Here is a 288,358-nt window from a genome sequence, read left to right as displayed (position 1 = left end):
ATGTGGAAATTGATATAAACATATATATATATATATAGAACAGCTGATGGTAATGGTTAGAACTACTGCCTTTGGATCCTAAGATTGCCGGTTTGATCCCTGCTTCCACCTGTAATACCCTTGAGCAAGGTACTTACCCTAAATTGTTCTAAAATTACCTGTCTGTATAAATGGGTAAATAATTGTCACTTGAACACTGTAAGTTGCTTTGGAGAAAAGCATCAGCTCAATGAATAGATGCAAGTATAGATACACATTTATGCTGCTTTTGGAGATGTACATTGCTTTGCAGAAATGTGTCTGCTAAATGAATAAATCTAACTTTAAACACACAGTTTACTCTGTGTGTGTACACTGTACAGTCTTGGTACATCATTATTTAAAAGTGTTTTTTTTTCTGTATTTATTCAGCAAGTTCTAGATACCAAACCTAGATTTGATTAATTCACTGAATTTAAAACTAAATATAGGATCGTGAAAAACTGTACAGTGTGATCAATGCTTCTGTCAAGTTAGTGATCCAAAAACACTCTTGAGATATTAAAATCTCATTTAAATGTGGCTTTCTTGAAACGGCTGTTTCAGAGTGAATTTTGAACGATAAACAGCACCTAGAACAATATCTCTGAACTGTTTGTGATGTACAGAAATACATATACGTGTCTAACGGATGTCTGTCATGCAATCTTTTTGACACTTTTTTAACCATTATCCCTGCAGGTAAATTAGTGTTACAGCCTTGTGCTGGAAGTGCACAGGTTTGACTCCCAGCTCCAGCTGTAGTATCCTTGAAAAAAGAATTTGCCCTCAAAAGAATTTGCTCCACTGAAACGCACCCAGCTGTACAAATGGATAAGCCACTGTAAGATTCTTTGGAGGAAAGAGTCAGCTAGATAAATTTTTTTCAAGTCTCTTCCACTAACCTCTGTTCCCCAATTGTTTTCACCTTGTGTTCTCCCAGCTACAAACAAATATTTTTGCACATTATGAACCACGTTTCTTAACAATAAGCACAATGGAGTTCTTTTGTTGACAGTAAGCAAAAACATCAAAATTCCTGATGTTACAATAATTATATAAAACATTATATTATGAAAAAAATTCTGTCAACTTTAACAGAAATAGTATTTTGAAAACTAAACAAAATAAAGAAAAGCAGTTCTTTACAGTCTTGTGTTCCAAGTATGGGTTCCAGGACCCTGTGAAGTGTAAAAACTTTTACTATGTATAGACACTGTTTCTCCCACCAGATCTTTGATTTGATATTATTTTCAGTACTGCCCGCACTCACAACTTATTCATGTCACTCTTTAAAAACTGTGTGTGTGTGTGTGTGTGTGCGCGTGTGCGCTGTATACATACATACAAACATATATATGTATGTGTATATAACTTGTATATATACATATTATATAACTTGTTATTCTGTAATCTTTTTGTTTGCTTTAGATTATTTAGGAATTTGCTTTTACATTTACATTTTTTTTTTACATTTTTCCTAAATTCAATTTGATTTGCAAATATTTTGCTTCTACGTAGTGCAACAAAGACCTGTGACAATTCCATTATAGATTCTTTTCAAACAGTTTTGAGCCAAATGATAGCAACAGATATGAAACTTGATAAGATAGCTTTAATGTAGAACTATGACAAGAACATAAAACGTAGCAATTTCAAGCCTTTTGTCTTCTCAACAGAAAGGGTGGTAGCATTAAATTGTATGATGATGTCCCACACCCTTAATATAGCACCCCTAAAAAGAAATTTTCACTTTAATATTTTTTATACTCTACTCGTTGGCTGGAGGATGAACAAGATGACAAAACAAAAATCAAAGGATTACGTATGCTATTATTACATAGTTTCATCACTTTAATTTCTCTTTTCAATTCTCATGATAAAGAAGTGTTGGATTAGGCAAACTGCTTAATGATTTTATTATGACCATAGAGCAAAGATAAGTGTGTCTATTATGAACTTTAACTTCTTCGTTATGACCAGTTTCTAATGAGTTTGAAATGTATCCACCAATGTGGAACTTTGGAAACAGGAGACATGAAAATCATTTGCTGAAAAGTAGTAAAAGCCAAATTTATATTTTCTTTGTAATTTAAATTTTATCATTTGGTGGCTACTTTCCTACATCAATAAATAAATACATTTTATTTGCAGAGTACTTGTGCAATGAAAATGCCTGCTTTATTTAAGTAATATATAAGCATACATATAAGTATAAATAAAATTCATTAGTGTGACATGTAGGATATTTATGCTAATAGTCAAGCAAAATCTTATGTATTGGAAAATAGGTCACGATTCACAAATAAGGGACATATAAATGTACTCTATGGATGTGATGTTTATGGGAACACTAAACTTCATATTACAGTATGTAACACACACAAATATGAGTGACATCCCAATTTGCATATAGCTGAAAATTTTCAAGCTTTGAGTGGAATGTCAAGTTGTATGACAGCAAAATTAGACCACTTTTTCAAATGCACTTCTTTGATTGTAAGACATCCCATGTTTTCTTACTCTGGGATTTAAAAAAGAAAGTTTCATAAAATTCCAAATCTTCATAAACAAATCTAGGTTTCCCAAGTACTATCTAGGAATTAAACAGAGACATCATTCAGTACTTACTAGGTGTATAATATAAAGTTAATAAAATTAATCTATAAAGTGATCAAATCTTTGTGGAGAGAATATTTTCTTTTTTTTTGAGGGATACCCATCCATGAGTCTTACTTCCCAAAAGAAAAAAAAAAGAAAAAACTTCCGGATGACTCAAATGGATCCTATGGGACTGCAATAAAATTACCATGCGTTGTGGAACTGTGCAGATGGCAGCACATGAATATTTACATTATATCTTATTTACTAACTTTTACCTCTAATGTACTGGGATTGCCTTAGAGATCTTGTCAGGATACAGAGACAATAAACTAGATGGTCTGCAGGAGCCAAGGAAGTATGAAGCAAATATTGAATTTGGTCTATGATTAGAAAATAAATTTAAATTATATTCGTTGAAACAGCAGATGGCACTCATTAAATCAAACACTGCAATTTTTAATTGCTTGGCAGACACCCTTATCCAGGGTAAATTACACAGCTTAAACATTTCTTATTTATTAATAAAAAAAGGGTAATGTCAGTGTCTCACACTGCTTGGACTCCATGGCTGGACATAAATTCAATCCCTGTTCAGTCTTTCTGGCATCTGCATGTTCTCCCCATGTTTGTGTTGGTTTCCTTCACATGCTCTACTTTCCTCTTACAGTCCAAATACATTTTTCACGTGAACTGGATGTTATTAATTGCCCCTAGTGTGTCTGTGCAGCATTTGTAACTTTTTCTATGTCTCTGGTACATAGATGGGTGAGTGATTGTAGGGAGTTTAGTACTGAGGATCTACCACTTCAAACATTGTAAGTCACATGGAAAAAGATGTCAGCAAAATACTACATAGTAAAAATTGTATGCTGCTTTGGAGAAAAAATGTCTGCTAAATGAATAAATGTATTGTCCTGTTTTCACCCCCACTTCAGATGTCTTATATACTCCACTGTTCAACTTCTTGTATGGGGCAGGAAGCACTAGGGAACAATAAGCATACTCTTCTTTGACACACACCCTCCAGCTCAGGACTGTTTCCCAACCTCTCCTCACAGGATTTTATATCTGTACTGGGATGAAACAAGGGTTTTACTCCTGAGTAATTTTCTCTTCCCATACTCATTTTCTTTGCTTGTAAAGGTCAAGCCACTGGCAGCTATACAAGATTTAAAGAACTGATAAAAAAAAGCCATGGTTGGTGTACATCTTCTCATGCTCTTCCTGCACCCTTGATAAATTAGAAGTCACCACCGATGGTGTAGCAGTGCTACTGTCAGTATGAGTATATGACAGGCAAGTGTTTTCTTAGCTGACAGACTTTGGAGAGAATATGACAAAGAGTGAAATGCTTCCTTTGACTTGGTTGATATAACCAAATGAAAAATACATCTGCAGACTCATGGCACAGAAGTGCAGTTTTTTTTAGCCGCTTTGTTTTTTTTCAATAATTAATCACCACAGTTCACTGTAATTAACTTTGCATTGAGGGCATTTGGAAATCGTGTAATTGTATCGAGTGCCTTCAAGATGATGGAGTCATTTAAGCTCACTTCCTACATTTCATTCTCCCAGACCTATGGAGAAACATGAATAATTGCTGCATATTTTGTGGCATCAGTTACTGTGTTTTCATGACAAGGAGATTACAGTGGATTAAAAAAATAAATAAATAAAATCACATTATGTAAATATTTTTGTTGGCTCATATGAAATCAAAGATTTTTGTACACAGTAAATTTCTTTTATCTGACATTTTGTCTGGGACATCTGTTTGTTTTCATGGTGGGCTAAAAGCATTTTTTTTTCTGTTCATCTCTGCCTGAACCACCTACTCAACCAGCTGCTCACCCTCCAGGTAGAGAGCAATCAAGCAAGAAAGTGTTCATTATCGGATTGAAAATGATTGTGCCTGTAATACAATGATTATGCAGGGATCTAGAAGTCAGCTAGGATGCATTTAAACTCTCTAGTGATGCATTAATGGAGACATAATGAAATACAAAATTGCTTTTGTCAGAGTAAAACTTAGGTGGGCAACTTCAGTCCTCCAAGGCCAGAGGTTATCTGTAGGTTTTATGGTTTTCAATTACAAACTGATTAAGAGCAAATGAAAAAGCAGGAGATGTGATTTGTCATCCAAATAATAACCTTTAGAATAATCATAACCTGGGGTAGAAAGTAAACACAAGCATGTAATAGCAAACCATGCTGAATATTGTCCAAATGAAAAGTGAGATTACATGTACAAAGGGGAATATTCCCATAAGCTAAAGGAACTGTTCCCATGGGACCAGGTTATTGTAATGAGTTATATTCAGCTTCCGCTGATGATTTCTTTCAGCCCCTTGTTTATATGCTTGTCTTTCAGAGACAAAAGGATTAAAAAAACTATTTTTTTCCAGTTAAAAAAAATGTTCATAGGAAGTTTTTGTGCTGTACATACTGTATATAGAGTGCCTTGCAAAAGTATTCAAACCCTTTGAAAGTTAACACAATTTTCTGGATTTCAAAACATAGATACACATATTCTTCCAATAAATATTTTTATTGTACTGTAAGTGTTCTAATGGTTCATTTTCAAAGCCAAAGTAAGTAATTTGTCAAAAAATTTCTAAAAAGAAAAAATAAAAAACTGGAAAAGTACTGCTTGCATAAGTATTCCAACCCTCAGACATTAATATTTAGTAGAGCTTCCTTTGACGAAATAAAAGCCTTCAGTCTTTTGGGATAAGTCTGAACCAGATTTGTACACTTCTTAGGAGTGATTTTGTCCCATTCTTCCTGGAAGATTTCTTGCAGATCATTCAGGTTGGTTGGGTAGCATTTGTGGACAGTGATTTTCAAGAATTGTCACAGATTCTCAGTGGGGCGGAGATCAAGACTTTGACTAGGCCATTGTAGGGCATTCATTTATTTGTTTTTTAGCCATTCAAGTGTTGGCTCGGCCATGTGCTTGGCTCATTTTTTTGATGTAAGGTGACCTTCCTCCCAAACCTCAGTTTCCGAGGCAAATGGAAGAGGTTCTCTTATAATATTTCCCTGGATATAGTTCCATCCATTCTTCCATCAGTCTTAAGAAGATTCCCAGTCTCTGCAGATGAAAAGCTTCTCCACAGCATTATGCTGCCACCACCATACTTCTCTATAGGAATGGTGTTTTCTGAGACATGGGCAGTGTCAGGATTGCATGTACATATCATTTAGAATTTTGGCTGAACAGCTCTATCTTGGATTCATCTAACCACAACACCTTTCCCCACATCCTAGCTGGGTCCTTGTCATGCATTGTAATAAACTCCAGACATACCTTTTCTTGAGTAATGACTTTTTTCTTGCCACCTTCCCAAATAGTGCAGTGTTACGGAGAACTCTTGAACATGTACCTCTGCTTCAGTAACTAGTTTCTATAGTTCCTTTAAAGTGATGCTGGCATCTTTGTCACCTCCCTTAACAGTTTACATCTTGCTTGGCTGCTAAGTTTTGCTGAACAACTTTCTTTACACTGCAATAAGGTAGTATTATACACCTTTCACTTCCCAATAATGGATCCAGTAATGTTCACTGGGGTATCCAAGCACTACTGATATCTTGTTGTACCCTTTTCATGACATATACGTTTGGAACACTTTATTGCTCACATCTATGGCATGCTCTTTTGTCTCCATTTTAGCTTTAGTTAACAGCCCAGCAAATGACCCCTACACAGAGTGATTTTCATATCCAGAAAATGCAACCTTTTTTTTAATTGCTAATGTGTAGAAACTAATTATTAAATTCTGTCCAAATAAGGGATAAATGTGTCGTGTTTGGGAACAATTAACCACTTTTAAGCATTGGAGCACAGGGTTTTGAGTACTTATGCAAGAAGAAATGTCTCCAGTTTTGAATTTTTCAGAATAAATATCATAACTATTTGCTTTTGAAGCACACTTTTAGTAGTAGATCTCAGTAAAAATGATGACTGGGAGAACATTTGTAACATCTTTTGAAACCCAGAAAATTCTGCTAACTTTCAAGGGGCTTGAATACTTTTGCAAGGCACTGCATATTTTTACACACACACAAACAAACACACAGTATATACATTATAAAAAATAAAATGAAATCAAGAACATGTATAAAGCAACATGCATGATTCTGAAATCCCTGAGAAATTTAGCACTGCAATCACTGCAGTGCTTGAAACACCTTGATTAACTCATTTATTTATAGTGGTATTCAGCAGAATGCTGTCAAATATAGCTTGTAAAAACAGCTATAACTAAATACTTTGAAGGAACGCATTCCTGTTCTGAAAACTACATGTCAGCTAAAAGCAAGGTGTCATCTCTGCCACAGTGTGTCTTTTATTTGTGTATATAAATTTTAAACGTATGCACCCCTGTGTTTGTCTATGTGCAGTATTTGTACCCATTTATACATTTAAAGTCTAGTATTATATATCTGTACATAGTTAACTTTTAGCAGAATACTCAATTTACTTCTGAAATTTAATATTTATATATGTACAGATTTTGTGAGAAGGAAATTGTGCGCTCACTCTCCAGTTACAAAACCTTCTTAAAAGCACAAGATGACACATCTCTGGGGTTTTTTATGCTGTTGATGAAATTTATAAAACCATTTTGTTTCGAAAGCCAACAGTAAATGCAATGAAATCGTAAGGGAGGTCAGTGTCCAGTTCTTTAATTAAACTTTGAGATTGTCAGAGAATCAAAGCGTGTTTGCAGATAAATATCATAATATCCAACCCAGGTTTCACGATGGTTTCTGGCTGCCAAGCTGTTTAAGAACAGGTAATTCTCAGTGGATAATGTAATGAAAGGTGAACAGTGATGGAAAAGCTTTCTTCAGTCTTGTGTAGTTTTAGCAATCCATTCAGGAACCTTATTATTTAGGAGCTCCACTCAACCCAATGAGTGTGATTTTCTATACAAGTTATTTTTTGAATTCACTGATAGTAAAACCTTTGGATATACCTTGTCCACAAGTTCTATCAATTAAAGGTATACACAAATTCCTCCTTTATGGATAAACCCATCTGACACAGTACACATAAAAGAAATGCATGTTTATGGCCTGTTTTCTGTAAGTTGTTGGACTCAAAAAATCTAATTTGCACCGCTGAAGGTGCCAGTCTCACTGTTCTATTATATTCTAAATTTCATTAGTGCCACTATTATATTTCTGAAATGTTATTAAATAGATCACATGTCTTAGGTGAAAGAATGACATCGACAGTTTTTATGCTTTCATTGTCAAAATAGGTTTAGTCTGATCCATGAAGAAAAAACTTAAGGGTAATACTTCAATACATACTGAATTTATGAATGGCAGGAAAATAATGTGTGTTGAAACTGTTTTACTGACCCCTGTTCACATTATATTTTTTAAAATTTAAATCTAGTCACTATGCTAACTGTTTAGTAGAAATAGAGCAGATATTTAGGATTTTATTAAAGAAAAATATGCATTTAATCATGTTAATAGCAATTTCCTTTGATTGCATTTGACTGAGGTTAAGTTATTGGAGAATAATATGTATATTCAAATTAAAAACTATCTGATAATGACTGTGATAAAGAAAGTTTCTATCAGATTCATGTCTTTATAGATGTCTCACTGATTTGTTAGTGTGATAACACCAAGATAAAAATTAGTGTCTCACAAGTGCTCATTTGTCAATGTAATCTCATTCTGGAGATTACAACAGAGTATTAGACTAGTCTGGAACATTCCTCGCTCTCCTCATTCCAGGGAACACTTTTGAGATATAACCCATGCACTAATATATGGAAATTTATCTTTGTGAAATTTTAGATATTAGAAAAACGTGGTAAACTTTCTAATTATATTAGATTGTAATTGTAATTGAAAGTAATTGTGATTATATTAAAGCATAATACAATAACCTCACACACACACACACACACACACACACTGTCTGAAACCACTTGTCCTAAGTGGGGTTGCAGCGAACCAGAGCCTAACTCTGCAACACAGGGCACAAGGCTGGAGGGGGAGGGGACACACCCAGGACAGGACACTAGTCCTGCAAGGCACCCCAAGCGGGACTCGAACCCCAGACCCACCAGAGAGCAGGACACACCCTGCCCTGCCCTGCCCTGCCCTGCCATGCCATGCCATGCCATGCCATGCCCTGCCATGCTCTACCCACCCTGCCCCACCCCACCACTCAACCACACCCCCCTACAATTACCATAACATAGAAATACATATGCATATTAAGGCAATGATGTTTGTTGTGTGTCATTGTTACTGTAGTGTGATAATGCACCAGGTTTGTTCAGCTCTCTTGATACATACACTCTACTGAAGATTCAGAGGAGTGGTTTACAAATTTTTCTCTCCAGTGTATTAATAGTAATGTGACATTTCTTGTACTGCTCATATATATTTTAGTCATTTAGCTGCTGTTAATTAATGACTCGTACGGCTTGTGTGGCTAAGCATAATTATTTAAATACCAGCAACATGTCACCGACAATATTTCCAATAATCACACAGTAGAGTGAGCTGATTAGTGCAAGTGTCACGCTTTTCTACTAAATAAAATAAATATCAAATCTTTTTTGTTTACTTAGAAAAAGAAAAAAAAATATACAGCTGCAGTCTTCAAAACATGATCTTCTTCACCAGTAATAGAATAGAAAATTTAGAGTACAGCAATAGAAAACGAATATTTCATTTATGAGTGTGTAAGAAATCTTAGCAGATATGTGTTTTGCAATCAACTTGCTTACAGCATAAGGTCCTTTTATACAACCATTACTGGTAGGCTTGAAACCATTAGACCTATTTGGAAGTTGGATCAACTTCTATATACTGTGGCCAATTCTTTACTGGATGCTAATTGTCATTTTTTCAACCCTTCGAATCTTTCGCAGGTCAGACTTCATTTCCTGTAGCTTCATGGAGTCAGAAGCTGCTTTGTTCCTTTGCGTCGTCCACTCTATTAAATACTGGTAGAAAAAGCTGATTAGAGTCCAGCTTAATTACCTTTTTCATTTATTGTTCATTTTTCACTTCCATCTTACTTTTTTATTTGTTTTATAATGTGAAGAAAAGTTGTTTACTTTAAAGCATACATCCATTTTTGTAATCATCCATCCCATCAGTGTCACAGTGATAGAGAGCTAATACCAGGAAGCACAGGGTGTAATCAGGAGCACACCCTGTAGGAGATGCCAGTCCATCCCCGGCCACTTTAACACACAATTACAAACGCAGAGAGGAGCTGATGCCAGACTCATACCTGCTTTCCTGAAGCTGCAAGGTAACAACACTACCCACTGAGACTCTGTTGGTACAGTGAAGCTGCAATTTTGTGTCCTTTAAATAACTAAATTTTACCTTCTGTCCATTTTGCTTTGCTTAAAACTATAATTATGAAAATAATTCTTTGAAATTAAAAGTTTGTAATCTTTCCCATTAGAGGTTTACAAAATTTTGGGTGAACAAAAGTGAAGAAAGTTTTTGTTTTGATTTCCAAACATTAATATCAACGTAAATATTTCATGCTTTCTCTTTTTTATTCTTTCATTTGGATGTGTATTACATATGTACATTTGCATTGTTTTCTTTTCAACGTAAAGCAGAAGGTATAAGAAAGTCAAAGATAAATTTATATAATTTAAAGGAAAAAAAACTTGTAAATAGTTTCAAGTCGAATTATTGAACTGTAATAGCAAAATAAAAAAAAAGAACTTTTATTTTACATACAGCAAATGTCTATACCCAGCTGCAATCACGACTGAAAAAGCAAATTGAGTTTAGCTAATGCTTGAATTACTCCTTCCTATAATAATTAAAATCTGCGTATTTGAACTGGATATCTGTCCCTTGTGTGTCAATTAACCTGCCGGATATGTCACAGTACCCATCTGATTTGTCTCGGGAAAGCTATTGTTACCATTGTGCTTCCCTATCGAGTTGTTTCCTAGCAACATCCGCCTACCCAAAATGCAGCATATACAGGACAGCGTCTGTTTGCGGGCTTGCTGTGAAAAACATTATTTTACAACAGCCCCCCTCTCCTTCATCTCATAAGATTTTTGTGACTTTTCTCAACTGTGGACAAAAGACAGTAGTCCTATACTGAAAGCAATCTGTTTTACATTTTAATTTGGAAGTTTTAAATATCTTTAAGAAGTACCTTATAGACAACCCACTTTCAGTGTAATGAGTTGCGCTGACTGTAAGAGATCAGCCACACAAGAAGCATCTCAGCATTTATTTAAAAAAAAAAAAAAAAAAGAGAGAGAAAACATCTCCTTCCTTAGACTACTGAAAGAGGAGCTAGGTAATGTATTCATTAATTACTTTTGGTTTTCATAGTTTTTTACCCATGTAAGCAATTTGCATTGAATATTTCTATATAAATATCTTTAAGTGAAGGATGTACAGAAATGAACTGACAGTAGAACTTTTCAGTCTCATGTCTGGGTGGTAAAAAATGCAAATGAGCAATTACAAAAACATAATTAGCATCTAATGAGGCATAATGGTTGGCCTTGTAATATGGCTGTGACTCTGAAAACGTAATGTAATTCCATTACTCTGTGGAGGTCATTTGTGTTTTGTTCCTCTTGTTTGCTTTTTGTCATTACCTACAGTGGCATTTAGACTCCATGGCAATAGCAAATCATGAAACTTTCATTAACAGAAATGTAGAAAATAAATGATTATTTTGCACATGTACTCAGTACATGATATTTCATTGCATTTTTTCTTATGTCCTATACTTCTTGAAAATTTGGTAGTTACTTACTTGTCTGCTTTAATTTGTAAAAAAATCTTCCAGTCTTAACCCTTTTCTTGCAGCACAGTAAAATTACAATACCACACTCCCACACTTGTTACAACTCTAACTGGACAGCACCTGGTCCAGTGCTACACTTGTGCATCATGACTGGACTACCGGACCATATGTATATTTGTTATTTATATTAAATACCTTCCAACAGACAAACACTTCATTTTACCTTTGAATTTTAAGTCTGGTTTCCTCAACTATGATTTTATACTGAAAATACTGAAAAATGAAAAGACTCCACAAATAAATTTTTTTCAACTAATCAACCATTACTTTTTCTTGCTTGGTTTGATGTGACAGTTGGAACAATTATCTGCACCTTCATGATAATAAAAGATAAATTGTTACAAATGACAGTTTCATTATTGTGTCGTATCTTTGTTGGAAACGCTGGTGTAAAGAGGAAAATAGCTTTATACAGTTTATTTTTATAGTCTGACCTGAGAAATATATTATCTCCAGTAATTACCATAAACTGACAGTATGTTGTAATTGAGTAACCTTGACAGTTGCATGTATACTTTAAACATCTGTCATGAACAACAACAAAAAAAAAAAACAGTTTTTGATCGTAATAATAGGCAGACAGATCGATTAATGTCCTCTTCATAGCATTTCAGTTTAAATTTGGCCGTACTTTAGACATTCTGCCTCTGCCAAGAAGGTCATAATTGCTTTCAGTACAACATAATGCATCCATTATTTGCAAAGCTAAGATCTTTAAATAATGCGTCAATGACATACGTTTTATACTTTTTTTTTTTTCTGTATTTGCATCTAAATTTAGTCATTTCTAATTCTGTACTACTGTTGGTTGTGTGACGATAACCTGAAGGCAAGATCAGTGAAGTGTCCATGAATGACACTCCAGTGGTAACATACAGAGAGAATAACACAGGCCCTAACACTAAACCTTGAGGGACTCCAGCGTTAAATTTAGAAACAGACAGTGTTGTGCACCACTGTCCCTCTTTTTATGTTCTTTTTCTGTTTAATTGTGTTTAATAATTTCACCTCCTACAGCCTCTCCAGGCTTACCAATTTGAGGGGCTGAGTATATTTTTATTCCTGTTATTCCAGCAAATTCAAAACAGTTCAGGGTGGCTGGATATGTTTGTAGTTTTTGTTTTGACATTCTGTAATTGATAATGCAACGCAAACAAGGTGACAAGCATAGTGGACTTCCTCCAAACAAATACCACTTTGACTAACGCCTGGTATATACAAAAGAGTATATGAATAAGCATCAATGTTTCAATACTTTCATCTGAATTTTTGCTCAACATTATGTGCAATATTATGACAAGCAAGCAGACTTGTAATTTCCATCTAACTAGTTCAGGTTGCCTTTTATTATTATTATTATTAGTAGTAGTAGTAGTAATAGTAGTATTACCAACTGTCTGTAATAGTTTGTCATGTCCTGATATTAGAATAAATTCTCTTGAAAACCATATTACAGTGGTGGAAAAGTTCTGACCTCAACATTTGTTACATCTCCAGAATAAAGTAGTTCTCTGTAGGCTCTGTTAGATGAAAACCAGTGCAGTTTTAATGTATGCAGCACAATCTTGGAGAATGAAGGACAGGAAGAAACACGTAGATACGTTCAGAACGATACTATCATTCTTTTGTTTAACATGTTTGACATTTCTTGTAGCGAAAAGTAGTCTAAAAAATAATAACAAACATATTTCCATGACCTGAATACATTTGTTGGTTATTATTTTGTTTCATAAATAATCAGAAGCTCAGAAGTCTTCTCAGAGTAGAAGAACGCAAAGACACCAGAATGACAAAGGGATTTTGAGACTGGAGCATTAAAAAATCTAAAGGGAGTTTTCATAAGTTTGTCATGGAGTTAGAAGGAAAGTGTTTACTCTCAGTATGGATAAAAATGACAAATCTGGTAATTGAGAACATTGCACATCTGGGAAAACTATGCAAAGGATAAGAGAATCATGAGAGCTTTTTGTCTTAATCAGGATCAGCCTTGATCAAAAGCAACTCTTATTTTTGTGTAGCTAAATGGGGAATATATATTCTGTAATAAGGAAGTATGAAGTACAGTACATGCCACCACTGGAACAACATTAAAAATACACCAGGGCCAAATCATTGCAATGTGCTGCGATTATCTTTTTTTATTCTTCCAAAACAAATTTAGCTCTTCACCGTATCAACGTGTTCAGCAGAAGCTGAGAATTATATTGCATACAAATAATAAGAAACCTCAGCTTTTTTTCTAAAAAGACAGTTTTGCACATTCAAAACATTTATGTTGTATAAATATTGCTTTAACACATGTCCTCAATTGTGCTATTTTTTCAAAAGTAATTGAAAAGATATTTAAAGATAAGCATCATTTGCTGCACATACCCTTACACATCATATTAGGTTTGCCTCTTTTCCTCAGTTATTATGTTTCTGAGATGAATAAGTACAGTATATTCAAGACTTATTCTCCAGTGGTCATTGGCATTTCTTCAGAAAAAGCAGCAGTTGAACATATTATATGGGGTATACTTTGCAAAGATATTTTATAACCTGTCTGTGCTTTTCAACTTGTTTTCCACACGGCTAACCAAGCATGCCATAGGTTGCCATAGCCAAAGTAATATTTCACCTGGGATTTTTCAACACGCAGGCCGACAGGCTGTTGTTTTACTTTCATCTGTAAATGAGTACACAAAAACAGACACAAACTGTCATATAGGATTGCAATATAAATCCTGTATTGCTGTTGTTTTAACCATGTGGGCTAAATAAAATTCAACAAAAAATTTTTAAAAATCTAAAGAGAGTTCAACGAATTAAAAATAAATTAGAAGAACAGGCCTGCTGTATGTTGCAAGGTTACTAACTCTATTTGATTAGAGGTAAATGTTATGTCTTCCCTTGAATCTTTCTAGGTATCCTCATATTCCTTTAGGGTCTTACAATGTAATGCATCAATAGCATTTCTGATCAATGACCACTGTGGAGTCATACTTTACATATTTACTGAACAAGGAAGGGATTTTACCATGATTAATAATGAATAATACCAGAAGTACTACATTTATTTCTGAATTATGTATTATTTTTTTTATTTCTTTTTTTTTGCATTCTGACTGAAGTATTATTAAAATAGAATCTTTTCTTTGTGTATGAAAAAGTGTCTGTCAGAGGTGTATCTTGCATATATACTTTTTGTAGTAATAACTTCATTAATTTACTGTGCCAGAAATTATGATTTCTAACTGTCTTTTAATAATCTTTATTAATAACTATGAAGGTTTAATTTATTCCATTCATCCACAGTAACCAATTGTCCAGTGCAAGGTTCCAGGTAGGATAGAGCACGAGTCACGGTGAACCCTGGATGGGATGCCAGTACATCACAAGTAAAACACAGACATACACAGACAGTCAGACATGCACACACACATTCAGTCACACATTCACACACTAAAGGGCAATTCAGAGTCGCCAATTCACCTGAAACATATGTCTTTAGATTGTGGGAGGAAACAAGAGCACTCAGGGGTGACAATGCACACACAGAAAAAGCAAGCAAACTCCACAAAGACTGAACTGGATTCCAATAGATGTCTGTACACACAGCCCAGGAGCTGCTGCACAACCTGGAAATAATTTAAAGAAAATCAATATTTGTATCACTGCATTACTTAAAAGCAAGGCAAAGGTATTAAAAATAAAATGTGCACATAGTCCAAATTGAGCATAATCACCAGAGTGTAATCTGTGCAAAATCAATGTAAATTATTGAGTAACTAATATTAGCGCTTTCTGATGGAAGGTATATCACAACTTAAATGAAAGCATCGACAAACTGAAAACTTCAATCTGAGTTTGAATTTAAAAAGAAAACAATTTAGTTGGGCTACAATTGGACTGTTGCAGTTCTGTACAGGTCCACTGAAGAACAATGTCTTTCATATGCTTTATTTTCTTTGGTTAATTCAAAACTCTTCTTACTTTGCTTTAACAGTTAAAACTGATAGCAGTAGAGTGGATTTATATTTACTGGTGTACTCATTTATATTTACTCGTGTTATATTTACTCATGCTTTTTCTCGAAAGTGAGGTACAACTCAGCATACAAAGATACATTTCGCAACACACATAGCTCTTTAGATATGCAGTTGTCAAAGGAAAGTTTCTCTAATCCCACCACTTTTGCCGGTGCAAATTACACCAGTATCTGTATTGGAATTGAGTGTGATGGGAAGTAATAAGTTGATTTCGACCATCAGTGTGATGCAAATTTCTCGAGCTGTCAATAGAAGTGGGTAAAGCTTGATACCCTTAACAGCTTAAGTGATACACACACACACACAGTCAGAAACCACTTGTCCCAAGCAGGGTCGTAGGGAACCGGAGCCTAACCCAGCAATACAAGGCTGGAGGGGGAGGGGACACACCCAGGACGGGATGCCAGTCCATCTCAAGGCACCCCAAGCAGGACTCAAGCTGCAGATCTGCCAGAGAGCAGGACTGGACCAAACCCGCTGCGCCACTGTGCCCCCTATGTGATACACATCTGCTCTTATTATATTACACCTACTACTAGGTTGGAAATGAAGTAATGACTTGTTTTCATACTTTTACATGAAAATATTTTAACGACAATAATTCTGCAGATTGTGTGCCAAAGAAAAATCTAAAACACCAGTAAAATAAACAAGAAAAAAGGAAACAAGCGGATAATACAAAGTGTAGACTTTCCTGAAAGTTGTATTGATATTCTACTTAAATTTGTGTTGCATACAGATATACACATGCTTACATCTTTGTCACATTATAGTGATAATACTAAGCAAGAGGGTGTGAGTTATCTCGATTACTGTCACAGCTGTTGCTCTGTACAAGTTGAAGCCAGCACCGCCATTCGCCTGGCTGCCACCATTCAATGCAATTCACTGCCACAAGAGTCCTGGAACAGTAATCAATTACAGCCTCACTCGACTGGCCACCAAGAGCCCAGAGCAGAATTACATGTACCATAAAATTTCCCTCAGGGAACCAATAAATCTCCATGCCAGGGTTAAAAGGCAAAGCGAAGTTGGTGCCAAGGCAACCATTTCGCTGGCGGGGCAAACCAACTCCATACGGATATGGAGAAACCGTTTGACTGCACTCAATTAACTGTTGTAAAACTACTGTGGACAGTTGACAAACAATGTTCAATCTGCTGTGTACTCCATAAACATTTAAGATCAAGATCCATGCATTCTCAGTTCTTTGAGAGTTACTGTCTTCGCCAAAACTGAGAGTAAAGATGTCATATACACCTCCAAATTGATTCCACTTCTTACTAAGCGAATGAAATTCAGACTAATCTGTCTTTAGAAAATAAACTTTACACTTTCATTAAAACTTTTAGACATTTCCTAGAATACTCCATGCCACAAGACATGCCAAATCTTGCCTCCAATTTAGTCTTGATCTCCAGTGTCAGTCTCTGTGTAGATGACCATTCTCAAAAGACACTGTTAATTTTTTAAGATTATTTTATTCCATCTCCACAAAGGAAATAAAAAGTCTAAAAAGCAGGGAAATAGGTGAAAAAAAATAGTGTGAGATAGACATTTAATGTAACTGAAAATTAGTTTTCAAAACTAATTCTAGAATTTCTAGGTATTTCTTAAGAATGTTTAATTTCTAGCTTCTCCATCGATTACATGGTTTTACCTCTACAGCAAACGGCATCGTTCAACTGGCATTTACCCCTCATTTTTGCACATTTCAAGTGAAAGTACAAAGGGCCTGAGATCTGTCTCTGTATATCAAAGAAAAAAGTGCAGAAGAGCCAGCAAATAAATAAATAAATAAATAATATTTACAGACTAGTTAGGGGGTGCGGTGGCGCAGTGGGTTGGACCACAGTCCTGCTCTCCAGCGGGTCTGGGGTTTGAGTCCCGCTTGGGGTGCCTTGCAACGGGCTGGTGTCCTGTCCTGGGTGTGTCCCCTCCCCCTCTGGCCTTACGCCCTGTGTTACTGGGTAGGCTCCGGTTCCCCGTGACCCTGTATGGGACAAGCAGTTCTGAAAATGTGTGTGTGTGTGTGTGTGTGTGTGTGTGTGTGTACAGACTAGTTAACTTTTCCGTAATGTGCTGGAAATAATACAGACCATCAAATGTGTGTTTTGGCTGGGTGTGCTCAGCATGCAGCACCCCGGAACATAAAGTGCCTTCAATGATACAGAACATGTCGTTTCTAAGTGTATTTTGTCCATCTACGACCCCGAAAGCATAGAGATATCAGAAATAAAATACCACACATTAACAAAAGGAGCGCTTTAAAAGCGGGAGCACTAGTCAGAATGTTTAACGATTAAAAAAAAATCAAGGTGAATAGCCTTGCTGCATAGATGACTGTACAAGAGGTTGTTTGGAAGAAACCTTGTGACTTTGTCAGAATACAAAGCAGAAGGACTAGCACTCCTACGATGACAGACAAGCCTGATTTTACATTTATTTATTTATCAGACAATTTTCTCCAAAGCAACTTCCAACAAACACTATGTGGCGTTATCAGTCCACACACCGTATTCACCAAGGTGACTTACACTGCTAGATACACTACTTACCATGGGTAAGTCATCCATACATCAGTGGAACACACTTTCTCTGTGTCACTCACACTCTGTTGGGGAACATGAACAACATCTCTTTGGACTGTGGGAGGAAACCAGAGCACCTGGAGAAAACCCACACAGACAACATGCCAACTCCACACAGACTGATCAGGGATCAAACCCATGTCTTCTGGCACCACCCAGACACTGTAAGACAGCAGCACTACTTGTTGTGCCACCATGCCACCTCAGAGTTGAACAACTGGTAGTGTAGTGGTTAGAACTGCTGTCTTTGGGCCGGAAGGTTGCTGGTTTAAACCTCACCTGCTGCTGTAGTACTCCTTAGCAAGGTACTTTTCCTAAATTGCTTTACTGACAGTTACCCACCTGCATTAATGAGTCAATCACTGTAAGCTGCTTTGGAGAAAAGCTTCAGATATATCTAAATAACCCAGTCTCATCTTAGAACTTTCCAGTGGTTTAAAAATTCAGTGTAGTAACATGATGTTTGAAAGCGCCTCTACCTCTGTTTTGTGAGGGGTGGCACAAAAATACCTGCTTGTTCGCTTATAAACACACACACACACACACATTTTCTGAACCACTTGTCCCATACAGGGTCAGAGGGAACCAGAGCCAGCAACTCAGGGCATAAGGCTGAAGGGGGAGAGAACACACCAAGGACGGGATGCCAGTCCACCACAAGGCACCCCAAGTGGGACTCGAACCCCAGACCCACCCGAGAGCAGGACCTGGTCCAACTCACTGCGCCACCACGCCCCCTAGCTTATAAATAGTTACTGAAAAATCAGAAGGTACTGAGGACATGGACCAAACATGTCAAACTGAGGCTCACCCCCTGCTTCCTCGGTTGGGAATGGTCAACTTGTTGAATCATAGCATAATTGAGGTGAAGTGGAGAAAAGCCAGTGGCATCTTTAAACCCACTCACCCTTTAATCTAAAACACATTTCTTATGGTCAAGCAGGTTGCTGAGACCCAAGTTGACTTGAGCGTTTGCTTTAATTGCTTTCCGTGGCCTGATTCTGTTCTTGTGCAGTGGTGATCTTTCACTGTACATTTTTCTCTCTTTTTTGTATTTTTCACATTTTTTTTTTTGCTGCTAAAAAATGTCATACCACACAATACTTGTCTATGTTATTTTCCCGTTTCCGCCTATGCTAAACTCCTACTCCTTTCCTCTTTCAGAAGCTCTACTCTAATCTAAAGGTCCTAATGAAAATCATGCCTGCCCTGGAAAATCTACTGGATGTAATGTCACTCCCACAGACCACGAGGCTTACTGTTGGTCTTCCCTCAGCTGTCAAAACTGATTAGCATACTAAAGAAATGTCTGCGCTCTACTTTTCATTTTCTGTTCCATTATGCTCCATGCCCATCTTTTCCAGAGGTCAGAGAATAATTAAACTTAAAAAAAAAAAAAAAAAGTATATTTTGCGCATTGCTTTTTTGAAAATCAGCTTGTTGAAAAATGGAAAAGGTGTTCTTTAGAACTAAAGCACAACTGAGTGGGTCTTGAAAGACCAGACATTTAATAGAACGCCAGTCATGTAGTGTGAACATGCCACTGCTGTATAGGATTACAAGCAGGTAGAGCATGTGCAAGCACTACAGTAACGTGCATGCCTTGAAAAACAATACATAATGAGATTTTTGAAATGTAAAATTCCTCTTAGTTTATGTAATATTCTTCTTAGTCCCCATCAGAATTGTTTTGTTTCGATTATATTTCTGCAATCCAATTTCCCATCATATTTAATTTTTGTTTCCATACCACAGTTTTAATATATGTGCATGAATTTAGCAAAATAAATGTTCTATCTTTTTATCTTCCACCATTGAATTAGAACTCCTTTTGTTTTATTAACAGCCACGTTTATTTTATATTTTAAACACTGCTTTGTTTTGCCTGCTTCAAATAACGGACACATTTCAGTTAGTTACAAGTAATGAAAAAGTGTCCCTTGTCCTAATTTCATTGATGGATGAACGCCCTTAGAACAAGGTGTCTAGACCATTAAGGGAGGTTGTCTCCAATGGCAACAGTTTAACTCGCACAATCCCACCCAGAGCTGGGAACGGGCACTGGAAGTAGCAGAACGCCGCGCTGCAGCAGGGCCCTTTAAGGCGCTGTTGCCATAGTTACGAAAACAGGAAGTTGTCTGTTTCGAGAATCTGCGGTAAAATGGCCGCTTGGATGTGTTGGTGATGGACATGGAAGAAAAGCGGCCGCGGTTTTCCGCTGCGCTGTGAAAAGTGGGACAAATTTGCAGAATTTTGATTTCTTTTTTTTTTTTTTCTTTTCTTCTTTTGAAGACGTTCGGACGCAGTGTGAAAATTTTGTAGGTAGGTTTACAAAACACGTTAAATAATGAATAATAAGGACACTCTTTTTTTTCTGGAATGAATCAATGAAACGATGATTCGGAAATTCGTTTTGTATGATGCAGTATTCGATATAATAATAATAATAATAATAATAATAATAATAATAATAATAATAATAATAATATTTTAATTATTGCTGTTGTCTTTTTCATGTCAGAGTACGCACACACACAAACACACCCCCAACCTCGGTTCTTTAAACATGTCATGATGGTAACGTCTGACTGATTCAAGAACTATTCAATAGTCTATTGAGCATAACACTGTGTGGGTGGGTTATGTAGCCCACAGAAACTTCATCATCATTACAGCCTCATTCAGAAGTACTGAATAAATATTTTAGGTCCGCTGTTACACAAGTAGTAAGGCACTGATTGGAAAAAAATTGCATTTGATATTGAACTAGATATAAAGAAGTGAACTGTCCCATCTGGTACGCTCACAAAACTGATTTCCAAATCAATGTAAGAAGAGTAAAAGAAGAAGTAAACGTTTAATCCGCTGATTATCCATAACCCTTGGCTGGTGCGGGGTCATGGTGCTCCAGCGCCTATTCTGGAGGTATAGTAGGGTACACCCTAGATTGGAAATCGTTCCATTTCAGGGCAGCTACACTCAGTCATTCACACTGACATGTGTGTTTGTACCTGTTCTCCAGGTGTTCAGCATGACGGACAATGCGGTACCTTGCACCGTGAAGTCACCGGTGCCCCTACAAATTGGGGACGCTAAGACGGACACGTCTCGTCCCGGGGTTTACGTTATCGATGTCACATTTCCTCACGGTCAAGCAGTGAAGGTGAGTCATTTTAAAAGTTCACAGAAACAGAAGTGGGGGACATAAAGTCTGTTTGCGCATAAGCACCCTGGAATTTAAATAATGAACCAGGCTTGAAGCATGTGAACAAAAAACTACACGTTTCAAACTGAATAAATGTACCAAAGGAAGCGGTAACGCTTAAAAAGTGTTACGATTCTGTTTCGCACGGTTAATCTGCTTTTCGTTTAAAGGTTTTCCAAGTGAACACCCTGCACATTAAAAGGAAAGCCTTAACGTGGTTTCAGTGAGCCAATATGGTGCCGTGCAGTCTTGTTCTTGAAAGCTTTATTTCTCTACGGATTGTGTTTTTTGCAGATTCGGGAGATCTCCTTCAAAAACTACTACACGGCTTTTTTGATGGTGCGCTTGCAGAAGAAAGATCCCGGCAGCCCGGGGGGTTGTGCGAGATGGGTCACCTGCCTCAAGAACCACCCCCTGATGTCCAGTCCACACACTGAAGAAGGATCCCAGGACTACTTCTCCATCTACAGACATCAGGTCAGAATGAGACATATTACACATTTGATTTACTTTAAATGTGACAGCTGAAACAGCTGGAAGTGCAGTGGTTGGAGTTAATGCGTTTGAATCCAAAGGTCCCAGGTTTGATCCTCTCCTTTGACTACAGTACTCTTGAGCATGGTACTTATCATCAATTGCTCCGGTAAAAGTACATTCAAGTTGTAAGTTGCTTTGGAGAGCAGCATCAGGTAAGTGTTGGTGTGACAATATCACACACACGTTTTCAGAACCGCTTGTCCCATACGGGGTCGCAGGGAACCGGAGCCTACCCGGTAACACAGGGTGTAAGGCCAGAGGGGGAGGGGACACACCCAGGACGGGACGCCAGTCCATCGCAAGGCACTCCAAGCGGGACTCGAACCCCCGACCCACCGGAGAGCAGGACTGTGGTCCAACCCACTGCGCCACCACACCCCCGGTGACACTATCACTCAGAGTTTAATTATATTACTTAAAAAAAAAAAAAAAAACTACGTGGTAAAAGAATTATATTTCCTATGTAATTGTGTGGGAGAGGAGGAAAAACAGTTGTAACCCACTTAAAATTATCATTTGCAAGGGCTTGTAATATACAGACTTACAAACTCTTTTTTATCCACAATTTTGGTGTAATGATTCTTGACTTTTAATATCCGATTTTTAGGTTTCTGGAGTAAAAAGTCAGTGACAGTCTGAAGCGTGTCCTGAAGTGGAAGTGCAGTAATTTACTGTAGTTCGCGCTAGTGTTTGCTGTTTGCATTTGGTGTCCCGTCTCGCGTTCGCTTTGGTTCGATGCATTTGTGCAGTGGCGGTGCAAGAATAATTGCCAAGCCTCCTCCTTCCTCCACCCACCACAACTTTAACTCAGCTGTTCTTCTCTTTACTCTGTGAGTACAGTAATAGTTCATTATAATAAATTGCCTTGTTGTGTAATGTAAATTGTTGTCTGCATTTATTTATTTATTTTTTTTAAATAAAATTCGTTACTGATTGATTGTTATCTACTGGGTATAAGGATAACACCATTAGTTTCCAAAATGTATCGTCTAGAAGCATTAATTACCTAATTTTAAATGTTTGATAAACATGAAGTGATTCGTTTGTCTCTTCATCTGTTGATGTAATACACTTGTGTATTGTTTTCTGAAATGTACCTCACAAAAGCCTCTGCTAAATGAATTATTAGTAAATGTGTTTTATATCATGCCGAAATCATTTGTTGAGAAATATACACTTGTTTTACGGTGTTTTAGTGAGATTTGGGAAAAGTGGTTTGGGGTTTTTGGACAGACTGGGAAGATTTAGAAAAAAAAAAAAATTCCCATTTAAAATAACGGAAAATGAGCTTTCGCCGTCCGAAATTTCCGTGTTTTACTTTGTACTGTATCATCACCAGTTTTGGTTCTTTGACCAGTAGAAGAAATAAATCTGTGCAACCAAAGGTCTTTTTCATCTTGAACTTACATGAATCAATTAAATGGATTAATTAAGTTCTTTTTTTTTTTTTTTTTTAAACATGAAACAGTCACTTATTCACTTCCTTTGCATGCTATGTATGGGATAGCGCACTTTGGTTGGGAACAACTGGCAGTGTGGTGGTTAGAGCTGCTGCCTTTGGACCCAAAGGTTAGTGGTTTGATTCCCCACCTTTGGCTGTAGTATCTTTGAGCAAGGTCCTTACCTTACTTTGCTCTACTAAAATTACCCAGCTTGGTAAATGATTGTAAGCTTACAATAACTATAACCTTAACTTTGTAAGTTGCTTTGGAGAAAACCATCAGCTTTCAAGGAAAAAGAACAAGAAGAGCGAAACCAAGGGCTGAGTGGTGGAGTTGTTCAGTTGCAATCGTCTTGGCCGTGAAGAGGCTGTAGGGTTTATGGAAGATGATTGCCAGGGGCTGTGTAGTATAAATGAAGAGGATTAAATGGAGCGTTGTGACAAGGAGTGGTCATTCACAGCAATGGTGTAGACTGCCCAGTAATCACTGATGGCATGGGAGGAGGCATGTTGGGGTGAGTGATGAGGAGTGACAAGCAGTTAGCATGACAGCAACACTGTGCTAACAGTAATCTCAAAGCCTTGTCAGGACCACGGAGATTCTTTGATGTTTTATTTTTTCCTTCCTGCCTTTATTTGCCTTCGATATTCTTGATATGTCACTGAATCAAATATGCCCAGAGCTTTCTGTGCAGCTGTTATGCCCTGTTCTCCAAAATCATTGACTGGTTTGTTGTGTTTGAAATGGCTGTGCAAAAAGTTATTTTTGTCTTTTTTCTTTTTTTTTTTTTTTTTGTCATTGGTCAGTCAGGTAAATTCAGGGTCTTATAGTGGTATGCCAAGACACTGCATTGAAATATTAAGGCCATTTCAGTGATCGTCTACAAGGGGCTAAACTGACATAACCATCTTTAAAATCTCTTCTCTGAGTCAGAGGACCAAAGTAGGAAAACACCAACACTCGTGGCACAGGAAAGGAAAACCGCAAAACCTTGCCGCCTGCTGCCGCAAGCCTCTAAAGCTCCCGACTGCTGGCCCAGCTGCGTTTTGTGCCAAAGTGGCAGCGGTTATAGCTGTAGTGACCATTTGTCATGCCTGGCTGACACCATATCTGCTGGCAGGGAAGTAAGACTCAAAGGGCCAGTGGGCTACAGTCACTTTGCGAGCCCAACATGTGAGGTTTCAGTGGAGCTAATAGGCTGCTATAGCTACTACAGCACATAACAAAGCCACTATCAGCTTCGTTGCTATGTTGGACATGGTGGTTGAGAGGTTGTTGTAGCCTGTAATCTATTTCAAAGGAGTATCTACATCAGTATGCAGACCACAGGTGTCTGGGGATTGATCGGAAAAAGCTAAATGAGATTATGGAGCCTGCTCTGTTACAGTAACGTCACTTTTGAGCGTTAACATACTTAAACATATACGTGCTTCTCTGCCACAAACACTGAAGAGCTGACTAAGATCGAACAGCTTTAGTAGTGTAATAATGCAGGGTTTTGGTGAGAATAATTATGGTTTTTACATATTTATCACTTCTCATGCTAATTTTTTTTTCTTTTATTTTGGTATGTTTTATCTCAGTTCTTTTTTTTTGAAAGTGTATCTTGATGCATACATTTCTTGAGCCTTTGGTCATGGAATGGGTTAGAATAATTGCTGCTGATAAAGGGACATTTGGTTTGCTCTATTCCTGATGCCTTATCACTTAGTACTTTGATTTATTTATTTCATTTAAATGTGACTCTTTTTTTTTTTTTTTTTTGGTTTTACGTTATTTGTGAGAAAATTATCAGCCTCTTTTGTATCTTGGAAGGTGCTTTTTCTTCATAAATGATCTCACCAGTATGAGTACAGTTTGTGGTGAAAAGTTATTGTGAAGACTTTGAAAAACACCACCTCCAGATACATTGTAATGAATCGCAACCAAAATGCTTTGTCATTTCCAGGACGCATCTTGTTCTAAGCCACAGTTCCAAATTTAACAGCAAAGTTGCTTTTTTTTTTTTTTTTCATCTTTTTGTCATCCTTTTTCTTCAACAGCTAGAGTAAAATGAAAAAGAAAAAGCAAACAGTTTCAGTGGTAAGGTTCGAGAAACGGCTCTGTCTGCCAAAGGCTTTTGTATGCGGAGCTTTGGCAACAACAAGCTAAGATAAATAAACAAGTGAAAATTCTCTCTCCTGAGAATTTTACTGTCAAGTGGTGTTAGGAGAAAATCTTGAAGGGGAAAGTAACACATAGTGAGTATTAGTGTGATAAATCTGTAATGTTTTTAAGGGAACACAGCACTCCCAATCGTTTAGGCACAGTGGAGGATGCAGCCTTTTCACAAGCCTTTGCATATTTATGCTGCTGCTTCCAAAGCAATGAGGTTGATTTGTAATTTAGACACCCTGTAGAACATGAAAGGGTTTTGGATTTTGGAAACTATATCTATTAAAAGCGTTACACTTATTGAATTTTGATTAGTGATTCTTTCTGGGCACGTTCTATATTCTAGGAGAAAAACGTATAACCCTCTGCTATTTAATCACTAGCTTGACCAGTTCCAGTGCTGCATGAAAAGCAGCTGGTTTGCTGGAATTTAAAAAAAAATAAATAAATAAAATAAAAAAAGGCATGTCCCTGTCACAGCACTGAAATGCTTTCATTTGAAATTTGCATGTGTGTTGTATTACAAGCTGTTGTCCACTACTGCACTTTGGTACATACCCGTCATTTGACGAATCACTTGCTGCGTTTTAAGAAGAGATTGTGCCGTTTGTGTCAGATGCTGGTAGATCCCGACGACGTGACCTCCGTGCGCCTTATTCTGCGGCAGCCATCTTCAGCCTGGCTGAATTTCACACTGGAAGACATCAGAATTCACCAGTGTGCCAGTGATGTGAGTGAACATATCCCTACCCTCTCAATTATTGCTCTCACTCTCTTTGCTGACAGATGTGTGACCTTTACAAAAGTATACTGAGAAAAGCCCCAAGGTGCATTTTTTGTTAAGGATGAGGTGTGAAACTTAGAGTTGTGAAGGACCCCTTGAATCTGAAATTCTACCTTAAGGCCAATATTTCTAAGTTTTCAATATGACATTTGCTTTGCTTTTCTTTAAATGTGGAATTTCCAAAGGTAATGTAGAGTATCATCTTTCTTTACCTACAATATTTATTTGCTCACTACATATATAGCCTATGTAGAATGTATTTGGAAACAAGTGTATAAGTAAGTGCTTTTTTCAAGGGTACAATGCTGTTCTTGGATGTAGAAGATCACCATCTGCTGCTGGGAGCCTGTTGTATTTTCCAACAGCTCTAATTGGAGTTGCAGCAGCAAGCAGCTAACATGAACAGAAGATCATATACCATGGATGAATGATGAATATACTGCTTGTTTTGGACAAAGTTTGGTTACTAGGTTATAACATTACAGTAGGTTCTGCTTGGAATAATTTATGATATAGGACAAATGTTATAGTGTGTTGTAAATGGTGCTGAACGCTCAATGTCTTCTTCATCAGGATTCGGAAAGGGATATGCCTGCGTGGTTTTCCCAGCTAACACCGGTCGATCAAGTTCCCGATTTGCAGGTAAGATTTTTAAAACTTCTTATGATTTTACTTTATCAAGTGCTTTCTCTGTTTATCTTAGTGGTCACTGTGGAGCCCTGTAAATATGATTCTGATGAAAAAATGACTACTGACCGCTGGCAAACTTGCAGTTCAAAGGACCTGCATACATAGTTGCAGGTATGAAAGCTAATATTCCACTCGGGAAGCTCCTTTTCAATGAAGCGCTCAGCTGCAGTGGAAAAGGAATCCCGCTGAGCCTCCAGATCTTCCCGGAAAAATCACCGACGGATGATTAAGAAGAGTAGGCAAGAATTTTTGGTGCGCCCAGTGTTCATTCAGTGTTCAGGACCCTCTGGATTGCAAACCTGTCAGTGTCAGCTGTACATTTCAGCTATATGGGCAGTAGCAATTATGAGGCCCGGCTTAACTGGTGCAAACTCTGTCCCATAATACAGAAGATAATTTAAATGTATAAACTGGGGCTGAACTGTATCTGTGGACAGCTGGTAGTGTAGTGGTTACAGTTAATGCATTTGGACCCAAAGGTTGCAGGTTTGATCTCCACCTCTGACTGTAGTACCCTTGAGAAAGGTATTTACCCTAAAATTGCTCCAGTGACATTACTCAGCTATATAAATGGGTAAATAATTGTAAGCATGTAACTGTAATAATTATAGCCTTAACATTGCAAGTTGCTTTGGAGGAAAGCATCAACTAAATGAATATAATAATGCATGTAAATAATATATGAATGTCAATTAATGGAAGTTGCAGTAACAAATTAACTAGAGAAAGGAAAGATCTGTATATTAAGTAACTGAGGGAGGTCAGCTGAGGCATACAGTAGAAATTATGATGTTCTAAAGGTGTAATCCAGGTATTAAGACATGCTGAACATGTAAAGACATTTTTGTATGATTTCCATTACTCATTGTCTTTTACTGAAATTACTTAACCCAGCAAAAAAATTTATTGAGGAGGTTCATATTTTTAGCTGTTCACTACATGCTAGCAAATCAATCTGCAACCCTGCAGGCTCTTAACAGTTTTATTTGGACTGCTGAACAGTCATTCCGTTTAGCTCAGGTTGCTAAGGACTAAGGGAAGGTACAGTGTGCTAAGGAACTAAGTTTAAATACACAGAAAATGGTGTATTTTAGGTACATGCAGTATATTTGTGTCCAGATAATTTCACAGTTACCCCGTGTTCTGTTTGTTTTGGATTCCTTTGAGGCATAATTGAGTTTCTTTTCATTTCCTGTTTCTTTTTTTTTGTATTCATATGAAACCCCTTTTTTTTCAATGTGAGTTTCTTCAGCAACTAAGGGATACTGCACAAGAGGTTATGTTTTACTATGGTTTAACTGATTTCTTCTTGTGGTTAAATTACCCCTGTGCTTATAAGAATAGAAGACACAAATTAAAAGAAAAAAAAAAAAAAATCTTATGGTCATGGGGCCAGTTTAATTAGTTCAACATGACAGGAACAAATAAGCTTCACACAGATAAGCCAGTGATGCAAATCTTACACATTTTTGTCAACTGTAAAGATATAATGAATTGCATTTTTCCAAATGAGATAGTCATTATCATTGTTGATCCACTACATTGTTGTGTTGTCAAAAATATTAATCTTTCTTGATGCTAAGTTATTTTACACTAATGTCTCAGTTGGTTGTGTTCAATTTCTTCATTGTGTGTTTAATGTACCATGTTATAGTATAAATATCCCTTGTCTAAACTGATGTATTACATGAAATATCTGTTTAACAGCTGACTTTATTTCCCATCTAATTGAATAAACCATAGCTGAACAGTTACAGGATATAAAGGAACAAACATTTTTCTGTTACTTTTATATATCATTTATTTTGAATCAGTTGCAGTAGAATCCATGTTAAATCCAGTGAGATGTGGACACTAAACAGCCAGCTAATAGCTAATGGCACATTTCGTGTTTGGATTGTTAAACCAACGCTATGTATAAATTCTTCAATTCTCATGGATCTTTGAGCTCTAGTTTGTTTTATTCATCTACAAAAAACTTTCAGAAAGCCCCACATTCAAGTAACATTTATTTAGGCTTCAAAGGTTTTTGACTATGTATTCTAACACCAGTTTTTTTTTTTTTTTTTTTTGGAATGTGGAATAAAATGTGTTGATGCCTTTTTTTCTGCCAGGATTGTCGTTCATGTCATCGACCCATGCGTTTTCGGAAACCTTGTACCCAGTCCAGGGTCAAGGTGGTCTAGAAGTAAGCTGAGGAAGCATAGGGTGTGAGGTAGATTACATCCTAGAGAGGACACCGGTTGCAGGGAAATACACACACACCCACACCCACACACACAAACACGGGACCGTAGGGGCGAAATGGACCATCCAAAGGAAATCCAGACGCACAGGACGCTCATGATACCCAATTCATACCCAAGCTAGGATGTGGTTAGGGATTTGCTGGTTCCCTACTGCCCTCTTGTGATAGAAATGAGCTGCGTGTAGAGAATACACACACTGAAACATCACACAGCGCTCCTGTGATGGAAAACCAAGCGACTTTATTTAAACCCTAATTAAAAAAGAGATTAATGATTTTCAGAACCCCACATCATACTTCAAACCAAGACTCGCTGTGTGGGAGTACATGCTTTTCAGAGTGTGTGAAAGAAAGCCAAATATAGCAGGCACATTTAGCAGCGTAAAACATTTCTTTGTATGACATTGCGTATCTGGGTCTGCTCTTTAGGGACTTCCTAACCCGCAGACTGTGGCATCCAGTATCCAGCAGATGTGGGCGTTGACAGAGGTCATGCAGACCAACCAGACGGCTGCCCCCATTGGACGCTTTGATGTGAGTTACAGTTTTATTTTGCATTGTTATGTAACATTCCTTGCTAGTTAATATTTAAAAAAAAAAAATAAACCAGCAGCAGTTTACAAATACAGTTTTTAAAAACTGATGTTTTATTGAAGACTTTGGAAAATACCTTTTCTGTAAAAAAAAAAAAAAAGAAAGAGAAAAAAACTATACTTACACATTATAATTTGCCACATTAGTTTTTAAGAATTATTTTCTAGACATCTGGAAAAAACAAGAATGCATGTAAATAGTAATTTTCATCTTTTTGACAGGTGGATGGCTGCTATGATGTCAACTTGCTCTCTTACACATAATGTACATTTATCTGGAGGACTGTCACTGATATCAAATGCACAAACACAACTTCGTTCAACAAACCTGTGAATACCGTAAAAACAACAAAACATCTTACAAATATTATCAGATTGTCTTGTCCAAGGATTTTAACGTGGCATGTAAGGAAATTATTATTTTAGTATTAAACACTTCTGCAAGTATTTATGCCACTAATTAAGTAGAATTAAACTTTGAATGTAATTTTAAAACTGCATCATTGTAACTATAGAAACCATTTTAAGATTTTCTTTCAGAAGTAAAAGATGCTGCCTCTTAGATTTTTATCCTTCAAGGTTTCTTCTCCAGCACACCTTTTCTACATAACTGATGTTGCACTTATTCTTTTCATCGTTTTTTTCTCCTCTGTAATGTCCTGCATATTTTGGTCCTCTTGTAGGCTAATTGCAGTCAAAAATACACCTTAGCACTTCTCAAACTCATACTGCGCTAAGGAACAAGCATATATATATGTAAATGCACTGCTCTAAAAGTCTAATGTATGTAGTAAATGTATATACTTTGTACCGCATTGTCTTTATTTTGATCATATTACCTGCAGCTGATAAAAATTGTATGGCAGAACTAATTATATATGAACTGTAATAAACAAAAAAATATACAATTGGAGCCACGTGGTGCTTATCATCAGTCGAATTGTATTTACTGTTACAAACAATTTCTCAGAAAGAAAAAAGTATGGTGGCAAAATATGTCGATCAAGAAGAGGATTACTTCACTTTCAGGTCAACATTTACATTTATTTATTTAGTAGATGCTTTTCTCAAAAACGGTGTACACCTCAGAACACAATACAAAAAGTGCATTACACCAGCAGAGAAAGAGATTTGCATGCAGACACGTTATTCTAAAGTACGGTTAAATTGTTGCATTCCACCACATGCAACAGTGCACGTCAAATGAGTAGCTGCATAAAGCTTTATTCATTATTCAACAAATTATTGTTTAAAAAAAATTAAACACACAGTCATCATGCAAATATGAGATCTGGGAGCATGTAAGTCTGAAAGAGGGAGTATGGAGACTCTTCTTAAATTTGGCAATAGTTCAGAGTAAGACAGGCAGGTCATTCCATCACATCAGAGCCAGAACCGAAAGCCTTTGTGCGTTTGGACCTTTTGTATGTGGGGCCACCAAGTGGGTAGAGGTGGAGGGGTATGGCACTCTGACTGGAGCATTGCAGGTGATCAGGTCTTGAAGGTATCGGGGAGCAGATCCATTGATGGTTTTGCAGACCAGAACCAGAGTAACCAGAGTGTTGAATTTGATCCAAGGAGCTATAGGAAGCCAATGCACAGAGACAAGGAGGTGTCATACATGAGAACTGGTCTCGCACATAGCCTGAGGAAAAGTGCCTCTTCTGATTACAGTAAGTAATAAAATATAAGTGTTAATTTAGAACAATGTCTTCCAGTTAAGTTTTGACCGTTTGTGGGGGTGAAGTTTGTAGCTGTAAGCAGTACAGACATGGCCTGCACAAATGGGAAGCAGAATGTATAAATGTCTATTAAAAACAAACAGGTGAATGTTTAAAGGGACAGCTGGTAGTGTAGTGCCTAGAGCTGCTACCTTTGGACTCAAAAGGTTGCAGGTTCAAATCCAGCCTGCAGCTATAGTACCCTTGAGCAAGGCACTTACTTCAGGTTGCTCCAGTAAAATTTCCCACCTCTGTAAATGGGTAAATCATTGTAAATAACTTAATGATGCAGAGAAAAGCATCAGCTGAATAAGTGTTTTTTTTTTTCTTTTAAATTCAAACAAAAAGCCTAAAAACACTGCTTTCTGTGCTTCTGTCTCTTGAAGTAAACTGCTCCATCTTCATCCGAACTTCTTTCCGCACCTCCTGGTTTTGTTCTGACCCGTAAGTCCTCCAAACATGAACTGGCAGCGCATCACAATTAAATTCACAGGGCTAACAAGTCAAGAGTTTCATGGAAAAATAGCAACTGATTGTGGAGGTATTGTACCCTGGTTTTGTGCCTTGTGTTTCTGTGAAATACTGTGTTTTAAGATTTTAACTGTTAAAACTTTAATTTACATTTATTTAGCAGACACTTTTCTTTAAAGAAAGTTCCAATGAACTCTGTGTAGCGTTACAAGCCCACACACACACACACTCTGTCTGAACCGCTTGTCCCATACGGGGTCACGGGAAACCGGAGCCTACCCGGCAACACGGGGCGTAAGGCCGGAGGGGGAGGGGACACACCCAGGACGGGACGCCAGTCTATCGCAAGGCACCCTAAGCAGTACTCAAACCCCAGACCCACCAGAGAGCAGGACCCGGTCCAACCCACTGCATCACTGCAGCACCGCACCCCCACATTACGAGCCCACACACCTTATTCTCCAAGGTGACTTACACTGCTAGATACATTACTTATACTCGGTAAGTCATCCATACATTAGTGGAACACACTTTGTGTCACACACATACTATGGGGGACCTAAACAGCCTGTCTTTGGACTGTAGGAAGAAACCCTTAGAGACAGGGGAAGAACATGCAAACTCCACACAGACTGAGCAGGGATTAAACATACATCCTCTCACACCACCCAGGCACTGTAAGGCTGCAGCACTACTTACTGTGCCACCATGCTGCCAATTTCAGTGTAAGGAAGCAGTTGTTGGTTGTTAATCTGGAGTACCCAAATTAAAGCCACACAAATGCCACACAGCCAGAAACAAGTCTGAACCCAAAACCCTGGATGAGGCACTAGTGCTACCTACTGCACCACCATGCCTCCTCTTGTATAGTGATTTTTGTGTAAATCCAGAGTTACTTCATAGTCATAGGCAATTTGTTTATCCTCAAGATGATATATGGTACCAAATTCTGCAGAAAATTCAACAAAACCATATATCTGCAATGATAGGTAACTGTGCCCTGTATTTATGTATATATATATATGAGAGAGAAAGCATTTTGAGATTGTGGGGAAGAGGAAAACAGAGTGCACCTTGGGCAATCTTCTCAAAAAATAAATGGTGCAGGAGGACAGAAAACAGCAAGGACGTATTAAATATTTATAGAAAACTTGGGAGGTTTTATTCTTCATTTGACCTGCTGGGTTTTAGTTCCCAATAAATGTGAAAAATAAAAAAAATAAATAAATAAAAAAAAAAAATCCCCAGGAAGAGAGGAAAAGAGCCCTGATAGAATATTACTAGTACAATATTAAATTACCATTAGGCTTCTATCACCACTTCAGGTACTTTTTTTATCACTTCTGTTGTTAAATATTTCAGTTAAATGACTTCTCAGCTTAATGTATAATCTATAACAAAACATAATTACCACCATACTCATTTTGCTATGTGTGTTGCACTGGGTTGGATTCGTGACTGGTGTTGTACTGTCAGTCAGTGTGTCGTTTTCATGATTAAGAATGCAAATAAAAGATACCAGTGAGGATTACACTGTGCCAAACAGCAGGAATAAATTAAATAAATAAACATAATTTATGAGTATAGAGGGAAAAACTACTGTGAGCAACATTATTATGCTATGATGATAATCGCTTGCATCTGATAAATCTTTCAATATTCAGTATTCATAACCTGAAGTGCCATGAGGGTTGATGGAAAATGTCAATACTTGAACTTTATATCTAGAAATCAATGTTTCCAATAGCAACATGATTTTCTCTCACATGGATGTCACACAAGTTTATCACGGCAAACATCATAAATATTTATGTTATACTGGTTATACACATATTATATCAAATCATGGGTTTGAACACACATTTGGGACCTTCAGTGGGAGCTGTCCTGATGGGAAAGGTTATTTGTAACCAGAAGATGGCAGTGCCTGTACATTTTAACAGCAAAATAACACACACACACACACACACACACACACACACACACACACACACACACACACACACACACACACACAGTATATTCATGTAGGTCCTATTCTTTGCACCCACTGGGAGTGGGCAGGCTCATGGTGCAAAATAATGAGTGTTGAATCACTCAGTTGTCAACTCACAGCAAGATGCTGACGTCAGTCACTGCAGTCCGTAACTTCTAGCCTTTTTTTTTTCCTTTCTCTTCAATACTTTATCAGCTTGTAACTACACTGATAGAAACAATAAGATAGATTACTGATTGTCCAATGAAGGGACGTGATGGTGCAGAACCAATCCTAGAAGTATTGGGTAAGAGGCAGGATACTCACTGGATGAAATTCCAGTCTATTGCACGTCAGTCGCACAGCTTTATTCACGCACTACCGGCAATTTAGGGTGACCAGTTCAGCTGAAACACATCTTTGTGAGCAAACCCATTCAAACATGATGAGAAGATGAAAACTCATACACACAGACTGAGTGAGATTCAAACCCGCATCAGAGACAGTGAGGCACCTGCACTATCCACTGCCATTGTAAAGAAAAGTTTATTTAAATAAAGTAACAATAAATATACTTGAAAAATTAGAAACCGAGGAAATAGTCTTTCAAGTGAAACACCATTGAATGGAAATCAATTGAAATATGGACATTTCTTGTTTACATTTGCATTTATTTAATTATCAGACGCTAAGATTAAACAAAGCTTAGGCCATTAAATTACATGGAAAACCGTCTAAGTGATGTGAAAATACACACACGTTGTCCGAACCACTTGTCCCATACGAGGGTCACAGGGAGCCAGAGCCTAACCTGGCAACACAGGGCATTAGGCTGGAGGGGACACATCCAGGACAGGACGCCAGTTTGTTGCAAGACACCCCAAGCAGGACTCAAACCCCAGACCCACCAGAGAGAGTCCAACCCACTGCTCCACCACACCACCTTGATCTGAAAAAAGTTTTAATATAACATTCAAATGACAAACTCTCTGTCTCTCTCTTTATATATATATATGTGTGTGTGTGTGTGTGTGTGTGTGTGTGTGTTAAATATATATCTACATATACGGGGCTACATACATATATGTGTGTGTGTGTGTGTGTGTGTGTGTGTGTGTATACATATGTAGCCCCATGTATATAGATATGTATTTAATTAATTAATTGGAAAGTTTCATGAATATGACTAGATTTGTGCTAAACTACAGATAAAACCTAGAAAATTGATGCTTTATCTTATTACTACTACATTTTCTGTCCTTTCTTAGCATACAACTAATAAAATGACTTTCAGGGATATAGCCATTATTCACAAAATGTTGGCATGTTTTCCAGTTTTTTCGAATTTATGACTTATCGTTTTATTTTTGCTATTCTTTTTTTTTTTTTTTTTTTTAAATTTCTGATAACATATTTTATCTCACAAGCAAAAACAGTCAGCTGAGAGCCAAAAAATGTATGAATTATGCTCACGCTGCTGTTTTAATCTGAAAGCCATGGAAGCTGCAATAGCACAGATTGATTCTGGAGAGGAATGATCTAGTGGTTCACTTTTCTCTTCCACGGACCCAACTGATCAGTCTGACCTTCTGGGTACACAAAAAACACTTGAAAGATTTCGCCTTTCTTTCATTACTTCTTGTTTCTAGTGCTGACCTTTCAGGAATACAGATCAACGGGAAATGTCGAGTTTTTCGAATATACCTAATTATGCAGAACAAATCTGAAACAAAATTACTTCCTCTGCTCCTAAAGCTCACTGTGTATTAACATCGGTCATGCAAGGCCTGTACTTTTTGAAAAGAATCAGTCTAAAGTATTTGTGTTGTTTTTCAGATTTGTCAGCTCTCCATATATGATAACTAATGGGAGACCTGAGAGAGACCACAAGAATTCGGTTTGGTTTGTTCTGTTTAGCCAAGACAACTGGTAGCATAGTGGATAGAGCTGCTGCCTTTAGACCTGCAGATTGCAGGTTTAGATCGTACCTGTATCGTACCCTTGAGTGAGGATCTGACCCTACATTGCTCTGCTGAAAGGGTAAATAACTGTAGATAGCTGAACAGTATAAGGTGCTTTGGAGAGATATGTCAGCTAAATGAGTAAATCTTACAGAAGAGGGGAAAGAAAGTAAAAAGCAAAGTAATTATTGGCCAGTCACTTTCCTTCCAGTTGGCCTGGATGGGGGTCCAGTGATAGCAGGTAGGCCCAAATCTTCCTTACCATAGTAATGATCTCCAGCTCCTCCTTTAAGATCGCCAGCTGAGGGTTGTAACCTCTCCAATGTGTCCTGTACCTATTCTAGGGTTCCCTTCCAGTGGGACATGCTCGGTAGCCTATAACTGAAACATGAGCCAACCAGGGCACGCACTAAGGCCATGCCCAAACCATCTCGACTGTCTCTTCTCAGTCTGGTGGAGCACTGCCAGATTGCCGAGCTCCACACCCTGTCAGAGAGTGAGGCCAGCTATTCTGTATAGAAACCTCAGTTCTGCCACCTGTATCTGTAATGTCACTTTTTAAGTGATTACCCAAAGTTCCCGAACATAGTTGAAGACGAGGGCGTAGTTATGAACTAAGGACTTTATCCGAAGGCTCAGCTCTCACTTTACCACCACGCAGTGCTATTGTGTTCACGTTGTGTTCACGTTGTGTTCACCTTTTTCCAGCAGAGAAAAACAGTCAGGTTAGTCAATCATAAATTAGAAATAATGCAAGTATTCTCTTCCTGCAGGCTTTTTCTTACATTTTTCTCCAAGATACACCTATGCAGTGATGACACCATTCTGACATTGCAGTTTCCAGCACTTGCACAGGTCATTCAGCGCTTGATGTAAATGGGGGAAAGTTGTCCCTTCTTGGTGGTCCCGCTTTTAGTGGACTCACCGCATGTCGCTTCCTCTCTCGGTTAAGCTGCGTCCAGCTACGCACTGTATCCCTGTCACTCACTCGGGATGATGGAAAAATCCAATGGTGTGACCAGTAGTCTGTTATGAGGATACTAGCCAGGAGGTGCGGTATTCCTGCACGTTGTTCCTCTTGCCAGCAATCCGTCATGCTGCAGGAAGGGTTCTACTGGTGACTGTGGAGCTCTCAGATACTCAGTTCTGAACAACGTTTGTTCGATTCAGCAAATGATAAATGGTACATGAATCAATTCAATTAAATACTGCAAAAATGTATTTAATAAAAAAAAAAAAAAATGCACAGAAAATGGTAAATGAGGTTGCAGTAATATAGCTAATCATCTTGAATTTTTTTTTTTTTTTTGACTACACTTCTGGCAAAATCATCACATTATTACATAATGGTGCTCAGCGTTTGCTGCGCACAATGCTTGCAGTTCCCTTGCTTGCTTTCAAATGCTTGTAAGAAACAAAACTACATTTATTCATTTCTCCAAGGCAGTGGAGAATGAAGCATACTTACCTTGAAGTGTATAGCTGACACCTTCATCCAAGGTGACTTAGAATGCACCGTTTTTCCATGTTAGGAAGCAGTGCGACACACATGTATGCATGTATGTATGTTTGGATGCACACATGCAAAACATACACAGTTTAGCGTGAACAATCCACACAAAGCATCTCTTTGGAGTGTGGTAGGAAATACATGAGGACACGAGGAGAACATGGAAACTCCACCCAGACTGAGTGGAGATCAAACCCATGCTGACTTATGCAACTACATATTTACTATAAGACACCAGTGTGACCTGCTCTGCCACCGTTCCTCCCTAATACAGCAAGTATAACACCATTTAATTTTACAAGCATATTTTCCCAAAAACTTGGAAAAAAGAGCAATGTTGCATAATGGGGCTTTCAGAATGAATTTGACACCTTTTTTTTTTCTGTAGGTAGGTTTATTTTCATTCTGACATATGAATGTACAAAAATAGAAATATACCAATATGCAAGACACACACACACACATTTTCTTAACCGCCTGTCCCATACGGGGTCGCGGGGAACCGGAGCCTACCCGGCAACACAGGGCGTAAGGCTGGAGGGGGAGGGGACACACCCAGGACGGGACGCCAGTCCGTCGCAAGGCACCCCAAGCGGGACTCGAATCCCAGACCCACTGGAGAGCAGGACCCGGTCCAACCCACTATGCCACCGCGCCCCCCAATATGCAAGAAAAGTCCTTTATAAATAAATTATGAAATAAATAAATAACTGGAGTAATCTAGCATTATGCACAGCAACACTTGAGTGTCCATTGAAAGCCATGGGATTATGCTGAAATTTGGCTCTTATCTATTTTTCATCAAAAGGAATCATATGAAGGGGTGAGACTTTGAAAAACATTTTGAAATTTTTTCATTGGCATTCTAATATGTATTGCTCCAGTACTCCAAAGCCATTTCTTGTCATCCTTCATCAGTTGTGGACCCAAACTATTGCCGGCCGTCTTTCACCTTTTGCCCTACCTTTACTCCACTGTAGAGCACACTTCAAACCCAGGACCTTCAACTTGCAAGGTGACAACCCTCTCCACTGTGCTGCCCACTGCCCCCAACAGAGGTGAGCTAGAGGTGTGAACAACTGACAGATATGCAGGGATAATTCATCCTTTAGAGGTGAACTGAATAGTTTCTTTTTTTTTTTTTTTTTTGCAATGTAAGAATATGTTTCATCCACTGTGGAATTTTTCTTCTTTTCACTATGGAAAAATACCAGACACAGAATCAAAGCGTCTAGGCATTTTTTTGCATTTGCCCTTCTATGCTGTACTATTTTGTCGTTCAGGTGATGGGCTTTTGCCCATATGATGAAACCTCTCTGCATTGTGAAAATCAGTTATGGTTTGACCAAGTGCAAAGAGTGTTTTCAGTTGAATGATGCTGGCAACACAAAAGATGTTGTTTTGGTCTCTTGTGGCCGCCAGGGGGCAGTAATGCTATTTATGACAATAAATAGGATGCGTTTGTTTACAGCTGAGCGTATGGGGGGGTTAGATAGTTCTGATTTTTCTTGTCCACATTATCTCTCCCATTACTTTGAAGGTGAAAAACCAATAAAACAAGTGATTCTAAAACTAATGATGAAATTTACAACAGCCAGCAGCCTGTGACCTCTTCTTGTTTCCGTCTCATTCCACAAGGGCCTGCATAGGCTAATCCATGACATTCTGATTGATGAAGACATTACTCAAATTTTTAATGCCAAGAAGCCATCAAGAAATCAGTTGGTTACAGTCATAGTGGATCATGCGTCTCGCCTCCCCGAAGCAGTTCGTCTTTGTGATATTTCTGCATAATAAAACATTGGAATGGCGGGATCTTTACAAAAATGAAATTGGAGAAGAACATTAGAGACAGTAGCCTTTGTCTGTCTGCTGAAGTGAACCAGTGCCTGAAACCACCGTTGTCATGTTACACATTTTAATCTGCTAGTTACAGCAGGGTATCTCAGAGGAGTAATTCAATGTGGCTTTTACAAGGCCAGATGCAACGAATGCAATCATTTTAAACCAAGCCATTTGGGGTAATTTAAGTGTCAGACATTAATACAGCGTATTTCCAGAATTTTGTTCGATTTAGGAGATTGCCAAATGGTGCATTTATTTTCACTGCCCTTTGTGAGAGCTGTTTGCTGTCCTTTATTCAGACTCACTCTTACCACTTACCCCAGTCAGGCGGTCGCATGTACCTCGCTGTGTCATATTGATATTTTATTCTTCCTTCTTTATCACAGAGGGAAAAACATAGGAACGGAAGTTATGAAATGTTTGTTCTGGATGACTGCAATGCTGCATGTAATGGAGAACCTGAAATGACTTTTTTTTTTTTTTTTTCCATACCTTCAATGAAACACAAATTGCAGTTCTTTACTATCTGAATATTTATGGACCATTGTAGGCTGTGAACCACTGTAGCCTGCAGTCCCAGAGGATCAGAGTTGGTCACCATGCTACAGAAATTCACGGGGAAGCGATAGTTGACAGTCCAATGATCTTAAAAAAGTGGTTGTGTACTAAACAGTGGTGAACTAAACAGCATGATTCATCACTGTCATTGTTTCCCCCTCCTTTAAATTCAAAGCAGTAGAAAGGTTTTAAACTGGGTGAAAGAACAGCCTGTAAGTCCAGAGAAAGGTATCTCAGCAAAGTCTGCTGATGTAGGCTTCCCTAGTGGGCATCACGAAGCTCTCTTCAGCATGAAAGATGAATGAATGAAAGATGTTTCATACTCGACTCCTGCTATCATTTTTTGTCACCTCATTTGCCACCAGACCATCAATGACATTTTTATTACTTCTATATATACAGTAGATATTTATACATAATATAATATATTCTTGGATTCCTATAGAAATGGTATATTAAACTTTATTTTGATAAGTATTGCGATCTCCTGTTGCTCTGTAGGCAATTAAGTATCTCTTACGTATCTCATATATACCCAAATGTAAAACAGGAACAACATCACCAGAGTTGCACCTGCAACTAATGTACCTTTAGATTGAATTTCCCGTGTTGATATATAAATGTCAGTATCATGTTTGTTTCAGAACTTCTGAATTCCTCTCAACTTTCAGGAACGGTCTCAAAGAACATCTCATTCAGATTTCTTTCTCTCCGGATCTCCTACCTACTACGTAAGTATGCCTCACGTTGTCTCTCACAGTTACCTTTGAATTTCTGATCTATCGTATGTACTGCTTCACATGGAAAGTTACTGTAAAGGTTTTATTTAAAAAAAAAAAAAAGAAAAAAGTTTTGTCTTCAAAACTATATGCAGCTTCCTTTGTTGGTTTGTCAGTGAAATGAACTTTTGTTTCCTGTAAACTGAACGTCACTTTAGATAAAAGCATATGCCAAATGACTAAATGTAAATGTTTCATCTGGTGACCTCTTCCGTCACAGTGCATCAGGTACCAGCTTGCTGTCAGACAAAGAAACCAAAAACGTAAACGCTAAATACAATAAAATACTTTTTAAATGAAGGGCTAATGCAGCAGGAGGATTACAGTAATCGGAGGAAATTGCCCTCATGTATACCCAAAACCAGACTGCCTTTGAGTTTCAATCAAAACTTGGTTGAGTCCCTGGCTCCTTCAGCAGCTTTCGGTTGAGCAGAAACCGAGGCCAAAGAAGCCTTTGTAAACATCTTGCTGGCGTATTGCTTTCTCTCAGCTCCTCATGTTGTCCCAGTAAACACAAAACATCCATTTGCTCTGCAGCGCGCCTTAAAGTATCTGTGTTGCAATTTCCCCAGCAGCTGAAATCAAACAAAACACAAGTAGGAAATATTGAACCACAAATTGTATCCATGAGCCTGATGAAAGTTGAATGGAGGATGGCAGACAATGTCTGAAATTGTTCTCAAACTCTAGTCAGTGGTCAGGGGATTTAATAATACAGAGGAAAGTCCTCAAAACGTACTCCAGCTACTGCCGGGTATGTGCAGTCTGACCCTAAGAAGACAGCGTGTCAGAGCCACACTGTGCATAAGACCTGTGGATGAAAACCCTCCTGTGAAAAGCTAATTCATATTTCCTTAACAAGCTACTGATGGAAATCAAGAGCCTCTAGAGAACAGCTGGTAGTGGGGTTGTTAGAGTGGCTGCCTTTAGACCTTAATGTTGCAAGTTCTAATCCCACCTCATTCTGTTTTACTCTCGAGCCAGGTACTTACCCTCAATTGCTCCAGTAAAGTTACCCAGGTGAATGAATGGTTACATGATTGTAGGGTATAGGGATAGTGGCTAGTGTAATGGTTAGAGCTACTGACTTTGGACCCACAGGTTTGATCCCCAACTCTGGCTGTGCTACCCTTGAGCAAGGTACTTAGCCTAAAATTGCTCCAGTAGAATTACCCAGATGGATAAATGATTGTAAGCATGTAATAATTGTCACTTTAACATTGTAAGTTGCTTTGGTGAAAAGTGTCAGCAAAATGTGTAAATGTAAATTTAAATGTTTGTAGCTTAACATGGTAACATGAAAGTGTCAGCTAAATGAATAAATATAACTTCCAGTTCCACTTTGAGGTCCAACATGCTTTAATTGCTCATGTTGTGATCCTTGAATTGCCAGAACAATCACTGATATAGATCAGTTTGTTTCTGCAATTTTTATGGGGTAAAATTCAACTTTTTTTCAGTTTAATGAGTTTTAGAGATTCCAGTTGCAGTTAATGCTGTAGTTCCCTTTTGTACTGACATTGTTTCTTTATTGAGATGGACACATTTTAGATGCCATTGTTGTTCTGGAACATGTGTTTTTTTCCTCGAAGTAGAAGCTTTTCAGTAGAAATCATTGTGTTTTATTATATGGAAAAAAATATTTATGCATATATTAAAAATTCTCTTGGTTTTGAAAAAGCAGTTGTTGATAATTTATGGCTTGGTTCTACTACTATTATAGTTGTTTAAAAAGAGTAAAAACAAGTAGAAAATATGAGCAGACATGAGCTTGATCCCCACTCGGTCTCTGTGAAGTTTACATGCTCTCCCGCTGTCTATTTCTTCTGGGTGCTCTGGTTTCCTCCCACACTCCAAAGACATTATATTCAGGTTCCCCAACAGAGTGTGAGTGACACAGAGAAAGTGTGTTCCGCTGATGTATGGATGAGTGACCTAGTGTAAGTAGTGTATCTAGCAGTGTAAGTCACCTTGGTGAATAAGGTTGTAGCAAGAGAGGGGCCGGCACAACAGGTAAGATGCGGTGAAGGGGTTTTATTTTGTAGTGGGTGCTACACAGGGATCAGTGAGGGGAGGGAACGGAGGCGTAGGGAATAGGTGCAGGTCAGGGTCGCAGGGGGGAAGGGTGCGGAGAACAGGGCTGTAGACGCCCTCGACTTGGGTCGGCGGCAGAGGTCGTCGGCCCCAGGACGTCCGTAGGCTCTCTCCCTTCACTGTTGGCGGCCGGGGAAGAAATAGAGGAGTTGGCTGGTAACACTACATAGAATTCACTGGAAGTTGCTTTGGAGAAAAGCATCTGCTAAAGGAAGTAATGTAAATGTAATTTAACATCAGTGTGGGTGCACATCTTTCACAAGTGTGTATGTGTCTGTATTGGTGAAATACTGCAGAAACAGTAATAAAAAATTTTCAGCTTAAATGTGCCTAATTTTTGACTTTCCAAAGAACCAAGAATTGCATGAAAAATTATCAGTTCAAACAGTATGTTAATTTGGCAGCAGATAGCATAGTAGTCAGAACTATTGTCTTGCAATCTGAAGAACCTTCATACAAATCCCTGCTTCTGCTGTCGTACCCTTGAGCAAAAGTATTGTGCCTGAATTGCTAGAATAAAACATGCTCAGCTTTATAAATTTGCAAATGATTGTATGTATCTGAGTGGAGAAACCTAACAGTGTAAGTTGCTTTGGAAAAAAAGCATCAAAAAATTGAAGGGGGTGGTGGAGAGATGGAGGTTAATTTTCTTTAATCTTTTTGGTGAGCTATCTGCTTCCCTCTACTAAAGAAGAATGCACACGGGGTAGGGCTATGAGTAACCCTGTAGTATCTATTGACTACCCATCCACCTGACCTGGCATGTACAGTATATTGGCTCCACTTCAATCTCACATACCTTTTTTTTTTTTTTTTTTTTTTTTTTGTCAAAATATGCCTTTTATTTTGTTTGATGTCTAAATCCTGCAAAAACAGAGTAAGTTGGAAAGGGGACGTATTTTTCACAGCACTGTGTATAACTTGTTTTGAAGCCAGTGTATGCTTTTGCCACCATCCACAGGGATAAATGATTTTAGACATGAATGGATGCTTGGAGAGGGGCGCGGTGGCGCAGTGGGTTGGACCAGGTCCTGCTCTCCAGTGGGTCTGGGGTTTGAGATCTGCTTGGGGTGCCTTGTGGCGGACTGGTGTCCCGTCCTGGGTGTGTCCCCTCCCCCTCCGGCCTTACGCCCTGTGTTGCCGGGTAGGCTCCGGTTCCCCGTGACCCTGTCTGGGACAGGCGGTTCAGAAACTGTGTGTGTGTGTGTGTGTGTGTGTGTGTGTGTGTGTGTGTGTGTGTGTAGATGCTTGGAGAAAATGAGAATTGTAACTATTCAACTATATTAACACTTGTGATAAGCATAATGCAATATATAATGCATTTATCCATTTTTTTACAGTATATTGGATTAAATTTATCACCTAAAGCCGGGAAGAAAAAAACTATACTATATATAGCTTGGCTATAGCTCTATATATATATATATATATATATATATATATATATATATACACTGTGTGTGTGTGTGTGTGTGTGTGTGTGTGTGTAACATACTCTTACAAAACTGAAAGATGCTCTAAAGTTTACAGAACTAAGAATTGACATATTAAACTGCATTTTTTTTACCATGGAGTCTGAGGATTTTAAGGTTGTGATGTGACACATATGATGCTCTGATCAAGTAAATCTCACATCACTTCCTTAAGAAATGCATGTCTTTGGTTCAGAAAAGTTCAGTAAACTGGATGTTGTCAAAAACTCTGCAACGGTCTTCTTGTAATGAAATCAGTTCTTTTGATCTTTGTAAACGCAGCGGAGCCTTCAGGTTTGCAGCTTGATACCACCTGCAGCCAAACAGGAGATAAATAGATGTACGTATGTCATTCCTGAGCTTTTTATGAGCGAGCATTAATGAAATGATAGTTGTTCTAATAATTTATATGGAGCATTAAGTATTAAACAGACCTGCTGTTTCACAGCAGAAACTCAAAATCTTGTGGTTTCTGAGACTTAAAGACTCCTGTATAGTGTTGAAAAGGAGGTCAATTCAATTAGCATGAATCACTGCAGTTATTTTGTTTAAATCAATGTGGTGATCTTATTAACTGTTAAAGTGGGAAGAGATGATCTTTCCACATGATTGTGTTTATCACCAAAATTCTTTTATAGAATGCAGTGTCAGTGAAAATATGTTTGATGCCATCTTTGTTTATAAATGATCTTATTATAGAATAAGAGTGAATTTTATATTATGGATAGTGTACTTAAAGATATTTTTCACATTACGTGATTTTCAGTCAGGGTAGCTATGTAAGACATGACCATTCAAGAAATAACCAAATCTGTTGGAAACAACATAGTATGTTAGCACAGTAAGATAATCATTCAAAAACAAAACATCTATTTGCAGATCACAGTGGATGTTCTAGTTATACAAATATTTTTGTTCAAATTGTGTGGTCCAGCAGATGGCACACATGTTCTTTAATAGCACAAAAGAGAGCTGCTTGCTTCTTCTCCACAGTACATCATGTACGCATATGTGCACTTTTCCCAACATCCAAACATTTTGAATGATATGCTTTCCATTAATTAGATTTTCTTTGACCTTTCTGATTTAGATTATATAAGGCAACGATTGCTGTTTGAGTCTTGGTTAAAACAAAGGCAAGGGGTGCACATTTACTGTACTAAACAGACACCTAAAATGTTTATTTTAATTTTTTTCTGAAACAGAAGTAGACTCGGAAGGGCTGTTGGTGGTTAAAAAGAATCATATTCTATGACTTTAAATTAAAATTAACTACACCAGATTCTGACACCGTGTCCAAGCAACAAAATGATAGTAAAAGTTACATAAAAGGACTTGATAAACTTATAAAGTGATGTGAATTATACAGTTTAAACCATTGCATACCAGACTACATTGGCTATGTGATAGTAATCTGAACAGTGCAAGGGTGTTACTGTAATGTATTTATTTTTATTAATTTAAAAAATGTAATTTTTAATTTATTTAAATTAGGATCATTTCAAGTCCAGTTTTTCTTGCTTCTTATGAAAGTAAGGATAGCTTACCTGCACATGTCTTTCAAGAGAGTCCTGGCCACATAGCATCTTCAGTGGAACACCAAAAAAGGTCATTTTTGCTGATGATCAACAGTATTGAACAGATTCTTGAACATTGTCGACCCATATTGTAAAAGTCCAGAAAAAAGGGATAGACTTCTGATTACATTTACATGTATTTAACAGACATTTTTCTGCAAAGCAACATTCAGCTCACAGCATACAGAAAGGACATTCAACAGACAAAGAGCTTTACATTTGTACACATAATGATCAAAGCACAACTTGTTTGTTTCTTGCTGTCATTTTGTTTGTAAAAATTACTCAAGGAGCTGCCTATAGAATGTGAATCATATAGCAAATACATGAACAACAACAGGAAATTAGTTGCATGCAATAAGGACAGGCCCCATTGAGTGTAACTTTGCTTCCCATGAACTGATTTGTCAGCTCTGAACAAAACTCTTCCAGTGCCCAAAAATCACCCAAAAATCCTATTGCAGAGGAAGTCTGACTGCTGAGAAAAAGCTGAGATGGAGCACAGATCAACTGTTGTCTCAGTCATCAACTCAGAAGAACTGGTAATTCAAAGGAGAAGGCATAAAATCAGTTCCCCCTCATAAGTTCAAAAAATGAGACCAAAATAAGAAAAGGGGGAAAATAACATACTACTGAAAAAAATACTATCAGTGAGGAAAATTGAAAAATTTCACACAATCAGGTCATTCCATGTCATTACTTTTGTTATGTGTTTCCCTTGGTTGCACACACGCTTTTGCTTCTTTGCACTGGATCTCCAGTGTCTACTGGGAACAACAGGAGGCTCTAAAACAACTCAGTTTCTGCATCACATTCCTACTGAACATTTAGGCCAATTAAGTATTGGGTCTCCTGGGAAACAAGCTCATCACAGAAGAACAGTTGAACATGTGCGCTTTCAAACAGACTATTAGCAGTCAAAGTGTTGGCTGAAAACATATCACGTCCACATTTTCGGATGACTGAGTTCGGCCTCAGCATTATTCATTATATGTTCCCCAGTCAATCAGAGCTTATAAAATGGTCGGTATTTTTACTTACCTTTTGTCATTTTATATCTTTAGGTGATGGGATATTGTAGCCATTTACCAGCCATTTACTGCTCAATATCATTTTATGTTTTGTTTCTGATTTCAGAAAAAAATTTGTGAAGATTTCTGCCTATTGATACACGTAATGAGCTGGTTGAGCTAAACAGCCCTTGAAATGATAAAAAAAGTGATAACTAGATTTTTTAGATGTTCAACTGGTCTTATTTTGAAGATGATAGTTTCTTCTCTAAAATATTGAAAAGATTTATATTTTTATTTGATCTACAGATAAGGATTTAACCTTAAGATAGAGGGCAGTGTAAGAATGTGAAGCACACTTAATTGGTATGGTTGCTAATAATGGATCCTTACAACTTTCTTCTGGCTGTAATACATTTATTTGAATGTACATGAATGCATTTCACACAAGAAGTGTATTTTACTGTGGTGGATATGGCTCAAAATTTTTTTTTTCAAGACATTCGAAATTCTCCAAAGACCTCTGAAAACTCTCTTGCCTTGGGCATACCGTCATCTCTCATAGTACTTAGGAAAAAAAAGAGTATGAACAAAGAAATTGTCATAATAACCATGTCCTATTTTCTTCTGGAACATTCCCATGAAAAGGAAAGATCTTCATTTCATACATTTCAAACGTACATTTGTTCAGTAATTTCATTCATGAAAATTGTTTGTAAAAGGTGGAGTAATTATGTTCTGAAATATGAACATGGAAAATGACATGTTGAAGGACTTGAATGTCATTTTTTTTTTTTTCCAGCCTGGATTCAACACTTTCCTCAGGGAATCCAGAGCTGTTACACATTCTCTTTGGATAAAAGTCCTCAGCTCCACTGTCTCCTCTTCTTGATGTAAGTAACTCCTTAAACTCATCTCACACCTGCGCCCTGACACAGATGTTATTTGTTTGGCCTCCAAGCCAGCTTTGGAATGGAGATTGACCGCTGTGCTTCTGAGGCTGTGGTTTCTACCTCCCAGACACACCACCATCTTCGCTGATAATTACTCACATGCTACCCAGGAAATTAATCCCTGTTGTCCTCTAAGAATTCCAGACATTATGGTCTTGAAGGGGCACTGAAAGCAGATGATAATGATACGTAGGCTTTCTGACCAAGAGGGTTTTTGATATGTGAGTTACAAAACTTTTGAACTGGGCAGATAGAATCAGTTGGCTAAAAAAATATAAATCTGATTATTTTGAGGTCACTTGGCTACTTGGGATTCTTTATATATGGAACATACCATAGATATATTAAGTGCATTAAGTGGTGTTTTGACAAATTTAGTCAAATTACGATAATGATTTTATTTGGTAATTTCAAAGCTTCGCGAATTACTACATGTACACCATACATGTTGCACATGTGGCTATTGACCTTTTGGAGTTTTATATGAAAATGCACTTTATATCTGAATTAGATGAATTGCTTGTACTACAATTGCTTCTCAAATCATGAAAAGCATTCATGTTCACAATGATGATATCAAAATATTGTGTTCATAAATTCAGGGACATAGGATTGAGAAGAAGCCATATGCTTATAATATTCTTCACACTTCTGTGTTCTTTCTAAAGAAAAATGCTTATATGATTTCAAGCTTTTATTGTTTATTATTTTCATTAGCGATGATCCCCGAACAGCACTTTCCAGCAGAAATAAAAAAAGGGCTGATTTGCATTTAGAGATTTTAAAAGTTCAAGATGTTCATTTAAAATGGCAACAAAGGACAAGTTTAAGGGAAATCAAAGGCCATTCATTAGTGCATCGGGATGATGTGACTTAAAGGAAACGATCACATAATCACTTTCCACAACACCAAAACACTCCAGTAGCCGGCTTATCTCATAGCAACCAATGCGCACCTCCACAGCATTGATGAAGTGTTCGCAGCCGAGGGCTGCCTGGGATGATGACTTTAAAAGGGATAGCGATGCATAATTTAACACTGCAAGCCTGTCTCCGTGTGGAGATCCTGTGCCAGCCTGCCAGTGATTTATAATCCTGGGACAGCATGGCACCACGAGCTGACCGGCAGGCTGCCTGTAGTGAGAAAACATAAGCCGGAGCAAATGACCGTGCCGAGTTCCGTGTCCCCACCACACAGTCGTGATGGATACGGCATGTCACTGTTCCCATTGCCCCCCTTCAGAACACCTGTTTAGAGTCTCCACAGTGGCATTGTCCAAACTTGACTGTGCTACTAAATGATCTTGCACTATACAACATACTTTTCACACTATTTATTATTTTCCTTACAAATCAAAACTTTAAGTCGATTGTTTGCCATCTGTTTATATAGTTGAAGGTGAGGTAGTTAAATTAGTTCTAGGTCATGCACCTCAAATAAAATTAAGGGTTCATCTGTTACATGGATGTATTTTTATCGGGTTAATTTGTTTCATTACAGTGATTTCAATACTAGCAAATTTATTTCTAATAATAAATATCAACATAAAATGTAATATTATTTCCATATTTATTATTCAGATGACTTTAATGGCTAGCAATATGTCAAGAAACTTTACTGATGCAGTGACACTTCCCCGATTCTTTGGATTGGCTGATGCTCAGGCTCACGTTTGTTGAGCTCAAGAGCAGAGTTTATTTGAAGGAATACAGGACAGGAACACGACCCGCAGAGTTACCAAAATGAAGAGCAAACATGTGGTAGGACACAGAGCAGAGGCACAAAGAAAACTGTGTTGCTCACCTTTTCTCCTCAGAAGTCTTTCCATCAGTCTGTACCCTTTCATTCACAAGCAGGATTTTAAAAAAGAGAACTGGGAGTGATGGCAACTAGGCGTTTGTTATCTATAACCAGGTATGTGGAGGAATGCTATAGAGCATTGCAAGCAGGTACAGCGTTGGTATCTTGTTGTCTACAGAAAAGAAGGAAATAGCAGTTGTCTTCAATCTTAATGTCAAACACCTGGACTTGTTTACGCTCCTACTTACATATTTCTGTGTTTGTTTTTTTGTGTTTGTTTATTGGGAAATGAAAAGCCTCTCCCATGTGTTCAGCATTAGAATATATAATTCCGTTTCTTTATTATGTACTAAGAGGCATGTTAATTCGAAATTGTTTATGCAACTACCCCCATATATAGACTATATAAGATGGAACTTCATGAGTCAACATAACACACAATGTACTTTAAAGATCTGACCTTGTCTATATTGCTTTGGAGAAAAGTGACTGCTAAATAAATGAATGGAAATGTATCTGTATAAATTAAACCAGGTGGTTGTGTTTTGGCATGCTATCATTTTCAAGAAATAGAATTTTTTCCTAAATAATAGCATATCTGAAGATTTTATAGGTCCTATATCATATATAATACATGATATTGTATATAATGATCCACCAAACTGACAAAGTGTGACTGTGGGAAATGGAAAAGGAAAGGTGTAGATTTCATTGGCATTCTGTGTCTGCCAAACATGCTTCCCAGACTCCTGCTGCTGAGTGCAAACTTTGCATGCAGAAGGCATTGCAGAGACACTGTGTGCCAAGAGAAGATGACCTGCTGACTAATTCAAAGAAAAAAAGGATTTAACATCAGAATGAGGTTTTTCTGCTTCTAGAACCCGCACAAAAGAAGCAGGAAAGAGCTTGGACACACTCACACTGCGGGAGTAGCTGGTTACTCTTCACTTGTGCTCCACAGTGTGATCAGAGCAGTATAGATCTCTTTCAGTTTCTCATTCCATGACATTTAGCATTATTCTTGTTTACTTCAATATCACAATCATACGCACACATATGCTGTCTACAACCGCTTGTCCTGAGCAGGGTTGCAACAAACCAGAGCCTAACCTGGCAATATAGGGTGCAAGGCTAGAGGGGGAGGGGACACACCCAGGATGGGATGCCAGTCTACCACAGGGCACCCCAAGGAGGGCTCGAATCCCATACCCATCACAGAGCAGGCACAGGCCAAACCCACTGTGCCACTGTGCCCTCCTACAGTATCACAATGACTTGTGTAACCATAATCCCTATAATTTCACTTTTACTCATGCATCTGATGCTTTTCTCCAAGCCAGTTTACTAACAGTTATTTGCATATTTATACAGCTGGGCAGCTGTATCAGTTGCAGGTAAGTTCCTTGATCAAGGGTACTATAGCAGGATGTGAGATTCAGTCCTTTGGGTTCAAGGTGGCAGCTGGAGCTACTATGCTACCGGCCGCCCTACTTCAGAAAAGCAAAAGTCTAAGGAGCTAATACATGTTGGAATTGATCTTTTTTTTAGGTAATTATTGGTTTGGTTCTTTGGAGACTGTGATGAGATACAAGAATCTTAAAACAGTGTTTTATTACTGGTCTCTCCAGGTTTCATCCATCCAGCAGCTACACACAAATCTTTTTAAAAGACAGAAGTGCATAATTTTGTCTTTGGGATTTCCAGCAGTGAATTATTTTAAGCTTAATAAACTCCAGTACAACCTCTTAGCTCCTTGACATCTCAACCAGAGAGCCCAGGGCCTACTGTTACACTATATATACACAGTTCATAAACCACAACATATTTTCATCATGGCAAAGCAGTCCTCTGTAGTCCACTGGGACATCTAGAGTGTGTTTCACATTGTAAAGTCTACTCAGAATCATAAAAACAGGTTTCTGTGGTGCTCCCATGTAAGAGTGACAATGAGAAAATGTTTGAAGTGATCTGATTCAGTAAAACTGTATCTCTGTCATCTAGTGCTTTCTACACAAAGCTGAAACAACTCACAAAAAATGATTCCTGTCTGTAATACAAAACATGACTGTCTTTTACATAGTTACGGGTAATCTGTAAGCAATAAGTCTATTATGTGGTCTTCTTTCATCATCTAGAAGTGAAAATTAAAAGCTCTGCTTACATTTACTTTGTTACAATTTATTACAGTAACCTTATAAATTTGAAAATTTCAACTTTATTCACACTTTTAAATATCTAAGTGAGCAAAAAAGCAAAACAGGACATAGAACAATATTTTTTTATCCCCATACTGAACTCTCACAGCTACTCCTTGAGGTTTTCTTTCCAAAATATTTTAGATTTTTTTCTTATACCTTTATTGCATTTCCTTTTTTTGCTGTTTTCCTTTTATTTTTCTTTACCCAAGAGTTCTTTCTTTCTTATGCTTGGCTTTGCTTTTCTTTTTAAAGAGTTTTGTTTCCTTTCTTTTTTTCTTCATTGCTTCTTACATTTACATTTACATTTACTACATTCTTGTCATCTGTTCTTCTAGGATTTATATATTCATTTTTTTGCATGTGTGCTAGTACACTGTTTTTAAGTACGAAAGGTGCTATTTTCATGATTCTTATAATGAAAGTCAGAAACTTGGAAGAGAACCTAACAATGTAGCTACAACTGGATGTAAGTCTGGCTAATTGGGATAAACACGGGGGGGGGGGCACTCCCCAATAAACTCTGTCATTCAGTCATTCACTATCAAAAACAGCTTGACCTACTGCAATCATGGTTGTCTGGAGCTTATCCTTGAAGCGTGCAGTATAGGCCAGTTCCCAGTGAAGTGTATCAGTAAACTGCCATGTACCTTGTAACAGCTATCTTGTAACAGGTATCTTGGTAACAGCTACCTTGCTCTACAACTTTTACTATCCATGGCAGTAGGGCCTAAGAAAACAAATGAATTCATTTACAGGAGTACATGAGGCAGCTTGATTCTCTGCTTCTTGCTGCTGATGCTGATATCTTCAGTTTGGCAGATGTCTCCAGGGCTGTGGGTGGAATTGGATGAATTCTCCTCCAAGTGTCTTACATCACATGATGAAGCTTGAGGACTTTAATGTGAAAGTATGTAAGTAAATCACATAATTCTCAATGTAGAAGCTGTTTGCCTATGTTAAACTCTGTTAAATTGCTATGGGTGTTATGGGTTGAGTGGGAAACATCAACAGTGGGATAATAGGCTACTATTAAAGTGAAAGAAAAAAAAATGCATATAATACCAGGATTAAATCACAAGAAAATCTGAAATTACAGTAAAGCAATTGGCAAAGTGTTGATAAGCATGTGTTATGGTTCCACCTACCATACCTGGCCTGAAGGTGTGACTCTCATCTTCAGACATTAAACTGAAACTGCCTTCAGAGAAATTCTGCCTCAGGTTCATCACAAGCCCATGCAAGATCCTAAAGCAAATAAATCCCATGACCTTTCTTTTACAACTCCCACCAGAGCATTAGATATGCCCCACATTTCACGTTTCTTTTTCAAACCATTTGTCCTAGTGTTTTCAAGGAATTCTCTCCTATGCTATTACCATCCTGACTTTAGGGCTTCACAATGACTGCTTATAGGCCCAGCACAGTCGACGTGTTACAGGTCTAATTCATGTGGGGGAGTCTATAACAAAGGAGGTAAATTCTGGAACATGCTATATTTAGAACATGCCCCAAACTGGTAAGACACAGAACAGATTACATAGTATGCCTTTTCTGCAATATATGACTATTTTTCTGCCCTTTCAGTACTAACCTAATGGATAATATTCTATTTATACTGGTTTCCAGAACTCCTTCTCTAGCCATTCATCCTAGCCTACACAATGCTTCATATTCACAGAAAGCAATTTAATTGCAAACAATGCCATTAATAATGATTTTAAATTAACCATGTCAAATATGTGAACAGATACAGTAAATAATGGCAAATTTTCATTGTTACGGTGCTTGGAAGGGTTATGCCTTTGTTTGTTGCAGTACACTGAACACTTTTGTCCACTTCTTTTAATTCCAGTAACTTTCACATTACATCCTTCAAAGAGGCAGAATTTGCTGTTTATTGATGGCCTTTACTTGCAATTAAAATGTGTCATTCTTAATTTAAAAATGTCATTAGATATTTGTCAATCTTTAACAAAATATGAAGGGAAATATTCAACGGATAAGATTTATGCTTAAAATTGTGAGCTGTGTGCTCTATGACTGAAGATTTTTTAACATTTTTTTTTTCGTTGGACTGGTAGGTGACTGGGAACATATTTTTATAGTGGATTCTGTAATGCCACTGAAATTTTGCACATTTACCAGAAGTTCACCATGTGCACTACCCAATCATGTCATGACATGTAAATAACATGTACGCTCCACTTACTCATTTTATGGTGTTTTTATGTATGATGTCAAATGCATTTATCCATGAATATTTCAAACGTTCTTTTGTTTACTCTGTCTCAATGGATATCTTTGGTTTGTTCTTTCATTTCCAAATAAAAAATACGAATGAAATAGCTAGAAAGCAAAACTATACTGAACTTCTGATAGGTTCATTCAAATTTAATGGCTATGATATTATGAATGAAAAGTGTTCATTATTAAGGAGTTTTAATGGTAACACAATAAGGACCGAGAAAGATGTTATGGACTACAGCAATTAATCATGTCAGATGCAACCCTATTGGGCTATTTAATCCATGAATTTTAATATTGTCCTTTTATTATTATATTATATTATATGGGTCATAGGCATTACTGTTCACGTTTGATTAGTGAGAAATTAGCTAAGATGTATTATTCAAAACCACTTATTGATGTAACACCTTTTGCAATTTTCTCCCTGTGACCCTTGATATTTCTTTTCCAGCCTGTCCTCATGATCCACATGTGATTGTTTGTGCTTAAATAGAAGGCCAGTAAACACTTTCAGCAGCCTCAAGTATGGACAATATGCAAAGGTTTTACTAGTTGAGCATGAAAACATTTGTTATGAGTCTGGGCTTACACTTTTGGTTCCATTTATAGAAATACTAGTTGTGTAAAGGAGTCTGTAAGTGCTTTTATTGCTTTTACATTCTTATAGGTTATGAATAAAACACAGTAATAGCACATCTCGGTTACTTTAAATTTACATTTTCAACCTCCTTTTGTTTTGCACTGAAGTGATGTAGAGTTTTTGGAATTCCAGAAATCTGCAAGATGCGGTATACATTTACTGAGTAAAATGTTTAAAAATAATTAGTAATAAAACAAAAACATTTTGTCGCGACATTAACAAACTGACAAGAATAATGCTTTTACTGTAGTTAAAACTGCAGTTACTTATTATAGAAAAGTTCTCATGTCAGTTCAAAACAGCTCTCTACAATCAACCAGTCAATGTAGTATAATCACTGTTTAAAAAGATGTAATATTATGCTAATATTGATTATTTACCATTAGCATTTTGTAACACTATTTACTAATAAACTCACAAAGCTTACCTTGCTATTTTACAAATTTACATATCCAAGCCAGCTGTGATTATTTTGTACAGTTATGTACCATATCAAGTTGACCAAGCAGCAAGAAGTGTAGGGCTCAGTATTCATACCAACAATACCAAGGTGATGAAGGTGAAAACAACAAGTACTAAGAAGACAGTTGTATGTAATGTGGAGCTTGAGGAGGTGGAAGACTTCAAATCTCTGGGTCGCTACATCTCAGCCGACAAAAACATCGTGAAAGAGACCACCAGAATTGGTCTAGCAGCACAAGCCTCCAGCAGATTGCAGAATGTCTGGAAATCATCAGTTTTACAGACCAGAATCAAGATGAAGATCTACAGGTCAAATATCTCATCTGTTTTACTCTATGCCGCAGAACTCTGGAAGACCAACAAGAGGTTAAAGAGCCAGCTTTGAAGCTTTGGAGGAGGTGTCTTCAACACATCTTTAGAATATATAGCAGGTTCACAGGTCTAAAAAGCATCGTGGATGAAGTGAAAAAGAGACGATGGAGGTGGTTGGGACATGTGCTACGGATCAGCAAGACCAAGGATCCTCATATTGCCTTCAGATAGATACCACCAGGAGAGGCAGACGTCTGGGCACATGGAGAAGAACCACTGAGAAGATGCACAATCGGCAAGACTTGGAATGAAATCACCTGGTTCGCTCAAGACCATGATGGATGGAGAAGATTAGTTGACACCTTATGCTCCAGCCCTGAGTGATGAAGATTAACTATGTACTATATAGCTTTTCCACACTTGGCTGATGCTTTTCTCAAAAGTGCCTTACAGTGTTATTTACCCATTTATACATCTGGGTAATTTTACAGGAGCATTTTAGGGTAAATACCTTTCTCAAGGGTACTTGAGCCAGAGCTGGGATCAAATCTGCAACCTCTGGAGTCAAAGGCAATGGCTCTAACCACTACACTACCAGCTGTCCAGTATTTGTTTAATTTGTAGTTTAATGGTTAAAGCTGTCACTTTGCATTCATGGACCTATAGTTTGAACTCCTGCTATTGCTGTACTGCCTCTGACTAAGGTACTTGCACTAGGTTGTTTCAGTGAAGGGGGTGCGGTGGCGCAGTGGGTTGGACCACGGTCCTGCTCTTTGGTGGGTCTGGGGTTCGAGTCTCGCTTGGGGTGCCTTGCGACGGACTGGCGTCCCGTCCTGGGTGTGTCCCCTCCAGCCTTGTGCCCTGAGTTGCTGGGTTAGGCTCCGGTTCCCCGTGACCCCGTATGGGACAAGCGGTTCTGAAAGTGTGTGTGTGTGTTTCAGTGAAATTGCTCACTTGTATAAATGAGCAAAAAATTTCCAGTAGCTTAGTATAACACACCACACATTGTTGCTTTGGAGAAAATGGGCATCAAATGCATGAATTGTAATTCTAGTTTTTATTATATAGTAAATGCTACATTATAGGGGGGCGCGGTGGCGCAGTGGGTTGGACCGGGTCCTGATCTCTGGTGGGTCTGGGGTTTGAGTCCCGCCTGGGGTGCCTTGCGGCGGACTGGCGTCCTATCCTGGGTGTGTCCTCTCCCCCTCCGGCCTTACGCCCTGTGTTACCGGGTAGGCTCCAGCTCCCCGCGACCCCGTATGGGACAAGCAGTTCAGAAAATGTGTGTGTGTGTGTGTGTGTGTGTGTGTGTGTGTGTGTGTGTGTGCGCTACATTATATTTATTCATTGTCATAACTTTGTCCAAATCACCAATTATTATTATTTATTATTGTTAATCCATCCGTCAGCCGTCATGCTATCCAGCCAAAGTCTCGGGTGATGTTAAAAACAGGACAAATGCTTTTCCTTATTTCTTGTGAAAAGATGGTAGATTCATTTTATTTCACCACCAAATTGTTAAGTCATCTTTAAAGTTTAATTGGGAAAGAGATTATTTAGAAATTGCCTTCGTTTAAAATACACAACTTGAAAGGTCAACATGATATTGCATATTTCATTCCTTATTCCTTATTCCTGCTATGATGAATACGAAACAAGTAAATGCATAATTCAGTGGATTTGCCTTAATTACAGATTTGCTTGTCATGTAAGACTGACTTAGTGTTTTGCAAGATGCAGCTGGCGGATTAAGCTAGTTATGTTTCTCTTTCGGTTTTATTTTACTGCAACAGTTGGGGTTCCACTTAGTATGGTTTTCTTATAGAAATATTTCCTTCTCTTGTGAACTGAATATTTTTTCTGCAAGGATACCTTTAGTTTGTTGCACACTACATGTAGTCCTGTTCCTTAATTATAGATACACACACACACACACTGACTGAAACCGCTTGTTCTGAGCAAGGGTTGCGGCAAGCTGAAGCCTAACCCAGCAACAGAGGGTGGAAGGCTGGAGGGGGAGGGGACACACCCAGGACAGGACGCCAGTCCATCGCAAGGCACCCCAAGCAGGACTTGAACCTCAGACCCACCAGAGAGCAGGCACAGGCCAAACCCACTGCACTACCGCACACCCTTAATTACAAATAACCTGATACAATTTTATGTTCCACCCCATCTCAACCCTAGGACCTTAACATAACTGTTACGTCTACTGGGGTGTCCATTTGGTTTTTCCCATGTTGATACTACTCTGGCTCTAGTCTGTCATGCAAAATATTATATACTAAGTAAGTGTTACATGACTGGTTGGTTTATGCTACTTGCTGTTTAAAATATTTCTGGATAGCCAGTGTTTATACAGACTTCCTCGTATTCCTGAGCTTTTGGTTTTATAACAGTGGGAATATTGCGACTTCAAATGTGTGATGTTCTTGATGTCACAGCTTGACACAGATCACCAAAACTTTGATCAGATGTGCCTTCAAGGATCACCATTCACTGTACACCTGTAGGGGGTCTCCAGCATAAAGAAAATATAAAACATGCTATAAATTTATGACACAAAGCAGACTGCACAGTACATATATTTTCTGGTTTCCTTGTATATAAATATAATTTGAGAGTTTGAGAATTATATGCCTTTGTTGCCGTGAAATGGTCTTCTGAATATTTTGCCCATTGATAGTCGTATATTTGATTAATGGACTCAAGAGCCTGTTAAAGGCATACCATAGATTAATCATGCACAGCCAATTTGTCAGTATAGGCACTAGTGGGCTAAGGCATGAAAGCAAGCAGTTAAATTTATGTTTAATTTGTTATTATTATTATTATTATTATTATTATTATTATTATTATTATTATTATAAACAGAATAATAGTTTTATGTGAGAGAGAAAAGATAAAACCTGTTATAAATTTCTGACACAAAACAGATTGCACAGCACATACATTTCCTGGTTTCGTTGTATATTTACATGTATTCACTTAGCAGACACTTTTTCCCCAAAGCAACTTACAATGGATACTATGTAGTGTTACCAGCCCACACACTTTATTTACCAAGGTGACTTACACTGCTAGATACTGTACACTACTTACAATGGGTCACTCATCCATACATCAGTGGAACACTCTCTCTGTGAGAATCATACACTATGGGGGAACTTGAACAGCATGTCTTTGCACTGTGGGAGGAAACCAGAGCACATGGAGGAAACCCACGTAGACACAGGGAGAACATACAAACTCCACACAGACTGAGCGGGGATCAAACAGAATATATAATAATAATGATAATAATAATAATAATCTTTTGAAATTTTCTCTGAGTCAGCTGTGCCCAGTAACCCCCAAATTGTGCCATCCAGAAAAATGTAAGGTTTTCTACTCCAACTCTTGTGTACTCTGATGAAAGTTATTATACTGATACAAGTGTTTTTCTGTCACTGCTGTTATACCAGTCACACAAAATGTTGTATGACCTTGCAGTTAAGCATTTTCTATGTCTTGGAGGCATGCAGCAGATTTTATTACACTTATAGTGCTGACAGTGTTGGGATTCCAAAAAATAAAAGAAACCTGTATTGATTTCTGCTTATAGATGTTTTCTTGCAGAGGGGAAAAGTGATTTGCAACAGATTCCCAGAGGGAAAGTGTAAGAGTGCATCCCTAACTGCCTCACTCACAGCATGGACTTGAAGAAGAACCATGAAAGATTCTCAGAGTGGCATCACTAAGTAATATTCAAAAGTGTACTGCTCCCTTCAATATGTCTTAGTATAAGTTACTGCTTTGGCTTTAATCTGTTCATAATTGAAGCAATTTTAGTTCAATTTTTCTTTGGCAAATGCTTCTGATTTTCAATTACTTTCAATATCACTACTTTGTAGTACAGTGTGCATGTATTTTCCAAAAGTGAAATGCTAAGCATTCCAGTTTCCTGGTTGAAAGAACGAAAAAACAGACAAGTCCTTTTCTGATGTCACATTCAGTAAATGAATTGATTTAGTGTGCTTTTGACTGCAGCATGACTGCACATGCATTTTCCTCTATCCTGATTATATTTGTCCATTTTTTTTATCTACTTCTGAACATCCTCCAGTCAAATGACTGCTAAACGTGTAGAGGTGGAATATGGTGCAGCTTTCCATTCTGTGATATGACTGCATAATAGACTATCACTGCTTTTCTTTCATCTGTCATTGTTGTGGTGTTTGTTGTTAAGTGTGAATAGAACCTGTATATCCAACATTTTGAGTTTTTGTTGTGAATTTCATAAGGTAGAATTTAGTTCGCAACTATTTAGCTGAAGGGCTCCACGGTGTCACAACAGGTAGTGCTGCCTGGGCTGTTTGGGCAAAGATTCAAATCTGGTTCTGTCCATATCAAGTTCTGATGTTCCCACATGTCTATGCGAATTTCCTCCAGGTGCTCTGGTTTCCTACCACAGTCTAAAGACATATAGATCAGGAGAACTGACCACTCTAAATAGCCTGTGGTGTGTGTGTGTGTGTGTATGTGTGTGTCTTTGTGTCTGTGTGTGTGTGGTTACCCCACAATGGACTGGGATCTTGTTCAGGGTTTACCCCCTCAGCCTTGACCAAGCGCTTCTGGCATAGGCTGCTTACCATTGTGACCCTGACCAAGATAAGAGGTTAGTGGAAGTGAGTATTTTGTTACATAATTTAAATATTATGTAAATAATATTAAGAAATATTAACTTATCTTATAAGTGTCTGAGTATTTATACAGAAAATTCTAGAAGAAATTATAGAGATACTTGGAAAAATATTTGTGGCATATTTTGATTTAGAGTTGGGGAAGTTGGATGGATATAGGACCTGACCACACCTGCCCTTATGATGTAGGGCTCTGGAGTGTGTGACGAGTAAACTAGGAAAGTTTGACATAGGATATGGGAACTAGAGGAAAAGGAATTGATACAATGACTAACAACTTAACACTACAAGTACAACTACAACTAAGATGTTTCATGATAAACATTGGAGTAAGGCTGTTAACATTGACACAGAGAAAAGGAAGGAACAACAACAACAAAAACATTAACTGAGACTTCATCTATGATATGTACACTGGACAAAGTTCACCTGCTGTATGTGATCTGTGCTTAGCAAGGCTACCTATCTTTTTTAAGAGAGCTTAAAAAAGTAGTTGAATTTAATGTTTGCAGAGCTGTTCTGATTCACACCATTGTAACTGCTCAAATAAAGTCTCCACTGAAGAACACACCTCAACGTCATGAATTCCACGACAGAGACCCGTGGCAGAGCACCGGTGGAGTGCGGGAGGGACAAATGACCAACTGATTTGGTGAATACAGCAATTTTGCCGAAGGATGCTTTTAATTTACTCCCATTAGACTTGCAAATTCAATTGCAGTGCTCCTTTATTAGCATAAAATTACGCCTGTTTTTGTTGGAGAGGTGTTTATACCATAGTTGGTAACTTTCACAATATTCCACAGGGCCCAACACAGCACATCTCTTTGAAGCTGATAAACGAGATAATAGAGTAAAATTAATTAAAACAACAGAGTGGAATATAAATTGTGCTCCTTTCAGGCTCCTGGTGATGTAATATTATGAGACTTAAATATGTGGAATCAAAGACAACAACAGTGATGTGACCAATTTGACAAAAAGGTTATGTCTTTTTTTACGTAAATAGCTTACATATGACCTTCATGCTGTAAAATCTTGCATTAGATCAAAGGTAAGTATATATAAAGAAACCAAGCATTTAATGTAAATGCAGAAATAATTGCAAGCAATAATTTATTCTTTCATCACTGCCTTGAATCAAAAATGTGATAGAAATGTTAATTTGCTTTGTATTTCTTAAGCATTTCTAACTTCAATGTTTATTTATAGATGTATCAGAAAAAAAATGTGTAATTTTACATGAAATGAAGTACATAAGATTTGCAGTATGAGCATGAAGACAGTATGACTTTAATTTCACTATCCTACTTCATTCATTAAACATTAATCTAGATGGAGATGAGATTAGCACTGGCAGTGAGAAATTAAAATTTTTGTGTTGATCCATACTTTCTTATATTATCTAGTGACAAGCAAATTTTGTGCTTTTTTTTTCTTTTTTCTGAAATATGACTCTTTGCCTGTTTTTTTCTTTCATCTATGCTAATTCCGATTTTATTCGCCACAACTATTGTTTTTCAAATACACACAGTGAAATAGTTTCAGCAAAAGGTTTTAGGTGACAAATGGCATTTATATTTGACCGAAATAAACAAATCCATTAAATAATAACAAAAAGCTGATTCCACCTGCCGTATATATGTCACATACAGACTGGGTCCCTACATTTAAATAGATGGTAATGCATTCTTTTAATTTCTGCACATAGAGGCAGCAGAAATATATTCATGTGTGAATACTTTGCTTTCAAATAGTTTTTAACATACCTCCCACCCACCCCCACACACACACACACACACACACACACACACACACACACGCATGCACACAGCAGCACACATCATTAATTTGTTGTTTTTAATTGGCTGTAAAGATGTGTAAACACGTAATGAGCAGTATTTTTTCACCAAAAAGAAAGAAAAAAAAAATAGCCTCGAGCATTTTAAATATACATTTCCAAAACTGCATTTGCATAAAAAATTGACTAGCTATAAAGTGGAAGTTGTGTTATACAGCTTGTTTGTAATATTTATGTACACTAGCTGGACTGGTCAAAAGCAAACATCATTGTAAAACAAACACATTTTACAAACAAAAAAAAGCATGAAAAATGTGTCATCGAATGTGTAATCCTTAAATCTTAGTCATTTCTTGTAACTTTCCCAATCATGAACAGATCATTTGCTTGATTGTAACTAGCTCTACTTTTCAAAAAGAAGAAAAAACATCTTTTTTAATGAATATTTAAGGCCTGTACCTCTAGATGGACATTCCATCTACTCTAGACAATGTTGGTCCATAATCAAACTCAAAAATTTCTTAATAACTTGTCATACTAAGCCATATACGCTTCATATAATTATATGACTATGGTTTTGAATCTGGCAATGTCTTTGTGGAATTTGTATATTTTTTCTAGAAAACATGTACAGGTAAAATGATCTCCAAATAGTCCTTGATGTTATATGCAAGTGAAAGAGGGTATGTGATTACCCTACAATAGACAGGGTCCCATCCATGGAGTGAGTACCCTGTCTCCCGCTGTGGCATAGCATCCACAGTGAACCTGCACTGGACATATGGTTATTAATCATGTTAAGAGAATTTTTCTAATGTTAATGTAAAATTATACCTACTTATTAATTTTGTACGAGAGTATATATGTGTATATCATGGTGTGCAGAATCTTATTTAGATACTGTGATATAAGATGAAGTCGAATTTTGCACAATGTTTCTGTAATCTCTGGATCAAAGAGGTTTCCAGGGATGCACAGTTATGTTCTGTTGAATCTGGATAGTTACTCCTGCAGTATATAAAGCTGTACTGGAGGAGCCTTGCTCACAGAAAACATGGCAGGATGCAGGCTTATAGCAGCAATTTGGTGAGCGTTGAAAAATTTGTAGCACATGGTAATTATATGTAGTCATAATGTAGTGGTGTAATATTTTGATGTGTGTCAAAACAATGATTAAAGTTATAATATGAGCACATTAAGTTTGCATAGTGTCTTAGTTTTGGTTTGGCATATCAAGCTGGGTCCATCAGAAAACTGCATCAGAGTGATCTGAAGAATCTTTTGTCGACACGTGTAATACTGCGCTCTAAAATTTTTACTCATGTAGTAAGTTTATCATCTTCATCATGAGCCCTCTTATCTGAGAGACCCCTGAAAGTTGAATGACAAGAAAAAACCATTCAGCCCAGCTAAGTTGGATATTTTAATTTTGAGTACATTAAAATAAGATGCTGCTGAAAAAAGATAAACTGCAATAATCCTAAATGATTGTTCTGAAAATAAATGTGATTAAATAAAGTTATTTCTGATTCTGTTCCTTCAGATACGACAGATGTTTATTTTTTATTAACTGTTAGCTGTACCCCAGTGGATTGTTTGAAAACTGTCAAATTAATCTTAATTGTGTGATTAAGCTGTCCTGTTTGCTTGAAAGACATCATTACAAAAAAGTGAAAAAATCAGAAGGCGTGTAATATGAGATCGATGTCTTGCATTCTTTGCTGATTGCCATGAGGTTTTGTTCATTCCAGTTAACAACCTATACAAATGAGAACAAGACAGATACAAACTGTAAAATCACACACACACACACACACACACACACACACACACACACACACAGACTTTCTGAACCGCTTGTCCTGAACGTGGTCGCGGGGAGCCGGAGCCTAACCCGGCAACACAGGGCAGAAGGGACACACCCCGGATGGGACACCAGTCCACCGCAAGGCACCCCAAACTGTAAGATGTTTTTGATTATATGAACTTTGTCAAAATGTTAATGTGCATATATTCTTTGTTTAGCAGGGTTAATTAGTTCTGTAAAATCACTTTGTTAGGTGATTTCCCATCATGAGTGGATGCAATTAACATTATAGCTTTTGGATAAAAAAAGTTCCTGGATGGATGAAAACATCACTTAAAATGAATTTTCATACCGAAATACATTGTGCTTTTGTAAAGCTAAAACTTCAGAAGAGAAGTATTACTTCATGTGTACTTTTCAGTGAAGAAATGACTACAAAAGCCAGAAAAACTTCAGTGCTTCCACTTACGCAATGTCCATCAATTGTTGGTTCCAGCAACAGTTTCTGTTCTCATGAGTTCCAGATTTCTTCTCATTGTCAACACAGACATTACCTCGTTTGCGTTTAACACCAACTTCTTCTCCATGGTCACTCTCATTCCCAACACTCCCTCCCTTTCCTTTGCGTGGGAACATTTGCGAGTTCCTGCAATTTGTGGCCCCATCAACCGGCCACCAACCTGCAGCCATGGCTACCCACATGCCACGGCACTCTCCTGCTCCAGTGCGGTATGTTACAACCCAAGGCTGTCCAGGCATATTGAAGAGTCTAACAGAAAGTTGTACCAGATCATTTCACGTGAACAGACAGGATGACAAATAGAATACACCAAGGTGTATCTAATGTTCTTGTACAAAAACAGTCAAATTACATTGGAAGAAAAATGACAAGAAAAGAAAACAAGATGTACAAAAAGAAACTTAACCTAATCCACCATATCTACAACGCAAAAATAAAGACTTTGGCAACCTAAGTGCACTGTTCTTACACTATCTAAAGAAAAGAAAAACAACAAAGAAGCAACACCAACACTAGCAAACACAAAGAAAAAGTATCACAGGGTCAGCTCCGATCAAAACTAACAAAGGAAGAGAGCTCTCCAGGAGATCTTGAATATTTTTACTTTGAGGCAAATCCCCCCCCTCTGATTCTCCAGTCAGTCACATCTGTTATCTTTCCCATTGAATGATGATGGATGATCATCCCATTCATTCCCAGCTGGGAAAGAATATAAATATGGATACCCCAGTGAACGTAATAAGTGTCCTTGCTGGTGCCCTCCCACAGCTCCTTACCCTTCCTCTTCACTCCTTCCTTTCTCTCCAGTGGCTGTCCCCTCTCTTGCCGACTGGACAGCTGCCAATCTTCACAAGGCCTTCAACATACGTGGCATTGGCTTTATGTAGACCACCTGAAGCCAAACCTCTTTTGTTTCTCTCGTCAATCCTACTGCTTCTCACCTGCTCCCACAACTCCATCCTTGATATCCCATTTGGGTTTGTAAGGCTCTGTCCGTACTCCTGCCTCCACTGCCTTTTCTAGACCAAAGCAGACTTTTTCGTTGCAACCATTGAACATGTCTCTATGCCCGACCCACCCGTACCAGTCCATCTCCTGCCTCTACTCCCCTCTTTCTTCCTTGAACTACCTGGGGTCACCCCAATCGCTGATGCCAGCAGTTCTCTCTTGTTCCCATCGTGCCCAGTTTTATCCCTTCCTTTCTCCCCTTTCTGACTCTAGAGTGACTCCATCTACCCAGTGATGTGGACACCCATCTCTTGTTTTGGCCTAGGCCCAAATAAATATAAATAAAATTAGTGTTCAAAAGTTAGCATCTAACACTTTGGTCCAACTTCAATGTGCAGGAAATTATTGTTTAAATGTACTAAATAAGCATTGTGTGAGTCTTACATATAAATTAATTCAGAAAATATTTGAAATAGAGCAGAAATGAAAGCTTATATTCACTTAAATGACGACTAAGAAGTTAACAGAATTTCATTCTTAAGCATTAGGTGTCTTACGAATAAATGCAGTTTAATTCCTTTTCAAATAAACTCTCCAACTTTAACAGTGTAAGGTTCCAAGTGTAACATTACAAATAATTACAGTTAGTCTCCTTGACCTATGCCATTTTCAACTTAGTTCATTTTCAACTTATTTCATAGTGTGTGCACATTCCATACCATTTACTGCTGCTATTCATTATATCTACTGTAAATTGAGCACACTCAGGTGCAGCCAACAGGTCAGTGATACTATGAGGAAAAATGTCAAGCATAGCAGGCTTGGGGGTGATGTCAACCATCATCATGTTCTCAGTTGAGAAATCTGCCTCCCCCTCCTCCCACCAGTGGCATTGAAACTCCCCCTGAGTGTGGTGATGTGTTTTTGCATGTACTTTGAGACTGGCCCATTTCCATTTATTTCAAATGGAGTCTAATTTTAGGCACCAACCTCATTTACAGCAACTGTCACAGTTTACAACGTCACATATTTTGACTTGACTGATCCACCACTGTTTAGGGTACCAAATAAAATATTTGCCCTATATAGCATTGCTGTCATGAGCACATACATATTTCTGTTTTTAGTTTCTTCCTGCTCATCCCTTTCTTGTCATCTCATTAAATATTCGTTTTTTGCCATCATTTTGAGAAGTCTGAATGTCATAAAATTTCCCCCAAACTTTGAGTGAAGGTGGTCTCTAGGTAGAGTTAATGTGTGCATGGTTTCAGTGAAAATTATAAACGAAGTGTGCGTAGGAGTGATATTCAAAATTTTATATCTAAACATTTTATTGAGGTTTCCCATACTTTGAGGTATAATGGTGCCTCCCTTAACAATTCTCAAGTCTATCTTTCTCTCAGCACATCAAAGCCACAACCTGGACCTGCATATACATCCTGCATAATATCATCCTGCATAAGATCCATCCTTTCCTCACATCTGACTCTAACCAACTACCTGTCCAGGCCATGGTGACATCCCGTCTGGACTACTGCAACTCTCTCCTGTCTGGCCTTCCTGCTACTGCCATCAAACCTCTACGGCTGATACAGAATGCTAGCGCCCGATATATGTTTGACTGGCCGAAGTGTTCCCATGTATCTCCTCTACTCGCTTCTCTGCATTGGCTTCCTATAGCTGCCCGTATCAAATTTAAGACCCTAGTTATGGCCTACAAAGGCATAAAAAGAACTGTTCCCAGCCATCAACAAGACTTGACCAACTGCTACACACCAAGCAAACTGCTATGCTCTTCTACTTCTGCCCGCTTGGTGGTCCCAGACATGAAAGGTAAAGCATGGAGGTTCTCGGTTCTGGCTCTGTTGTAGTGGAACTACCTCCCCCCCTTACTCAAAACTGCTGAATCTCTCCACATTTAAAAAGGATCTGAAAACTCATCTCTTCCAGACTCACTTCGTCCATGATCTCTTAAATTCATGTAAGGTATAAATGTTCATGCACCATAACTTTAATATGATGCCCAGATACACCTTTACGCAGCTACTCCTGTAATGTAATGCAAATGTTTATGTGTATCTTAAAAAAAAAAAAAAATATAAGAAAGTGATCAGAAATCGTCGATTTTCTGAATTTTATGCAGCTATTTGTGTGATGAACATTGGCGCATATGGTGGAAAGAAACAAACTAACTGTACTTAACACTCACACATCTGCAACTGTCTCTCTTTCTCCTAATATAATGCACAAATTGTATTTTCTATGAGATGTATGTAGCTTTGGAGAAAAGCATCTGCTAAGTGACTAAATGTACACATAAATGTAAATACTGTAATTGTATGCTAAATTTGAACAAGAAAACAACACTAACTTTAGCCCTATATGATACCGTCATCATATCTTCATCACGCAAATTTACAGAAGGACCTCAACTTTGAAGTAGCAAACCTATCTCTGTTATGAAAGTTTTTTTCAGAAGCCAAAAAGAAAGAATAGAAAGTTATGTTTTGCATTTTTCAGAAGACTGGAGAGGCAAACACGGTGATCAAGGTGTAAATGATCAATTTTGAGCATATCAGTGAAGTGCCACCTCTCACCTCAGCTGTTTTCTGCACTTCAAGGTAAACAGCATACAAGTAATACACTATATATAGTTTTTTTAATAATTCTGATGTTATTTCTTATTATCACACTTCTATTCGGTATTGTGAATTTCATGTGACGTGTAGGGTAAAAAGTATCTCAGAGCCACATATGAGAACAATCATCAGAGTCTACCTCTGGGCATAGTTTTTTTTATTGGGCTTTCTTCTTTGCAAATTGCATTTATTCATTTGGATGTCCCTTCATCCAAAGCAACATACAACAAAGCAACATACAACTGAGAGTTAAAAAGTGCAGAAGAGATTAACAAGTCAAGAGATTATTACAGAGACATGATTCTTGAAGTACAGTCTGTGATGGAGAAGTTGCTCCACACATATTGGAATGATTATAAGAATATATATAAAGAGAACATTATGGAAAATATGCATCACTATTATGTTGCAGAATATGTATGTATGAGTTTGTTGAGTTGTTTTTTTTAAAGGGAGAAACAAATGCATGCCTTCCCTAAAGTAAAACGGAAACAATAGCCAAGATGGCAAAAGAAGAATTATGAGAGCTGGACTTATTTAAGTACTGACAGGAAGAGTAGATAGTAGAAAATGGATGGTAGAAACAGATATATCGTTCAGTGTTACCTGAATTAAGTGGAAGGATGTATTTCTAAGACATTATGCTATTGAACTCTTGTTTATATGAAAAGTGGATTTTTTTTAAATGTTAACAGGTCAATGGAATGGCTGAGAGCAAAGCCTATTGCAAATAGTTTTTTCAGGTTAGGAAAAGAGGAACAGAGGTGAGAGAGATGGGAGGACAGAGTACTGGTATCAAGACTTGCAGTTGTTCACTAGTGGAAGTCTTAAGTTTGTTTATAGTCATTGCTGGGACACTTGCACCCGTAAATATAAAAGTGTTGTTTGCTGAAAAAACAATGAGCTTTTGTCGATCCAGTAAGAGTCGCATGTTCAGCAGTGTTAAGAAGGAAAATAATCCATCACATGAACTGCGGACTAAAGAGCAGGAACCCACCAAAATTTACTACTGCTCTTTAATATCTTTGCTGAAAATTACAAAGAAATAAAACACACTGTCCAAAAAATAATTTCCAAGACGGCAGCAATCAGATAAAGAGTGACATACAGCAAGGGTGACTGATAATAGACTACATGGATTATAAATAAATCAGTATAAATTTATTTTTAAAAATCTGAGGGCAGAGTCAAAGTCGGTTTGTACCGTTTTTACTTGACAGCTTTAGATATACAGGCTTCTATTCAGCAATGGCTTGAATATAAGTATTTGCATGTTGCCTGATCACTGGCTCTGTCCTTATCAGGCTTCCACAGGATGCCTTGGACTGAATCTGCTCTGTTACCATCCCACCTGCCACTGACGCCTGCCTGTGTGTGCTATCAGTGCATGATATTCAAGCCTCTGTTACACCACCTGCTGCAGTATCTCAGAGGGCATCGTTTGTCCCTTCAAGTCATCAATGCTTAGCACCTGCTCATCTGTGCTCCAGCTTCTGAGTGAAGAGATGTATTTGAGAACTTCAGGCTAATTTCTGTGTTTTTTTTTTTTGTTAGTTCAACTGCAAACCTAGGCCTGGAGTATGACTCATTCATCCTCAACTCAGTTTTTGCAATGCTATACACTTCTGCCAGCCATGTGTATAAGATTCAATCTTTTTCGGTCTCCTGAAAAGGCAGGGTCAAGCAGACAAGGTCAATGACACAATTTTATGCACAATCACTGCAGTTTAAATAAATGATTCTGGAAGTGGTCTCCTAATTGTTAATTCTGCTTAAAATATTACAAATTCCATTATGATAAAATATTAAAACTGTTAAACACTGGGTAATTACTTTGAACAGATAAATTATTCAGCTGTTCATGTTCCCAAGAAGGCATAACGTCATTAAAAATAAACACAAAACAATATAGACGTTATATAATAGACAGGGTCATTAACACACACACAAAGACTTAAACTGCTTGTCCCGAACAGGGTTGCGGTGAGCCAAAGCCTAACTTGACAATACAGGGCACAGGGCTGGAGGGGGCAGAGGCACACCCAGGAGGGGATGCCAGTCCATTGCAAGGCACCCCAAGCAGGACTCGAACCTCAGACCCACCAGAGAGCAGACACGGGCCAAACCCACTGTGCCATCACACCCCCTCCAGGGGCATTAAGAATAATATATTTTAGGAAAGTTAAAAACACAAGCTTGTCAGTTTTTTTAATATATCTTTGTAGATTACATCAAGAAACATTTCAAGATGATTAACCATGTGCTTTAATTTAAAGTTCTGATTAAATACAATTTTAGTCTTTGCTGAAAAAGTATACCTTATGGGTTCTAGTCAAGGGATTCAACAATAATGATTTTTGTTTATTCTTGATGAATGAGGTCCACATTGGTGTGTAGATTTTCATATATGCAAATGTACACATGCCAGTTACCAGTGTTAACGACAATAGATTTTATTAAATGCAGAGATGCACAAGTGACAAAAATTCAGGTTCCAGTTTTGTTCCTTCGGTTTTTAGATGTATTCTGCATATGGGTGGATGATTTATGTATTTTCCATTCGGTCTTAGTGTCTGCTATAGGACTCGCTCCTGCTGTAGAGCGAGATTGTTGAGGAAACACCTGCACCCTGCCAAACAGGACACCTGGACCAAAAAGAAGAGTTGGAAGTGGGGGGGGGGGGGGGGGGTGGTGTGTGGGATATGGGGGTGTGGAGGTTAGTGTGCATGTATAAGCATTGTACACAACTGATAGGGTGTATCCAGAGGTTTAGTCTAATTCTTCTCTCCTGAAATTTCATTTTTGCAAACCTTCAGTTATACAGCTACTGAAAACAGAAAAGTGTTCTTTAAAATCCTTAGTTCCTGAAATTACCCTACATTACATAGATGGAAGTGCAATCAAGTAAAGTCTGACTCATAGCAACCGCATGCGTGGTTTCCAAGGTAAGGGCAGGAAAGAAAGTGGTTTGCTAGTGCCTTCTTCCATGCACATTTGGGGAATTAAAACATATGTAGAAACATGGTAATTCTGCACACCCCATGCTAGAGTCAAAGCCCAGGCCCCCAAAGCAGCTCAGGAGCTGTGAGTCACAAGCTTTACACACTGTGCTACCACCTTGTTACATAGAAAGCAGAAAAAAAAAAAAAAATCAAATATGCAATAGTGCCATCTCCTGCCTCTCAATACATAATTATGCTCAAGTTGAAGCACCGTGCTTTCATTAAGTGAGATATAAAGTTAACCACACCACCTTATATAAATATAACCGTTTTACTTTTACCGCAAACTATTACGATGTATGCAAAATGAAATTACATTGCCTTAAAATCAGAAATATAACACAATTAGCTTTGCAGTGGATGCTTTGATCACAATATTAACAAAAAATTGAAACATCACAAGGCAATAGCATGGGCTCATCTGAGGCCTTGGAGGACTAGATTGGATACAAGGCAAGATGATTGTTTTGTGTCCACAGCTGATTTTTCATATGGTAGTACAGTGGTGGGAGTGAAGCAGTGATCTGGGCCCTTTTCATGCAGGATGAGTTTAATGTCATACAGTCCCATTCAGGGACAGCTGAATAGTCAGCACTGACAGTGCAATCTTACACTGTTGCATGAAGGCTTCTGATAGTCAGTTTCTGACAAATGAGAGCTTGTTTGCATTCTCAGCCAAGCTTACTTTAAGAGATGTTTGTAAGTTCAAATAGTCTGTCAAGACAATGACAGCTTCGAAAAGAAAGAATTGTGCTTTCTCCCCCTCTGTTTTATTCTCCTTAGTGGGGAAAAAGCACAACTGACTTGCTACCAGTCAAGTCTAAATGGGATAAAATAGTCAGCCATCAGACCTATTATCGCAATATAATTTTCTTTCGTGTTTAGAAAGGTACTTTTTGTTAATTGTTTTCATACACTTTATTGTTTGCACTCCAATTTCAATACTCAAGAAATTGCTTTCTCAAGCACAGATTTTTTTAGTTTGTTATTGAATACCTCGCTCAAAAATCCAGAACCAACAAAGAAATTTATTTCTGCTGCTGAAAAAATAATACTGTTACAGCTTTTTATCAGCATTCCCTTATACTGACATGAGTGTGTGTGTGTGTACATATTCAGAATTCATAAATCTATGATAGAATGAAAACAAAGAAACAATAGTGAGAGAAAACAATTGAATCCCGATACAGCTAGAATGCAAGAGCCATTGAGACCCATTGACAAGCTGTATAACTTTTCAGAACAGCATTTTACCGCAGAGCCATGAAAGAAAATTGCAATACAGGAGGTTTGAGTTTATTATTTCCCTTGGTATTTTATAGTACATCTCTCTAACGACGTTGTAGTATGTGCGTTTTGTTTCACTGATCCGTCTCTTTGGGATCTGATGTAAATGGAAACTAGCTCTATCTGCTGCATTTACTTGTATGAGCGTGTGTTTCCATTCACAAAATCCCGTAAGAGGGGAAGAGGAGAACAATCAGTTATGAGTGGAAAGTTTTGATATCCTCACGGTCAGCCGCTTTGACATCTTCCAAAGGAAAAAAAAAAAAAAAAAAAACTTGCAGCACACTGTAAACTGTACATGTCTTCAAAAATATTTCCGTTATTTTGGTATACAAGGAGTTATATTGTCATCACTCAATTTTCTTTGCTGCTGGAAATTTACTAAAGCAGAGTAAAAATCAGCAATTTCTAGTAATTAATCAGTTTTCTGCATCTAGAGTGACAGATATGCATTAACATAGCCATGAATGTGCTTTTGTTGTTGGAAATATGAAGAGAAAGGAGGGTTTTGAATGCATGCCGCTGTATTTTTAATGTACTTGAAGACAGGTAGACTGTTTTCATCAGATTGGATCTAAATATTTCAGGTTCAGGTGTGTGATGTTAACGTTTCATGCCTGCAGGCTAAATGAATTGAAGATCTTTCTCAAAGAGATCCACTTCACTTGCAATCGGTGGAGCTCTATGGTCTTTGATGATCCTGCTTTTCTGTGACATTTGCATCACAGACTACAGCATTCTCATGGCAGGAAGGAATTCAGTTTTGCTTTGAACTATGATGCGACTGAAGAGATGCTGCAGTTACAGGATCAATTTACAATGTGCCCACATAGTATTTCCAGTATGCTGATGTTACTTCACTCCTCCGTGAACCGCCACCTTATCGTGGTGGAGGGGTTTGAGTGCCTGAATGAGTCCAGGAGCTATGTTGTCTGGGGCTACATGCCCCTGGTAGGGTCTCCCATGGCAGACAGGTCCTGGATGACAGACGAGACAAAGCGCGGTTCAAAAACCCCTTATGAAGGAAAAAGCAAGGCGTCCGTTTACCCCGCCCGGTATGGGGTCACCGGGGCCCCACCCTGGAGCCAGGCCTGGGGGGGGGGCTCGCATGCGAGCGCCTGGTGGCCAGGTCTATGCCCACGGGGCCTGGCCGGGCTCAGCCCGAAGCCATAACGTGGAGCCGCTCTTCGGTGGGCTCACCACCTGCCGGAGAAACCGTAAGGGGCCGGTGCATTGTGAGTTGGGCGGTGGTCGGGGCCGAGTGCCCGGCCGACCCAAACCTCGGGCGCCAACTCTGGTTTTTGGGACTTGGAATGTCACCTCACTGGCGGGGAAGGAGCCTGAGCTGGTGCGGGAAGTTGAGAGATACCGTCTAGATATAGTCGGGCTCACTTCCACTCACAGCTTGGGTCCTGGAACCACTCTACTCGATCGAGGGTGGACTCTCCACTATTCTGGCGTTGCCCAAGGTGAGAGGCGGCGGGCTGGTGTGGGCTTATTAATAGCCCCCCAGTTCAGCCGCCATGTGTTGGAGTCTACCCCGGTGAATGAGAGGGTCATCTCCCTACGCCTTCGGGTCAGGGAACGGTCTCTCACTGTCGTTTGTGCTTATGCGCCTAGCGGCAGTGTAGAGTACCCGGCCTTTTTAGAGTCCTTGGGGGGCGTGCTGGAAAGCGCTCCCACTGGGGACTCTGTCGTTCTACTGGGGGACTTTAACGCCCACGTGGGCAGCGACAGTGATACCTGGAGGGGCGTGATTGGGAGGAACGGCCTCCCTGATCTGAACCCGAGTGGTGAGTTGTTATTGGATTTCTGTGCTAGTCGCGGTTTATCCATAACGAACACCATGTTCATGCATAAGGGTGTCCACCAGTGCACTTGGCACCAGGACACCCTAGGTCGGAGGTCGATGATCGACTTTGTAGTCGTTTCTTCTGACCTTCGGCCATATGTCTTGGACACTCGGGTGAAGAGAGGGGCTGAGCTGTCAACTGATCACCACCTGGTGGTGAGTTGGATTCGATGGCGGGGGAAAAAGCTGGATAGACCTGGCAGGCCCAAACGCATAGTGAGGGTCTGTTGGGAACGTTTGGCGGAGGCCGCTGTCAGAGAGGTCTTCAACTCCCACCTCCGACAGAGCTTCCACCAGGTCCCGAGGGAGGTGGGGGACATTGAGTCCGAATGGACTATGTTCCGCTCCTCCATTGTCGGTGCGGCGGTTCGGAGCTGCGGCCATAAGGTCTCCGGTGCCTGTCGCGGCGGCAATCCCCGAACACGGTGGTGGACACTGGAAGTAAGGGATGCCGTCAAGCTGAAGAAGGAGTTCTATCGGGCCTGGCTGGCTCATGGGACTCCTGAAGCAGCTGACAGGTACCGACGGGCCAAACGGAGCGCGGCTCTGGCAGTCGCCGCGGCAAAAACTCGGGCTTGGGAGGAGTTCGGTGAGGCCATGGAGGAAGACTTTCGGTCGGCCTCAAAGAGATTCTGGCAAACCGTCCGGCGACTCAGAGGGGGGAAGCGGTGTTCCACGAACACTGTTTACAGTGGAAGTGGTGCGCTGCTGACCTCAGCTGAGGATGTTCTCGGGCGGTGGAAGGAGTACTTTGAGGATCTCCTCAATCCCTCCGACACGATTTCCGTAGAGGAAGCTGAGGCTGGGGACTCGGAGGGGGACTCGTCCATTACCCTGGCTGAAGTTGCTGAGGTAGTCAAAAAACTCCTCGGTGGCAAGGCTCCGGGGGTGGATGAGATCCGCCCCGAGTTTCTCAAGTCTCTGGATGTTGTGGGGCTGTCTTGGCTGACACGCCTCTGCAGCATCGCGTGGAGTTCGGGAACGGTGCCTCTGGACTGGCAGACCGGGGTGGTGGTCCCTCTTTTTAAGAAGGGGGACCGGAGATTGTGTTCCAACTACAGGGGGATCACACTCCTTAGCCTCCCTGGGAAAGTCTATGCCAGGGTACTGGAAAGGAGAATCCGACCGATAGTCGAACCTCGGATTCAGGAGGAGCAATGCGGTTTTCGCCCTGGCCGTGGAACACTGGACCAGCTCTATACCCTCACTAGGGTGTTGGAGGGTTCGTGGGAGTTTGCCCAACCAGTCCATATGTGTTTTGTGGACCTGGAGAAGGCATTCGACCGTGTCCCTCGTGGCATCCTGTGGGGGGTGCTTCGGGATTATGGGGTTCGGGGCTCGTTGCTACGGGCTGTTTGTTCCCTGTATGACCGGAGCAGGAGCTTGGTTCGCATTGCCGGCAGTAAGTCAGACCTTTTCCCGGTGCATGTTGGACTCCGCCAGGGCTGCCCTTTGTCACCGATTCTGTTCATTATCTTTATGGACAGAATTTCTAGGCGCAGTCAGGGAACGGAGGGTGTCTGCTTTGGTGGCCGCGAGATCTCGTCTCTGCTTTTTGCGGACGATGTGGTCCTGTTGGCTTCATCGAATCAAGACTTGCAGTGTGCACTGGGGAGGTTTGCAGCCGAGTGCGAAGCGGCGGGGATGAGAATCAGCACCTCCAAATCCGAGGCCATGGTTCTCAGTCGGAAAAAGGTGGATTGCCCCCTCCGGGTTAGGGGGGAGTTGCTCCCTCAAGTGGAGGAGTTTAAGTATCTCGGGGTCTTGTTCACGAGTGAGGGAAAAATGGAGCGGCAGGTTGACAGGCGGATCGGTGCGGCGTCCGCAGTAATGCGGTCATTGTACCGGTCTGTTGTGGTGAAGAGGGAGCTGAGTCGTAAGGCGAAGCTCTCAATTTACCGGTCGATCTACGTTCCTACCCTCACCTATGGTCATGAACTCTGGATCATGACCGAAAGAATGAGATCGCGGATACAAGCGGCAGAAATGAGTTTCCTCCGCAGAGTGGCTGGGCGCACCCTTAGGGATAGGGTGAGGAGCTCAGTCACCCGGGAGGAGCTCGGAGTAGAGCCGCTGCTCCTCCGCATCGAGAGGAGCCAGTTGAGGTGGCTCGGGCATCTGTTCCGGATGCCTCCTGGACGCCTCCCTGGGGAGGTGTTCCGGGCTTGTCCCACTGGGAGGAGGCCTCGGGGCAGACCCAGGACACGTTGGAGAGACTATGTCTCCCGGCTGGCCTGGGAACGCCTTGGGGTTCCCCCAGAGGAACTGGAGGAGGTGTGCGGGGAGAGGGAAGTCTGGAGTACTCTGCTCGGACTGCTGCCCCCGCGACCTGGCCCCGGATAAAGCGGAGGAAGATGGATGGATGGATGGATGATGTTACTTCAATGAATGTAACTGGAAATAAAATTAGCCCCTTCAGCATTCTTCCGCTACAAAATTAATCGGGTAATCATTTAACAAGAAGAGATCTGGACTTGCTGTGGTGTTTAATTAAAGTTTTCTGAAAAATGTACTAATTCTAAGCTGTGGAGAGTTTTGGTAGGATTTCACTTTTTTTTTTCTGTTACATCATTAATTTTTTTGTAGAAACTCTCTGCAATGGGCTGTTCATCTACACCCTGTGGGTGATGGACATACAGTACAATGATTGTACAAAGAAGTCGATTTGAAAATTAAAAATAGATGTTCTTGACTGCCCATTCCAAACTTTTCACCTCACTGCATCCAGTATACTCAAAGAAGCGCTTCATAAAGAAAATCAAAATCTAACAAAATGTTCAGGTAGTAATACCAAAAAGTCAGTATTGCGAAAACTGAACATTTTAGGTAATATATGTGATTTTAATTTTTATTTTGTTTCTCTTTCAGTTTGTAACCATGCTGCAGTGCAGTCAATATGTTGCACCTGTTTTTTGCTTTCTGATGCTCACATTTATTCACTTTACTGACACATTTATCAAAAGCATCTTGCAATGTTAAGATACCTTACATGATTTACCAATTTATACAGATGGGTAATTTACTGGAGCAATTTAAGGTAAATACCTCGCTCAAGGGCACTACAGCATGAGAAAAAATTCATACCTTGGTGTTTCTTTTGCTATTTCAATTTCAGGGCAGCAGCTCTGACCAAAGCAATACCATCTCCCCCCAGGGCATAACTTCTGAACTGGAATAGTTCCCACTTAAAGGCTGTTATGAACATCTTTTGCATACCTTCACCGTTTCAATCAACCATTCCTGGACTTATTACATAGTATTACTTTCTTTGCCTGAAAAAGATTCACTTGCATCTGCTGTCTGCTTTTATGGGGCACTATTTATCTCATCTTGAATGACTGCCTGTTCTACCCTTAGTTTAATTTTCTGTGAGATTTGGGTTATATTCCGGACATATAGGTTGTGACAGGCTGTACCACTTTACCTTGAACGTTACCACTTGTAGACTGATCTGTCCAGCTGAACTTTTTGCCAGCACTTAATTCCCTGACACTGGCTAGCATGGCAAGTTTAGCCTTTCAATTAATCCAGTACAGTGTACTGTGGTCGTTGTTTCCGTTTTATTTATTTATTTTTTTAATTTTTTGCAAAAGGTCTTTTAATGTATATATTTGTGTGTGGATACGTTTGTGTGCAATGCTTTTGAAACTTTGGAGAATTTAGAGAAAATATTACCACAAGCACAAAAAGTATGTGGGCAGTTGATCGTGGAATAATTTGTTGAAAAAAAATTAAAATAAATAGCAGTGCACCCTCACCCATTAACTCCAGACACATACACATGGTTATGCATTGATGTTCTTGGTCTGTTTGCTACTATTTACATATTATCTTACAACAGAAGAAAACCAATTAGAAAGTGCTCCATGAGCCATCGAGGAGTGAAATTGCATGCATAGTTTATGTGGACTTTACAGTTTGATCTGTTTGAAAGCATTTGTGGATTTCAGTACTGCTCCATTAAATAAAATGTCTCAAATTCAAGTCATATCCAAATTTCACGGTCAGTAAGTATCTTGTGCAACAGAAAATGTGACAGTTAATAATCCTAATTAATCAAAACATTACAAAGTTGTGACTGGGAGGTCAATAGTAGGACCAAAATTAGGCCAAAAGCCCCATTTAATTCATTTCCATCATTTCCATGTATTCATTCAGCAGGTGCTTTTCTCCAAAGCAATGTACATTTAAAAAAAAAAAACTATATCAAAGTACATTACACCAACAGATAGAGACATCTAGATGCAGACACATGATTCCTGCAATATAGTCCATTTGTCTCATTTACATAATAGTCATAAAAATGAAGGATATAAGACATAAAAGCAAAGTGGCACGGACAGGTTAATCTACTTAATAAACTGTGAATAGTACCTGAAAAGTATCAGTGAATGACAGGATTAAGGAACTTCCAAGGCACTGAATAAATGCTCAAACACAACACTGAAAAGCCAAACTAGTCTCTTTAAGTAAACAGACCTGAAATCTCACTGGAGTTTTAATATATTTGTCTGCAAAATTGTAAACATGAAAACTAATTCTGTTAATCATGTTAGTCCTCAATGATTTTAGGTTATTTACATTTTATATTCCATTTCCTTTTTTATAGATATTAAAAAGAAAATGTATGTTTCCCATTAAAATGATTGATAATAGTTTTTTTTTTCTTCTAATGTTTCCCCGTAATAGCATCTTGCACAACAGGATAGTGTTTACAATCTTTAGTATATTATATTTGTACATTATATTCTAATTTCAGTGGTTCGTGCATTTATAATTCCAAAAACACTACAATAATGAAACTAATTCTTCATCAGATAGTGCTCACACTTTATTAAAATTTTTAAACAATTGTCAAGCATTCAGTAATAATTAAGAAATATAGAAGAGGCATAAGAAAAAAAAAAAAGCTTTTTCCTTCACTTGAAACCAAAACCATCATCTCTCCCCTGAAGCAATTTTTGTAGATTTTTTTCTTAATGTTTTTAATTTTAATGTTATGTAGAATTTAATTGATGTAATTAGACTTAAAAGGCTTGGACAATAGCTTCAGTCCTCTTACTGCCTAAATTATTTATAAACCAAATTATTTCAGAAGATGCTACACTGTATGAAGAAACTTTTAGTGAAAAAAAAAAAAAAAAACAGAAACCAGGACACAAGCTATCCGAATATGTAAATAATATTTAGCCGTCATGTAGGAATTAATTTTTTGTGCCTTCCCAATGTGTGTATATGTGTTTGTGTGTACTCCGCATTGTGTTTTTTACTTCTGGAATTATTGGACAGCATGGCAGCACGAGAAGACCTTGGTGACTTTGAGGTGTAATTATTGAAGCATATTTGCCAGGCACTGATTACAACAGTAAAACATACTGGCAGGTCCATAATGGTATAGGGCACATTTTCTAGCATGGCCTCAGTCCCTTCATTTTGTTACAGGGCAGAATGATTACATTACCAGCATGTGTGCTCAGCTTCCATGATGCAACACCTCCCTGACTGAGGGAGGCGGTTAAATTCAAGTCCACATGGGATATCTTCACCAGGCAGTTGAAGGGGATTGTAAAAAAAAAAAAAAATTAAAAAAACTCAAACCTGATTTGGTTATCAAGCTGTTGGGATTGCTTGGGCTGCAATAGTGCATGATCCTGCAGAACAGCCCTAGATCTTTGCTGACTCGATGTTCGGCAGCATATTCATGAGTGGTGGAATAATTAAAACGCCGAGTCACAACACAACTTACAACTGACCTTCAGAATATTCAGTGTAATTACTCACATTTTGACTGCTTTGTTACATTCTGTAGCACTGCTGCCATAGGGTAATCATTTGCTCCATAGCCACAGGTTAGTGAGACAGTTACATTGCTTTAGGAGGAACACCACACCTTAGACATCACCTCTTTTGCAATGGAATATGTTGTATTGTCTCTCTTAATGTTTAAGATGCCGTAAGAGTTACATCTGAATGATTCCTACCCCAAAAAATTGTGCTCTGGGGTATGGTATATGTCATGTGTAACCTTAAAAGAAAAGAAAAAAAAAAAAAAAAACAGGAAAGAAGCTAAAAAACTGCTGAAAATATCAAGATACAGGGCTGTTTTTTCATAGTTTCTTGAGATTAGCCATTTTAAAAAAGGTCTCTGACACCCTCTGAAGGAATCATAAAAAGTACAAACTCTGTAAAGTCAAGGTTAAATCTAACCATTTGACTCATGGCCCCACAGCTGTCATACACATGTGTGACAAAGGAGCAGTCAGCTGTGCCCTCTCTATCTATGTCAACATTTCCCAGATTACAGAAAACATGGATGCTGAACACGAATGCTGGAAAAAGTCACAGTTGTATACTTTCCTGGTAAGCACGCATGTCCAGGGTTGTCTGAGTGAGCCTCCCCTTTGCTTAAGGGCTCAACAGTAGGAAGGTCATCATGCTGGGGCAATGAGCTTCTGAGTGAGCACAGCTTTTGTACTGCTTGGCAGAAGTGGTGAGCCTAACATACAATTGCAAAGTGGTCACAACTGTCCAGCAAATGCGCTGAAGTTGAACCTAGATAGTAGCCGCTAGTTATAGCTTAACAGTTATGAAACGTACAGTATGGAACACACACAGTTACTCAACATCAGTGCCCATGCTACTCTGTCAGTCCGTTCAGTGCAAGTTACACAAGGCAGCGCTGTATGTGTTGTGATTTTATCAGCAATCACATGGAAGTAGTCATACATGGTTTTTAAACAATGCATGCTGACCTGAGAGAACAAACAGAGCTGTCCATCCATAAACTGTATAAGCCCAGTTTTAGATCAATGGGGCACCAGAAACAATTCTATGTGAGCTACTCCATGTAACAGTACGCATGCAATGAGTAGCGTAAGCATTGCTTTCCATCTCTACTTATTGCACCTGAAAACAGTCACACTATTCACCGCAGTAATAGCTTTGCTCTCTAAATGTGAAATGAATACAGGAAAAAAAAAAAAAAAAAACTGCTAGAGCTAAGGCCACCTGGCATAGGTGACAATTTTTAATTCACAATCTAAATGGGAGTTCAAAGGATCAATGACACTACTGAGTCTGAAACTAATCTTTCTTTGTCAGCCATTAGGGTAACAATTAGGTTTTATATCAGATCCTATTGTGGAAAGCTCTTCATTTGTATGACAGGAATCAGGAACTTACATCTCAGCACCATTATGCACAGAAGAATAAAATATCGGTTAAATAATTACTGCTTCTGTAGAAGAGTGGCATACCTTAAGATGAATTTGTGACAGCCCTGTGACTTCCTGGGACCAGTGAACACAGCGCTAATAATGAATGGGACTAAAACTGGGAAACATGAACAAGAAAATCCTAACAACAAGGCTGTACACAGACACATCCATAAGCATAACTCATTATTAGGTTTGCATGGATGCAGTTGCCCCGACTAATGTGGAACAGATTCAATTAAACACATTACGGGGTCACTGCTTGAGGACTCATCAAGGGATTTCTAAAGATATGTAGCAGAGCTGCCTGCTCAATGGCTGTTTACACTTATTCATAGAGAACTTGCATCACTGGATCAGACAATGTGCAAGAAAACAAACTCTAAGACCTTGTTAGGCCTTCATTAGTATACCCTGCAAGAAATGAAAAGGCAAGGCCTTTAAGGCACTTGTTTCACTACAATAAAAAGTTGTAGAAGAAAAGAGGAAGAAGATGGTAGGGCAGGATGACAGGGAGGCAAGAAAGACAGACTCAGAGAGAGAGGGACAAAGAGAGCTCAAATGAGTAAAATAAGACTGCAATGCAAGGGGTGCAACTGGTAGTAGTGCAATTATTGCAAGTGTTTGAATGGATGTGCTGATGGGTGAAATTAAATTATTTTGGGCTCATTTCTAGTCCCAGCTATTTCATAAAATGCTCTGAAACTTCAGTTCCACAACATTAGATGAGAAGTCTAAAGCACCTACTAGCAATTTTAGTAAGTGGCGTAGTGCAACTAATATAATCAGCTACATATGTGTTTACACATTAAAGCAATGAAGTTTTGCTGTTTAAATGATGAAACAGAGGATGAGATGTTGAGATCTGCAATGCTATTTCACAGAGTAACAGATTTCATTATAATGCAATAATATTATTCATTCAGTCAGGCTTGACATTTCTCATTTTTATTGTTCAAGATGAATTACTTTTTCTGGGTCTTGGTACGCAGTGGGGCTTGCTTATATAAGTCTGTTGTTGTGACAGCTTATCCCTACAGATGGGTGTGTGTGGGTCACTTCCTGTGACAGAAGAGCTTAAGCGGGCCCCCTCTGTGTTCTCCGTGCAGGGGCTCCGGGGACTGCAGGGCTGGAACCAGTGGCACAGATTTAACACGTGGCCTCCCAGCGGAGGCTGCAGACGCATTAGACGCTCAGGAGGATTCCTCTCTGCCCTTTCAGCTCAGGCCAGTTCCTCCTCTCATCAGATGGAGAAAAGTTTCCATGTAAAGTCCTTTAACTTTCTTAGCATGCATTTTCAAGTAAGAAGAGGCTCATAAAAACTTCAACGTGCCATCTTCACTTGAAAATAACTTAAAAAATAAAGTGGGAACATAGCATAAAGGATAAATTATGAACTTAACACAAAGAAAAAAATACTTCTCAGAGCAGAAGAAATTAGATGCATTGAGCAAAAGAGTCTAAAATATGAAAAGCAGCATTAATTAACTGAAATGATTTCTGGAACGGAAGAAAAGGTATAATATAAAGTACCATAATCTATATGTAAAACGATATCTTTTTTCTCATTTACATAGCCATTTGGAAAATAATACTTATATAAATAAAGAATTAATTGCACAGTATGCAAATTAAAAATATATATCATGCACAGATGTATAAATGCAACACTGTCTTAATTTACAGTTTGGTTAACATGGATGATGGAAGTTTTATTAAATCTAAGAAATATTTTTTACAAAAAAAGTTAATTAGTTTGAATAGAAGTTACACAGTTTATAATCTTTACAGAAATATAAAGAACATGAAACTTTTAAGATATTAAAATTTTATTAGTTTTTCATTCTTTTAGGAATGATCTTGCACATAAACTTCATAATTACAGCTATATGAAACAAGTATGTTTCAAACGTCACACTTTTTTTAAAAAAAAATTAGACTCAATTTTTCACTAAGGTATGGAAGAAATGGGCATTAGAAATTTTGCTGTGGTGTTAAATTGTTAAGTTATTCTGACAGCCTTGCTTGTTGTTGATTTACTTTATATTTTGTTCTGTGATGAGAACACCTTTAACTTTGAAATTATATGACTTCCCCCTTCCACAGTGTTACACGGTTTGATGTTCAGTTAAGAGGTTCTGTAATGCCTATACAGAATACAGTATATGCTTAAAGAATTATGACATTTATATTGAGAGAGTAGAAAATTGCTGTTCGTGGCAATCTGTTTACACTGAAGCAATTTAAAGATTACCTCCACAAGGTGCTTAGTTAAACCAAGAAGTCAGTGGTATAGGGCAACCACTGGAAGACTATAAGAATTTCAGTGTGACAAATGCTGAAACTTAGTGATACAATGTTTTCTGAACACAGGAGTTTACCAAGGGCCTTTCTTTTAGACAGGAAAGTAATTTTCAGCCTGATCATTGACTTTATCCACATATAAACAGAGAGTTGGAATGTGACAAGGGATGCATGAGAGAGCATTTATTACCTGGGCCGTGATGTCCATGTCTGTTGATCAAAATAATGGCACCCTTGTCTCAATCAGACTCCCTGCAGCATTATCTCACTGAGGGATTGGAATGGGGGTTCGCTGTCGTAGACAGAGACTGATGGCCAATCTCTGGGCAAGACTCTGAGCGTCCATCTTCCCCATGCGACAGCGGGCAACAGCACATGCTCTGTAAGACTGGGGTTAATGGCTTAGCAAAGTGGAATGGAGAGGATGGGAGTCTCTTTTATCTTGACACAAGAAGAGGTTAAGTGTAGAGTGACCTACCGAAATGGTGCCCTAAAGATGATTTGTAAGGAACCATCCCTCTGGCATGCAAACCCTGCAGTTCATTCTTTTTTTTTTTAATTTGTGTATATAAAAAACAGTTTTCTTATATATTTTTTATATGCATAATGAGTTGTATATATAAATAAATGGATAAACAAACAAGTGAACAAGTAAGTAAATAAATAAACAGATCATTCATTGTCAGTTTGTTTCATTGACCATTATCATCACAGAACTTAAAATGTCATTAATGTCATTAAATGAATGGGCTATGAGGCAAAAATATCATTAAGTCTATTACTTTCTTACTTTAACCTCTGGTAAAAATTATCTATGACCAGCATTTTTTTGCCATATTTTGCAAATTTACTGCATATTTCCATACAAGTGAGACAGCAGACAAGGAAGCTTCATGTGAAATACCATGATGCAGACTACACTTCGCAATTCATGGAGCCCTGATCTTTCAGCCGCCACACGACTTGTATGTACTTCCTGTGAGCTCCAGCAGGCTGGTGCTATGATCATTCATCCCTTGTTATCAAGCCTATTCTTGTCTTCCAAGTGGTTTTGTAGGATAACCACAGAAATTACCAACTAAGCAAATCCATTTTAGTATAGAGTGCTGGCAGAAGTTCAGCTCAATCGGTTTCAAATGCTAGCTAAGTTGGTCTTGTAAGCAAAACACCAGAATCAAATAAAAAGACTGACACTGCCGATGAACTGGTTACCTTAAATGAAAGGGAGACATATTTTCAGCAGCTAAATAACTCTGACAGACTGGAACAAATTGCCTCTGCCAGCTTCCAGTTCACACTCCGAGCTCAGCTATTCATATACATTGAAGAAACATTTTAAAAAGTAAAAAAAAAAAAAGAGTCTGAACAAATCTGAAATCAAACAGAGCTGCTTTTGTTTCCAAAATAGCATTAGCTAAAGTCACTTGTCCTAAGCGGAGCTGCGGTGGGCCAGGGTCTAGCTTGTCAGCATGGGGTGCGGGACTACGGGGGAGAGGACACGCCCAGGATGGGACGCCAGTCCATCACAGGGCACCCCCAGCAGGACTCGAACCCCAGACCCGCCAGAGAGCAGGACCCAGCAAAACCTGCTGTGCCACTGCGAACCCCCCGCCCCGTTTCAATCTTAAGAAATTTTTAATTTGTGGAGGATTTAATACACTTATCCCCCATTATCTGGATCTAATTAATTCCTGAAAATGAATATATCAAAAAACCAGATAATAAAATTACTTATTCTATTATTTCTTCTGGGGGAAAATTCTAATTCGTTCCAACCTCATTCCAAGTTCATCGCAAAATCACCTTAAATTGTGCCTGAAATCATAAAGAAAAAGTAGTGTAAACATTCAAATTTTCCATGGTGTTACTTTCTTTTGGGTTGTTCCCAGGAATTAAATAACAAAAGAAAAATCTTTTTTTTTATTTGATTGCAAGAACAAACTGTTCTTTATTTCCCCTCAGGGTCATCAAAGTTTTTTTTTTTTTTTTTTTTCGAAATTGCAATCAGCATTGTAGTACCAAAAATGGGCCTGTATATAAAAAGTTTCCTTACTTTTGTCTACGTTTGTAATAGGAGTAAAAACTATACATTAATTTAATGATTGTTATTTCACTATGTGGAGTATTTCATACACATAATGGAGAGTAGTGGAGTCCTTCAAGTTCCTGGGTCCTACAATCTCCCATGACCCGAAGTGGGACACCTATATTGACTCCATCGTGAAAAAGGCCCGACAGTGGATGTACTTCTATCATGAACTGAAGAAGTTCATCCTGCCACAGGAACTGCTGATTCAGTTCTACTCAACTGCCATTGAGTTTGTCCTGTGCACTGCTATATCTGTCCGGTTTGGCTCAGCTACCAAATCGGACAGAAATAGGTTACAAAGGACGGTCAAGATGACTGAGAGGATCATTGGTGCAGCCCTGCCTACCCTTCAGGTCTTGTACAAGTCCAGAAAGCGGAAGCCGGCGAGCAAAATCGTCAATGATCCCACACACCCCGAGCACAAAATCTTTACACTTCTCCCCTCTGGCAGGTATTACAGAGCACTGTCCGCCAGAACGACCAGATACAAGAACAGTTTTTCCATCAGGCATCACTTTCATGAACAGTCAACATTCCCATATAGGTCTCCTGTCAGTGCAACAATATCCAATCACTTTTGTTCATTTAATCCTTATTTATTAACTTTTTTTTAGTATTTATACTACTATTTATACTCTCATATTTGTATACTCTGTAAACATGTTATTCATTTATTTATTCTGTAATTCTGTGTCAGTTGTTTGTTTATCTGTAAATACTGGAGGAACGGGAGGTGCTGGGGCACAGCGGGTTTGGCCTGTGTCTGCTTTCTGGTGGGTCTGGGGTTCAAGTCCTGCTTGGGGTGCCCTGCGATGGCCTGGCAACCCTTCCTGGCTGTGTCCTCTCCCCCCCTATAGCCTTGTGCCCTGTGTTGCCGGGTTAGGCTCCAGCTCACCGCAACCCCGCTTGGGATAAGCGGTTTCAGTCAATGTGTGTGTGTGTGTGTAGTGGAGGCACCTAGAACCACAGCAAATTCCTTGTGTGGGTCAACACACTTGGCCAATAAAACTCATTCTGATTCCGATTATACGGAAGGAGCAAGCTATTTGCCATAGTTTTGATATTGAAGGGTGTGGTGAATGTCAAAATATGTGTATAAAAAAAGATTAATAAAGTGAACTTACTGCGATAGTGTGTGTTGGGAAGAATGGCTTGAGGAAGAAAAAAGCTATATATCATATTCAAATCAATTAATAATCAGAGAATTAAAGCACAGTGGTGCAAAACGGAGGATAAAAATGCAATCACATGCAAGTTACACTGTAGAACGGCAGAAAAAAAAGCGTATGATTAACAGGGGTTGAGTGTACTTTTTCCTTATTTATTAGATTGAGTTCTGAATGATATTCTTGATCAATTAAGAGACTTAAGAGCACTTTAATTAGTTAAAATTATTGAAAGTCTGTGCTTCAGAGTTCTTCAAATCCTTGCCAGAGGTAGCATGATCCATTAGCATTGTTCTTGTGCTTTCTGAAGTGGAAAAACTTCACTTCTGCAAAAAGTGGAAAGTTATTTTATTTATTATTATTTTTTAAATGAGACATTATGAGTGTTTTCATTGACATCTCAGACACAAACGTGACCCTCCTTTTGTTGGGCAGACTGCCATCACTCAAAATATTTGTCAGGTGTATGTTAGCTGAAATTCTGAGGAGACAGTTGCAAAGTGTTATCTTGAGTAAAATATCTGACAACAGCTCAAGGTTCAGTAGCACAGACATAGGCAATCAACACAAGACAAAAGTGTATAAAAGTTTCTATAAGAAAATATACAGTCTCTCTTAGCAGTTCCGAGAAGAATATTAAGCAACAGTTTTATGTCCCCCGAAGGGTTAATAAATTTAACCACCAGTGAGAACAACCTGCGTGCATAAAAACTCAAGGTATTGACGTTATTTCGAAGAATTTATTGAGGGTTATTGTAGTCACACGGTGAAATGGATTCAACTGGCCCGACACAGCTGTGCTGCGGCCAGTATGTCTGTGTGATACAAAGTGTGCTTCCCGTTCTGTTCCTATTCCCACAGTTACTTGTCACCTTGATAAACTACAGGGAGGACAGAGGCAATGGTCCAAAGGGTCAAGCCTCAGTACCTGTTCAGCAGAATGAAAACTGTGGAATGATTTTGTGAGTACATACAGTGGAAAAAAGTAAAATGTATTGTCCAAAAAAATAGTTCTTGTTTAAATATTTTCTAATATTAACTAATCATTTTTTGTTTGTCATGAGAAAATTTGTACTTTGTATTACATTTATTTTTTTTCTTTCCTGCGATTTGCAATAAAGCGGCCGATATAATAACACCTTAAGTTTACTGCACTTGTTCAAGAGGTGACATTTACATTAATTAGCCAAATAAAAAGGCCAATTGAAAAATGGCTGTAATATTTATTTCCAGCAGAAGTAGAAACAATTTGTTAAAACACATTTTCTTCTTTCTACATTTATTCTTTGCTGAAAGACACCATACTCCAGCCTATTTGTTTTACTGCTGAAATGGCATTTTTCTTCCTTTCCAGTTTTATTTTGTGCCTTTTGTTCTGAAGAAGCTGACTGTGTGTGGGGGTTGTGAAGATGAATTGTTTGCTGCATGCTCCTTTAAATCAAAGGCGAATGGAAGGCTTTGCTTTAATCATATTTTACGCTGACCCCACTTATCTTTGTCGCCTGTTGTTTAATACCTGTCAAAGTTGATATATCAGCCTCAGTCTGACTGCTGTTGGCCCTCGAAAATCCTGCTTAAACACTTAAACATCATTTACACACAGCATGTTTATAGATGTGTTTTAAAGCTTTGTCATAAGAAAAGCAACATCGGTATCCACTTTTCTTGGAATATAAAATCTGTAATGTCCTTCAATGCCATCAGCCTTCACAGTTTTTCTAATCTTTACATAATGTGTTATATTTTTTAGAATGTATTTTATTTATTTATTTATTTATTTATTTTCAAATTGCTTATCGCGTTTCAAGACTAACACTTATGGTTGAAAGCTGAAACTTTCTGCTGCAGTGTCTGCAGGGAATAAAAGATCCTCCCCTCCACCTCGTATATTCTCCGTGGGAATGTTCAACCTGGATTTATCTGCAATTATTGCACCCATGAGTTAAATAAGCATGTGGCTGTCTTCTGTTTATGTGCATTCCATTTGCAGGAAAATATTGTGGCTATTTTCATCTAGCAAAACTCCAGGTCAGTGAAAGAGGAACATGTCCATAAAAATGCAGTAAACCCTGGTGATGCTTTTCACAACCATGTGGAAGGTAGCAATGAATACCCCTTACTGTCTCTACTGGCTTCCTGCGGCTGCCCATATCAAGTTCAACATCAACATCTACACCTCCCTTTGCAGCTTCACACCAAACACAAGAGTACCAATACTGAAAGTTTTCAGTTTTGCTGCCTTTACCCCTTTGACAGCTAGTACTCCTTTTACTCTTGGGGATGCTATTACAGCAGCCATCCAAGGTAAGTTTTGTTTGTGAACTGAACAGTACTGCAGACATACTCATAACAGCAAATATGCAGAAGCACTGAAAACTGAAAGGTTTCTTAACTGATTTTAAAGAATGGACAAAACAATGTTTTTAGTTTGTGTTTTTATAGGTGCCCTTGTATGAGCTTGCAGAGAGCCTGAAAACTAACAGTGTATAATACTATAAGGAGAACTCTTTTCTTAATGATTTTTAATTCCTACATATTTTGCAATTGTGTCCACCACTGAAGTGTTTTCCTCAGTGTACAAAGTAGCCTAAAAGCTCTACAACAACTGTGTTGCACTTGGACTGAAGCATGCCTTTTGAAAACCTACAACTTCCTCAAATAGCAAGAGAGCAACTGTTGCGGTCATTGTTATAACTCATTTTCCAGCCTTTGTGGAAGTAAAAGACTACTGAATGGACAAATATGCCGTTGTCCTGAATCATTAACATGTTTTTTAAAAAAGTATATGTTTTCATAAGCCATTGTAATGATTTTCCATTGCTGAAGATGTTATATGAAGGATGGGTATTCTAGACAGACAATTTCTCACTTCTTTTCGTGATCTCTCTGCATATTTCAGCAGTCCTGTCTGTCTCAGCATATTGTGTCTACAACAAAGAAAGGTCAAATGTAGTGCCTGATGACAAAAACAAGGTGGAACAAAAGCGCCTTTAAGATGGATGTACCAGGTGCTGTCATTTAAACTGCATGAGTCACACATTGCCGCCACTGATTAATTTGAAGAAGAGCATCCCACAGTTAAAGGTCACCACAGTGGTACATTCACCTTTGTAGCCACTGAAGAACACATCTTACTAATGACATTTTCTACAAATTAGAAGGCCTGTTAAAGTAATGCACTTGGTCTAGTGTCCCTGGTGTGCATGATGAATATGCAGGTATTACTCTGCTTTTCTCCCTCTTTTCAAGTTGCAGGAATCTTCTGGTCATTATTTTTCTTAATAAGCACTGGACCATAATACTTCCGATGAGTCAAAAAACAGTACTTCTGCCTTTTTTTTAATGATGCTACCTTTTCCGGTTATAAAGCATTCATTCAATTGGTAAATAGTGAATGGGTTTCAAACACAGAATTTTTTTTTTTCTTTCTTTCATGTTTTGTTCAGTATTCTTTTTCGAGTAACAAGTGTCACATGATTGTGGAACTGTATTCATTATGCAAAGATAAACTGCAGTGGTCCCCCCCCCCAGAGATGAGACTCAGGGACTCAAATTCTCACTGTTCCATAGCTGCCGTAAGAATGCCTAGGGATCACACATTAGTTCAAGTTCCCTTGGGTAAATGAGGGGCCTGGAGGCCTCTGCTCCTCCCTGCTCACAGCTCAGTGTCGTGGGTAAAATAGTGGCTCAATGAAACCTACAGCCCAAAGAGAGAAGAGAAGGGTTGGGTGACAGCAGTCCTATCAGACATGGCATGGACCTGTGTTTAGGCCATTCGAGAAGGCATAGCTATGTTGTTTAAGGTTTAATGGGAACATATAGAAGCTACGAGTCTGACTATGAGTAAAGGAGTAAAGCAGAAAGAGAAGATACAATGCAAAATAAATCCCATACATGTTGATCATGATGGTAAAACAGAAGAGGACAAAGACATTATCTTGTCTGACTTCACTCAGGCACTGTTTTACTGTCCTTGTAAGTGTTAAATCACTTTTAAACAATCTCTGTGTCTACTGAAATATTTTTTTACAGTTAGAATTGTATTACATTACCCACCACTTTGTGTTCTGTCTGTTCCCATGTTGTCCTTGCGTTATTTTTTTTACTGTTTTAATTTAGTTTCTGGAGGATTTTCCTGCACAGAAATCCAACCATCATTTAATATTAATTTTCTGTGAAAACTATATCACAAAGAAATAGACATTTTAAGACTAGCCATTAAACATAAATGTTTTTCCCCATCCCATTGAAAACAAATGAACCAATGTCCTGGAAGTCTTCAAAATGTGTGACAATGGTTAATTTGCTTCAATGCACCAATAAAATAATGCACACCTTCAATGCCTGTTCTAGTAGAGCTGCATTACATACTCCTTTTTTGCAAAAATAAATAAATATGTAAATAAATAGATCCCTTGTGCAACAGGGAACATTTGTGCAACATTTGAACATTTGGTCAAACATTGATTCAGTTTTTTCATCAGCTGTGCATCTCAAATTTTTTTGTATAAAAGCCACTGCACAGCACACAATTTAACAAATAACACTTTACCACAAAATATTTTTTTTTATTATCTCTACTATTAGTATGTACCAGTCGGAAAAGCATTTCACTGCTCATTGTATGATTGTGTATGTAACAAATAAAATTTGAATTTGAATTTAAAACATAACATTTAAATGATTTGCAAGAAGGTTTCTGTATGTCTGTGTTCAGTTGTGATTTTCGGCTCAGCTTAACAGGCCCAAGTATATTGTCAGAGCAGGCCTGCCTAAAAAATATAGAAGATCAAAAACTTCAAAGACAGTAAAATCCATTTAAAGTTTGAGTCGGCTTGTTTCTTAGTTTTTTTTGTATGTTAATTTCTAATATTTCAAATTATATAGTCCAGGAAAAAGAAAAAAACTCTCATCTTCTCTTGTTATCTTATTATTATTGTTGTTGTTGCATGTGTTATTCATAATTTGATGTGGGGTAATTATGAAGGCTTACATGTGAGGACCACAAGGAAATCACACACACACAGAGTCTGAAACCATTTGTCCTGAGCAGGGTCATGGCGAACCGGAGCCTAACCCGGCGGCACAGCGCAGGAGGCTGGAGGGGGAGGGGAACCACCCCAGACAGAATGCCAGTCCATCACAAGGCACCCCAAGCAGGACTTGAACCCCAGACCCACCGGAGAGCAGGACCAGGCCAAACCTGCTGCACCACTGCGCCCCCCTGCAAGGAAATCATGAAATATAAAATACTCCAATTTTAAACACTTACAAGAGCATTTTTATGAAGGGCTTACCAGTAATGACATTATTTGCTCTCAGAAAAACATACGACAATGTAAATCTTAATGCTGCCAGTCATGGTGGATAATAGCAGACAAATACACATCAGTATACACAAAGACAAGAGGTTTTATGGAAGAAGGCTCTGAAAAGAGTACCATCACTTTTATTGAGTGGTACAGCCCATTTGTCATCAAAACAACTTAGGAGTTGACTGGATAACCAAATCAACAGTGAAAAGAATAGTATCGCAATGAGTTTCTACCAAAGAGTGCAGAGTAATTTCTCTTAGTCAGTGTCATTGTATCCAAGAAGGTCATTTGTTAAACTCAAACTTAAAAAAAAAAAAAAAAAAGATTTTATTGTATTTCCCTCCACTTGAAACCTGCAACTGCTGAACTTCATAGGAACGGTATTATAAAAGGGTACCTGACAAGAGAACATCCTGGGGAGAAAAAGAATTACTTGCCAGAAACAGTTGATGTATCGATGCACCCGCTCTTGATCACATCACTACTTTCCCTCACACATCAGGCACAAAGAATCCCCTTGTGAAAAGGTAACAGGATGGTTTTATATGATTACGCTGTACAAGGGTTTAAAATTTCAGTATTTGTTAGATTATGTCCATCTCGTATGTTTGGTAATCTGCATCTAACAGTTAACGTCCTTTCTTCAGCACTATTGCGTAAGCAGTGTTTCTCACTTTTCTCTGAATGTGCTACAATAAGCTAGTTTTGTGGTTTTACGATGTACTAGAACAATTAAACAGCATTTCAAATGTAAGAGAACATGGAAAAAGAAAACAGATAAAATACTATAGTTGCTGCTTATGCTATTGTTAAATTTTAACTTTGGTTTGGAATTGTCTGAATTTGTAAACTGTCCATGTAACCTATGCTTGTAACATGTTAATTTTTGTTCTATAAAGCACTCTGTCATTACCATACATATTCATACACATACAGTCCAACTGAGGTACTCTTATGAGACCATAGAGTGACCAGTTCACTTGTACAGCGTGTCCTTGGTTTGTCAGAGTAAATCAAAATCGTGGGTGACAGCTAGAATGATCATCAGAACATCCACGCAGTATATAAAGAGCATTTTAGCCATATTGGAACCCAAACCCCAGGAGCAATATGGGAAAAAAGCAACTAGTTTCACACCATGTTAATGTGGTCTTACTTGCCGTCCAGCTGTGATTTGCTCAAATCAGAAACTGGATACTAAAGCTCACACTACAAAGAACTTTATCAATAACTTCTTGTTAAGTGTTGAACATCAAGTAACTGGGGGGGGCTGTTGCATATATACATACTTGCTGTTAATGTCCTTGAACAGTGACTTTTATGACCTGAAGTGGGTTAAGGATCATTTCAGACATTTAAACATAGGGTGGTATTTGATGACAGTGAATGAAAAAGTGCAGCACAGATGTTTCTCATATGATAAATATAAAATGTCTGCTGTAGGAATGTAACAAAGACTGCACCCTTTTAAAATCTCAAAATTTTATTGTTACATTAATGGATCACACCTGCTCCTGACTGTTATAATTACTTTTCTCATTCAAACACACTTTGTGATGCACTGTGTGAGGCTGCCTGCCTAATGTTGTCTCACCCATGCATTTGTGCATATGGTGTGTAGCAGTTGATGTATGCATGCTTAAAAAAAGTTAACAGTTTGGAAAAATTAGCTCTTCTGTTGTGGAAGATCTCAATTTATCTTTTGTATTTCAGTGTTTTCATCTGTTTACCCACACATTTTAATTGGACTTATGGTTTATTAATAATACCATGCTTCATTTCTCCAGATAAAGGTATTTTAACTTTGGAAATGTTTTGGAATATAGGCAATGATAAAAATGTGTTCTCTCCTGAGAAGGGCTCATTTTGCTTTGGTGTCAGAATTAAAAGAGCCAGTGGATATTTCAGAGGCTGAAATTCCCTCAGTTGGATAACAGTTTTTAAAAACAGGTCTATCTGTCAAGGTTGTTTAAAAATTTGGCAGACACAAAGGTATTTGTAAGAATACAGAAGAAAGTGAGAGACAAGCAATAGTGGAAAAATTCAGTCTCGTATCTTTTTTAATAATACAATGAAGAATTAGCTTTGCTGAACATTATAACATGATAGAGAGCAATTTGTCTTTTTTCAATAAAGTTGGATGAACCATGCTTGAAACACTTTTGATGTGTACTTTAATACGAAACAGCTCCTGCACATTCAAACTGGAAAAAGTAGTGTTAGTGTGACTAGCAGGGGGTGAAAGAGATTTAAAACAAAACCAGCTGACCCAGCTCTTCTCTCTCTCTCTCATTTACTTCAAATAGATTCCATTCGGTGTGGTAATGTGAGCCGTTACACATTTCCTTTTGATTAGTTTCAATGGTCCCATGGTTATATAAATCCATGGGCTGACAGACCAGTTCTGACTTTTATATTCTAGTATTACAGTGAAAGGTAAAAACCGAGCACCTCACCTCTTATGCCACTCACTGGTGATCATTTAATGCTATCTTTGTATTTTGGCATTTTTACCCTGATTCATGCTTCTTCGGACATCTATTGCAACAAACTGAAATTATTGCAAAGAAAAAATACTGTAACATCTCAAAAATGTTATGGATTATGAGGAACTGAAGATTTGTACATGTAATACTTATAGAAATAGTAATTGCTAAAACTTAAGAAATGGGAAGTGCAAAGATGCTGTGAAAAAAAATCACACCTGAGAGTTTCTGAAATTCAGACCTGAAATAACTTCTACAAGAAGTTGGCTGATATTCATCAAGACATTGGGGGTTTTTGGAAAAGGAAGGAAACGAAGCACATAAGCTCCAGCAATACTGGGGAAATTTCTTTTTCTTTTTTTTTTTTTTTGCTTATATTGTAGTTTATTTTATTACTATAAGAAAGGGATGGGGGTAAATAGTTTTTTCTGTAAATAATACTTATAGTAACGACTCTGTCTCATTTTCCTCTATCCATTTTTACATAACACACACACACATTTTCAGAACCGCTCGTCCCATACAGGGTTACAGGGGAACCGGAGCCTACCCGGCAACACAGGGCGTAAGGCCGGAGGGGGAGTGGACACACCCAGGACGGGACGCCAGTCCATCGCAAGGCACCCCAAGCGGGACTTGAACCCCAGACCCACCGGAGAGCAGGACTGTGGCCCAACCCACTGCACCACCGCACCCCCTTTACATAACACTTTGCTTTTATATATGCTTTTGTCCATTGGACTCCATACACAAATGCATATATATATAATTTAGTTGATTCGGGATTTTGGTATAATTAAAAAACAAATATTCAAGGAGTAGTGTTATGGGGTTGTGATTATAAGGCCCTGAGGTGTTTTTCCTTACAGCTTTATGGTCATTCTGAGACCCCCAGCCTGCAAGCTAAGAGAAAACAAGCAGTACAGCAATCTCCATGGTAACAGAGGGGATGGCTGCAAAGAATTCTGGAGGTGGTGATCTTGCCATGTTCTTGCAATATTTTTCCGTGGTGCAGAGGCACCTATTATGTCCGCAAGACAGGTTTGTTACTCCTGCACAATGCCAACATTTGACAGTATCCAGGAACCCAAACTGAGCAAGGAGGAAACAAAATTATTTGTACAGGTTACCATGTTGTCAGGTTTAACTGGTTAAAACAAAGACCTCATATTGCACTAAATTAAGAAACATATTGCATCTAATACTGGTGGACTAAAACAGCCTCTGCTTTAAATCAAGACAGGCTTTATGCTCTGTTTCTACCAACATTATTTTCCAACAGGCAGTTTATTTTTATACAGTTTGCATATTGGCTTCGAAGATGCTTTTTTAAAAGCAGCTGACTGATTCATGTTATCAGTTATGATTTACTGGAGCAATTCAGGGTAAAACACCCTGCTCATGGGTAGTACAAAAGGTGAAATTCATACCTGTGTTCTTGAAATCCAAAGCTGTCAGCAATAGCCACTTCACTAAAAGATACCTATACTCCAACAGTTTGTGCCACATTTTTTAAATTTATTTCCAATATTTATGTATCTAGAGTAGTTGATTGCAAATACTGAATTTATTTTTTTCTTTTTTCAACTGTACAAGAGCAATGGCAAACTGAAAAAATTCAGTATACTCTGAGTATAAGACTAATTTCCTAAGAATGCTCTATAAACATGCATCATCATCATCAGTTGAGATACAGATAGCTGGGTCATTAGAGCAGCATTTAGCTTTAAATCTTTTCCAGAATTCCACCTAGTAGGCTTTGTGCTAACTGATTTGACCCCCCATTCTGCCTTGGCTAGCTGAGGAATGGAGCTGAAAGTAAAGGCAGTTGTAGCAGTGCTGGCATATATTTACATGTCCCATAAATCTTCAAAGCAGTGATAAGTAGTCCAGGACCCAAAATAGAATTCTTTGCATGTGACGTATCAGTGTGCAGCATAGTTGTTGGGGGCAATTTATGCTATCACCTAGCACCTTTGGAAATCCCTAACAAAGCACCCGAAGGTAGATCAAAAATCAGTCCTCTCAGAGTCCTTATGCTATGCGCCTTTTCCTAATAGATTCTTTTTTCCAGGTCTCTGTCAGTCTCAGTCTTACTTAATATTTACAGTGGCTTAATTGAAATTTATGTTTACACATTTTTACATACTTGCCACTGAATTGTTCTGGTTTCCCAATATTTGACTCGGACCTTGTTGATCCCGGTGATGCTTCAGCATACATTACTCTCTTTGTTCTTTTCACTCTCATATTAAGAGGTAGATAGCATTTGGTGTTCTGCACAAGAACTTATGGAACTTTGGCAGTACACCTGGATGCGACTGGGAATTTAAGATTAATTTCTCTCCTAAAAAGAAATCAACATCAAACAAACATAACTGCATGGGGAAGTTTCTCTGTTGATCAAACCATTGTTCTCAGTTAAGAACAGATGCACTAAGCTCACAGTTGAATAAACCTAACAACAAAGAGGAGTAAACAAACAAAAACTGCTGTACTTTACTAAGTTGACCAGTGCAAACGATGGACCTGCCATGTGTACTTTGTAATCTGTAGCCCTGGACTGTATGAAAGTAATGTTCACACTACATATTTATATTTTCAATATCCTGTGTAATTACAGAGATCAAATGAACATATATGGTATCTGTATAAAAAAAGAGACAAAAATTGCATATTTTTGTTTGTCAGTACAAAGGTTGATGGGGAGTAGGAAGCGCAGTGTGAATTATCCTGAGTTGGAGAAAGTGTTATGAATAGTGACAATATGAAAAAGCATGAAGAGTTTTTCATCACCACCCTTCAGCAGAGCCTGGAGGCAGAACCATATCAGGGAACTAGCAGTAGGTCCACCAAGTAGGCAGTAGGCTGACAGTGCTTTAAAATATATGAGCAATTGTGTGAAGAAGCTTGTGAATCCTTTGGAATATTCTGGAGTTTCGCAAGAATGACACATAGGTGATGATATTCATCTATGCAATAATAACAAATAAAGACAATGTCATGGAGCAAACAACACACAGTATTTGTTATATCTTTATTCAACAAACTGTTTAAACAGTCAAGGTCTCTAGTGGGAAGGGTATGTGAATCCCTTTTTTGGTAAATTAGTGAGACCTCCTTTAGTGGCAATGGCCTCAGCCAAATGATGTCTGCTGCTGATCAGACCTGCACAGTGTTTTGGTCCATTAGTTTGCACAAAACTATTTTAGTGCATGTATTTTTTGGGATGCTTTGCTAAAAGGACCTACTTCAGATTGCACCACAGCATTTCAATGGGATTGAAGTCAGGACTCTTACATTTACATTTACATTTAGCAGACACTTTTCTCTAAAGCAGCATACATCTCAGAAAATAACACAAAAGTGCATTAAACAAACCAAGAGATCTAGAAGCAGATGTGATTCTTGAAGTAGAGTCTGAGAACGATTTACATTTTACTTTTTACATTTATTCACTTAGCAGATGCTTTTCTCAAAAGCAACATCCATCTAAAAAAATAATACAAAGGTGCATTTCACCACACCACATATTCTTCTTGACACATGATTCTTAAGTAGACTTCATTATAAACCAACATAATGGTGTAGCTTAATTTATGTGTTTATCTATTTATTTATTCTTCTGTTATGAAATCCGGATAGTTCCAAAGTGTTCAATCACTCCACCTGTAATGTCATGCAACTAAATGGCTGAAGACTATTTAAGTTATAGCTGTGCTAGAGACAAGTTACACTGCACATCCTTTGCTCTGCTACACAAGTCTTTTCAGAATAACATAAAATTCCCTTAGTGAATTAGTAGAAAAGCTTAGTGGATTCATGCATCCCAATCTGCAGTGGTCAATTGATCCAAAAAAGAAAAGAGTTGCAGTCAGCCTTTTAGCTGCTGCCCTATACTGGATAATGAGTTATTTACAATGAATGAACAAATGAATGAATGAATGTTTAACAGCTGCTCTTTTTCATCAGTTCCTTTTCATAAAATCTCATTCACTCCAATAAGATTTCATGTAATCTAGTGAACACATATTGTTCAGTGTCACATGATTTTGACGTAAGTTGAGTAGTTGTTTTTACATACGCCTGTAAAAACAGTGAGGATTTAATTATATAGCCTATGGATGTGATCCTCTTTCTAGAACTGCTAGCTGGCCCCTTATTTCAGGACACCACACCTCAATTGCACTGTTACATGAATCTAGTCATACAATGTGAGTGCACGTCACTTGTGCTTTCACTTTTAAAAATGTATTTATTTATTTGCAGTTTGGTTTGGCTAGTGCACTGGGAATAACTTATATTGAACATTATATCAAAACTACCTTGATTTTGTTATTATTTTTTATTTCTGAAATCTGAGTCAAAATGTGACCAGAGTAACAACGTGCTTTGTGTTTAGTACAGCAATCTTTGTATCTATAGATGTCTGTGAGTCTGTATACACTAATACTGAATACTAAATATAATAGGAAAAAGTTCAAATCTGAAGAAAACGCCTACTCAAAAATCTACTGAAGATTTTTAATGATTTTTGAGTAAACTATAATGGTCTGCTTTGACTCTTCTGATGACCTGTAACACTAATCCGAAGTGTTAGAAATAACATCAGTTTTTTTAAACTATTCTGGAAACCTGTAGCAGGAAGAGGGGCATTAAAAGTAATGAGACTGTGGATGAAAAGAAGCTACTATGGGATAACTTTTATTATTTTACGTATCTGTACAAGCACTGATATTGACTTCCGATATGCACATAGCCAGGCACAAAAGAAAAAGGTTAGAGTGCCACTGACATAATGCCTTTTGGCCAGACTTTAACTAGTGAAGCATGTAACTCTGAGGAAAAAGATATCATTATCTTTTTATCTATATATTATTTCATATTATCAGCAGACATTCACTCATGTATAAACACAAACAGATAGAAAGAAAAGAGCCATTTTGAATAACTAGATGTGTGACAGCCATGTTTGATGCTCAGTTGAATGTGTGAATAGAAAGCCATCTTCATCTCTAATTCTGTGCTTGTACCTTACGTTGTCTTTTCTCTCTTCTCAAGTCTGAAATATGACAGTTTCCCCTCGGGAATTAGGTGTTTCAGTCTTTTTTAAAAACTCATTTTTATGCATAATGTTTAGAAAACCTTAAATGTTTAATGATTAATGCATTCTGTATTTGAAACTATTGAAAATGCTTTCATCATACATAAAAAGAAGAAAATGCATTGAGCACAAAGAACTGTCTGACTATCATGTGATACAACAACGATATCTGATAAAAATACACTTCATAATATAATTGTTAAAAACCAAAAAATTGCATGAATAAAAATATGATAATTGAAATCTCTGTAATGCAGTCTCAACAAAAACAGTGGCTGTAAGCTTCACAAAGCTGACATTTATGCTTGTGCTACCTTTGAACTGCCATTGAGCTGCCTGGTATAATAGATTCCGGACCCTACGGCAGTTGGAGAAGTAATGTGGTCTTATGAGTGGCCTTATACTCCGTTCCTTCATCTAAAAAGTTTGTTTGAAAAAAGTCAGAGGATACTTTCATCCCAGATTTTGTCACGTGGTATAATGACTATGGGTAGAAGTATGTTTGGTAGTATAATTGTCAAGGAATATGACACCACATTAACTGGCAGTTCACATTTTACTGTGCAAAAACTGTTTCCTCCCACCATTCTCATATTCAAAGATTCTCTGTGCAAGGATTCAGCAGGTGCATGCACATTTCTGAGTAGCTCTGGAGTGCATGGTGAACCTACCGTACATTCTTCAATCCTAAAAGAACAGGAGGCTGCTGTTCATGAAGAATAATTTGATGGCCCTCTACTTCAGCTCAAAGAGGACTTCAGGGCCTTTGGAGGACAAAATATAGTCATATTCCCCACTAATTGCTATAATAATTTCGTGGGTTACAGTATTTTAAACAACCAAGGAATTTTAAAGTATGGTAGGGTATGAAGGTAGGCATTGGATTATATTACTATAATTTCACCAGGTAAATGTGTGTTGTTAAAGTAAATGCTACAAGCATTCTACAGTTCTACTAATACACATATGATTCTGATGGTGCAAAACTTTTTCCAGCTTTTCGCCATGTTTAAATTCCTCCATCCAAGTTGTTCCCATTTACAGAGCATTGCAAATGCAGAGCGTAAACCTGGGAATAGATTATATTTCATATCACAATGTTGTGTATGCATTTATAATGTACAACCTATTTGTTTTCTTTTTATCTTGAGATACCAGATTGATAAGAGTGTTTTAATCTCTTTTGTTTGTTCACAGCAACTTTAATGAAATGCTTACTTAAGTTTATTTGCTTTGCCATATGTAAATTTAGTGTGGGGTCCTGGGTCAATGAGCCATGATATGTCCTTACCCACTTCATTCCTAAACACCCTCACAAATACAGCTGGTGTATTTTTCCCCATCAAGCTCCTAAAAGGAAATTTAAGAATGTCTGGAAGTGATAATCATTCATTTCTTTTCATTTCTTAGCTTCTCCTAAAAGTACTGGAACTCGTCTTTCATGAGTACCATACGAAGAGTCTGCTGTCTGGGAATGTTGAGTTGGGGCTGTCTGGTGGACAACTGCAAACTAACAGAGCTTAACTTGTGTCTGCTGCCACTCTTTTTGTCAGAACACTGGATGCTGCATGTAGGACAGGCATGCTGAGATATTATGGAGCCATGTACTAGACACATCTCTTAAAACCAGTTAGCTTTCTCTATTTACTGGCTGTAGCCAGAACTTTCTGACCTCATGTTTTTGCTCAACTGTCTCTAACCTGGCAGATGACCATCTCTTGATAGCAACAGGCAAGAGGAAACTAGACACCTGTTGAGATGTTATCCACCTCTAGGCCATCTATTACAAGTAATGTGTCAGAAAGATCTCACTCCCACTGCTTGTCTGGAGAGAACCTGTCATGGGTAGAGGTGGCAGAAAAAATGTGCATCAGATATGTTTATGCAAGTGTTTCACAGCATGATTCTTCTTTTGAGTGCCCTAAGCTACAGTATAACTGGTCACCTTCGATTCCACAGTAAGGTGGTAAACCTATAGCAGAAAATAACATATGCAGAATCTGCAACCAATAGTGAAATGTTCCTGACCACTTTGTGGTAACTAGTAACCTTTTTCATGAAAGCTACATCACTATCCATATTACATTGTCAGATACTTGTTGTTGTGTTAAACTATTTGTGATGTTAAAAAGCTGCTCTTCTTTAATAACTTGCATAACTGCTTAGATAAATGTTCAATTTTTACAATGCACTAACTGCCCTTCTTCAGATTTTCATGTGCATTTGCTGCACGCCTATTTTATTTCATTTCACATGGAATACCATTTTGAAAGAAAAAATATGGAAATGATAGTGCATTAAGGAGTAATGACAGCTTTTCACTCTTGGAGCTCTCAGGAAGTGATTTCTGCCAAAGCTACTCATGTTATAGGATGTGACACAAGCTGCTCCGTGATCATCTTTGAAGTTGCTCGCCGAGTGAGGTCCCTCATTTATCACTGAAAATGTACCCATGCCCTGGCGACATTGTGTTTATGCTACTTAGAGAACTCCCCGTTCTTCTTGAACAGTGATATATGACTTGCTGTAGGAAAATAGATGATGTGTGTACTCAGAGCACAGAGGAATGGAAGAGGGCAGGGCAGCCCATGTTATGCTTGCATGAGAATTGTCAGAAGATTTCATTTTAAAAAAGGAATATATTTTAGCTTGCAATATGGCATGAGCCTTTCATGGTTCCCAGAAAGGCACTTTGAGGAAAAAAAAAAAAAAAATTATAATCAGGTTCTTTCTCTACTAAACAAAGTTGAGGATGTATGCAAAATGCCTACAGAGCATTACATATTCAAAAATATGCACGTATTTAAAATGTTTTGAAATGTCAGCAGTAGAAAGTTAATTCAGTGGCACATGAACTCATATGAGGTCAAAAAAAAAAAAAACATTAAAAGTAACACTGGCCTCCCATCAACGGTGTAGCTGTATTTAACTTTGTGCCCCTTCAGTCTTGAATCTGCGATAGGCTCCAGACCCCTACAACCCTGATCAAGACAAGAAGTCACTGAAAATGGATGGATGGATGGAAAGAATTTGCTGCATCAGATATTTCCTCTGTGTGTTTAGTGTTATAGATTACAAACTTTAAAAGGTTTGCTTACTTATTTGTTATAATCTAATATTTAATGCCCTTATTTCACTGCTGTTACTAAATTACAGTTTCTTTTTTCCATCTTAATGCATCCCTGATTTCGATTAGAGGGTTGTCACACTTTCATGTATTATTACTAAATTGCTACCACAGAACCCTAGTACCTGACATATGTAAACATACAAAAGATTTAATAAGATTTTAAGTAGTACTGAATTTTTATGTCTCCTCAAGCCTGACAATACAAGCAATTATTTGGTTTCTTAATTTTCAGATAATTTATTCAATATTGACTACATAAAGTTATATAAAACAGAAATATAAAAGGGCAGCCATAATCTTCTACTTGTCACCGACGTAAATCCATTTCATTTACATGAAATCTCCTCAAGCATTTTGAACAAAATTGAATGTAGTCTTCTGTTTCAAGACTGATTGGAAACATTTTAAAAGTCAAAGAAAGGTAATTACATTTGAAGTACTCTGCTTTCAATATCATGAGACTAGCTAAAACAAATATGCTTATGTTATTTATATTTACATGCCCTGAAAGAACCCTGAGACTCTGTGGAATTGTGCAAACAAGGTTAGTAAGAAGACATCTTCCAAAGCCATCTTTATGCAAAGTTGAGCATACAGAATCCATCAGTCAGATTACAGGCAAGGCAGTGTTCTAATTTTGACCTCCCTGGGTGTCTCAGTGGACACCTGTGTCTGTTACACACAAGGCAGTCACAATCCATTAGACTCACTTAGTATATGTAATAAATCAGAATAATTCATAACGTGTCAATACTTAATTGCTCACAAACTCTGTCTCTAGTGGCATTTTAGCTATATGTTAAAAATAAAAGTTAAACAATTAGCATTGACACTCCGACACTAATACTGTGATCACCGTGGCTGTATAATACATAAGAAATGATATGACTAAGCTGTGATATTTACACTGTACTGATATCAACAAAATCGACTTGGAGTCCAATGAGTTAAATTCATTGCACTGCTGCCCAAATCTCAATATGAAATGTCAAATGTTACTTAGAATTTTGTTTGAATGAGATCAATGTGTCTTTCATAGCTCCTCTTCTAAGCCCTAATTCTCAGACAAGAAAATGAAAAGGCCAAATAGCAAATATACAATCCCTCCCAGACAGGTTAATAACTTGGTTTCCTGTGGATTCCTCAAATTGGATGCCACTGACACCAACTGTTTCCCCTTCTGATAGTGAAGCATCTCATAAAATGAAGGGCATGGCTACTAGAAAGAAATGGCTGACTTTAATACTAGTATTGAATTAATTAATTCATTCATTCATTCATTCATTCATTTATTTTTTTCCTTATTTCAGACTGGTTAGTACTATGTTATTTCTCCTTTGGCTATTTTAAAGTTTAATACTGAAACAAGAAATCTAATTATTTTCATGATCAAGGCATTTTGAGTTAAATTTTGCTTTCTAAACTATACATCTTACTGCTCTCTTTTAGGCTAAAATAATTCCAGACACTTTGAATTTTCTTATAATCACATAAAGCTTCACTAAGGTCTTGCAAGAGTATATTCTCAGAAAGAGAAATGAAAAATAAAAAATCTTAGGAGTGTTGAATTCTGAAACATACACTTTTTTTTTTCTTTTTTTTTTTTTTTCCCCTGGCAACAAAACATTTGGATTATTGGTAATTTGACATTTCCTCTCCTTGGGTTATGAAACTAAAGGACTGGTCTCAGTCATTCCATGACTAGTCAAGAATATGCTGCTGATCTTGCATAATGCTAGTAAAGTGCCTCGGAATACACAAATATGCTGCCAATCAATGTCATGGTTGATGCTGTTTTCTGTATAAATATCTGCGTTCCAGATATAATATGAAAATAAGGAAGTGCCATTGAAAATGCTGAAGATACGTGAGTCTCCTGTTGCACTGTTTTCACCTGTAATCCCAGCAGTATCATATTTTGCAACATAAATGATAATGATCATATTAACTAATCAAAATATTTTATGATGTGACAAATCATTCAAAGACAACACTTTTTTAAAAAAAGAAAATTTAAAATTCCACATAACTGAGGCAAATAAACATTCATTGTTATCACTGTGAAAAACAGAGGTTTTAAGACATTGCATGAGGTATTGTTTTTTCCCCTAAAAGTCAAACACTGAATTGGTCCCTTTAACTAAGACACCCTAAACAGTACTTTTTGTCAGGTGGAAATAAGTTGAAGACCAATAAACTTGTGTGAGACCCTTCAGGAGTGATATATACTCCCTGCTCCTTCTGCAAAATGTGTCCGTAAGCTTAAATCTGTTTTTTGAGTTGAAATGACAACTTTTTGGACCTTTGAGTTTTTACATTCATCCATATGTCTGTAGTTGAAATTTCAAGGGACAATAGAGCCCTCTGCTGCAGTAATACTGCATTCCTGGCACTAAGTTCCACAGTCGTTCCATTATTGGGAAGATAATATGCCTGCTTATATTAGTTAATGCCAGGGGGCACAAGAACTATATCACCCTGATCTATGGCATAATCCTTTAAATATTGCTTACTTAGAACTGTGAATCTTTCCTACATTCTATATTTTTGTACACAGCAAATTTTTAAGTAACATAATCACTACTCTGCTCTTTTCATTGTCTGTTCACCGCACACCAGCTAAGAAGGTTATTGCACCGCTGTAACAATACACTTTGGGGGGATGTCTCAGAAATGATTGCCATTTCTGAGAACCGAAACGACCATTGTCATATCTCCAGAGACAATTCCCATTGAATTCCAGATGAGTACAAACTCTTTCCAGCGCTTCCATTCAATGATACAGCTGGGTAATTTTTACAGTGTTAATTCAAAGTTCTTTGGTCAAAGGTATTACAATAGAAGTCAGGATCCAATCCCGAATTTTTCAGTTCCAAGTCCATGAAGTTTGCAAGAATTACAAACTTTCCTTTTATGCAACTGAAAAAAAGCAAGTCCGATACAGGTCCTCCTACAGCATTTTAGTACTGGTCAAGTCAACATCTCTTCCTGACACTGCCAAAGAAGAGTCTCTCAGAAGTCCGATAACTTTATCTCTAGCCCTGTTTGTCAGAACTGTGACTTTTTTCATTATTATTTTTTCTCCTCTTTGACTCCTGAATTTTCGAACACCCACCCATTTCCCCCTATGAATGAAGTCCAGTCATAGACACAACTACACTTTAAAGAGGAAACTACTTGCAGCAACTTATCCAGCAGGATATAAACTTCTCAGGTTAGTACCAAGGTGAGGTGTGAGTTTGAATTATAAATAACATCAGGGTCCAAAGTCATGTCATTGCCTACACTCATCTCTCATGGAGAACCACTCGATCCCCTTCATTGCTTTTAGAGACAAAACCTTGCTTGGTTATTCTTTCCTAAAGCTAAAGTCCGGTTGTTTGCATTTTGCCATGTGGCCTTTTTTAAAAATTAAGTATAAAGACCATGAGTACAGAAAGCGCTGCAGTTTTCATGACAAACCGTGAACAAGGTTGATTAAGAAAACGTTGTAACTCTGTAAATGTTTGGGTTTCAAAGGGGTACACACCATACGGGAACCCCTATATGTAGGCTGTCGGTTGACAATGCAAGCCATGCAATGCAAACATCAGCTAAATAATATCACAAAATCATAAGATAGATCATCCAAACATTGTGTCTTTGGATTGTGGAAAAGAGACCTTTCAAAATATGCGAAGCGGACATGAATACTCTGTCTAGCCAGTTTCAAAGGCTGATTGAAACCTTCCTTTACAGATTTGCTAGGTAACCATTCTAATCCTATGTATATTTAAGAATGTGTTGCCATGAACATAAGCAGAATACTGTTCAAACTAAGCAAAGAATAGATTATTAAGCATTTAATCAATTCAGTGGTAAAAAGAAAGGCCGACAACCTTACCCTATTACTTGCTCAGCAATACAGTAACACAACTTCATCTACATAGTCATCTGTAACTGGCTTTTTAACATTTCTCTGGGTGTTATAATTACAGTTCAGCTTTCGAAGAATTAAACTATGTTCTACAATAAGCAATGGCAAGTTGGCAATAATATCTTGGCTAGAAAAGTTATATTCACATAACAAAAAATGTAATTAACATAATATTATTATTACATGATATCAATCTGTATTAGTTTCAGTAGTGTTTGTAGGCATTGGCATATGAGGTAGATTAAAAATAATTAAAGGGAATGTCTGCACCACATTTGTTGCTTATCACCTTTGCATATCTCAGTTTAAACAGATAGATGAGGCTCCTGAGATTCCACAGCTTTTAGACAACAAGGATCCAATCCTGCAGCAAGAAGTCTCTATTTTTCTTACCCTTCAGAGATTTTAACTTTACACAACTTTATCTGTCTGATGAATGATTGAAAAAAAAAAAAAAACTCCAATAGACTTTGAAAGTCTCTGAAATGTTAATAAAAGAAATCATGAAAATGTGAATAGTGCAAAAATGATTTAACAGCAATATACTTTAATTGAAGCTTCATTGTAATTACAACCATTAATTATAGCGTAAAAAAAAGTGCATCTATTGGCAGAATCCAGAACTGCATATGTATGCTTTTGCCTGCCTAACTTCTTGTGTTAACTGCATGGCAGGATTTTTGAAAAAATGACAGTGAATCTGATTGTCTTCCAAGTTCAGCTGATTTAGCCTTTACCTGTTTATAAAATGTGTTCTACTGTCAAATACCTTTTAAATAATGTTCTTAATAACGTATTGGTCATGTTCAATCATTACAATCGCCGGTATAATGTTGTACCAATATTACTGCCTATTAGTGTATATACTAAATATTCAAGTTATACATGAAATATGGTAATCTATGCTCTGACAGAAAAAAGACAAAAAAGTTTAAAAATTCAAGAATCAATTACATATGCCAGTTTTGTTGAAACGTGACAACTGAAAAAATGCCACTTGTATTGCTCTGAATGTATTTCTCAAACCTCCCATGCTATGATGCAAATCTAATGGTTGCACATGTGGATATGAATGAGGTCATGGTGCCTAACTGAAGCATGCGGAATGATATCTAAGCATGAGTCTGGATTATGCCCTGTATTATTTAGATATTTAGTTTACATGAATTTATGGTGCTGTGGTATTTCCACAAGAACAACACATACACATTTTAGAGGGTTCAAATAAAAAAGATAATCAAATTGTTTTATTTTCATGTTAATACATTCTTGGACAACACCACAGGATACTTGCATGAGTGGCCAAAATGTAAATGTGTCTCACAATATTGGCACAAAGCAGCAAGGGCAACATGAATATACTTAGTACAAACAGTAGAAAACATACATGCTTTTTATTTTTTTTTTTTGTTTTGTTTTTTTTTTAAATATTTTTTTAAATATATACTTGTTCTTTTTCACAATCTGTCAGTAGTTGCGGGGCAGTAAGAAACTCCAAGACAAATTAAAGCCATATTCTGCCTTGAGTAAGTAAATGTCTGAGAAAATCAACGCAGTGAAAAAATTAAAAAAAAAAAAAAAAAGAAAATAAAAATAAAAATTTTCACAACTCATTCAGAGCAGGCTGCTGAAGCTCTTGTCAAATGTGTAATTTCAGTGATTTTATTTATTAATTAATTTATTTCTTTTACATCAAACACTTCAGGCATGCATTGACAACAGCTACGTGAACACCTTTTTATGTCTGGAATATCATCAACCACTGGACTTTACCTAAATCCAATTGAACATGGATCAGAGCTTTCTCGCTCACTTAGAAGACACAGTTAATGGTCAATATACCTTTACAAAATACAGAAAACATTTATGTAATGGAGAGAAGTGTAGAAATTAAAATGTGTATCTCTAAAGACTCAAATATAATAATAATAATAATAATAATAATAATAATAATAATAATAATAATAATAATAGGATTACTGACATCTCAAAGAGAAGAATATGGCTTTAATATTATGTGCATCCAAGAAGCAAAAAAACCTAAAAGAACATTTAAAAACTCACAAACAAAGGCTAACAGGTATGCAAAAACAAACAAAAACAAAAAATTGAAAAAAAAAAAAAATCACAGGAAGTTTGGAAAACTTGCAGTCTGGAAGTACATATAATGACAATTAAGAGCCCCTGGGGCTTTCCTCTGCTGCAGTATACCTTTAGGAATCCCAAGGGAATGTCCAGCAAGTTTCCAGGAGATCAGGGCCCAAAGGGGGCTGTCCCTGAGGTCCAGGGTAAGTTCGTAAACTATTAGGGGGAGGTCCCATCGCAGTATTCTCACTCAGACATGTCTTCACTGTTATCAAAGTGGCTTCTTCAGTAGATTTCTTTCATTTTCAGGTGTTATTTTTACATTTTGGGTTATGTTTCTATTTTATTGGATTTTGTGGAAACACCTCAGTACCATCCGATTTAAGGAAAAAGTGGGGACCCCACCCCTGTCCTGGAGTGAGCAGGCAGTATGGTATGGGGACTCTAGTAGCCTTTAATTCATTCTGCCCATGACAGGAGGCCAAGCATTTTCCCTGCTCACTTTGTTCCTCCGATGGAGCCCTTCACATCACAAGGTCATTGTAGCTCACATACTTCTTCTTTGCTGCTGGACCTAACATATGGGAAAAGATCAAATTACAAAGTGGTTTCAGAATTTGCAGTAGTCCTCAGTGTTTTAAGAAGTAATTTGCATTAGGTCGATGACTCTGGGGTCAGCTTAGGACACACTTTCCCTATAATATACAGCTTAAAGCATGTGACATTATGAAAATGTTAAGAAGTCTTGGTCTATGCATAGTACGTTTAACCACAGTGACATACAAAAAAAGATGAATTCTTTAAGTGGAAAATGTAAACATTGCACACATTCTGTATATTTCCATTAATGTATACAGTGTTCTGTCTACATATCTTCTCTTTTGTCCAAGTTGTGGTGTAGTATATTGTGTGTGAGTGTGTTAGATGTTCAATTCCTGCCAAAAAATGCCTGAAAAACATTAAACTGTGCCTTGAATGGGCAGAGCTTTGTTCAGTCCCTGTACTAACAACAGCATACACTTGAGTTGCCCCAAGCCTAGTGGTGCAGCACAGTCATTTCTAAGCTTTGGAAGTTTCTCCTTTTCTATGATTAACTTTGTGCGTGCATACAATTTGAGTTCATGTTCTCCTGCACCATTTCCAATATGTGCTTTCGGTACTGGTCAAATTACATTCTTGGTAGATCTTCTGATACAATCCACATAGGATCTGCTCCATTCATGTTAATTATTCGATTCTAAGGGTTCCATTATTCTGACACTATCTGCCTACAAGATTAAAGCTGTTGCAGATATCACTGTCGTATTGACTAGAGAAAATGTTCAGTTGAGTTGCAGTATCTGAAGACGATGGTTTGCTTATTATGGTAAATTTCTATAATGCAGGAGAAACAGTAATGGCTTGGAATTTCCTGTGGGTATGTTCTCAGTAAAGACCGTGACCACATACATTAAGTGGACATTTAATATTAAGTTTGACAGATAAATGTTAGCCTGCCCCCTAATTATACCTACCTAGTGATCACATACTTTATTTACATTTTACATTTATTTATTTAGCAGACACTTTTCTCCAAAGCAACTTCCAATGAACTCTATGTAGTGTTATCAGCCCGCACACCTTATTCACCAAGGTATATATTTTTATATTCCCAGAAACCTTCACATTGCTGCTTACAGTGCTCTACCACCATTCAACCTCCCCCTGGCATTTAAGGTGCAATAGACGTACATCGACCATTTCTCTAAAGTTGGGAATATGGTCTGAAACTCTGTATTGACAATATATCTGTTGTATCTTTGAAACAGAAAATCAAGAAGGTCATAGCAACTAGAAATTGACATTTTGGAAATACTGAGCTGTATTACTATTTCAATTTGGATAAAAACTTCATAAAAAAGTACTTTCAGGTAAAAGCCACTGTGAAGGCATTTGCCCGTTGCATTGTCCAAACGGCAGTCATCGTGCATTTCCTTAAAGTTTTCTTATTCTGAATGACATCAGAATGTTGGCAGGAATTAGTTAATGAGGATGTTTAAATACCTCCACTGTTTTTCTCATTACCTTCTCATCTTCTGTTCCAATCACTCCACAGTAGACCAAAAACAAGAAACCAACGAAAAAAATGAAGTCCCAAATTTCCGTACAGCTGAGGTTTTATTGGAGAAAATGGGAGAAAGGGAGCAACTCTGAAGGTTGACCTACGTTAAAGATCTCATTTTATTTGGCAGCTCTGGTGCGTGACAAACCACAGCAGCGATTCTACATTTCTCCACCTAATGAATCTTCAGAAAAGCCATTATCTCCCCCACTGACCCCAGGCACCACATCCTTGAAGTAAGTTGAACTATAAATTTCTTAATGGGTCTCCTCACTCGCCTTCAGCTCACAGCAGGTTTTATAGAGAACCTGCCAATCTGTAGACAGTGGTAAACGAGTGTAAAGCAAAGGGATCACAGACGAGAATACCGTCCCAGCACTGTTCCTCCTTTACACCAAGCTGCCAACTTGCCTAAAGCCTACTGTATTTTAGATGAATACTTTATATATGAGTTATATATTACCCATCTTAACGTGTTATATTAACATGTGTTAACGTGTCATCTCACATAAGTTAGTATTATTATACACTGTAAGACAATGCATCAAAGTGCACTAAAGAATGTAAAGTTCCATCACTCTTAAATTTGGCATAATTAGAAAATACATTTCCTATTTAATCTCTTCCCATTTTTAATGCATTAATGAACGATGAACTTCATCTTCCTCAGCACTGACACTTCCTGTCTTAAACTTGGAAAACCGTGCAGATTTTTTATAATCATTAACTAATTCACTAATTTACACAGTAAACATGAGAAGAGCTTACTTAAAGAGTGACGCCAGTCAAGTGATGAAGTATTGAAACAGCATGCGGCAGACCATGGTAAGCATGCAAGGCTTATTTCATCAGATTTACTGTAGTGAGTTGTCTTTTGTAAATAACATAATCCAGAAATTTTGTCTCATTTTAAATGCATTCTTTGATCTCATTTGCCTTTTCACATATGATAATGAACATTAACGATGACATGCATTCACCATAATATTTATAATTAAAAATGCCTGGTCTTCCTAAAGTGGCACTTAAAGCACTGTGTGTACTTGATTGATTATTAGAGCATGCGGAAAGAAAAAAAAATGTTTGAAGTAACTTCCTTTTATTCTAATTATAATGATACATTCTATTTGTGAGACAAGGAGCCTTCGTCCCAGTTGCAAACTGTTAAAATAATAATTGGCATCTGCATTAGAGATGAGATATTCTCAGATTTTCCCCAGGATCACGGCACTGAAGACAACGTTGGTGGAGACACAGATTCACAAATTCAAAACATGCTCATAAAACAAAACCCTCGACTGACAAACGATGTTATACCTCATCATTAACAAGAGCGGCCTCGCTCTATACTTTTTTCTTGGAACAGGGAATTCTACAGCTGTCATAGTCCCATTGCCGAAATGTGTCTCATATACAGACCCTAAGCACATCAGAATGTGAATGTCTGCTGCAGGAGTTTCTTCTTTATACTGAAGGTTGACTTGTCTTTTGTTCATGCATATTTTACAACTAATGGAAGAAGGCAGAAAGCGGCGTTCTCAAGAAGGTTTATATCTTGTACCAGAGACAATACTTTAAAATATCTAACAAACTGAGCTGGCAAAGGAAACTCAAATTCTTTGTGTTCACTCTTGATCTGACACTCTGATCAAATTAATTTTGCTTGTAAAAAACATCCACACCTATCCTAGTATATCATCTTCTGGCATTCTGTGCCTGATGTAGTGGCAGCTTAGAAATACACAATATTTTTACTGTTGTTTCAATTTTTTTCTTTCTTTTGAAAAATGACTTTGGTGAATTGGTTTATTCCCAGCAAAATGCAGATACACTGATCAGACATGCTGCATATGCACTGTATATCACTGTATATCACACACTAATCTCTTACACATAAAATACTAATCTGTAAATGTCAGTACAGTGAATGTCAGAACAAGTTAATGATTAATTTAGTCTTACCTGTGATAACTTATGAGAATTAGCCTGTTTTGGGAGGAACAAACAACAGCATTTGTAGGGTGAGTTTTATCACACAAGCAGTAATAATAATAATAATAATAATAATAATAATAATAAACCGTTGCAAACTCTTGCAGTCTGAAATTACACGTACATTTCAGGCCCCAGCTGCATGGAAGCTGCCATGCGTTTAGCAGAGGTTTGCCCTGTAGGCAAGATGGTTTTACCAACTTGGTCTAAGGAAAATGACAGGCAGTCACACAGGCCTATTACCTCAAAGTACAATTTGGATATCATACCATAATCACTAATAGTTCACGGCTCACTATAGAATATTCTTTATGTAAATGTAATTTAAACGGATTCCTGCGGTGGGTAATTGACAATTAGTTAATAATGTATGATTAGCTCACATTGTGTAACCTGTTATTTTCTTTAGACTGCATCAGTTCAAGCCTCACTACCTAGGCGTGCATTTCCTCTTTTTTGGTGATGTATAATTACATGGCTTAAAAGGCGAGTTTCAATGGGATACTTTGCATGTCCTGTGTGCAATTTTGAGCGCTGAAAGCACACAGCCAAAATAGCAATGGACCTGCAATGACAGTGCTGTTCATGTTTAGTTTGCAATATGGTTCTGCCCAGAACTCCACTGCACCTGAACAGAAATGCACAACAGTAAGCTGTTTTTATGTAAAAATAAACAAACAGACAAACAAGCAAACAAACCAACAAACAGGGAAATCTATCTTTATCCAAAATGGCTCAAAATCTAAACCTTCAAAGCATAAACATGGTGAATACTAATTAAATTTTTGTTGCAGTGAACATTTAAGAAATAAGAAATGGATTAATGCATCCCTGTAGAGTGCAGAAAATGTTCACTTCTCATATTTTTATATATTCCGTTGTACCACTTCAGGTGGGTGATAGCATTGGGCAGTACTCAAGAGACTTTAAAAAGTAAGCAAAAAGACTTGACTGAGAGGAGACATTCATTCCTGTGTGAAATATGTAAAATGAAGGAAACCAGCAAAATTTCACCCCAAACTGTCTGTCTCCAGGAGTTCATAGGCAAATTTTCTTTTTCATCACAGTGACAGTCACAGAGTGGAAATGTCAGTCTCCTTGTATAGCACAGTATAGTACAAGTCTTTTTTACTTGATTTGCAGGGGATACACAAGGCCACGCATGTTCTGCAAGTAAGGACGAATAACAAAAACCACCAACTCATTTGTTTAAACAAGATCTTTTTGTAAGCAAATCTCTGGAGGGTATATGAGTATGAATAGCAGAACTGTGTCTTAAACATTCTTTAAAGATTAATCTTTTGCTCCTGAATAGTAGGGAGTCAAGCTTAGTAAATCTCATACTTTAACTTTCCAAAGAAGGGACTTGGTTTAAACAAACTTTTTGTTCCAGTGACAAAAATAAATTTGGAACATGGTGGTCAGCCATTACTTACTATTTGGATCCACATTTTCACAGAGCTCTGTCTTGGCCTCCCCATTGGGCCGGTCGCTGGGTTTGTGGGAGAGCCGTGAGGACATGGTGGCTGCTGTCACCACAGCCTTGAAGCTACGCTTGCGCTTGGTTACGTTCAGTTCCGGGTGGAAGATGATGACGTAGACCTTGGGCATGTAGAGCAACCCCAGGGCCACTGAAGCGCTGAGGTTCATTGAGATGGTGAGGGTAGTTGTTTGGATGTACAGCTGGTACAAAAAAGGGGTGGGGAATTGAACACGTCAAAAGTGCCCTGGCAGAAGTTTTGTGACAGAGAACATTCCCAAGGTTTATCTGTAATCCATAGAGTGTCTGAAAGCATAAGCACATTCTCTTCCACCTTACTTCCTGATAATATTACAGCTTCAGTAAAGGAAATGAATACACCATAATAGGATCCCCAGAGAAACAGTTTCAGGAACTTTTCTTATAACTTTCAAACAAAAAAAGCGAATACCTGAATGAAACTTAATTGGATTTATTTCAACATCTGAACAAGTACAGCACCACATTCTTATCCTTGTTAAATAACGTTTTTCTGTGGATTTTGGAATTCATGTGTCAGAGTAAATGTAGAGTTACAATTACACAGATCACAAATTCAGATCACTTTGCCATCAGCATATGGATTACATTCTGTGTAAGATCCTGCATAGATATCTGATCACCACCTCCAACTCAACCTCTCCAAAACAGAGATCCTACACCTCCCAGCTGGCCTGCCCTCCTGTCACGATCTCTCAATCAAACTGGACAACTCACTCATTTTGCCTACCTCCTTGGCTAAGGGTCTGGGAGTGATGATCGACTCAAGTCTATCTTTCTTTCAGCACATCGAAGCCACAACCCGGACCTGCAGATACAGTACATCTTGCATAACATCTGCAGGATCTGTCCTTTCCTCACATCTGACTCTGCCTGACTGCTTGTCCAGGCCATGGCGACATCCCATCTGGACTACTGCAACTCTCTCCTGTCTGGCCTTCCTGCTACTGCCATCAGACCTCTACAACTGATACAGAATGCTGCTGCCCGAGTTGTGTTTGACTTGCCGAATAGTTTCCATGTATTTCCTTTACTCATTTCTCTGAACTGGCTTCCTATAGCTGTCCGGATCAAATTTAAGACCCTGGTTATGGCCTACAAATGCATCAATAGAATTGCTCCCAGCTATCTACAAACTCTGTACACGTTTAAAAATGGTCTGACTCACTTCGACCATGATCTCTTAAGTTCATGAAAGGTGCAAATGTTCATGCACCATAACTTTAAGGTCATGCCCGGATAAGCCTTTACATAACTACTTCTTTGTTGTACATTAAAAAAAATAGTAAGAAGGTGATCAGAAATCGTCGATATTTTGAGTTTTATGCAGCTACTCATGTGATGAACATTGGTGCATTTGGTGGCAAGAAACAAACTAATTGTAGTTAAGAATCACACATCTGCAACTATGTCTCTGTCTCCTAATGTAATGTACAACTTGTATTTTCTATGCGATGTACTTCGGTTTCGAGAAAAGTGTTTGCTAAATGAATAAATGTAAATGTAAGATAAAAGAAATTTTTTACACTTTACTCAACTTATGACCACTATGGGTGTGGAATTCTGAAGTTGTGGTCATGTAAATTTCAATAGATTAGAACAGACAGAAGTACATAACTAGTATTTTACAGAAATATTGTTTATTTTCAGCAGCCAGCATCCACTTATAAACTGATTAATATATCTAATGGCATCTAACCAATGTGTATAGTATGTTACAGTAGCATTTACATACATTTGTCATGAACTTTGTCATCCAGGAGTGGCCTTAATTATAAGGGTGCTCTTGATTAAAGGACAATGATAATTTCAAATACTACATTTGAATAAAATTGATACTGCATAAAACCAAAATGTAAAGCACTCTGAAAAAGCTATGCAGTTTTTTAACATAGGTCAATATATTTACAAAAGAACAGCAAACTAAAAAAATTGTATTTGCAACAAAACTTGACACCAATGGACACACAGCACAAATGAGCTCCTTAATCACTTGTCACTTTGTGGTTTAGCAATATATCAGTACACAGTTGCCAGTCAAGTAACAACGTACTTACTGGTGGTTACTGGTGCAGTACTACCAATAACTTTGCTTCATGATGCAGAGAAATTACAAAAACCAGCAGCATTATGCCTGACCACAGCCATACAGGATATACACTGTACAAGCAAACAGTGAAACACAGTAAAACACACCCCCATCCTAAAGGTGAGGGAGAACAGATACATAGGGGACCAGAGGCACCCTACACATTAATGCAAAAGAAATAAACATGTTTTGATTTATTATCTGCTGATGCAGATTTCATGAAAAACTGGAATTCACATATAACAAAAATGTATTCATTTTTATGCAGTGGGGGGCATGGTGGCACAGTGGGTTGGACCGGGTCCTGTTCTCTAGTGGGTCTGGGGTTCAAGTCCTGCTTGGGGTGCCTTGCGATGGACTGGTATCCCCTCCTGGATGTGTCCCCTCCCCCTCCAACCTGGCACCCTGTGTTACTGGGTTAGGCTTCGGGATGAGCGGTTTCAGATGGTGTGTGTGTGTGTGGTTTTATGCATATTTATTGCAAAATAAAACTTAAAATAATTTAATTATCTTAATTTACTTATTCAATTGTTATAATTAGTCATGTCACTTTTGTAGTATGTATATTAACAAAAACTCAGCCTAGGGATTCCTTCGGGGTCCCCTGCCGGTCACAAGCCCGGATAAAGGAGGAGGGTTGGGCGTGGGTCTAGTGACCCCATCCCATAAAAAACCCGCACCGCTACAGAAACACCAAGTACTCGAGACATCTCAGACATAGAGATGCCCGGAGAGCCCTTGTTGGCAGCCTATGCCCCAGGAGGGGTAGTAGGCATAAGTAAGTATACTAACAAAACATTTTTATTTAAGCACATACAGCAATTGCAAATACAGTTTGGAGCTTTGGCCTTTATTTTGCGGAGTTTAAATATTTTTATTTATTTACTATGTGTCACAACAGTTAAGGTGCTTTATATTAAAATTTAGGTCCCAGACTTTGAATGTGCTTGTGAACAGTAGAAACTTTGACGCTTCATCAAATTAAGTAGTATAGCTCAGCTACATCTGTAACATTCAATTAAAATTAACTTTAAATACTTTTCCAACTAACTGCCAAACTAAAAAGAATTAGAACACCCCAAGCTGTAAATACATTTCCCTCAGAATGAACAATGATGACGATGAATGACATTTAATTAAAGGGATCCCTCAAACTATTATTTACTGAAGTACAATTGTTATGGTTACATTTCCACATTTTAAGTCCCCTTAAATAAAAAGGTGTATTTAGAAGTGTCCTCTTGTAGGCCACTACCTACTCTCATTTCCCAAGAAAAGAGTGGGCTAATGAAAAACTAATTACAGTATTTCCTCAATGACATTCCCATAATGCTTAAAACATATAATCATAAGTGCCCGCAAGGCTTTTGCAAGAACAATTAGTAATATTTTTCCCTCATCTCCCACTTTTGCGTTCCTCCACTAAGTATGTTTCACAATAAGCTGAACTGCATGCTGTTGCACAACAATAGCAGATGAAAAGCACCACAGCAACTTTGCATTACACATAATGTGGAAAATTAGAATTTCAATCAGTCATCACCGGGAGTAATAAAGCCAGGGAAACAAAGGGTTGATAGTGGTAATTCATTTCAGGTGTGTTCATTTGGACAGTAATTCACTTTCTTCTCTTTCTTTCAGAGTCCATGGGTAAGACTGATATCAGTCATTCCATTATTTGTTCTCACTAATGTATAGCAATTAAGACACACTCTCCCTGGGGCCACAGCCACTTAGGAGCTGTGCTGTGCAAAGACATTATTTCCCAGAACTGACAGTTTAACCACTGTAATGATGAACCTCAGTAATAATATACAATTAGCCTGGTTGAAACTGCCACACTCTTCCAATGTACTATTCTATAACATCCACAACCGTATGCAAAAATTTGCATATCATCTAAAATTAGCAGAAAAAAACACAAAAATTACACATGAAAATTGTATAATTAAATAATTATATTCTGATGCAGGGGGTGCGGTGGTGCAGTGGGTTGGACCGCAGTCCTGCTCTCCGGTGGGTCTGGGGTTCGAGTCCCGCTTGGGGTGCCTTGTGACGGACTGGCGTCCCGTCCTGGGTGTGTCCGCTCCCCCTCTGGCCTTACGCCCTGTGTTACCGGGTAGGCTCCATGACCCCGTATGGGACAAGCGGTTCTGAAAATGTGTGTGTGTGTGTGTGTGTATTCTGATGCATTACATGTGATTTGGAAAGCATCATGAATTCTGTGTGGACTGAAGTTCAGATGTGTTTGTTGCTATATTCTTTCATCTGACCACAAAAGTATGAAGGATAAAGTTAAACCTGCAAGCTCAAAGCCAAGGAGTCAGCATCAGCGGCTTCACCATGATACAGCACAACACGGGGCTGAAAAGGCAGAAATTTCACAGCCCACTGCTTGGCTGGTATCACTGATCTCAGTTTTAATGGTATGCTCACGCCTGCTTTTGCAAGTAGCTAATGAAAAACAGCCTCAAGGCCTCCCCAAGCTATAGACTTGCTGTCAGAAGCCTTCAGCACCAATGTTCCCCTGAGCAGCAGCGTAGACATGTGGCTCTGCTCTGGAACCAACGGAAAGTAGGCCACTTCAAGGAGGTGCGAGACACCCAGGTAGCGACAAATGCTGGACAGGAACTTTGCTTTCCCCAGTTTACTTTGCATTCACATCATATCAAATCACAACACACCCATCTGACTGCCCTTCATATTTGCTTGTCATTTTAGCACCAGGCCTTGAGTCATTCTGTGTCATGATTCAGTTATTGCAAAATCTAATAACACTGCGGTCAGTGCATTACTCTTGGTTACTATAGAGTTTCTGAAGGTAATCTTTTTAACAGTTTATTTTTTTTTTTTTTTACTGTTCCTGTGCAAATTAATTTTTCATATTGCTGAAATAAATAAAAAATAAAAAGAAAAATACCTAAAAGACAATGTGTTGTAATTATCTGCAAATAACAGTCATAGAAGCTCTATAACTTTTAAAATGCTTTTTCTTATTCATAGGGACCACCAAGTCAGCTCATTGCTGCTGAATGTATTTCTCTCCAGCCTTACATCAGGTCATTAATGCTTCTCCTTTCTATAACAGAGCTTTGCAGTACCTTACAGAAACATAGCAAAATGGACAATATAATGAGGAAGCAGGAGGCCACACTGTTATTTGTCTGATGAGGCACGAACATGTTGTCATTTTTTAGTATTTTTTATTAATTCATTGTTTGGCTAATGCTTCAGTCCAAAAAGTATTTGGCATCCTTTAATACAGTTGGGTATTTTACTGGAACAATTTAGGGTAAGTACCTCAAGGGTAGTGCAGCACTGGCAAGGAATGGAGCTTGAATCAGCAACCCTCAGGTTACAAGTGAGTGTCCTTAACTGTTTCTAACATTTTTCTGCAGCTCTTTTTTATAGCTTGAAAACTGTAAGAAAAACAGCCATCTGAGCCAAATCATATATTTTTCTTTAACTGAACACTGCCATCTCCAGTTATTCATTCAGCTGACATTTTTCTCCAAAGCAGCTTACAGCAGTAAGGTACTTACAGTAATTTACCCATTTATATAGCTTGGCAATTTAGGGTCAGTACTTTGCTTAAGAGTACTACAGCTGGAGGTGGGATTCAAACCTGCAAACATGATGTCTAAAGGCAACACCTCCAACTGCCCCATTTCATTTAATGACATTTAACAATTTAATCACATTTCAGTGGTTCTAAGTAATATATCATGGATAGTGTTTCCCTTTTTTTTTGTTCTAGTCAGCTTCTTAATTAATTACCAATTGCTGTATTTTTATAGAACACTAACATATTTGGATTGTAACTTAACTCCAATAGAAAAAAAAAAAAATCGAAGAAAGACATTACACAAATTTAGTTGTATTTGAACATTTCCCTAGTTAAATGTATGTTGAAAGTATTTTGGACATTAGTTTGGGCAGCATTTTAGTTAAAATATATTTTGTTGTAATTAATGTGCATTTGTTTTTTGCAAAGAAATGTTGGCAAAAAAAGTGGTACTAAATCACTTTTCTATGGTCAGCTTCAAAGCAGACATCACTTATTAAAAACAACCAACACAATAATTAAGTATATACTGTTAAAATAGAACACGTCTCTTTAATGTCCTTTATCTAAAGTCGAGCGTTCAAAATTCAGAAATATAAAGTAATGTCAGAATTTAGTGAACTGCCTACGCAGTGCTTTTTAATTAAGAGGTTTCTAAGAACAGACGCCAGCTCACAGTTAGTCTCCTCTGCTAGGGCTTTGCAAGAGGAATACTAAACAAAGCAGTTTCCCTTTTCATGTCATAGCATACTGAGATACCATTGCCTGCATTGCTTAAAGGGCTGTAATATTTTCTTTAATTCTTTTATTTTATGTTCTTATGAAATATTGATTTGTATATTCCTTTGACCCCTCGAGAAGGAAACACTAATGTTAGGTGGTTTTGGGTGTACAAAGATTGACAGACAGATGGTTTGCATCTTTGCCTAAGGTATTAGAGCACATGTCAAATCTAGAAGCAAAACAAAGCATGCACGTTCTCTATCATAAGACAGTTCAACGTTTATACACCAGTGGCTTTTAATCCACATTGGATTTTTATGTATTTTCCATTATTTGTTTACCAAACTGAAAATGGAACATTTACCTAGTTTTTGTAGTGGTTTACAAATCAGTAAGAACTTTGATACAACGGACCACGTAGGCTGTTTACATGCACACACACAGACTGACTGAAACTGCTTGTCCCAAGCAGGGTTGCAGCAAACCGGAGCTTAACCTGGCAACACGGGGCGCAAGGCTGGAGAGGCAGGGGGACACACCCAGGATGGGACGCAAGTCCATCACAAGGCACGCCAAGCAGGACTCAAGCCCCCGACATGCCAGAGAGCTGGACCCAGCCAAACCCTCTGCACCACCACACCCCCCACTTAGGCTGTATTTTTATTTATCTTTGTTTTTTTTTGCATCCAGGCTTAAAGTGAATAGCAATCTTTCACAAACTGCATTTAATGGGGTGTAGGCTTTAAGCTTGTGTTCAAGCTTCTGTTCTCCTCAGAGACTAAATGTGAAATCACCTCATACTGATACAAAACAACAAAAACATACATTATTAACAAAAGAGAATTATTTGTCCCTGAATCTTCTCAGTCATTGTATCCTTCTCTCTTTAGAAAAATTAACTCCCGGAAGTTGTACCTGAGGATAAAAAGTTGCATGGCTATTATTATCAATGATTTTAAATGCTGTGCATCCCTAAATAATATACACCGTTACGTTAAACAACCTTGATGTTAAATGACATACAGTTTAAATTTTATATGTATATGCATATATATTCTGTCTATGTCTGGTCCATTGCTACAAAAAATAAAACTTTAATCTGACAATGATTTTTTTTTTTTAAAGTATTCATTCTGATCAAAGAAATTCATAGTGCAGTAGTTCTAGAGTTGTATAATTTACTCATCCAATATAGGGTCACTGTCTTCCAGAGCCAATATTGGAAACACAGGACATGAGGCAGTGTAGACAATGAACATGATGTCAGTCAATTGCAATTCATTTTGTAATTTTTTATTAATTTAAGATAAATTAAATTAAGACTAGTTTAACATTTCTGAAAAAAAAAACAACAAAGCTGGTAACAGGGATGTAACCATTTCACGACAGCAAGATTCTAGCCTTAGAAAACTAAAGCCATGACTTATTATCAGTAGGCCTATGTTCTGCTTTGGTGTGAGTTCTGCTGGATGAAGTTCTCTCAGATTATTTTTACCCTTATATCAATAAGCGCACTTCCCATTCTTGGTATAGAAGGCATTAAAGGTACAGTTCTCATTTTCTTACATCGCATACGTTTTACATGCCCCTGCGTTTTTGTGCGAAGTCCATTTACCTTTTTGTTTATTTTTGCATGCAATTCTTTTGTCATATACCACTCCTTTCCTCATTTTGTTTCTCTTCATTTCTTCCCTTCTGGTCTTGCTCTGTCATCACTTGACAGACCAGTGCATCACAGCTCAGACTCTCACAGCAATGAAGTCCTTTTTAGAAAAAAAATATCTTTTCAATTATGTATGGGAACCTAACCCTACAGTGTACCAACATAGCCTGTAAACACAAGTGAGTAGTAAATTGTTATTTTGTTAACTGTAACCTGTATCGCTTACAGGTTTTTGTCAGGTGCATCTTTTTGATTCCATAAAATAATTTTTCATTTTTACCCTCCTAAATAACAGATATCATCAATATCTAAAACAATATATGCATATATATGCACAATATACAGTGTGTGTGTCTGTGTGTGTGTATATATATATATATATATACATACATATACACATCTATATACGGTATATATATAACTTAATAAAACATAATTTCTACTTCTGGCCTCTTAAAAGAATGTGAAAAATACTTAGCTGCATTCTTCTTTGTCCATACCTACATCCGCCACCCCAACAGTTTAAAGTCCATGTTACTGCAATATCTGCCAGTAATATTTCCAAAATATCTCAAAATACAGTTTCATTGCCTTTCTAGCATCAGGGCCTGATGAGCTCAATAGACAAAGCATGAGTTGATTTCCCTAGAGGACAGACTTTTCTTCTTAAAGGGAAATAACAGCCAGGCTGATCCATGGGCTTGATCTTTTACCAAAGGTTGGTAATAACCATTTGAATCAGCACATGCAGCATTCATGATTTTCACATGTTTAATGCATTCAATGCATTCAATACATGTTTTTTCACTCTTTTATGGCATGCATTTGTCTTGTACACCAACGAAAACAGTGCCTTAAAAAATATGAAACAGGTGTCACATACTGTGTCTGAAAAAGTGAATGTGCTTCCTCGGAAACGTACTGTAAGATAATTTGACATTTAAAATGTCTTCATTTTAGACCCGGATAGGAGGACAGTGATAAATGGCATAATCAGATATAACCTGGTCATTAGTCTCTGTTATAGGCTTCAGTGTGAGATATTACAAGGAACAATTATTTTAGATAAATAAACACTCTCTCTAATAAGAGCAGCTGGCATCAGCTGTGACCACACCACGTGGTCATAGTCTTCAGGCAGGCAGTAATGTTATTATATACACCCCTCAGCACTAAAGCCAGCTGCTCCATGTTTAAACATTTCACATACGATTGGAGAAAAAAGTCAACGAGCATTAGATAACCAATTAAGATGGTTCTTCTTTTCATGTCCAGCAAAAGAACAAGTGGAAACGTACACACGTGTTAATGGACATCAGAAAAAGCACAAGCCATTAAGAATAAAGAGATTAGCATTGCAAATATCGGCTGGCGTGTTGTATTTCATATCCACAAGGGAACGAACAATTTAGTATTCCACCCACTTTAATTCCAGCCTTTTTTATCTTGACCTTGCTATGCCACCTCCACATATTTCTGCTCGTCTTCGGAGACACACCTGCTGTCAAGCATGATCACTGCCTTCCTGTGATGTAATTTTAAAACGGACTGCACTTCCCAAGCAAAGGACACAGCCTCTCCTTGTCTTTCACATCGCTGCGCCGTGATTATAACCCACAGGTCTGGGTTTATCTCCAGTCACTTGAAGGGCTGCCGAAACAATTCCATGTTCCTCTCCCCAGCTTTCAATCTCCAGCAAAGTGATACCAAAGACTAGGAAATGATTACTGTTGCATCTCCACTTGGTGGTATTCCACAGATGGATTACAATAATGGCTCTGTGCAGGAGGTGTACTCATACACTCATGTACTCCAAACTACGGAAATCAGAATTTAATAAATGATTTGTATAATTCTTTTTTACGGGAGAGATGTGTGAAAATGCAGTAGTAACAGTTTTAAATGTGTCAGAAAAATCTTTGCACTTCACAAAAACCTCCTTTTTATGACAAGACATAATTTTGCCCACACAAATTATTTTACGGCAGGTACACATTCACACACTGTCTGAAACCGCTTGCCCCAACCGGGGTTGTAACAAACCGGAGCCTTAACCCTGCAACACAGTGCGCGAGGCTGAAGGGGGAGGGGACACATCCCGGATGGGACGCCAGTCCATCGCAAGGCACCCCAAGCAGGGCGCAAACCCTAGACCCTACAGAGAGCAGGCACAGGTCAAACCTTCCGCGCCACTGTGCCCCCGATACACATTCACTTCAGTCAAATTCTGCAAAAACTAATAGTATTTTCAGGGTAATAGGATACCTCACCACAAATTTTCCCAGACGTTTCCTTTTACCTCTGATATTTTGCCGTGATGCAAAGAGAAATTCTCTTACATTCAGACTCTGAAATGATCTACAACAATGACATATTTACAGGGAGTCTCAAAAAAATGTATGCTCATTATTACCATACTCATCCATAAAATAATGTTCACGGCGAATATTCTGAACACTTTGCCTAAATCAGCATTTCTCACTGACTGGCTGACAGACTCAATCAGTCAGTCAGTCAGTCACTCACTCACTCACTGAATCACTCACGTACTCAGTCATTTTTGTTAACTTGTTGTCTTGGTGCTAGTTGCAGCAGTCTGAAGACTACCTGTAATCACTAAGTACAAGGTAGTGGGTTACATCCTGGATGGGGTGCCAGTCCATCACAGGTTACCCACACGTACACACACTCACACACTGAGTAATACAGAGTGTGCAACTAAACCTAAACGGCACATCTTTGGACTATGGGAGGAAACTAGGAAACCCAGGCATACACAAGGAGAACACGCAAACTCCACACAGGCTAAGATCCAAGCCCACACCTGTATATTAATATGAATAATAATAATAATAATATAAATGGGTCATTAAAGGAGTAAGTGTTACAGGTTTGGTTATGACTGCATTTTGTTAATCATGACTGACACTAAATTCATTGTTTTAACATATATTCAATAAGTGTTCACAAGCAAAAATTTTGGAAAGAATATGGTGAAAAGTCTCTTACCTTTTCTGCAGATTGAGCTGTTCCAAAAAATATTGGTATAAAAGCCAACCACACGATACAGGTAGTGTACATAGTGAAACCAATAGGCTTGGCTTCATTGAAGTTCTCTGGAACACCTCTGGTCTTGATGGCATAAACTGTACACGTAACCATAAGGAGAATACTGTATCCCAAAGAACATATAATTTGTAGATCCGTGATGTCACACTTTAGTACCCCTCGAGCCTGGTCAGGATTGATGGTCTTCTGCTCATCATAATCAATGATGGTGTTGGGAGGGTCCACCCCAAACCATATAAAGACACCCAGAAGCTGGACAGAGATGAGGCTAGAGGTGATAGCCAGCTGGGAGGTGGGACTAATAAGCCGAGGGGCTGTAACAGACTTCTTTCCCTGCTCAAAGATGCGGTAGATGCGGTTGGTCTTTGTGAGAAGGGCTGCATAGCTGATGCACATGCCTAGGCCAAGGAAGATGCGGCGGAAAGAGCAAACAGCCATGTCAGGCTTGGCAATCATGAGGAAGGTGATGATGTAACATAGGAAGATTCCTGTCAGCAGCACGTAGCTCAGCTCCCGCCCTGAAGCACGCACAATGGGTGTGTCATTGTAGCGGATGAAGGTGGCCATGACAAAGATGGTGGCAGTGATGCCCAACATAGCCAGAAACACAGGGATCACTGCCCACGGAGAATGCCACTCCAGTTTGATGATTGGAATAGGCTGGCAGGCAGTCCTGTTTGCATTCGGCCGCATGTCATAGGCACACAGCTTGCAGGAAGTCTCATCATACTGGTATTGGTAGCCATCGCACGGCTCGCAGTGCCAGCAACAGGGCATCCCCTTCACCATCTTCTTCCTCTCACCTGTCTTGCAGGGGAGGCTGCACACTGAGCTTGGGATCTCCTGCTCACCATTTGGCCACTGCATCTCTTCAATCTGCAATACATGAAGAACATCTATAACAGTTGTCTGTCAGAGAGCCAAAACTTTCAAACTTTCTTTACAGTAAGGAATTTCTGAATAGCAAATTTTACTGGAACCAGTGAGTGATTGAAGTATTTTGAAATCAGTAAGGTTACAGTGTGGAATATGTGTTAATTTCAGAAGAAATACCACACGGAAAATGTAACAAGGCCATACAAATAACACTGGTACGAAACTGCTATCACTTAAAAATAAGGCTGTTCAGAAGCTTGTCCATGCTATTATTATAAACAGTCTTTTGCTATTTCATCAGGCTGCTGGCAACCTAAAGAGACAAGTCTGAATTTTGCGTCCAGAGATCATGAGTGACAACGCAGTTTGTATGTCTCCTGGCAAACATTATAAAACGCTTGATTTAGAGTATGAGAAAACACAAAGTGACAACAAAGACCCATCACATTTTAATCTCTGTTCCAAATTTGCTGACATTTTTTCTTACAAATTTTTTGAACACAGAATCATTTTGAATTTTGTTGTTAGTTTCACATTTATTTATCATATGCTGTTCTCCAAAACAACTTCCAGTGAACTCTTTTGGCTGACGCTTTTCTCCAAAGCAGCTTACAGTGTTAAGGTTACATTTATTTACCCTTTTATAAGAGTTGGGTAATTTTACTGGAGACGATCTCGGCAAGTACCTTGCTCAAGGGCACTACAGCCAGAGGTGGGGATCAAACCTGCAACTTTCTGGATCCAAAGGCAGCCTCTACCCGACCGGCTGTCCACTAGTAGCTTTACCATCAAGTCCACTGATTAATTGGGTTACATCAGAAAATTGGGATTGTCTATTTATTCAGAGCAAAGCACAGTATAATTAAAAGCTGTAAGCTTTGGATATCAGAAGGGACAACTGGCTTCTCCAGATGCTTTTGACAATATCTTTTTGTTTTTTTTTACTGAGCAACTGCATTCTTACAATGGGACCCTATTTACCCGAGTCAATATCCAAGGTAAGATGGGGAAGAAACATCAAGTATATTTAGGAACAACAGCATTTTAGTCTTCCTTATCAGTAGATCAAGGATGAGTCAGCACCCATGGCTGGATGAGGAGCGCTCTGGCCTTCCCGAAACAACCCAGAAATTGTCACAACTGACACCCGGGAAGGGTGAAATGAAAAGCTGTGCTGGCCCCAGTGACGCACGTGGCGGGCAGGCTAATTGGACATGGCGAGAAACTCCAAACACAGAACAAAGCAGCCCTTCCAAACAGCTGTCTTATCTGCAGGCTGAAAACCACAACTGTCCCTGAAAGCGCAAGCCAGGGGTACTGTTTTCTCCCTTTTCTGCCACCCACATGTGTCATCACCTGCCTCCCATCTCATCATTCTTGCATCTAGGCCTAGCTCATGCCCACTCGTCATCACACGTTCAAAATGGCCATTTGTGAAGATATCACAAGTCTACCTTGTTAGTCTGTTCACACGGCTGGACTATTTTGCATTCTGACCAGTGTCGTTATATAAGCCTTGTGAAAGATCTGACCCTGGCACTGTTTCCTCAAACCTCAGTGCCTGTTTCCCACAGAGAAGTAGAGACATGATATGCTCACAGATACCCTTGCCATGAGCAAGTCTCATTGCAAAATCAATTATTTATAGTGTACCGATGTGTATAAGGAATAAAGCACTGTAAGAGAAAACAGAGACGTAACAATTCTTGTTTCAACACCACAACCTGAAACAGACTCATAGTACCTATAGTGTCCACTATAGCTGTATAAATCCATTATGCCATTATCGAAATGCAGTATTAATTTTCCGTATCCTAATCATGCCAAGAAGGCACACCCTAAACCCTAACTCTACCCCTGAAGATAAAACAACATTTTGATATTCATTTGTACTTATCTAATATGGTGTGAAAATACACATGCTGCTCACAAAATATGAACCAAAGTATGCTTTTCTTGCGGTCATAGAAAAAGAAGGCCATACAATTAATATAATTGTATACATATTTCTAATTCTGTCCCATTGGTATTAGGTAAAAGGTGACTGCTACAGTAAAGAATGCAGCATCTGTCATAATATTCTTGACCAGGTTTACTGTACAAGTCCATTACATGGTTGAATTGTTTCCTTGTTTTACACAACTAGACATTATGCATAAGCTTCTGCGGCCCTAATGTCCAGGACAGAGGGGGCACAAGTAATGCTGTTAAAAAGAACACCACTTGGAACAGATGGATAGATTTATAAGTAAATTTTTCATTTGTCCATAAATGAGCAAAACATTTTCCAACAAAATATTTTTCCTGAAAATGATGGAAAGATTGTTTATGTTTTCACCTGTCCCTCCTTATTTTACCCTGCTGAGTCAGTCAGTCAGCTGAATATGCAGACTACCTTAAAACGCAATTACCATGAAGCAGGTGTATGTGACTGCCACTAGACGAATACTCAATGTATTTGTAGCTTTTAGAGAAGATAATTTTCTCTAGATGGTAATTACCTTAATTTTCTGATCCCTACCTGAAGCAATTCTGTTATATCCATCAGAGAAAAATTTCTTATTTTGACTTCAGGGTTCTACAATCCCAAAGACCATAATCATACACAGTGTGGAAACCATAATGAGATTAACTTCCCTGTTGCTATGGATACGAAACAAGATTTGTAGTCCTGGCCTTGAATGTTGTTTCTTTCCTTTTTCTGTCAAAGACAGTATACAAAACCCAAGTAAACCACATCTATAAAAACTATGCTGTGCTCAGTGTGTTGCGACGAAAGTCTTTAGTTACAAAAATATATTATTTGACCACAGGCAAATATTTTATCACTTTCATGCTTTGACTAGACGGGGGGTGCGGTGGCGCAGTGGGTTGGACTACAGTCCTGCTCTCCAGTGGGTCTGGGGTTCGAGTCCCGCTTGGGGTGCCTTGCGACGGGCTGGTGTCCCGTCCTGGGTGTGTCCCCTCCCCCTCCAGCCTTACGCCCTGTGTTGCCGGGTAGGCTCCGGTTCCCCGTGACCCCATATGGGACAAGTGGTTCTGAAACTGTGTGTGTGTGTGTGTGTGTGCTTTGACTAAAATTAAACATATCACAACTGGAGCACAGGTTGGTGTTTTAATTTAAGTATCCCCCCAAATTTTTTTTTTTTTTGATGTTCTTTCTAATACACTGAATGTGCTGTAACAAGAATAACAAAAATGTCTTACTATATGCAATTCCGCATCTCTATAGCTGTCATCTGATATTGCACTTCAGTGGGAAAAAAAAAAAAAAAAATATATATATATATACATATATATATATATATATAAAACAAATAAAAAATTCAGTATATTACACACTGCCATGGGAATTGTCTGTTTGTCTTCTTTCTTTCTTTCTTTCTTTCTTTCTTTCTTGTCGTAATACAGTTACTAATGTTATCCTAGCATTGCTAATTCAGGAAACAAAGAGAATGCGAGCACCACAGAAAGCTCCTTTTGATTTTCTATATCCCCAAAACTGCGTTGAGATTTTAATTGCACAGGTATGTCTTAATGTACATTTGGATTCCATTCTAGTGAAACAATGGGCCGTTATGGTGATACTATATATTGGAACCTTATGTTGCAAAAGGTTGTGGTACAAATGTTCTAAAATACACACACACATAGGTACATTTAATTTCAGGTTCATGTACTCACAAATACACACATTGACGTAAGCTGCTTGTCCCAAGTGGGGTCCTGGTGAACCGGAGCCTAACCCGGCAACACAAGGCGCAAGGCTGAAGGGGGAGGGGACACATCCAGGACAGGACGCCAGTCCGTAGCAAGGCACCCCAAGTGGGACCTGAATCCCAGGCCCAGCAGAGAGCAGGACCCGGCCAAACCAGCTGCATCACCACGCCCTCTCCAAGTTAATGTATTTATTTTTAATTCCCTTTTTCACTTACGTAATTTCTAAAATTTCTATTTGGAGCAGAGCAGCTGCTCCCTGTAGTTATGTGCTTAGCAAAGAGGTGCCAGTGAAATGTACCCAAACAGATTAAAAGTGTTTGGCTAGCCTAATTCAAATCACTTCCAGTGGTTGCAGCCTTTTTCTGGTGTTTCTGAGTGTTGTTGATAAACAGTAAAATGGCAAACATTTTTTTTTTTTTTTGTTTGTGTTTATACTCAAGGGATGAATTAGACAACAATCAGCACTGATACGAGTTTGTGGGGAGTACACGTTCTTGATAGTCTTTTTAAATTGATCTTTACCTTAGCACAGTTTGAAGTTAATAAAAATATTTCAATTTAAAAAACCATGCGAAAGATATATTTTGAATTACAACTTCTTCCCAAGATTACAGAACCTAACCTGTCAATAAACTGAAGGGCATCTGCGTGATTAAACTTTCATTGATTGTGATTTAGTGGTAAAACTGAATTTGTACTTAATAACAAAATTCAGACTTTGGGTCACAGTTTTTATCCTTAAAGCGCAGTGAATTAGTAATGCTGGTTGAGTAGCAGGGTGTTCAAACTCATGTTTCCCAAAAACAACATATTGTGTTATGGTATGTGCATGCGAGCATCGGTATGTTTGCAGTGTTCCTATTTTGCAGTTTTTCATTTTCTTCAAGTCCTCACTGATTGCTCGGAGACAGCTTTTTTCCTACCAGTGAGAACAAATACTGACACAAGCACATACAAAGGTGCTAATGAAGCCCAGCTGCTTGTTTGGTTAACCAACATACTTGAGATAAAAGCCAGCTGGTCTGAAGGCACAGGAGTGACAGAAGAGGCCCAATCGTGACTGTGGGTGCATGCATAATATGTATGATGTGGTATACATACAGTTTATCATATAAATGGTATTTTTACAGATGGTATGTACTGTATGTGTCTTCTTGCCTCTTCAAAATTTAGATATTTAACCTGAAGCAACTGGTTCAGGTTCTACAAGGTTGCTTTGAATAAAAGCACAAGCTTTGCAAAGCAATAGTAACTTTATGTATTTGGAACTACCACTGAAACATCTGTGGTAATTTTAACATGTAAATGAACAACATTGATGAGAAGATCAGATGAGAGAAACCGCTGCAGTGAGCTTTCTATAATTCACCAGGCTTTTCATGGTAATATAACAATTTTCAGTTGGTATACACACAGTCTGAAACCACTTGTCCCGTATGGAGTTGCAGCGAACCGGAGCCTACCCGGCAAAACAGGGAGCAAGGCCAAAGGGAGAGGTGACACACCCTGGACAGGACGCCAGTCTACCGCAAGACACCTCCAGCAGGACTTAAACCCCAGACCGACCACACAGCAAGACCCAACCAAGCCTGCTGCACCACCGCACCCTCTCAAGTGATATAGCTGTACAAATTAAATGTTTATAAATGAAACATACAGATTACTGTGTCCATCATTTATAAGACTTTAATCTATGCCACGTTCCATGAAAAACTTTTCACACACTTACTTCAAGTATTTATACTTAGAGTAATAAGTGGCTACAGATCTTTTTTTTTTTTTTTAATTTTTTTAACACTGAAGAAACAATGACTCTATAACAAAAAATTTGCTAAAGTTTACACATAGTGTTTGCTCTCCAGCTTTCACAGCTAAGTTCACATATGAAGGTAAAGCTGACTGGAGTTTCTTTCTATGAGATGGATAACAAACTTCACACAATTCACATGCCCTTTATTCTCACAGGCTATCTGTAACTGAAGGGAGTCATGGAGAAATACGTTCCGCAGGAAAACATCTGCTATGGTTTCCGTTATGATGACAGCACACAGGGCAGATAAATAATTAAGGAAAAAAAAAAAAAACTATCCCACTACATCATAAAAAAGTAAGGTTATAAAATTTAAGGTGTCCAGTCATCCAAATACATACTGACATATATTGACACATACTGACATCGAACACCACTTTTGTGAATACTAGGATTGTGTTTGCCAGGGTACATTTATAACCATGGACCAGAGTAGCCATATATCAGCAAAACAGAGAGGTCCTTACTTGAAATAAATGAGTAACCAATTTATATGTGAATTCAGGGGAAAAGAAATCTATCTAAGTAAAGTAAATGTGTATGATAATGAGTTTAAAATGCCAGTAATCAGAGAAATATACAAAACAGAACTAACAGGTTTTCAAATAATAATTTTTCTCCACATAGACATGCATAAGTTGGACATGTATTGTTCAGAACATTTCCTCTGAATGGTTTGTTTATATAGAATGTAAAAGTGTAAGAATTTGGGTGGCATGGTGGCACAGCAAGTAGCGTTGTTGTCTCACAGCACCTGGGTGGTGCGAGAGGATGTGGGTTTGATCCCTGCATAGTCTGTGTGGAGTTTGCATGTTCTCCCTGTGTCTGTGTGGATTTCCTTGGGGTGCTCTGGTTTCCTCCCCCATTCCAGAGACATGCTGTTTAGGTTTCCCCATAGTGTGTGAGTGAGACAGAGAGAGTGTGTTTTGCTGATGTATGGATGGGTGACCCAGTGTAAGTAGTGTACCTAGCAGTGTAAGTCACCTTGGTGAATAAGGTGTGTGGGCTGGTAACACTGCATAGTATCCATTGTAAGTCACTTTGGAGAAGTGTCTGCTATGTAAATAAATGTGAACTCTTAGGTATTAACTTGCCAAGCTGTCCTGATCCAGATTTAGAGCAAAACATGCATTCTCTGTGGGGAAAGGTGTGAAACATCATATCTCTTATTGTCTGCAAATGAATTCCAATGAGCTATACAGTTATACTTAAAACTGTAATATTGCAGGATTCTTGAATCTATTTCAAGACAGTTCAGCAATAGTGCAAATAATAATCCAATAGTATTGTACTATAAATTATCATTAACAGGTATATTTCTTGAAAGCACAGCACTTTTTTTTTTCTCCCAAATAAACTTATGATCAATTCAAAAGTCCAAAGGACCGTGATTGTTTAATTGTTTCTTGATTTTTGTAAAAATCTCCTGTCTAGAATATTATTTACATAGAGATGCATAAAATAATTTCTTGAGCGAGTCCTTTGTTTTTTGTTCACATTCAAAATAGTTCTCCCAATAACCATAAAGAGGTAGAATAGAATAAAGAAGACAGCCAGTTGCATACTTAGTGCAACTGATGAACACTTTAATAAGCAGGGGTATGTATACATTAATCAAAGGTTCAATCTGAGGTTACTGTTTTCCGAAACACCCATTGTGAAGACATGTCTTTAGAATGCCCCTTGCTATTATCTGCCGGAAATGATGGTGTGCTACATGGCTGCTGAATCGGCAGGAAGGTGTTGCTCCCTATGTTTCAATACATAAATAACTGCAAGATTACACAAAGGTGTACAGCAGCAATTTCCAGACCTGACACAAATCTTTCAATTGAATATCGATGTTAAAGGAAAACAGAGAGAAAGATGAGGGCAGCAGAAGGGAAAGCATAAAATGCTTGTATAAAAAAAAATTCCACTTATCCATTGGATAATCCACCTAATATTTATCACCTTTGCCAACTTCCCACAGTCTTGCTTGAAATATCGTGTCTCTTAAATTTAAGACGAAGAGGTTGACATCCTTTTAGCCTTTTTTGTATCATAAAACAAAAGGAATATTCTTTTTAAAGGTGATGGCCAACTCCATACCAATCCCCTCCCAGGCGTACTCACACTGAGCTGCAGTGTCTCCATCCACTGGCCGATCACCTTGTAGCCTGGAGAGCTGTTGTTGTTTACCTGGTACTGGAACAGGTCATAGCGCCCTGGAGCATCGCCGTTCTTGTTGAAAGTCACAGATGTGCCTGCGCTGCCTGTGAGAGGGAACAGGGGAACAGGAATAATAGGCAGGGGTTATTTCACACAAGAGCCTCTTCTAAAATACAAATTTATATTCAAATAAGCAGATTGTCACTGTACGTACAGACAGAACTGTGTTTATTAACGGGTATCGGGTGACGTTCAGTCTCGTTTGTGCTTCTACTTTCTGTTCCGGACAACTTTTCTTCCTTTTGTGTTTACTTTTTATGATCTGCTTTATTGGAATGTTGCATTATTGTATGAAAAAAAAAAAAGTCTTCAACCCGTGACCTTCTTCGCTGCAGAGCTTTTTATTATCATTACAATTTGCTAATATTTATATTTTCTACAGAGGTGGAGCTGCTGAATTTTATGAAATATAGTATCCTATTCAAAGCATCCCTTCTGCTCCAGAGAGATAGGACCGAAGGTCAGAAGGCTGGGTTGGCAGAACTTGACATTCATCCAGATTCCTCTTCCTCCTCCTCCTGTGTGCAATCTGCTTCGCCAGAAGGACATGGGGCACACCATCACGAGGCAGCAGTTCAACTCTCCTTCGTAACGCCTTTCACCGTGTGGCTGATAAGCACCCTGGGTGTGTTGGGGGGTGACGGGGAATGGAAGGTTAGTTACATCCAGAAGGAGGAGGTGGTAGTGTCTGTGTGTTGATGGGGTATTGGTTGATGTTTTATATTTCTGCATGCCCGGTCGACGCGACAGAAAACCATCTGAACCGGCCCTTACAGGCCTGCCGAGAGCAAAGAAAGCTGCCGCGACAGATGCTGGTGCTGTCGCAGGGATTTATCAGTTACGAGTCACTCCACGCCGACTTCAGTTCGTAGCGTGGCTCCCCTGTCAGGAGAAGTTGGGAAGTGGATTTCACACAAAATGTATGAAAAGTAAAACAAATTCACTGATTATATCCAAGAGGCCAAAAGAAAAGCAGTGACAACGTTCTGAGAAAAGAAAAGGGATTGTGAGAAAAATGAAAGATTAAGAGTTTTCGGGGGTTCATGGGCTGAGGAAACTACAGAAGAATCTGAGCGCTTGACTGCTGTGCCATTCTGTGTTGTGTGGGTGGACTGGGAACCCGCTGTTTTTTCTTTTGTCGCTTCATTATCCTTTCTCTCCAGCTCTGCACAGGAATGGGAATGTGACCAGGCGGGTGAGGGTAGCTGGCTGGGAGGGGGTACAGCTGAGAAGAACTGTGGATTCACTTATGCTCACTGGCTCAGTGAGAGGCAGAATCAAGCCCACATCAGTGAGCACAAACAGCGCAGTTTGAGGAGATGGCGGCCGATGCTGACAGTAACACATAATGACAGGGCAAACATCTACTCAAGCCTGGTGTTTTGTGTGTGTGTGTATGTGTGTATGTGTATTTCTAAAGCTCATGGAATGTCTTCTTTATTAAAGCTCATGTGAAGTCTTCTTCCAGCCAATTCATGTCTTCCAGTTGTATTGTGATTGCATGGTGTATGGGACATGTGCACAGCTGCATTGATTTTCCTTCATGTTTCTCATTGTGAAGACAAATAACAACAGCTGTGTGTCACAGAAAGGCACTTCCATCACAGAGTCCTTTAAAGACAACAAAACTCTGACTGAACTAGGCTCTAACTGAAAGATGTATGCCACATTAATATGGTATCACTTGTTTTGTTTAAATTCTTCTTTCCTTTTCAGATAGTAATATTATTTGTCATAGGGTATAATTTTAACTTTGGGGTTCTGCTGAAATAATTGCTCATAATAGTCAAGCATAATATAATAATGAAGCCGTATCATTACAATTAGGGTTTTGGAAAACAAGCCATATAAACACATGCAAATGAATATAAAATAGCATTTGCTACATTTCAGTAAATGCATTGCCCTGTGTTTGGATCTTAATGATGCATATCAAAGCATTACAGTCTTCTCATACTTCACCATACATATTTGATGAGAGTAGATTTCTTAAAAATTTGAGCTTGAAAGCAGGGTATGTATAAGTTGATTTTATGAGACCATATATGCCATATATGTGTATAAAATGTGTATGTTTATGTTATCTTATAAAGTGAAATTGAATCTTTTCCCGTGAGGCTACAATTTTCATGAAGCCTATGAGAAAGAAGTTAAAAAAAAAACATCAGTATGCAGTCTTCAAGCACTGTCTTTTCATGTTAATGTGTTGATTTCTTTTCATCATTTAAACTTTTTTCCAATATTTTCTTACTATAGTGCTCATTATTATTATTATTATTATTATTATTATTATTATTATTATTATTGCTGTAATTGCTATATATATATTTGTTGCTTTTTGAAGTCCTTTTGTGAGTTGTAAAAAACTATTACAATGTCAATGTCACACTTCTTTCTTCTTCAAATGTTTGCAATACTGTTACATTTGATATTCAGTAATGTGAGAACAAATATGCATAAATCTGTCCAATTTAACAATTACTGATGCTCAGTTATTCCCCACAGTTCAACTAAATATGGCAAATTGTCTGTTATCTGAGGTGAAATGCAGTTTTATTTTTATTAAATAAATAAAATAAAAAAAGCTAATGTTTTCCACTGCTTTGCTGAGTTAGAAATTGATTTCAATGCAATGAAAATATGAGCTTAAGATGAACCTATTACTAAGTTATCACTACATATTGTTGACAATTGAGCTTGAGTGCAAGAAAATTAACTGTATGAACAATTCCAGCATTACTTCAGCAGAAGTAATCCGAGAAAACACTTAAAAGCATTCAAAAAGTTACTGCTTTCGGGTTTCTGCAATTCATTTTGATTGAAAACAAAAGAATTCATACAGGCAAAGATGAATTATAATTAAACATAATAAACATACTTAACATATACATAATAAAAAATAAACATAGTTTATTAAATATTTTGGAATGAACAAACATGCATATGCATAAAGCAAAGGGAAAGTGGACAATTTATGAGTGATTGAGTGTTCGAGTTTTCATCTATGCATTTATAAAATGCTACTCACATTATCATAATTCTGAGAATGAATTCATGCATAAACAGGTCCTCACCTGTTTAATTTACAAATGTTTGATTTAAATTAGCATTTACAATGACTGCCATGGATGACATAGCATTAAAGGCTAGCTTGTTGGTGAATGACATGGACTAGTAAGGTGATATTGCCCACTCAAGGAAGAGCAATGTTGTAGTGCTCGGTATTTAACAATTTGCTTTCAATTAAAAAAAAATCTCTATAAATGGGAAAAAATTGTTTTGATCAACTACGGGACAAAAGCACATAAAATTACTGTAATAAAAAATTAGGTCTGTTGTATCCCATTGATTCTAATATACAGTTCTACCTAAAAAAAAAAAAAAAAAAAAAACAGGATAAAAGGAAGGATAGGAAATTGTACTGTATTTTCATCTTTTTAATTCTGTGCTTCAGTTTGAATTTTTGCTCTAAGTTCTTACTAGATACCACAGACCAAACAGCGCAACATCAAAGAAAATACTGCGTTTTGATCTCACCTTGTCGTGATGTTCTTAAACACAAGGTAAAATAGTTTGATGCCAGCGTAATTTTTTTGAACATCGTGTTTCAATTATTCAGCTATAAAATGTCTCCAAAATAAGAGGGTGTCTTAAAGCCTCAATAGTAACAGCTTGGTCCAGCACTGGCCCTAAGAGATACTTGAGGACCAGGATGTACTCTTTACTTCTGTTAATCATTTTACAGCAATAATTAGTCAAGAGCCCATGTGGTGGTCAGGCCACTGCTGCCCGTCTCTCTTCTGGCCTCCACACAACTCACTCACCATTGAAGCTGACACTCCGGATGTACTTGAGCAACTTCTTGCCACCCGCCTGGTCCATCTCAGGACAGATCCCGGCATATTCGGGGCAGAGGTCCTTCTGCATGTTGTGCAGGGCATGAGCCATGGCATACACGGCGTCTATCACAAACTGCACCTTACCCTCCTGCTCGTACTTGGAGTCAATGCCAATTCTTTCCTGGCCTGCGGATGGAAAACAAGAATTCATTGGGTAGCAGTGTGCATCCAGTACTTGTAAGGTTTAAGAGAATTTTGGTGTGTGTGAGATCCTTAGTTTGTATTCATAGTCTTTGGATTAGAGTACATTTATGAACAGACGGTGGTTAGGGTGGTTGGGGTGGAGGTGGGATTTACTGCAACAGAAATAAAAAGGGTCTTTCTAGATGAGTGTATAATTTGTTGGATACAGACCATATGATCAAACTACTTAATCTCCTTTGCCACATTGATTTATAACATATAATGCCTTTCAGTTCTGTGTTGTTTAACTAAGCAATAAAGACAGCTGGCAGTGGTCAGAGCTGCTGCCGTTGACCCAAAGTTCACAGGTTCAACTCTCACCTGTGGCTATAGTGCCCTTGAGCAAGGTACTTCCCTTAAAAACACCCAGTTGTAAAAATAGGTAAATAGCTGTAGATAGATTAACACCGTAAATTGCTTCAAAGAAAAGTATCTGCTAAATGTATAAATGCGTTTTGTTGTGAAAAACACAACCATATATTCCATTAGGTTTAATAGTGAAGTAATCATTGTAATGATGATTAAGACACAGTTGCTGTTCACAAACTGTGTCACTCAGGAACATGGCCACACCTTTCTCCTCGATTATGAGCTCCAACTGGCTGATGAAGGTCATTTGCAGTAATGTTATTTGTAAGGACAGTCAGAGGACCAGCGTGTTCACGAGTATGGGTTTTGTTGAAAGTGCTTGGGTTTTTGGGTTTTTGTTTGCACTGGTACTGCAGTATTGACTTCTGTAAGACAGCTGGTAGTGTCAAGAGCTGTGGCCCTTGAATCCCAATGCAGAGGTTCAAATCTCACCTTGGGCAGCAATACCTTTGAGCAAGTTATTTATGCTAAATTCCATCAGTAAAAATACCCAGCCATACAAATAGGCAAATAATTGTATGTAGATTAACAATGTAAGTCATTTTGGAGAAAAGCATCAGTTAAGTGAATAAATGTAAGTCCAGTACAGGTCATACATCTGAACTGGGTAATTGTAGTGTGCCATATCTACTGCATCTACTTGCTTTTCCTGTATTATATTATGGCAGAATAAGCACAATAGAGGCATTGTCTAACAACTGCTACACTACTTAATGGGAGGCTGAGTTCATGCTGTGTTGGTAAATATATATTTTTTTCTCATTCTTCAAACCATTTATTATCTCTCACATTTGCATTCTTCTCTGAGAAAAGCTGTAGAGTTTTCTTGAACACACAAATGTTATAACTGCTGTTAGCTTGCTTGGTATCTCACTGTGCATTTTGATTTGTACACAGAGCATGAAAAATAAATCCTATAGGAATCATAAACTGCAGCTTCCCTTTAATGCAAAATAAGAGAAAAAAAAAATTGATTAAATCTGTGGTGAAGAACCAAAACCAGGGCTAATGCAGGCTTACAGAACTTGCATTACAATGGGCCTATCAGAAAGTAAAGTGAAAAAATACATAAAATGCAAGAAAAAAAAAAACATTATATTCAAATCTCACTTCTGGCTACAGTGCCCTTACAAGATGTGAATCTGAATGAAAACATAGCTTTTTATTTACTTTTTCTTTAATTTTTTTAATTTAATATGCAAATATATGTAGATCCCCCAAGGTCTCGTACCGCAGGGATCCTTGGAACAATTTTTCCTAAGATGGTCTGAAAATCTCTTGCCTTTCAAAGTTGACATAGGTGAAAGTACGTGATTTAACAGAATAGTACACAATATACTTTTTTTTATACTTTAGAAAAAAAAACCTCAATATTTACATATAAAGGCTAACATGGTTTTGGAATAAGGGCTAAAAACTGTTAAGAGGCTTGAATACCAACATTATAAAAAGGAATAAGGTGTGGTACAACATTCCTGAAGCAGTAACAAGTCGGTTTTACAGTGAGGAATGATGGCAGAATCATAACTTCTCTTTCCTATTATTTCTTCACTTGTCAGTGGAAATAGACATGATCTACATGCCTGGGAAAGATAAACACAGCATGTAATTAGTATGAATAGGCAAATGTGCAAAGATCGGAACAAGCTAAATAAGGTCAAATGCAGATGTGATTACGGGTTTCCGTGTTTTGATCGAAGTACAATCTCAGCCCACGCTGTTTGTTTTACAGATAGCTGGAGAGAAGAGAAAGCTATAGATCAAGTGTGCAGTAGATAGTGCAAGGAAACACTTTAAGGGACCTATGGGATTATATTCTTGCAAATTTTATTTTGCAGTTAGAAAAAAGGATATGCAACAAGTGTGTTTACAAATATGCTGCAACTAAGATTATTACAGAGGCTATTTACATTTACATTTATTGATTTAGCAGATGCTTTTTTTTCAAAGCAACGTACATCTTATAGAAAATACAATGTGTGCATTACATTAGGAGAAGAGACATATTTCCAGACGTGTGATTCTTAAGTATAGTTAGTTTCCTTCAGACAAGTAGCTGCATAAAACATTATCTGAATATTGACGATTCCTTCCTATTCCTGTTTCATCACTGATATTTCAAAACAGCTTTCAGTGAGGTCTTTAATCAGTTTATCTTCTAATTATGCTTTACCCTTACTTTCTTGCATACTTTTAGAATAAACAGCATCACTATGACAAATGCAGTTTTCCTGTCTGTGGTTTGAGTTAATATGTGATTTTATAAAAGATGTGAACCTGCATGGAAACATGCCTTTTTGTTTATTTATTTATTTTTCTTTAATTTAATATCTAAATATGTGTAGACCCCCCATAGTCCCAAACCTCAGTGATACTCAGAATGATTTCTCCTAAGATGGTCTGAAAATCTCTGGCTTTTCAAAGTTGACAGAAATTAAGGTACATGATTCAACAGAATAGTCCACAATATATTTAAAAAATAAACAATTACTTTACTTATGGAAAGGAACATTATACTTTGATGTGATCTCACAAAAGATTTTTTTTCTAAACTACAACAGAAAGTTCTTTTGATTTCTCTTCCTCTCTCTGTTTTTTATTGCTTAATTTGTACAGGCTTGAAGAGGAAATGGGGAATTTAGATATGATGCAAAATAAAATGAGCCCAAACAAACTAGTGAAGACCTGGTGGAGGTGTGTTGTAAGCACGGGGGAAAATTATTCGCTATATTAAATCTCTCTAGTAGGAGCAACATTATGTACGATTAGGGAAACATAAGGAGAAAGAATCCTATTAATGTGCTTTCATTATGTTTTATTAAGTGGAAGGCCCAGCAAAGAAGCCATGAGGAAAATAGTCTGAATAGTAGTATGTGGTGTCAAACCCTGCCTTTTCACTTCACATTCACCTTGATAAGCAAAAATCCAAACCCAGTTGAGACCCACAAAACCCATAATTATGATACTATCCCGATTATACCTAGTTTCTCTCTCTCATCGATTCCTCCATTCCCAACCTATCGCAACCATGTCCATATGCAAGGGGATGTTTTCATGAGGGCTCTTCAGAGTGGATGTGACTGCAATACCTTTTGAAGTTTCCACTGATGTGTTTATTCTCCTGAGCCCTTTTAGTTCAGCTATACACTGAGAATCTAGTGTACCTTTTCATGTTTGGTAGTTATATTCTCTGCAGGCTTTGTCTCCAGTCTTAAAGACTCAGATTTATAAGCTAAATTTACTAGACAAATAACCAGTACCTTTTTGTCACATTCCTAATTATGTTTACCTCCAAGAAAGCAATGCATGAAAAAAGTTTGATCAGTCCCTTAAGAAGTAATCAGGGGTTTGTGTATAGTCAAAAAAATCTTTTTATGCATTGTCCAGCAATCCAACACATTTGTGTAGTGCCCTCCGTGATCATAAATTGATTGCAGTTCTCACACATCCAGCAGGATTGATACGAAGAAGGATCACTATTACTCACATTAGTTAGCTAAGCTAATTATCACGAAAAACTTGTTTTAAATACATATACACACACACACACACACACACACACACACACTTTCAGAACCGCTTGTCCCATATGGGGTCACGGGGAACCGGAGCCTACCCAGTAACACAGGGCGTAAGGCCAGAGGGAGAGGGGACACACCCAGGACAGGACGCCAGTCCATCGCAAGGCACCCTACACCCTACACTAAATACATATATATATATAACCCCCATATATATATATATATATATATATATATATATATATATATATATATATATATATATATATGGGGGTGCGGTGGCGCAGTGGGTTGGGCCGCAGTCCTGCTCTCCGGTGGGTCTGGGGTTCGAGTCCCGCTTGGGGTACCTTGCGATGGACTGGCGTCCCGTCCTGGGTGTGTCCCCTCCCCCTCCGGCCTTACGCCCTGTGTTGCCGGGTAGGCTCCGGTTCCCCGTGACCCCGTATGGGACAAGCGGTTCTGAAAATGTGTGTGTGTGTATATATATATGTTATGATTTTGGACCAGTCATTATGTTACTTGTTTTACAGTGATATTAAATATATAGTGAACCTTCTTCCAGTTCTATTGTTTTATGCGATAGGACATAAATAACACAAATCTATTCATCACCAGGGCCTAAAAAATTAGATAAATGTACAAAAAATAGACTTTACTTTGTGATTATCCATTCAGCCAAAAATAAGTCAAAATGCAGATTTCATTTGTGAAAGTATAAGTTCAGTCTTTATAGCCCCTACATCAGAAAATAAGGTAATTAGAATGTAATTTGTTCATCAGAGCTGATAGAACCTGTATATAAATGCATAAACTGCCAGTTTTGTCTGATGTATTCATGTTTGTGTCCACACAGTTTACACACAGGTGCTATGGCACGTGCTGACACATAAATAAAGTAGAGTATATTCTTGACTTGTCTGCAAAGCTCAGTTTGCTTTGGCAAACTATACCAGAAACCACTTATTCTATGCTCAGGAAGGTCATGCCCAGTTTTATAACAGCAAAAACAATTTCAACCAGGAGGCAAGGTCTAACTGCCACCCATCCACATATAATGCTTTGATTGAACCCACAATTAAAAAAAAAAAAAAGACTTATACAGTTGTGTTCTTCGTCAGTCATCCTATCAATAAACAGGGTAATAGGTGTACTGCTATTCCAGCCTCCATCAAGTGATCAGTTGCACTTAATTAAGTAAATAACTGTTTTGTTCAAAATGTAAAAACACAAATTCTAAGTGCTTTAAATCCCTTGTTGAAAGTAAGAGCAGTAGTTATTCTATTTATGGAAGTATGAGGTCAGCTTACGTTTGCCAGAAAGCTGTGAAAATGTTTGATTGCACTGCATCCGTACACTCTTCTGATACTCGATGGCAACTGCTGTCCCATGTTATACTTATCTGAAGTTTTCTTTTTCAGTTCATTGTTGCAATCAAATATGATTATCATCAGAAAGGTTTTAAAAATCTACACATTACACATTTCACTTTCAGTTTATGGCTCTCAGAATGAGTGCTAGTAAATGACTAACTACCTTTAAAACCTTTGGATACTCATTTTGTTTAATCTGATTTGCCTACATCTTTATTTGCCAACAGCTGACTTCTATGATTTTGCATAAAATATAGGATATGAGTTTTGCTTTTCAATGCTATGGGAGGATGATTGATGAGCTTTATATTTTCAGTGCAATCATCAGTTAACTGATTAGCCATTATGCTTAGGCAGAGTGATTAACATAGCTTTCAGTTTTTATATCTTACCTCTTAAAACTATTCATTAAAACAAGAGTAAGAAAAGACGTAATTGAAATTAAGTATGCCATGCTCATGAAAGAAAAAAATAAATAAATCTGAATCTTCTCTGGGAACAAATAAACATTGTGCAATCTTCAGTAGGTTTTTTGCATTTTATGTTCACCTCATGGTTCATAGTGTTACATATAACAAAATTTGGAAAGGAGGAGTATGTCTGTCATACTTAGGTACACCTGAGTGCAATAAAAATCTGTGTCTGATTGGTGTAAACCTGGGTGGCAGACTTTGATAAAAGGCTGGTGTGAGAAATAATATCAATAGACTGGCATGGGCATTCAATGTGGCATGTTGTTCTTGTACCTGTGGGTTGTCCCCAGATTCCGAAAAAGAAAGAAAAAGTATATAGATATGAAAAAAAATTAAATGACCTGTTATGTATTATGTATATCTGTTTTCCCTTCATTATCCAAAGTTTTTTGGTGAACTAAAAACTATGTTTCGATGTTTGTTGAATTCCGTGTTCATGCTTTCTTACGTTACAGCATTAGTCAAAAGTGTGTGAGGTGTGGATGGGATATAAGAGTGAAAGCAGAATCCTATGAGTGCCTTACATCTCTTGGAATTGCTAGAGAACAGCTGGGAAGGCATGTAGGCTCATTTCATGATCAAAAAATGTTCTGAACATATGCTGTAGAAAAAAAAAACTGGTTTACAGGAAGTGTACTTTAAATTTTCACTGAGTATTTCAGCCAACATTAGCTTTGCAGCAATATCAGGGATTCTTCTGTCTACAGTGAAATCAAAAGGCATGTTACCTGTGCATTTGCGGCTGGTATCCTCCTTCTTGGAGGAGCTCATGAGCTTACAGTTGAAGTTTTCTTCCCAGTATTCTGCAAACCAAACATTCCTCCGATTGTTCTCCAAGGTCCGTGAGGTAAAGTAGACATCAAATCCTGCAAAAGGACGAAAGGATTCTTATTCTCGTATTTTATTAAAGTGAACTACTCTATGTTGTATTAGAGACAAAAATAAAACTGTCATACAAAAGCTACACACCTGCTAAATATCTTGTAGCAGGGCACAATAAGTCACTTCCCAGGATTTACAAACTTGGTTACAAATTTGGATCACCTAGAGACCTTGTGGTGAAATCAGTGCCTAGTTATTACCAAAACCCCACATTCCACAGTGAGCACTTTCAACTCCAGTCACCCGTAGTCTGAAAATGACTTTCAGGAACCATACCGGATAAGGAAAGTATACTGCCTACCATAACAGTACTTGATTTTTTTTTTTTAATGCAAAAATTTCATTCACAACAAATCTCTTGAAGGCAAGACAAAACCACAGTGGGAAAAAAAGTATTACACTAACAGAAACACTTTACATCCCCCCTTTGATGTACTGCAAATTAAGAAAATATATTTTTTTCAAATTATTCTGTTATGTAACTGCCATTACTTCACTTCCCTCACGTTCATTTACACCCTGTTCTTTCCATTTTCATAAATTATACAGTTTATATACTCAGAGCATATGACTCCTGAAACACTGCATGGATTTCCAGTGACAAAATAGCACACCAGCTGCCACCTTCCAACCTCTATCCTTACTTTGTATGTAAGATATACTGAAGCTGGATTTCTCTGACAACATAAAACATGCTTCCTTGAGGAATTCCTCTCTCATTCACCTCCGTGGGCAATATCTAGGTAGAAAAGCTTTGCAAATACATGTATTTGTAAGAAAAACATTGAGTGATATGTAGACTGACTGTCTACTCCAGGAAAAAGAGCCTGCAAGTCTGAGTCTCCGAACCAACATAGTATGACTTTAGAAATGTTCTGTTCTGCCAAGGTTTAACACAAAGAGGATACAGTGCTTTTATGGTTCTTTTTTTTACTTTTTTTCTTATAAAAGGTGGTTTGAGCATTGCCACTACAAGAAAACGTGGTTGTCCCAGCAATTCTTACAATGTCACCAGCACATAAATATTAACTTTGTATCTAAAATAAAGTACTCAGACTTCACTTTTCAATGCTGGATGAGAACCAAAGTGGTTGGGTGTGACTGAAAGTGTTCAAAAAAGCAAAAGATACAAAAAAATGATGGAGATGTAAGTTAAAAAGATCCATTAGACTGAAGTTTCCATTTATAATTTAATATCTTGCTGTGCTTTAAATGGAAAACACCTCCTTTTGCAAAATCTCAGAGAAATGACACATGACTGTTTTGCAGAGGACTTCAGTTAATAATGATAAACAATTTATAGAATAATATGTTCAGTTCTTCTGTTAACAATATGCTGTGTTGAAAATATAGTCCATTTACATGCTTAGAGTTAATTCACAGAGTGACAATTTATTGAAGCAAATTTGACCGTCCATGAAATTAAATGTGAAATTATTACCACAGTTAATTGCCGTAATTGCATTAAAATTTATTTATTTATTTTTTTTTTAATTCCAAACAAATATTTGACTTAAGTGTAATTAAGTGACACTATATTTCTAACATGGGGGGTGTGGTGGCGCAGTGGGTTGGACCACAGTCCTGCTCTCTGGTGGGTCTGGGGTTCGAGTCCCGCTGGGGGTGCCTTGCGACGGACCGGCGTCCCGTCCTGGGTGTGTCCCCTCCCCCTCCAGCCTTACGCCCTGTGTTGCCGGGTAGGCTCCGCGATCCTGTAGGGGACAAGCGGTTCTGAAAATGTGTGTGTGTATGTTTCTAACTACAATGGCTTTTAAAAGGTAGTTTTAATCCAGTCAAAAACAGCCAGCAGTACTGCTGCCATTTGAAGTTTCATATTTTGCACCTTTCTATTATATACTGAGGATGAAAGAAGGAATCTAGTGATACTGAAAGCTTTCACACAGTGTACAACTGTAGAAATATTTACTGATGAGTTGTTAATATTGTTTTATGATTTTTTTTAAACAATGCATAACTATAATTTTGTTCCAGTGGATACCACTGTTTACAAACATTAAAAATGATTTCATTTTAAACAAAGTTAAACTAAACCAAATTTTAACACAAATATCCTGAAAGTAAATATTTCATAAGTTACAATAAAATTATTGATATTTTTTTCACTGGATGCAGTCACTCTATGTTGTCACTCTAAAGACCTTGCAGATCACTTAAGCCTATTGAGAAGGGTTCTGTAGATTAAATTTGAAAGTGGAAATTCAAAAAGAGTGACAACCCTCAATATTTGTACTTTAACTGACAATAATCAGACTATGTTCCTCTCCATTTCAAATTACATGGGTCAGCATGATGCTGTTTTCCAAAATAACAGGTCCAATAATTAAGGAAATGAAAAACAGGTGGTGCTGGAAATTGCATTTTATACATCTTGTGATAACCATGGTGGACTGGCATCCCAAGGTGTACTTCCTCTCGACCCTGCTCAGAACAAGCAGTTGTCGAAATTGAACGGATGGATGGGCATCTCACGAGAATTGAGCCACAAAATTGAACTATTGAATTAAGTACATCAAAATATTTTTGTTTTACAAAGTCTAACTCATCTGGAACAATTCAGAAGTCAAAGTTTCTGTGAAAAGCTGGTATTGCTCTAAACTAATAAAGTCTTTGGGCAATGATCAACAATCAGATGTCTTAAATGGAATAGTTCTAGATTAAAAGGTGATAAGCAGATCCACTGTAATACTGACAAATGACATTCAGAAACAGTGACTCAAAATTTGACATTTATGATATGGAAAACTCACCATTTCATGTGAAAGGATTACTGCATCATATGCTTCCGATCACAGAAGTTGAAAACCAAGAACCTTGCCAAGACTTACATATGTGTAATTTCAAACCCAAACAGAGGTCTAGCAAAATTTTTCAATGGTACAATGCAAAAGTATGAATGAAAAAATGAGGCTGCCTCATTTAGTGAAATTAGAGCATCTAAATGCATAGATACTTAAGGGACACCATGAATTGCATTACAGTCAGTCCCTGACGAATGAACTTTCAGAAAATACACTTTTTACTGATATGCATTTTTCTGCGAAAAATTAAGGCAGATATATCAATTAAAACTCCTCTGATGCACCCAGCAGATAGCAATCCTGAACAGTAAAAGAATAGAGAAAGTATGAAAGAAGCAAACAGAAGATGAACAAGCTGTAGATTATCCTTTTCTATATCTGTTACTGATGACAACCTCAGGGGAGTCCTGCCTGTTCCTGTCCCATATGGGGTCACGGGGAGCCAGAGCCTAACCGGCAACACAGGGCGTAAGGCTGGAGGGGGAAGGGACACACCCAGGACAGGACGCCAGTCCGCCGCAAGGCACCCCAAGCAGGACTCGAACCCCAGACCCACTGGAGAGCAGGACCCACTGTGCCACGGCACCCCCCTTAAATAACATACAATTTACATTACTTTTAAAATTTCTTAAAATTTAGATTTTTTTGTTTTGTGCTAGTGAATTTTGTGTTATGTGTTAAGCAAAAAAAAGGATCAAGGAACCACAAGTGTGCAGCAACACCCTAACCTAGCTCTGATTCAGGGTTCCTTATTGGGCTTTCTTATTTACACCGTGTCATAAATATTCCAGTCAGGGCACTCAAAATGCCGAGGCACCTACAAGAGCCCTCCTGGCTTACTAGAAGGAGAGGTTGTCTTCCTCCACATTGTCTGCATTCTTGTTTGAATCACCATTCTTGATGAATTAGGAATGCTTGGTTGTCTAACTCCCTCAAATTGTCTGACCTGGTAACCTTTACATTGCATTTATTCATTTAGCAAACTCTTTTATTCAAAGCAAGTGGTACTGCATTTCTTCAACAGACAAAGAATTGTAGATGCAGGCACATGGTTCTCAAAGTACAGTCACTTAGTCCAATACCACCATTTTTGCCAGTGCCGATTACAAAAGTCACTGCATAGAGAATCAATGGGGTCCCTGGGTCACATTCAACTTTTGATCATTTCAAGTAATGTACCAGCTGTTGGTCCAAATTTACTTTGTAAATTAGGGACTAACTGTAATGGCAATGATGTACTGTTTACAATGAAAACTAGGACCAAGAGTTTCTCATGCATGGTTCTCAGCATGTCTACCAAAAATGTGAGTAGAGAATTTTTTTACTTTGCATTTTTCACAGTCTAGAACCACAATGACTATGCTGAGTCAACATTAAGGTGTAAAAGTGTGCCAAGGATAAGAAGAGGAAAGAGTCCGATGCAATGTCACAAGGATCAGGGACCAACGTAATCACTCAAACATTACCTTTCATCGCTCTTAGTTAAAAGCTTTTTCTTTAGTTCTTAGCTCATGTTTAATCTGTGGACACACATATCAAAGATTAAAGTCTTTGAATTTTTATAGATCTATAAAACTGAAGGCATTTTCCAAGAAAAGCATTCAAAATTCTACCCTTTAGCATTAGTGCTTTAAAACTAAGTGAAACCATTATTAAAAAAAACATCTCTAAAGCAAGAAGTATTCAAACCTCCAATAAACAATTATGCTTTTAAAAATTTTAAAGCACGACATGGTGGCACTGCAACGTCACAGTGCCTGGGCCGTTCAGGCGTAAGGTTGAATCTGGCCTAGCCTGCATGGAGTTTGAATGTTCTCCCAGTCTGCATGGGTTTCTTCTGGTTGCTCAAGTTTCCTCCTACAATCAAAAGACGTGTTTCAGGTGAAATGGAAAATCTAAATTGCGTGTAGGGTAAAAAATGTGTGATTGAATGTATGTGACTGGCTAACCTGTGATGAACTGATGTTCTATCCAGGGTATAACCTGTTTAGCCTAGGGGCCTCTACTTTTGGGATAGGCCATAACCAAAATGTATGTATGTATGTATTTATATACTTGAGTGAGTGAGTGAGTGAGTGAGTGTCTTTCTAAAGAGTATTGGAATGAGATGTTTAGCTGTGATCTCAAAAACAACGTCAAAAGTTTAATGTTACCATGTACTAGTCATCAAAAGAAACTGAGGAGCATTTTACGTCCTTTCCAAGTATTGCATAACCAAAGAATTTCATCTTTCAAAAAGAATTCAAAATGTTCTTTAGTTTGAAGATGTTCAGACCTTTATTATACCACACATTGGAAAGCACTGTATTTTTTTTTAAAAAGAATACGTATGTTTCATTAATACTTCACATTCGGAATTAACACTGGAAAGTAGGAATTAAATTACCCTTAGCTTTTAAGGAAACACATTCCACTTAGCCAATGCACTTCAGCTGTACCTCAGATAAATAATACAATTGAGTATATTTAAGAATTTCAGTCATTATTTAGACTTGAATGCATTCGACCTACAACCTTGGAACATGTAGCATATCAAGGATAAGCAGTCATATTTCAGATTTTCTTTGTTGTGAAAGAAAAAACTTAAATATTACACATATAACCCTGATGTACTTCCTACTGTGAATCTTTTTTTCTGAATCTGCAGGAAACAACAGCAGCAACCAGCATCCAGGAAATCATAGAGCGTGGGTTTGAAATAAAATTTATAAAGCAGATGTGGTAGTGGTAATCAAGTAGTGCAGGACTCATAACATTATTTTTTCACATTTTTTTCCATTTAGCTTTCTGCCCCCCATAGGTTTCAAGATTTTCAGTTTTATCTGGAGGGGGTGCAATGGTGCAGCACCGCAGTAGGCTTGGCCAGGTCCTTCTCTCTGGAAGCCCTGGGGTTTGAGTCCAGCTTGGGGTGCCTGTGACGGACTGGTGTCCTGATCTGGGTGTGTCCCCTCCCCCGTGTCCTCATTTTTAATGTGTCAAGCCATCTGTGGAATTTCGCAAAATTAATTAACTTTTTTTTAAAAATTAAAAATAATGAAGTTGTAAAAAAAATACGTTACATTTTAGGCTACTTTAAGGTATCATGGGTCATCATGCATACATCAGTGCGCATTAGTGCTACAAAGAAATTGAAGAAAACTGAAACAGAATGCCACTCCCATCTAAAACATTTTTTTTAATGGGAATGTCAGAGTACTGAGGTTTCAAATGAAGTGAAGAACACAGAATTCATGTGTCACTGTACATGTGCTTAGTACTGAGTGTGTAAATTAATATAGTATGGTCCAAAGAATGGGGGGGGTGGTGGCGCAGAAGGTTTGGGCAGTTCCCTCTGTGCAGCAGATCTGCGGCTTGAGCCTTGCTTGGGGTGTCTTGCAACATCCCGTCCTCGGTGTGTCCCCTTCCCCTCTCAGCCCTGCACCCTGCGTTGCCGAGTAGGCTCCGGCTCGCCGCGACCCCGCTCAGGGAAAGCAGTTGTTGATGTTGGTTAGTTGGCCCAAAGAAGGACATTCAGTAAATCATTCTGTAATTTGTGATCATTTTATTATTAATTTAATAAATGAAATTTAGATAGATAAATGGATACAGTTTGTTTCTGTAATATCTTTCTATTTGCCTGTGGCTGATATTATACCTTTATTCCATACAGTTAAATTACATCAGATTCATTTCATTGTTGTATAAAAATATTACACACTTTATGGTACAACACTGTACAGCTCAGGAAATTTAGAACAAACTTTAACAAAATGCAGCAAAAAAAGGATAACCATGAAAAACAGAACTGGCATAGGAACTTGAATATAGAGTGTTTGTAATGTGTAAATGACAAGCAGAAAGGGGTCAATCACTTAATGGCACAATCAAGAAGCAGAGAACTGCTTCAGTGAGACAAGCTCTACAAGCTAGTGTGTGAATCAATATTTCTTTAGTTACAGACTCTATGTGGCTCCTCAAGTTTTTTTCATGGGTTTACATTAGAATTACCAGGAAGCAAATTATTCACACAAACAACTACTATGACTCATGTGTGTATCCCTGCAGAAGAGGCAGAATATTAATATCATTCCCAGATGATCTGTCAACAATTATTTACCATCCTTCTGAAAGAAATTTCAATAACAGCTATATTAGCCTGCCTTTCTTGCCTAAGCACAATCACATCTTACATACTGTAAGCAGAAATGCAGCTGAACCTACTCCTGTACATCAGTCTGACATATTTTGATGCAAAAACAAAATTTCACTTGTGTTGAGTTTCAAATGGAATGCAGTTCTATGGCTTCAGTGAAGCAAGTAACCTAAAATTTAAAAAATGCATATTCACAGGGTTCCTCATATATATATATCCATAATGCACATATAACACTGTAGTATTTAAAAACTTCCCATTGCAATGATAATCTTTAAAATCACTTCCTGTCATCTCTAAGGGTTCCAACTGTTTTGACTGTAATGGGCTGAAATCAATTGTGAATTCCTTAAAAGTCTTAAAATTTAAGATGCCTTGGATTAACAGTGCATAACCCATAATAAAAATAGTAAGATAGAAAAAAAGCTGTTTGTTTTCCCAGTTTTCTGTTTGAAGTCTAGGGCTTTAGCTTCATGTAAAATTAAGTCAATAAATAGACAACTGTAGAAGAAAACACAAAAGTGTATGTGTGTATATATACACACACTGAGTGGCTGGATAGTGTAGTAGTAAGATTGCTGCCTTTCACATGGGAAACTGGGGTTTGAATCCCAGTCATAGCCTACCTCTAGTAGGTGGTCCTAGGCAAGACCTCCTTATGCTTGGCTCTGCCTACCTTGGATATGAGAGTGAAACAAACAAAGAGATGATAAGTAGGCTACTGGAACTAGAAGAAGGCATGCATGGATGAGAGATGAGAATAGGGAACTGTTGGAATGCTACTACACAAGTAACCCCAGTGAAAGGGGTTACATGAAGAGGATGTGGGACCTATGGACACTTTGAAACCCAACATCAAGACTAATGCCTATGTTGTGTTCCAGCAACTACTATCACAACTAGAGATTGATGAGGTACAACACAAATGCTAGGACAAGGGGGAGCCAGGACAACAGGTCAGGGGGGAGATATCATCATCCCCATACTCTGAGATTGGGTACCAAACCCCAAGACCAATGAGCCCTTGTAAGCTGAATGCAAGAGCAGCTGACCTAAGAGATAGCTTCATACCTAAGAAGGGTACCTGGAGCCTCCATGGCCAATTACCAAGACTAAGCGAAGTACCTACTGAAAGTCTACTAGAAGATGTGAATGCAGCACTACAAACAATCCCTACTGAGACCAACCAGCTCATGTACAACACAGTGATCCTTGAGATGCTTGGATACAAGATGAATACCAAGCATAAGAAGCAGTATCCTCCATGGAAAAGAAGGCTGGAGGCAGCATGAAGGGAAGTCTGTTGTTTTTTTTAAAGAATTTTTGTCTCTCATACACACACACACACACACACACACACACACACACACACACAAGTGGGGGTTGGGGCAAGCCAGAGCCTAATCTGACAACACAGGGTGCAAGGGACACACCCAGGATGGGACACCAGTCTGCCGCAAGGCACCCCACGGAGGACTCAGACCTGCCAGAGAGCAGGCCCTGGCCAAACCTGCTGCACCACCATGCCCCCCCAAATCCAGATTTATGTAAGTCAAATTTATGTAAGTAGAGGGGTGTCTGTGTATATAGCAAGAATTAGAACTTTTAATTCACTGTCTTTGTTATCAGTTGCTCTTCTAAATACAATGTCCTAGAGTCACTTAAATTATCAGAGAACAAAGGATGAGATACATGACCAGACAATGCAGGCAAACCTGCATAAAGCCTCCAAAGTTAAAAGTGGAGCTTTCTGACCATGGCAGCAGAGAAGAAAAATGAGTTTCGCTAGATTCGTCGTGGAGGGACAACAGATGATTTGTAAACTCTGGACCACCATAAAAAGAATCCACAATGGTAAAATAGAGGTGGTGCAGATTGATACCATTCCACCTGGGCAAGGAATGGGAGAAGTAACTGGGGGCATGGCACTGCACTCTGCTTCGCTGGGTTAAAGCCAGGTTGGGCAGTTCAAGCTTTACCAGGATTTTAGAACTGACATTTTTGCCTCAGTGGGTGGTGAAAGCCATGCCAAACTAGACAAGTTGTTTCCTGAAACTGAGTTTCCAGTCAAGTGATTATGACTTGAAAAGGTCACCTCTTTTTATTTGTGTGTGTCTGTGTGTTAATTTGTCCTTTTATTTGTCCTTCTATTACTGTGGAACCATGGGATTTCTCATGACTCAGTCTGCTCTCAGCTAACTGTCACCCACATTTGTCAGCAGTTGACATTTTGTTCTCAAGTCTTATTTTGTCCATTTTGAGAACATTATTTCACACAGGGAATTGCTTTTGCTGAATGCTGGTTACTTGTAAAAACATGCAGGTATTCACTTTTTTCATGTAACAAAAAACCTTCAGTATTCCTCCCCACACAGAGGAAAAAATATTAAATTCTTTTCCATATAGGAAGAAAATAAAATTAAACTAAACTATTGCACAATGTTGATACATTAATCAATTCTCTTTCTTTGCACACATACTTACTATCAATGACTTGACTGTCTTGAGCAAGGTTTTGGTGGTCCAGAGCCTTACCTGGAGACGCAGGGTGTAAGGCTAGGCAGGGTACAGCCCAGACAGTATTCCAATGGGCAATTCAGTGTGACAAATCCAACAGTAAAACTCAGTTTTTGGACTGAGTGACGAAACCAAGGTACCCAAAGGAAACCCATGTAAACATGAGGAGAATATTCAAACTCCAGACTGACTGAACAAGGATCTACATGTGGTCATATAGCCTAAGAGCTATGAGGCAGCTAATCTACCTGCAACACCACAGCTTTTCAGTACTCAGTTTTATTGCTGTAACAGTGAAAAGGCCAATGAATTCTTCAGTAGGGCACCCTCTTAGACAGTGGTAAGGGAATCTCTGTATAATAGTTAGTTTTTTTTTAATTTAAAAATTTAAAAATCTGTCTAAAATCATAATTCTAGTATGAATATTGCTGGATTAAGAAGTTGTGCAACACATGACACTTGGTCAAAGCATGGATAGTGGGCGAGGTGATAGTGCTTTTTATTCAGAAAAGCCCACGCACAGGGATCCTGCAGCTTCAGTGGAGGAACCCCTGCTTGTAAAGTAAAACACAACAAGTGCCCAAACAAACAGACACTGTCGGGGGCTATGCTAAAGTGACAGCTCCAGCAGAGATCTTAACAATGGAATTTAATCTAAACACAGAGGTTCAAAATGCCACAGGAAAGGGGTGGGAGGAGATATTTTGCTCTTTGATACGGTTAAATACAACAGTATGGTTTTCCAAATACCATACAGGCCTCTGTCTCTGTCTAATAGAGATATCACACGCCAGCAAGTAGCAAAAGTTGGAGCCAATTTGTCAATGTGGCATGTATAAATCAATTTCAACTGCTGAACAAATTTTGTCACACTTACATTCCTGGGTAAGGGTTGTGTTGCAGGAGAGAGAGACATAGATTTCTTAGGTAGAAAATTTGCAGACACAGAACTGCAGTGGACGTAAAAGGGTTCAGCTTTGTTCTGAAGAGAGCTGGGCTATATAAACAGATCCAAACAACAGGAAGCATACATAAACCACCAAAACCACAACAATTCACAACTTCTTTCCCAGATTCTTTTCCAGATCTTGTGCATCTCACCTCCAATTAGGTGTACTCATGGTCTTGTTATATGCGAGAACTCCCACTCCTTTGAGGCCACATCAAATTCAAAACTTACCTGATTACATATCATGGCTATACCTAAACACAAAACACCCAAACACTGAATACAGTAAATCCTCATTTCACTGGAACCTAATTTAGTGGACTTCAGATTTAACAGGAAAAATTCTACAATTCATTTGTCAGTGCTTCCCCATTATTGTTCTGTTGCTGTCAGTATGTATGTATTGCTTGATATATATGTATTATGTGAATATTGGTGCATATGGTGAAAGAAACAAACACTGTACTTAAGAAACACACATCTGCAACTATGTCTCTATTTCTCCTAATGTAATGTACATATTGTATTTGCTACGAGATGTAAGTCACTTTGGAGAAAAGCATCTGCTAATAAAATGTAAACGTATTTTGTAAGTCATACTGTATAACACAAATCAGCTGCATACCTTGTTCTATGGCAAAACAGGGTAATGTATCATTATTTTGTGATATATAAGATGGAAGATTGCAAGAAGATTGGTTTTTTTTTTAAATAAAGAGGAGTGGTGTACTTAGCAATATTCCATTAGTTATTCAGTAGATTTTTGGTTTCTAATAGACAAGTTTTAAAGGACATTTGGTGGGAGATGTCAAAAAAGTGCCTTTTTCAGCAGTAAGGAACAAGAAAGAAACATCCCAAGCTCACAGTTTGGAAAAACAGAAGAAACAACATTGAATCTAATGTGTTAAAACCAAAGGAAAGTATTGCAAAAATACATGGCTACAGAAAATAGCAATTGAATTTTTACACACACACGCTGAAGCTGCTTGTCTCAAGCAGAGGTCATGGTGAACTGGAATCTAACCCAACAACACAGGGCACAAGACTGGAAGAGGAGGGAACGCACCCAGGAAAGGACGCCAGTTGGTCGCAGGGCACCGCAAGCAGGGCTCGAACCCCAGACCCACCAGAGAGCAGGATCCAGCCAAGCCCACAGCACCACCGCACCCCTGTGCAACCCCCCCCCCCCCCCCCCCCCCCCCCCCCCCCCCCGTGAATTTTTACCCAAAGACAAAATAATGGTAGCTGTTGGCTAAAGCAATATGGTCTAACACCACAAAACAAAGTGATGAAGCATTTTGTGTTTGCCTTATTGTCAATATTGTGAGAATGGCTGTGTGTTTCTACAGATTACTCTACTGAGACTCCCTAGTCTGCAGTCTGTCACAAAATCCTCATAAATCCCTACTGGCCACTTATTTAACATACAAAGATTTTGAAATCGCACAATGCTTCAATAAGTAAGGTATAAAAAATGTTATTACGTTATAGAAGACTGAGCTCAATAGCATTAAAGTGCATCAGTCAGCATTAGACAGTTCTTCCTGTCCAAATACCTGCTGAAGCGCAAAAGTTGTAAATTTACATTTATTAATTTTCCAGATGTTTTTCTCCAAAATGGCTTACAGTTCAGAGAATTCAAAACAGTTTACTGTATCCACTAAGGAAGTCCTTTGTGCTTTAATTTCTTTGTTATGATTGCACTTAGCTTTCCTTCTTGAAAATTACTTATTACCCAGGAACGGTACAGTAGCAGCAACTTCTTCTTTTAACTTTACTGTATTCCTCTAAGGGGGTGCAGTGGTGCAGTGGGTTGGACCACAGTCCTGCTCTCTGGTGGGTCTGGGGTTCAAGTCCTGCTTGGGGTGCCTTGCGATGGACTGGCATCCCGTCCTGGGTGTGTCCCCTCCCCCTCCGGCCTTACGCCCTGTGTTACCGGGTAGGCTCCGGTTCCCCACGACCCCGTATGGGACAAGCGGTTCTGAAAATGTGTGTGTGTATTCCTCTATGAAGCTGTCTGAAGTTGTGGGGCCACACATGCCCAGGACTGTGTAATCTCTGTTCTCTTCCATATATTCCTCATTCTGCATCCCCCCTGTGTACTTCACCATGTGAATCTATTTTTATCTCTCCCTTAACACACCTTTATTCATCTTGTATGTAGATTGGACAGTATTGCATTTGTTATATGATTTGCTAGAACTTTGAATGTGTTGAAAGTTGGTGTGTGTCATCTGGAGCCTTGTGCTCCTGGTAGGGTCTCCTGGTGAACAGGCCTGAACGGCATTTACTAGCCAGCAACTGGAGCCTGGGTAACCTACATAATCTTGTCGGGCTCAGCTCAAAATGGATATGTGGGATGGCATTACATATAACTAATAAAACATCAGCGGGTGTTTACTCTGTACACAGATACACTGGACCATCTTTCCTCTTTACCACAGTTGTTTGTGGGTCATGGGAATGTAATGTGGATTAATAATCAGCAACCTGATACTACTCCTTCACCCCTTTTATAGATATGGTCAGTAATTTGGATCAGGTGCGCTGATGGCGTTGTGTAGAGCTTGAAGAGGTGTCCCTCGTAATCATTCAAATTGTTCTTCTGGGTCATGACAGCTCCGCTTACCAGGGTGTTATTTGTTCCAATGAAAAAGAAAGTTTTTTGAACCACAGTGCCCTTTCCTCTGTCTGAATGAATTCCTTTAAGAACAATAAAACAAAAGTAATTGGGAATAAAGGTTTGAGACCCCTGTAATAAATAATTTCACACAGCCACACAGTCAAGAAGTTTTTTTTAGGCCTCACTCTAACCTCATTTTTGTTTGTATTGAGACAGGACATGAGACATGTTTGATCAGACTGTGACAAATTTGGGATTAAACATGGATATTTCTCTGGAGCAGTCTGAGAAATTTGCTAAAATGAACAAAATCTCATTTTGATGTATGACAGCTCAAATCTGTCTAGAAAAAGTAAATGGGGCAAAGATTAAATCTGCTCTTGTACTCAATAATTGATTTGATACAATAAATACTGCTTTAAAAAAGGCTATGAGGCATGAGTGAGCCATTCCTGACATAAAATTAAGATAAAATAAAGAGGAGAAATCATAATAAGCAACAATAAACCGTACTGGGTCAGTATTTCATTAGGGTTCATATACCTGCACACTCGCAGTCACATACTGTACATATATCAAGCATCTGATAAGTCAAGGCTGTATTTGATACAGTATATAAAACATGGTGAAGAACAGGCCATTATGGCAGTGCTGTGCAAATTTAGTTTCTGACCATCTTAAATAGTAGATCTTTGCAATCATCCAAGGAAACATCAGTCATTCACTTTTTTGCCAGATGTGTGGGTGGACATATCTTTTTCCCTCCATGGCCACATATACTATATTCCAATTCAACAAACAGCAAGAAGCTTATCTTCACCTCTGAGTCACCTACTACAACCCTCTATTTATCAACATTATTATGAAGAGATAAGTTTGCCACATGAGACAAGCAAGAAACTTCCAGTGTGTATGTGTCTTAACGTAGTTCATATCCTTACACTCCCGATACATCAGAAAACCTTATTTTAATTAAAAAAGAATGAAGGCATTTCTGAAATTTAAAAAAAGAAAAAAAAAAACATGCATTGCAAGAGATGTGAAACAGAAAAGGAAACTACTATAAAGATAAATAAGTCAATGCTGTGCTGCAAGCTTTGTGAGAGAATATAGAACATGCTGTATTCTCAGGAGCAAGGCAGGCATGTCAACTGCCACCTCCTCAGGCAAATTTCTCTGACACGTTTTATACCTCACCATAAAAGAAAGGTGAAGACACAGATGCCAATGGCCAAAGCATGTATGTAAGCTGTTGCCTGTGCATTTTCTTTCATTCCCAGGGAGGACTGAATGTGCTATTAGAGATACCACACAAGCACATATGGAGTCCTCTGATACAGCACCAGGCAGCCCATAAAGGCCCCATCATTCACCTCCCACTACTGAAAATAAACAAAGCGCGGAATGGTGGGAGAGAAAAGAGGGAAATAATGGAACGCTCAAGACGGATTTCCGTCTGGAGTCAGACGGAGGGTCAGTATCTCTGCTGCAGGCGGCTTCACAATGAATGAGGACCCAGTAGGCATCATGTCGACAGTCCTTGGGGGCGGGGCTCCAATAGCCTGGCGAGACCCAAATAACATATGCTGTACCACTGCCTATTTTACTGCTGCGCCTCAAGAAAATCGTGGTTTCCGAGTTAATTCATAAATAAAAGGAAGAATTTGAAAAACACCCATAAACCCTTGCTCTTGTAGTCAAGCAGAAATCACAATTCAAAGGGTGGCAATGAAGGGCTACATTAGATGCAAGGAAGAGAATAACATAAGTATGAGTGGTTTTGTCTCATATATTTTATTATATAACACTGAGTCATGGTGAATTATTATTTATTTGTTCAAATAAATAAACAAGCAACCATTGGTCAAAGTTCTTTGAAGGTAATAAAAAAAAATAAGTGCACAATTTTAGGTACACTTGCTAGACTCCTTCAAAAATTGCGTGAGTTACACTAAATAAATAAATAAATTAAGTTTTTTTCCTCGTATTTTGACTGCCTTTATGAGTCAGTCACACAGGTGGAGATCTGTACTGCAGAGTTATTTAACTGTATGCGCTTTTAGCACAGCAGGCTAAACAGAATGTGGCTTTTCATCACAGAGAAATCCCACATTCCCTCTTTCAGATCAGCTAGACATCCAGTGCACCTGAGAGCTGCTGGAAGACTCCCCATGATGTTGTATCTCTAGCTCTGTCTTTATGTTCAACAAACTGCAACTGCAGAAAGTCAGCCAGGAATGAAGAGGAAAGGGGGTGGGAGGGACACAGTATGACATACATCTAGGGAGAGGCCGTTTATTAACCTGGCACCAGTGAGCTTACCCTACTCAATTATCTTGGCTCAAGGTTAGATTAGGTGAAAACGTATGGCAGCCTCGAGGTCTCGGTCTACTCTTTAGGGGCTGTCATTCAAAGACCCTTTTTCTCCAGAAGCATACAATGGAGAAGGGGAGATGAGGAACTATGATTAATGATTCTATAAGAACTAGGTTTCACACAATAGCACTTACATAGGTTACAGGTCCATGAGTACATTTAATTTCTAAATATTTCTATTGTACTTTTTGAATGCTTGCAGTAACTCTAGCATGTAAAAATATTAGGATTTCTAATGCAGATTAATTAATTACAAGGGTTATTCTCTGCTGGAAAACCAATAGAGAGGTTCAAGCCAAAGTGATCTTATTTTTGTGAGAGGAACAGAGCAGGAACATAGCATGTTATGTTTAGAGCATTCATTTTAAGTCTTACCTTCAATGGTGGCTCTTTTTGGTAAGATGGTGATGGCACCCACTGCAGCATCTTCCAGCTGGTGAATGGGGCTGTGCTTGGCCCCCCAGCTGTCTGAACCGATCCATAAGAAATGTCCAACTTGATTGGCTCTTTTGCTGGCATTAAGGATTCCCCTGCAAAACATATCACTTCAATGACAAAATCTTTATTTAGTTCAGAAAAACTAAGAACTAAATAATTATTTTGCATTTGATTAACACAGGACTTATTTTATGAAGGCAGGACTTCTGACACTATCATGAGCAAAGTTTCAAACTATCTCACATCAGCTGATAGCTGAACTTTCTGTTTAAAGGAGGTAATTCAGCTCAAGGGCCTTTTCAGGGATCCGCACAAAGATTCCTCAGCTCAATCCATCCTCCAGCGGGAAAAAGCCTAATCAGCAAAACACAGCAGATGTTGTCAATCCATGGTAGATACTTACCGAATGTCTTCATCGCTGGCGAATAAGATAACTGCTCGTGCATGCCGAGTATCGAGCAAGTGTTTGATAATCTTGTCGAAGTCCGCCTGTGTGTGTTCATGGGGGATTTTCAGTGACTGAGCAATGCAGATCCCACCTGGTGTGACAGAGACAACATTTTCAGTGTAATGGTTTTGAAGCTTGGGGAGAGACTAAAGACCAGTTGAGACCACTTCAGTGGAAAGGCGCTATCAATAAGTAAATGTAATATGTGCTCCCTCACAAGCATCAAATTAACCTAATTAATATTTGTCAAATGCAAAATCTCATTTCCAAAAATGTCATTTTCATCTCTTTGGACATAAATCCCAAGGATGCAGAGCCTATATGAAATTTAATTTCTGCTTAATGTATTTAACCTTTTCTTCTGTATCCAGATTGTGTAATATGATATGTGAATCCCATGTATATTTAATACTTGTACAGTTATCAGAATTACAAACCCGAAGCTAGTAAGGAGGCAGTGAAATTTCGTATGACTTAAAGACATACTACATGGCTCATAGCAGAAGCTTTTTGAAGATGTGATATGATCTAATTAAACTTAATTAAAACAGTAGAAGCTGAAAACATATTTAAACAGTGTACTGTATACACGACAACATTAAACTTCTGATTGGTTGCTACAATTGATCAGATGCTACTCCATTCTGTGAATCATTATACTCCCCAAAACAGTTGACTTGTTGTTGGAACAGAATCCAGGAAAGACACATTTGCACGTTTTTGGCTGTGACATTGCACAATGTGGATCACAAACAAGGAAAGAAAACACGGGGCCCTGGGGAAGCTTATCTTGACAAATAAAGATGTTTTAATAAACATTCTTTGAATAACAAGGCAGAAATGGATGTTTAGAACTCTGCCTCATATTTACTAAATGCTCACGGGGGTGACTCTACCCACAAAGCGCAATGAAGTGTGTAAGAAAATGTATTAATTATGTGCAGTGGCATTTGCATCAGACCTTGTTTATTAACATAATGACAACGTGTGCTATGAATTTTGCTCATATCTTAATTGTAACTTTCCTTCTCAATGTTTCATCTTTGAAAAAACTTAACATGTGGTATACAATTAAAAACCTACAAATAAATCAAGAAAACTATTAATTAGTTATCAGTACTCTAATAAAACTTCACAGGATTAACAAAGTTTTTACTCCTTATGTTCTTGCTTTGAAACTGTTGAAATTATAGCTAACCACTGTATATTCTAACCCCTGTATGGTGCTATTGTATTATCAACCAATTAGGTAATGACAGTAACCTCTTCAGTGCACACTGAAGACTCAGTAATTAGCACAGTTCTTGCAACCACAGGACTCTGGCTTTTGGCAAGCAGTGTATTTATAATTAAAAATGAAAAAGCCTAATGATTTCCAAGCGTCCTATAGGACTTCATTTTCACAATTTATGGTCAAGTAAACTGTGCAAACACTATCTTTTTGCCCAACAAAAGTGAAAATGCTTATATCACTTTTGCTCCAGCTGGCTGATAAAGTACCAGTCAAAAGTCTGACCATACTTTCTTGTAACTAGTTTTATCATATGTGATTTGGTTTGTACCAGACAAGTTTAAGTACACATTTCACAACGCACTTGGTTGAAAGGTTTAAGCTGAAATTTAGCCGATGTGTTTTCAGCTCTTCAACAGCAATACTCTTTTGCAGATGTGTAGGACACCTGTATTTGGCTTTACTTCTACTCTTCTGTCTAGTTTGTCCTGTACAAGTATCCTCAAGTTACCCAGGTGTACGTTAAATTGTCTGACTCAATGTGTATATATAATGAATACTGTCCTGTTAGAAGAGCTACTCTTCTGAACTACTGCCTACATGGCAAAAATATAGTCAAGAGCTACACAGTCAAGACCAACACATTTAGCTTATATCTATATGTGGTTACTTTGAATTGCCCTCTCATTTTGGCCACATTTGGTCTCGTTCAGAAATCAGTCACCGGAATAATAGTTAAAGCAATGGGGTATAATGCCTATTGAGTACACCGCGTGAAGAAACTGATCTGGCAGCATTGTTTCTTCAGTAGAGATTTATTCTGAGGTAATGCACACAGGCTGTCAAAGGTCTGTATGTTACTGAATTTGCATCTACTGTACATACAGTGTATAAATAGCCAGGACGACTCTTGACTGTGGCAAAACAACTGGTGAAATGGAATCTCAGCTTTCTACATAGGAAGAAAGGTGGAACACGTTCAGAAGGCACTTTATCAGCCCTTCTGCACTACGACATATTGCCATTTACATTCTTTAAAAAGAGACATCCTAGTTTTTCTGGACCAGTGACAAATATCCTTTCCGCTTCCTTCCATTTGTTGCATGTTTTTGTAGCTAGCTTAGTATACACACTTATCATTGTAAATCATTTTGAATAATAGAATCAGTTGAGTGCAGCGCAAATATACAATTCCTTTGCCTATTTGTACTCCACTGTGATTCAACTGGTTGGGTTTAAATGTCCATGCTTAAAGGATATTAGCCTGTAGGAAAATGGTTTCAACTATCATTACATAAAACTGATGACACTGAGCTGTAACACAACCTGTGTGCCTGCAACCCTTCAAATTGAATTGACTTGATTGAATTGATATGTCAACTAATTAGTTTCCTCCAAAAGTGTGTCATTGGGCATTCAAGCCCAACTAACAAAGATGACAATTATAATTAATCCTTTAGGACATGGACATCAACAGAAAAAAGATATGAACGTGTATTACGGGCTCAGATTAGTCATCCAAGCTGCCTTTAATCCTATTGTGTCTGATTATTTTTCTTCATAAATGATCTATTTTACTAAATGCAGCAACTGTTTTTATTTCATGTTGCTGAAAAAGTGCTTCAGTTCATTCCATGTTCCACCTATTGGCAAAATGCTGGCTAGATATATTTATATTATGCCCTTTTTGGTTTTTAACTTTTTAACCAACTCTCCATGAAAGACCATACAAAAAGTCTATTATCATTGCAGATTCTCTGTGGTAGAGCAATTTATTGCCTCTAAAAAGTCAGAGTGAAATTAATTTACGGAGATGATACCTTAACAGAGAGAACTGACTTCCATGGGAACAGAACAAAGCAGAAAAAGACCCTTTCTATGCTGGCAGGGCCTCTAGGCAAGTTTAGGAAATGAGAAAACATGGAGCACACATCTGAACCGCAAAGATACATATTCATGCAAATTTGAGTTCCTATGGCTCAAAAATCACTCTTGCAGAGGTGGGGAGAATTTTCACAAATAATGATAAACTTTTTAAAATTTCTTTTCTTTTCGGCTGGAATTTGATCAGTCTGGTTCTGGAAAACTGAAACTACTGCAGTAGACTTCAGAAAGAAAGAGGCAGCGGTATCAAACATTACAGATACAAAGAAACAAGATTTGAACTGAGATTGTCCAAATATTTTTCATAATACTTAAACCATTTAAAATGAATAATAATTGCACCACTAAACTTTAAACAGAAAAACTGTGAAAGTAAACAATTGTAACTATATCAGATTGCATATTAATTACAATGAATTGATATATTAAATTTCCTTTTCACAGTAACATCAATTTATTAATCTTTCAATTTATTTATAAAGAATAAAAGTGTCAATAAATTAAATAGTACATAAAAACATTTTGGAAGAATATTTATTGCACTGTTTAATTTGTATTGTTGTAGGAAGGTGAGGTGGAAGGTTTGTACTAACATACACAATATGCATCAGTTATCAATCCAAATACTTTAAAAATGTGACTTACTGAATTAATGTATCCTTTGGGAATCCGATGCTGTAAAACATCATACTTAAATATGCCTAAAGGTTGGTATGCTGGTATCAGCATGTACCAAAACAATCAGGCAACTACTTTTGCCAACTATAACTGATTTTCATTTACATTAGTTAATTTAGCAGACGCTTTTCTCCAAAGCGATGTACACCTCACAGAAAATACAATGTGCACATTACATCAAGAGCAGGAACTGATCATCCTGTCATCCCCAATAGTCATATACATAAAATTAAATTCTATATGAAATCTGTTAATTTAGAAGATGCTTGCAGAATCATTTTTAGTGGTATAGGCCTAACCAAAATTTGGAATTACACATGAAGAAAAAGCAGAACTTTTGAATAACTGTACTGTAACTCCGAAAATATTTAAAAAGGACACAGTAATTTCCGTTGATAAAGACTTTGATCGAAAATGTGTTTAAGCTTTAAAATAGAGCATTGAACTGTAGCCCACACCCATACTTCATGCAAGTAGGACTTCGGTCAGCTGGGCTAGCTGGGTCAAGTAGGCGGATGACTGCAGGTTCATTGGTGCAGGAGAGGACTAGAGAGCCACTTGCTTTGCTGCCGTTCTGAACACCTAACACTGCACTAACGTTACTGATTTGATTTTAGAGCCGAGGATGTGAGTGCATCACGCTACCATTCTCATTAATGTTAATGAGTCTGACCTTTCGGATCTCTGCTTTTCTGTGTCATGTGCAGTTCCTCTTTCATCCCACAAGGCACACTTCTATAAGAGTTACCAGGTGTTGCCCAGACCTTCATGAGAAGTTTGAAAAAAATATGAATTATTACTTTTTTCTCTGCCAAAATTTTTCACAGCTGTATCATTTTGGTAATATGAGTAAAATTTAATTTGTTGATCTAAAATGTTTGGAGGCCAGAAAACTAGACAGAAAATAAAGGTGGATTTGTTTTATTTCTAGAGGGAAAGTTTTCTTGATGTGTCCTTAGTGCATTTGTCATGGTCACTTTTGGTAAACAGCTCAGTTGCCAATATTTAATGGTATAAAATGACACAGCAAAACACAAGGTCACGGCTGAACACTCACACTTATGTTTCCCAAAGCAGTCAGGGTGGGAATTTAAATGAAGAATGCCTCATGGAGCACATCCATAATACCACTTGCTCATATTTTTTCAGATATTGGTCCATACACCAATTATGCTAATGATTTTGCAAACGTATCTAATAAAGCAGGTAATCTACTCAAAAACCAGTCCTTGGATATAAAGTATCATTTTGACTCCTTGACTCTTCTCTTTTAGAAAACAACATTCACTCAATGAACAATTTAATGCTAAAGAATATTCAGACAGGGAAAAATATAAGTTGACTAAATACTGGTTTGGACCATTCAATCATATGTTTAAGAGCTGTCAGTATTCTCAGTGAATGAAATACAAGTATACTTACATTAATTTGTGACCCAAATTATGCTTAATGAGCACAGTGAGATAACCCATCATTTATCTCAAGACGCATAAGAAAAGAAAACTCAAGTGCAATCACACACACACACACACACATTTTCAGAACCGCTTGTCCCTTACGGGGTCACGGGGAACCGGAGCCTACCCGGCAACACAGGGCGTAAGGCCAGAGGGGGAAGGGGACACACCCAGGACGGGACGCCAGTCCGTCACAAGGCACCCCAAGCGGGACTCGAAACCCAGACCCACCGGAGAGTAGGACTGCGGTCCAACCCACTGCGCCACCGCACCCCCATCAAGTGCAATCAGTGCAATATAAATCCACTCTGATGTATATAATTTGTGTCACGGAGTTGTACAGCTGTCATTTTGGTCAATAAATAGAAAATTTTTGGATGTGACAGTTTAGCAAATTTATAACACCGGCATTAGAAGGAGGCTTATCTGAGAATCAGGAACAACTCAGCTGCCTTCTGGAAAGAAATGTCAAAAATTGCACGGAAAAGCTTAACCCTGAGGTTCAGAAAGTTTATAAGATGATTTTTTTTTAAATGTATTACCACAAAATCACTGTGACCCATAGCAGCGAAGAAATGCATACAAGGGTTACATCTCCTCAGCATCACAGTATTTTTTTATAGGCAAAATAACGGACATGCTTATCAATGAAGTTTGCATATAGAGCTCTCTGTTTTGTCAGATGTACGGAATGACATGCCATTTGTACCAATACACTTTCCCACAATTATCTAGTCTTCATTTTATATATATATATATATATATATAAAGTAATTGTGCAATACATTTACATTTACATTCATTTATTTAGAAGACGCAGGGGGGCGCGGGGGCGCGGGGGCGCGGTGGGTTGGACCACAGTCCTGCTCTCCGGTGGGTCTGGGGTTCAAGTCCTGCTTGGGGTGCCCTGCGACGGACTGGCTTCCCGTCCTGGGTGTGTCCCCTCCCCCTCCGGCCTTACGCCCTGTGTTACCGGGTAGGCTCCGGTTCCCCGTGACCCCGTATGGGACAAGCGGTTCTGAAAATGTGTGTGTGTGTGTGTGTGTGTGTGTGTGTGTGTGTATTTAGAAGACGCTTTCTTTGAAGCGACTTACAATGGATACTATGTAGTGTTATGAGCCTATATACCATATTCACCAAGGTGACTTACACTGCTAGATACACTACTTACAATGGGTCACTTATCCATACATACAGCAGTGGAACACATTCTCTCTGTGTCACTCACACACATGTGTATATATAATAAATTTTATTTAAAAAAATTTGCAAATAAGTTTTTTTTTTTTTTTTAACACACTGTTTGTTGCAGTATAGGGGGCATGGTGGCGTGGTGGGTTTGAGCAGGTCCTGCTGTGCGGTGGGTCTGGGGTTTGAGTCCTGCTGGGGCTGCTTTGCAGCAGACTGGTATCCCATCCTGGGTGTGCCCCCTCCAGCCCTGTGCCTTGTGTTGTTGGATTAGGCTCTAGTTTTCCATGACCCTCCTTGGGACAAGTTGTCTGACACTGTATGTTTCTTGCAGCAGCTGTTTACTACTTTTCACCTAATAAAATAAAGTATATATATATATACAGGTATAATTAGCTGTATGTAAAAGTTTGGGCACCCTGACCAAATTACATATCTAGTCAATTTTATGAGGTGAAAAGTAGTAAACAACTGCTGCAAGAAACAGTGTGTTAGAAAGCAACTTATTTGTGAATTTTACTGCACACTTACTTTTTATTTCATGATCTTTAAAACATAAGAAAAAAGAAAATAGTAATTGTGGCATGTCCAAAAGTTTTAACACCCTTCCGCTTGTCCATTGATAAAGACTTTTTTGCAAGGTCCCTGACCCTAATAACCTCATTACGCCTTAATAGCCATTAGGAGTTGTCACCTGTTGACAACTGTATAGCTTAATAAATTCTCCGACACTCCAAACTTTGGGCTGTCACTCAGTAACCATGGATTCCTCTAAGCAACAGAGTGAGATCTGAAAATGAAGCTAATTGATGCCTACAGAGCAGGGGAAGGCTATAAAAAGATTTGCAAAATGCTTCCAGCTTGCAATTTCCACTGTCTGTAATGTCATCAAGAAATGGCAGTTGAGGGGAACGTAGAAGTCAAGACAAGGTCTGGAACACCAACAAAAGCTTTGAGAGGACTGCTTTTATGCTGGACAGAAAAGGAAAGACAAACCTCAAAGGACTGCAAAGGACCTGCAGGAAGGTTTAACTGACACAGGAGTGGTGGAGCACTGTTCCACGGTGCAGTGTTGCTAGCGCAAACATGATCTGCATGGTATAGTCATGGTACCTTACCTGCGACTTCATCCCAAACCACATCTAGACAAGTCAAAGGCCTTTTGGGGAAAAAAGTGCTGTGGACTGAAGTAAAAATGAAACTACTTGACTACAATCAACGAAAGTTTGTTTAGGGAAAATGAGCAATGAGGACTGCAAAAACATAGCCTGGTCTCATGATTTCTGTTGAGGCACACAGAAAGTAGGGTCAGAATTTGGCATCAACAACGTGAATCCATGGACCCAACCTACCTTGTGTCAACAGTCCAGGCTGGTAGTGGTGGTGTAATGGTGTGGGGAATGTTTTCTTGGCACACTTTGGTCCTGTTAATACCAATCAATCATCACTTGAATGCTACAGCCTGTCTGAGTATTGTTGCTGACCATGTGCATCTCATTATGGCCACAATTTACCCATCTTCAAATGGCTACTTGTGGCTATTATCATAATGAACAATATCTCAAGGCAAAAGCATCTGGTTTCATGAACATGCCAATAAGTTCAGTGTTCTTCGGTGACCTTCCCAATCACTAGCTCTGAATCCACAAGAACACCGTTGGGATGTGTTAGAATGGGAGATTCGCAGCACGAAGGTGTAGCTAACAAATCAGCAGAAATTACTTGATGTAATCATGTCAACATGGACCAGAATATCAAAGGAATGCTTCCAGCTTCCAATCTTGTGGAATCCATGCCAGGAAAAATGCAGGCTGTTTTGAAAGCAAAGGGAGGGCCTACTCAGTATTAGTATAGTGTTCCTAGTAAAGTGCTCTCTGAGTGTATTTCCAGGTCTTGGTTATTTTCATATCATTAATTAGAAATATGCATGAAGTTCAGAGATTTTTTTTCCTACTAGACCTCAATATGCCATCCCAGAAGAGCCTGCTGACAGTGACAGTAGTATGACTATTTACTTTTTTTTTTTAAAGACTCTCACGTGGGATTGTATTCATTTCAGACATCATTTTGGAAGCTTATTCTGTGTAATGTTAAAAGTTTCTCTCTGTTCTAAAATAGTTTATTTAATCATTAAAATGTGAAAAGTAAGGTGGGACTGGAAGTATGTGTTTCTTGTTTTATTTTCTAATTTGTTAATTTTTACAGTTTTGGCCAGCATAGGGAAGTATTACATGCCAAAGATAGTTTTGACTGTTTTAAAAAGGAAATATTCTTTTTTTTCCAGTCAGCTACTCTGCCCACTCCACCCTCTGGTTTATAACTTCAATATAACTGCTCTCAGAGGAGCTGGCATAAATACAATCACTTCTGAATTATCTCAATTGATAGTCATGAAATTTTTTTTTATTTGCAATATTTATTAATTTCACATTGCTTTTTCTATATACAATAAAAAGTCAAAGAAAAAATTTCATACTGCATGGCTGATCAAAGCTAAAACTGTGACACATATATTGTATATATCCAAAAAGACATTTGAATTATGAATAAAGAGCTCTTCATAAAAATGAGTCTGAAAAAGTGACTTAAATCTAGATAGGATGTCTTTGAAGTCAGTATTTAACAGAAACATGTCGGTGTCCCTTGACAAACATCTGTCAAAATACAAAGAGTCCCCAGGTTACAAACGTCCGATTTACATACAACCTGTAGTTACGAACCCCCTGTAATGCCTGCTATATTAAAAATTTGAGTTACGTACACACACACACACACACACATTTTCAGAACCGCTTGTCCCATACGGGGTCACGGGGAACCGGAGCCTACCCGGCAACACAGGGCGTAAGGCCGGAGGGGGAAGGGGACACACCCAGGACGGGACGCCAGTCCGCCGCAAGGCACCCCAAGCGGGACTTGAACCCCAGACCCACCGAAGAGCAGGACTGTGGTCCAACCCACTGCGCCACCGCACCCCCGAGTTACGTACAATGATTCGTAATAACAAACGGGTGCTACTTTGTGACCCACATCAAAACATTACACATCTACATCATTTTTTTGGCTCAGGGGCAGGGTGCATGAGCCCAAGGTAGGATGGACTTCGTTCTTTTCAGTTGGACCACGTTGCTGTTAACAGCGTTTCATGTGCTACTGTATTTGGCCTTAATTTTTTTAGTTTTTATCCTCCTAACTATGGTACCGCAGCATAAATGTGATGCAAGTGATGGTGATGCATGAAAGAAAAGGAAAACAATCACGACTGAAACTAATGTGGAAATAATAAAGCAACTGGAGAAAGGTAAAACGCCAACAAACACTGGAAAGGTGAACATTAAAGGTTCTTTTATGTGTTTTTTTAATGTTTTTTATTTATAGAAAGGTACACGATACATGAACGTCTGATTTGTTTTCATGCGACAGACAGTCCCTGGATTAGACTGTCTGTTGCATGAAAACAAATTTTTGAAAGGTGATACATTAAACAATGGATGTGAGACATGCTATCCCATTGCTGCACATGAAGCTAAAAATGGTCTTCTTTAAATAAAATATGACAAAAAGTGAATGTCCTTCATTGTACACTTAGTATGTCCCATTTTTCTACTCCATACACTAATTCCTGATTTAATGGTTATAAAACATTTAATCTTTCTGCAGTTCAGGTATAGTTGTAATGCAAGGTTATATTGTCACATATATTTCATATGGTATTTGCCCAAAGAGTGGGGGTGCGGGGGTGCGGTGGCGCAGCGGGTTGGACCGGGTCCTGCTCTCCGGTGGGTCTGGGGTTCGAGCCCCGCTTGGGGTGCCTTGCAACAGACTGGCGTCCCGTCCTGGGTGTATCCCCCTCCCCCTCTGGCCTTACGCCATGTGTTGCCGGGTAAGCTCCGCGACCCCGTATGGGACGAGCGGTTCAGAAAGTGTGTGTGTATTTGCCCAAAGCTAATCAACAAAAGGCTATTGCACAAGAAGAAAATCAAACTGTATTTACCAAGCTAAGCAGCCTGTCAGGTCCTGCAGGGAGGAACAAGCATGGGTAGGTTTCAAAGGGGGTTGCTTTTCAGCTATGTTTTTGTCATGTTTTTTCCTGTTCTGTTGCCATCTCTTTAATTGTGAAAATCAAAGAGAGCCGCCAAGCAAATCAAACCAGGGAACAAGAAGAACTAACGCTGTCACTCATACTGAGTAGGTAAATGTGTTCATAAAGCCTGGGGATTCATCCAGAACATTTCTACATAAAAAAGGGCTTTTAGAAATGTCCCCACCTCATACAGAACATAAAGTCATGGGGTCCCCTTGGTTCAGATTCAAAACACACATGAACTGTTCCCATGGAAAATCTGCTTATTGCAGGGCCAGAGTATAAATGGAATACAGAGTTGTCCTTCAGTTTTTGTCCTGTTAATGTAAAATGTCAATGGGAAATCTAAAGATGAATGTGTTTGTTTTCATATTCATACACCTGACACAAGGAAAATGTGTGCCCTGATTAATCTGCTATTTGTGGGAGACATTTTGATAGTAGATTGCTCAATTATGGTTGTATTTTCATTTGTAAGGGGCTCCAGGGTTGATTTACCACTCAAGAGAGGTGCTTCACTCAACTCAAATGGGCTGTGATTCTCCCCTCCTCACATGGCATGCAATCTATTATTTACAGGATTATTGAGGAGCTTGTTTTCCTGTCTTTTGTTCAATTTCCCTTTGGAGCGATGTCAGGGTTTTCTCAATGGCAGCAGCCTGACCTTGGAATGTTGCTTCGGAGCCACAGGTACAGGTGGAGGGGGAAATTAAATAAATAAAAAATTGGTATTCTTCCAACAACGCAGCAAAATAGCAATCGAAAATATCAAAGGATCAAGGGCAGGGATACAAAGGTAAATGCCAAGCGAGTCAATGTTTAATGCCACGAAGAACATCGTCCTTGATTAGACTTCATGAAGGAGAGTCTTGTGCCACTTGGGGAGAATATTGAAAGCTTGGGGTGGAATGTACATGCCCTCAAGCAGAATATAGCGATGCCCACTACTCTGGACATCAACAAAGACATATTATGTGTGCACTTCTATAACTTTCGGTCTTCACTGTAAGAAGCCAATCATTGAACAATCATTTTAATTGTTCAGTTTTAATTAGAAGGAGTTAAAGGCTGATTTCTTCTCTTTATTAAGAATAATACTTGGGCAAAATTATAGTTAAGTGGATTGAGGAACCATTGAATTCTTGTTATGTTGAAACGAAGAGCTCACTTTCACTCACATTAACCACTTGTTCTTGAGCCTATCTTGGAATCACAGTGTGCAAGGCTGGGGGGTTCACCTGAAGCTCTAGTCCATCAAAAGGTAACCACAAACAATCACACACTATGGACAGTTTAGAGTGTCCAGTTCACCAGAAGTACATGTCTTTTTACAGTGAGAGAAAACCAAAGCATACCTAGATGGGAAGAACATACAAACGCCACACCACTATGCCGCCCAAGAGATTGCTGAGAGAAATATATCAAACTCTTGATTTAAATGAGATGTATGTGCCTAACTTCTGTGGCATGTCATGCAAAGCTATTTTCTACCCTTTGACAGTCATATCACAAATGATACCAATATGAACAGAAAGCAGACAGAAGTTTAAGTGGTTCCTCATATACAGTACAGCCTTTTATAAATAATTTTCTAGATTTATTGTCTAAAGGTGGCAAATTAACACATATTAAATGAAAACTCAAGAGCAGGGTAAGTAAACAAGGCAAAATGTTGCCACACAGCTGTCCTGATCAATTAACTGTCTTGGTGCAAGTAGTTAATTCAACACTTTTAAGCAAAGAGCCAATTCAGAACAAAAGAAAATTTGGGAATTTCTGAGCAAAGTACTCCACAAAGAACTACAGCAGTCAGTCTAAAGACAACTTAAAGGACAGATGAGAGATTTTTCTTCCTGATGTAAAATATTAAGTTAGTTGGTTCTTTTAATTAAGCAGCATTGCCTAATGTTGGAAACAGCACCAGCTTGGCGGATGCCATTAACAGCTGTTTTTTAAAGAGCTGTGAACTTTTTTGGCAGGGGGAGCACTTTTTTGTTAAAACAACACATTTTTCTCATTACTTTCAGGCAGAGGAGGTGTTAGTTCCAGCGAGATTTGGAGTGCACGATTTGAGGATTCCATTTAAAGAAGTGGGACAGAACAGATACAATACCCCATTCTGAAACCAATTTCCAATCTCTTTTCAGTGTACTGTATAATATTATGAACTGCAAACAATGTCCATTTCCTGTGTTTCTTTGCATCATCCTGCAGGCTGACAAAATTAAAGTCTGTCAGCCTGCAGGATGACGCAAAGAAACACAGGAAATGGAAATGTTCAAAACTAAAGAATGTAAACATTGATTTAAAGGTTCACTTCTAACTTAGCATTCATTATAATTGATTCCATCTACTCGGTCATTCACAATATTTATTGTTCAGTAACATAGCATACACTCTGCTGCTTATATTCAGATACTTTGCACCCTTCTTACCATGAAAGTCTGTAAAATGCATCTCGGAAACCAAGAATGACACAGTGACACAGTGAAGTATTATGCAGCCATGCATTCGCAGTCACATGGCTATATATTTGAGCTCAGCTGTAATATTATTTTTTTGGGGGGGCACTTGCTATTCAAAACCAGTGGTCATATCCGCACAGCTGTTCGCCAACAAATGACGTATTGAAAGACAAAAGTCCAAATGGTAAACATCAAGAGGTGAGCATGGTAAAATGTCTTTGTTGTCTTTCATAACCTATATGCAGTATGCATCAAAAAGTAATCTCTATCCTTGACAAGCTGAACTTCCAATCACCTGCTGTCAGCACAAAACATATCAGGGGGTGCAGTGTATGGTTTGACCCGCTTTCCTCTCTCTCCAAGGACTGACATAAGAAGGGTGACTCTGTCCCAAGCCAGACTTTTCCGTCTCCTACTCCATGTATTCAGTATCGCCTCTGGCACCACAGTGAAATCCAAATGTGCTGAAAATTCTAAAAGGGCTATAGCCGAAGTATGTGAATGATTGATTTGCACCATTGCCAAGCATACGCAGGAGAGGAAATGCAGCCCAAGATAATGTTATGTAATAATCACTAGATCAGGTCATTTACTGAATCTGCAGCTGCCAAATTTATGCTTTCTGATTTGTTAGAAGATCACTGTCAGTATCAACAACTTAATATAGAGCTGCACAATGTCTTTGCCTGCTAAAATCAAGTGATAACATCATTAATAATAATAAATTTGATAAATTATATGGAAAATATGAATCATCTTATAATTTACTTCTGAAAAATAAGGAACACAGTGGAGCCTGATTGAGTTCTGCATGTTTCTTACTCCAGTGTTAGTATAGTGATTTTGGAAGAAATTTTTGCTTGGTTATTCTCTGTATTTTTTTTTTTTTTTTGTGGAATGAAGTCAAATGGAAATAATGCTAATATTCATTCATTCATGTAGCTGACACTTTTCTCAAAGAGATGTACAATGTTAAGCTATGCACATTGTTTTTTTTTTTTCATATCTAGCTGGGTAAATTGCACAGAAGCCATTCAGGGTAAGTACATTGCTTGAGGGTGCTACAGCAGGAAGTGGGATTTGATTCTGTGTCTTTCAAGTATACAGAAGCCGCTCCAAGCACTACATTATGTGATCAACATGTAAGTGTTTATGTTTAATAATTTTTTCATAAGAAATTGTTGAATAATGAATCAACCATTTTACAGGTACTCATGTGATGTATACTGGTTCATATGGTGGATTGTGACAATTTACCTGTACCATAGGACCACGTATTTGCATTCAAATCTCTTTTTCTGTTGATGTAATTCACTCATTGTATTTTTGTTTTGGTACTTTTGAACTGGCATTCAAGACATTATTTTCATATGTTTCACAGAGACACAATAAAAATATCTGCAGTTGGAAGAAGTTCACACCCTTCCCAAATCCCTAGCCTAAACTTTTAAGGCATTTTCTGGTGAACTTCCACTTGCTCCCCAAAAGCAACTCTGTGCTGAAGTCCAGCTTTTCTTCAAGCATTCTTCAAGTAATATTTAACATAACACATTTTCCTCGGCAGGGATATGATTAAAAAGGTACTTCCACACAGCCCCGGGGATTCCCGGTGAGCACAAAAGGTCAATATTGAATTTATACAGGGACAGAGTCAGGAAAAGGAAAATGCAAATCCATAACAAAATATCACAACCCGTGGGCTTATAAAAAGGTAAAATGTGAATTAGCTGCAGAAAGAAGACACAGTACTTTAAGAACAGGAAGCAAGGTGATGTATTAATATCTTCAGGAACACACAAGTCTTGTCTGACTTCAGCAGAGGCAGTAAATATATGGTACATTGTGTTTTTTTCTAAGTGATTTAAAGAAAAAAATTAAAAGAATTATGTCAAATTTACTATTAATATCGTGCAGGTTATTACAGATTTCTTAGTATTCATATTTTCGGTCTTTTCCTGTAAAATTAGAAAACTTGCCAATCTGTTTTTGTTCCCTTTAGAGTGCAGGTGAGTATATTCATGCACCTCAAGATATATGCACAAAATGTTTTTTTTTCTAGAACTCTGTAATAGATATCCCAGAATAACATAGTATATAAGATCAGCTAAGAATAAACTTTGAAAAAATAAATTAATTAATTTAGATGCATAGCATGACCATTGTGCAAAGTTTAGGCTTGAGGGGATATTGTGCGCTGCTCTAATTAGAGAATTTACAAATATTCTTAACTATTTCAGTCATACTCCTCTGCACAGTGAATATTAAATAAAATACTGCACAACTTATTTACTCACTAATAACAAAGACACACTTTTACCTTAAACAGTGCATTGTTATATATATATATATATGTATATATATTCAGAACCCACAGCAGGGGCTCCCCAGTTTGCTCCAGTGTACCCTGCAAGTAGATGTTTTAGTGGGAGGGGAAGCCCAGAAGCAATGGGACTTTGGCAGGCTTCTTAACTCTGCCAAATGGGAGTTTCTGCCCTCCTGCTGGAAAAAAGTAACAGGTTGATATCCAGCCTTCAGGGGAATCTACCAGAAATTCTAAGCCCACGCAGGGACTGTCCTGTTCTGCTCTTCCCAGTTCTGCATTGTTTCAGATTAACAGATTTTATTTTATTTTTTCATTCTTTTATCTGTTGTGCCCCATGGCACTTCAGTAGTATATCTGCAGTTGCTTTATTATTAGTAACAAAATCCCCCAAGAGAAACCAAAGTTTCCACTGTATATTTTATCATGTCATAACCTTTGTAAAAGTAATAATGAGACAAAATTAAGCGAACTGCACGTAGTTAATTCTTAAAAACTGAATACCGTGAAAGCTGTCATTTGTTTTTTATTTCGTAACTGAAAAAAGTACATGTATAGTATTTCCTTCACTATGCCCCAAAACCATTGTTATAAAAATAAATAAATAAAAAAATAAATACGCCAAGAGACAAAATGGAGGTGTATGCATAGTAGTGGGTTTTACAATCTGCCACTCTTCATAACCTTATATAGGCTCATTGTTACATGAGGGTTATGTTTGCCTACCTGATTCTCTGTTAATGTGGCCTTTAATACTTTAAGTTTGGATAGACCTGATTAAAGGTCACAACGAGCCATTTCAAGATATTTACTATCATGCATAAATCAGAATGCATATTCATGTGACATTTTACTTTATTGCATGTTGCAAGGTCATTACAAAGCAGATGCAGGACAAAAATGAAAAATAACTCATGTGTCCACACAGTTGAAGACATAAATGTGAAATATACACTGGCATATTCAATGTGTTTTACAGTGTATATTTTCTTGATATGAAGAAATGTCACCTTTGGCAGACACTACAGACCTGGAACTGCAGTGCAGAACTGTGGAGGAGTACTGTGAGTATGGAAACAAGAAAACTTATTCTCAGCTAGTGTCTACAAAACTATTGACAGCAGTGTTACTAACAGTCTCAGATGTTAAATTAATGGCCACAGTAATAAATAAAAGGGGTTTCCATATTCATATAGCTAGGCACTTGTTATACCTTGGACAGCTTTGGACTCTTATAAATAAATAAAGATTCCAAAACACTGCCAACAGGAACCAGTAGAATTATTATCTAGCTTAGATTCTCTGCACTGCTTACAGCAGAATTAAGTTCATTTATTCAAAGGAGATAAATGCACTAAAATGAAACAAAGGCTTAACAGAATCTGCTCCTTCCCCCCTTGGGCAGGAATTGTGTACATCCTGAGTAACTATTTTAAACAGCTGGGACACTCATTATCTCATTTATTTCAGGAAAATGTTGGATCACAGTGCTTGATTAATGAGTATAAGCCCTTACAAAATAAAAGATCATCATCTTAAAATAAGAATCAAGGTAAGCCTCCTGCTTTGGTTTGGCCCTATGCTCTAAAATAACACATGTGAAGCCTATGACATGTTTTTTCAGACAGTTTTTACTACACAGGCTTTAATAAATCAACCGCACAAACATACAGTGACATACAATTCACACATAGCAACTGGTGGTGTTGGTGTCCAGCATTTTCGCATTGCGTTGTTACAAATGTCGGATAAACTTCAACATTTTACACATCTAAGAAAGTTTATTTTGTTGTATATGGCTTTAGAAACCTCGACACTTAAGTGCATGTGATTACACTAGCTGTCAATAGTCTTAGTGAATGAGAGACATTATTTCAAAAACCATTCATTCGTTTGTCCGTTCGTTCGCTTGTTCGTTCGTTCATTCGTTCGTTCATGTCTTTATTCAGGGTTGTAGTGGTTTAGAGCGTATCCTGGAAGCATGGGGAACTAGGTACAGTACTAGGTACAGTACTTCCTTGACAGAACATCGGTCCATTACAGGACAATCACAAACACATTCACTTACACACACACACACACACACACACACACACACTATGTGTAATTTAGATTTAAAAAGTATAGCTCTTAATTTCCTGCCTTGTTACAAAAATGACAAAATAGGGGAAAATGTAAATTGATTTCACAGGCTTTCAAGAATGAATGATAAACTGTAATGCTATGTTTTTAATTTGATTCCGTTTGTTCCGGTGAAATATTTTCTAATGAATCAATTTTAACATCAAGCTGTACCTTTGTGTATAACTCTAACTGTACTTTGCATTTTTAACACTGTATGAACATAGAATAATGTCATTTGTATGAGAAAAGGAAGTATAGAGTTTTGTTCTCTCATGTCCCGCCACAACACCTCACAGCGGTTACATAAACAGGATTTGGAGTACATCCACCATATGCTGCCTTAAAATTTTCTAACTGCATGGGCAGCTGCTGTGTTAAACTGTATGCCACCACATTTAAATTTGTTTACAACAGCAGCTACTCAGTTTGTGTGTTTGTGTTTCTCAGACTACTGTACTCAAACAGCAAAGATACATGTTTCATTTTAGTACCTTACCGCATTAACATTTGGTATACCATAGTCCAAAATTATCGATAAAGCATTATTAGTTGTCATCCAACTGATTCGTGATGTTACAAAAATCTGTTTCCAAAGACATTTGTTTCTTAAACTGGTTCACAGTTACTAGCACCCTTGTTTTTAGGATTTGACAATGATAATGGGGGGGCGCAGTGGGTTGAACCAGGTCCTGCTCTCTGGTGGCTCTGGGGTTCGAGTCCCACTTGGGGTGCCTTGCGGTGGACTGGCGTCCCATCCTGGGTGTGTCCCCTTCCCCTCCAGCCTTACGCCTTGCGTTGCCAGGTTAGGCTCTGGCTCCCCACGACCCCGTATGGGACTAGCAGTTCAGACAATGTGTGTGATAATGGCCTTGAGTCTTTCCTTTTAATGTTTTTTATTTGTTTATTTATTTTAAGGTGGGAGCGGACATTGCAAGGTATTCTTGCACCATTGCTTCATGTGGAACCTTTCCAGATCCCCAGGTCCTTCATGTCATTAGGTCTAACTAGCAGACCAGCCCTTTCATTTCAGAACATAAGTAGTTTTAGTTCAGGGACAGACTGTGTTTTCAGGGAACACAGTTCACTTAAAATAGATTCTTTGTTGACTTGGGGACTCCAAAATCAGTTAGAACGTATCCACCTGTTATCCATATGTAAGAATCTCTCTGATTCTTGTTTGCTGTCTTCACCGTATTCTCATGGTTGACACGGATAGAAGTTCACTTTTTCAAACAACTAAACCACAGTTCTTGTGGTTTCAAAAGTTTAAACATTGCTTAGTGACTATGATTTAACTTTGTGCATTTTTTATAAAACCCTTCTCTGAATAATAAAGGCAAATATTTTTATCTGCTCTGTTCATGACCATTCCCTATATTGATGAATAACAGAAGGATGTCATGTGCCTGTTACGTTACTTCTGCATCAAAGTAAAACAAGAAGCCAGTGAAATTAAATGACAGTAAATCTCCTAAACACCGAGATTAATTTTAGTAAATAGGACAATGTATGATTAAATTTTTAAAGGCTATTTAACAAAGCAAACAATTTTGAAACTTTTTGCAGAAAAAAAATTAATGTTTTCCACATATAAAATATGGCTAATTATCTGTGTTGTTTATTTTATGCTGCTTTATTTGTTAATTGTCATTAAGAGCCCCAGTGGTTTTGGAGCAGACTGTGCTTTCAAGTTTAATGTGGTGGGAATAAATGAAAACTTTTTTTTTTTTTTTTTTTTTTTTACAGGATTTTGTTTTTTTTTTTTTTTGTATCTTGAGATGTTGCATTTTCTCTGGAAATCCCATCTTTATTGTGTATTCCAGGTAGCACTCACAATACTGTCCATGGAACTGCTGTAGTTTAAACTGAAGAAAGGGAGAAACTTTTACTACAGATGTGAGGGGGGGGTGGGGGGGAATGGTGTAACGATATAAAGACCTAGCACTGCAGTTACAACCTAGTAAAGCCCTTTAAAATGTTCTTATGACAAATCAGATGTTTGCAAATATGTTTTAAGTTCCAGGCACTTGTCCTTGATGTGTTGTTGACCTAGGCATTAAATTCATAACATTTGAACTATCAACATGTAAAGAAAAAAGTTAAAAAGGAACACATCGCATGTTTCAGTAAAACATTGTCTGAGCAGGTCAACAACAGACTGCACTTTTAATGAAACTTGTCAGATCTTCATGCATTATAATATGTGTCTCGTAAATTTCTTCCCGAAGGCTGACAAGGCTTTAGCTCACTAAACACGCAGTGTGGCGTTGGTGTTGTTAAAGATTCATAGATCTAGACTGAAAGATGGCCTCTAAGCTAATCAATTCTTCCAAGCTCACATCATTTATAGGCCTTTCCAGAACAGATTCGAGTAATGAGGAGCTGCCATTTGATGAAGTGGAAGTTTACAGTGGCGAATGTTAGAGAAAAAGCCATCTGAACATCCATTAATACAGCCCAGAGAATGGAAGAATTTAGGAAAATAATGGCCCAATGAGCTGAAACTAGGCATACAGCATAATTCATTTTTATTGCTATAATATTAATGTAAAGTCCTGATTAAATAAATAGGTATAACTATTTAATTACATTGTATTTAAGATGAAGAAACTGTAAGCATTTAAAAAGAATTGTATTTTTTCTTATTAATACTTTACAGCTTTTAATAAATTGTATAAAATGGTAAAATGGATTTTTAATGGTTTTTGACCCCTGGAAACAACTTCAGCTATGTGAAATGTTTTACAACATGCTACAGTCGAAAAGTACCAAACAAAACTGAAGTTAGTACGTATGTGCAGTGTAAAACCAAAACATGATAAATTGTAACCTTATAGTTCCTTCTAAGAACAATTAAAATCTGAAGGACTCCTTTCATTGCATCAGATAAATAGTAAATATTCAAAAAATGACAAATATTTTATGCTGTGATATTGTTATTCATGTATTCCATACATATTAAGCGTATGTACATATCCCAAAAATGTATTTCGTTAATCTCATTCAAATTTATCTGTAACAGTGACTATTTAGGCTTGCGAAATGATGTTTAAAAAATGTAACTGGACATCTACATAAAGTAGTGTTTAATCCTAAATCAATTATACCTTCAACAGTTCTATTACATTGATGACTCAGATATGAATGGCCAACCCTTGAGAGAAAAAAGGCTTAGGAACATCCATCTAGTTTTAAATACACAATTTCACATTTCTGTTTTTAATTACTGCTGAGCTGAATTATCCAAAGGCATTTATCCCAAAATCAAAGCTGTCACTGTGGTGACTACCATAAAGGATTAATCAAATAAATTTCAGATATCTGTATTTTGCCAAATTCTCTAGTACACATGACTGAATAAATAAAAATGCTCACACTCAGTGCATTTATAATACCATTCTCAAGCTTAAATTGTTTTAACAATGCTCCGTTACATCCAATTCAATGATTAGTCAAGACAATATCTTTCATAGTTAGGAAACTTTAGGTATGGCAATAAAAGTTAAAAGACAACTAACAGATAATCAGAAAATCTGAGTCAACCGTTATATTTAAAAACAGAAATGCTGAAAAAAAATCCAGTAATCCACAGAAATGAAATGTGGTTTCTGAGTTCATCGGTTCTGAACACACGGTAAGGCAGAAAGGCATCTATATTTGAGATGAAATATTAAACTTCCCTCATTTTATATCACTTTCACAACTGCATATCTGAAAATATTGCTTACCGTACATGTCAATGTTAATTCATTCATTTGTCACTGAATTTTTTGTCATATTGATTAACACCAGTTTTTAATTTTAGTTATTATGTGATAACATCAAGCACCGTTCTTTCAGACCTGGAAACAACCTGAAATGATGAGTCCTCTGAAACAGTACCTACGTCACAATATACCACCACTGCTATACCACAAAACAATGACAGATATTCACAGTTCTCCACTCAAAAGGGCATTGATGGCACTCCACTGTGGAACTGCAATGCACTGTCCCAGGCTAGGAGACTGAGAGGGACCCAGTTGGGAGCAGCTTAAATTATTAAAAGCCCATTTGGAATGGACTGCAGGCATCCTCAAGAGGCACCCGTGAGCTCCTGCACAGCTGCCCCATGTTTCCTCCCCATCCCCCATGAGCCCCCACTGTATAGTCGCAGTCATCCAGCGCCAATGCTTTAAGCTGTAACTGGCAGCAGCAGTGAAGGCAATAAATCTTCTGTTATTTCATCCAGAGAAGTGGTGTTCTCAGAGGAGGGAACGCGTCAAGCCTGCCTGCACCACACCCTCAATTAAATTTTCATTTATACGCCCTAGTATTGCTAAATACTTTTTTTTTTTTTTTTATGTTTTGCTTGTTGTTGAATCCAGTGTAGCATTCTGGTTTACAGAAAATGCATTTTGCACTAACTTTGAAAAATCATGTGTGGGTAGAGGTAATAAGACAAAACCACTATTTTCATTTACAGTTTCGGGTGTGTGCCGTCACCATGGCATTCCTTTTCTGCAGCATCCTGTCTCAGTAAGTAACATACTTTTATTATCATTATTTCATCATCAAACAGTCTTTACTAGGTAAATATTTTGAAAGGTTGAGCACTTTTAGCAATGAGAAAACAGTCATAAAATGAGAAGAGATTACTAATGAGACAGTGAATTGCATGTTCCTACTGTAGAATCACATCAAACTCATATCACAGCAGTGCTTTTCTAAGAACTTGTTTTTTTTTTTTTTTTTTTTTAAATTCCTTTGGACATATATATTCAAATACAGCATGGTCTGGTGCACATGCTTATGGAATAGGCTGCAGCTTATGCTCATGTCTAAATGGTGCAGCCTGAACTGCATCCAGGGGTTTAAATATCTGTGAATGCCATCTAAGTTTTCTTCCCAAAGGTTTTTTGCACTATAAGGCAAACTACATATGGTGAAGAGCACTTTCAATATGGAATGGACTTACCAAATTCCCTCAAGGCATAATGGCCAAGCGACAGATCGCAGGGGGAGGTTATGAAACGTAATGAATGATTCAACAGAAAGGAGATCACTGTGTATTTAAGCCCTAGGCTGAGATGGCTCAGCAAATGCTTTGTTGCCTCACAGATGCAGAGTTGTGCATGCAAAGTCAGCCCAAGCTCTATGTGTACATATTCCCTGTTTCTATATGTTTCCTACCAGAACTCTTGCATACGTATGTGTTACCAAAGCATGCTGTTGAGGCAACTTGAGACTCAGAATTACCTTTATTGAGTCCATTTCTGTCCCCTAGAATCTTGTCCACTGTTTACCCAGCAGTATGCTCTCAGGAAGGCTAGAGCCTTTCTTGCATTAAAGAATTATTTAAAAAATTCTTTAATAGAAATAGATGCATGTGCTGCAAATTTCTTACAATAGTGAACATGCAAAACTAATTTTTGCTAATAAGCAATAATTTAAATATGTGCATGATTCTCAAAGAAACTCAGAGGTGCTGAGCTAAGCTAATGAACACAGAAATGCATTGGTAAAACATGACTTCCCATCCAAATAGTTATTGATTATATTTCCCCTGCACTCTCAACCCTATTTGAATAAGTCCCTTAAACCACTGAAAAAAACCTCTTGCATTGCATGCATGTCAGTAATTGCCAATGGGAATGTATGCAAATTCAGGCTACATTAAACTGGTAGGGCCCCTGAAGGTATGGATTAACCTGAGATAACCTTGTCAATCTCCCTGCCACTTTCAATGAATTATACTTTGATGACTGTCCACGTAGCAATAAAATGGACAGTAATCCCAATCACTTAGTTTGTTATAGTGCTGTCAGTCCTTCCAAGCAGTCTGTTTACCAAAGTAATTTTCCCAATTTTAGTTGACTATGTAAAAGTGGAATCAGTGTGCAGGGAATGGTACAATGCATTCTACCTGGTGTGACCAAACGGTTATCAGTGCTCTCTGTATGTGTTCTGACAGAACATACCCTACAGGGAATAGCTAATAGGTGAGAAACATTCATCATCTAGAAAAGAGAAGGCATGTGAGTTCCCTTTTGTGGAAAGCAGTGTTAGGTGTGTACTGTCCTTCATTTTGATCTATCCAAAATTATCACTTCAAATTCTTTGGGCAAACTTCTGCCTGATTTATATTCTTTGTATTTCAAACTGCAAAAAAGAAAGAACAATTAAGTATTTCAATCACTAGAGTTTTTTTTCTTTTTCTTTTTCTTTATATATATATATATATATATATATATATAGATTCATTATGACTTAGGTACTGTATCTTTCCTTTGGTCAAAATAGGACAAATTGAATAACACATTGTAGCTACTCAGCTGCAAAACTCAGATCCCACGGGGTACAGCAATATAGGTCCACCTGCCTGTCAGACATCACTGCATGGATGTCTGATCACCACCTACAACTCAACCTCTGCAAAACAGAGATCCTACACATCCCTGTTGGCCTGTATTCCTGTCATGATCTCTCAATCAAACTGGACAACTCACTCAATTTGCCTACCTCCTCGGCTAAGAGTCTGGGAGTGATGACTGACTCAAGTCTATCTTTCTCACAGCACATTGAACCCACCCTACTTGTCCAGGCCATGATGACATCCTGTCTGGACTACTACAACTCTCTGCTCTCTGGCCTTCCTGCTACTGCCATCAAACCTCTACAGCTGATACAGAACGCTGCTGTCCGAATTGTGTTTGACTTGCCAAAGCATTCCCATGTATCTCCTCTACTCATATCTTTGCACTGGCTTCCTGTAACTGCCTGGATCAGAGTTAAGACCCTAGTTATAACCTACAGATGCATCAGTAGAACTGCTCCCAGCTATCTACAAGACTTGATTATCCACTACACCCCAACCAGACTGTTACGCTCTTCCACATCTGCCTGCTTGATGGCCCCATGCACAAAAGGTAAAGCACGGAGGGTTTCAATTCTGGCTACATTGTGGTGGAACGACCTCCCCCTCTCACTCAGAACTGCTGAAATTTTGTTCACATTTAAAAAGGGTCTTAAAACTCACCTCTTACAGATTCACTTCACCCATGATCTCTTAAGTTCATGTAGTGTATAAAAGTTCATGCACTAACTTTAAAATCATGACCAGATCAATCCTTTACGCAGCTACTCCTTTAATGTAACGTAAATATTTCTATGTATCTCAAAAAAAATTACTAGGAAGGTGATCAGGAATTGTTGATATTCTGATTAAGTTTTATGCAGCTGCTTGTGTGATGTACATTAATTCATATGGTGAAAGAAACAAACTAACTGTACTTAAGAAACACACATCTGCAACTATGTTTCTTTCTCCTAATGTAATGCACAAATTGTATTTTCTATGAGATTTATGTCGCTTTGGAGAAAAGCATCTGCTAATAAAATGTAAATGTGTTTTGTCGGTCATGCTGCGCAACACATGTGAAGTGCATAACCTGTTCCATGGCAAAACAGGATGAGTAATGTATCATTATTTTGTAATATATGATAGAATACTGCAAAATCTGTTTTTTTTTTTTTTTATTTTTTTTAATGAATAGGTAAATATATAGGAGTGCTTTACTTAGCATGGCTGCAACTATGTATCTCTTTCTCCTAATGTAATGTACAAATTGTATTTTCTACGAGATGTATGTAGCTTTGGAGAAGAAGCGTCTGCAAAATGAATAAATGTAAATATAACAGGAACTGTTCAGGTTCCAGCTGATATCTTTCTGGTATTTGAACCAACAGTATCCCAGTTATTTTGGGTGTGTTATAATCCCTATGACATGATGGTTCTGACTTACCAAGTCACATGACATGTATTTATTATCATTAACAGTCAGCATTTTTTTGCAAAACAAGATACAAGAAAGAGATAGGTTTGCTGCGCTGCACTGTCTACCTTTTTGATAAATGTACAATTCAAATTAATAGCTGATAAAGCTTAAATGGTATAGTGATTGAATACAAATGTAGCAAAACTACCAATAATAAACATTAACTGTCAATACAAGTGAAGAAATTCAAATGTCGACCCATGATGTGCGTTGCATTTTTGCTGGAACCAAATAATTCTAAAATAAGTGATATTGCCGTAACGTGTTTCCAGTTAGTTTCCTAACAAAAGCAGAATGATTAAAAATATGAAAATAATATGCTTACCACTGAAGTGCACAATTCACAAGAAAATAAAGCAGGAAATTAAATAAAGGATGAAAAAGACCAGATACTGAACCAATCCTTGATTTTCTATAAAGAGAGGAGTAGAAAAAGAGGCAGCAGGGGTAAATTCTAATATATGGCAGGGGAAGGTGTTGAACAGGAACTGTGTCTGTAATCCCAGTTTTCAGTAACTCATTTGCACAACTTACTGTGTGTGTGTTTACACATACTCCTTACCAATGATACCAATGCACATCTTATGGGAGACTTCCAAACGACCTCAGTCTATTTGCAGCACAGTCTATGCAATAAAAATCCATCTTTGCAAATCTGATTCAAACATCACTTGGTGTCCTAAACAAAACCAAAAAACTGATAACTTCAGCTAAACTTCAGTTATCAAAAGAATAAAGTCTATACACCTTTCTCTGTAAACTATTATCCACCCTTAAATCAAAACTCAAACACATCTATTGCATCTGTTCCATTTCAAGCACTACAGTGTGATCTCATCTGTCACTCTCCATTCAAAGTGAAAAGAATCTGTCAAGGTCACAAACATTTTATCTCCCCCTTTTTGAGGTCTCCAATAATTTCAAAATGCCACCACTGACACTGTAATGCTTCCACTTCCTTTCCCTCCACATCAATCATAAATGCCCTCAGTGGAAGGGAGCACGATTTCCGAAGCACCTTTGTGCTCAGACTGCCAGCTCAGGCTCACGGCCCTGCCAACAGCCAGCTTATCCAGCATCATCTTCCGCAAGCGTCCCAAAAGCTTGCTCCCAAAAGAACCCTAACCCTATTGCCCTTACAGGAACTCACTGTATGTTCCTCATATATTCCAATTATGGACTTTATTTTGCCATCGGTATTGAGTTTAGTTTCAGCATGATCTTCATGATCCGGAAATATGTATATGTAAGTCTGTTTTTCTCCAGTATTTATATTTTGAAAAAAAAAAAAAAAAAAAAGCAGTATTACAAGTGCAAGTCAGCATAAAAGTAATGTTGGCCAGTACAGATAAATGACCATGACCTATGGAAAGCATTAGGTACTATGTCTTGTATTTCTACCTTAAAATAGCATTAAAAGAAAATCTGCAAGAGACAGGATCAAGCATAAAACTTTAGCAATGAAGAAATCTTTACTGAAAGCTGTTTCTAACTTTCCTGTGTTCTCATATTTTCATCTCATTCCACTTTGTCCTTACAGCAAACCCTTTCAAGATGCTTCTACACAACATGATGCTCCAAAAAACACAACAAACATTCTGAAGCACACCACGTTCTCTTAAAAATTTAATTGGTGATTAAACTTCGCATGAAGACTTGACACTAAAATATTAATGATTTCAGGACTTAAAATGGCTGCCTGTGGGATGTCATTAACCTTTTTTTTTTATTTTTTGAAAAAACTGATTCTTTAAAATTACAGCTATTAAAGAAGTTATCTGCAGCTTGGTTAGAATTAGCCATTCTTCAACAGTTGAGATCAAAAACATCTAATCATATGCAATATACATATGTGCTTTTGTGTGCATTTGTGAGAAAAGCAAAATTTTACGACTAATGTATGTTTCTTCAAACAGCAAAAGATTTGTTAAAAAAAAAGCTTATTTCCATAAGTCCTTTACTATTAATAAGCTTAATGTTTTGAAAAATTGAAATTGTTTAGATACAAATTAGCCTGAAATTTCTCAAACTAATTTTCTGGTGAATGCTTTTTAGTTTTAACAAACTCCATGCAAGTTCCATTGCAGCGCTGAAAATTGCAGTTTAATTTCCATTAACAAGAGATAAGTTAAATGAAACAATACCAACACAGAGGATGAGATTTAGGAAAATATAGCAGGAAAATATAGTAGCACCCCAGATACATGTATATAAATTACTTTTTGTTTCAATAATTGCTAATACTAAATCAGGAGCAAGAAAGATTGCCAAAACTTTGTGTAATTTTTATTTGCATGTTAGACAATGTTTTCCATTTTTATTAGTGTGCAATCCTGTGACTAAAGTGAAAAGGATTATTGATTTGCGGTAGAGAACCTATGTCTTCCTTCACACCTTGGGCACACCAGGTGTACAGATTTAGAAATGCAACTTGAAAATCGAGTTAAACCTTAATAGTAAATCAAACTGTAAACACAATGCTTACATTCTGTCTGTCTGAAAGAATTATTGAAAAAGAATTCAACAAATGTGATCCAATATGTTCTTTTTGTGCCCCATTACAAATAATTTGAGTTTGTTTAGTTATTTGATGCTGTATGTCATTCAGTACCCCCAAGGCAACATTGAAGAACATAATCTGGAAGATCCTTACATAATTTAAATAAAGAGGAAAAACAAAATATTGTATATTCTCTGTTAAAAGCAAAGACCAAAATATTACACTATTGTGAACATAAATTTTCCAAGTCAGGAATTGCAAATACTAAGAGCAGGTAAAAGAGCATAAAAGCTAAACAGAAAGTTTTGTCTTTGGCTGTCTGCTGACCTCATTTCAATAATTCTTTAAACTATGCATGAGTTTCTTCTTCTTTTCCTAATGTCAGACGATTAGAGTCTGCATAGGTAGGATCTGGGTAGCATTATGTTCAATACAAATTAAAACAACATACACAGACAGACTGAATATGCTTGTCTTAAGCAGGGTCATGGTGAGCCGGAGCCTAACCCAGCAACACAGGGCGCAAGGCTGGAGTGGGAGGGGACACACCCAGCACGCCAGTCCATCACAAGGCGCCCCAAGAGAGACTCGAACTCCAGACCCACCGGAGAGCAGGACCCGGTCCAACCCACTGTGCCACCGCACCCCCCTAAAGAATATTCATTTTCTTTTCATTAAAATGTTTTTAAAGATGATTTTTAAAATCCGTTTGCTGTTCTAAATCTCTGTAGCACATAATTTCCCATTTCTTACGGTTATTTTTAACAAGAAATTATTTAAAAATATAGAATTTGCACTGTACTGACTAAAGTTAGCCTGCTCACTTCACACAAAAAAACTTAACATCTTAACAAGCTCAACATCTGTCAGCTCTTCACATTCGTGTCCTCAGTACCATGCTCTTGAACACTGCAGGAGCGTTTTTTCTTCAAAACCTACTGAAACATCCAAAAATCTCAAGGGGATTATGCTACAGTCTTGAAAGATGAATACTGTCAACTGGAATGAATGGTATAAATGTCTTTACTCCACAGAATTCTTGGATTCATAAGTTCTTACAAAACAGATTAATGTTTGTTCATGATCACTGAGCCCAGCGTTGTTCCCTATGTGGAGATCATTTCACATTTAAAGCCATGTCTGATTGTAAGGTTTTGTAATGATGACTTAGCAATGAAATAAAACTCTCCTTCAGTCGTCACACAAGTTTTCAAAATAGGTTCCAACAATCTTTATACACTGTTCTTTTCAGTAATATGTCTTCACAAGATAAAAAAAAGAAAAAAAAATTAGAAAGTGAGGCAAAAGATGCTTTTTCTTGCATCGCCGCAAAAAAAAAAAAAAAAAAAATAGTTGAAATAAGGTGATACCGTGGTCAGACTTTCAAACCAAATGCTACGTCCAGGAGGCAAGTAATGTTGAAAATTTTCCACTTTTCATGATCAAAGACCGGCAGGTGATCTTCATCTCACAGTTGGGATCTGCTGCTCCTTGTAAAGTTAATTATGACCCTGTGTTACACTTTTAAACCCCTCTTTACAATTTTCCGTCAAACTAAAGTTTTGTAAAAGAAGCGTGAAAGAAAATTCTCAAGAGCTCAAGAATAAAACAACGCAATCAAAACTGACATGAAAATATCACCCATGAAAGTTTCTAAATGTATGTTCACAATATGAACGAATGGCTTCCAGAAAAGTAATTAGCTGTTTTCCTTACATGTGTTAGTACTGCTACTGTAATACAAGTCAGCTGATAAAATTACACATGCTGGCTGATCTGCACTTACGGCCAAGAATTTACAGATGCATCCAGAAAGGACAACAGCCACACAGTATAGTACTAAACACTTCATATTTCATAATTAGCCTGGATTAGCTTCAAAAACTGTTTGAAAGGTTTTTCACCCTTCTTTATTAAGCATTAAAAATATGTTAATCACTGAGAGCACATGCGCACTTCTAGACTGTGAGGTAAAATGTAACACTTTGGAAAATCCTCTTTTCCCCATGTTTGGTAATGATCAGTGATACCATCTACTTATTCACCTTGTTCTCATGAGTACATATGTTTAAAAGAATATCAGTAGGAGTGAAATACTAAGTAAATTTCAGAAAGTGAAAGAAATAATGGCTTTCTCTGAGATTTTGTTAGTGTTAATTACAGGTCTACTAACATTTTTTTTTTCCTTTCTGTAGTCAGGTAATATATCCTTATTTGTAAGATAGTACCAGTATTAAAGTGTTTCATAGTACTTCTGTGTCACGAATGAACTTATACTTTAAGAAGTGGTACAGCAAGATTTCTTCTTAATACAAGTCTTCAGGAGAAAAACTTAAGTTATTTGATCTAATGTCATTAATCTCAAAACCCATATAATCAAAAGACAAATAAATAATAAAGACAAGATAACTTTGACAAAAACATAATATTTTAGGATTTTAGGATTCCTAATGAGAATGCAAAATGATCATTTCAAACCAATCTGGGATGTTTCTATTTAAAAATGGTGATTAACATTGGTGAACATTCATATCCACCAAATATTTTGATCAGTCTAATGCTGAAAAGGCCAGTCAAAGCTCTCCAAATCTCTGAAATTATTTATTTTTGCCATAAAAAAACTGGAAAAATCAATGTGAAATTGTAATTATTATTTATGGCACATTTCACATATTAAACTGTTTAATTAAATCCTGCCCTAAAATGACAAGAAACCTCACACACAACATAATGTCAGACTGTATAATGTCATAATCTATTAAATGTCACTGTAGATTTAGTTCAAGCCCACATTCTCAACTGGCTCAATAATCTCTGCTAAGTAGGGAGTTTAAAATGAAAATTTCATCTGCCCAGAGGTTCTGATGCAGTTTAATAATACTGTCTGCATTTTTATGATTTTAATTTCTCCCCTTATTCAGAGTTATCTTGTTTCATATGTATAGCAATGAACTGGCATTGCATATTACAAGCATTTGTTTCAAAAGTGTATTTAGATTGCCAAGCCCTGTATACACACACACACACACACACACACATAAACATGGAAACACTGCACACAACAGAAGCCACACATATGCTGAAAAATGGCTGACCTGTTTCTCTGGAGATCTGCATGAAGGCCTCCACACCCTTCTCCCCATAGCTACCTTCCGAGGCCACCGTGGACACATAGTTCCAACCCATAGCCTTCACAATGTCCACCATTGCCTGGGCCTGGAAGGAGTCTGGTGGAACCACACGTGAAAAGAAGTCGTACCGGCGGTCATCGCTTAGCTCAGGGGCGGTTGACGCATAGCTTATCTGGGGGATCTTAAAGAAAAATAAGAGGGGCACAAAACAGCAAAGAGAGGCATCAGGAACCAAACAGAGATTTCAAATGTGAATGAATCATGTGCATTTTTTGTGAAAACAAAACATGTCTTTGTTTAATAAGTTATAAAATATGTCAGCATCATTATATATAAAATTAACATTATATGAGGAAGATTTTTTCTGTATTCTTTAAAATGCTTAATGTCAGAATCATGTTCTCACTTTATGCTTTTCGGAAATATTTAAGACATTTTTCAGTATAGCAATATTAGTTCTGTAAATTATATTTCCACCAAACCTCTGTTATGAATAAAAATATGATACTGTACATTCCTGAGGAATCATTAAGTCTTAGATTGTTAACTGAATAAAATTACAACGTGGTTAGAGAAGCTGCAAGCCACATGTGCCTCTTTAAGATGCTTTGCTATAAATATGTTAGTTTATTCAATTCCCTTGAAATCTACAAAGTGTACTAACTGTAATTTTATCTCCAAGGAAAAATGGAAACCCTTGACAAGCATTGAAAATTAGTTTCATTCATTTTCCTCTCAAGGTTTTGCAGCTTAGATTTACTGTAGCTTGTGCGGTCTTGAATTTGACCTCTGACTAATCTTGACAGAGCTTTTGACTTCCAGAGGTTAATTCCATCCCAAGACAGCCTTCAGCAGTTTTATTATGGTGTTATGTAAGAGCCTCTTTTTCATTAGCCTTTTGATCTCTTCTAACTTTAAGACAACAGGGCCCTCATTTAAATCTATCAATACACATGGCACAGGCTGGTTGATTCTGAATTAAGAAAATGTAACATCAATAATATGTCTTTTTAATTATAGGACACAGAAAGGAAAATAATTACCGTTTTAAGCAACACTTGAACAGCCTAAGGTGAAAAGTCATAAAAGTTTTTCATTTAAGAAAATCTTTAAAAAATATAGCTTCTTAAGCTTTTGTAAAAGTTGCAAAACAATCCGTAATGACTAACAAAGACTACAACTTTTGTCAAAAAAATATCAAAAGAACAATTGACAAACGATAAAAAATGTACAACACTCAGAAGTTGAGTTTTGAAATTTTGTTTTTCAAAAGCTCTGCTGAAGCTTTGACAATAATTTTGTGAGAAAACAATGTGAACATTATCAGTGAATTTAACAATTCAAGTCATACTACACATTATTATTTTTATTTTGGTGATGCATACATGCTACTGTAGTGTTTATATGTGACAAAAGCAGAAAATAAGGAAAGACGCATTTAGGAATATACTTGTAGGTAGCCAGAATTGCTTTGGATTATGCACACTTGTATGCAATACTCTGTTTACACTACTACCTTTGGCTCAATTTCTCCAGAGAACTGAGAACTAAGGGCATGTGTGTCAGAGGAAAAGGAACGTACAAGTCCAGCTATAGAATTCTTCACCATACCTTCTCTCTCCACTGTATACTCCCTCTCTTTGTTCTACTTCCTCTCACCCATGCAGATGAAGGAAGTTTTAAATTATAGCTTTTCCAAGTATCATAGCCCAGGCCTGTAAAGCGTGTCACCATGGAATTTATATGTATTTGAGAATGATAGGCCAACCAAGAGCAGTGATTTGAGGATCCTATGGAAGGATTCCTTTTATCGTAAACCATTATCTTGGCCATTAGGATGTCAGAGCTGTAAGATAGCAGTGACTCCTAACTCAGCCCAGAGAAACTGTCATTAAATAGTACAAGGCGGAAATAGAAAGAGCCTTTGAGAAAACATCATCCTGATCAGTGATGAAGACGTCCAGCTATCTGGTCATATCAGACATAAAGCAACTGATTTCCAAAGCTAATATTATTATTACTACTCTATTGTTATAAATACCAAAAACACTATGCCCTATAAAACTACAGTGTAAATTGCTGGAAAAGATGCAGAATCAAAATGATGTGTAACTGGTAGTAAATAAGTAAAAAATATTAAGGAGTGTTGAGCGAATGGAAGAGTTTTTCTCTACTGTTCTTGTCTCCTGTTTGCATATTTTTTCTAAGTTCAAACTGTACATGAAGGTTATCTCCCTTATTCTTTCTTCACTTCAGGCTAAATCTAGTGCTAGTGAGTTGTTTGCCCACTTTTGGTTCATGGAGCACAAGCGGATTTATCCAAGGCTTTAAGATGACCCCGGTGCCACTCTAGTTCCCTGGGCCATGAACAAGCCTCTCCAATTACAAAGTACATCACTTTTGTTGCTTTCTACAATGACTTTATGACCTACTGCTAAAAAAAAAAAAAATAGCCATAAATAATATTATTGAAGTGATTCAAAACGTCTTTCAAAACCATTCAGTATTACAAAATATGTCTAATACATTATTGTGGTCTGTATGTAGGGGTAGATAGTCAGCGTGGCATTGTTACTGCACTTGTGTACTACACCTAGTGCTTCATCAGAACTTTTCGAAATGGAAAGAGAATTTCTGAAGATGGATCTGTCTTAATCATTTAAAAAGGACATGAGCGCAATAAAACATACAATCCAGAATTACAACAATATGCCAATTGATAATTCAAAAGTTCTGCCAACATATTATGGCATTACATATTATAAAAACAAACAAAAGTACATTTTAAAGAAGGAGAATCTGTTTTCCCAGGAAACCATTTTTCTAAAACCGTAATGAGGTAAAACTCTGCCAAGATGGAATAAAGACAAGAAATAACTATTCATAATGTGTATTATTTAAGTGCAACACTGACTGTTTCAAAAACTGAGCTTTTAATATTTTGTGAATGGATAATTTTAAATATATATGGGCAAATTTAAAAATAATAAAATTTCCAAAACTTCATCAGTTACACTTTGTACAGATTTTGAATATATTTTTACATAGTATGCAGTTCTGTTAATGAAATTATTATGTACTACTGCTCATGCTTTATACAGTTTACAAGGACTTCAATTATGCTTTTCAACCATTCAAACTACATAATTAGTGTAAGTATGATTATGGGTAGAATGAAATCACTGCAAGCTGTCCACATGTTACCTCTTTTTGGATGTCTAATGTCCAGTAGGTTGCCTGGGGCAAATCCTGGGGCTGTTTACAGATCAGAAGTGTTCTTTTCCATCTATATGCCATTGTGAACTAGGTACTGCACATAAATCCATGTCTACGTCCTCTCTTTATATCAAGGACAACTTAGTCGAGTCTCAAATTAAATTCACCCCGTTTGACTGTTGCGTCCTTTTCAAGTTTAAAGTATTTTTCAGGTTTTATATAGGGTCATTTCTTTACCTTCTTCTCGAAAGGTCACCGGGCTGACAGCGTCAGCAGAAAAGAATTTTAGAGGTGTTTGACCAGTTGTTGTGTTTCACTGATCTGGGTGAAATGTTACAGGATATAGTGCAATAGGGTAAGTTGTTGCAGGTGGGTAAGAATGACAATATTGTGTTGTAAAGCCATAGGGGTCAACAATTTGGAGGGAGACATGATGTTTAAAATTGAGAAGCTGAGCTGTACGTCCTTTGGAGTGTCTGCAAAATGAAGAAATGTACATACACGCACACATTTTTTGAACCGCTTGTCCCATACAGGGTCGCGGGGAACTGGAGCCTACCCGGCAACATAGGGCATAAGGCCGGAGGGGGAGGGGACACACCCAGGACGGGACGTCAGTCCGCAGCAAGGCACCCCAAGCGGGACTCGAACCCCAGACCCACCGGAGAGCAGGACCTGGTCCAACCCATTGCATCACTGCGCCACCGCGCCCCCTTGAAGAAATGTAATAAAAAAAAAAAATAATTTTTTTTTTTTTAGCTGTGCTTTACTTTTATTGCATACTTTAAGCTTTTTTGCAAGCTTTAAGGTGAGAGCATTTTTTCAGAAAGGAGAGTTTCTGTGAGGGGGGGTGCAGTGGCGCAGTGGATTTGACCTGTGCCTGCTCTCTGGTGGGTCTGGGTTTGAGTCCTGCTTGGGCTGCTTTGTGATGGACTGGCATCCCAATCTGGGTGTGTCCCCTCTCCCTCCAGCCTTGCGCCCTGTGTTGCCGGGTTAGGCTCTGGTTCAGTGCAACCCCGCTCAGGACAAGCGGTTTCAGCCACTGTGTGTATATGTGAGTTTCTGTAAGGTGAATTTGTGGGAATGCTCCAGTCCACAGTGATGCCATAGTTTCCCTCTTTTTAAAGACTTCTTATCCTTACTCAAAAGGGAGACAACTGGAAGGCTAGTCACTTGGCCCTTGGACTCAAACCTACCTCAAACAGCATCTCCTTTAATGTAAACGCAAATCAATTCCAGTATTTTGTTCATAATTAAATAATACACCAGGCTGTCATCAGATGCCCCAACTCTGAGATATGTTAGTATAGCTCCAGCCTTGTGACCCTACACTATGAGGGAATCATACATACCACACATAAGGCTGCAATTTCTGCCTTGCAGATTGATATTGTGCAGCAGAGCACAGCGGGGCTATAGTCTGTTTCCTACAACCAAGGCCTGTGTGAATTTGATACAGCTGGTTCTTGTCTTGCTAGCAAGCGAACACAGATTCGAGGGGCAGCTGGGTTGCCTGAAGCAGCAAGAAAGATGAAGAAGTGAGACAGGGACTTGTAGTTCCTGAAAGCACCATGCTGAGATGTTGATTACTTGATTCATTTTTGCCTTGCTTTATTTTACTTTTCAAAATAACCTCATGGAACACAGTAATATTGAACTGCAGTCTTTTGAATTCTGCATCTTTGAGAAAATAAATTAATGCTAGTAAGTAAATAGACAGCTTTTTGGGTTACTTCCTAGTCTGTGCCAGGTCTCTGACAGGCTTGTTGCAAATACCTGCATTTAAGAATACTGCTGTTGACTACCTGCAACCTGAATGCTGGCTCACAGCAATTACGCACATGGTTTTCTTGGTAATAGAGGGTATAGAAATGGTTTGCCACTGTTTACTCCCACACATGCTTTTGGGTTGAGAATAGAACATGGAAACTCCCCAATTCCTAAAGGCCCTGAACGTATGCCTGAACACACAGCTCAGGAGCTTGGAGAAACCAGCTGTGCAACCATTCTTCTTTGTATTTGCTCAGAAGTTATGTAATGCCTAAAAAAACATGGCATACCAAGGCTGTTCCATTGTATGTGAGGCTACATGTTATATTTTCTTTATATGTTAACCTGCAGAAAAGGGTCAAACAGCTTTCATTTTGGACTTTATGTTTTGGTGATTATTTTAAAGCATGTAAAAAAGACATTAAGCCAAAGTCAATTATATGGTAGAATGCCCTGTGAATTTCGCATTGGGAACAAGACAGTAATGTAGCATTCACATTAATATCTTGTCTGCGGTACGTTCCTGAAAGTTCAAAATACTGTAATGTAGATTCATACCAAAAAGAGTCTAGAATATAGTAGTGTCAAAAAGGTAAAATGAATCTCAAAGCAGTTTTTCTATAGAGAATTTAAAGGACCTTTCACATATACTTCTTTCTTGACTCCTTTGAAGTCTTTATCCCAGATGGGACCACCCTTAACCGTATATAGGGATCAACAACCAGAACAGTACAAATTCTGCTGTTGGACAGAAACCATCTGAGATTACTTCTAGTATTTTATTGCTTTCAAACATCAAATTCCACTGTTGCATTCATAGACACAATGATCAGCAATTGTATTTTGATAAATGATTGGAATTACAGATAGAAATAATTTTACTTAGAATTTAATATATGTTAAGTCCTGCAGAAATCTGCAAAAACTTTATTTTTTATCCCTTTTTTTCTGGTTGTGTGTGCATGTGATAGAGATAAGTAAAACAGTGCCACTGAGCTTGGGGAAGATCATAGACAGAATAAAAAAAAACTTTTTTATGTGCGAGAGAGAGAATTTGTGTTTGTATGTGTGTATTTATCCGAGTGCAGAGCTGTTTACGTACATCCATCTGTTTTGTGGAGGATATTAAGCCCCTCACAGCAATCATCAGTGTCAAGCTTCAAATAAAATTACTATGCAGAGAGCATTGCTGAATGAAGTTCATTTTGTAGGCCTCGATAGCAGCAGATTTAATCATTTTGACCTGGTGGTTGAGGGTGCAGCAAATCAGCGATTCCATTACAAGGACTCATTTTCTCCTCTGTACTATTTTGCATGTCACGTAAAGAATAGCTCTTCATTTTCATTTCTTCCTTTTTCTCCCAACAGCACGTTCTTATTGAATAAAACGGAAGCAAAAAACAACCATAATAGCAATAATCATAACAATGAAAATACTTTTCTGAAACCACAGGCAATAAAATTCAGTCATGAAGTCCTCCATGGAAGTTAATCCTTTCTCTTGTACCATTGAAATGGTCTTGCACAGTTTCAGAAAATTAATCTGCCCCATGTTGTCAGAATGCATAATTTATTATACCCATGAGTCCATTGTGACAAAGTGGATTAATCCCCCTTAATCTGATCCTTCTAATTTGTTTGCACTATACTTACTCAGTATAATGAAATGGAGATGAAAACATGTCATTCACAAAAAACCAAGTATTACCACACATTTAGCAATTTCAGTGTCTTCCTACAGCACTCATACTCTCATAACCTTCACAGCTCATTCAATGAAAGTATTTTCTAATTTTTGTGGGCTAATGCATGTGGCTATAGAAACATTGCCCCTGTCCAGAACACACCTAGGTATTATTTAGCCATTACTGCAAAAATCATCTTAAAAGCCTGGGACAAGTTGTGAAAGTCCAGAATAAACATATATGCAAACGTAGGCTGTATGTACACCCATTAGTCAGTTTATTAGGCATACCTAGCTACTACTTTGTGGAACCCTCTTTAGCCTCCAAATCAGCATGACTTCAACAACAAGGTGCAGAACACATCCGACAGGATTCTTCATCCCTTTGCTCAGCTAAAATTTTAAACATTGCATTTCATCTTCACCAATCAGAACTGTTGATAACAGGCAACACAGGTCCATGGATTCATTCATTTATGCCAATATGTGACCTTTCCATCAGCATTCAGCAACAGCTACTGCTGTAGTCTATTGCTATAGCCCATCCGCTCTAATGCATGCATGTTGTGCTTTTTGGGATACTCTTCGGCAAATCTCTGTTTCACTGAGCTGTTATTTTTGGCCTTCCTTTAACAAGTCTGGCCATTTTTCTCTGACCTCTCTCATTGGCCAAGAGCCACTCAGACACTGAGTCTGAGGTGAACCCGAGTGCAGAGCTTAATTTACTAGTAAAGAATGTCAGCTGTGAACTGTGACCTTGTGCTCAAGTGAATCTGTTGGATAAGGGACATGGAGATGTTGGGACTTAGAACAAGGAACACAGAGGACTGGACAAAGACGATGATGAAGGCAAAGATAAAGATGACAAAAAAGTGTTTGGGATAAGTCTGACGTTCAGAGTGCAAATACTCCTTGGTTGGTAGCTGAAATTCTTTTTTTTTCGAGATTCCACAATGCTTGCTTGAGCTGACACTCTTCTTTTCCCAGCTGAGATGGGTGTGAACAAGGTGCAGGTGATCAATTGCAGGCACAAAGGGCAGGACTTGTAGAGCTCATAAACTGTATACGCTGGGTGTGCCTCCAGGGGCTGTGACATCATCAGTGAGGGTTTTCCACCCACAAGAATGGATCTGGATTTTTACCACTTCATCACACAATTCTCTGTAGACTTGACCCTTTAGTATGTTAAACCTCCAGATGGGTGGCTGTTTCTGAGGTGCTGAGACCAGTGCAGTAGCAACAGTGATCAGGTCAAGTACAAAGTTGCAGAAATCACCCCTCTTGTCTCTTCTAACATTCATTCTGGGCCTCTAATCCTGCTTTATATACGGTACATTCTTTATACATGTGGAGCCCCTTCTTATTCTAAGTCATTTTACCACTAAAATTACTTTAAGCAAAAACTTATGCTACATAACCCAAAGACAGCAGGAGAGTATGGAGCAGACATGTTTCTCTACTATTCTAATTTCATAACCTTTTCTCAGTTGATGGAACTAAAATATTTTACATTTTCTGATTGTCCTACAGCGATGACTTAATTTGTGTATTGGTTGTTTTTTTCATATTCAGATAAGAAAGTCATAATATTATATGTTCTATATACAAGAAAAATCTATCATTCGTCTGTTGTATAAGGAATAACAATAACTTTTGAAATATAGCAGGTCCGAATTTGTCATTTAACTGTTACTTTGTAGTTATGTTAATCTTTAGTAATTGAATTTTTATATGATGGACAGCATAACTGTCACTTGTTTTGGTTAAACTGTTGAATTCATAGGATGAATGTGGAATTCATACATTTTTATATATAAAGTTCTGAAAATCAATGGAGATATGTTTCTCCACTGTGTTCAGAAATGCCACAAAAGCCAAATAATGAGCCGTTTATACAGTAATAACATTAAGTTATGGCTCTTATCCAAAGCAAATTTTTCAAAATTTCGGTCCATTTACCTTTAAGTGCATAAATCCTTTACCAGGTTGCTCACACTCAAGCCGCCCACATTTTTTTTTTTCCTCTAAGTATCTGCTGCTGTCTGTCTGCTAGCATGCATCCATCTGCAGTGAGCTGCTCATTTTTCAGAAAATGAGACAAATTGGTCATTTGATTCACAACAAGTTTTAGGTAATTTCACCTTGTACCTTCAGAGATTTGTTCCTGTCATATCCACAATGTCCATATCCATGAACTGTAATCTGTCCATTTTGACGGATGGCAAAGGAATTATGCAGTCTGGATTAAGCTAGGATAAAAATGGCATTTAATTTCACTGAGAATCCATCCAACATCCAACAACTCCGGTGTTGCTGCCACTGAATGTAACTGCCTTTGCCTCTGTTGTACAAAATATTGCTAAGCCACTTCTTATTTCTAAGGGACACTCCACACTTAAAGCTATTCATAAATCTTTGCCAGTTCATGCTGGTACTTTGCTTTGATTAGTTGTTGTGCAGGTAAATTATTTTAAAGAGATGCTTTTCTTGGATGAGCATATATATATACAAATGTATTTATTGCATGACAGCTCTATGTTCCCAGAGTGACCTTTCCCAGAGCTTTCGACGCACCTAAACTCATTGTTGTGCTGCTTAGAATATTGACATTACTAGGTGCAACAGAGATATTCAAATTTGTTTCTCCATATTGCAATCATTATGTTTCCTTGCACACAGATTTTACAGTTACCAGCTCTCTTTTTAGGACATGCACTTGAATGATTAATTGTCATTGTTTTCAAAGAGAGAATACTATCAACTGGCTTATGTGGGAATGAATAATTTTCGGTATGGACTTATTTCTAATGTAATGTAATGCACGCTACATTTTCTGTGAGATGTACATCACTTTGGATAAAAGCATCTGCTAAATGAGTAAATGTAAATGTAAATGAAATCCTTTTTTCTGGAAAAAGCAAATGCATAACTTGATTTATAAGTTGATTTTGTTTAATTTCTTTGTAATATTCATTTACAGCTAAAAATGTTCAATTTAAATGCATATAATTGTAGTTTATATTTAATTGTAATGCCATAGGTAATGTTTAATTTTGCCAAATATTTCTAAAATAAACAGAAAATAACTTTCTTCCAGTTAAATAAATAAATAGATTCCTGTGTCTATGCCATATACCATATGTCACACAAAGGATTGTATTACCTACCAATCTTCAAGATAAATGATAGTGTCTCATTAATATTGCATGTGCAGTTTTTGCCCCACAACCTTGTTGTTGATATCGCAATAAGTAAAGTTATTGTTTACATTATTCATTTGTTTTCCAGACACCTTTGACCACAGGAATTGAAAAGGCCTACAATTTCACACTTGCACTCCAGAGAAGCAGCTCCTTGGACCTGAGGGGAAGGAAACCAGACCACAATACCCATGAAGGCTCCTAACACCTGTTTCTTCATTCAGTCCTGGAAGCTGTCCAAGTCATGTGCAGCTGACTGTCACCGCTTTATCTCAGGAACATAAAAAACACCAACAAAAAGTGGAATACAGAGTCAATGGCAAGGGACGGCAAAGGGGAAACTAACAGTGCTCTTTTGCTTAGAGAAACAGACCACAACAACGTGGAACAGCTGACCAATGCAGAGAAATTGGTATAAATTATATTTATTTATGGCCAACATACCAAGTTATTAAAGAGTTGTAGAACTGAAACTCTCAACGGCAAAGCCATTTTCCCACACTGCAGAATCAAGCTTTATCACAACGGCTGCCAACTTTTCCCATGTTGTGTTCACAAAGTAGTCATTTATTGACCATTTAGCAATTCAATAGAAATACACTGCCGAAGGGGAAACACTTACATACACCCACAAACTTTTCATTGCCCACTTTATTAAAGTGCAAAAAAAATTGTCATTAATGTCTGTGGCATTCTTTATTATCTTTATTGGGTGCTGAAGATTCTCAGTAGAGTCTTCAGCACTCAAATTCATACGGAACATTTGGTTTTGGGGTTAAGTGCTGTTACTGCCATTCTCTCATTCACTGGTGTTCTGGTTGCAGTATGCAGTATGCTTCAGTTCTATCCCACACGTCTCATTAGGAGTAAAAAAAAATCCAGACACCATGGGGCCTCATCTGGTTAAAGTGGGGCAGTTAGTGATAAACATATCACCAAAAGGAAAACTGTAAAATTAGATTGCCCTATACTATTTGGCAAATACGGGTAGGCTCCGGTTCCCCGCGACCCCGTATGGGACAAGCGGTTCAGAAAGTGTGTGCGTGTGTGTGTGTGTGTGTGTGTGTGTGTGTGTGTGTGTGTGTATTTGGCAAATATTTTGTCCAGCTGTGCATTTTTTAAACTTGTGCACATATGCATTTGGCTGTAACATGGTAGAAGAGGACTTGTCAGAACATACCACACTCCTCCACTGATCAGAAAGTCCATTTCCTGTGTTTTTTTTTCCCCAGTGACCTAACAACATGTATTCACTTGTGATATGAACAATTTGAGTACGGCGCTTGGGCTGTTGTACCTAGCCCTGCTAAGTTACTACCTGGGGATGCTGTTGATGCAGTATGTTCACGCCTCACAGGGAGAAAACACAATGTTTATTTGCACTTTGGTGTCACGGTCTCACCCCTCAGCCATATCCTGAGCAAAGGCAAATGCCATGCTGTTTTGGAGTAAATGCCTCCACCCACTGTCACCTTTTCATAGCATCTCTCCTGCTTTTCCCCCACTATGACAAAGTCTTCAAAGGGCATTCTAGGTGCACACCAGCCACTAGGCACCATTCAAAGTCACTGAAGTCTGCTTTTTCTACTATGCTGGCTCATATCAGACATGATGCACAGCCTGCCTATTCGGGCTCAATGAGAGGACTGCTGGGAAAAGACTCGAATACTTCATAACCCAGTCAGGAAGGTGCAGCGACCAGTGAGCACTAGAGCAGAATTAGATCAGATCCTGTTTGCAGAACCTTATGCTTCTATGTCCTACAGGACAGCAAATAAGCTGGACGTGGCCAGGCATTGGTCAGCTTGCCCCCTATTTTTTATGGACATGTGCAGAATGATTCTGTGGCAAAGAAAACAGTGACAGCTGGTCTTGACACGTAGCCTTGCTGTCATGCTGTCCGTGCTAAAACTGTAGAACAGGGCTCTGTGAAAAAAAGAGGGTTTCTTTCCTCTCTGAGAAATTTAATATCACATTCTGGCACACTGTCTTCTAATGAGAGAAAATATAAAATTATAATCTCATTCTTATATAATAAATATAATATGTGAAATATAAAGTTACATATGTTAAATACATTAAGAGAAAATAAAAGTGGTAGTGGCAGTAGGGTACTGTAGTGATTAAGGATCTTGATCAAAGATTTGCCAGTTGAAGTCACAGATGGGATCCTACTGTTGTACCCATGAGAAGGCACATCACCTGAGTTGCTTCAGGAAAAATGTTCAGCTGTAAAACTTTAAGTTTCAGAAGACACTTTGGAAGAAGCAATATGCTGAGCAGTTAAAAAAGTACTAAAACATTCCCACTAGTGTGAGCCTGTGGTAAGATAAAAAGGTGCAAGTCAGGCTGGCAAAATGATTGGCTGAATTTACATCCAACATAAAATGGCAAGAAACAAGAGTTGACGTCAAAGCCATCTGTTGATGTCAGCCAGCCTGCTCAGGTCCCTGGTCAACCGCCATGCTCACTAGGCCCATGCCAGGGCTTAAGACCAAGGGCATGGTATACTGGGGGTCACCCCTCATGCCCCATCTCCACACAGGAGAGCAGGCACAGTTTGGGCTCTCATTTGGCTCTCTCTCACTTCACTGGAAATGAGAGTCCTGCCCCAGGGCACGGCAGGGTAGGCCAGGCCTCTGGATCCCTTTTCACTCACAAATTTATTTTAAGAAATCAAGCAAGCCTCTCTGAAGATGAAGGGAAGATGGTGAGCAGAAGGCAGATATTTGAAATGCTGTATGGTACACACAAGCGGGGCTGACCTAGCTTTAACAATTCTCTAAATATCCAAGAATACATACAGTGAAAAATGTTGCCCAGCTAAAGAATGTACAGCAGATACACTTATTAAATGAAAAAATGGTGTGTATTCTGTAATTTTGGAAGATATTTTACCAGAAGTACTTCTCTAAATCAATATTACAGTAGAAATATCCGAAAAATAAAATAAAACAAAAAAATTTCTATCAACAAAGTAGAAGGTATGAACAGGAAAATAATTTCAGATAAAAAGATTACTGTTAACCAGTTAAGTATGTAGATACTAAATTAATTCCAATTAGCTTTTAACACCAGATAGGTAACTTAATTATAAATTTTAATTAAATCAAGGATACTCTAATTTGTTTGGATCTTCACATTGCAGTTTTTAGATTAACGTGTTCATGGGAAAACACGTACGTAATTCATCACAACTTGGCACAATGGTGTGAAATTAAATTTAGTTGCATTAAATTAACTAAAAAAGGGTAAGAAAAAAATCACAGGCAGGAAGTGTATGTTAAGGCAAGATTTTCTCTGTTCAAAGTCCCTGTTTTAATTTCTGTTACTGTAGTTGCAGGATTTGTCAAACATATTGTGTAATCATTTCAACAGCCACACAGCAGAAGGCCAATGTTTATTGTTGAAAAGATTTGGCAAGTGATTCCCTCCAATAAGGGAAACATGCCCAGTATTTTTTTTTTCTTTTTACTTACAAGTGTTAAAAATATTCACTATTCACTCAACAATAACAAAATGTACGTCATTAAAGAACAGCAACAGAACAGATAATAGGTTGCCAATGAAGTGACATTCCAAGGAATTATGAGATAGAAACGTTCAAGACATATAACTCATTCATTGTTCCGGCCGCAGGCATCAGCAGGACTGGCATTCTTGGGCGAAGGACGTAAGGTACCAATGTGATGACTGTGGAACAGTTGCCAAGAGAACTACACAAGAGAAAATGTCAGGTTCCATTGTTTTTTGTTTTTTTTGTTGTCATCTGCTTGATTGCTCTTTGACCCTATTTTCACAGCTGGTCCTGCATTATCAGACAGCAAGCATGCAGAATGTACCCAAAACTTTAAAACTTTTCTTAACTTTAAATTTACATTTATTCATTTAGCTGACGCTTTTCTCAAAGGTGACATATATCTTTTAGAAAGTTAAATGTGTACATGACATTAGAAGAAAGAGAGACATAGCTGCAGTTAGTTTCTTTCCATCATATGAACCAATGTTCATCACCCAAGTAGCTGCATAAAACTTTATCCAAATATCGACAATTCATGATCAACTTCCTGGTATTTTTTACATATATACATATATATACATATAAACATTTACATTCCATTACAGGAGTAGCTGCGTAAAGGTTTATTGGGGAATGATGTTAAAGTTATAGAACATGAAAATTTACACTTTACATGAATCTAAGAGATTATGGGTGAAGTGAATCTGGAAGAGGTGAGTTTTAAGACCTTTTTTGACTGTGGACAGAGATTCAGAAGTTCTGAGTGAGAGGGGGAGGTTGTTCCACCACAACGGAGCAAGAACTGAGAACCTTCATGCTTTAAATGAGAAAACACATCTGGCAGTGATGCAAATGTATTGTAGGTCAGTATGTAACTTAATTTTATATAAAACACGTAGTTTTTGTTTGTTTTTTACTCAGAAATACAGGCTTTGAACATTTAACAGGTCAAATGTGTTTTGTGAACTCACCCAGCTGAGTCAAACTTAACAGAGTGGTAAAAATGTCCCAGGAGGAAATTCCTGCTCTCTTTATCCAAAGGCCTGTTGTGTCAATATACTGCAATTCATAATTTTTGTTGTACAGGACCCCATACCGCAGATGAGTATATTAGAACTCTTCCATAAACTTCTCTAAAAGCAAAATTCTATGAGGTTCTTCATTACTTTTAATTCATTTGTCTTTATCTTGAAAATATAAATGTATATAACAGTTTAAAATTCCAAAACCTTGCTCTGACCTTTTAGCTTTTATAAGGGTTTTACAGCTCTCTTTAAAATAATTTGCAAACTAAATGGATTTATGAAACATATGTTTGCAAGAAAGCCAGAATGAAAGTACTTTTTATGTATATATCATGCCAAGACACTTTAAAGTGTTTATAACTAATTAGATTGCATCTAGTGTGATGTAAACACAAATTCATAGTTCTGTAATGATCATGCATGGGCAAGAATTACAGCATATAAAATGATGTTGGATATATTGTGCCAAATAAAAATGAATAATTGTCCCAACCCAAGCAGGTGAAAGCCCCAAGCTCCACCAGAGTCACCACCTGAGATCCATGTAATTATGCCAACACCCCTCCTTTCAATTAATCTGATCAGTTCCCTGACCTATAAGGGACTTGAATTCATATCACTAGTTTGTGGATTCTTTAGAAGATCTTTATTGTGGTTCCTGTGATTATCTTGTAACTCTTGTTTACTGACTTGTTATACACATTACTATTGTAGTGTGTTTCTGTTCCAGTCCCAAGCTCCTGTCTTGTCTATGCCAGTTCATCGTTACCGTGTCAAGGACCTGTGTACGCTATTGTCTTGACCATGCATCATTTTATTAGCCCCCTTCACCCAAAAGTAGTTCACTTATTGTATAACATTCTGTGTGTCTTTTGTTCCACGATGTATCACCCATGTACTTTAATTTCTGGTTGCACCTGTATTTACACTCTGAGACTGGGATCATTGCACTTTATGACCGTGTCGGGATGGTCCAGTAAAACATGTCCCTGTTTGATTGATGTCCAGCCATTACAATTATAAACAAATTCATACTGATCAGAAAGCTGTGACAAAAATCAGCAGTTTAAAAAGTATTTTTCAATTTTCCATAGAAAGGAGATATGTGTGAACAATAGCTAAAGGAATGATAAAGCTGCTGCAGTTAATAATGCACAGGATTTTTTTTTTTTAGATTTCTTTCAATGACTCATGGATGTAGTGTCCTTAGAGTTGAATTGAATGAATAAACAGGAAACTGAGTCAACCCTGCAACCGGTAGCAATGTTGTGATGCAATGAAAATATGTAATTTAATGCTGAATAAACACCAGGCTTCCTTCTGTGTTTTGACACTTTTTCATAATTGAATCAACAGTCTGCTAAAGGACTCCAGCAGCCCCTTGACCATACTATTCAAATGAAAGTGAAATTTTAAAATGCTTTTGGACTGCATTGCATCCATCCTTTAGTCTCAAAGGTTTCTAAAGCAGTGCAGATTAGCCATTGGCTTAACAAAATTAACCCAAATCCTAAAATCAAATAAAAGCAAGTCAAATGGTTCAAAAAGGTATAAACACATATTTCTGCAATAAAAAAATGCATTCAGGCTGTTCTTTGCTTTTGTATATATCTGAACAAACTGTAAAGATACTATTTAGCTACAGTGTAAATGTACAGCATTTTCTGACAGCTCATTGATAAATGTTGAACCAAGGCTTTAGTGATTTTCATTATGGATCAGATGGGTTCTGCAGTTCATTTTCAACACTGGAACTTATAGAAGGTTAAAGTGATAGTGGCATCTTCCTTCGAAATACTTGAAAAACACTGAGAGCAGCACTATGGACACTAGTAAAAATGCCTTAAAGAAGAATTACCCGACAAATGAATTAGCCACTCTGTAGAATTACCCAACAAATGAATTAGCCACTCAGCATGAAAAAACCCTGTAATTACTTTGCAGTTCTTGATGACACAATGCTGAGTTTTCAGAGAATAGCCATTTTGGCAATTTCAGCAAATACCCAGAAATCAAAAACAGTAATGATACATTTTAATGTCTTTATTATATCTGTATTGCAAATTATTTGGCACATGGAACTAGTCATCAAGACTAGGTTCAGCATTATTTCCAATGGCTCTTCTTGAATTATTATTCACTTTTCTTATCAGCTGTTGTACTTTTATACATAGCAGTTAGCGCGAGAATGAAAGCAAAACGTCCAGTGGTTTACCTTGCAAAGGACTGTAGATTGCTATTCCTAACCCTCATTCAAATAAGTGCCATTTCGAACAACATACAGCATGTTTTTCTATGGTTCTAAAAGCAGCAGAAAATTCATCTCATTTCACTATATGTACTTGACTCAGTGTCATAAGTTTTTTTTTTTCTTTTTTTTTGTCTGCTGTTCACAAAAAGAAAATAACCTTGAAAATTTGTATTTAAATTCTTTGAAAGTTCAAAAGTACATTTTTCACGGTGTGAAAGATGGCTTTCATGTTGGTGTCAAATGAATGCGTTGGTGTCAAGAAATATTTTTCATAGATGGTATGCCTTATCTCGCAGTTGTTTGTGTAAAATAGTTGTTGTTAAAAGAAACAATCTCAAAATTTTCTTTTCAGCAGATGTGGCCGATTCTTAACAATCCTGCTATGGTTACATGATAAAGCAGGAGTTCAACTGCCATTAAAATTAGAATTTTCTGAAAAGGTTCAGCTTCTGTTTTAACTTGAACCTCCATCCAGGACAGTGTTGAAACCTGTTTAGCAATAAGATATTGTACAGTATAAGGTACATTATTCTACAGTGTAAGTATGTTGAATGGGTAAAAAGTAAATGACAGCTGTCTCTGATATACTTCATAACAAACATATGCTAATATGTTTTTCATATTGTATTCAGCTACACATTACACATGTGCCTAGGAAGGTGACAAACCAAAGTAACCACATTCTTGAATTTGAGGATGCAGATTTATAGTATAACTTATTGAACATTCTCTAAACAAATGGAAATTTTTCTAAGTTCTAAAACAGAACTGAATATATGTTTTAATGTATATCATATACATTATAGGCTTATTTCAGTCCCACCTGGCATCTAGAAATACAAACATCTTAAAGCAATGCTGCTTAGAATCTTTTCGCTAAAGAGGATCAGACAAAATTGGCCAGAAAATTGGGTGTATGTGCGTCAGAGTGTAATCCTTCAGGAAAAAAGGCAGAGGATAAAATGTTATGTTTACAGCAATAACTGGCTCTAATCATCATTGCTTACTTTTAATATGACTTTCCCCTAAGAGATGTTTTTGTTTGTTTATTTTTGTTTCCCTCAATATAATATTTTTATGAAGGTCTTTTGACCATGTTGTTACACATTTCATAAATTATCTTGTAAAAATTAACCGTAAATAAGGTTTCTTTTTCATTTTGGTTAAATTTTTCTTCTCTGCACATGCTCTACCTATATTGTCAGTTTTTTTTTTTTAATTTCTTCATAATGCCCTGCAGTCCTGATGTATTTGACTTCATGTTATATTAATCTCTTTTGGTTCATATAAAATAAAACCACATTTTTCTAATTTGTATATATTTCTTTTTTGTATATTTTTGCTAATATATTATTTTAACCAGGCCCATACAAATAGCTTATAGTTTTGAGAAATGGACTTTAAATAGTAAGACTAGTACAATATACATTGAAATAGAACAGCTTTTTGGTTTTATCCCTATTGATTTGTTCTTAAATAATGTGCTACAGCTTGTAGCATATGAATGTCTGAGGGGCAACACATTTGTGTATCCACATACAAACTAAAGTACAGATGTGACAAATTGGTGTAACTTAATCTGAATGTAAATGAGCTGCATGGCTATTGTTGCAGTATAGTGAAACAACTGGAAATACCTGGCTTGAAATAATATATCTCCAATATATGGAAAACCTTCAGTCTTGTTGATTTGTTGAAAACCATGCAAGGAAAAAAGGTTACAAGACGGCTTGTCAAAATATGAAGAAGGAGACTGCAAAATGGAAGCCTGGAAACACCTAACTATTGGTGCATGATGGAAATTAGGTCTGAACATTAAAGGCTTGTGCTAAAAAAGCAAATGCTCTTCACTAGCATTCTAATCTTAAACTTGTTAAATAGGCTTTCACATGAGTGCCACTGAATATCTCTCAGTCTGCATGTCATATCATTATAACTTGTGCCAGTAGGATGTAACAAGTTCTGAATTGTAGTTACTATTATTGATACACAAAAGTGGTAAGGGCTCTTTGGGATTTGTATAGCTATCAATTCTTCAGATTGATGTTCATCATGATAGTTACATTATTGCTGTTGTTGGTAAGTCCCTGAAAGCGGGGGGTGCAAGACTGCATAGAAAACCAGAACACCAGACATAAGTCACTCAGATTCATATACAGACACCAACCACTAAGTGTCAAAAAGTCACCTGAAAACAACAAACATGGACCACACTGAATCCGGAAATCCAATGTGCTTCCATGTTGCTCTGACTGCATGTCTTTGCAATTTAATTGGTGATTTTATTTTTTTATTTAGCTAATATTAAATTTAAATGACAAGGTTTGCACATTCAGCTACTTAAAATGATTTATACCATTTATACAATTGGGTAATTTTCACTAGAGCAATACAGCGTATCTCAGCCATGGGTGCTGCAGCAGAATGTCAGATTCAAACCTGGGTCTTTTGATTACAGTAACACCTGTAACACCTGTAACACTATGCCACCCAATGCCCCGACTGCAGTTAATACGTTAATTACTGTCACTAATGACTGTCAAATATTACTGCTTTCATATACTGTCATACACAGTCAATGAAAGGCTGTAATATTTCTTTGCACATTTAAAATTTTAATGATGAGAAAGCTGTATCAAGTACACATTTTCAGAACCGCTTGTCCCTTACGGGGTCACGGGGAACCGGAGCCTACCCGGCAACACAATTACTGTATCAAGTAATTTTTTTTAAGTTTTTTTTTTTCTTACTTTTGCATAGTGGACCTTAGTCCTGAAAATCACGTAAGTAGTTCCATATAACATACATTTACACTGACTATATTTTTGGACTTGCTCTTTTAATTTTTATAGATCAAAAAAGCTTTCAATTTGCAATCATTTGACACTTTCTCTTTTGTAGATAAAAGGTAGCAGGCACCAAATAACAGTAGGAAAGAACAGTTAAGTATTAGAGAAAAAAGTCTTCCAGTTAGTTACGCTCTCACTTTAAACCCCACACGTAATGGAGATAGCTTTCCTGGGTAATTGGCACAACGAGTTGTTTGCAACGACTGTTGCTTTTGCCTAAACCTCTCAACACCTCTCAGTAAGCATGGGGAGAATTTTATCTCGTAGGTTATTACAATATCTCCCACTGGCCCCAATGTTATTCATGCTCAGTGAGCAGCATCTGCTGTGTGAGACTTTTTTGAAGTCCATGTCAACAACCCACAGAGAAGTGCACCAAAATCTAACGCCTTCCTCTTGGCTGCTGTTGGCTGTTGACCCAAAAGGCTCTGTGGGAATTTGGCTGGAAAAGGCAGTTAACTCTTAAAAGTGTATTTTAAAATAGGCTATTGCAAGTGCCACATGAGAATGTTGAATGTATGTAGTACCAGATAATCATATGTCTTTAACGCCTGGTCCAAATTACTTGGGGCAAGAATCTCTTTACTGATCATATAAAACAGAAGCTGTTATGCAAATCTGAATAAAATCTTTATGTATGCTTTAATGTCAAAAAAAAAATTGTAAACTATCCAGGATATTCAAGGCTGGCACACTGATTCTAAGTCAATTCAGTAACAGCTGGCTCAGAGAAAATTTTGTTGCTGTAGACCTTGAATATGGAGCCTATTCCTGAAGCTCTCCTTGCGGTAAACATTTCTCTGCAGTGGTGGACAGCTGTGCTCTTGTATGGTACACACTGAACGCATTCAACACTCCACAGAGGTAAACCTTTTTGTCAAATTCAGTGTTCAACAGAGTCTATCTTTAAACTAGAGGTGAGAAACCAGATAATACCCATGATTTAACGCATAGGTGAAAAGTTGAACTGATCACATAGGTTCCCTTCCAAATTCTTTCATGGTGCAAAATCCTTAATACAATAGTTCAAACAACTTCAAGTGCTTGATATAATATTTATTTACAATCTTATTTAATGCTTTTATTTAACGTTTTTTTTCTGCTTTTAACAAATTGCTTCATCCAGTATCTCTATGCTTTTTTGTAGTTTGTGCAAGTTTTTACGCATTGATTGCTGAGACACTGTAATATAAAGGTCATACAGTAGGATAAATACATGAAATGATAGTCGCAAACTTAATTTTACTGGAATCAGATTTTTAACTGTGTCCTCAAATCAAACATGAAACTGACTGTCATGATACTGTAGTCCCTAAGGCAGGATGTTACTAAGAATTACAATAGCATGTTAAATGTACCACTTGTAAAATTCATTAAAGAACTCATGGTATACTACAGAAACTATAACTGTATAACAGAAACCACTGTATTTTTTATTTATATCACACGTCTTCTGATGCACCTAGACATAGAATCAGTGGTGTAACTTAGGATTGTGAAGTGTTTTGGGTATTTCAACATGAGACATTTTCACCCAGGTAACTCAAGCAAGGTTAATAACAGGTAACACTAGCCTTGAACTGATAGCTAATGTACAACTGTATAATACTGTATTGTAGTTTCTATAATTATTTTGCTTAAAAAATAATATTTTACATTTTATTTAACACTAACATGTCATTGTAAAACTAATTAGCTAAAGAAGACCAGTATATTATTTTTAAGGTTACGTTAGAATGTTGTTTCTTTCGTACAGCTCCCTTTTCTATTTGTTGAACTATAAAGAAGAATAAAAATTATTCATTGCAGGCTACATATTTGTACCTTCATAGAAAACTTTTGACATTTTCAATGTAACAATCTGCTTGACCAGGCCGATCAAAAAAAATGGCTACAAAACACAAAATAGATATCTTTCCAAAGCCGCTGGAAATCTAAATTATAATAAGGACCCCTATGACTGCACCTTTTTCATTACTGCAGTTGCAGAACTCAAGGTCATTCATAGCACCCAGGCACCCTGGTAATAATGAGCTCATTATGAATATAGATGTCGTTCTCTGGAGTCTGTAATAGAAATGTTAAGACAAAGCATACATTTGTGGATTGTGAAGTTACAAAGATTAAGGTCCACCCTAAGCCATATGCTACAGACCACTCATGTGTGAAGTCAAGCTAACTGGTGTCATAGAATCATTAGTGAAAGAGATGGCCAGAGAGAGTAAGAAAATGCGAGAGAGAGAGAGAGAGAGAGAGAGAGAGAGAGAGAGAGCGAGAGGGGGGGGGGGGAGGGAGAGAGAAGCGTGTTAGATTTGGATTTACTGCAGCTGTACTGTGTATGGCCAAGCTTTGACTAAAACTGTATCAAATAGTAAACAGTAAGAATGCTAAATTGTGCTGGCCAGTTATGTTATACCTGCCTTTTCAGGTAAAAAAAACACCTCTCAGAAAGCAAACCAAAATAGAAACCAATAAAAATGTGACCAGTTACCAATGAAAAACTTGTCTGATTTTATTTTTTTATTTTCTAAAAAATATGCAATATGCTATTTTACTGAAACATGTCTGAATTAAATGTTTATAGTGTAGGCTATATAAGCTAAGTCAAAATATAAATATAAAATTATATAATTATACAGAATGCTGCTGTATGAGTTGTGTTTGACCTGCCAAAATGTTCCAACATATCTCCCCTCCTTGTCTCTCTGCATCGGCTTCCTATAGCTGCCTGGATCAAATTCAACACTCTTATACCTTCAACACTCTTATACCTACAAAAGCATAAATGGATCTGCTCGCAGATATGTACTAGACGTGATCATCTGCTACACCCCAACCAGACTGCTATGCTTCTCCACCTCTGGCGCTTGGTGATCTCAAGCAGAAAAGGTCCAAAAGTAAAAGCGCTAAGGTTTTCAGTTCAATTCACTGTGGTGGAATTACCTCACCCTTCTCACTTAGGACTGCTGAATCTCTGTTTACATTTACATGCATTCTGACCTACTTTGTTCTTTAATCCTTTGTTGTTACTCAGCTAAAATGTAATTGAGCTTATAAGTATGAGAACATTCCTCATAGTGAAATGTATCTGCAATCATAACAATATAAAAAAGGAAAAAAATCAGGGAAATGCAAAAGTTCAGATTCAAGGTTTAATGCGTAAAACTGTGGTGGATTATGGTAAAGGACACTATAACAAAATCAAATCACAAAAGTAATTTGTTCTAGTTCAGAATGAATTTTAATTAGGCAATAGCTTTTATTGTAATCAAGGCACATACCATGATAGCAATTAATGATTAAGCTATCCAACCAGTATAATGTACAAAAACCATGGGCCTGTTTTTTTTATTTTTTTCTTTTTTTATTTTTTTTTGTTATTGAAGTAATTGATAGGAGAAAATAAAAAGAAAGAAAATAAAGAGAAAGGAACGAGAAATTCTACAAAACAGAGTTTGTAATAGACTGGGACATTCACAGCAATGTATGTACCTTCTCTAGAAACCCTTTTGGTACATTCCCCCAGCATCCATTTCAAATGTACTCGAGTGGTAGCTTGTGACTCTTTTCTAAAATGGAACCCCAGAAAAAGGTGAGTAACTAAAATCCTTCAGTTGCCAACAAAAGGTATTTTCTGTACATTTCTATTCCAAAACATTCATTATCCAAGACATGGCAGTAATCAAAGGTTGTGATAAACATTCAGCTAACCTGAAATTAATTTTTGAAAGCTAAAATGGCATTTACATGTGTTTTAATGCCAGATTACTGAACACCTGAAAGAGTTTACACAAATTATGTATGACCTGGGCAGAACGAATGCAGGATATTAAAAATGTGGATATTGTGCCAACATGAAGTGTACTATGTCTGTAAGAAATTATTATTTGAGAAAACAATAGAAAAAGTACCAACACTGGGTTTTTTCCTTGAACTCTTTTTGCCTCTAGACATTGATCCTATGGCAAGTAGGGCCTCAGCTGAAGCTCAGCCCACTAGATATTATTGCTCTGTAGAACATGGTGACTTAATACCATACACATATTTCAAACAGTAGCTGCGAGGGATGCTGCTTTGTCTCTTGTGGGGGCACATGTCCAAATGGCATTAAACTCATTAACACACAAAAACAGTCAATATCTCTGTAGCCTCCTTTAATGCGACATGAAAAGTGTATAACATTGTATATGCAATATCTGCTCATTTATTTCTTTTGCATGTGTGTCCTAAAACTGTGACACAATTTGGTCAACTTATGCAATTCATAAATTGTTATTAATGAGACTTAAAATTGGTAATTTATTTTTAATTGTGCTATACTGATCTTAGAAAAAAAGTACTTTTATGTTTTAGCATTTCTTTTTTATTTTCTTCCTGGTTTTATATATATTATCATTTATTGTATTATGATATGATAACTATTAATATTTATGTGATGTAGCCAGCAAAAAATGAATGGAACAGTGGTGTGATACGCAGCACAAGAGCCTCACAGTGCCAGGGCTGTACGACTGAACACAGGGTGAATCCCCACTCAGTTTGAGTGTACTTTGTATGTTGTCCCAGTGGATTTCCTTCCTCAGTTTTAAAGACATGTATTTCAGGTAGATTGGAGACTCTATACGGCAAGGTAGCCTATGCTTCCAGGATCCAAACTACTACAACCTTATATTCTCAATGTACAGTATATTTCACCAATTCATTCATTCATTCATTTGTAAGAAGAGTTATTGGGAATTCATGGTAGGAAAAGTTGTTGTGAGTTTGAAGGTTGTTGTGTTCTCTCTTTTTGGAGTTTATTATACTTCCATTATTATTTTGCTAATAAGCCATTTATTCCCTGATGCTGATTTGTGTTCACATGATATTTTTTGAGCGTTTTTAACTTACACAAGAAAAATCATTTACTTCAGTAAATCAGTAGAATAGTCTGATTTTAATAATTATTCAGACATGTTACGGTCGAATGAATTGCTATCATTCCGTGAACTTTCTAACTGAAAAAGTAAACGGATATGTGGAATTGAGAACTTTACAGTATATGCTATGTGCCATTTATATCTGTGGCAAAAGCAATCAATAATCCAGAGTTTTCCAAGGAGTGCCCTTATATGTTATGCAATTACAGTTCCAGTTCTATTCTGTGAAAAAGGTGTGTCATCCTATTACTTTTTGTGCCAAGTCCTGGTTTTCATTGTGGCACTGCAGATTACCTTGTAACCTCAAGGACAAAATTATGCAAAATTTTCCTCTATGAAGAATACACATAGTTTTGCTTATGAATGCTTTGGCTTCAGGGAGAACAGCAGCCAAGCAAGCTTTTATGTATGTATTATTTCATTTTAGCAGCCTCACCTTCTTCCAGTTGTCCTGGACTGACCAAAAGGTTAAAATGGAGGACACGGGTGGAATCAAACAAAACGTTTCATCTTTGCTGCATTTTACCTTGGTTATTTCTTTGAAAAGATCACAGCAAAAAACAGTGTCATATTGGACAGTTCTGTCTATTGAAGTGTAAAATGTAAAGTACAATCAAAAATTAACTAAATTTTAAAGTTAAAAAATATGTTGACCTCTGGGTTTGAAAAGACAGGCCTCAAATGTGCATAGCTGTAATTAGCAATGTTCTGTCTCTAGAGAAAATTAAACAAAAAGGTTTGCAGTTTACAGCAGCTCTCAAATAAATGTCTGTAGTACGTAATATGTCATATTTCGCACTAAGAATGTACAGTACCTGTACATAAATGCTTTTAGTTTAAACACAGTGAGTTACCTCACGATTTCAGTATTTCATAAACTGATATTTATTGACAAAATGCATTTAGAGAAGCCATGTTGACTGCTAAACTAAGAGCAGCATTGTTTCATGATGGGCTCTGTTCATTGGTTCAGGTGGTTTGAAAGGCACCATTGCAATTTGAAGCATCTCTCTCAGAAAAGTAGACAATTATCATTTTCCATATCAATTTATTCCAATATATCCGGAAAGCACAGTGGGCTTGTCTTATTTTGGGAGGTGACATGTCAAAGTTTGCTGAGATAAAAGCTAATGAAACGTGACAAGTTGGTGATTAGGTACCAAATGAGGTTAGATGAAAAACTGAAGGCAAAAATGTTCATTTAAATCTTAAAACCTAACAAAAAATGCAGCATAGTGGTGCAGTGGGTAGCACTGTCACCTCACTGTGTCTAGGCTGCTCATTCCTGGGTTTCAAGAGAGCTCCGTCTGCATGAAATTTCCACGTTCTTGCCGTGTTTGTGTAAGTTTCCTCTGGGTGGTCTGGTTTACGCTCAAATACAGGCATTTTAGGTTAATTGTGACTCTAATTTTCCTGATGTGTGTTTGTGTGAGTGAATATGTGTGCATGTGGCTACGCGGTGATGGACTGGTGGCCTGTCCAGGATGCCATCCTTTTGGTTACCCTGACAAGGATAAGTGGTTAACAAACATAAGTGAGAGTAAAATATAAAATGTAAAGATAAAAAAAATATATAAAATGTTACCTAACACAAGGTAAATGTAAATCTGAAACAGGTCATTTTGGAAGATACAATGGCTTCACACAACTCCTGCTTCTTGGCACCGAAATTTCACTTGCGTACAAGGATTGCTTTAGCTTTACACAGCATTGCAGCCCACCTTGGTCACCTATGTCATCTATGACTTGGCTACAGTCTTTAGACACCACATGAAGCAATGAGTTAGTATGGTTTTAACCTTAGAGTTAACTATATGAATCAACAATCATCGAGGTGCCTGTTTACAAAAATGGTTTTCACGAAAATGTATTCTATGTTCATATGGTTTTTGTTTAGTCAGTCTTTTTTGTAACTTTGTTAATTATTTTGCAGCAAACACCACGAAGAGCACAACATTAATAAATGTTTTAATTAATAAATAATTTAATAATTACATCGTGTTAACCTTGTACAAATGGGTTTCCTCTTCAGACCCCTTACAAATCTTTTGCTTTCCTCATTTGGCCAGAATGCTCCTTAAACCTTCCACAGGCAGGAATGATCTTTCCTGTTGATAAATAACTTGTGGGTTTCAGCGATAGTTCCAGAACACACTGTACCCAGTATAACAGTGTCTGTCTTCTTTGCTCTGGATAGATGTCAATGGATCTGATGCCAAAAATTAGGCTGTACCCCTGACCTTTTTAATTAGGTACTTCTGACTCAAATTATTCAATTCCTGTATGATTTTTTGCCCTCCATAAATCTTTTTCGTTGGAACATACTTTGGTTGCAATAAGTGTGTATAAATATCCGTCTCAGTCCATTTAGATATGTCTCTACACTGTGATGGAAAAAATTCAAAGATCCATTTATTTTTACCTTCCTCTGGTCGGAATTAAAACACTTTGGAAAAGTTAAGCTCTGATTCACCTTTCACCTGAGATTTTTAGCGGCTCCTCGTCACCCGGTATCCGCCCCACCACCAAAGAATGATTTGGTTGAGACACAGGGAACGGGGGCCCATTGTAGCGTGTTATCGAAGCCAATATGGTTGAGCCACCCTGTAGGCTGGGTGGGCAGACGCATGTACCTTCCCAAACTTAGCTAGCCTCCATCCTTGGTGAGAGAAAAGCACTTTTTTCTACTGAGAAAGCAATCTCCTCCCCCGGGATGGTAGTCCAGCACCTTGGTAGCTTGGTTAGACCTGCCCACCATTGCACCATGGTCAGGCGATGAGGTAGGATTTTGCAGCAGTATACAGTATTTTCAGTAAAAATTATTAAACAAAAAGCTGTGACTTTTGAAGAGGATAAAAAAATACATATTTTTTGCAGAATATATGTGCTATGTGGGTTGGACCAGGTCCTGCCCTCCAGTGGGTCTGGGGTTCGGCTCCTGCCTGGGGTGCCTTGCGACGGACTGGCATTCCGTCCTGGGTGTGTCCCCTCCCCCTCCAGCCTTACGCCCTGTGTTGCCGGGTAGGCTCCGGTTCCCCGCGACCCCGTATGGGACAAGCGGTTCCGAAAATATGTGTGTGTGTGTGTGTGTGTGTGTGTGTGTGTGTGTATATGTGCTATAGAATTTCCTTTGTATCTTACAGACATTCTACTGCAGACCCCTGATTAGTGATCCCTAACTGTATGTTGTATCAAGCTGGAATTGGGTGACATTTCAATTAAGTGAACAAAAGGAATTGGTTTGAGTTAGTTTAAGGAATAAAAAAACTGAAAAACAAAAACTATCGTAAAATTTCTGTTCAAGTGTTCTCTTGATTTGATTTGACAGTTTATTTTTTGTGTACATTTACAGTTCTAGCATTCCCAAAAACTTGCATAAATTCATTCTTTGCAAGAATTCTTGTGAAGTATTTTTAAAAAATGGACTGCCAGTTTCTTTGGGCAAATTCAGTTAGCCGAAGGTTTCAAAAACAAGACCAAGCAGAGTTTACTCTCTCACTGTGCCTAGCACACTTTAATTTATCACATTTTGATTTATTGGGAGAGTAATTAAAGTGTGTGAATGTTTGTGTCGTAATGCTGCTGAGTGTATTGGCCGTTCTTGCACAGAGTATAAGATCCCAGTCTTCATCAAAGGATATTCCCGAAATTAGAGCTGCAAACACATCTGAAATTCCTGTCTAAACAGGATTTGGCAGAGTTATAAATATAACCTTAATGGGAAGCTTTAAAGTTTGGAAAAAAATGACTGGTTCTTTTTTGCTCAAATCCCATGAGGCAATAACACACCATGAGTCAATTAGCATCTGATTGGTCAACTTCTAATAAAACAAGGAAATAGTAACTCCACAGGCATACAGCATGGTAGCTGAGACCACATGCTGAACAGTTTGGTTTAATTTGTCAGGTCTTTGTTTATATATATATTTTTTTAAGATTAGAGAAGTTCTGTACCTTTCTACATGTATTTTTGGCAAATGAAAATCTGCTCAGGCTTTGTCCATTAAATGCAATCAGTTTATCTTTACTACTTTAGGACTCTTTTCAAATTCTACACAATTTTTAACTGTATGTGTACAATTTAGTTAAGCTTTTGGGTCTTTTTGGACTAGGGCATTAATGCAACATTGTCTTTATCCCACTTTATCAAATTTTTGTCACCTGTCACCATGTTTTTAAAAGAAAAGCTGGGCTAAACAATCTATTTTAAAAGCTTTATTTAATGCTCATCCCTTCTACCTCAGAGAGTACTGGGAGGGTATCCTCATTAGCAAGCCATTTTGATCTGTGAATGTGTCTGAAAGTTCATACTCTGCTTCCGTTGTCAGAACAGGCAGAAGAAAAATGTCTATGTTAACACTTGTGAAAGAATGATTGTATTATAGAGAACTATTCAATGATTCTAAAAAAAGCTACGAAATATCACAACTGTACAACATTTATCCAAACCAAGACAATGGACCATGAGTTGTAATTTAAAAGAGGCAAGAGTCATTCTTTGTGAACCTTTCCTCTTCATTTTTCAGATTTTTTTAATGTGTTCAAACCTGATTATATGATGACAAACTTTGTGTTGTTTTATTGCTCCAGAACTAAATTGTTTTAAAACATTTTGTTTATTTTTAGGGTAGGGGTGCGGTAGCACAGTGGGTTGAACCGGGTCCTGCTCTCCGGTGGGTCTGGGGTTCGAGTCCCGCTTGGGGTGCCTTGCGATGGACTGGCATCCCGTCCTGGGTGTGTCCCCTCCCCCTCCAGCCTAACGCCCTGTGTTGCTGGGTAGGCTCCGGTTCCCCGCAATCCTGTATGGGACAAGCGGTTCCGAAAGTGTTTCTTTCTTTCTTTTTAAAGTACCTTGGAATGCCATGGGAATTCCATGTCTACTCACACTGGATTTTAAAAAAATTCTCTTAAGAGAGGCATGACAGCGAAAATGGTTTTCAGCATCAAAGATGAACAGCTATGTCCGTCCAGCACTGTTTTTCTAAGTACATCAAAATCATGCTTCTGTTGTTCTCCCTTGAGTTATTCAAAGTAAATTGCAGGAAAGTACTGTAATACTGGCGGGGTGCTTAAGAAAAGCAAAGATTTCCCTTCTTGTCCATTAATAATTAATTATTAATAATTAAGAATTAATTATTTAACTGTGATTCATTATGTGAAGCCTGCAGAATGTTCTATGTCAGGCTCACTTACCTTTTAATTTGTGAAAAAATACAACAATACTTGTATAGCAGTAGGGAAGTCAAAGGTAACTTAAGATAAGTAGGAATATGTTAAAATACCAAATATGCATTTGCTCTGGTTTTGTAAATCCACTGAGAATTCGCACTCAGGCAGAGCTGAATGCTTCTTAGATTATTTTCCACAAAGGTCGGAAATTAAGCATAAGAAACAATGAAAAAAGAATTATATTTTTTCAGTAATAACAATGCTCTGATCCATGTAAATTTATATTCCAGAGATGACACAAGGACCAATTTGCAAACACAGTCTTCAATATTTTGTGTGAAGGTCACTGTAGAGAATGTGTTAAATGTGTGTATTTCTTCATGGGAAGGACTTTTTACTATCTGCAGTAAATAAGCTTTTTGCATACACAGATCCTTTCTGCAGTAAAAACTTTTACTAATGTACTTAACATGCCATAGGTACTGACCTCAGAACACATTTGATACCCTTGAGTTATGGATGTTAGGGGTTTTTATTATTAATGTGTTTAATGGTTTTTAATGAGTTTTTTTGTTTTATATATCTCTAGAACTTCTACTGGGGTATCATTCTTGTCTCTTTGGTGGTTCTGATACCTTACACGTCAAATTATTATCTATAGTACAACTCCAATTTTGGCCACATGGCAAGAGGCTTCAGGTTTCCCCTTATGCTCTGCAGTATACAAAATGCTCTCTCCTTATATTCATACAGTATATGTAAACCTTTACATTTTTGGCTGCAAGTCAACAGCAGAAGTCTTTTAGGAGTGAACTCTGACTCGTGAAATAGTAGGATGTATTTCCTTTTTATTGTCATCATATGATGTGTTATGGTTCCTAGAAGCTTCCATGTCCACCATTTGCCTAGTTGCATATTTAGGTTAATAGCACAGCCAGCAACATTCTTTTAAGGACACTTATCTTTTCAACTGGTAGTGTAGTGGTTAGAGCTACTGCCTTTGGACCCAAAGGTCAGAGATTCAAACTAAACCTTCAACTGTACTACCCTTGAGCAAGGTACTTACTCTAAATTGTTCCAGTAAAATCACCCAGCTGTATAAATGTAAATATTTGTAAGAAGCTTAACATTGTAAGTCACTTTGGAGAAAAGTGTTAGCTAAATGAGTTCATGTAACTGAGCAAAACTAACCTATTTAAGTAGGTAACTGAAAGGCAAAAAGTTGGAGAATTTAAGGAAATACTGATCTGGAGAGAGTAGCGTAGTATGTTTGAAGCTGCTTTTTTAACTTTAGTTGTTTTTATTAAGTGGGTGGTGTGGTGGCACAGTGGGTTGGACTAGGTCCTGATCTCCGGTGGGTCTGGGGTTCAAGTCCTGCTTAGGTGCCTTGCAACGGACTGGCATCCTGTCCTGGGTGTGTCCCCTCCCCGTCCAGCCTTACGCCCTGTGTTGCCAGATTAGGGTTGGGCTCCGTGACCCCATATGGGACAAGCGGTTCAGACAATGTGTGTCTTTATTAATAGAAACAGTTAACTTCAGATGCTGGAGTAGCGTGAAGGTTAAGTAGCTTTTTCAAAAAACACAACATTTGAAAAACTGCTTTCCAGATTTATACAATAATTCCAGCACCTTCAAAGTAACGTAAGTGATGTATAAACCAATACATGGAAAAAACATCTATCACTGCAAGTCATATGACAAGACTTAACGCACGTCTTTTATTTGTTTTTCAGCAAAACAATGCAAAATTAGTCCATTCTATCATTTGTGGTCACCAAGTGCCAGTCCTTTGAAAGATGGAAGACTTTCATCTAGCCACCTGGGAAATTGAAAACATCTCTCTTAGTCTGTGTACCCTTTTTCCATGAGTGAAAAATGAAGTCTTAAAAAAAAATCCCCTGTAGTTAGAAATTTCAGAATTCCCTTGTACTAGGTCATTCTCTCTTCTTCTACTGTCAAAACCAGCATCCATTCAAACAGTCAGCAAGAGAAAATAGGGTCTGCCTCTTAAGATGTGCACACACTACACCCCATAGTCCTTATTATGTAATATTTATCCCCGGGAGCAGAATAGAAACCATGAACAATAATGTGTATTCCGTGTTGGCTGTGAGCCATGAGCTGCGTGAATCAGTTTGAATGCTTTACGTTCATCTGGACACTGAGCTGTATCTGGCGATACATATTATAAATATCTGGTTATTAGATTGCTTGCTTACTTTCAGAGAAATTTATGGCCGTAATAAGAGCAGTAAAGCACAGTAAGCATCCATTCTAATCAGTAATTCCGATGTACAGCATAATTTAGTATCAAGTGAAATAATAAAACAGATTTATTACCTAGAACATAAGAAAATAAAAAGGAAACGTAAGCATACTGTCACATGTATAGAATTCTTGGAATAACATGACTAGAAGAGTTGGATTGAATGAAGGCTTATTACTGAGTCCCAAGCATCATAACCCAGAATGCATATTAATAAGTTTGGTAGACTGCCTGCAACTCCAAGCAGAAAAGGAACTGTGCTTTTTGTCCTTCAATAATGTCTTTGTTTATGAATTAAATGGTTTCAACCAACTTTGCAGTGGGAAAGTTAAAATATGGCTTGCAACTGTGAGGGAGAGGGAGGGAGAGCGAATAAGTGAGTAGAAAACTGCGTTCCCGTAGGTGTGCTTAGTTACTGTGAAGAAAACAGCTTTGCTACTAGGCATGCCTCACATGCTGTATATCATCTGTCCATTCTACATTTCCTGTTTGTTTGACACTTGTTCGGATGGCACCAACCTTATACGTGAACAGCAAATGTCTGCCGAATTTATGAATGATTAATAGCTAAAAAAACTGTGATGGTGACACATAAATTCTGTCTGTGCTGGCCATTGTATCCAGACTGAAGCTGTCAGTTTGATGGCACTGCAGTGAAAGCCAGAGGCTGTGCTTGACTGGGTGCTCAATCCAGGCATCAAAGAGGTGCCAAGTCAGCCCCATGACCTCCATCATGACATGCTACAGTGTCACGAAGCCCATTGATATGCAGCCTCTTTATCCTGCAGCATGATCATGTGGAGCCAGATGTGTTGGACAAATTCATTTCTGCTGAGGAAGTTCAAATGGGAAAATGCGTTGTGTGTTTTTTTTTTTTTTTTTTTTGGGGGGGGGGGGGGTGGTGGAGAGGGGGAGTTACGTATGACCTTGTTTTCATGCCAGCAGTATCACCCAGGTTTGTCAGAAGAAGTTCTATTCAGTTCAAAAGACCTATATTTTCGGTATTTTCATATCAGTGACACCGTTGAACAATTCTTAACAGCTGCTGGGAACTGAGTGCATAAACAAAAAAAAAAAGTTGAATTGATGGTTGAATTGAAAAACCCTCCACTGTCACCAGAAACAAAGGTGGGGGAAGTGAATATAGTCTTGCCGCTAGTCTGAAAAAAAAGGCAGTCTGAAAAAAGAACACTATGGAACCTAAGACCTGGGAGACAGAGAAGCGCTTTTTTCTACATTTCACAGTTCATAAAAGGCTTCTGAGCGTGGTTTTTGTACAGACACCATAGGGGAACCTTTTCTGTCATGAACACTCTGTAAGTTAGTGTTAAACTGTTTGCTCACTTTTGAGTTGCACTCTTCCAAATATGGTTAAGTTGAAACTTATTTGCTTGTTTTATTTCTGGTAACTACTGTATGTATGGGTTCCCGACAGAACCATTGATGGCACCTCTATGGCATCACTGCACGGATCATGTTTCATGCCTTTGCTATACCCCAAAAATTTTCAGGCCATCTCATGCTATTCTTCAGAAGGCCAGATCTGTATTTTTACAGTTTGTAAATTGGAAGTTAAAAATATACTTGGCAAATATGTGCACATATTCAGGCCAATGAATTGTACCAGTATTTGAAAAGTGCATTTGAGAGCGATGTAATTGAAACACAGCATCCAGTATCCTGTGTGATCTGCTGGCAACGGCAAATCGTTCGAAGCAAGAAGAAGTCATTCATAAAAGAAAAGACAGGATAAGAGCCAGGCCTAGACAGGAGAGATGAAAGCCATCCATGTACAGGGGTTCTGTTGGCCCTGATGAGTTTAGAGCACTGAAACACACATTTTCTGAGTGTGCCTGCCACTCTAAGTTTGCCACCGCCTAACAAACCCTAAAATACCCAGACTCCCCAGGACCTGACAGCGTCCATGCTAATTAATGCTGAGGAGATGTAGGCTAGATTACAGGCCATGGTGTAAGTGGTTTGGTGTAATCATTCTTCACCAATCATTTCAGGTTGGATTGTACGCTCGACACTCATTTATATGACATTCACAATTACAAATAAATGTCTATTTAGAGACCTCCTGAGGTCTTATTATAGGCCTTGAGTAGTGCACTGCAAAGTGATGATGTCTACATTACATATATAGTCAAGTTGTACTCAGACTCATGAAGCTAATGGCTGCAGAACAATCCAGAACTGGACTGTTCTATCTTGTTTCTTCCTTTATTTTCCGTAGACGTTATGCACTTGCAAACCTGGCCATTTGGTTCTTGCCTCAAGTGTGTCTCCATGTCTCCCATTTTGTTCTGCAACTCTGCATGGCCCACAAATGTAAAAATATACATTTATAGAACACATACAACTTATCCATATATCCACATAATATCCTTAAAAAGTAAATATTTACAATCATTCTTTAGGTCATTCTATTATGCCATGATTCACAGGTAACACTGAACCACAGTTTTCATCTCCAAACAATAACCCTAATCTTTTTACTAAAGGAAAACAAAATTAATTTCATACAGTTCTCTTCAATTTACCTTTTAAGTAGAAATTACTGTCCAAAGTGACTTGCAGGCTTAATGCCAAATTGATGAATTCTGCAAGAATCAAATGGCTTAAACAACAGACAATGAATGAAACACCAACTTTGTTCTGAGGCAGTGAGCCTGCATATACTTTTAAAGATAAATGCAATTTTGGCATACAGACAACTGTTCAATAAAATAAATTGCCATCATGAAACTAAAAGTAAAATTTAGCAAGTAAATCTGAGTAAAGCAATTTGAGGAGTTATAAGAGTCAACAAATGATTGTGCAAGAGGGTGTCATACAGAGATGGAAAAGCATTATTGCTCACACAAATTGAACAACAGACCATTTCAGATTTGGTGTGTCCCTGCTTTTTTGAATGCTTCAAAGTGGAGTGAAACCTAGAAGGACACTTCCTAATCATTTTACTAAAGGGTAATTGGAATGGCATAAGAGCAAGAACACCCTTTTAACCAAGTTATTATAAGCAAGTAATAGCCAATCATTGTATTGAAAATACCAAAGGGGATCCCTGCAGTGTACCCACAGCAGATGATACCAAGTCTCCAACTAATAATAGTTAATCAGTGTTTGGGATTACTTCTGGCCTGCTCTGAAGGGTAAGCATGGATGTCACCGTAGTTACAGGCCTTCGCGATGTGTTAACAGGTGTTTAGATAGTAGCCATATACTGTACAGGATATTTTGCAGTTGTACACATGCCAAGAAAAATACCAGAATTCAGTCCCATCTGGCCAAATATGAAGGTTTTGAAATTGTACACAAAAGTCTACTCTAGAATAGTGTTTATAGATGTATGCTAGTAATATAACAAGTGATTTCTCATCCTCCAGCTGTAAAGGTATAGTTGTGATTTTTGTTCAAATACAGCCTAGAACAGATTTGCTCTTCACTTAATTTCATTCAATTATATTCTGTGAACATACAAAAAGGTCAAATTTTAAGATTAGATGCTAATCGAGGTGTAGATAAAAAGGCGAGAGACCGCATTACTGTAGAGAACTAACACTCAAATGTCTTTTTTGTAAAGGTCAGTGATGACAATGCAAAATTCAACAAGTGAAACCAAAATTTCCATATAAAGGGCCCGCCACATAAAATCTTAAGGCAGGAGTAGTGCATCATATTCAGATCAATTGTAGCCATCAAATTAAACAATTTTTTTTCATAGCTTTAGCCATAGAGCTCTAGCAAGTCTTTTGAACCACTTGCATTTTTCTTTTTTTTTTTTACTTTTGGGTCCTCAAATATGCACAAGCTAAAGACATTCACATTTACATTTATTCATTTATCAGACGCTTTTGTCCAAAGCAACGTACATCTCAGCAAAAGTACAATTTATGCATTATATTGAGAGAAGGAGACATAGCTGCAGACATGAAAGTCTCAAGCAAACCTAGTTTGTTCCCTACCACTTGCTGCACCGAGGTTCATCGTTCAAGTAGGTGCATAAGACACAGGATAGACAAATCTCGATACCCACACCAATTTATTTATTTATTTATTTTATTAGATGCACAAATGAGCAGTACAACACCAGAGTAATGGCTGAATAAAGGTTGTATCTGGAGATGCTTCTGGAGTTATGATGCGTGAACAAAAGAATTACTAAAAGAATACTAGAATAGTACTCTAGAATACTAATAAAAGAATACTAAAGAATTGCATTTTTAGTAATACTGAGGGGGGGGGTGTGGTGGCTCAGCGGGCTTGACTAGGTCCTGCTTTCTGGCGAGTCTGGGGTTTGAGTCCTGGTTGGGGTGCCCTGTGATGGACTGGCATCCCCTCCAGCCTTGTGCCCTATGTTGCTGGGTTAGGGTCCGGTTTGCCACGGCTTCAGCCAGCATGTGTAATACTGAGGTTACAGCTGTAGAGTTTGCCTTTTTAATAATAATTAGAAATTTTCTCTGGGAAGGAGACAAATTCGCATTCAGGGAGGTCTCTGCTGTGTTCTGTTGAGAAATAGACTTTATTGCACGTAAAAGATGGCATCATAACTTGTAATGCAGAGACAAGCGCAGCACAAAACTACTGTTTTACTGTAATCCTTCACTGCAGGCAAGGTCAAGTACGGCAGGAAGTTCTATATACAAAAGTGGACTTTTAAAAAACAAAAGAGGTATTCTGTAGCTGAAAAAAACTGAGAAGCTTTTAGGTTCTATGGTTTCGGTAAAGTTCGGTCAAGCCTTACGCCCTGTGTTGCCGGGTAGGCTCCGGTTCCCCGCGACCCCGTATGGGACAAGCGGTTCTGACAATGTGTGTGTGTGTGTTCAAACTATGCACCATGAAAAATACATATGTAAGATTTAATTTAAATGCACATTCTGTTGTGATCACCAAAGGAGAGAGATTAATTTCACGTGTACAATAGTTCAGTTTTGACCACCCTTCTATAACAGAAAAATGAATTGTCCATGCTCAGCAAGTATGTTTTTTTTTTTTTTCAAAACCTTAATCTTTTAATAAAGATTTATTAGTTCAGAACTTTAAAGAACTCAGCTTGCTGTTTTTGAACTTGTCATTTTTGAAGATATTTGTTTCCATTTTAACAGGGGGGTGCGGTGGCGCAGTGGGTTGGACCACACTTCTGCTCTGCAGTGGGTCTGGGGTTCGAGTCCCGCTTGGGGTGCCTTGCGACGGACTGGCGTCCCGTCCTGGGTATGTCCCCTCTCCCTGCGGCCTTACGCCCTGTGTTACCAGGTAGGCTCCGTAACCCCGTATGGGACGAGCATTTCTGAAAGTGTGTGTGTGTGTGTGTTTCCGTTTTAAAGTTTTTAAAGCATTCTTTATGATTGTCTGTTGTTGAAATATTTTGCACATTCACTTAACTGTACTACTTTATTTCATTTTGATAATTTAGCATTTTACGCAAATCAAAACTCCTTATTTGCACTCATACTAGTGGAAGAATGTGAAAAATGGCATGAAAGGTCCTCATGGTCAGATTTTCCATGCTCTTCCTGTAAGTGTAATTCTTGCAAGTTCTCCATTCTTGCAAGCCAAAGATCTTTTTGACACGATAAGCCGTTACTTAAAATGGATAAACAGACTAATATAATTGTAAATTAATAATAAAATATGAAAACAGCTTCACATGGATCATAAAACTTATGCTGGAAGAGAAATTAAAAACATACATAAGGGTCATTTGTATGTCAATATTCCCCCACTGATAAGGCTGTTTGTTCTCCAAACACGCCATTTTGGTTGCTTTGAAATTACAAATTGAGAGCATACCAAAAGGTTACTGATGATACATTTCAGCAAATTATAGACAAGCTGTGTCCAGTCAAAGAGAATCCTGTCTCCTGCAGCGGTTAGATAAACAACTAATAATTAACATTGATGAACTTCCATTACTGAACTGGTACTGTAAGTAGGCTAATGATCCTGACTGCCCTGGTTTAAGTAGTATGATAAGTCACAAGCCAGCATTACAGCCTGTCAAAAAAGAGCTGGAGGTTTCTTTATCCATGTGCTTTATTCCTCAGATGCAGCATGTGAAAGCTAATGTACAATGGCAGCTCAGTCAACTGACGAATCCATGTAGGCCAATGGCACTTTGAAAAAGAAGAGCAGCACTGAACCTCAAACTGGGTCTCCTGCAATATCCATGAAGTGTCTCAAGTCACCAACATTAAGTGAGGAAAAATGCAGCATTATTCTCATCTCTGTGTGGATACGGCAAGGTTTATATGCACACTACAGCTAACAAAGCAATGTCAGAAAAGCTTAAGAGGCATGTACTGAATTGTACACATTTTCTAAAAGTCAGAGAACTTTTTAATTTTCTCCAACTCATGGAGAATACTCAATCTCTTGTATCATTCTCTTTCATTCTGGTTGGTAAACTGTGAACTACACAAGGTCTTTATGGTGAATTAAATATTTGTGATTTAATGTTAAACATTCAAACATTAATTGTACAATAAATACAAACATATATATGTTGTATTATGCAAATAGATGTGTGTAAACTACAAAAAAATAAATAAAAAATAGAACTCAAGAAAGAAAAAAAAAAATCAGAGGCAGTAAATCATTAAGCTTCAAACTTTGTTCTTGCAGTTGTACACATGCATTGTAAATATTTAATTTGGAATATTAGCACTGAAAATCAATCTCTACCTGAGACCAAAAGTGTCCTTATACGTATATGTAATTTTAGCCCTTGTAACAAATAATACATTCATCAGAATAAGATCACCCCTTTCTATGTCTTAATGATGCACTAATTAGAAATGTCATGAGAACCTGTAAACACCCACTGGGTTACAAGCAGTAGTGGTACCTGTCCTTGGCAGGCTTGTAAACATGTTTGTCTTTGATGCGAAAAACTCAAGGGGCACACATGTTGCCTTTTCCACCTGGGGGATTCAAAAGTTGCATTATGTCTTTCCCTAAGACGCAGACGCCAGCAGGGAAAGCAATGTGAGTTCCACACCCACTACACCTGCTTCGCAAGTAATGTCCTCCATCCAAGACAAAATCAAAGTGACTGTTGTATAGCAATATTGTTTTTTCACATCAAACAGTATTCCTGCTGCAGCGCTATAGTATAATTGTCATTAATGTTTTTTCTCAAACACTCATAAATAATTACTTCAAAATGTGTCATGCACCAGTGACCTCATATTAAACCATTAAATTTCATACATTTGTCTGCTGCACTCATGTTATATCTAATTCACCCATCACATTTCTAAAGGAATGTGTCTCTCTGTATTCTAAAGTCAAATTACAATCTATATGACTATATGTTCCCTGTGCAGCTCATTATTTCTTGTTTCCCTTGATGGTTATTGTGACAGTACCATGCAAATCACATGTATGTAACTGAGGGATTTAGTAGCTCCTGCTGTTGCACTTTTGCTGCATACAGATAACAAAATCAAAAACAGCAGAGGCATCTGCAGCAAAAGAAAAAGAAAAGAAAAGCCACTCTGCCTTCCTCTGGAGAAATTCATTTAAGAGACTTGCAAAGTTATTATTCAGTTGTTTAGACTTTTTTTTTTTCCTCAAATAAGATAGAACAATTTTGCTCATTTACTTAGCTTAATATTTCATGAGCTCATTTCAGGTTATGTGTCTTGCTCAAGGATACAAAAGCAAGATTTTTGGACCCTTAAATTCTGCTCTAAATCACAAGGTCATTGCATGACATTCTTGAGAATGTGGTAAAAGTCAAAAGAAGTCATATGCATTATACTAATATACTGTAAGTCACCACACACTTTAGATAGAACATTAAAAGCATTGACAATACTTCATGATGCGCACACACACACACAGTCAGAACTGCTTGTCCCATATAGGGTTGTGGGGAGCCAGAGCCCAACCTGGCAACACAGGGTGTAAGGCTGGAAGGGGATGGGACACACCCAGGATGGGACGCCAGTCCGCCACAAGGCACCCCAAGCGGGACTCGAGCCCCAGACCCACCGGAGAGCAGGACCCGGTTCAACCCACTGCGCTACCGCACCCCCTTCATGATGCATATATATTTTAATTAAAAGCTTCCCATTCATAATTGTCAACTGTTTGTCCTAATGCAGAGTGGTCATGGTCTTGGAACTATAGGACACCAGGCAGGGTATACCATGGATGGGATGCCAGTTCATGGCATGGCAGTAACACACGCTATAGGCAATCAAGAGTCAACAATTCACATGAAATAAACTTCTTTGGATTGTGGCAGGAAACTCACACAAACATGGGGAGAACATGTCAACTCCACAGACTGAGCCAGTTTCAAACCATCTCTAAACATGTAGCTCAGACACTGTGAGGTACAACACTACCCACTGCACCACCATGCCATCCCAAAAAGAAATTATTTTCATCAAATAATTTCAACAGAGTCAAACCAAAAAAGAGAAAAGTAAAAGGGATTGTTTGGTTCACTTATGTATTTAGTCAGACACTGAATAGGTGCTGTCTGTCTGTTTCTACTTCTGTATCTCAGAGTGTTTCAAGTCCCCTAAGATTAAAACCTGTAATAACAAAATAAATTCTAATAGAAACAATGTTGTGACATGTTTTGTCATAATAGGTTTCTTTTATTTCACACCTTTCGCTCCATCAGATTGTAATATTTATTCAGGTCAGGAAAACAAACATATTCATAGATGAGTCACTCCTGATTTCCTGAAGGAATATGACATGTGTTCTTAATTGTTCCTCAGGTTTGATAGTAATAAATTCCTTCAATTTTAAGCACTTTTAGATACGGTGATAATTAGGATAGACACAATTTTTCAGCTGCCCCCATCCAACCTCTAAGACATCAGAGGTCCTGAAGGATAATTAAAACCAGCACATCTAACAGCCTGTTTCTGCAGACAAGCAGAAGGTACTCCTCTGTAAATACCCAGGGAGGGTTTCAGGCTCTCTAATGACTGTTAGATGAAGGTTTTACCCATATCAAACCTCTGTTTATCATTTTCATATGTTTATTTGATTGAAATAAGAGCAAAACACTCAAATCACTCATACAAAGTCTCGGTGGAGATGCTTGCTATTAATGTTAAAAAAAATCATCTCCCACATCTACAACTATAGAGAAATAAAATGTGCACAGAACGACAAGTAGAAAACAATAAAGCAATTGTAGTACAGCTTTCTTTAAAGTACCATAGTAGATCCTGTTATTTTCTAAAGTGTTTTGTCAAATTGCAAAGGTGATTCTGCTTATTACTAGCAGTTACTCATTTTCGATGTCTTTTTTCAAAGATTGAGGTATGTGTACTGTTTTTCCCAATTACCTACACAAAGGAGGCAGAGGTAAAATAAAATTGTCCACTGCTAACTAAATAAGAATATTACCAAGAGAAAATGGGAACTTGTATTACCCCTCTATGAAAGCACTGCAACGTCAGAAGGAAATGCAATGCAAATATACTGAAAGCAAAGAACTTGGTGCCATCATTTTATACTGGTACACAAAGGAGTTAAATTCCAGCACAAGATATTTTACACCATGATAGCATTATTGATCTACTCTTTAAGGCTTTCATTATTTTACTCATGTCATTATCTTAGGGTACATGCATCTATACCTATCTGCACTGAGGATAGAAAGTCAATGATGCCTGGGATGTTGGAAGGACAGTAAACGTTCAAAAAATGATTAAACACTCCTCTTGTCAGCCATGTTATAGTCAGTGGAAGTGGACAGGTAGTCAATAGCAGTGCTTATATTTGACATCTTTGCAAAAACCTCTTTTGGAGTACACCATAACAACAGCACAGCTGGAAAATACACTGATGTTGCTAAATTAACTGGTTTAGTCCTAGCACCCTTCATAAAGACTTTTAGTAAGACCATCACAATTTACATGATGGAAACAGCAGGTCCCCATTATTATGATCACGTTTTTGTTTTCATCTGTTTTCATATTATCACCTTTGTTTTGTATTAAAACCATTGGAGTCCTGTGATTTGGGCATATTAACAGGAGGGATAATGTGAAATGGAGAAGAAATAGCTACTAGTACAACAGCTACAGGACCACCAATGCAAAAAGGGTGTTATAAATTACTGATAGTAACAGAAACATTACAGATAAATCCAGTGCTACAATGTATGAACCTATTGTGACTAATGAGAGTTTTCTACTCAGAGGCATTGCTGTAAAGCACACCGGGGATGCAGCAATACTAGGCTACTGTCCATATGATTTAATGAGGATTAGTACTTACTAATCTAACTGTAAGTCATGTCAAAGGAATCAGAAACCCTCCAGTAGTAGCTGCTAGGGAGTTACACTGTTGAATGCCAGAAACCATTTTTGATACATCACCGAGTCTTGGTTTTGTGGTACTCAGAGCTTCAGTTCCTTCCAGGCTATTTATCAAGGTGACACAAAATAATTTATATCTTATTAACACTGAGCTAACAAAGCCGTTGACAAAGAAGCAACTATGGCATGGTTATGCTGTTCCAAGTCTAAAGGAGAGACAGAAAACTTAATTATTGCAGCACAGGACCAAGCACTAGTACAGGTACCACCAGAATAATATTCTGAAGCCTTGCAGTTTATTTTACTGTTACAGCAGTTCAAGTTTCACTTTGAAACAGAAAATTCAAATTGCTTCAGAAAATGTTGCTGAAAAATATTTATTTTTGAAAGAATCCTCTAACCCTATAACAGCCCTTCCACCATTTCTGGCATTTTGAGTTTCTTTGGTAGCCAGATTCTGGTAGTTCTCATGGTGAGATCTTCCTCTCCTAATGCCCTTGTAAATTGTTTTTGGTACCATTTCAGTAGGAAGGCAGACACTTATTCACAATCTTAAACCCACACACACACATTGTCTGAAACCGTTTGTCCCGAGTGGGGTCACCGCGAACCGGAGCCTAACCCAGCAACGCAGGGCGCAAGGCTGGAGGGGGAGGGGACACACCCAGGATGGGACGCCAGTCTATCGCAAGGCACCCCAAGTGGGACTGGAACCCCAGACCCACCAGAGAGCAGGTACAGGCCCTCCAATCTTAAACCCATTGTTTTTTTTTTCCTCAATGTCTTTTAAAACACATCAGCTTCATTGATAACTGCGCAAAATTTTATGAGTCTTAGAGAAACAGTTGGTTTTCTTTACATTTTTACAAAAAGCTATAGATTCATGATTACAGCATTCAGTATTTCTCAGCGGTTAGATCCACATTTACATAACATACACGCAACGTTTAGGTTTCAATTTAATATGAATCATAAAAGATTCACAGCATGAATGAGCACTATTAATTCTGCAGAACCGTTTCCATTATATTATGTACAAAATTATAAATTTCCTGTATTATATAAGCAAACTAATCAGAAGGATGACCAAAATGCCACAATGTAAATTATCCAACCACTATAATCTTTTAATATCTTAGAAAAGACTTAGAACATGTGCAAAAGTAAAGTCAATACTTTACACTGTACCTCATTTCCCTTTCAAAGATTCCAATTTCCTTTTCAAAGATATAACTGCACTAACTAATGTGAAAATTTTAAGGGGTGAAAATGAAAAAATGTGTCTACAGTCTATCTATAATGAACAGGAAATACATGTAGAGAAGGAAAACACCACAGCAGCTTTTAATCAAAACACTTGAAACCCAAGGCAGATAGTAGAAGACTGAAATGTTTTAGTAAATGTGCAGCTATATGAAACTTTGGTATATTTACTTTGTGTTTCCTTGCTGTTAGTGCCAAATTGGAATAAACTCAGTTTTTACAAGAGACACATTTTGCATAAGGACCATGTCTGCATTCGAAGCTGTGTTATTGGCCCTCATTCCTCCTGAGAATTTTTCCAGTTTTAACATCTTGAAATGAATAAACGAGAAGGAAGAAAGCCATATGTTTAATGAGGTTTCTCTATCAGCGAAACAATGAAATCTCACTTGTCATTTTCCAGTTCCTTAAGGAAAGAATTTTCTTATCCAGTGGACGTCGACAAAGTGAATTATTGTAAAAGCTCCTACTGCATAATCTGTATTGTTGCCAAACACTATTAGTTGCAGGTCTGTAATCAAGAATTTTTCACTTGATTTGCCTAAGCATTTGCAAATATTTACAGGCATAGCTCTCTTAATAGAGGAATCAATTTCTTCTGAGGGGTTGGCATCATCCATTAAAATTCTGGTACCTACCACAGTCATACATGGCTGATATAAAGTGGCACTGAGTTTTTGATTATCAGAACTAAAGAACTGCATGGTTTGTGTTTCAGATGATACTGCAGAAATGATAACTATATTGTAGCAAGAGGGAATCTCATTGTCCTGGTGAGCAACTGTCTCCTAAAATGTCCTACATTTTCACACCAAGTCGGCCATTCTAGGGCAAGAGTCTTAAGCTCACTTTTCTTATTACCTGAAACTGGTAGAATAGGCGATTGTACTACACTAGCAGATTATACAAACTCAAAGGCTGTCTGAAGATTTCACATTTGAAGAGCTTGATACTGTCACTTTAGTGTCCCTCTCTACACCAGTGACTTTGCATGTTTCATGTGATGCAAGTTATCTGTGAACTAATGTTAAACTGGTGCAGACATTGCAGGTGTGTATGATGAAGGGAAATTGAATTCAAGGTTTTTCGCGTTAAATTTTATTAAATATAGGGTGGTGTTCGTTCAAGTTTAGAGAAAGATTTTTTTTGCAACTTGTATGAATGTACTGCAATGTATTTGTACGGGGTGTGGACCTCCTTGTGTAGTGCCCACTGATTCCAGGATAAGTTCTGGACCACCATGACCCTGACAAGGAAAAGCAGTTTAAGAAAAATAAGTGCGTGAATGAGTGTGAACACACTCATGGAAAAAAACAGTTGGTGGGCAAGAGTAGTGTGTGCCTGTTATGAGAAATAAGGGAACTATTTTCTTTTCATGCAGCTGAAAACATAATTAACATTATTGCAGTTAAATTTGATCTGTTGATCACTGCTAAGTAGTCCTGGTTTTGACAAAGTGAATCTGAAAGTGAAAAGCATGCAGTGTTACTGCATGTCAATGCTGAATAGTGTGTTGGAAATGTACATGTGAATAGCTTCTTTTTTGTCCCCCAAAAGTAGTTACTTTCCAGAAATTATTTATTTAGTTCTGCAAAAATGCTTTCATATGAGGTCTGCATATTGTTTTCTCTTAAATTAGCACCCTCTGATCAAAAAAAAGTTTACTTTTTTAGGTTTTAGTTTGTCACTGTCTTTTTTCAGAAAACCACAAATGTACACAAAAGTTTGTATAGTAATACACAATATACGTTTTCCATATTAAAAATCTCTAAAATATTTCTACTGCCTCATTATAATTAATTTTCAGAAGCTTTGAAGCAGCAAACCACTGACAATACTGAGTTCTCACACTCAACATTTTCTTCATCCATGCATGAAACATGTACAATACAAGCAAGAGGTATACCAGTCTCAAGACTTGATTCTGATTGATCGCCAATGGCAATATTGAACGTAATTATATATTAATAACCATTGACTACTGTGAAGTAAGGTGAAAGTAATAAAAGAATTTATATCTTAAGATGTCTAAGTAGGGAAGTATTGAAAGAGCAATATTTTTGACTGGCATATGTAGACTTTAAGCTTCTCATATATTAATTGGGGGCAAGAAGGCAGAGACTTTTCTTTCATTTTTCCTAGTAAATGCATTGTAAAAAAAAAAAAAAAAAGAGATAAATAACAGCAGCTGTCTAAAAAAAACCATTGTCATACTTCTATGTATTTTAAAACAGTAAAACCTAAATAAACGTACACAGCTTTTTTCATTGCACTCATATGCGTGTCATGCAAATCCCTACATCAACGAGTTCATTCAGATGAGTTAAAAAATGACATTTTATATTAACAGCAGTCAACAGTAAATATATTCAGGGAAGGACCGACATGGTCGTGGGACGCCTGGATTCGTTACCCTTCTAAGTCTCCGTTTAATAAACCGTGGAAAGATCCCGCACCGCAAAGCGCACAAGGTGAGACCGACGTGTGGCGGAGATCGCGCGTGCCAAAAGCACGCGCACACTGGCATTCTCGTCACGCGCCATTTTCTTGTATTTAAAACCTAATGTCTATTGGATATAGTTATATCCTTGCAATATGAATGTTTCCGGTTCGAATCCCAACCCTGCTGTAAGGCCCTTGATTACTTAATCTGTACTTACTGTGGTTCTATACAGTAACAATACCCTGTTGTCAAAATGGATTAATCATTGTAAAAGGTGTGGAAAAAAAAAAAAATACTGCCGATGGGAGCTGTTCTTCTGGCATCAGTGCTGAAGCCTCTACATCAAACAGCATTGATTTTGCACCGTGGAAATCAATTGCATCTCATTCAATTTGAACATAAAAACAGACGGGAATGGACAAATTTACCTCCACTGTACATTGGTAAACTTAAGCTGACCCATATACATACATACACACACACACACACACAAACACACACACATATATATATATATATATATATATATATATATATATATATATATATATATATCCGTCCTTTCTTTTTTCTACTAGTACCAGTGCTTCAGGGAAACCACTTGTCGGGTATCGGGGGATACTTGCAACAGTATATCAGAGGAGTTATACACAGTTATTGAATGGGGGACAAATGAGGGTTTGCCTACACTGGCCTTGTTTTGGGGGGAGGGGGGCTCGGGGGGCTCGGGGGGCAAGGATATAAAGTCACGCCTATCTAACCGCCATACACCGCCAAACATTGATTTAAACAACTCTAAAGAGAAGCGATAAGCACCTTCCCCCACATCTAACAACTCCAACTATTCCTACACTCTCCAAATAAACCTGGGCGATTTTCGTCTTGCGTTATGCGTTCTTGCGTGTTCCGGTGGCCTTTCCGCGCGCACGCAGCGCACCTGTTTCGGGCAGTGGCACGCGCGCTCACCTGGAAGAGGCGCAGGATGTTTGCCACCATTATGGACACGGAGCTGGCCGACGCTCCTATGACCCCCACCACTTTCTCTGGCTTCACGAACACGGGTGGCTCGCCGTTTGTGCAGCGCACGTCCGACGTGTCCTTCTGTATGAGCGCCTGCACGAAGGTGAGCGACTGCTCGAGCGCGTACGTGTCCCGAGAGCACGTGTCGAGCACCCGCGCGCCCAGCGTGATGTTGGGCAGCAGGTACTCGTCGCTGTTGATCTGGTCCAGCGCGTACAGCATGGCCTCCAGCCTGTGGATGCCGTTCTCCTTCTTGATATCTCCGCACGGCGTCCCGGGAAAACCCCGTGCGTGGACGGGGAAAAGACCCCCCAGCGTCAAGTCCCCCTCGATCCTGATCGAGTGCGGCGCGTAACTTTCCTGCGCCAGCGCCCACTCCGCCAGCGCCTCCATGAGCCAGAAGACCTTCCACACAAGGCAGCACTTGGACCGGGTGTCCACGTCGCGCGTGGCCATGCTTCTTCTTCCCGCACTTCCAGCCACGAGCTTCGAATCAGAAAGACAAGACCCAAGGCACTTCCCTTAAAAGTACTTACAAAGCAAGGGGGTCACAAGTCTTTGAAATAAATCCCATTTCTTTTTCTGATTTTTTTTTTTTTTTTTTGTGCAAAAATAAAGAAGTGGAGACAAATAAGTGAATAGCAACCAAAATAAGCAGAAGAAATATCCAGATAGACCGGGGCAGAATGGAGCGTTTTTTTTAGCAGAATCCAGAGAGCATCGTTAGTCTCCGCGTCGCTTGTTGCTCACGGGGATGAACCCACAGTCCGCACAGGTACAAAAACATGAGCAGATGGCTATAGACCGTGTATTAAATGCAATTTTATCGGTAGCGAAAAAGTGCACAGCATCAATATTCCACAGTGAAGAATTCTGATCAGTGGGTCCCACGGTGCGTGGATATCATCATAGTGCCACGGTACATAACTACAGAGCAATTGCACTGATCGATGATAGACGAAGTAATGGATGAAAAAAAAAAAAAAAGATTAAAAAATGTATTTTTTTTTTTTTTTGTAGAACAGTTTTGCAGAAGAGACGTCTTTCTGTTTTAGATCCAAAGAGGGCTGCGCATAATCCAGTCCGCTCAGAGGAACTTCATCTCGGCTCAGGGTTTGATCGGGTGCCCCTGTTATAACTGAAAAGGAGACACAGCGAGTCCGTTCTGTGATACAAAACACGGAGGGGGGAGGAAAAAAACTGAAATAAATCTCCAAAAGACCGAGAAGAAGCCAAGCTGTTACAAGTGTGTTCCCCTGAGCTCGAGTGGACGGAAGGACGGTCGGTTCCTCTCCCTCCGCTCACTGTCCAGCATCTGTCAGACGAGGCGCTGCTCACACTCTAGTACGGCTGGTCGAGTCAGTCCCACAGGTCCCCTTGGGAATAAAAAAAAAATAAATAAATAAATAAAATAATACAAGCGTGTAAGAATCTACGTCATTATAGACGCCGAGATTCCAGCGAAAAGTAGGAGCGTCACCGCAGGAGTGGGGAGCGTCTGCGACGCAGAGGTGCATTAACTTTGAAATGTTTCTCATTGACTCGTGTCACGGAGACACACGGCTGCCGTGGATTTCCCGACACTCTCACGCGCCGCGCTGTGCACCGCTGTGAATGCCTGCCCTACGTGTGCACACGCATTTCCCCTTGTTCTCTCACGATCCCCACATGGATTTTGCGTGTCGCACGTCAGTGCAATACGAGGGATTATGAGAATTTGTTTTCATAATCATTCACCTTAGTGCTTTTCTCTTCTCTTATCTCTCTCTATCCTCTCTCTCCCTCCTTCCCCTCCCTCTGTGCCTTCTCTCTCTCTCTCTCTCTCTCTCTCTCTCTCCCTCTCTCTCTCTCACGCACGCACACACACACACACACACACACACTCTCTCCCCCCGTCCCTTTTCTCTCTCTCTCATTCCCTCTGCCTTCCCTCACTTTCTCCTTTTCGCTCTTTCACACACACACACACACACACACACACACACACACACACACACACACACACTCAGAGATGGGAGCACAGGCACGTCTCCAGTCCTTCCCTCTAATTAATAAGACCTAATTCTCTATTAGAAAATATAAGGACTTTGATACATTCTACTTCAGTGATTCTGAGGCTCCAGACTGGAAATATTTGGCAGAGTGACAGAATAAATGTGTAATTTCAAAATGATAAGCGAATATGGGACCATTAATGAGGGAAGATAATTTGAAAAAAGGCTCTAAGACCCCCAACTCCAGTTACAGGAAGTCTGCATTTTCTGAGTAATATATAAGTACTGTGGGGTTAAAAAAAACAGAGATAAGTCTAGTTAATATTTAAAATGCATAATCCATAATTTAAAGCACAGAGTTTATTTCCTATTCCAAGACAACATCAGTGCAATTAAATACAGTGCATGGCCTGTAGGGTCAAAGCAGAATTTATTTATCTATTTGTTTATTTTGTGTTTTTCCCACTTTAGCTTCAAAACACATTAATATTAAAGAAAATATGTATATATATAGCTTGCTAAAGAAACGGAAGAAAAATGTATGATAACATCTGGTATCAAAATCACCACAAGAGTTTGTTAACATGGGTGAAAGGTTTCTGACTAACTGCTTACGTCTTCAGTGCTGCACGGAATTTGTTTAGGATTTGCACAAATTGAAGGGAAACTTGGAGAAGATTTTATGAACAAATTGTTTTTGATTGGCAAAAACAAACTGGATTTTACGCTGACAATTTTACAGTGCAATGGGCAGTTTTTTAAGGGTCATGGCTTTTGATCTTGTGTTGATCATTATACTGTATAATAACTGAATTTGAATCATATACTGATATGCAGTCTTACCATGGAAAACATAATCAGCTTACACTTCTTTTGAGGATTTGCTGCAAAGTTCAGATAAACACATGTAATGCTCTGGAACTGCATGAGATAGCAAAGTAAATTATCAAGTAGATTGTTAGCTACCAGTAACAGATGAGATACATTTCATTATGTAAGTGAAGATATGTTTTGCTCAGAGGCCCTCATGCAACTACCAGATTTTGGGAGTTTAATGTGAACTGAATGAGAGCAGTTGTTTTAAGACGACAGACATTCATCACTTCAGTCCCCTCAAAACAAGGCCTACCCATGACAGGTATCAGCAGGTTACCAATTTGTGTCCTGCTGATCAGGAGTGCGAAGTGTTTTTCCATCGCAGCTAGTGACAGGATTCTGGTCTAACCGAATTTCTCCAACAAAGCCATCCCTCACAATAAAGGTGGTGAAAGTGTAATTTTGTCGTAAATTTCCAAACCCACGCTTTTACCCAGCCTTTGGATTAGTACAAAATTGATACTCCGGCTTTGACCATAACTCAAATTGATAAAGGGCTTTCATTAGTCTCTCAGAAGGCCTCATTTTAAGAGTGGACTGGTCAGTGTCAGCTGTGTGTTCCTTTATGCATTGCTTTAGACCAAGCTAATCTTTTAGATTTGTTTTTCAGTTGGCCGTTCATTTTTTTTTTTTTCCCCACCTCATTTTCTGGAGAAACAAAAGGCATAATTATTTGAGAGAAACATACATTGTAAAAAAAATTTTATTGTGATAGAACAGAAGACACTGTTAATTCAATGGATTAAATTCTTCAAGATAATTAAACTGCTTATTATTAGATCTTGAAAATAGCCATACTTTGACAGAATAGCCCTATTTTGACTGAACAGGTAAATTGCTACATGTTTGTTGAGTTATTCCACAACATATGAGGTAACAAATAATGTAGTGGTTGCAATCATTAGCTTGCAGTCGAAAGACCTACATTCAAATTTGACCTCCTGCTGTAGTACCCTTGATCAAGGAATTTGCAATGAATTGAAACAGTATAAACTACCCTGCTGTGTAAATGAGTAAATTGTTGTGTTTTCATATATAAGCATGACAATATATGTTGCACTGGAGAAAATTGTCACCTGAATAAATAAATAACACGGTCTATTGTTAGGAGCTGGAAGGATGTGGCATTGGACTGGAATGATGTGAATGACGCAATACATTTAAAACTTACTGATATATGAAGATGGGAAAAGTTAAAGCCGCAGCATATTGTCACAGCATACTTCATAGTTTGGATAAATGGACAGTGCCCAAGGGAAGTAATTCCATTGAACCACAGTACAAATGCTGACCAAAGCGTTTCAACAAGTGACATTTTATTACTTTTTTTTTTCCATTACCATATAAACTCAGATGCAGTGTCCTTTCTTTAGACATTTTCTGTTGGTTCTTCCCATGTTGATAATGCACAGGGCATACATGAAAGTGGCAGTCAATTTCTTTTTCCCCTGTAAGCCATTCAAACCGATACTGCAATATTATAATTGGTACATACATAGTTCAGAAATTCCATTCACATAGTATATATTATCCTTTTTTCCCTTTTAACTGACAGGTCTAACAGAGAATTCATCTCATGAAAGTGTAAGGAAAACTCAGAAAAATATACCAATCCAATAATCAAAAGACACATAAAGATATCCTCTTAAAATTCTGGAAAAAAAGGGTTTATGGATGTATTTCTACGACTTCTGGAAAGCTTTCCAAGCCCAAATCCAAAAATGTGATATTATTCTACAGCATAGAATGTATATTAAAAAGTGCATTAGAATTCAGCATTGGAGGACATAAAGTTTTGATCAGGTCTCAGAAGAAGATACGTATAGAAAAGAGACTGCTGTAATGCTAAACAGAAATTTAGAAAAAATATGTGGAATTTATGCATGTTCTTGCAAGAATGCAAGAAGTTAATGTTTCATAATTGTATCTCTCTGATAAAAAGTACCATTGGATCAATATGCTAAATTTAAACCACTGGCTTGTTGAAGTTGTTATAGCAAAAAAAGTTTTTTCGACAAGTTCCCTCCAAAAATTTCTGTTTGATTTGATTTGCATTTAAATGCATTTTAGTTAATCATGCTTTAAAAAAAAAAAACAGTACAAATGTCAGAATTAAAAATAATGGGAAACGCATATTAATCAGTGCCTCTTCAAAAACTATGAAATAAGCTTCTTCACAAATTGTACTTTCGCTCCTACTTGCAATGAAGGTGCTTTGCATTTTATTTATTTATTTACTTTTAATAGAACATTTAGTCCTATTGTCCTGCTGAATTGTCACAAATCCATAATGTGGTGAGATTCAAAATTGAAATGACAAATGTGCCTGTTGTCACCTGTCTCTTGTACGTAATTACACACTGATTATTCAGCCTTGCTTAGCTGAAAGAAAATCCTTTTAATCACCCCATAACTCTTCCTAAGTGTTCTGAAAGGTTGTTTGTGTAGGTGGCTGTAGAGATAGCACTATTAATTTGATTACATAAATACCTCCAATCTCTTGGTCCCTAGAGGAAAGTTCTAGAGCCATAATGAAAAAAAAAACAACAAAAGCTCACATACATTTCAATCCAGCCTGCAGCTAATATCGGCTCAAAGCAGGATGCCATATTTTAGTTTATCCCTCATCCTTTTTACTGAGCTTCTAAAATGCATCATCCACATTATGCTGATAAATCCAGCATTTCACATCAGGTTTACAGGTAAACAGTTTATAAGCCAAGCCAAGCAGACCGCTGCTGCAGGTGACTATAAACACATTTAAATGGTGTTCATAAATTAGCTCAAAAGTGACGTTATTTCAGATCGGTTAAGTTCTTATCAAACCTTGATGTTTTAGTAGAGGACTCCTGCAGGTTTTAGGATTTGCATTTTAATTAGCACCTGACTGCCTCCTGGAGCTGCAGGTGAGTGCACCAGGTAAGGAGCGTACAACTCAGGTCCGCTAGGAGTACAGACTTTGCAGCTTTTTGCTCATCCTTAACTCTTACTTGCTTTATGAAATAATCATTTGGATGGCAAGTCACCTCACTTATGGTTTGGGTGTTAATCTGGTGCTAATTAAAATATGCTCTGAAATCTGGAGGCCTCCAGGCCTTGAGGGATCAAGTGGTGCACTGATACTTTAACACACGTGGAAAGTTAAACGCACTGAGCGCTGCAGTTCTGCCCTTCATGGTTTCATTTTTAGTCTTTAGTTGACTAGTGTAGCATGGCTTCTCTGCTGCTGTTTGAGGTGTAAATTTTGATGGTACTTCAAATGTGTTCACACTCCCAGGACTGGATTTGCCCACCTCTGTTTTAACATGTGTGTTTTTATTAGTACTATTTGGAGGAATCAGATATTTTTTTGGGAGATGAGTGGGGCAGTTGCAATAAGTTAAACTTAGCCAAATTCTCATTAACAAAACAGTTGCTTGCTTTTAAGTTTCTGTTCATTGGCACCAGCTGTTGAGCAATCTGTTCCCTTCAAGTCAGAAAAGTGTGTGTGTGTGTGTGTGTGTGTGTGTGTGTGTGTGTGTGTATTTATTTATTTATTTATTTATTTATTTCATCCACACATACCACTTTTTTTAAAAGAAATTATGTTAATCCAGAATCTAGATATATTTTTGCTGGTGGGCAAGATGGTGGCTTTTTTTTCCCCAGTGTACTGGGCTGTACACTATGAGATGGATTTGAATCTTTCTCAGTCTGTGTGAAGTTTGCATGTTCTCTGCATGTTTCTAGCAGGTGTTTCAATGTCCAAAGATATGTGTTTATGGTAAACTGTTCACTCTAAAATGCCCTTGTAGTGAGCTAATTTGTCATTTACTCTGGTCTGTTGCATAAAATGGGTGAACCAAGAAAGGGAGTTTAGTGAGTGTTATCTTTGACAGAAGTATCAGCTAAATTAATACATGCTAATGATGGGGACTGTATTTGTCAGTTCTGGAGGCAGTCAGAAATTTTCAAATTAAAAAAATCTATTGAAGAACCTATAAACTGTCAAATGTAATGGACTTTATAGAAAATCAATAGAAATGTATTTAAATATCTGGCCAATTTCGGCAACATTTTTAATTTGTGTGTTTCATATTTACTTAATTTAGAAGGAACTACAACTTCACTGATGTCTTTTCACAGCTACTGACAGCCTTTGAGGAGAAATGTATCTTTAGGCAGAAATCTGACTGTTTTTCTTCGCATGCACGAGACAAAGCTTGAGAAGTCCGACTGTTCACATACTGCTTTAAAATGACGTGCCAGCTGCAGCTCGCTTCTAGTCTTCTTGCTGCTTCTTTCCCTGCTCATTAGCCTAGGATACCATCAGCATGAATGTCCGTTCGTGTAGAGAGATGCTGTGAAAAACCACTGCAAGCTGGGAAACCCAAGCAAGGTATTAAATCTGTAATTCCAGATCATTTTTTCTCCTGGGGTTATACCCTAAGCCAAAAGAGAGGAACTGATGCTAATTACAATTTCATGCGTTGGTGGGGGTGTCTACACGAAGAAATTAGGGTCATGCCGAAAAACAACTCACAGTGACTCAGGACATGGTAGGTTGTCACACAAGGCCTTCACTGCATGCAATTTAATGAAAAGATTGAGTGTTTAGATGGTAGAGAAGGGCTGCTGAATCTGGAATCATAAAATCAAGAAAGTTTAATGTCATTGTGAAATAAACAGTTTTAACTCATATATGTATCTGTTTCAATATTTCATAGCATGAATAGGCTTTTTGGACATTTCTGCTGAATTTCTCAGATTTAAAAACAATTTATTAGAAGCAGCAATGGCAAATGTGTATGTGCACATATATGCATTTAGATTTATATGTATATTTCAGATATATACATCAACAGTACACATATCAGGTATGTCAGCAGATTGGAGAGAAGTGCATTAGTTCTTTGTTTACTTTAGACTTCGCATTGAAATCCATTGTATCACACACACACACACATTTTCAGAACCGCTCGTCCCTTACGGGGTCACGGGGAACCGGAGCCTACCCGGCAACACAGGGCGTAAGGCCGGAGGGGGAAGGGGACGCACCCAGGACGGGACGCCAGTCCGTCACAAGGCACCCCAAGCGGGACTCGAACCCCAGACCCACTGGAGAGTAGGACTGCGGTCCAACCCACTGCGCCACCGCACCCCCTCCATTGTATCAACCTCAGTCAAATTATTTTGTCGTTTCCCTTTGCCTGTGCATCCATCCAATAACCACTTGTTCTAAGTGGTGTCGTAGCGATCCAGAGCCAATCCTGGAAGCATTGGGCGCGATTCCTTCCCAGGGCAGCCACACACAGTCACTCATCCATACACAGAATAAGGGCAAGGGTCACCACTTCACCTGAACTGCATGTCTTTTGACTGTGAGAAGAAGCCAGAACACCCAGAGGAAAGCCCCAGAGACACAGGGAGAACATGCAGACTCCACACAGACTGAAAGATGATTGAACTAATGTTCTCTCACACCACCTAACAGCTTTGAGGCAGCAGCATTTCTTGCTGCGCCACCATATAGGTCTATGTAATGTGTTTTTATTTGACAAATTACAGAATGACACACAATCATAGTATTGACTGCACAATTACTAATGATAACCAACATGAGCAAGCAATTTCACTGTACTCAGTATGATATGATTTTTTTCTGCTTTTTTTATATTTCAGAAATTAATGATTTTCCCACATATGAAGGTCAAATTTTGAACATTAATCTGTTGACTGTTATTCTTATATTCGTTACAAATTATACAGAAGTCACCCCACCTTGGATTTGCTTAGTTTTTATTGTTCCTTATAAGCTCTAGTTACGTTAAATGCTATCCTTTACCCATTTGTGTTTACTCAGTTATAAATATTGCACCTGAGCTTGAGGAATTCCCACTACTTCTCCAGGTCTGATGTTCATATCACTCTGTAGACACCTGTCAATCACCGCACTGAAAAATGCTGCAGGTAAACAGCAGTGAGCAGAAACCATTCAGAAACCCCACAAAGAATGTTACAATACTGGACAGGCTCAGAGGCAGAGAAAAGTGCAGTATGAAATTTTATGCACAAAATATTTATTAATGAAGTTGTCTTTGAAAGCACAGTAACACTGTGCTACATTAAAGAGTACAAACTCTTCGCACTGCTTTGGAGACCTGTTCTGCATTCATTCTTTACATATTGTTGATTTTCCTTATTTTATTTTGAAGTTTAATGAGAAATTGCCACTATTTTTTATTTTATCCGGTTTTTAGCAGACAAAAATTCAGCTTTAGTTACAGGGACATGACAAATGTAGGGGAAGTATAGCAGATTGCCAATGAAATATCTGCAGAGTATCTTTAATTACAGTGCATTTCTTTAATTATGTAATCATTTAGTGCATTTGAGACCATCTCAAATTAGATTTTGTGCAGTGACTGAAATTATCAAATCTAATGGCACTGACTGGTGGAAATCAAATAAGGGTCAGTAAGCCCTCTGCTGTGCCTGAAAAAGCCTCTAAAATAAGCAACACAAGTGTTGCCTGATCTGTTTTCATCTTTTATGTCCCTTGGTCCCATTATGTGAAACACTGATGTTTGAATAAATTTACCTTATTGGCCTGAAATGTTTATACACATTATGAAAAAATGTAATGCATAACGTGTGTATTGAGACCGGCTGTTTGTATCCTGAAATTTATTTGCAAGCAGGTCAAATGCAGTCATCCGAATAAAGAAAATATGCTGGATGGCATAATTATATTGCAGAAAATACAGTAATGCCTGGCCATTCATTCAATGCTATGACTAACACGAACATTCCAGATTTAACTTTAAGAATCATTGTACTAAGCATTCATCATTTACTAAGTAAACTGACTGATTTATTTGTAAGGTATCCAAAGACAATTCGAAGAACTGGTATTGCAAAACAGCTTTTTGAAACATCTGCAAATTATTTTTAAAAACATGGTTTAATGTATGAGCTATGTGGTATACAAATGCGTGTTTATGTCACGACCACGCCTGTACCCCAACCAGCAACACCTGGCTCCAATTAAGCACCTGGCTTTAATCGGAGCACTCAGCTATAAAAAGCACCACTCTACCACTTTCCAGTTGTGGAATCTCACTTGATGCAACTGTCTCCTCTATGTTCTCAAACCTACCTACTCACTCACTCACTCACTCATTCACTCACTTTCTGAACCGCTTGTCCCATACAGGGTCGCGGGGAACCGGAACCCAACCCGGCAACTCAAACCTACCTTGCTTTTCCCAATTTTTTGCTCCACGTCTCTTTGATAACAACCGCTCGCCTTGACCCCTGGCCACGACTTTGGATCTTCACTTCTGTTCACTTCACCAATCGACTGACCATTCGCCCGTTCCCGACCACGAGAACACCTGTAGTCTTTTCATTCTCAATAAATGATCCTGCACTTGGGTCTAACCTCCTCCGTGTCCTCTGTTTTCCATGACAGTTTAATACAGTTAGGATGAGAACTTTGTACTATGTTTTCTATCACACCTGCAATTTCATACTGCCTTCCTGCATCATGGTGCAAAGATGCTCTTGGCATGTTTAATGCACCTTAATCGTGACCTCTCCTGATTAAATGTCACACTTTTGAAGTTAATTCTTTTTACTTCATTATGATGGCTTTCAGTTTTCATTCATTATATTTTACTTTAGTTTGTCATTTATTAAAGGTATTACATGAACTGTGTTAATGACTTCGATTAGGAAAAGTGAGACCAGATTGCTCCTGTGATTAGGAAGAAACAATACAAGCCTCCAGAGGACAATAGATAAAGTACTGATGATGTTGAGGTATTGAGAAGGTCAAATAAAAACAAATTTAAGACATGTGTTGCTGTGTCACTATGCTATGTAACACCTATGTTACTCAGAAGAATCTCTTTTAAAATTCATGCCTGGATGCTTTTTTTTTCAAAACCACACTTTCCTGTTATTAATCCTAGGTCAAGGCCACAATGTAATTGTTTTATATTTTTACATGGGTAAGTAAAAACACATCAGGCTGAGACACGTTAAGAAGGACACATTAGTATTTAACATCATGGCATTTACTTGCAGACACTTTTCTCCAAAGCAAGTTCCAATGAACTCTGTGTAGTGTTATCAGCCCACACACCTTATTCACCAAGGTGACTTACATTGCTAGATACATTACTTACACTGGGTCACTCATCCATACATCAGTGGAACACACTCTCTGTCACTCACACACTATGGGTGAACCTGAACAGCATGTCTTTGGACTGTGGGAGGAAACCCACGCAGACACAGGGAGAACATGCAAACTCCACACAGGCTGAGCAGGGATCGAACCAATGTCCTCTTGCACCACTCAGGTGCTGTGAGACAGCAGCGCTACTCACTGTACAACTGTGCTGTCCAACTAGCGCTGCATAGCGAGTAGCAAGTGCTGTTTAACAAAATATTTCATGCCTTTGGTTTAAAATGACAAAAAACATCCTATAATAAGGGGCAGCAGGTTATGCAGAATTTAGAGCTGCTGCCTTCTAATTGCAAGGTTTGTGGTTCAAATCCCACTCCCTAAAAAGTGTCGTATAGTAAGGTACTCAACCTGAATTAATTAACATTGACGCTTTAATTTGTCTCCCAAAATAGTCGGCATGTCTCCTTGAAAAAAATCATGTCTGCTTGAAAATTTACTGAAAAGCGTTACTCTTAAACAAAGTCAGGATCAGTTTAGGATTATAAATTCCAATGTACAGCACTGTGTGAGTTCACTGGCTCTCAGTAAATTACCTATGAAAGCCAATAACTTCAGCATTGGAAAAGATGACTAAAATACTGGTTAAATTAGAGAATGCATTTGTTTCATGAAGACTTTAACTAATGTGCTTCAAGAAAAACCTGCATATAATATGTAGTGATCTGCAAGAATAACAGTTGAGAAACACTGATGGAAGATACTGCAGTGGATGATGTACTTGAAATTGCATTTCAGTATTTAAGAAGCTACTCAAACTTTCAAGTCAGTAGCCTTAATCTTATCAATGCAATACCGTATTCCCAACCTCCTGCAAATGCAATCGCCTGCCACTGAGTGCAACCTTTCTGACTGAAAGGAGGATAAGCTTGCAGCTCACCTTGAAAAACACATCTTAAATGTGATCTCAGATTTAACCTCAGTAGGAGAAATTGAATCAGATCCTTCCCCCAAATGAAAGGCGGAGGGGGGGGGGGGGGGGGGGGGGGCAGACTTGACAGAACACAGTAAGGCGCACAAGTTCCTTCCGCTCCAGGCCCTGAGAGCATTGGAGATCTCGTGTCCTCTGAGACTGAAACGATGATTCCGAATGACGCTGCACTGTTGTGTGCACTCTTTAAGGGATGGCCAACTCAACTGAGAAATGACTGACGGTCCCTGAGAACATTTCCATGACTACAGCTGTCAAACTAGACAAAATTTCTGACCAAGAAACAGATATGAGTGACAGAAGAAGAGACCTGCTACAGGATACATAAGCAAAATAAAATTATATCAGATATAAATGATCTGATTTATTTTGTGAAAGGCATATAAATTTTTAAAAACTTGACATGAGAAACTGTGTAAAGCTGAGAATCAGTCTTCATGATTTGTTTTTGAGGTTAAACATTCAAAACCCTAACGCACAGTATTAGTGAAACATATGAGTGCAGTTGCTTTTTTCTTTATAATTTTCTTTTCTAATTTTTTTCTTTTTTTCTTTATAATTGACAATGTTCAAGTTATTAGTTTCAGTGGCCTTTTGCTTTCCTTATATGTACAACACTGAGATGAGTTTTGACGTATTATGTTGCTGAAGACTGAAGTGCTGTCCAACTACTCATAATCCTGATAGGATGCTATGCCTCTGAAACATGCTGTGGCAGTCATGCTGGTTGAGACTGCCATGGACTTGATAAAGATCACTAACTCTGTGACTAGGAAAGCAATCCCAGACTATGATAGCAGCCAACTCCATGTTGGACAGTAGGAACTACAATTCAGCCTCTTTGTGTCTTACAATACTTGGCAGTTGTGCACAAAAATTTCAGATCTTGTCTTTTCTTTCCATAAGATTGACTTTCACTCCTGAGATTTCTAAATTTTTTTTCACCCAGGCAAGTGTGGTTTCAAATACAGAAACTGACTGAGATTGAGGATTAGCTGGGGCCGAAAAAGAATTATGAAATCAAAGAATGCATTGCATTACAGAAAAAAACCCCGTTTCACTAACATGTAAAACAGAATGTCATGTAACTTCATTTGAAAAGATTTAAAAATTAAACTAATTGGTTTACTTGTTTATGTTGAGTAAATAAAACCCGCTCACCTGTCTTGATTCAACAGTTAATTATTTTACAATCTTACATATCTCCCCATTTTACATGAAAACCAGTCAGAAACATTTCATATGTGTGACTCAGGATTATGCAACTGAATGCAAATATATTATGTTTTGTCTCATTTTCAATCTGTGTTGGCAAAAACCATGCAAAGTAGTGGTAACTGTATCTATAAACCCTTTACCATTTTATCCTAAATGTTTTGAAATAGTTGTGTTAAAAACATTTCAAGAAACCCATAACGTTTTTATACTCAGTATGTTTCCACTACTACCCAGTAGGGTCTTTTTTTTAGTGGTAACAGAGTGTAATAATGTCAAGTACAGTAGGTAACTTGCAACAGGTCTCTATGCAAATCTATTCACCTCACAGTGTCAAGAACCCTTTCATATAGAACAGCAAAAACAACAATAACAATGGCAATAATAATGTTAGAGAAAAACAAAATGCAGAAAAACAGAAAAAAAATTTACAAAATTAGAAAAAAAAATTAAATGGATAAATGAAAATGCACACACACACACACATTTTCAGAACCGCTTGTCCCATATGGGGTCACGAGGAACCGGAGCCTACCCGGCAACACAGGGCGTAAGGCCGGAGGGGGAGGGGACACACCCAGGACAGGACGCCAGTCCGTCGCAAGGCACCCCAAGCGGGACTTGAACCCCAGACCCACTGGAGAGCAGGACTGTGGTCCAACCCACTGCGCCACCGCACCCCCTAAATGAAAATACAAAAAAGAAAATCAAAACGTAAATGGTGAAAAATAAAGCAGAATTAACATATATAAACACATATATACAGTATATGTATGTTATGTGTATAGGATGGGGGGGTGCGGTGGCGCAGTGGGTTGGACCGCAGTCCTGCTCTCCGGTGGGTCTGGGGTTCGAGTCCCGCTTGGGGTGCCTTGCGACGGACTGGCATCCCGTCCTGGGTATGTCCCCTCCCCCTCCGGCCTTACGCCCTGTGTTGCCGGGTAGGCTCCGGTTCCCCGTGACCCCGTATGGGACAAGCGGTTCTGAAAATGTGTGTGTGTGTGTGTGTGTGTGTATAGGATATGAAAAAAATACTTTAAATCACTTTATATATATAATCTATAATCGCACTATAATTATACTAAAGTTAGAAGGGTATTTATTATGATGTTATGTTCAGAACCACAAATAGTAAATAGCACCACTCTTACAGAGTAGTACATAATCAAATATTTCTTACCCATTGATTAGGAAACAAAACAGGTTATTGGCACAATAGGGAAAGGTGGAACTAACTTACAAACAGATATGGAGAGATATTGAATGAGTGCATATATTATGCCACCCTGTTGTGTGTTCTTTTTTAATAAAGGGAAAATGGGTGGTTGCCCACCTCCTTCTCTTGGTTCACATAAAACATATGGAAAAAAGAAAAAAGGAAAGGGCAGTTTTACCTCACACATTACAGCGCACACATGGCTGTCTAAAGATATTAAACAGGATTCAAGTGCAAAGCTTGCCCTGACAGACGGAAATTAACAGAATGATTGAGAGCTCCATGAATGTATCTTGAAAGATGTTTTGGTTTTATATTTTTTCCTCCTGCTGTCAACCGCTGCTTTGTTCTCCTGTCCTTTTTCCATTGTCTTGTGAAAAATACCACCCAGGTAACCATTTCCTTCTAGTGTTGTTTTTTCAGTCAGGTGGAATGATCCGCTGGTAAATGAAAGCAATTCATTTTGCTTTTAACTGGCATCTTATATACCATCCGAATATTAATTCTTTCTCTAAGTTTCCTTCTATCTGGATACAAGTAAACTAAATACTGTAATAAGAAAATACTGAAAATCAGAATATGAGTCACAGCATCTTTTCAGGTTACATGCAGCAGTTCTCAGACATGAAAGTGAAAATAACCAAGCTATATGATCTGTTTAGAGCAATGACCTTGGAATGAATTTTTACAACATCTGCAGCCTGTGAGACTGTAGGTCCAGCATCCAGCCACCCCAGGAGAAAGACTAAATAGGCCACCAAAAAAGGAATCTGGCTTGGTTCATAACTGGATTCCACTGCTAATTTCTGTGAATAGTTCTGTCTTGTTGAAGCATACTACAACATACCAGGGGAAATCAACTGATATTTTTTGTTAAATCAGCTAGGATCCCTGTTATGATTTGATCTGGTGCATGGAGAAATGAATGAAAGCATAAAGGGCACTCCTTCGCAATTCCTTCAGTCTTTAAAACCAGCCTTGGGATGCATGGATGACTTGGTCCCCAAAATACCTGTGATGATCGGTTTTGGCATGAGAATCAGTTTGAGCCACAGTGAGCTGCCAGATTTCCATAGTTTAAACAGAGACAATTGCTATGACCATAAATGTCACCAAATGTGAAATACTTTATTGCAGTTAAATTGACTTAGTATAGACTTGAGGGGATGTGAGGCAAGGAGGAACGAGATGAGAGATGCATGCGGTAAATTATACAATCATCAGCCAGTGTCTTTGCGATCCCACAGGCAAAGATGGGCCTCTTCAAGTGAGTTGTGTGCGTACTTTCGCCACAGGGACAGCTACCATAAACTATCACCCTCTAATTAATGCAGGGGAACCATTCCATTTTATCATTGTTTTACAGGTAATGTATGACAGCTGCTGGCAGCTACATATTTTCTGAAGCCCACCACTGCATTTTAATGTGTTCATTCTGGAAAAAAAAAAATTAAGTATAAGAATCCAGCCAGAGCCAGAACAGCAAGGCTGGGTGTGGAGGGAGTATAACAGCAAATATGGTTGAATTTCATTTTTCTATCCGAAGACTTAGTTTCTGTAGTTTTGCAGGTAGAAAATATTTCCTTGCCTAAAAATTGTGCTATTTTCCAGATTTTAGAGTAGAGTAGAGTAGATTGTAGATCCAAAATACGAATGAAATGCTGTCATTTAGTGGTACACATGCATGTGAAAACCCTTTGCGTCTCTTGGCGGAAAGTAATGAATGTGTGTGAGAGGAATGGCATGAAAGTCACCTCTGGCTCTGTCTATACTGCATGTAAGGAAATGTGGGCTGAGGGAGCCCCTTTCGAAGGCATATCTTGCATCGCTGCATTCCTAGATTGCTATCAAAGTCAAACTGTTGTGAGAGAGAGGCTATGAAACCACTGGGACAAATAAGCATGGGAGACAGTAAAGCAGAGGTCTCACTCCATCATTACTAATTTACAGGAAATGTGTTTTTTTTTTTTCTCCTTCTTCTCCTCCTGAGAACCTTATAAATGCTGACATGGTAATGGGCAGTTTCTTTGTCCTCCATTATAGCTGGATTGACACGTCAGTGTCACCTTGAAGCATCCAAGAAAGAATTTGGGTGTGTTGTGTGTACTAGGTATGTAAAACCAGCATCTCATCACATCAAGTGATGATTGCACCTGCCTGTTAAATTTCAGTTTCGTGTCGTCTGCTGCAGTTAAGTGTAGGTTTACAGTCACGACTTTATAAAAATATTTTTTCATGTTTCCACCTCCCAGGGGATTATCAGCCTTCAAATAAATCAATAAATTAATAGGTACCAAACGATTTATACAGAGTGGCGTTCTGGTGGAGAAAAGTAAATGAATTTTGATGCCAGGCATAGGTTTATATAGAGCAATAAGTGGACTGATTGTGTGTGCTCATGACAGGCTTGGCATAACCTTTACCTTCTGTCAGCTATAACAACGCAGAATTTTCCACATTTGTAGGTACAGAGGAAAGGTTAAATCAGCCAGTGTCACCGAGGGCATCTCACTTTCTAGGCACCTTGCAATTCATAGAAGAGACACATGCTTCAAGTCCAAATCAGCTCTAGTTACTCCGCATGGCAGCATGTCGGGTACCTGCACAGAAACCAGTGAGATATGTCTAGCACAGTTCAGTGGAAATATAATCAGAATGTACTCATACTGTGCAGTATCTGCTTTTCTGGATGACAAACAGCAACAAAACTAACATTTCATCTTTGCTCAGTGATCATTTTGCAACATGTCCTGTTAAAATACTTTGATGGCTAGTGGCATAAAAATACAAGTAGCTTTTCGCCTTTTGGTTTGTTTTTAGTCGAATTTTTCTTGCTATTGCAATCTGTAGTGGCTTTCTGCTTACAGAAATCACACTGATGTTGGTGTGTAATGAAATTTATAACCAGAGAACTTGGTTGGACAGTTGCTGCCATCATCATTCGTCATTCATTATCAATGAACATCAGCTAATGACTGTTAAGACGCATCATTAACGTGTGGCTGGATATCTTGACAACATGCTGTTTTATAAATCTCCTGCTCTGGTTCCACCGATTCTGTGCTTTACCACTGAACAGGGATTTGATTCAGGTGGTTCTTGCCAACGGTGCTGCTGGGCAGATATGTAAGCTTCATTTCTGACTGGCAGTGAGCTCCTTAAGGACAAGTACTATGCCACACACTTCTTCATGCTAATAAAACCAAACCACATGAATTTTCATCTGAAGAGTATCAATAAATTGCAATGCAAAAATACCTTTTGAGTGTGTGTAATACAGTTCAAACTCTAAAGAATGGAGATTATTTTGTTATTAGTATTACTTTAGTGACAGACAAATGAAAAATTGTTATATATATCCTAGCAGCAATATAGATAATAGATAATTTTGTTAATAATTACAGAGCAGAAGCCAGGGCATATAAATATATGTATGGAAATAACTCTAGCAGACTTCAAGAGCTTTTTACTAATGATACCACCACAGCTGAGAAAAGTTCTGACAGTAATAAAAAGTATCCCCCAAAACACCCTCCCTAATTTTTGTTGTTATTAGTACTGCACGCACTGGCACTGTACTTTTTATACTGTTAAGTGCAGAAGTCAGCCTTGTGGGAAAGCTACTATATAAGGTTCAGGTCTGATGTTGTTTCCAGAGGAAAAGAGTAATATGTTTCTAAGGGATAAGACATTTTATGTATGTAAAATAAAGGAAGATGTGTCAATGCATATTTCATAAAGCAGCCAACAGAACTGTCAAAATCATACATTTATAAACACCATGGGAGGTATTCAGTATGTTGCACTAATCAAATTGAATCATATCACTTTATAATTCTTTTTGCCTAAGAGCATAGTTACAATTTCAAATAATATTCATGTTTTGTAATTTTTTTGTAAGAAATTCTAAGGTCTGAGGTCATTTGACACTTTAACGGTTGTATTAACACATTACATTTCAGTGAGAAAATGAAAATGAATACCAAAAATTACAAGCATTTGTATGTATTTCACATTTACATTTGTTCCTGAGAAACACATTGTAAGGTTCTCCAGAATGATGTCCACACACACACACATTTTCAGAACCGCTTGTCCCATATGGGGTCACGGGGAACCGGAGCCTACCCGGCAACACAGGGCATAAGGCTGGAGGGGGAGGGGACACACCCAGGACGGGACGCCAGTCCGTCGCAAGGCACCCCAAGCGGGACTCGAACCCCAGACCCACTGGAGAGCAGGACTGTGGTCCAACCCACTGCGCCACCGCACCCCCCTCTGATGTCCATTTTTCCCTAATGAATCTGAGTCGGTTTAAAGGTATCAGATAAATTTTTGCCCACGCTTGATGTCTTACCCTTACTGAATCCCACTGCTAATTATGGCCAACGTAATAATTAACAATGGCAAGTTATAATAAACACAGCATATCTGATTACCTTCTTCATTCTTTTAAATGAATAACTGTTGTATAACACTATTATTTGTTCAGTTTTTCACTTGTTAATGTAATAAAAACAAAGTGGCTTCCTAAAGAGAAGAGATCAGCTGGGAAATCTTCCTCTTTCTCAGTTTATCAAATTTCTTAAGTAGTAATAATTTAAACAGCACATTAAAATGTGTTTAAATTTGAAAACAGACTTGCATGAAAATGTATTGCAAACTAGAGAATCACTTGGATGAAAAATATAAATGCTCTGATATTAAAATTCAGTGATGATAGACTTTTAAAATATGCCAAAGGTATTTCTGTGGCAAATAAAACTGCATGCTTCAGAATAATTACACATGTGTATTACCTGACAGTTTGCATTAAATGTACAGTTGTGTGATACTCAGATTCTTATACAATTCTTTTCCACTTAATTTTAGTCAATTGCTGACAACGACAATGATTTATCCAGGATAAATGAATTCATTGAAAAGAGTTAATCAAGGAAACAAGGGTTCCTTTGACATTTTTCTAAATTAAACAAAGGATTCTAATTGATCCATTAGCCCATAACTACATAAGATATTCTTCTGTAAATAACTTCATCTATCCACAGCTTATAAAAGGATGCCAGGATGATTAGTAGAGGACACCATGCATGAGAAAAGCTAGCAAGGTATATGTTGTAATTTTTTTAACATCTTTGTGTGGGGATTGTTCTGGCTAAATTAATTACAAGATTGTTTAAAAACTGACTCATTTGACAAATCATTTTAAAGTACACTCCCCACTTACCATTGTCTACCACACGTCAAAGTCACAGTAGTCCAGAGTCACAGTAGTCTCACCCCACATCCACAGGGTGCAAGGCTAGTCATAGTACACCATGGGTTGTTTTTAATTAAAATTACTATCATTAACCATTTGTCCATATCAGGGTCACAGTGGTCTGGACTCTATCGCAGAAACACATGGTGCAAGCCTAAGCAGGGTACGCCACCATTCCTTTGGAAGGTAGTTGCAAAAACACAAGTCTCAATCCACAGGAGGCTGAATTATGTTCACAGGAACAGGAAAGTCAAAAATAAATAAAGAAAGAACAAAATTACAATCTCCCTTAATGGTTGATTTCAATTTATTAAAAAGCAGCACAGAAAAACGTAAGAGTTTTCAGGGGGCATCTGATTTGAAACCTTTTGCTATTCTCCTCTACCACATTATTAGCTTTTAAACCATTTACTCGCTTGTTTTCCATTTTCCTTATTTACAGATAGCCACAATTTGAGGACTTCTTGTAAACCTTGCCTGGACTCTACAAAGAACAAACAGTTCTCACAGCTGCAAATGGTTTTGTGTTCAAATAGTGAAGATGGTTTCCAGCAGCATCATAAAGTCTTGAGGCCTAATAAGTTTTTTTGCTTTACTCAAGATGCATCTGGCAGGCCTATTACCACTAAAAAATTGTACTTAAGAAAACACACACACACACTGTCTGAACCACTTGTTCCATTCAGGGTCATGGGGAACCAGAGCCTAACCTGGGAACACAGGGCATAAGGCTGGAGGGGGAGGGGACACACGTCGCAAGGCACCCCAAGCAGGACTCGAACCCCAGACCCACCGGAAAGCAGGACCCGGTCCAACCCGGTCCAACCCACTGCGCCACTGCACCACCACAACCCTAAGAAAACATAGAACTGAAAAAAAATTAGGAGTAAACAAATTCATTAATAGAATTAATTCAAAAATAATTTTAACAGAAAAATAAATGTTAGACCATTACTGTTTCCCCTCTAACTTAAATTTTGCCGGAACAAACTCCTTTCTGTTTCCAAAAACATCCTGTTTACAGGATTTCTGAATGAGATTTTCTAGAAATTAATGGATGAATTCAGCAACTAGTAAAAAACAGTGTGCTACAAAAATCCCTACTGGATGTCTGTTAATCAATATGGCGACATAAGTCATTTGAAATGACAGTTCTAAATACAGAAATCAATGGAATAATTACAGAAAATTCAGAAAATCATGAACCATGAGATTTTCCTGATTGTCACCTAGTGGATAAATGATACAAAGGCAGTCAAGCTGAGAAATTTCTGTAAAAGAAGTAATTGAATGATGGGAATAACAATTACCAATCTACATTTCAGTTGTTAAAATCACTGTAAAAACTGAAATTCATGTTACATGGGACTCTATAGGCTACACAGCACAGCCCAGGTTACATTTTCTTTTTTCCATCATTATGTGTGATATATCATACAAATTCTATAGGTTTTTTTTTTTTTCCTCCATGGTCCCACCTTACCTCTTCTTCAGGAACCTCAATCTTGGGCAAAACTGGCCTTTTGAGAATGCAAGCCAGTTCTTCCCTTTGGTACTTTTATTCTTCTGTAGCCTACCATCTCATTTATGACACCATCACCTCTTGGTGTTGAGTGAAAGTGCTTCCTCTGTTTCTGTTCTTCAAACAGTGGTAAGATGCAAGAAATCTTGTTGGTGCCAAAGATGGTAATTAAATTGGTGAAGTAAGTGAAAAAGAATAACTATATACAATATTTACAAAAGTCTACAATATTTCCCATTTGTCATCAGCAGCACACATCATATATACCTACATCTTTCATTCTCTAGAGCACAAAAACAGACATGAACATGTATATCAGACATACCAGGTAGAATTGAGTTTACATGTTTTGTGTTTGTATGTATTGAATGTTTCAGTATAACATAAAGAAAACAGTCAACTTGGTGTGTGTGCCCATTAAGTTAGCTTATTTGTGGAATGAATTTGTGATTTTTCTCCTGAACCCTAACTGAGACTGTCACATTAGCAATGGCAGGTTTAATTCTGTCGCAAATACTCCATTGTAAAAGCTGAAATGTACCATTCATGGCAATCCATGAAGCATCTCATTACCTTTCTCTTATGCACAGCTCCACATAAAGGTCTGATAAAAGTAAAAGTATTAGTAGTTTAGTAGCTGTGGAGAAGTGATATATAAGGAGAAAATATAGGACAGCGAACAAAAATATGTTAAATAATTTATGATATTTTGAGGATCAAGCAGCATATAGGTTAAGCATGGAAGTGGGGTTAATACATAAGCATTATCTGAAGGTGAAGTATTTAAGACATTATTGCTGGAACTGGGAAACAGTACATTCAACCCTCTCCAGGCACACATAGCATCAGCTGGTACAGATTGTTGCTACTGCTAGTATTAATTTGGCCATCAGAGGGTTCATATTTCAAGATAATTCATTCATTTGCAGGGAGAACAGACCAGTAGGACATGAAGAGTTGTGGACGTGGAGAGATTCAGCATTCTAAACAGATTTTCACCATAACACAGAACATTTTCACAAGAAAAAAAAAATCAATTAAAAAGAAAGAGAAGAGCTTTGCAAAACAACATACAATGCTCAAAGGTCAGACGGAGCTTTATAACTCGGGGATAGACATGCAAAATAAATTTTCATTAACCACTAGTCCAAAAAGAGTCATGCAATCCTGAGTCAATCCTAGAAAGTAAAATACTCCGAGCAGATGTACTCTGGACACCAATCCATCACAGGTTATCTTTACAGTAAAGGCTATTTGGAAGGGTCAATTGACCTGTTCCATAAGAGGAAGCCCACATGAACATAGAACACAGAACATGCAAAATCCAAACAAAATTGATTAGACATCTCTCCAGCTATGTGGCACCAGTGCAACCCACTATGCCACCACGTCTCACCATGTACATTGTATTGTCCTCTACCAAGTCCCTCCAGTTCCATTCTCTAAACCCCCAAAGGTAAATATGAAACTACCATTTAATTAGGAAGGATGAAATTAAAACTCAGTCAAGGATAATAAGTGGAAACCCAGATAAAAGAAAGGGGCCTTAATCATAATGTGGTCTCTGAATGAACAAGCTGATTTTTCAAAGGAGTACTAAAGGAGGCAGATATTTCTTCTCCATACCGGTGGAACTTTTCGTCATCTCATTGTTAATGAATCTGGCACAAATTGTTCAGGATTCCAAAGGAAGCAGAATGGACCATTAATGAATCAGAGACACACGTAATAAGGATTATGTAGGGAGACTGCTATTACAAGATTAAAACAGAGGGGAAACTCTTAAGACTACCAGTACATGATTTTAAGCCACCAAAAGCTTCCAGCACATAATTAAAGCCTGGGGAGTCTGCAGTGATCTACTGTTTTTTTTTTTCTAGTCCTAAATTTTAAAATGCATTTTTTTCCACACTCCTAATCTCTTAAAAAATCAAACAAATCTCAGCAGAAAGGAAATAAAACATTCATTGAGTGATTAGGTATCATATAAGATTTTTTTTCTTACTTTTTGGCCTTTATGATTACTTAAAATAAAATGAATGAAGAATGTTAAAGTTGGAAGGATTTTCACAGAGATCAAAGTCACGTACTTTGGTCATTACAGCTGATGTGTCAGCCTAGAAGACAACAATGCTGTCTGAGTAGCATTCCTTCTCTACAGAGGAGATAATAGACCACTCTTTTTCCTTTTTAAAGTCAGCACAGTTGCAGGAAGAGAGGGGTACAAGAGAAACACCACTGTTAGATTAACTTTCGTGAATTGTATTGATTTCTTGGCCAGATTCAATTATCTGAAATGTAAAACCAATTACTAGGAAAGGGTTAGAAACCCATAAGGGAACCAGTTAATACTGTGCATACTGGAAACATATTCTTCATGCCTGTAGTTCCTTTACTGAAAGACCAATTGGAGAGCATTCTGAGTCATTACTGAGAAACAGATTCTTCTCTTTACATACTGTAACAGCCTACACCTGTGAAATAGCACTTAATGGAACCTGTATGGTATCTTTAGATATTTTAAGCCTCAAACTTACATTCTGATGCTTTGTAAGACCATCAGAGCTCCATGCTATACTCATAATACCAGAATTTTGCAGCAGTTTTGGAACACAGTGTGACGGAATGAAATTTCTGGGTAAAACCCATACTTGGGTTGTGACAGATTTGTCAAAGCATAATAAAACATCACACACTTTGAGAATATCCCCCAGTACACAGCTTAAACCAGGTGTGATTAGAAGTACAAGAGTAAGTACCATGCATTTGAGGTGGATCAGTATGTAATACAGGTCACCTTGCTCCCTGGCCCATTTACTGACTCATGTAATCGTCACACTGACATCTGCTACTGTTACCAATAAGTTGTTGTTTGCCAAGTATTTCTCATTCTTCTGTGCCCTGAGTTTACGTTTTCTGCTATATCTGGTTCATCTGAACTGCACAATCTTTTTGTAGCAATAAGAAAATGTTCCATACTGCCCAGGCAGTGATTTCGGATAGCTTCAATTTAGAGGTAGGCACCAGTTCATCATGACTCTAGCAATCTTCTAGAACCATATCAGTGATCATTCCCCATGTGATTTTTTTTCTTTTTTTTTTTTTTTTTTTTACCAGTAATATCAGTGGTCAGGAGAGTCTATTTCACAGTAAAATGGGTTTGCAATGCATGAATTTTCCATGATTTATTGCAAAATTTTGAGAAAGCAAAAGATTACTTTAATTGTATATATTTGATTGTACTTGTGGGGTGCAAATAAGGATGCTGAGAAAATTATTTCTTAGCACTTCATGCAGTTCCAGTACTATCTCTGAATGCAATGATATTGTATATGCATTAAATTTTGCCTTTTGTAACGTATTGTGTTGATAACCAGAAAATCATTGTAACAGTGTAATATGCAAACACAGTGCTGCAGCTCATTGTAACTATCTTTTTATTTTTATTTTTTTGCTGTTGGATAATACAGAGAAAATATGGAGATTTTTGTCATCTAAATTAAGGATCATATCACAGAAAGTAAAAATGAGCTCAGTAAATTACATTCCTTAACAGTTCATTTAAACAGTAGAACAATATAATGGCTCAAAACAAAGGAAAAAAAAAAGAAAAAAAAACATTAGGGGTAATCTTGCTTCTTTTCTCAGTTTACCAACTATTCTTCTAAGGTAAACAAATATCAATACATGTAGAGGTGTTTGTTCAGTAAAACAAATATTTATAGCAGTTAATCCTAGTACCTAGTATTGAGAACTGATGCTTTTATGTCAAAAATCCTGAACAGTATCAAGACTTTTTTAAAAAGTAACATGGGACCCTTCAACTTATGTTTCTTCAGAGGTGCCTCAGTCAAATAAATGAAAGCAGGCACCTATGCCATTGAGTGTTTTGCAGTTTGTCTTGTTTTATTTATTTATTTTTTCTTAAAGAAAAATAGAAGGACAAAGAAATGACAAATTGTTTTTATTTTCAAGGAAAGTGGAATGGAACCTCTTGAAAACTGTGATGATAATACAAAAACAAAAAATAAAACAAAACTAAAATCACTGAAAGCAACCTATATCAAACAATCTATAATAACACACGTACAGCAAAACAACTTTCCTTCAGATCGATGGAGGCACAACCAGCACAAACATATCCTGAGTGTAAATATAACGTAAAACCGGTACACCCCAGGCAGGCCCCTTCGCTCATCTACTTCAGCTCGCTTGGTGGTCCCGCGCACGAAAGGCAAAGCTCGGAGGTGCTCGGTTCTTGGTCCGTTGTGTTGGAATGACCTTCGACTGTCACTCAGAACTGCGGAAACTGTGTCTGTTTTCAAGAAGGGTCTGAAAACCCACCTTTTCCAGATCCACTTCGCCCAAGATCTCTCAAGCTCATCTGTGGTGTAGCTGTTCACACTTTGTAACTCCAGAAGCATCCCCAGATACAATCTTTATTCAGCCATTACTCTGGTATTGTACTGCTCATTTGTGTATCTTATAATATTTAATAAAGAAAAAAAAATTGGTGTGGGTATCGGGATTTGTCTGTGTCTTATGCACCTACTTGAACAATGAACTTCGGTGTAGCAAGTGGTAGGGAGCAAACTAGGTTTGCTTGAGACTTTCATGTCTGCAGCTATGTCTCCTTCTCTCAATGTAATGCATAAATTGTACTTTTGCTGAGATGTACGTCGCTTTGGACAAAAGCGTCTGCTAAATGAATAAATGTAAATGTAAATGTAAAACACCACGTCCAGTAGAAATGGAATTTGTTGCTATAATTAATGATGACAGTACACGTGACACTTTTTTAACAGCTGGTCACTATCAGCAGTTGTGCTCTGTGAGCACCATCATCCTTTTTCACACCAAATCAACTAAGTGTAAGACACGTGCCACAGTGGAAAACACCATTGACTTGTGTAGCAATATCTCAGCTTCAGTGTCTTAGTGGATGACTGAAAAAGTTTTCTCTGCTAAATTCAAGCCAGAACTCAACACTACTCTTTGTGACTCTGACAAGACATTACACCAAAATAAGCTGCTGCCCTAAATGAATAAAAAAGGCACTCGACCACAAAAATCTAAACAGTATGGAATAATATTAAAATAACATGTACAAACATATTTATGATATTAGTAGCATCCTCTACTTAACATTTTCTAACATTTTAAACAAGCAGCACCTTTCAGTCAAGAGGATTTTTTTTAGCTTCACAGCAAAGAAAACTCTGACTTATGTCTTTTCAGTCACTCATGTTAATTTAATGCTTATGATTACATTAAATTTTATTTATTCAGAGTACTAGAACCGTGTACATTAGAGAAATTGTCTTGTAAGAACAAAGATCTAACAAAAGACAAATGCTAAGTTCCACAGTCAATCATTACTAAGCTTTCAAAATACTATTAAAGCAACTATGCACATGGTAATATTTTATATACTAGCATCACGATGCTACAGGAATAAACTGAAAACCTCTTATGCTTTTGTATTTTTGTAGCATCATCACATATCACAGAAATTGTTGCGATATCATAGGTATAGGTAACATTCTGCAGCATCAAGGGAACTGCACTTTACAGTAATGTCATTTCTAAAATGAGACTCTTTTATTATTTTTTTCTGTCAAAACTTGTAGTTTCTGGTGTAACATAAACTTTGAACTCAACAGTAAAGAAATCGTGTCTCCTGTTCATGTGGTGTTCAAAAAAAAATGACAGCTCTCGCATAGTAATGTGTCCTAACATGATGCCCATTACCTCACTTCTGCACATGGCTGTTGTATCAACAGAGTCTGTACAGTGCATGGATTGATGATGACCACAATCAGTTATGATTTAGAGCAAAAATAGGAGAGCACACTCAAGCTTACTGAAAAACATTTTTATTTTTTGGGACAGACGCATTATGAAAGCAGATATACGAGATCTGATTTCATTTGATAATACAGCAGAGTTCAAGATAATGAGGATGCACATGACTATTTGAGAGGCATAGATGCCTATGCTGCTTTGTATCATGCAGCACCTGTGACTTACCCTGAAGCAACATTTCATTGTTATGTATTTTGTTAAACAGCATGCAGAAGCAGAATGCAATCTCCTCCTGAGCCCACTTTACCAGTAGCTTAACAGCCCAGTACAAAGTTTCGAAAATGAAACATATTTATGAAATTGTGAAGCATAAGTCCCATTACCTGACTCAGAAATCTTATCTTCTGAAAGGTTAGTGATGACAAATTCCGGAAACTTCAGATTTATTTGTCTATTGTCTGTTTTCCTGACAATAGTGTGCTGTAGATGGGAATCCATAGAAAAAAAAAGATCTTGGTGGTACTCCACGTTTGTTCTTTGTATATTTTAAAAGTAATCTAAACTACATAGGGCAACAATTTAAGTAAGTCTAAACTAAAAAATAAATGTACTTCACCGAAAAATTTACAAACATTACTTCACCATGAAAACTTGAAGAAATAAATTATATTTTTAAAAAGTAAACAGAGCTTGGGTTGCATAAACCAAAGTCTGTGAAAGATTTACTCCTCTGAGCAAAACACTTTTGCGTCTTACGTCTATGTGTTCCAAGTTTGTGTTTCAGAAATGATTTAAACAAAGTGCTCTCCGTACTGCCAAAGCTAACTTTTGATTTACTACGTATTTATTTATTTATGTAGCTCATGCTAAGGGTACATCTGTGGCTTAACAAGACAGAAAGTGATTACAAGGCTTCATGATAACAGTCAGCTGATGGCAGCCAAGAATGAAATGCTGTGTTGTATCTACAGCATGAAGTTGCGGAGTAGCTGGTAGGACTGAAGTTAGAACTACTGCTTTTGATCCCAAAGGTTTTAGGTCTGAATCCCACCACCAGCTGTAGTACCCTTGAGCAAGACACTTACTCTTAACTTCTCCAGTAAAAAAAATACCTAACTGACTAAATTAGGAAATAATTGTTACAGTTAACACAAAGTGATAAAAGACAAACAGTCAAGAGAGTTGGCTGCTGCTAATGAATTATGACTTTTCAGCTGAGGAAAGCAAAACAAAAATGTGTCTTTAACATCAATACAACCAGTTTCATGTATGTTTACGGTGCCGAACATTACAAACTACCAATATTATATAGGTGCAATAAGATCGGACCTGTAAGCAAGGAAATAAAAATTACAATCATAGTAAAATAAGAACAGAAGAGAATGAAATTCAGCACTATCACCTCTAGCGCATCACCCATAATTATTAAAGCAATTAAAGGCAAAAGGTCAGATGTAATTTACAGTGAAAAATAACACACTTTTTGATTTCAAATAACACTATTGATAAAACAGCATTTTGAGCAGTCACTATAAAAGGGCCCACAGAGTTTCAAACATACACTGTCTGAAGCCGCTCGTCCTGAGCAGGGTCGTGGCGAGCCAGAGCCTAACCCGGCAACACAGGGAGGAGAGGACACCCAGGATGTGATGCCAGTCCGTCACAAGGTACCCAAAGCAGGACTTGAACCCCAGGCCTACCAGAGAACAGGACCCTTCCAAACCTGCTCCGCCCCCGTGCCCCTGCGCCCCCATGGCATTTCACTATACACTTGATCTCTAAATCTAAATAAATCTCAATTATTCCAATTTCTGGGTGTTTTTTTTCTATCTGAATCAGGCAGCTAATATAAAAATTTCTATTTCATGAGTGAGACACTTTTAGTAGTTGGGCTTAAATAAATTGTTACATCAGTTTAAGTCTAATACCTTTCATAGTATGGGAAAATTAATCTCACCTAAAATTTGTTTTGTTTGTGGTATTAGAGGGCAGAAATATTTAGCCTAAAGGATTGTGGTTTCCCACAGTTAGACATAAAGCAGCTTTCTTTAGATGCCTTGCCTCACTTGGCATACAGCTTTTAGTTGCCATGGAGACACAGTTGCTGGTGTTTTGAATGTCTCCCTTGGTTGTGAACAGCATTATGTCATCGATGGGTCACAGCTGAACATTTAAATGTGAATTACGGTACTCCATGTGTGCCAGCGCATGGAAAAAAAAAATGCGAAGATGTGTTCAGCAGGAAAGACTGAGAACAACATAGGAATAAAATTAATATACTCAGTCACACTTGTTGCAGAGATCACTGGACAATTAATGAGGTCTTTAAATAGTGATGTCTGGAAACAAAGGCAAAAATTTACATATCAAAGTGGAACTGAGGACCAAAAAAAAACTTGTGTGTCCATATATTTTGGAGCATTTTTAAACACAATCAGACTCATTGAGCAGAAGGTGGCAGTTGGAGTGGTGCTGAACCATTATTTATTTACAGAAATAAAAAATTAATTTTCACTAACTCGCTTCCCAGGCATGGTCCAAATAATCTCTGTTCTGTTTTCCTGTGGTCAGCCTGAAAACATCAATAGGAAAGCAGGGAGATGAGACATAGTCATGCGCTTATTACTTTATGCCTTAGGGGGCTTTTTTTTTCTTTCTTTCTTTATTCTTCTTTGGGGGGGTGCGGTGGCGCAGTGGGTTGGACCGGGTCCTGCTCTCTGGTGGGTCTGGGGTTCGAGTCCCACTTGGGGTGCCTTGCGACAGGCTGGGGTCCCGTCCTGGGTGTGTCCCCTCCCCCTCCAGCCTTACGCCCTGTGTTACCGGGTAGGCTCCGTGACCCCGTATGGGACAAGCGGTTCTGAAAATGTGTGTGTGTGTGTGTGTGTGTGTGTGTGTGTGTGTGTGTGTGTGTGTGTATTCTTCTTTGTTAATTTGTAAAAAGGCATGAAAAGCCAACAATCTGAAGAAAACTAGAAAATAAAAGCTACCTATATTCCATTTTGGTTCGTTTTCAAGCATTGGGTGGTAATGGCTTCCAGATGTAAAAAAAAGATTTTAGAAAAGGATGAGAAATATAGTAGTTTTTTTTTTTTTTTTAGGGATTTCTACAAGAAATAGATGCAGACACTGTTGGCTTATTTACAAAATTCCTATATGCAACAAATGGTTCTTGGGCACCAGGTCCCATTTCATATTTTCAGCTTTCAGTTGTTTCTGGTTGGTCTTTAAGAATCAACTTGATATTTGTAGCACAGCACACACCATGAGTAAGAATTCACACACATAACAACCTGTTTTTGCTGAGGTTGCTATGGTTACAGTTTGTGAACCAGAAGGTCTCAATGGATGTGAGTCGCCCTCCATAACAAGTAAATGGAAGCGGCACAAGTATAATTTCACTCTATGTTTACTAGACTGACAGAAACCTACAGTTTACTTTGCATGGATGCTTTATGTAAAAATAGCTTGAAAATGCTTCAAATTAAAATGTTCATAACACCAAGACTGTTGTCTGTATGTTGAATACATATTCTTATTAAAATACCTAATATCAGTCAAAAAGTTATTTAGATCCACTTCACACATATTTTTTTGCTTTAATCTGATGACCAAATGAAGATAATTGCTTAAATGCTTATCTGAACGTTATATTGTATGAGCTAAACCATTGCTAGAAAGTATAATGCCAACCAGCCTTTTAGCACACTGTTTAATCTTGTTAATACTTAAAAATACATCTGATGTTATTTACATTTATAACATTTATAATTATACATGTAAAAACAGAGGTTTTAAAGATTTTTGGCATCTTTTTAATGATTCAGTGTGTCTCTTTTTCTGTCAGATGATCTGCTTTTTCTTTAGTTTTGCTTTAAATTTGGCCCTAAGAGTTTCCCAAAAATGTGGCCCTGCTGCAGTGAATTGAGTTAACAGAGCTAAAATGATTAAACAAAATGTCAATATTGTTCTTCCCTGGTCTGTGCAGAATGAGGAATGAAACTGCATTAAATGCAGTCACCTTGAGGGCAGAAGTAAGTAAGGAATACTGCTTGATGGCCAAAGGGAACAACTAGAGAAGCAATTCTGTCAAATTAATTAACCTGGAAACATTTTAATTCTGAACCCTGACAGAAAAGAATGAAGTTCCTTGGTCTGTAATGATCTAGGAGTCAGAGGTAATTGCATGTCAGGATAATTTATATGATTTGTATAACCACAAATATAGGTAAGATTAGATGAGTACACATGAAATCCCATTGTCATAGACACAAAGAATATAAAAATATATTAAAATAATGACTAATAGTCATGGAATGTCAGCCTATTCATTGTGGTTCGAAATAACTTGATTTAAATTGTTTGTATAACTGTGATTTTGTAGAAAATACAATGTTACATTCATTTTTGTTTTTATGTCTTACAGAAAAAGCCTTTTCCCATATGTAATACATAGCTTTCTGGTGCAAACCACAAAAAAAAAAAAATCAATAATTCTCTACAGAGTTTATAGATAAATGCAAAAATGTGCTTTAAATATTTTCATTGGAGTATTGTTGTCAATAGATGTGCTTAAAATTATTGAATAAGGAGAAAATTGATGCACGCCAAGCTATTTAACATGTATGGAACATTCACCTCTTTAGCCAGAAAAGGAACATGATCCCTAGACTACCTTCAAAATGTTCTTTCCAATGTAAGCATGCACATCTGAAGTCTATGATTACATGACTTGACAGATTTTCTTTTCACTACATTTACTTTCAAACAGAACTCTGTAAAAGGGTAGTTTTGGCACCATAACTTTAAGAGAGGCGTTTTGAAATGACAGCAGTTTGCATAACGCATCTGTGATCATGCAATATCATTTATTTTTTCGTGAGCTTCATTTGTCACCAGTAAAGGAACAAACATGCCTAACTTTGACACAACAATAAATTAAACTGAAAGCTTAAATGGAGACATAAGTAACAGTGATCTTTTGAATGGGCACTCTTAGAAATAATAAGGCATAAATATGGTTATATTGGAATATGCATTTGGTAAGTTATATTAAAACCCATTTGATCTTATTACATGACATTAATTTGATCTGGCATGTAGATTACAAGTTAGTCGAGTTCAAGGTTGAAGATGAGAGAACAAAAAGAAGGAATAGAGTAAAAAATAATACTGAAAAGTGACTAAGGAAGAGCTTCAAGGAGTATCTACAAAATATGTTTATCTCCGGTACAGCTCTAAAATTCAGCAAATGCATAATATGCAGGTGATTTGATAAAGACTATAGTAATCATTCCCCAGTACAGCCACAATAGCAGAATTAAATTAAAAGTGTCTGCATAACTTGCAGAATAAAAGATAAAGGCTGAAATATGTTTCTTCATAACATAAATAGACTATCACATCTCCATCCAGGTGGTATCTTGTCTCACACCCTCTGCTTCTTGAATAGACTGCAGAGCACTATGGTCCTCAACTACAACAAGTTATTGTTAATGAATGAATGAAATTAAATAAGACATTGAAATGCAAGGTAAAAATACACACACACTGTCTGAAACCGCTTGTCCCCAGCGGGGTCGTGGCGAACCAAAGTCTAACCCGGCAACACAGGGCGCAAGGCCGGAGGGGGAGGGGACACACCCAGGACGGAACGCCAGTCCACCGCAAGGCACCCCAAGCAGGACTCAGACCCCAGACCCACCAGAAAGTAGGCCCAGGCCAAACTGGCTGCTCCACCACATTCCCCCAAAATAAAAATATTTTCTACAAATATTATAAAATATGCTAGTGTTATCATTATCATGAATAAATGCAGTTTTTTTAATTTTAATTCTTTCTTCCATAATAAATAACGGTAATATAACTGCCTCACAAAGGGAAATCACCAAAGGGGTGATTAAAAAGGTTTAACCCTGATGTGTGAGGAACTGGTGTATGAATATAACAACATTCTGACACACAGTACTAGTCAAAGACTGATTATACCTAGGGAATATTTGTATGGAATGAACAGTACAGACGAGTGGAAGCAAAGCAACCACAAGTGTCCTACATTTCTGGAAACTGCTGCAGAAAAGCTGAGCAGACATTCTTACTTGAAAAGTTCATGAGCCAAATGTAACACAGAGCAGGTGAGGGGCTCATCGTCAATTCTATGTGTAGGTACTCATGCAATGTAAGCCAGAAAAAGGGGCAGAATTGGACTAAGTAACTGTGCTTTAAGATTTGCATGTTTGTACCTGTATCTCCATCTGTTGGTAAAATGCGCTTTTGTTTACTTGGAGGTTTACATCACTTTGGAGACAGAAGTTGCTAAATTAACAAATGCAATATAAATGTCAGAAGCCTGGACAGCTCTGCAGAGTGGGATGTTCCAGTACTAGCTGCATTGGAGTGTTGAATTCCCCAAATAACAAAGTGGATAAATAGCCCATAGGGAGACCAGAACAAGGCTTTTCAGATATAGACACCCCTCTACTTATGTAAATTTTACATATGTAATTCCGGATGTACCGTAAAATATTCCCGGCATACACATTATTTACAGATAGCTCTTTTATTGTAGGCAAAATATCTGAAATACGCTAAGTCCAAGTCGGCGTAGACAGGCCAAGGCAGGAAGCTGCATCTTCCCAGTTCCCCCATGTTTTGAGCCGTGAACGCATTTCCTCTAGTTAGTTTAGTGTTTTTTTCATATTTTTTACCCAATTCATTATTCACAATGCTTGGTGGTAAACGTTCACTTGAAGGAAAACAAGAACTGTCTCGCAAGCGTACAGCAGTCGATTTGGAGATTAAATTGAAAATAATGAGGAAATATGAACGTGGACAAAGATTTTCATCTATAGCATGCAAACCAGGTTTAACATATCTGCTATAAATACGATAGTGAAGGATGATGAACTTTCACTCCCAGGCCCTCTATCTGCTGAGCCAGGACAGCTCATGTACATGACTGGGCATTTTGGGTCTCCTGGCAGAGGGATTTGTGACGCATTTTAAGTAAAAAAGCCCAATGAGGAACTGTGTCCAGATCTATACCAGGGTGTTGATGCTCATCTGTGGCTCTAGAATACCTTCATACCCTATGTATAACATTACTCAATACAAGGGCAATAACTTGTAATAAAAGCATAACTACGTGAAATTTTTTTAAAAAAAAGTAAGTTGCATGTTTTTTTTTTTTTTTTTTTGCCTTTTACTGCAGCACTCTTGAAAAACACAAAAAAGTTCTTACTATTTGTGATTGTTATCTGTCAGCACATAGGATGAAGCATTCAGACGCAATTTGAATTGATATGTTAGTTCTCATTAGGAAGAAATAAATACTAAATACCATTCAAAACAGTTTGCAATGGCATAACGTTTGGTGTGAGAAAACCTGTAAGTTGGGGACCCGCTGTAATTAGTTTCCAGCAATTGTGCTCAACATTTTGACTGTCACCGTACATGGATGAGCAATTCCCACAGGAAGTATACAAATTCAGAAACTTGCTGTTTAATGTAAAAGAAAGTGATAAAAATGAGACTGCTGCTGAACATTTAACTTGAATTACTGCTGCAAAGCCATGTAATGTACTGTGTAAAGCCATGAAATGAGTAAGAAAGAGCACATGCATGTGCACAAGATTTATATGTTCAAAGGATCAAAGACCAACTGTACGCAAGGTCTTTTTCACCATTGACTGTGTGTATAAGCCTAGGCCAGCAGACGTGTTACCTTATCGGCAAGGGAAGGAAGGTATTTTGAGCTTATCTGCACCCAGCTCTCAACTGAGCATTTAAATGTTTCATATGTATTACATGACGTATCAAATTACAGAAATCCACTCTAAACCCAAAGTGTTCGATCTGAACCCCCACAGCTGAAATTTTATAACATTTTAGCTACATTTACAGAACACCTTAAAACTGGGCCTATTGAGAGGTGAGAGCTGCACTGCAGTCTTAATTATTAAGAGGCCAAAAATTCAATATTCTCCTCCTAACCCATATTTATTCTCAGGCACCATTTTTAAGTTGAAAACTGGATTATCCTTTTGCATGATATCTTCCATTTCAAGCTTTGCTCTTTGTAGAAATGGACTGGGACAGAAATAATGTGCTGAGGGACTTTTTAGGGTGTATGTTAAAATTGCAGAAATTTAAAAATAAACAACATATAAATTCTGACATATGAAAGAATAACAATTATATCTGTATGCAGTTACATAGAGAATTATGTAGGAACAATTTATAAAGTAGCATAGCTTTCAGATTGCATTTGGGTGTAAAATTGATGACCAGTGGAAAACTGGGGTTCCTCACATTTGTTGCACATCATGCACTTGCAGTCTTTAAGCTTCAGTCAGAGATATTTATAGGTTAATGCCATTTGCTGTACCAACGATATGGCAAGAGCAGCAGGATCAAGTAACAAACTGTTACTTGTGTCTGACCAATGTGTCTGGCTTTTCTGCTAAGAGCAAAATATTCATTGAATACCCCAGTCTTGGTTCAGCCATGAGACCAGTGGCACATGACAACAGTCTTCCAGTACCAAAGCCATCACAGACATGGAGAATGGAGAAAGTGGATGGAGACGCTATATTGAGCAAGCCAGACGGGCAGAACGATGACCTAGTTTTTGAACTACTAACATCCAGTCAGCCACATTTAATATCTCTGTCTAAGTTAAATAACCTTTATCAAAGAACAAAGCTAAATTACTAGGCTCAAGATTGTAAGGATGATGTCTGCTGATACCAGTTTTGAAAATCTGTCTTTTAGAACTGCAAAGAAGATTTGATAAATTTCTTTGGTCATTTTGACAATCTGTGTTTCTTCCCTGATGTAGATGGGTTGTTCACTGCTCTGGGCTTCAAGAATAACAGTAGCTGTTTATTGATTCATCGGTTTTAAGCCTGAAAGCCATGTTGTTACACAACAGCAATGTCTACTTTTCAATACCAATTGACTATGCTGTGCACATGAAGTAAACATGAGAAAATATGGAGTTTTTGCTGAAGTACATACCGCACAGGAAGTGCAACTGGAACATCTCCTGTGATCTGAAAGTGGCATTGCTAATAGGAATGTAGCTGGGATTTATCAAGTAATGTCATTTGTGTGTTGGGTAGACATGCTAAAGATTCTTATTAGACTAAAGGACTGGCCACTCTGCAAGCATTTGGCTGCAGGACTAGCACAGATTAGCCACAGATATTTCTTCTATCACTCCATATCAAGTTTGGACTCATGAAAATTTTGTAGAGGCAATGAACAAGGAAGGTCAAAATTGTCATATCTGAGAGAGATATTTTCAAGAATATGTGATACCAAGGGAAGGAACTTTCAGTGCTCCACAATTCAAACAGGGCATCAATGATGGGCAGTTTGAAGAACTTCTAGAAGAGCCAGAGAAATGTGCACGGTGCAGTCAAAGACAACCATGATGAAAATTTTCACCATTACAGCAACAATCAAAAAAAAATATAAGGGTAACTGGAATCACTGAGTACAAGCAGGACTCAAACCCCAGACCTGCCAGAAAGTGGGACCCAACCAAGCCCGCTACACCACCACACCCCCTGCTGTATTAGTTTGTAGTGTGAAGCAAATACACACACCCACACACACACACACATTTTCTGAACCGCTTGTCCCACACGGGGTCGCCGGGAACCGGAGCCTAACTCGGCAACTCAGGGCGTAAGGCTGGAGGGGGAGGGACACACCCAGGACAGGACGCCAGTCCGTTGCAAGGCACCCCAAGCAGGACTCAAACCCCAGACCCACTGGAGGGCAGGAGCCGGTCCAACCCACTGCGCCACTGCACCACCGCGCCCCCTGCTTGAAGCAAATAATTTCTCATTTATCCATTCAGATTCAAGCACAGCTTCCTGGAATGCAGTGCCTGTCTATGTCTGCCACTACAGACTTTGAGACTTCGACACATGCTTATACTTTGCAGTTCATTCCCCATCTGTGATTTCCTTGTCGGCTCTGATTGTAATAGAATCTTACATTTTGGACATCAAAATGGGCTGTTCTTTCATGCTTTTAGCACGTTGTCCATCCAGTGTTCACGCTGTGATGATGCATTTCATTTCTGTGCCTGTCTTAGTCACACATTCAAGGACTAGAGTTTTGCTTTTGGGATGTTCTTACCTTACTCTGAACTTTCAGTGATTGTCTTGAACTCTATTTGTAGTCATGTTCCTCTGCCATAGATACCACATGGGACCATAGAGTGGAACAACATGTCACCAGTATACTTGTGATTTTGTGTATGTGTCACTGCATATTTCACTGCCTGCAGCACAGCCTGACTCTGTGTGTTACTGTTACTGCTCATGGTCTTCAGCTGGAACTTGGGAATGAAGTGGCTTCCACTGCTGGCTACCAGAGCCGATTTATATTTTAGATCATGCTGTGTTTTACGGAAGCCATAAAATCTTCACTGCAAAGGTTTCTTTTCACATAACCCACTATACTGTCATACTAAATCAGGTCTTGCCAGATACAGACCTGTTGCTCCATAATTCTGGTGAGTACAATATTTTCCACTGTCTCGTCAATGACTTCTCCAGTCTCTGCATTGTTCAGTACCATAAAACCTGGGAAAGCATATATGCTATATCAGTCAATTCTAGATGTTCTGTTATTTTTTTCCAGAAATTCTGAAGATATGCAGATTGATACATCTATGTGCCAGCTGTTACAAAAAAATGTGAATATGTTAAAAAAAAAACAAAAGCCTATAAGACCTAGTTTTTACAGGTACCAGTTTCCAGATATCCACTTTGTGATAACAATTTTCCACCCATATAATAAAATATAAACAGCGGGCTAACACACGGCTGCAGATGTGTGTCGCTCTCATATGTGGAGGCCAGCTGGGGATGCAGTGAAATCAGGCCAGAGTGATGGAGCCTAGGTTCAAATTGTGTTCCAAAGGAAGGTGATGGTGTGAAAGAGCACTGCTGGGGAGGAGTGGGTGACAGGAGACTGACTGACGTAGTAGAGAATCCTCAAAATCTCTGAGGAGACTAATCAGGCTGTGCACCAGCAAGATTATCAGCCCACGGAAGAGGCTTTAATATACGAGAGATTGTGGGCTGTTTGGAGGTGTAGCAGATGCAATGAAAAACAGATGAAACTTGGAAAATAGAACAGAGACTTCAGGGATATGGGTTTAAACTGAAGATGCTAAGAAGAAACAAAAAACCCTTCAGTGTTCATGGTTTCTTGCCAAAAGCACCCTTCAGTAGAAAAGAAAAGGCAAACTGCTAAACTACATACATTAAGTACATTAAAGTGCCTTTTGCATCTTTTAGCAAAACAATCTTCACTAGATATTCCCCATTTTATAACATTTTCTCAATATCAAGAGGTCTTTTGTTGACCTATATCTCACTGTGAAGTTGTCTGTTACGTTAATACAGTAATTACTTAATATGGTATTCATTGGACCATTAACGTATTAATGCAAAATGATGATTAAAATATTGACAACTGAACACGTAATGACTTGCTGTATAATAGCAGATACTGTGGATGATATTGGGGATGTTGTATGTACATTATCTATTTTACTGGTTGACCACAAATGCCTAAAAGTCCGGTTTTGATATAATAATGTTTTTAAAATGCTGAGTAGTGAAGAAGAAATCTTTATTACACACACACACACACACACACACACACACACACATTTTCAGAACCGCTTGTCCCATACGGGGTCGCGGGGAACCGGAGCCTACCCGGTAACACAGGGCGTAAGGCCGGAGGGGGAGGGGACACACCCAGGACGGGGAAATCTTTATTAATTTATAGATAATAAATTATACCTGTTTCTTTGACTTGAATTCCTCATACTACCTTTCTTGATTTTAAAATACACCCATTCTTCTCATAACAGGATTAATTTGTTCCATGAAATCACCCCATTAGGCAAATTCCTTTTGGCAGCAGATCAAATTAGCACTGTTTCTTGTGGGAAAAAAACAATTTCCCGGATGAAAATGTGTTACCTAAAATTCATTAAAATAACAAAATAAAATATTTTGTGCATGAAAATACCAGCATACAGTAGTTTACCAAAGGTATTAAGAGTGTTTCTCTGTCCTAAAGAGTGCGATACAAATTGTAATCATGTTGTTCATAACAAAACCTCAGTTGTAGAAGTAAAATAACCACAGAACTGGCAAAAATGCAATTTAACAAAAAACCATGCTCTGCAAAAAAGGCTATATATTTTCACAAGCTGTTGTAGAAGTTTTTGAATTGTAAGGGACACTGTTATACAAGGACTGGGTGTACAAGGGTTTAAATGAACATCATTGTACCATTTCTTACAGATGCATAGTCATAACATACAGAGAAACTATGCTTATATAAATATTGTCAGGGTCAAGAAGAGCAATCTTCAGCTTTCATTAGTAACTATATTCAACAGGTGGCCGTTATCTTGGTTCCAAGCCTTTCATTAAGCTACAAAACATTATTCCAGGCTTTAGAACAGAATGTTACATGGACTGTGCCTCATTCGAATATTTATCTGAATGAGTCGCAATAATTATACTTTTTTTGAAAATTCCCTAGAATAAATTAAAAGTAACATCTTTCTATGAAAAGGAAAAAAAAAATAGAAAGTGAAGTTGCCCCGTGGACACTTTGTGATTCTCCTGGTTTTAACGTTGACGTATTTACTTATGGACAATGTCTTTTGACTTCAAGATTCTCCTCCATAACATAGATGAAAGAGCAACCTTGTATTTCAAGAAGCCACAGCACAGTTATCCTTCCTTCATGCATTCCAGGCTACCATTACACTACCCACGGTGGCACACTTTTCAGTTCCTCTCCCTCTCAGAAACATATCTCCCTGGGCTTTTAATCTTCACTGTAGGAGTTTCAATAACCCTCCATTGCAGAGGCTTTGCTCCAGCGAAGCAAATCCATCTCCCATAATATCTTCGCATCCCATACAGAAACCTGGGAGACAAACACTTAGAGAGGAAGAAGATCATTCCCTTTCCATTCAGTGCCATTAATATGCTTTGACCCAACTTGCATCCATGAAGATGAGCGTCTGAAAATTCTGTCAAATGATATCTGATGTGTAGGAATATACAGATACCTTTTAAGCTTAAGAAAATTGTGCAATGTAAAATTATAATTTTGAAAATTGTCCCTTATTATATCATTAAACTCATTCATATTTTTTTCTTTAAAATATTTATATTTAAGTGCATACTTTCATTTTCTTGAGTCCCCCTGGAGTATATCTCTACACATTAAAGAGTAACGTTAGTAAAACAGACTTTTGGAGAAACCACTGTGTTAGCGAGTGTTCCTTGCATATTCTAGGCAATGACGATGAGATCAGCTGTATGATAAAACTTGTGGTTGTGTTTTTAACATGCCTGTGCCTTTCTCTGTTATCCATGTGAGTGTCACTCAAAGCCAGGAACTGAAGCCAGAAATGTATAATCGAGCACAGGACTGCTAGTACTGTGTAATACCCTAGCCAACATGTTCTGTGGAAATGGGGTTCAGATAAATGCTCAGATTTCAGGTCACATGGGCAGCAGGGTGATCAATAGGACCACAAAGTTAATAGTCTACAACATTCCATAATCTTCTATCATTTGAAGACATTTTGGGGCCTTGTGGGTTACCCAAACTTTATATTGGAAGCCTCCTCTTTCATAATATTACTTTGCTGGAATTTTAACACCGCACAATTTTATCAGTGAGCATATTTGGTAACTTTAGGGGTTTCCCTTTGAAGAAATGTCTTTTGGATCTCAGTGTGGGTTTTGTGGAGAGAATGGCAATAAATTGCATATGATTTTCTTTTATTTTTAAAAAACAAATGATATCTTGCCAAGTAAAATACCATCAAGAACAGCACCCCACACACACACACACACACACACACACACATTGTCTGAACAATACGGAGTCGCGGGGAGCCAGAGCCTAACCCAGCAACACAGGGTGTAAGGCTGGAGGGGGAGGGGACACACCCAGGACGGGACGCCAGTCCGTCGCAAGGCACCCCAAGCAGGACTCAAACTCCAGACCCACCGGAGAGCAGGACCCGGTCCAACCCACTGTAGCACTCCACCCCCTGGAACAGCACTAGGTATAGACAGATAAGTGACTGCTAAAATGACTTTGTTGTTAAATTTTGTTTGTTTGGAAGGTTCAGGTTTAATTTTAAATTCTTTTCTTAAAACTGCTTTTGATTAGGTGGGGGGGGGGGTGTGGTGGCGTGGTGGCGCAGTGGCGCAGTGGGTTGGACCACAGTCCTGCTTTCCGGTGGGTCTGGGGTTTGAGTCCTGCTTGGGGTGCCTTGTGGTGGACTGGTGTCTCGTCCTGGGTGTGTCCCCTTCCCCCTCTGGCCTTACGCCCTGTGTTGCCGGGTAGGCTCTGGCTCCCTGTGACCCTGTATGGGACAAGTGGTTCTGAAAGTGTGTGTGTGTGTGTGTGTGTGTGTGTGTGTGTGTGTGTGTGTGTGTGTGTGTGTGTGTGCTTTTGATTATTGACTGGAAATTTCACAGGAAAATGTTAAGTCTGTCCTATGTCATTATATGCATTTTGGCTTTCAATTTGATTGGAAGTTGATATATTCATTATATTGATAAATGCGATTTAATCATTATCATTACTGATAAACACAAAAAACACAGTGAACCACAGAAGATTAATGCAGAAGAAGACAGAAGTCAACAAGCCTCTGTACCGTCTTCAATACAGCATAAAATAAATATGAAATGGAACATAATAGTGACACCTCTAACCATAATGTTAAACAAAGTTGCTTCTGAGCAGTCACTCCTTTCCCACAAACAAGGAAGAAAACACCAGAGTGATATTTTCATTGATTGCTAGTGACAGTGATGGTCTTGATACATCAGAATGTCATGCAAAAACAAATTGATGTATTGATTGACCCATTGCATAATTTAGAAAGGCATTGCACTAAACAATATTATAACAGAGAGGACAAAGTATGAACTGCTTCCCCACTTTGAGAACTGAGTGCAGGTACTACTGCATTTAGCAACACTACATTATTGTTCTTTATTTAGCTGACATATTTGTCCAAGGTGACTTACAATGCTTGTACACTCAGCTGTTTCCAATTATGCATCTATTTACATAACAGGGTATTCAGGGTAAGTAGATGGTGCTCAAGGGTACTGCGGTAGAATCAAGATTGAAACCAGAAACTTTAAAATTGCATGGCAATGGCCCAAACCAATGCACCACATATTGTATATGAAATAACCACTGTTATTTTAAGTTTATTTTCAATGCCAAATTTTCATTTATCCATTCATTGTCATAACCATTTTTATGAGTGCAGGTTCATGGAGGTCTAGAACCTGTTCCAGGAGCATAGGCAAGGCAGTGTATTCCCTTTGTGTAACACCAGAACATTGCAAAGCATCATGTTTTTCTTTTCAATTTATACGTTTCTGCCTTTGCAGATTTTTCTAACATGTTTTGCACTCACTTTTGCCTTTAGAAGAGACGTTCTGATCATTTGATCTGATTATGGTAATTTGTTAGAAAATATCCCTTTATGGAAGTAAAATGATTGTGTAACATGCCAGAAATGCTATTCTACTAAATAATAAGCTCATTGGATGAAAAAGGAACAGATATTTTCATACGATATTGTAGGAATTTTTCATTCCAGATCCTGTTACACAAGGTTTGAGTGTACTGTGGTCTAATCCATCTGCATACAGTGAAAACATTGCTTTGTTACTTGAGTACAAACATCAAGTTTTTTTTAAACATTGGAATGTATGAATACTTTTCAAAATTATAGAAATAGGCTACTTGCTTTTAAAATAAAGTAAAAAATGAGAAAAGTTCCTTGCTCACCTGCAGTATTACAAATCTTGAGCTTTTATACATTTAATTTAGTTTTAAAATTACTGTAAAATAAAAGTGTTGTTGAAAATGTATCTGAATGCTAATATTCTTAATTGTCAAATTGTGACACCCAGGTGTAATAAATTATGAAAGACAGAAAAGCTGTTAGGTGCAGTAGACTGTGACACCTCCCATGGCATTTTTCTTTCTCTAAAGTTCCTGCGCACATCACAGGATCTCCTGAGATAGACTCATACCACGTTTCTCTTTCACAGAGGACTTTCTTCATTCTAGTACACTTTTTTCTTCAAATTAATTTCAGGCCTCAGTGACTCAGTAGAAACCCAGCACCTTTCCAAACAATGTCCGTATGTCTTTAGCATGAGAGCAAAACAGTGTTAATTCCACAAGACATCTGCTGGTACTCAGCAACTGTACCTGCCTCTTCCTACCTGCTCTGGAGGATGAGAAAGCCACACATAGTCTCTTGGTCTTTCAGCTTTTAGAAAGCTTCAGCTTTGAACAGAACAGAGAATGCAATAATATATGGATCTGAAACAATTATTTTTATTGCAGTCTTAATCACTGTAAACTTTGGTTTTCTACACAAGCGTGTCATTAGGTTAGGCTCATAAAATTCATCGGAGAATGGATAAATTTCTTAACCAGGAGCCTTGCTTTGAAGTTCTTGACAGCAACATGAAATCTGGCCTAAAATGTGTGTTTCAGAAGTGGCTGGAAACTTAAGCTGCCTACCTGAGTCAATCATCAGTTGCCACTCTTGCTCCATCACCAGGAGCACTGAACTGGCACTGGGTGCCAGTTTCACTCTTTCACCTTCCTCGACAAATGCTATGGCCTGCTTTGCTGGTTGGCAGGTCTTACTGTGTGCTATCCCCACACTAATAGATGCAGCCCTCACCTTGAGCACCTGGTCATGGCACCTGTGATAGCAGCTCTCGCTTAATGCTCTTGGGCAGCTGCTGAGAACATGCTCGAATGATGCTTTCTTCAAACGTAATGGACCTGGTGGAGAATCAACATTTCCCCAGCTGTTCAGGTTTGACAGCGTAGGGAGTACATTGTAAACATCATGAAGACCTTAACATGGTGGGGCTTTGCTCTCCAGAGCTCTGCTGATGTGACCTTAGTTTCAGATACTTGTTCAGCAAAATGATCTATTACATTAATGTAAAAAATCCTTTTTTTGTCTTTCCAGTCCCTTTTTTAAGAAAGTGCATGGTAGGGTATAACCTGAAATGTAACTGTCATTGCTGTATTGCTTGTCTTTCCAGCTCTGTTTTCTCTGTTGCTTGTGTTAATATTGTCAACATTGTGTTATAAGGATCTCTGGATGAAGAACAGTACACATTAGTCATTGTAATTAGTTATTTTTCTGGGGAACATATTTAGAATTAAATCATACTTTTGAGATGTATTTAATCCAAGGTGATTTTTTTACAGTGCGTGAGGGTATATTTTGTCATTGAACATACGTTTTGGGCTAACTGCCATTGGTTAAGTTTCTCACTAAAGGTTCCTCCAGTAAATCCCGGCATAAAATTCTGGCCATAATCAAGTCCATATTTCTTAACAATAAAATTATTTGTTTATAATATCAAATTGGATTGTGTTTAAGATGAATATATTTTCTGAATTCCTAATTATGACAAGTAATATTTTTCCTCTTGTTGAATCACTGTCAAGACATTTAACATTTTGTCCAATTTTCAAGTTCTGGACAGAGATTGTGTGAATTCAGCAAAAAATGTCAATCTGAGATCCTCTGAGACTACTCGCTAAGATGGTATTTTGCCACCTAAGATATATATTGAAGGCAACTGGTGTGGTCCAGCTCATTCTACAGCCTCTTAGTTTGCCCTGTTTAGTGCAATCTTTGACGAAGTAACACTCAAGTGATGCCTCTTAACAAGAACCATTTTAGTGCTTAGGATATTCAGTATTGACCCAAGATGGTGTTTGTCCATTAGTGGCCAAAAGTGTTTTTGTTCCATTAATTCTCATTGAGTGTTCACTGATATTTGACCTGAAATGCCAAAAAAGTGTTTTATATAAACAAATTAAATTGTTTTTATATCTTAATTTCAGCATTGTCTGATAAAACTTGTTTTCAACAGAAATTTCTGTGATTAGAAAAATATAGTACAGTGACATTTTCTTCACTCCAGAGCTACAGTTTGTAGGACATAATGGTTCCAAGGCCATTCTGTGGTCTATAGAATGTGTCACTGCAGTGATTAATTCATGAAACAACACACTTATATATGGAAAAACAATCAGATCCACCTGTATTTTTTGTAAAATAGAATTTTGCATCAAATTAGGGCAAAATATTGTATGTCAATGTTGAGTAATTATTTGTTCTTGTGTGTTTGAGGATGTTCAGGACAGGTAAAACTTTTAAAAAATGTCAATATCTTTTCCTTTATTTTGGAAACTAACTAGTTTGAGACCTTCAGTTATGTGGAGAGTCTAGTGACTTAAATACTGGATACTAAGCTATCAACCATCAAGAGTTGCGTCAATAACTTTTACCATTAAATGTGTTTTTCAAGCATAGCATAAGTGTGAGTCTGAATGGATATCAACAGCTTTACACATGACTCAAACTAGTAATTCAGAAAAATATGGAAGCATTGTGATAACATACTGAACTGAATATTTCAAATTATTCTGTCAGAAGGATGTTTCCTCCACTTCCTCTGCAAGTCAATACAAATTACTGGATTTGAATGAAGGACTGGAATTAAAGTAAAACTATCTTGAATGCTTATATTTAAAAACAAACAATATAGGAGGGACAATTTATGGGTTATTTTGTCGCTTTGATTTTGTTTTTTCCCCCTCTCTTTTTCAGACATGTTTCTCAACTGTGGCTGTACCGTTGCAAATGATTTTATATGCTATGGATTTGGATGTCAATAATGCAGTTCAAAACATGGGGCAGATGTCTTCCATCTGGGTAAAGGAGCAGGAACATTGTTTTTGTTCAGTTCCTTTGAAAACAGTAATTAATCACTGCACAAAGAGAGGGGAAATAGTTGTCTTGTTGGTTTTCCACCAATACTAATAGCACTAAAGCAAAGCCAATAATGGAAACAGAATGGAAAAAATGAATAAAAAACTGCTTATTTAAAAGTACTGCTCTTTCACTAGCTGCATTCATTAAGAGGCCTACTCTGTTAGTTGAAATGCTATTACTGATCTTTTTCGCCTTGAAATCTTACTGTTACTGCGCTCCAATATCTGCACCAACAAAAGAGGTATTTATCCCCCACTAAGATTATTTTCCAGACTCATGCTTTTTTAAAACTCCCATACAGTTAGTTGCATTCATGTTTTATGTTTCCATTTGATTTTTTTTTTTTTTTCAAATTTCATTTTAAACTTATATAATATGTATATTATGTATTACACTTTCATACTGGATAACTCCTCTCAACATGCTGGAGAATGCTTCATGCTAATCCTAGTTTCAATGAAAAATGCTGCAGCACTCAGAAGATGAGCATACATTAAATGCATCTTAGATTCAAACCTCTCATTGGCACACAAGAAATCAGTGAACTCTCACTCTCTGAGAGATAGTAAGGTAAGATGAAACTTCAGGAATTACTCAAATACATATTTTAAGTGAGCATAACACTAAGAAGAACCACTAAGCACCTTGAAAATTTTTATGATTTTATATTATGTCATGCTTTAGTTTTCATAAGATAGAATTTTCATTTTTATGGAAGTTTTCTTTGCTGAAAGAAACATAAAAAATTGCTGTTGATTTAGTTATTAGTCAATGCCGCCTTGTTTTTAGCTGTAAAGATATTTTAATAACTAAGCCTGGTGGACTGATAATTAAATTCATTAAGCCCACCTTTAATTTTTGGATGTTGTTGTATTGCTTAAAGTAATTTTTTTAATCAGGAAATATAATTCCATACTGCATTTTTTTCTCATTATTCTTCATTATCAGGTTGACATCAGTGTTGAAAAGGATTGCAAGAGGACTCTAACCCAATTCTACTAGTCTTAATATTTAACATGACTGAGAATGTTATTTCATTGCTGGTCTGCAGTCAGAGATCTATCATAGTACAACCAAGTATAAAAACTCATCATTTGGTAAAATTACTGCTCTTCATAAATGAGAATAAATTATAGTTTACTTCTTCATGGCCATATGAACTTCTAAAGCAACACAGATCATCTTTTGAATTAACTAACTTAAAAGCTGCCTTGAAAACTGATCTTGTTATATTAATATCATGATCATCCACTTGGGGTTTTTATGCTGTAACTGTCAACTGTCCTCTGCAGTCACATGTCTCTGGAACAGGCAAAAGAACATAATAATCAATATACTGATATCTCCTGAATCTTACTACATATCAGGCAAAAAACGATGGAGCCTGACATGACTTCATCCCAGACTTACAATTGAGAGAGCCTTGTCTGGCAGTCTACTGATTTTTCCTAGTAGAAGCTTCCTTGCCACTCATCACTACACACACACACACACACACACACACACACACACACACTTTCTGAACTGCTTGTCCCATTTGGGGTCACGGGGAGCCAGAGCCTAACCTGGCAACACAGGGCGTAGGGCTGGAGGGGGGAGGGACATGCCCAGGACAGGACGCCAGTCTTTCGCAAGGCACCCCAAGCGGGACTCGAGCCCCAGACCCACCGGAGAGCAGGACCTGGTCCAACCCACTGTGCCACCGTGCGCCCCCCATCACCACAATCATTTACATTTACATTTACATTTATATTTATTCATTTAGCAGACGCTTTTGTCCAAAGAGACATACATCTCAGCAAAAAGTACAATTTATGCATTACATTGAGAGAAGGAGACATAGCTGCAGACATGAAAGTCTCAAGCAAACCTAGTTTGTTCCCTACCACTTGCTGCACCGAGGTTCATTGTTCATGTAGATGCATAAGACACAGGATAGACAAATCCTGATACTCACACCATTTTTCTTTCCTTAAATATTGTAAGATACACAAATGAGCAGTACAATACCAGAGTAATGGCTGAATAAAGGTTGTATCTGGGGATGCTTCTGGAGTTACGATGCGTGAACAGTTACACCATAGATGAGCTTGAGAGATCTTGGGCGAAGTCGATCTGGAAAAGGTGGGTTTTCAGACCCTTCTTGAAAACAAACAGTTTCCACAGCTCTGAGTGACAGAGGAAGGTCATTCCACCACAACGGTCTCAGAACCGAGAACCTCCGAGCTTTGCCTTTCGTGCGCGGGACCACCAAGCGAGCAGAAGTAGATGAGCGAAGGGGTCTGGCTGAGGTGTACCGGTTGATCAAGTCCTGTAAATAGCCAGGAGCAGTTCTATTGATGCATTTGTACACAGTAACCAGGGTTTTGAATTTGATTCGGGCAGTTATAGGAAGCCAGTGCAGAGAGATGAGTAGAGGAGATATATGGAACTGCTTTGACAAATCAAACACAACTCATGCAGCAGCATTCTGTAGAAGCTGCAGAGGTTTGATGGCATTAGCATGAAGGCCACACAGAAGAGAGTTGCAGTAGTCCAGACGGGAAGTCACTGTGACCTGGACAAGTAGTTAGGTGGAGTCAGTAGTGAGGTAGGGACGGATCCTAAGAATATTATGCAGGACGTATCTGCAGGACTGGGTTGTGGCTTCGATATATTGAGAGAATGACAGACTTGCATCAGTCGTTATTCCCAGACTCTTAGCAAAGGAGTTAGGTGAAATGAGTGAGTTGTCCAGTTTGATCGAGAGGTCATGACAGAAGGACAGGCCAGCTGGGAGGTAAAGAATCTCTGTTTTGGAGAGGTTGAGTTGGAGGTGGTGATCATGCATCCAAAAAGAGATGTCCAACAGCCAGACAGCAATGTGTGCAGAGATGTCTGACGCATCAGGTGGAAAGGAGAGGAAGAACTGGGTATCACCAGCATTGCAGTAGTATTTGAATCCATGGGAGGCTATGACCGGACCGAGACAGGAGGTGTAGATGGAGAAAAGAAGAGGACCCAGTACCGAGACCTGAGAAACACCTGTTGAGAGAGGCAGAGGAGAAGAACAAGAGCTCCGCCAGACCACTTGATAGGATCTGTCAGAGAGGTAGGACTCAAACCATCTTAGTGCCGCACCTTTGATCCCAAGCTGGTTAAGAAAGGAGAGTAGAATCCAATGATTTACAGTGTCGAATGCTGCAGACAGATCAAGGAGGATGAGGACCAAGGAGAGGGAGGCAGCTCTAGCAGCTTGGAGAGTGTCAGATACCATCAGAAGGGGGGTCTCAGTGGAGTGACCAACTTTGAAACCAGACTGATAACCATCAAGGAGATGGTTCTGGGTGAGGAAATCGGATAGTTGATCACAGGCTGCCCACTCAAGGGTTTTGGACAGGAAGGAGAGGAGAGAGATCGGTCTGTAATTTTCAGCCAGATTGGGGTCCAGGGAGGATTTTTTAACAGAGGTGAAATTAGAGTGGTTTTGAAGGCAGCTGGGAAACAGCCAGAGGAGAGTGAGGAGTTGATGATAGAAGAGATGAAGGAGGAGAGTTGCGGGGAAATGTTCTGAAGGAGTGATAATGGGATGGGATCAAGCAAGCAGGTGGTGGCTCT

General features: G+C 38.0%; 2 protein-coding genes across 4 annotated transcripts; one reads left to right on the top strand and one right to left on the bottom strand.

Annotated features, from left to right (window-relative positions):
- The first annotated feature begins 20,253 nt into the window (after nt 1-20,253).
- nicn1 (nicolin 1) lies at nt 20,254-38,429 on the top strand. 2 transcript variants are annotated; one of them, XM_018746959.2, is made up of 7 exons: nt 20,254-20,411; nt 21,112-21,252; nt 21,589-21,771; nt 26,044-26,157; nt 26,785-26,853; nt 29,579-29,683; nt 38,361-38,429. In XM_018746959.2, exons 2-7 carry the CDS (start codon nt 21,121-21,123, stop codon nt 38,397-38,399), a joined length of 642 nt encoding a protein of 213 aa, XP_018602475.2. In that variant the 5' UTR covers nt 20,254-20,411; nt 21,112-21,120; the 3' UTR covers nt 38,400-38,429. The 2 variants fall into 2 exon arrangements, with proteins under 2 accessions (XP_018602475.2, XP_018602466.2); XM_018746950.2 differs by lacking the exon at nt 38,361-38,429 and adding an exon at nt 29,965-30,519.
- Nucleotides 38,430-108,643: 70,214 nt separating this feature from the next.
- grm7 (glutamate metabotropic receptor 7) lies at nt 108,644-240,548 on the bottom strand. 2 transcript variants are annotated; one of them, XM_018747012.2, is made up of 12 exons: nt 240,525-240,548; nt 238,734-240,163; nt 191,856-192,072; nt 160,968-161,103; nt 160,502-160,656; nt 144,557-144,694; nt 137,838-138,038; nt 133,918-134,057; nt 125,337-126,272; nt 114,205-114,451; nt 112,739-112,762; nt 109,187-109,249 (listed from the first exon to the last, which is right to left on the bottom strand). In XM_018747012.2, the coding sequence occupies exons 2-11, from the start codon at nt 239,241-239,243 to the stop codon at nt 112,758-112,760; spliced, it is 2,685 nt and encodes an 894-aa protein (XP_018602528.1). In that variant the 5' UTR covers nt 239,244-240,163; nt 240,525-240,548; the 3' UTR covers nt 109,187-109,249; nt 112,739-112,757. The 2 variants fall into 2 exon arrangements, with proteins under 2 accessions (XP_018602521.1, XP_018602528.1); XM_018747005.2 differs by lacking the exon at nt 112,739-112,762 and having other exon boundaries at nt 108,644-109,249.
- Between the last annotated feature and the right edge of the window lie 47,810 nt (nt 240,549-288,358).

Source organism: Scleropages formosus, chromosome 22, assembly GCF_900964775.1.
Source record: "Scleropages formosus chromosome 22, fSclFor1.1, whole genome shotgun sequence".
NCBI lineage: Eukaryota > Metazoa > Chordata > Actinopteri > Osteoglossiformes > Osteoglossidae > Scleropages > Scleropages formosus.
This window is presented reverse-complemented; position numbering and strand designations above follow the sequence as displayed.

Bases quoted from the DNA above. Each gene is read 5' to 3' on its own strand.
- nicn1 (XM_018746950.2), top strand. From the start codon at position 21,121: ATGACGGACAATGCGGTACCTTGCACCGTGAAGTCACCGGTGCCCCTA. The intron at 21,253-21,588 runs GTGAGTCATTTT...TGTTTTTTGCAG, and splicing joins CTCACGGTCAAGCAGTGAAG to ATTCGGGAGATCTCCTTCAA. The intron at 21,772-26,043 runs GTCAGAATGAGA...CGTTTGTGTCAG, and splicing joins TCTCCATCTACAGACATCAG to ATGCTGGTAGATCCCGACGA.
- grm7 (XM_018747005.2), bottom strand. From the start codon at position 239,243: ATGGCCACGCGCGACGTGGACACCCGGTCCAAGTGCTGCCTTGTGTGG. The intron at 161,104-191,855 runs GTCAGCCATTTT...CTGTCACACCAG, and splicing joins GCAGATCTCCAGAGAAACAG to GTGGGATCTGCATTGCTCAG. The intron at 109,250-114,204 runs GTAAGTAATGGC...CCCATATGTTAG, and splicing joins TGAAAATGTGGATCCAAATA to GTCCAGCAGCAAAGAAGAAG.